This window comes from Tetranychus urticae, chromosome 1 (genome assembly GCF_039701765.1).
Source record: "Tetranychus urticae isolate SD_2017Ah chromosome 1, NJAU_TeUrti_SD_1.0, whole genome shotgun sequence".
Classification (NCBI taxonomy): Eukaryota; Metazoa; Arthropoda; class Arachnida; order Trombidiformes; family Tetranychidae; genus Tetranychus; species Tetranychus urticae.
The window spans coordinates 5,920,483-6,146,498 of NC_142958.1; the positions used below are offsets into that span (position 1 = coordinate 5,920,483).

The 226,016-nt window shown below is 33.2% G+C and overlaps 43 protein-coding genes and 4 long non-coding RNA genes across 83 annotated transcripts; 24 read left to right on the top strand and 23 right to left on the bottom strand.

Annotated features, from left to right (window-relative positions):
- Positions 1 to 3,458: 3,458 nt before the first annotated feature.
- Positions 3,459 to 4,880, bottom strand: LOC107362507 (retinol dehydrogenase 14). Its single transcript, XM_015929591.3, has one exon. The coding sequence runs from the start codon at positions 4,578 to 4,580 to the stop codon at positions 3,597 to 3,599; it is 984 nt and encodes a 327-aa protein (XP_015785077.1). The 5' UTR covers positions 4,581 to 4,880; the 3' UTR covers positions 3,459 to 3,596.
- A 398-nt stretch (positions 4,881 to 5,278) lies between these two features.
- LOC107362504 (dihydrolipoyllysine-residue succinyltransferase component of 2-oxoglutarate dehydrogenase complex, mitochondrial) lies at positions 5,279 to 7,996 on the bottom strand. The gene is made up of 7 exons (XM_015929587.3): positions 7,629 to 7,996; positions 7,382 to 7,456; positions 7,238 to 7,293; positions 6,658 to 7,100; positions 6,309 to 6,591; positions 6,074 to 6,241; positions 5,279 to 5,879 (listed from the first exon to the last, which is right to left on the bottom strand). The coding sequence occupies exons 1-7, from the start codon at positions 7,837 to 7,839 to the stop codon at positions 5,745 to 5,747; spliced, it is 1,371 nt and encodes a 456-aa protein (XP_015785073.1). The 5' UTR covers positions 7,840 to 7,996; the 3' UTR covers positions 5,279 to 5,744.
- A 104-nt stretch (positions 7,997 to 8,100) lies between these two features.
- Pop2 (CCR4-NOT transcription complex subunit Pop2) lies at positions 8,101 to 10,660 on the top strand. Of its 4 annotated transcripts, none has more exons than XM_015929588.3 (4): positions 8,101 to 8,232; positions 8,435 to 9,530; positions 9,641 to 9,842; positions 10,125 to 10,660. In XM_015929588.3, exons 2-4 carry the CDS (start codon positions 8,733 to 8,735, stop codon positions 10,193 to 10,195), a joined length of 1,071 nt encoding a protein of 356 aa, XP_015785074.1. In that variant the 5' UTR covers positions 8,101 to 8,232; positions 8,435 to 8,732; the 3' UTR covers positions 10,196 to 10,660. The 4 variants fall into 4 exon arrangements, with proteins under 4 accessions (XP_015785074.1, XP_015785075.1, XP_015785076.1 ...); XM_015929589.3 differs by having other exon boundaries at positions 9,641 to 9,815; XM_015929590.2 differs by having other exon boundaries at positions 8,743 to 9,530.
- Dus1 (Dihydrouridine synthase 1) lies at positions 10,659 to 12,699 on the bottom strand. Its single transcript, XM_015929586.3, has 4 exons — positions 12,213 to 12,699; positions 11,886 to 12,081; positions 11,100 to 11,800; positions 10,659 to 11,018 (listed from the first exon to the last, which is right to left on the bottom strand). The coding sequence occupies exons 1-4, from the start codon at positions 12,586 to 12,588 to the stop codon at positions 10,891 to 10,893; spliced, it is 1,401 nt and encodes a 466-aa protein (XP_015785072.2). The 5' UTR covers positions 12,589 to 12,699; the 3' UTR covers positions 10,659 to 10,890.
- A 910-nt stretch (positions 12,700 to 13,609) lies between these two features.
- On the top strand, positions 13,610 to 16,659 carry LOC107362807 (proton-coupled folate transporter). The gene is made up of 3 exons (XM_015929941.3): positions 13,610 to 14,139; positions 14,217 to 14,369; positions 15,012 to 16,659. The coding sequence occupies exons 1-3, from the start codon at positions 13,734 to 13,736 to the stop codon at positions 16,055 to 16,057; spliced, it is 1,605 nt and encodes a 534-aa protein (XP_015785427.2). The 5' UTR covers positions 13,610 to 13,733; the 3' UTR covers positions 16,058 to 16,659.
- A 685-nt stretch (positions 16,660 to 17,344) lies between these two features.
- On the top strand, positions 17,345 to 19,881 carry LOC107362612 (proton-coupled folate transporter). Its single transcript, XM_015929709.3, has 3 exons — positions 17,345 to 17,937; positions 18,009 to 18,161; positions 18,678 to 19,881. The coding sequence occupies exons 1-3, from the start codon at positions 17,529 to 17,531 to the stop codon at positions 19,619 to 19,621; spliced, it is 1,506 nt and encodes a 501-aa protein (XP_015785195.2). The 5' UTR covers positions 17,345 to 17,528; the 3' UTR covers positions 19,622 to 19,881.
- A 4,699-nt stretch (positions 19,882 to 24,580) lies between these two features.
- On the top strand, positions 24,581 to 26,490 carry LOC107362613 (proton-coupled folate transporter-like). Its single transcript, XM_015929710.3, has 3 exons — positions 24,581 to 25,098; positions 25,193 to 25,345; positions 25,402 to 26,490. Exons 1-3 carry the CDS (start codon positions 24,687 to 24,689, stop codon positions 26,331 to 26,333), a joined length of 1,497 nt encoding a protein of 498 aa, XP_015785196.2. The 5' UTR covers positions 24,581 to 24,686; the 3' UTR covers positions 26,334 to 26,490.
- Ntmt (N-terminal methyltransferase) lies at positions 26,435 to 27,724 on the bottom strand. Its single transcript, XM_015929711.3, has 2 exons — positions 27,257 to 27,724; positions 26,435 to 27,188 (listed from the first exon to the last, which is right to left on the bottom strand). Exons 1-2 carry the CDS (start codon positions 27,444 to 27,446, stop codon positions 26,629 to 26,631), a joined length of 750 nt encoding a protein of 249 aa, XP_015785197.1. The 5' UTR covers positions 27,447 to 27,724; the 3' UTR covers positions 26,435 to 26,628.
- Positions 27,725 to 27,739: 15 nt separating this feature from the next.
- Positions 27,740 to 30,218, top strand: LOC107362616 (protein-lysine N-methyltransferase SMYD4). The gene has a single exon (XM_089266761.1). The coding sequence runs from the start codon at positions 27,842 to 27,844 to the stop codon at positions 30,077 to 30,079; it is 2,238 nt and encodes a 745-aa protein (XP_089122887.1). The 5' UTR covers positions 27,740 to 27,841; the 3' UTR covers positions 30,080 to 30,218.
- A 349-nt stretch (positions 30,219 to 30,567) lies between these two features.
- RpL11 (ribosomal protein L11) lies at positions 30,568 to 31,612 on the bottom strand. Its single transcript, XM_015929712.3, has 3 exons — positions 31,526 to 31,612; positions 30,987 to 31,310; positions 30,568 to 30,910 (listed from the first exon to the last, which is right to left on the bottom strand). The coding sequence occupies exons 1-3, from the start codon at positions 31,532 to 31,534 to the stop codon at positions 30,632 to 30,634; spliced, it is 612 nt and encodes a 203-aa protein (XP_015785198.1). The 5' UTR covers positions 31,535 to 31,612; the 3' UTR covers positions 30,568 to 30,631.
- Positions 31,613 to 32,370: 758 nt separating this feature from the next.
- On the bottom strand, positions 32,371 to 33,965 carry LOC107362541 (metaxin-1). Its single transcript, XM_015929633.3, has 5 exons — positions 33,813 to 33,965; positions 33,576 to 33,722; positions 33,401 to 33,493; positions 32,912 to 33,323; positions 32,371 to 32,696 (listed from the first exon to the last, which is right to left on the bottom strand). The coding sequence occupies exons 1-5, from the start codon at positions 33,879 to 33,881 to the stop codon at positions 32,560 to 32,562; spliced, it is 858 nt and encodes a 285-aa protein (XP_015785119.1). The 5' UTR covers positions 33,882 to 33,965; the 3' UTR covers positions 32,371 to 32,559.
- A 46-nt stretch (positions 33,966 to 34,011) lies between these two features.
- LOC107362542 (protein ZNRD2) lies at positions 34,012 to 34,974 on the top strand. The gene is made up of 2 exons (XM_015929634.3): positions 34,012 to 34,199; positions 34,282 to 34,974. Exons 1-2 carry the CDS (start codon positions 34,110 to 34,112, stop codon positions 34,825 to 34,827), a joined length of 636 nt encoding a protein of 211 aa, XP_015785120.1. The 5' UTR covers positions 34,012 to 34,109; the 3' UTR covers positions 34,828 to 34,974.
- Positions 34,975 to 35,934: 960 nt separating this feature from the next.
- On the bottom strand, positions 35,935 to 37,141 carry Prx2 (Peroxiredoxin 2). Its single transcript, XM_015929632.3, has 2 exons — positions 36,834 to 37,141; positions 35,935 to 36,671 (listed from the first exon to the last, which is right to left on the bottom strand). The coding sequence occupies exons 1-2, from the start codon at positions 37,001 to 37,003 to the stop codon at positions 36,215 to 36,217; spliced, it is 627 nt and encodes a 208-aa protein (XP_015785118.2). The 5' UTR covers positions 37,004 to 37,141; the 3' UTR covers positions 35,935 to 36,214.
- A 1,979-nt stretch (positions 37,142 to 39,120) lies between these two features.
- Positions 39,121 to 40,306, bottom strand: LOC107362540 (pancreatic lipase-related protein 2). The gene is made up of 2 exons (XM_089266766.1): positions 39,671 to 40,306; positions 39,121 to 39,573 (listed from the first exon to the last, which is right to left on the bottom strand). Exons 1-2 carry the CDS (start codon positions 40,266 to 40,268, stop codon positions 39,152 to 39,154), a joined length of 1,020 nt encoding a protein of 339 aa, XP_089122892.1. The 5' UTR covers positions 40,269 to 40,306; the 3' UTR covers positions 39,121 to 39,151.
- A 773-nt stretch (positions 40,307 to 41,079) lies between these two features.
- Positions 41,080 to 43,127, bottom strand: LOC107362829 (uncharacterized). The gene is made up of 2 exons (XM_015929965.3): positions 42,681 to 43,127; positions 41,080 to 42,425 (listed from the first exon to the last, which is right to left on the bottom strand). Exons 1-2 carry the CDS (start codon positions 42,754 to 42,756, stop codon positions 41,200 to 41,202), a joined length of 1,302 nt encoding a protein of 433 aa, XP_015785451.2. The 5' UTR covers positions 42,757 to 43,127; the 3' UTR covers positions 41,080 to 41,199.
- A 2,061-nt stretch (positions 43,128 to 45,188) lies between these two features.
- On the bottom strand, positions 45,189 to 47,015 carry LOC149094438 (uncharacterized). Its single transcript, XM_089266769.1, has one exon. The coding sequence runs from the start codon at positions 46,961 to 46,963 to the stop codon at positions 46,025 to 46,027; it is 939 nt and encodes a 312-aa protein (XP_089122895.1). The 5' UTR covers positions 46,964 to 47,015; the 3' UTR covers positions 45,189 to 46,024.
- Positions 47,016 to 50,740: 3,725 nt separating this feature from the next.
- LOC107362484 (MICOS complex subunit Mic60) lies at positions 50,741 to 53,077 on the top strand. Its single transcript, XM_015929559.2, has 6 exons — positions 50,741 to 50,862; positions 50,919 to 50,974; positions 51,090 to 51,630; positions 51,710 to 51,841; positions 51,906 to 52,134; positions 52,208 to 53,077. Exons 1-6 carry the CDS (start codon positions 50,818 to 50,820, stop codon positions 52,831 to 52,833), a joined length of 1,629 nt encoding a protein of 542 aa, XP_015785045.2. The 5' UTR covers positions 50,741 to 50,817; the 3' UTR covers positions 52,834 to 53,077.
- On the top strand, positions 53,014 to 55,031 carry LOC107362485 (MICOS complex subunit Mic60-like). The gene is made up of 5 exons (XM_015929560.3): positions 53,014 to 53,168; positions 53,323 to 53,638; positions 53,726 to 53,857; positions 53,922 to 54,150; positions 54,224 to 55,031. Exons 1-5 carry the CDS (start codon positions 53,143 to 53,145, stop codon positions 54,847 to 54,849), a joined length of 1,329 nt encoding a protein of 442 aa, XP_015785046.2. The 5' UTR covers positions 53,014 to 53,142; the 3' UTR covers positions 54,850 to 55,031.
- LOC149094439 (uncharacterized) lies at positions 54,939 to 56,565 on the bottom strand. The gene is made up of 3 exons (XM_089266764.1): positions 55,415 to 56,565; positions 55,192 to 55,347; positions 54,939 to 55,119 (listed from the first exon to the last, which is right to left on the bottom strand). Exons 1-3 carry the CDS (start codon positions 56,429 to 56,431, stop codon positions 55,048 to 55,050), a joined length of 1,245 nt encoding a protein of 414 aa, XP_089122890.1. The 5' UTR covers positions 56,432 to 56,565; the 3' UTR covers positions 54,939 to 55,047.
- Positions 56,566 to 57,248: 683 nt separating this feature from the next.
- Positions 57,249 to 59,575, bottom strand: Rpi (Ribose-5-phosphate isomerase). 3 transcript variants are annotated; one of them, XM_089266771.1, is made up of 4 exons: positions 59,289 to 59,575; positions 58,514 to 58,589; positions 58,336 to 58,452; positions 57,249 to 57,959 (listed from the first exon to the last, which is right to left on the bottom strand). In XM_089266771.1, exons 2-4 carry the CDS (start codon positions 58,574 to 58,576, stop codon positions 57,426 to 57,428), a joined length of 714 nt encoding a protein of 237 aa, XP_089122897.1. In that variant the 5' UTR covers positions 58,577 to 58,589; positions 59,289 to 59,575; the 3' UTR covers positions 57,249 to 57,425. The 3 variants fall into 3 exon arrangements, with proteins under 3 accessions (XP_089122897.1, XP_015785050.1, XP_015785049.1); XM_015929564.3 differs by lacking the exon at positions 59,289 to 59,575 and adding an exon at positions 58,741 to 58,910; XM_015929563.3 differs by lacking the exon at positions 59,289 to 59,575 and having other exon boundaries at positions 58,514 to 58,910.
- Positions 59,576 to 59,753: 178 nt separating this feature from the next.
- Positions 59,754 to 61,591, top strand: UQCR-C1 (Ubiquinol-cytochrome c reductase core protein 1). Its single transcript, XM_015929786.3, has 3 exons — positions 59,754 to 60,165; positions 60,250 to 60,848; positions 60,973 to 61,591. The coding sequence occupies exons 1-3, from the start codon at positions 59,841 to 59,843 to the stop codon at positions 61,486 to 61,488; spliced, it is 1,440 nt and encodes a 479-aa protein (XP_015785272.1). The 5' UTR covers positions 59,754 to 59,840; the 3' UTR covers positions 61,489 to 61,591.
- Zpr1 (zinc finger protein Zpr1) lies at positions 61,556 to 62,820 on the bottom strand. The gene has a single exon (XM_015929788.3). It carries the CDS (start codon positions 62,818 to 62,820, stop codon positions 61,612 to 61,614), a length of 1,209 nt encoding a protein of 402 aa, XP_015785274.1. The 3' UTR covers positions 61,556 to 61,611.
- Positions 62,821 to 63,406: 586 nt separating this feature from the next.
- Positions 63,407 to 86,018, bottom strand: dysc (whirlin protein dyschronic). Of its 2 annotated transcripts, XM_015929789.3 has the most exons (10): positions 85,427 to 86,018; positions 83,635 to 84,728; positions 76,309 to 76,434; positions 75,850 to 76,225; positions 74,676 to 74,872; positions 73,647 to 73,969; positions 72,756 to 72,981; positions 70,296 to 70,640; positions 69,981 to 70,115; positions 63,407 to 64,657 (listed from the first exon to the last, which is right to left on the bottom strand). In XM_015929789.3, exons 2-10 carry the CDS (start codon positions 84,529 to 84,531, stop codon positions 64,427 to 64,429), a joined length of 2,856 nt encoding a protein of 951 aa, XP_015785275.1. In that variant the 5' UTR covers positions 84,532 to 84,728; positions 85,427 to 86,018; the 3' UTR covers positions 63,407 to 64,426. The 2 variants fall into 2 exon arrangements, with proteins under 2 accessions (XP_015785275.1, XP_089122884.1); XM_089266758.1 differs by lacking the exons at positions 69,981 to 70,115; positions 70,296 to 70,640 and having other exon boundaries at positions 85,427 to 85,783.
- A 1,156-nt stretch (positions 86,019 to 87,174) lies between these two features.
- On the top strand, positions 87,175 to 89,420 carry PpV (Protein phosphatase V). The gene is made up of 6 exons (XM_015929832.3): positions 87,175 to 87,327; positions 87,573 to 87,734; positions 87,845 to 87,986; positions 88,377 to 88,456; positions 88,528 to 88,737; positions 88,804 to 89,420. The coding sequence occupies exons 1-6, from the start codon at positions 87,259 to 87,261 to the stop codon at positions 89,050 to 89,052; spliced, it is 912 nt and encodes a 303-aa protein (XP_015785318.1). The 5' UTR covers positions 87,175 to 87,258; the 3' UTR covers positions 89,053 to 89,420.
- Positions 89,421 to 89,790: 370 nt separating this feature from the next.
- Positions 89,791 to 91,199, bottom strand: LOC107362715 (uncharacterized). The gene is made up of 2 exons (XR_016198168.1): positions 91,110 to 91,199; positions 89,791 to 91,013 (listed from the first exon to the last, which is right to left on the bottom strand). It is a non-coding gene; the product is annotated as an uncharacterized LOC107362715 (long non-coding RNA).
- Positions 91,200 to 91,880: 681 nt separating this feature from the next.
- On the bottom strand, positions 91,881 to 95,746 carry LOC107362744 (uncharacterized). Of its 3 annotated transcripts, none has more exons than XM_089266774.1 (4): positions 95,524 to 95,746; positions 94,839 to 95,315; positions 92,755 to 94,079; positions 91,881 to 92,647 (listed from the first exon to the last, which is right to left on the bottom strand). In XM_089266774.1, the coding sequence occupies exons 2-4, from the start codon at positions 95,092 to 95,094 to the stop codon at positions 92,117 to 92,119; spliced, it is 2,112 nt and encodes a 703-aa protein (XP_089122900.1). In that variant the 5' UTR covers positions 95,095 to 95,315; positions 95,524 to 95,746; the 3' UTR covers positions 91,881 to 92,116. The 3 variants fall into 3 exon arrangements, with proteins under 3 accessions (XP_089122900.1, XP_089122899.1, XP_025016667.2); XM_089266773.1 differs by having other exon boundaries at positions 94,839 to 95,319; XM_025160899.2 differs by lacking the exon at positions 95,524 to 95,746 and having other exon boundaries at positions 94,839 to 95,333.
- Positions 95,747 to 95,929: 183 nt separating this feature from the next.
- Positions 95,930 to 98,750, top strand: LOC149094440 (uncharacterized). The gene is made up of 2 exons (XR_016198171.1): positions 95,930 to 96,277; positions 96,349 to 98,750. It is a non-coding gene; the product is annotated as an uncharacterized LOC149094440 (long non-coding RNA).
- A 626-nt stretch (positions 98,751 to 99,376) lies between these two features.
- LOC107362745 (uncharacterized) lies at positions 99,377 to 101,843 on the bottom strand. The gene is made up of 3 exons (XM_015929867.3): positions 101,499 to 101,843; positions 100,086 to 101,410; positions 99,377 to 100,002 (listed from the first exon to the last, which is right to left on the bottom strand). Exons 1-3 carry the CDS (start codon positions 101,752 to 101,754, stop codon positions 99,532 to 99,534), a joined length of 2,052 nt encoding a protein of 683 aa, XP_015785353.2. The 5' UTR covers positions 101,755 to 101,843; the 3' UTR covers positions 99,377 to 99,531.
- Positions 101,844 to 105,002: 3,159 nt separating this feature from the next.
- Positions 105,003 to 107,637, bottom strand: LOC107362510 (uncharacterized). Its single transcript, XM_015929597.3, has 3 exons — positions 107,195 to 107,637; positions 105,784 to 107,111; positions 105,003 to 105,723 (listed from the first exon to the last, which is right to left on the bottom strand). The coding sequence occupies exons 1-3, from the start codon at positions 107,448 to 107,450 to the stop codon at positions 105,184 to 105,186; spliced, it is 2,124 nt and encodes a 707-aa protein (XP_015785083.1). The 5' UTR covers positions 107,451 to 107,637; the 3' UTR covers positions 105,003 to 105,183.
- Positions 107,638 to 108,329: 692 nt separating this feature from the next.
- On the top strand, positions 108,330 to 109,495 carry mad2 (mitotic arrest deficient 2). The gene is made up of 2 exons (XM_015929599.3): positions 108,330 to 108,453; positions 108,616 to 109,495. The coding sequence occupies exons 1-2, from the start codon at positions 108,387 to 108,389 to the stop codon at positions 109,155 to 109,157; spliced, it is 609 nt and encodes a 202-aa protein (XP_015785085.1). The 5' UTR covers positions 108,330 to 108,386; the 3' UTR covers positions 109,158 to 109,495.
- A 708-nt stretch (positions 109,496 to 110,203) lies between these two features.
- LOC107362511 (activator of 90 kDa heat shock protein ATPase homolog 1) lies at positions 110,204 to 112,949 on the top strand. The gene is made up of 2 exons (XM_015929598.3): positions 110,204 to 110,401; positions 111,451 to 112,949. Exons 1-2 carry the CDS (start codon positions 110,322 to 110,324, stop codon positions 112,415 to 112,417), a joined length of 1,047 nt encoding a protein of 348 aa, XP_015785084.1. The 5' UTR covers positions 110,204 to 110,321; the 3' UTR covers positions 112,418 to 112,949.
- Positions 112,950 to 113,813: 864 nt separating this feature from the next.
- LOC107362269 (uncharacterized UDP-glucosyltransferase YdhE-like) lies at positions 113,814 to 115,256 on the bottom strand. Its single transcript, NM_001323123.1, has 2 exons — positions 115,210 to 115,256; positions 113,814 to 115,101 (listed from the first exon to the last, which is right to left on the bottom strand). The coding sequence occupies exons 1-2, from the start codon at positions 115,254 to 115,256 to the stop codon at positions 113,814 to 113,816; spliced, it is 1,335 nt and encodes a 444-aa protein (NP_001310052.1).
- Positions 115,257 to 116,856: 1,600 nt separating this feature from the next.
- On the top strand, positions 116,857 to 125,192 carry LOC107362642 (chitin synthase chs-2-like). Its single transcript, XM_015929744.3, has 8 exons — positions 116,857 to 117,076; positions 117,298 to 117,733; positions 117,895 to 119,191; positions 119,915 to 120,171; positions 120,237 to 121,614; positions 121,678 to 122,352; positions 122,731 to 122,973; positions 124,123 to 125,192. The coding sequence occupies exons 1-8, from the start codon at positions 116,997 to 116,999 to the stop codon at positions 124,506 to 124,508; spliced, it is 4,752 nt and encodes a 1,583-aa protein (XP_015785230.1). The 5' UTR covers positions 116,857 to 116,996; the 3' UTR covers positions 124,509 to 125,192.
- Positions 125,182 to 126,445, bottom strand: LOC107362643 (uncharacterized). Its single transcript, XM_015929746.3, has 3 exons — positions 126,395 to 126,445; positions 125,977 to 126,005; positions 125,182 to 125,889 (listed from the first exon to the last, which is right to left on the bottom strand). Exons 2-3 carry the CDS (start codon positions 125,989 to 125,991, stop codon positions 125,575 to 125,577), a joined length of 330 nt encoding a protein of 109 aa, XP_015785232.1. The 5' UTR covers positions 125,992 to 126,005; positions 126,395 to 126,445; the 3' UTR covers positions 125,182 to 125,574.
- Positions 126,446 to 129,617: 3,172 nt separating this feature from the next.
- LOC107362475 (uncharacterized) lies at positions 129,618 to 131,727 on the top strand. Its single transcript, XM_015929547.3, has 5 exons — positions 129,618 to 130,176; positions 130,248 to 130,376; positions 130,443 to 130,868; positions 130,936 to 131,216; positions 131,288 to 131,727. The coding sequence occupies exons 1-5, from the start codon at positions 129,783 to 129,785 to the stop codon at positions 131,504 to 131,506; spliced, it is 1,449 nt and encodes a 482-aa protein (XP_015785033.1). The 5' UTR covers positions 129,618 to 129,782; the 3' UTR covers positions 131,507 to 131,727.
- A 448-nt stretch (positions 131,728 to 132,175) lies between these two features.
- On the top strand, positions 132,176 to 133,254 carry Gip (hydroxypyruvate isomerase-like protein Gip). The gene has a single exon (XM_015929548.3). The coding sequence runs from the start codon at positions 132,255 to 132,257 to the stop codon at positions 133,059 to 133,061; it is 807 nt and encodes a 268-aa protein (XP_015785034.1). The 5' UTR covers positions 132,176 to 132,254; the 3' UTR covers positions 133,062 to 133,254.
- A 306-nt stretch (positions 133,255 to 133,560) lies between these two features.
- On the top strand, positions 133,561 to 137,329 carry Kap3 (kinesin associated protein 3). The gene has a single exon (XM_015929545.3). The coding sequence runs from the start codon at positions 134,149 to 134,151 to the stop codon at positions 137,224 to 137,226; it is 3,078 nt and encodes a 1,025-aa protein (XP_015785031.1). The 5' UTR covers positions 133,561 to 134,148; the 3' UTR covers positions 137,227 to 137,329.
- A 274-nt stretch (positions 137,330 to 137,603) lies between these two features.
- Positions 137,604 to 143,523, top strand: LOC107362617 (uncharacterized). Its single transcript, XM_015929714.3, has one exon. It carries the CDS (start codon positions 138,530 to 138,532, stop codon positions 142,088 to 142,090), a length of 3,561 nt encoding a protein of 1,186 aa, XP_015785200.1. The 5' UTR covers positions 137,604 to 138,529; the 3' UTR covers positions 142,091 to 143,523.
- Positions 143,524 to 144,221: 698 nt separating this feature from the next.
- LOC107362440 (E3 ubiquitin-protein ligase ZNRF1) lies at positions 144,222 to 147,821 on the top strand. 2 transcript variants are annotated; one of them, XM_015929513.3, is made up of 4 exons: positions 144,222 to 144,990; positions 145,846 to 145,941; positions 146,078 to 146,183; positions 146,326 to 147,821. In XM_015929513.3, the coding sequence occupies exons 1-4, from the start codon at positions 144,513 to 144,515 to the stop codon at positions 146,381 to 146,383; spliced, it is 738 nt and encodes a 245-aa protein (XP_015784999.1). In that variant the 5' UTR covers positions 144,222 to 144,512; the 3' UTR covers positions 146,384 to 147,821. The 2 variants fall into 2 exon arrangements, with proteins under 2 accessions (XP_015784999.1, XP_015785000.1); XM_015929514.3 differs by having other exon boundaries at positions 144,222 to 144,729.
- Positions 147,822 to 150,068: 2,247 nt separating this feature from the next.
- LOC107362441 (golgin subfamily A member 7) lies at positions 150,069 to 150,975 on the bottom strand. The gene has a single exon (XM_015929515.3). The coding sequence runs from the start codon at positions 150,725 to 150,727 to the stop codon at positions 150,239 to 150,241; it is 489 nt and encodes a 162-aa protein (XP_015785001.1). The 5' UTR covers positions 150,728 to 150,975; the 3' UTR covers positions 150,069 to 150,238.
- A 9-nt stretch (positions 150,976 to 150,984) lies between these two features.
- LOC107362438 (uncharacterized) lies at positions 150,985 to 154,898 on the top strand. The gene is made up of 2 exons (XM_015929511.3): positions 150,985 to 151,241; positions 151,591 to 154,898. Exon 2 carries the CDS (start codon positions 151,669 to 151,671, stop codon positions 154,738 to 154,740), a length of 3,072 nt encoding a protein of 1,023 aa, XP_015784997.1. The 5' UTR covers positions 150,985 to 151,241; positions 151,591 to 151,668; the 3' UTR covers positions 154,741 to 154,898.
- Positions 154,899 to 155,319: 421 nt separating this feature from the next.
- LOC107362439 (DENN domain-containing protein 2A) lies at positions 155,320 to 157,790 on the top strand. The gene is made up of 2 exons (XM_015929512.3): positions 155,320 to 155,386; positions 155,554 to 157,790. The coding sequence occupies exon 2, from the start codon at positions 155,654 to 155,656 to the stop codon at positions 157,541 to 157,543; it is 1,890 nt and encodes a 629-aa protein (XP_015784998.1). The 5' UTR covers positions 155,320 to 155,386; positions 155,554 to 155,653; the 3' UTR covers positions 157,544 to 157,790.
- Positions 157,791 to 158,723: 933 nt separating this feature from the next.
- Positions 158,724 to 170,236, bottom strand: LOC107362759 (calbindin-32). Its single transcript, XM_015929885.3, has 8 exons — positions 169,790 to 170,236; positions 168,436 to 168,524; positions 167,341 to 167,517; positions 166,319 to 166,375; positions 163,586 to 163,734; positions 162,018 to 162,117; positions 160,826 to 160,897; positions 158,724 to 159,636 (listed from the first exon to the last, which is right to left on the bottom strand). The coding sequence occupies exons 1-8, from the start codon at positions 169,905 to 169,907 to the stop codon at positions 159,319 to 159,321; spliced, it is 1,080 nt and encodes a 359-aa protein (XP_015785371.1). The 5' UTR covers positions 169,908 to 170,236; the 3' UTR covers positions 158,724 to 159,318.
- A 4-nt stretch (positions 170,237 to 170,240) lies between these two features.
- On the top strand, positions 170,241 to 171,769 carry LOC107362760 (uncharacterized). The gene is made up of 3 exons (XR_016198173.1): positions 170,241 to 170,380; positions 170,470 to 170,735; positions 171,292 to 171,769. It is a non-coding gene; the product is annotated as an uncharacterized LOC107362760 (long non-coding RNA).
- A 5,871-nt stretch (positions 171,770 to 177,640) lies between these two features.
- Positions 177,641 to 184,131, bottom strand: LOC107367165 (uncharacterized). 28 transcript variants are annotated; one of them, XM_089266635.1, is made up of 4 exons: positions 181,941 to 184,131; positions 181,760 to 181,805; positions 181,584 to 181,630; positions 177,641 to 180,725 (listed from the first exon to the last, which is right to left on the bottom strand). In XM_089266635.1, exons 1-4 carry the CDS (start codon positions 184,078 to 184,080, stop codon positions 177,724 to 177,726), a joined length of 5,235 nt encoding a protein of 1,744 aa, XP_089122761.1. In that variant the 5' UTR covers positions 184,081 to 184,131; the 3' UTR covers positions 177,641 to 177,723. The 28 variants fall into 28 exon arrangements, with proteins under 28 accessions (XP_089122761.1, XP_089122759.1, XP_089122753.1 ...); XM_089266633.1 differs by having other exon boundaries at positions 177,641 to 181,630; positions 182,679 to 184,131; XM_089266627.1 differs by having other exon boundaries at positions 177,641 to 181,630; positions 182,328 to 184,131.
- A 2,259-nt stretch (positions 184,132 to 186,390) lies between these two features.
- On the top strand, positions 186,391 to 195,260 carry LOC107362160 (uncharacterized). Its single transcript, XM_089266352.1, has 3 exons — positions 186,391 to 187,099; positions 187,655 to 189,688; positions 189,785 to 195,260. The coding sequence occupies exons 1-3, from the start codon at positions 186,391 to 186,393 to the stop codon at positions 195,175 to 195,177; spliced, it is 8,136 nt and encodes a 2,711-aa protein (XP_089122478.1). The 3' UTR covers positions 195,178 to 195,260.
- A 28,452-nt stretch (positions 195,261 to 223,712) lies between these two features.
- On the top strand, positions 223,713 to 224,364 carry LOC149094441 (uncharacterized). The gene is made up of 2 exons (XR_016197893.1): positions 223,713 to 224,055; positions 224,124 to 224,364. It is a non-coding gene; the product is annotated as an uncharacterized LOC149094441 (long non-coding RNA).
- The last annotated feature ends 1,652 nt before the right edge of the window (positions 224,365 to 226,016 follow it).

A 226,016-nucleotide genomic window follows, 5' to 3' on the forward strand; every position in this document is an offset into this window, starting at 1 on the left:
TGATCTCCAAGGAATGAGCTTTGTATGAAAGCGTGTAAACTCGATTGAATTGCTTATTTGCCAAACGATTTATGTTAGCCACATACAAAATAACAAATATTAATGTTAGAGCTTCACGGACGATAATAATGAGATGAATGTGGTCATATTTATTGATCAAGGCTGCAAAATGCAACTCATATGAAACTAAGCAGGCTAGATAGTAAGCAGGTAATACCATAAACAACAATGAATCGAGTTTCCTCGTTTTTTTAACAGCGATATCATATAATTGTCGAACCTTCTGTAGCTCTTCAAACCTCAATAAGCCATCAGTCTCTATCAGGGATTCAATTTGATCCGATACCATTTTGAAACAGATTTGAACATGTAGACAAGATTCAACAATGAACTCGATGAGCACAAAACGATTCATGTAGACAATGGCTCTGACAGCATCCATGAATAATTTGAATGCAAGTTGACCGTATGGCTGTGGTTCATTATAGCTTTTTGAGATATTAAGAATGCCGTAAATTAGATAAACTATAAAGATGAACGAACAATGAATCTTAGTGACTATGCGATTCTTAGCAATAAATTTACGAATGTGATCATTTTTCGCATAATTGCCAATTCCGTCATTGAAATAGTCAACGAATTTAGTATATGATTTGCGCTTGAAGATCAAATAGAGACACATTATGAAGTACAAAATGCTATTGAAGCTTAACCAAGATAGGAAAACGGAATCGAGAATTTTAAAAGTCGTTGGTTTGTAATTAACTACATTTGAATTGTATTGAGTAGCAAAAAAAGATAATTGCAGAAGTAATAATTTCGTTTTATTGAATGTTTGAAGTGATCTCGATAAGAGTCCACTTGGTCGATGGTAATCATCAGATTGAGTTTCGAGATGGATTTGAGACATTCTAATAAACTTATTTATGGATATTAATTTGCACTTAAAGTTAAAATTTGAATCACGAATGCAAATTTAGATTTACTAATGCGAAGTCTTATTCAACTGAGAAGCTTGATTGTTATGATAATACAGATCAGTAACTGAAATGCTCAGTTCGTTTATTAAACATTTTCTACCAAATGAAAATCAATGGTAAAAAGTTGCGACTTTGTGAATTGTTTGACAATTAAATGGTCTTTTCAATGAATGTTATGCTTTTCTATTCAAATAAAATTTTATTTTGTAAAAAACATGTTGATTTAGTAGAAAAATTTTCTTATTTTCATGGCAATAACTTCATTAATAGCGACAAGATTATTGATCGCAATGAAAATTAAGAGTAAATGAGTAAATGCTTCTATGAATTATGTAGTTTTTAATATCAATATTCTTATTCAGTTTGTTAACATCGAGGGCAAAAAAGTGCTTTTAACAAACAAGCATCGTGCGTTTATTGTTGGAGCTAATGAATCAATGGTCAAGGATATTGTGCCCAGTGGAGTAAGTCTTGTTGGTGTGATCAACATGCCTCCATCAACACGTTCAATGCGAGGGAGGAAAAGTTGAAGCTATTATAACATTTGATTAGCGTTTGTTTTTCGGAATAATTTATTTCGATTAGTTTAATGCGTGTTTCAACAAATTGATACTTTTCTATCATTTTTAATGTTTTAATTGTTAAGTTTTTGTAAAAATGCTTGGAATGGACAGAGCAATAGTCAATGATAAGGTCAGTATTGAAGTGACAAAAGAAGGTGTTATGAGAACGATCTTCAAAAGGGTTAGACCAACATCGTTTCTTCCAATTCGAATGAGAAAATATCGAATCTGAAATAGAACGAAAGACAAATGAAAATGAAATTATCGGTCGATTTAAAGTTAATTCAATGTTACCTCAGTTATAATTGCCAAAGAATGCGCTTTGTATGAAATTGAATAAACTTTATTGAAAGCTCCATTCGCGAGTCGGTTTATGTTTGCCACATGAAATGTAATATAAATCAATATTAAAGTTTCACGGACAATAACAAGAAGACGAATGTAGCTATAATTATTGATCAGTCCTGCAAAGTTTATCTCATATACTTGAAGACAGCCACAATAATAAGCACATAATATCATGAATAAAAGAGAATCCAGTTTTCGTGTCTTTTCAGCTGCAATGTCATACAATTGTCGAATCGGCTGCAGCTTTTCAATCTTCAACAAGCCATCAGCCCTTTTCAAACATTCAAGTTGATCTAATACCATTTTGAAACAGATTTGAACATGTAGACAAGATTCAACAATGAACTGCATAAGGACGAGATGGTTTAGATGAATAGTCGATCTAAAAAGATTGCGGAATACTCTGAATGCAAGTTTATCGTATGGTTCAGATTCACGATAAAAAATGTAGACATCGTAAATAGCGTAAGTGAAATAGAGTATAAAGAAGAACGGAAAATACATGTTAGTGATTATGCGATTCTTAGCAATGAATTTACGAATGTGATCATTTTTGGAGTAGTTTGCGATTTCTTTATCGAAATAGTCAACGTATTTACTAAATGACTTTCGCTTTAAGATAAAATAGAGACATATTGAACAATTTATTATGCCATTAAAGTTGAGCCACGATGACAATAATTTTATGGCACTATGAGAAGTCGTTTTTACGGTGTAAATTTGACCTTTGTCAATGTATGACACAATGAAGGATAGTTGAATTAGGAACAATTTTGTTTTATTTAATGTTTGAAGTGATCTCGATAGGAGTCCGCTTGGTCGATGGTAATCATCAGATTGAGTTTCGGGATGGATTTGAGACATTTTATGATCTTATTTAGTATTGGTATTATTTTCAACTTAAAGGTAAAATTTAAATTACCACGATTTGATAATTGGAAATATTTTTCGACTGAGAAATAATGAGTTAACAAAATAATTTTATTTTCGCATTTATATAACAATACTGATCACCGAAGTTCAGGAGATCACAAGTTTATTGTGATTTAACGAAGAAATCCAGATGGAACTCGATCAAAGATGCAGAATTCGTAAATTTCATCAATCATTTCTAGAAAATGTTTGACAATTAAATGGTTTTACCAATAAATTTCGTGATTTTTTGCTCAAATTAAGTCTTATTTTGACCGAAAATCATGCTGATTGATCAATGAATCAATAAAGTATCAATCATGTTCTATTAGAAATATTTGATACAACAGTTTCATCTTGGATTTTACTTAAATGATACCTTTATTTTTCAATGAGAGAATGATTTAGACTACATAATAGATCAAAAAGATCCAATTCTTATGTTTTTTCAAAAACAATTCCAAAAACTAGACATATAGAGCCTTTTCTCGATAGCTTGGGAATATCAAATGATATAAATTGATTTATTATGATCAATATTATCACTATGACTGTAACTATTGTTAAAGTAAGACCATATAATCTTTCGGACAGTCTTTTAGCATGAAAATTCACAGTTAATTTTGCTCAAAATAAATATAAATAAATGCATGTCTTATGAGTGTTAACATATTTTGGGTTTACATCCTTTATTTTGATTGCAAACCGAATTTTCATCTAATTAATTACAATAAAAAGTTAATAAAATTCGATGTTTAACTATTTTTCTTTATAAAAGTTAATTTGATACAAGTTATAAATTTTCCTGTGAGTTTAGAAGTTTTTCGGTGGTTTCCCATAATGCAATTGCCAGCTTAAAATCTGATCCAAGTTCATTCGTTTTTATCGGCTTGCAATCCATGAAATGTAACCCAGTAACAGACTTAAGAGATTCTTCAACAGCAAGGTAAATTAAGGTTTGAGCTCCTTGATCAGGAGTCCGGTAAATTATTGACTCGAAAGGTTTAAAGATAGCTGCCATTATGGGACCAGTCAGATCAGAAGCTAAATTGGTATTAACTGGTCCAGGACAAAATGAGTTTACTGTAATGCCGGAATCTTTCACCATAGAACTCAGATAGATAGTAGTCAATATATTGGCTAATTTACTCTTGGCATAGGCGTTTCTAGAATGATAAAACTTTTCTGAATTCAAATCTTCTAGATCCAATTTGTAAAGTATCCGGTGCATGGATGAAGCAGTGAATATTATACGACTCGGAGAACTTGATTTTACCAGTGGAAGCAAAAGTTTCGTTAGCAGGAAAGGACCGATGTGATTTACTTGCATAACCTTTTCAAAGCCATCGTTTGTCACCTTTCTTTCATCGGCTCCAGCCATTCCTGCATTGTTGATAAGGATGTCAAGTCTGTCAACTGACCCAAGTATTGTATTTGCACATTTTTTAACTGATTGTAATGAGTCTAGGTCAAGATGGATTGTTGTTACATCGGCTCCGGTTGTTTCTCTGATTTGTTGAGCTAATTGATTCGCTTGATCGATATTCCGACATGCAAGAATCAGTTTAGCACCACGCTTAGCCAGTTCGATCGCAGTCGATTTACCAATCCCTTGAGTAGCACCAGTAATTAACACTGTTTTCCCGACAACTTTACAACCAGATGGACACTTTATCTTTTTGAATGGATAGATAAAATATAAACCATAGAGAAGAAGGTCCCAAGCATTCCTTAAAACTGATTTTCTCCAGCAAGCATTAACTTGAGTAGTTTCCATTTTGATTTTAAAGCAACAATTTAAGAGACTGATTCTTTATTTGTTTTCTGGAATGATAAAAAACGTTGACTTGACTTTCAAAACAAGTTAGAAGTCTGGAACTTGAATACTTCTTGTTTCTTTTGTTCTTAACTTGCTGAGCATTGGATGATTTTACATGGTTGTTTTAAGTAACCGAACTGGTTTAAAATACTTGACAGGTCAGCAAAGAGAAAAGCAGTAATTTAAAACCATGAACTCTCAATCAATGAATATCAGCTGAATAGGCGAACCAATTATTTATAAAACTGGTGCAGCATGTGATTGAAAGAAGCGCGTTCTTCAATATTTTTTTAATATTTAACAGTTTACTAAAAATAACCGAGTGGCCACTTAAACGCCTAGAAATATTTATGTAACATCTTATTAAAATCAATTTTTGGATTGAATATTCTATAGCTTACTATATACATGAATTATCATGAAAGCTTCATTTTTTCCTAAAAATTTTCTGATAAAAACATTGGAAATACTGATCTCACAGTAAACACTGGCTGTCAGTGAAACGCTTTTAAGATAAAACGGCGAACATCAAATAGAAAGCCATTTTAACTTAGTTTCCGCCTTGATTGTATCCTCTGTTCTGTATGAAATCAACTTATATAGACCAATCAATTGATACAATTGATCAGAATTAAAGATTTAATTCATGAGAGAAATTTTACAAATTTAATATTCCAGGCTTTAATTTTTATTATAATCGTAGAGCAGATGAAGTATGAATTACTCTATGACTACAATAAAGTACAATTCAACTTTCGAGATTAGAAATTTGGTTTTTTTCCCTCCGATTATCATGTAACAAAGTCACATTTAAAACTGAAACAATTTCTTTTTGGTAGAATGATCAAATAAAAATTATAATTGAGCGAAAAATTAATTTTCTATGAAATCAAGCTGATAAAACTATGCAATTAAACTTAATTTTAAAATTAAATTGTATCGATTTTTAGCAATAAGGGATTGAGGTACTATCGTTTTTTTATTACTCAGCAGAATGATGAACAACATCAAGCAGAGTTGTTTATAAATTAGGTTCATGCGAATCCGAGGAGTTAATTTCTTGCTTGATACTAATAGTTTTCATCTAGAGAACAGTTGTATATCTTTTAGAGCTATCTTTGTTTACAAGTCTAACAGCATAAGTCGAGGATCTTCGACAGTTGATTTAATTTTTCGTAAAAATGTTACGGCTTCCCTTCCGTCAATAATCCGATGGTCATAAGTTAAAGCTACATACATCATTGGTCTGATTTCAACCTAAAAAGAGAGAAAAGAAAAAATATAGATTATATGAAATTTACATGCAGTAAATACTCGTTTGAAGCAATTTCTCATTTCGCTCTCTATGTCTAATTTACGAATTTGTTAGCAAAATACCATCTGAAACATCGAAATTGCTAGATGGCGACTGAGAAAAAATTGCCCTAAGTAGGTATATAAAATTAACGAACCTTTCCCTTAACAGCAACAGGTCTTTCCACAATACCATGCATTCCTAAAATTGCTGATTGTGGTGGATTTATTATGGGAGTTCCAAAGAGAGATCCAAAAACTCCACCATTACTTATAGTAAAAGTTCCACCGTCCATATCTTCAATGGCCAAATTATTGGTTCGAGCCTATAGAAATTCATTATAATTTTATAAATTGTGCGAACAAATCATTTATGTTTCATTATAAAGTTACCTTTTCTCCCATATCAGCAATTGCTTGTTCTATCTGCGCATAATTCATATTCTCAACATTTCTGAGAACTGGAACAACTAATCCTTTTGGTGTAGCGACTGCAACGGAAATATCGATGTAATCACGATAAACGATGTCCTGATCATCTATGACTGCATTGACAATTGGTTGATCCAAAAGAGCGTAAGCTGTTGCTTTGACGAAAGCAGACATAAAACCTAATTTAAGATTGTGCTTTTTTAAAAAAGCATCTTTGTACGAGTTTCTTAACTCGATAGCATTACTGTAAATAGAAAATAAATAACGATTTTAGATCTATCAAAACACGTGAGAACGATTGAAATTTTACCTCATATCAATTTCATTGAATGTTGTCAACATAGCATAGGTGTTCTGGGCATCTTTTAGACGTTGAGCAATTCTTTGTCTCATTCTATTTATTTTGACTCGGTGTTCTGCTCGATTTGGTCCTAAAACTCCAGGCACTTCTGTTACGGGTGTGGGAGGTGTAAAGGAGAAGACCGGGGTGGACGATGAAGGTGCTGTTGGTTTTGGTGGAGCTGGTGGTGGTGATGAAGGTTGAGATGAAGCTGGTGATGGTGGTACTGGAGATGGACTGTGAGATTGTTGGGGTTCAGGCTGCGTAGATGATTCGCTAGATTCTTTTTTGGCAGCACCAACAGCTCCAACTCTGATTTTGAAAATTGCTTGACCAGATTTAATGGCGGTTCCATCTTCCACAAGAAGTTCTTCAATAACGCCAGCATGAGGGGAATTGATTGGAACCGTGGTCTGTAAAAAGATGGCGAAATGTCAATCAGATGGAAAAGGTACAATAGAAACAAAACCAAAAGCGTGTAAATGATAATGAGAACAATTAGAGCAGACTCAAAGCAACTGTAACTCATGAAAGAAAACAAAATTTGCACCTTATCGGTTTCAACTTCGGCAACAAGTTCGTCTTCAGCTACAGTATCACCAACAGCTAGAATAAGAAAAATAAAAATATGAGTAAATTAGATGCATCAAATTAATTTTTCAAGATAAAATACGCTGTAATAGTTTCAACTCACCTTTTTCCCAGCGAATGTCACCTTCACTAATTGATTCAGCGAATTGAGGAGCTAAAACAGATTTGACTTCGTCACCTGTGTTTGAAAAATGATGATAACCCAATTAGACGATAAACCACAATTTTTTGAAAAAAATAAAAAGAGAAACAAAAATAACAATTATACAAGAGCACATTATTGATAGCACAAGAAAAATTGCACAATGTAAGAAACAATCAAAGATTGAAGGAGAAAATTGTCTTCATACATAGTTGTAGGCTGGTGTGGAAAGGTCTCCTCAATGACACATTTTTATAAATTGTATCAGAATTTAATTTTTGGTAAAAGCTAGCAATAAAACGTTGAGGGTGCTTGACCGACAAATGTCGAACAGAATGGGAATAACCAGAGAAAGCTACAAGGTTACAGTGTCGATTCCGTTGTAGATATGTCACCAATCGACCACATTTCGTCAACATTTTGTAAGAGCTGAATAACTACGATAGTTCAGGAAAATCCGTTGATGAACAGAAAAAAAAGATAGTATAAATTGACTAAAAGATGAAAACGATTAGATTTTAATTTGAATATTATTATGATAATAATAAAATTAAATTGACCAGCTGATCAAAGCCAGGGTTAACCAGAAGAGCAAGCAGAACCAGAAACCGACGTGGAAAAAATGTGAAAGCTCCATCTAGGGGAATAAATAAAAGATTTCGCTTTTTGCAATTTTGCACTTTGGTCCATTCTGAAATGGTGACTTTAACGCAAACTAATCTTGATTGATTGAATTAATTAAATTGTATCGAGCATTTGTTTTTCTCCATTATTGTATCTTCAACCTTTTTTATCGTAGCGTGGTAATCAAAGTAAGTTTCCAATTTATAAGTGATCATTAAGTCCAAAAAAACTATTTTCTCTAATCATCTGTGCTTTTCTCATTCTCATTCCCTCTTTCTCTGTCTGTCTATCTATCTTCAATATATCTTTATCCATCTAATTTTTTCTTCTCTCCCTCTTGTCTATTTTCTCACTATGAATTAAACAAAATACACTCTCAAATCCTCTCAGTTTTTTTAATACCTCTTCTTTTGTCTTATTTTGTCTCAATTTCGTCATCATCATACTATCAACATTACCATTATCTCTGTAATTGTGTTCCTCTCTGATGCTCTCTACAACTTTACTCTATTTCATTTTTCTCTTGTTTACACCAATCCAATCACACATTGATTCACTTATCACACGTTGGTCTTTATCATTATAACATTAATAACATTGGTACTTTCTTTTTCTTTTTTTCACCCTTGTTTCCTCCCTTTCCTTTGTTTTTTGCCTCTGTGCGCTGGTTTGATACCATTGGGTGATCATGGTTAAAGAATCAATCAAGCTGATTATCAATCAGGAAAGCAAGTTTTCATCCTATCTCTCGGGTGACCGTATCAATATTGGGAGCAAATCCATGAGTGATCACGAGGAAGAAGAGAATGGTAAAAACGATGCTCTCTCTGCTCCTCATAACGGTCCCCTTGGTAATGGCTCAATGATTGACAACGAAGCTTGCGGTATTCGAGATGTATGGGCTAAAAATTTATATGATGAGTTTAAAGTTATTCGACAAGTGGTTCAAAAGTATCCTTTTATAGCTATGGATACTGAGTTCCCTGGAGTTGTGGCCAGACCGATTGGTGAATTTCGCTCTTCCTCTGACTATCAATTTCAACTGTTGAGGTGTAATGTTGATCTGTTAAAAATAATCCAACTTGGTTTAACCTTCCTCGATGATAATGGTAAAACGCCACCCGGTTACAGTACATGGCAATTCAACTTTAAATTTAGCCTTTCAGAGGATATGTTCGCCCAGGACTCCATCGAGTTACTTCAAAATTCTGGTATCCAATTCAAAAAACACGAGGAAGATGGAATAGATCCACTTGATTTCGCTGAACTTCTCATAACATCCGGAATAATCTTGAACGATGATGTCAAATGGCTCTCTTTTCACAGTGGCTACGATTTTGGTTATTTACTAAAAATCACGACAGATCAAAATTTACCGACCGACGAGTCTGAATTTTTTGAACTTCTCCGTTTATATTTTCCATCCATTTATGATATAAAATATCTAATGAAAAGTTGTAAAAATCTTAAAGGTGGTCTCCAAGAGGTAAGAACATTGACCTTTTAGCATTGAATGTCCCATGAGTCATCTTAACGCTTCACTAAACATATCCTTAATATAAATATTTTTTAACACTTATCATTTTTTATAATCAGGTTGCTGATCAATTAGAATTGCAAAGGATTGGACCACAACATCAGGCCGGTAGTGATAGTCTCCTGACTGGATCAGCCTTCTTTAAAATGAGAGAGATGTTCTTTGAAGATAACATCGATGATGCAAAATATTGTGGCCACCTTTATGGTTTAGGAGCATCTTATATCATGAATGGTAACTGTCCGCCAGAAAATACAACAGGTAAAGTTGAATATTCAGACATTCTTTCGTTTTAATGGAATCCTAGTCGTAATAACAACAAAAATGATTCAATACACATTTTGCAGTTGTGGATTACTTAGGCACTATTTTTGATTTATTTTTTACTTGATATTATTTGGATTGTTTTTATTTTGTTATTAAGTGATCTTAGGCGTTTCTCGTTAACTCGAGCATGTGAAATACTGTCAATGTTCAATTTCACTTTTCAAATATTTTTCTTTTCATGCTAACTTTTCTAATTGTTTTTTAATTTCATTACAGAGCCAACGTCAACAGCAACAACATCATCTACAACGACGTCTTTACAAACCACAACATCATCAAGCTCTTGATGAAATTAATACTAGTTAAGAGCTACTCAAAATTTAGTACCTAACCATACACATAAATACAATCTCTATTTCTCTCTCACCGGAACAGAAAAAGAGCAAAACAAAACCCTGTTTTGAATATCGATCAAAGATTTCATAAAATCTGGGCTACTCTTGCTTCTTTTTCTTCTACTTTTCTCCTTAGGACCCTTTTTCCTTCCCTTTTTCCCTTTCAACCATTTTTCCTTTTCCCTTGTCTCTATCGGACCTTATTCAGACCCGATAAGAAGTTAATTGTATCTTCTCGCATGTTCCAAAGATCATTGTTTTATATTCATCCTATCGGGCCTGAATAATGGCCATATTTTTTAAATCTTAATAATAAGAAGAAACCAGGAAAAGAAAATTGGTGATATTTTGTGTTTTTAACATACAATCTGTTTTGATTACGAAAAAATAGAAGAAAAAAAATACTTCAACTTCCTAGATTGCTTTTTCCATTTTATTTAGTAAGAAAAATTCTCAAGATTCAGTTTCGAAACTATTCAGATTTGACAAAGTTTATTGATACGCAGATTTGATTCGATCAAATTACTTTTTTTTCGTAATTAACATTCGTATTACATTATTTAGCATCCAAAAAACCTTTAACGCGTCTAGTCAAACTTTTTTTAAAATTGAGTCGGATTCCATCATAAATTTTAGACATTTAATCATCATTCACATGTTAAAACAGGAGATGAATTCGTCGAAGGTTGAGTTAGAGTCGAGACGAGTTCATTAGCTTTTTCTTTGTTTTTCTCCTCGTTAATTCGTTTTCTAGTTTTAAATAGCAGTTTATGACCTGGTAAAAGAAGAATGAAAGAAAGAAATGAAAGAATTAAATTGATGTCATCGATTGAATTGAAGTAAACAATTTTCTTACCGACACAATCTAGAACTAATTTGTAAACTTTGTTCCGACAACATGTTCTGCAAAGATTGTAATCGCATTTAACTCCTTTCGGATTCGGGCACAAAACACAAAGAGGTAATCTACGTCCAGCTGCCTCTTTAGCTTCTTTTTTAGCGATGAGTTTTGCCTCATGAGCTAATCTCTTCGCTTCATTCGCTTCTGAATCATTTTCTATTGGTCGTTTTTTACTTGTCTCTTCGGATCCTGGTGGTTTTATTGGTGGCGGAGGAGGGCGAAAGTGGGGTTGACAAAAATAAGGAGGTAAGGGTAACGTCGACATCGGCATATCAATATACAAATCTTCTAATCCATAGTTTTCTTTAAAGCGTTCTTTCATCAATTCAACAAATTGATGAAGCTGACTCCTAGCATTAGCTTTAGCTAACAAAGATCTTAAATCATTATTCTCCTCAATACTCAAAGAAATATGGAAGAATTTGAATAAATGTCCTCGAGCTATCGATAAGGCACAAGGATACTGTTCAACCAATTGCAAATAATCTTCGGCTATTTTCCACACTGGAGGATGAATTGCACGAAATAAAGCTGGGTTGTGAAGCACTCCTTCGGCGGACATAACACCTTCAACTCCAGTTTCCTCTAAACATCTATACACATCAACAAGACTTTGGATATTGCCATTCGCTACCACCGGTATCTTTACATTTTCCCTGAAAAATTGAAATAAATAATCAAATATATGGAAATGTAATTTTTGCAGTTACTTTTTTATGAAATAAAGAAATTGAATCTTACTTGATTGCTTTAATATATTGCCAATTTGCTAATCCAGTAAGAACTCCTTTTTGTTCCTTTACTCGTCCATGGACAGCTAATAATGAACAACCAGATTGTTCCAACATTTTAGCATAGTTGATGGATTTTTCCATATCTTTAAATATCCTAACTTTACAGGTTATAGGAATGGTCAATTCATTCTTGACTTTAGAAACTAGAAAACAGACGATATGTCAACTGAAACATTAATTAAGAATTTTTTAAAAATAAAGAAGAAGGACAAGAAAACTATGTTGGAATTATTGAATTAGTCATATATGACAAAAATTTGAACATTTGACTTACTCATAGATCTTAAAAGATCCCATTCGTCTTCTAAAAATGCCCCATAATGGCCACGCTTCGCAATGGTCTGAGGGCAACCTAAGTTGAGGTCTATGGCATCACAATAAGGTTGAGCTAATTTAGCCGCTTCTAGAAATATATCTGGGTCATTGGCACAAAATTGTACAACTAAAGGTCGATCACTTTCACATGTAACCAAATTTTCTTTACGATATTTAGCATCTTTAACAAATATACCGGCATGTAACATGGGAGAGTAGCACAGTTGAGCTCCATATTGGCGACATAGCAAGCGAAAGGGAAGCTCACTTTGATCAACCATAGGTCCAACAATGAATTGAGCTTTATTAAATTTAGTTGTCCAAACATTTTCCATAATTATTTGAAAATCGAATAAAAAACTAGAAGAAAATCAAATCAAAAAATTAAAAATAATAAACATTGAAAAAAACAAAATAAACAATGAAAACGGTGATGCAACCAGTTGGTTAACCAGTACATTATACATACAGCAGATGGCAGCTAAAGCATACGAAACACCAGAATGCATAATTTTAAACAATTTTTAAATTTTACTCAAGTGCAGTCTCTAATTATCAAGAATGGGTCGATTGTAATTTGTAAAGAAGCATAATTTTAAGATTTAAGGTTCGAGGCTATACCTATTGTCGAAATCGTATCCTCAATGAACGAAAAGGTTCATTTTAAAAGAAAGAAAAATGAATCGAGAACCAATTCAGTGTAAGTTTCCAGAAATGATTAATGATTTCACAAAAGCTTGTTAGTCTGGCAAAACAATATTCGTATTCATTATTGAAAAATTTGGACTTTAATTCTTTTTTATAATTCAATTTAATATAATAGGATCATGATAAAATACTAACCTTGGGACCTCAGTTTTTTTCAAAAGATTAAGATATTTTGTACGTGAAACAATCGCAACATGAACTAATAGATAAATCACTATTTTATATGTTTAAGATTAAATAGTAGATGATAATAAAAGCCTACTGCCTTCGTTAAATTGATTCCCAATTAAGATCCCCACAAAATCGTGTTATATGTGCATGTAAATCGTATTATGTGAGCAAAATGTTTCATCAACAAGACTTGTTTTAGGTAAATCGATAAATTGTTTCAAGCAAAATTGAGTCTAGCCAATAATTTCAATAAAATGAGTGAAGAGTACTATTTATGATAACTAATAAGGTAATTTCTTGTTTTATCTGACTTTTTTTTACTCAAATTGCTTTCTAATTTATTGTAATGATCTGTCTAACGTTAACATTTTTTACAGTAGTTATTGAATCAGATTAGACACAATCAAGATCAGGACCGTGAAGCATGATTGGGGAGACAATGACTACAAATTTCTCTAATTATCATCACAATGTAAATTTGATTCATCAAGAATAGTTGAAATAAAGTGTTCAGCATTTGTTCGTGTTCCTTGAAGCTTGTGGTGATTAAACGACCAGTATTTTTACTTGAGATAACCGTCTTAACCAGTTTACATCAACCATGAGCAAATTAAAAGAATCCATTGAGTTAATCAAATTGCTACGAATTGACTTTTACATGGCTCTTTTCATGTTTGGTTATGGAGTTTATCAAGTTCCGATTGTTGAATTCGTCCAAGACAAAATTTGCCTAAACCAACTTGGGAAAGACACCGAGTCTTGTCGGAGTTTAAATTCAGGTGATGTTGCATTGGCAGACCTTCAAAGTCAAGTAATAACTGCAGCCACCTCAATGCGCAATTATCAGACACTGGTCAGTACGATTCCAGGAGTAATTCAATCATTTTTCTTTGGTTACTGGATCGACAAATATCCTTCTCATATTCGTCTACTTTTGGTCGCTCCTTGCGTCGGCATGTTCATCCAATCGACCAGTTTGATTTACCAATGTATAAATTTTAAGATTCGTAAGTAACCAGTTTTTAGTTGATTCAAAAGTTAGAAGAGTAATATTGAAACCTATTTTATTATTTATTTTGGTTAGCAATTGAAAACTCACTTTGGTCCTTTTTGGCCATGGGTCTTGGTGGTGGTCAATCTCTGGCTTTAGCAGCTTCTTTCACTTATGCTGCAAAGAAAACACCTCAAAAGTATCGATCAATTAGATTTGCGATTGTTGATCTCTTTATATTCACAGGTAAATTTTACAATCAATTATTATTTGAATCTCGATTTAAATCTGAGAGGATAAAAAAAGAGATAAAAAGTATACGCAAAGAGTAACCTTAATTTCTCGTTGTTTTATCAAATAATCACAATGAAACTTTAACCGTTATAAACGTCATTTCTTTCGTAAAAATTAAACTCACTGAGTTATTATGTTCATTGAAGATTATTTTTAACTTCTGTGAATTGCTAGAATTATCTTAATCCAAAAATTAGTTAGAATCAATTGCAAACACGGTAATACAACTAGAGGCTGCTGTGATCATGACTGTATATTGTGAGACACTTTATTAATTGTATCCCTCAAGAATCAAGTCTTAAAATCTAATTGTACTCGTTTAATTTAAGGCTATACTCTGTGTCCCTCTTCAATTCTTACACTTTCAATGTTTCATTGTTTTATTCATGTTGGAATTTTCTATTCCGAACAAGTTGTAAATAGCTATCAATTATTGATAAATTGTTATATTACAACCGCAAGATTGAAACACGCATGAACAGCATGTCAGCCAACAGTGAGATCCCAAGTTTTCTGGTACCATTGTTATCTACTGTTAAATTAATAATCATTATTTAAACTGAATCTAATCATGTTTCTAATTCTTCAATTTAGCTTTTCCTCTCGGTGTGGCTGCTGGGGGTAAAATACTGGCTGCAAAACCATGGTTTGGTGGCGAAGAGCGTAACTTTACCGGCGTATTTACAGCAAGTGCTATCTCTATGATCATTGGCATCATCTGGGCGATTGTATTCATCAATGACTCTGGACCTAGAGAGAGGAAACCTTCAGCGGAGGCCAATGGCACAAATGGAAACCCATCTTCTCCTGCTTCAGAGGCTGCTACTTCAATGACTGAAATTGATCTAACGGACAATGGACCACAAACAAGTGCAAAGGAAACAAAACAAACAGCTTGGGCTATTGCTGCCGATATATTTAATTTGGCTAATGTTTATAAAACATTCAAGACATTTTTCCGAAAACGTGACAATAATGATCGACTCAAAGTGGTACTGTTGTCATTTTCCGTGCTCATAGTTTTCGTTAGTCTTTTAGGTGAATCAATGTTTGGCTTTCAATACACTGAGAAGGAATTTCTTTGGAACTCTGAAAAATATTCAGAAATTTCTGCTTTGGTCACCATTGCTCAATCTCTTGGAACTGTAATTGGATCGACATTATTGAAAAACGTGATTAAACTTGAAGATGCTGAAGTTGCTGCTCTTGGAACCCTTTCACACTTTCTTGGAAACCTTATCAGAGGTATTCCAACGGTGGCTACTTACATTGCTGGCTCGCTAACATTTTGTCTGGCTGGTATCGCTATTCCCGCAACTCGGTCAGTTTTAACTCAAATCATTGATTTCAATGAGATTGGTCAAATTTTAGCAATCATAGCTTGCTTCCAGGCAGTCGGTCCATTGGTAGCCAGTGTTATAACAACCGCAGTGTTTGAAGCAACTATTGATTCAGCTCCTTCTACTGCTTATCATGTTTTATCTGCTCTTGTTATTCCACCTTTGATTGTTCAAGTATGGGTCAGCTGTATTAAGGAAAGCAAAGAGCCGAAGCCAACCCCAGAAGTTAAATTCATAAGAAAATCTGATATAGTCAGAATCGAAGAGCCAAGTAGACCTCAGGACACAGAAAAATTTTAAGGTTTTTTAGTCACAATTTCACTTCATCTTTCACTATATTTCGCATTGTTTACACACATTTTATACATTTTATATCAGTCATATGATCAGACACTTTTGTTTACTAAAAGATAACCAATCACATAAAGCTTAGTGCAAAAGGGTTTGGGAAAATTCATTTAATTATGAATTACGACGATTTGACTGTATCAGGATTTTGAGCTCAAACACAAATCGCTAACTCACTTTGAATCGTTAATTTGAATAGAAATTTTCAAGTCAACATTTATTTATCAGTTAACTGCCATATTTTAGACGATCAACATCGAAAAAATAATAAAGTCATAAAAGTCATAAATGAAGTTCAAATTTTCATAGACTGAATCATGAATATCCAACAGTGGAAGTAAGATGTATGAATAAAGATAATAACACTAAAACGGGTCTAATTAATATTCAGCAAATAAACTATGAAACTAAATTATGATCGTCGAGTGATCTTTTTATTTCTAAGCAAAAATTTCTGAATGTTCCCAATACTTTTACACTAAGCTTCAATTCAACTGTTTTGTAATTTCGAGTGTTTTTAATGAAAATAAAAAGATAAGACTACTAACCATTTACATTGTATTGAACATGACGATGCTTTAATGTGTTTTTCAAACTTCGTGTTTAGCTTTGTAATGTCAAGCAACCATTTCTATGAGCTTTACACAAAGTCGTAAAAAGGTTAAAAGATTGGGGAATTCAACTTTTAATAATGAAATAAAAACTTCACGTGTGCTCATATTCATAGAGTGATGGGAAAAGTCTGTCCCGAGAATCTTGCAATCTATTAGGTTCATATTCATCCTCGTTTTAATGATTTCTCGGTCTAAAAGACGAAGATTGATGAGATGATAAGTTTTAGGTGCAGCCAAACTTCAAAAAATCAGATAGCTGTTAACCAATTTATTTAAGTAATCATTGGTATAATTTGTTTGGATTCTGCATCGGCAAATATCCAGTTTGCATGTACCTGGTTAAAATTGATGTCTGTGTTAATCAACCAGGCCAATTCTAAATGTAATAAACCCAAGTACTCTTTATAAATCCTGATTGAGTTTAACTGTACTTACTGGTTCGACTCAAATTAGGTCCAGCAATTATCACTTATCATATAAGTTGCTTACTTGAACGCAAATCCATATTGCATATTACATATTTAAAAGTAATAATTTATGAGTACACAGATAAATCAGTTGATTGTAACTTGAATCATTGTCAAGAGACGGCGTTTATTTTTCTGTTGTTATAAAATGAGATCTCTCATGTAAGGTGTGATCTATAGTCTACTAAACACTTTAGTCAGTTTGTTATTAATAATAACTTATTATGAAACCGAGTAATTGAGTTTTTGTGTTATTCAATTGACTCAATTGAGTTAATCATTTTTTATATTTTATAGTTCAAGTTTTATTGTTTAAGTCTATTAAAAAGTTTATACACTTGAATGGGTCTCTCCAAAAAAGAGCGACTTGATTTGCTCAAATCTCTACGAGTGGATCTCTTCTTGACTTTTTACAATCTCAGTGTGGTCATTTGCGGTTTAAGTTTAAATCAACTGGTCGAAGATAAAATTTGTTTCAATCAATTGAAACTCGATTCTACTACTTGTTTAAACATTGAAAATGTCAATGGAACCAGAGAGGCAGACAAAGACTACATCATATCTACTGCAGCAACATTCAAAAATTACCAAACTTTGATCTCAACTCTACCAACAGTTGTTTTGATATTTTTTATCGGTCATTGGATCGACAATCATCCGAAACAATTGAAATATATTCTTGCTGTTCCAGCCATCGGAGGAACGATAATTTCATTTATTCTTATTTTTATTTGCTTTAAATTTCAAATCGGTAAGTTCTAATCAATCTAATTAGTTATTTAATTATTATTAATATAAATATTGACTTTGTTATCTCTTCAGATTACAGATTTCTTCTGTTGACTGATGTTGTCAGAGGATTAACTGGAGGCTCTGTTGTTGTATTTACGGGAATCTATACATACATTACTCAAAGAACACCATCTCGACTCCGAACTCTTCGGTTTGCTATTCTTGAACTTTTTAAATTTATTCGTAAGTAAATCCAAAATGATAAACTTCAGAGCATCTATTTAGACCAGAGTATCTGTTCAATGGTTTGATGTAAGCTCCTGACAAACCCACTTGCTTGAGTTTGCCTCCCAAATGTGCTACATTAAGTCAAATATTCGCATGTTGATGTCGTACTTATGATTCCTTAACGATACTGTCAATTAAGGAATTGAGACAATAATCATTTATGCGAAGGAGAAAATAATATCTGCATTAAACGTTAGCTACTTTTGTTTTTTAGTAACTCAATGATTTAATCAACAGTGAAAAATTACTTTAATTGCCGCAACAATAATTTCAATAACTGGTTGATGGTGAATATTTTTACCACAATTCATTATTTAATGTTATCTAAGATTGAAAAAAATATCAATGATATTGTTTATTTCATCACAGGATCATGAATCTGTGTATGTTGAACAGGAAAATAATTACATAAGTCTCTTATCGTTTCAATTAACCTCACACGTTCATTTATTATTTTTCTTATTGTTACAGCAAATCCAATATCTACTTATCTTGGTGGACTGATCCTCAATTCCAAGCCATGGATTGCTGACCAGCCACGGAATTACATTGGAGTTTTCTTTTTATCAGCCTCTTTTAGCATTGTTGGAACCATTTGGATCCTACTTTCATTGAATGATTCAGGCCAAGCAAGAAAATTACTCGATTTAGATGGTAGAAATGATGACCGTTCAAAGAGCAACAACGAAGTTGAAGAAAAACCAGCTGAAACATCCTCTAAAATTTTCGATTTGGAAAATGTTAAAAACATGATTCAAACATGTATCAAGAAACGCGAAAATGGCTTTCGCGCTCGTATTTGGCATTCCATTTTAGCACTTACTTTCACTTTATTATGTATGAGTGAAACCGTTATTGAATTTCCCTTTGCACAAAAAGTGTATCACTGGGATTCAGCATACTATTCAAGGATTTCACCCATTTTTATGATCTTAACTGCTGCTGCATCTTCATTTGCTATACCAGTTTTAATTCGTCGATTTAGCATAACTGATACTAAAATGTGTTTACTGGGTTTTGTCTCTTTATTCCTGTCACTGGCTGTTCGAGGACTTTGGTTATCACCAGATGGTTATTACGTATCTAGTTTCGCTGGCATACTTTCTGGTCTATTGCAAATATCAATCCGAGCTTTTCTTGCTCGGATGATTAAATCGGACGAAATTGCACAAATTTATTCTCTTCTTTCAGCAATTGAAGCTTTTGCCCCTTTGCTGTCCAGCTTGTTTTACACGACAATTTTTCATGCAACAATTAGTTTTAATCCAGGATTAGTTTATCTAATTGCTTGTGCCTTTTTAATTTATCCTTTTTGTATAATTGTATGGCTAGACTTTACCAAATCTGTTTGGTACAACGCCAATGAAGAGGTTAACATTCCTCAAACTACAGTTTATAATACAATCGAATCATAACATGTTATTGATTTGTTTCTAGTCATTCAAAATGTTATTAATTTACTCAAAAGTACATATTTATATGTTAAATTTATTTTAATTGTTAATTTTTTGTAAATCCAATGGAAATTTTTGTTATTTTTTTAATAATACAAATGATATCTTGAGCAAAATCTCGTATTTTATAAACTTTCTCATAGTCAAATCTCCAATATTTAGTGGAGAGTTGAACTACTTAAGTAACCAAACGAGTTCATTAAAGCATTTTTTAAGTCTTTCGAGCGCTAAGATTAACGTTATTTAATAAATTCCCTATCCAAATTGATTAAATTAATACGTGAAAAATTCAATATTAACATTGATAATGAAACGAGTGGGCAAAATTCCTTACTTTTCCTTTGAATAATATCTATTCCTTAATAATAATTCCTTGCTGTAATTGCTATACAAAGGTACAAAAAACAACCCTTATTATGAAATGATGTTTCTATTAAAATAATATTTTATTACAATCGACTTGTTTAATGCATGCACTAATTATTATCGAAAGAAAGAAGACTAAGTTTACTATAAGAATGGTCAAAAACTTCGACATTCGAGTTAAAAAAAATTATTTATGGGTTTGAAGAAGCAAAACTGAGTCCATTAATCATAATGAAAGCTTATATTGCTTATAAACCTAAGGATAGCATTTTATTTTAGGCTTAATTACCAGTTTTTAATGATTGTATGAGTTTTCTTGTTTGCATTTTGCAAAAAGGAGGATTGTCGAAAAGCTTTGTCTTTCGAGTTGAGAGTCTGGACTGTGTAGCTTTGGAGGGGCAAAACTGAGTCCATTTGTGCTATTGAAATGTTTCTCCGATTGATACTTTTAGAGAAAATCGCATTTTGAGTTGAAACTTCGAACGCCTTTTGCTCATTTATGCAAGCAGATTTTTTCATCAAACTTAATTATGTGATGTAACTTTTAATAGCCAACAAGAAAATGTACTGCATTTTGCTAAATCGAACTTTTTGTTTCGGTAAAATAGATAAGTTCGATTTTGAGTTAAACCCAAACCGTTTGGTGGACGTAAGAGTTAGAGATCTGAGATTTATTATTTGTAAATTAAAAAGACTGTTACACCTCAATAACCCAACACTTTTTTCAGTTTATAAACCGTTCTCTTGATTTTGGCCATTTACCTAAAAACTTTGAGCCTTGATATTTCGAGAATGGTAGCAGATATACTCATCATTCTTTGGACAATTATTCAATTTATTATGGGTTATAACCTAATTGGGCTGAATATCGAAGAACGTCTAAGTTAATTCATTTTATGATGATTAACCCTCATAAGACGCTTCAAAACATCATAAGATTTGTGTTTGATCAACTATTTACACTGTTTACAAACAAATGAAGCAACTGATTGACACAAATGCGTCAAAAATGGGTAAGAATTAATTTCTGGCAAAATGCAACTTTGTAGGTTTGCAGGAACATAAAAACCTAGGGAATTCTCGCAATTTAAGGACTCCTATGATCAACAGTTTTCAAAAAAATCGAGTCAAAAGTTGAAGCTTCGATCGCTTTTTGTTCAATATTGAATGCAAATTGTTTATGAAACTAATTTTACTGGTTTAACTTTTAATGGTCAACCAGAAAATGCATTTATTTTCAGAAATAAAAGTCGATATTTTCTGTAAAACGATTAAGTTCGATTTTCAATCAAACCGGCACCATTCTTTGACCAAAAGAGTTAGAGAACTGAAACTTAGCATTCGTGTAGAAAAATTGTTGTTAAACATCAAAGACTAAACACTTTTTTCAATTCAACGACAGTTCTCTTGATTTAGGCCATTGAACTAAAAACTTTGACCATCAATATTTCGAGAATGGAAGCATCTGCAACCATCATTCTTTGACTTATCATTAGATTTTACTATGGAATAAAATATAATGAATTTATGAAAACCTGAGTTGAAAGAAGACTGATTTAATCCATTTATTAATGAATATCTGCCTTAAAACACTTCAAAACATCATAAGTATTGGGTTTGATCAATCATTTACACTTTTACAAGTGAAAGAAGCAATTAATTGACACAAATGCGTCAAAAATGGGCAAATATTAATCTCTTTCAAATTTAAACTTTGTTGTTTGGTACGGACATGAAAGCTGAGTCTATTAGCGCTATTAAAAATTAACTCTGATCAATAGTTTTAGAGAAATTCGAGGTCAAAGTTAAAATTTCGATCGCTTTCTGTACAATAATGGCGATAGATCTTTTCACGAAACTCATTTTGCTAGTTTAACTTTTGACTGTCAACCATAAAATGTACTTATTTTAACAAATAAAAGTTTCGATTTTCTGTAAAACAGATCATTTCGATTTTCCGTTAAATCGACCGCATTCCTGGACTACAAGAGTCAGAGATCTGAAACTTATCCGCCGTCCAAAACATGTGTTGCTGCACATATTGTATTGAAAACTTCTTTCAATTTAATAACAGTTCTCCCGATTTCGACCATTGAACTAAAAACTTTGAGCAGCAAATATTTCGAGAATGGTCGCACTTAGAATCCTTATTCTTTGACTGATCATTAGATATTACTATGGAATATAATATACTGAAATTTCGAAAGCCTGAGTTGAAAGAAAGTCTGAATTAATTCTTAAAATAATGCTTATCCTTCATAAGACGCTTAAAAACATCATAAGAGTTGGGTTTGATCAACTATTTACACTTTTTAGAAGCAAATGAAGCAACTGATTGACACAAAGTTGGCTAAAATGGTCAAAAATTAATTTCTCTCAAAATTAAACTTTGTAGGTTTGTAAGGACATAAAAATTTAGTACATTAGTCTTAGTAAAAAGTTTTTCTGATCAGTAGTTTTCGAGCAAATTGAGGTCAAAGTTTTAACTTCGATCGCCTTTATTTCAACTATGAAAGTAGATTTTGTCATCCAAGTCATTTTACTGGTTCAACTTTCAATGATCAATCAGAAAATTCATTTATTTTCAGAGATTAAATTTTAAGTTTTCTGTAGAACAGATCAGTTCGATTATCTGTTTAACCGACCGCATTCTGTCCCCATATCAGTTAGAGATCTAAAACTTAGCATTCATGGATAAAAATTGTTTATTAACATCTGTGTTAAAACATTTTTTTCAATTCAACGACAGTTCTCTTGATTTAGACCATTGAACTAAAAACTTTGACCATCAATATTTCGAGAATGGTGGCACCTAAAATCATCATTCTTTGATCAATTATTAGGTTTTATTCTGGGTTATAACATGCTATGTTGAATACATGTAATGAAGGAAAGCTGAGTTAATTCATCCAATAATTAATATCCTTCATAATAGAAGCGTTACTTCAAGCAAATGATGCATCAAATCTCACATCTCAGACTCAAATAGTAAAATGCTATAACATTTACATGCTTTCTCAAATTATCTAGACATTGCATGATAGCCCATAACAAAATCTAACTATTGATCAAAGAATGGTGGTTTCAGATGCTTCCATTCTCGAAATATTGAAGGTCAAAGTTTTTAGTTCAATGGCCTAAATCAAGAGAACTGTCGTTGAATTGAAAAAAGTGTTTAGTTTTTGATGTTTAACAACAATTTTTCAGCATGAATGCTGAGTTTCAGTTCTCTAACTCTTTTAGTCAAAGAATGCTGTTGGTTTGAATGAAAATCGAACTTAATTGTTTTACAGAAAATAGAAACTTTTATTTCTAGAAATAAGATTTTCAGGTTTGCCATCAAAAGTAGCATCCGTGAAATGAGTTTGATGAAAAAATTTGCTTCCATAATTGAATAAAAGACGATCGAAGTTTCAACTTTGGAGTCGATTTTATGTGCAACTATCGATCGGAGAAACTTTTCAATAGCACTAATGGGTTCAGTTTTGCCCATATAAAGCTACACAGTCCCAACTCTCAACTCAAAAGTCAAAGTTTTTCAACAATCCTCATTTTTAAAAAGTGAAAGCCAGAAAACTCATGCAATCATTAAAAACTGGTAAAACCTAAAATATTAATTTCTATCCATAGTACAAGTATAAGCTTTGCATTAGCACAAAAGGATTCAGTTCTGCCTTTTCAAACTCTCAAGTATCACTTTCAACTCGAATAAATAAGTTTTGTCAATACTCCTTAAATATTTTTCGTTATTATTAACGCAACTGTCATTTAACTTTTAACCGAAAGAGCCAATTAACAGTTGCTTAAAACTGCTTAACAAGTCAAAGATCAGACCAAACCTCAATCAAAATGCCAGAAATTGTTGTATACTTCGATGGAACGAGGTGCACACGAAAAATCTGTTGAAAGATTGAGAGGGATGATCAAATAACTAAGCAATTAACAACTATTGAGATGATTCTACTTGAGAGCTCGATTTGTAGCATTCATTCGCTGTACACAGATATGCATAATTCCAGAACTAATGATGGTCCAAAGCAGATCTCAGAGACAATCAAAATTCTATGAATTCTATAACACAGTCCATGAATTGTTGAATTGAATGATCGTTTCTGAATATGCAACCTTTGTACTGAAGGTGTTGAGTATTGCTCAGTTGCTCATCTAAACTGCATGAAAGCAAAGATTGTAAGACAAAATTTCTTATTGAAAACGATAGAAGTTTCCGCATTTTCGTTGGTAACAATTGCATAATTGTTATTGGTTATATAATCGCCGACTTCTAGGTTATTATAACTTTATAACCCATTGAAATCATCTGACATTGATCATGAAATGATATCGTATTTTGTGTAAGCTGAAGCTAAGAAAAATTTAAATTGTTACCAAATAGAAATCAAGGAAGTAATTAGTAAATTGTAACTAAGTAACAATTTTCCATGTAATTTAGGAAAATCATTGTCACTGTTGAAATTGGATAGCAACAATTAATCTTCATTTCTATCTTTAATGTTTGATTTATTGGCTCTTTGGGACTTTTTATTTTGAACTTAATTTACTTCAAGTCAAAATCACGACAGTGTTCAATTGTAATTCCGATTTCAACTCAACTACATCTATGTCTAGATAATATTATGAGAAAATCAATATTATATTTAAAATGATAAAATTGACCAGAAAAGATGTTATATCAATGTTTAAATTGCTTCGGGTTGATGTTTTTCTAGTATTATTCAACATTAGCTCGGTCATTGTCCACTTGAGTCTAAACCAACTGGTTGAGGATAAAATTTGTCTCAATGAACTAAAACTTAACCAGTCTATTTGTTTAAACATTGAAAATGTGGATGAATCAAGAGAAGCGGATAAAAATTACGTTTTAACCCGAGCAGCTTATTACAAAAATTATCAGAGCCTAATGATAACTTTACCTGGAATCTTTTTAAACCTTTTTGTCGGGTGCTGGCTCGACTCATATCCAGAACATACTAAATTCATTTTGGCTGTTCCAACTTTAGGAATCTTTATGGATGCATTATTAACCATCATCAACTGCCTTCAATTCAAAGCTGGTAAGTTGTTATTATATTTTCGGTAATTTTTCTGTTTCATATTTCATTATGTAGAATTTTTTTCGTTATAATTAACCTTCTCTTTTATTATCAGATTACAGATTCATTCTTATAGCTTCTTTTTTCAGAGGAATGGGTGGTGACATCTCAATCATATACGTTGGTGTGTATGCATATGTTACCCGTAAAACATTGGCCGAATTTCGAGCTGTTAGGTTTGCTGTCCTCGAGTTTTTCTCTGCCATTTGTAAGTATTTGAGTTTGGGTCTACTTTGACTTGCTCTAAATCTCCCTTGTCTTCAGCCTTTCCAATAAGTACTTATCTAGGCGGGTTAATCCTCACATCTAAACCTTGGATTGCTGGTCAACCACGAAATTATATTGGAGTTTACATTTTATCCGGAGCTTTTAGCTTATTAGCTGCTGTTTGGGCGCTGGTGTTATTGAATGATTCAGGAGAAGCAGTTGAACAAGAAGAAGATGAACAGAATGGAGTGGGTAAAGAAAGCTATAAAACTTCGAAGTTGGACAATTTAGCTAAGACGACAAGTAAGCCGGGCAAATGTTTGTGCAGTTTTATTCAAGCATTTTCAAAGATTTTCAAATACGAAAACCTGAAAGCCATGATACATACATGTTTCAAAAAACGAGAAAATGGTCTTCGGTGTCGTATTTGGCACACCATTGCGATAGCATTTTTCATTCTTAGCGGTTACTTGAGTGAAGTTGCTATTGGATTTCCTTTCGCTCAAAAAGTTTATCATTGGAATGCCAAATATTATTCAAAAATTTCACCCCTTTTTATGTTATTAACTTCAATTAGCTCTTTCGTTGTCACACCAATTTTAGTCAGTAAATTTGCCATGACTGATACAAAATTGTCCATTATCGGTTGCATTTCGCTAATATCAGCAGCAGCTATTAGAGGGTTCTGGTTATCACCAACTGGTTATATCGTTTCTCATAGTGTTGGTGTGCTTTCTGGTCTCCAACTCATTTCAATGCGCTCTTTTCTTGCTCGAATGATAAAATCAGATGAAATTGGCCAAATTTATTCTCTACTTGCTGCAATCGAAGCTTTTTCTCCTTTACTGTGCAATATATTTTTTACGACAGTTTTTAATGCAACAATCAGTTTTAATCCAGGGATAGCTTATCTGATTTCATCTGCATCAATGATTTATCCGCTAGTTATAGATATATGGTTGGACTGGACCAAATCTTCTTGGTATTAATCTATTTTAGCGTTTAACAATCCTAGGTTAGATAATTTTGATTAATTATTATTGATATTCTGTTATGTAATATAAGATAAGATAATTTTTCTTGAAATGTATTAATGTTATGGAAACAGTTTATTTTAATAAATAATATAAACCTTTTATTTAAAAATTTTGTTCAAAATTAAAATGCTGTAGATTTAGTTTAATAGATCTCATGCATTAATTGTGTTTACAACAAATCAAACCAACAATTTATTGAATCGTAATAATTTTTCGCTATTTTAGACACCTTGTTGATTTTGTTATGTTATTTTTGGTTCAATTCAATTTTTTCTGCTTTCATGGCAAACATTCTAACTGGATATAAACCTTTCGGAAATTGATATTGTCTTTTTTCTGAAATTAAATTTAAACCAGCTTTTGTGAAAATGTCCTTATAAAGCCAATGTGGTCTAGTCACTGAACTATCGTTCATATCATCATCGATTTCATCTGAGGAAGTATGATTATCTTTTATTATGATCAATCCGTCTGGCTTTAATATTTGTCGACATTTTAGAAGGAAATCAATGAAATGAGTATCAGTTAAATGTCCAGTAACCCATTGACACCAAATTACATCATACTCGATACCTTCGTTGGGCTTGAATTCGTGTAATGATGAACAATAAGCTTGACCAATCCTCTTATCATAAATATCTGGACCAATGTGGTTACGAGCTTCTTCAAGGAATGATTGGTTTACATCAAGAAGATCTACAACATGGAAAAAGTCCAGCAATAGATTTTTGGTAACACGACCGATACCAGCTCCACAATCTAAAGCACGTCTTTTGTTTTCAGACTTTAATTGATGATCAATTGGAACTGTAAATAAACGATTAATGATAGGTTAGATTTGAAAGATATGCATTTACAGGTCAAATGTTATTTACCTTTTTTCTTGTCCGGTGGATTCAGTGGCTCAATAAATTGGGATAAAAATTTTTTAGAACCTTTAATGTCAATGTTTGAGATGTGAGCAAAACCACCGAGCATTCCATCAATAGTAGCATCAACAGTTTTCCAGTAATTGGCTCCTTTGTCATAGAAATCATCTGTCACCTTTGAACCATTAATAAACATGGTTGACTTATTACTAAAGACTTGCTTTTGAAGGATAGTAATCAATTAGTTTATCGACAGTAATTTTAGAGCAACAAAATATCAGCTGATGCAAGTTCAGTAAAAATATTTCAAGAAATAACTAGAGTAATTAAAGAAAACTTATGTTGATCGAACATATGCAAAAAATAATGACTGATTTAAACGCAGCAGTTATAATTAAAATTAAATAAAATCACATGCATTATTCAAAACATATTTTTATTTTAAATATTTTTCAAAGTCGCGTTGCTTTTTTGGAGCAAAAAGCGTGAATTTGTGTTTCTATGGAGACACCATGTGTATGTTTTTATTTCAATATTTAAACGTTTTGAAGCAATATTTCTTGTTTGAACTGCAAAATTAATTATAATTTAATGAATGACATGAGTTTTCCTATTCAAGATGAAGTGTCCAAGGAGTTGATACACACTTTGAACCAATGGGCTGTATCTGCTGGCATCGATGTCGATTCATTTTTGGAAAAGTTTAATAGTCTATCACCTGATGATGATAGAGTCAGCACTATGCTTCTTGAACAATCTTTGGTTGATTGTTTTACTGACCGAATGAAAGCAGCTTTGTTGGACAACAGTGACGAGAGACTAAGTAAATATCCAAAATGTAAAAGTGACCAAAAGGCCAAGGAATTTCGCTTGAAAGGTAACAAATATTATTCAGATAAACAATTTGGCGAAGCTCACAATTGTTACACACAAGCTATTCGATTTGCCGTTGATAATGGATCGACTGAGGATAACCAACTGTGTTTATCGTATGCGAACCGATCGGCTATCAACTATGAATGTGAAAGATGGAAAGAAGCTATCAACGACATAGATATGGCTATTAAACATGGTTACCCACAAGAAAAGATTGATAAATTGTTGAAAAGGAAATTAAAGTGCCTGGACAAACTAAAAATTGCTAGAGATGTACTGCCGCCTGATAATCAAACTAATGGAGATGAAGTATCAAAACTAGTTGAATCGCTTAAATTGGACTTGGATGATATTGAAGAAATTGAGGAACCCGTCATTGAAAAAGTCAACCCAGAAATACCGAATGCTTCAATGAAAGTATCAATAACGTATGATCCCAAAAAAGGTAGAGGCTTAAAAGCTAATGAAACCATTAACTTTGGAGAAATTCTAGTTAAAGATGTTCCTTATGCTCATGCATTGTTCTCTGATTGTTATGATGACTATTGTCAAAATTGCTGCAAACCATTTGATGGATTTAGCGTGCCTTGTCCAGTTTGTCCAGTGGTACAATATTGCTCATTAGACTGTCGAACCTCTGATGAAGTTCATGTAAAATTTTCCTGTCACCCTCTCATTCCTAATATCAACGATCCATTGATTCAGTTAGTGTTAAGGTTGATGATCAAATCACTGATGAAACAAAATTCCCAATCAACTTGTGAAAACCGATCGGATCAAATTTACTATTCTGATTATTCTAGTATAAAGAAACTCGCTTTTTCTCCAACAATCTCGAGTGATCTGGTTCTTGCATCTCTCTTTCTCAGTATATTAATTCAGACAATCTATCCATCATCAACCGAATTGAAATCTTTACCATCGTTGAAATCTCTGGTATCCTTAAGCTTGTTACATTTTCATCAATTATTGATAAACAAAACATTCTTAGTACATAATGAAGATTCCGTCGTCTTTTCAACTCTATCTCCTCATCAAGCGAACGAAAAAATTGGTTTAGCCATTTATCCGACTATGAGTTTGGTTAATCACAGCTGTCAACCAAATTCTTTCTTATTCTTCTTCCACGAAAAAGTCATTATAAGAGCTTCACAAACCATCGAATCAGGACAGGAATTATCTATCTGCTATGGGCCCAGTTATCAATCCCATACTTTAGCTGATCGTCGTAAAAAACTCCGTGATTGGTATTACTTTGATTGTAATTGTAATGCTTGCAGTAAATCTTTGGAATCAACACAAATTTGTTATAAATGTCCACGTTGTGAAGGCCCACTTATCGTGAATGAAGATGGTTCAAATAATTGTCTATCATGTAAACAAGAAGACATATTGCCGATAGAAATAAAGAAATCTGTTGAAGATGCTCTAGCTGATATGGAGAAAGGTAGAAATTCCTACGAATCAAGTGAATATGACGATGCTATCCAGTTATTATCCAAATCATATAACACTATGGACGATTATTTGTACAGATCTAATTGGAATTTATTGCGTTCACGGACATTTCTGTATGAGTGCCTTGCATCAATGGGTCATTATGAGATGGCAGCTAAGTTGTGTGCAGTCAATGTTAATGTAACTAAAGAGATACATGGAAATGAATCAGTTGACTATGTAATCAGCATGATTACTTACCTTGGTTTGATGTATAAGGATCTTGAAGATATTGTCACAGAAGATTTGACCAAAGCTGAGTTAAAGGCGAATCAAATTATTCATTTAGTCGATGAACAAATAGATAGATTGGTACGGATTGCTCAATTGGCAAATACCTCTAGTGATCCAACAAAAGTTTTTCACCAGGAAATGAATAATTTAAAAGCCATCAAAGAACAATGTCAACGAATAGATCAGTACATTAATTCACAATCTAAAGATCAAAATCAATAATTTCAGTACCAAAGCGCAAGTGAAATTGAATCACGATTTAAATGATGCACCTTTAAGATGACTATTGTAACATGATATTTAAAATATTTTTGGGTAAAATAAATTTAAAATTCAAAAAAAAAACTATTACAAAAATCAACCATTGAGAAGTTATTTGATCACTAGCATATACGAATTACAGCGGAAAGTAAATAGACGGACAAATTGTTGATCGGTGTTCAGGTGGAAATTCTATTCAATTTCCATTCGATTTAAATTGCGAATATTGAGAGTCAGGTCTCAAAACTACTAAAACTGGAACTGATAAAATCAATTACTAGTAATACGTTTGCAAATCAAGCAACTTGTGAAACTAAAAAATGAAAAGACTAACGTGGAAGTCCCTCATTTTCAGGGGGTTAATTTAAACATAGATGAAGCATAAATTCTGAGACTTGAATGAAATTGTAATATGAGTTTTCCGCAACCAATATAAATAAAATCGCAAGTTATTTAACATGTCCAACCATAGGTTGATCTTTTAATTATTAAACAACTTAAGGTAAGATTAGTTTATTTAGCTTTTCCAGGAAGGATAATTCCATCATATTTCTGTTGGAACCATTTCATTGATTCCTCCCTTGTTACTCGATGACGAACACCAAGAACGTTCTTTTTTCTTCTTCTATCTCTAACATTGTAACCGGCTCTGCCGAGAACAACGAAGAAGTCCAAACCATAAATACCAATACCTGGATCGTACTTGATTCCAAGATCGATGTGTTCTTGAATACCAAAACCGAAGTTACCAGCATCGGAGAAGTTTTCCTTTCTTAATTCATATTCTTTGACCTAACGGAAAGATGAAACGCGTGAGATGAGAAAAGTTTGGTATTGATAATTTCAGTATTTAAAAAAATTTTCTTACTTTTAAACCTTTTTCAAGAATTTCTTCAGCCTTGGCTCCTCTAACAGTACAGTGGACAGCAATTTTTTCATTCTTACGAATACCAAAAGATCTAACTGTATATCTAGCTTTAGAGAACACGGGTTGTTGTCCAGTTAATTGTTCTAACACCTTAGCAGCTCGAGTAAGTCTGTCACCAGATTCTCCAACACAAATGTTCAGACAGAGCTTTCTGATGCTAATTGCTCTCATTGGATTATTCTCATGCTTTTTTTTCATAGGAGCAACCGGCAACATTTGCTGTTGGGCAGTTTTGGATTTGCCCTTTTTCTGAAATACCTTTTTCTGTAGGAGTCAAAGGAAAAAGAAATTATAGAATTAATAAAATTGCGCTTGTAACCGCAAAAGTACTAACAAGACCTAGAAATAGTCTGTGATAGGTTGCAGAGTGGTGAATAATCTCGGCCCAGTTATGAGCACCAACTAATAAAATTAATTGACACCTCAAAGAAGGGCCAGTGATCAATGAAATAAAATAAGACGTTAATCAAATAACTTACCTTGGCCATTTTTGATTAAACACAATATTAAATTAATTGATCGGTAAACTACTAAAGAGGAGCCACAACAATTACAAAACAAGTCACTAAAACTCAAGAAAAGATCTGTTCGGAAACGGAAAGGTTGCTATGGGAACAAAATCCAATCTCACTTGTTTTTGGTAAAAATGCCGCTAAATATGATTTGATAAATGTTATTTAAATTGAAGTTATCCAGTTTTATAATTATCATTGTATAAAGATTAATTATTGAATGAATAAAGCAAAAAAGGGCGAAAATTTTAAGCAATTTTTTAACGTTAATTAAGGAAAAAATAATCTGTCCAAATTTTAAATTTATTTCAACGTATGCGTCTTTGTATTTTAAAACATTTTACAAATTGCTAGATTAATATTACAGTAGCGGTCAGGGTTAAGTTAACAAAATCGGAGTTTTCTAATATTCCAATGAATAAAAGTACCAATAAGATCGAATTTTATTTTGTTCAGTTTTCTATTGCATTGTTTTGCTAAAAACTAAATATGCTCGAGATGGCGAGACCTAAAAATTAGCTCGACTCTAACCTTCTTTTGTTAACTTTTGTTAGCCAGTACCACTACTCTAATTATTCAGCCTGACTTGAATCTAACCATAATGATTAAAGTCAATCTCTAGAAGAAGTGAATAATAAGTCTTGAATTTGGTCATTTTTTCTACTCTCGATTTAAATTCACAATCAACTCAAAAAAATTGTTATTCTATGCAAACTTCAATTCTTAAAAGATGAATCACAGACTTAGCATGCAGAATTGACCGATTATTAAAAATACAACAATGAAATAATTAAACGAGGCGATATAATAAATTTCGGTTTGAATTCTACTTTAATATTATTTCTAATAGATTTTAATCATCTAGACATCTCATCATCAATCATTGACCATGATTCTTATTCAGTCGCTGACAATTTATTCATGCCACTATAGTTGGAAAAAGTCTGACAAAGGGACATTTAAGGAAATTTCAATTTGTAAACTTCAGAGCAAAGATTATATTAACGCCTTGTAAAATGCCTCAAATGTAAATAGGCATAAGTAAACATCACACTGGCAGCAAATAGCGATGAAAGAGTTATATCAAGCCATCTATTTGGAAATTCATTTTCAGTTTCGTTTGGCTTCTCTTCGGTAGCTAAATTTTGAAAAGAAAGACACATTAGTTTTATTTTGCTATGTCCACATATCTGAAATATAATATCAGGTTCATCTTTAAATTGCAGATTCGTAGAATTTTCTGAACATTATACATCACTTATTCTGACGCAATAATGAAAGAAGTATTTCAAATCAAAATCACGCAATTTTTAAATGATAAACCTGATAAATGGTTTATAAAAATATATTTACTTTCTTGGACATCAGGAAAATACGATCTCTTTATCCTTGATAAGTAGGTCGGTAAATTAGGTAAATTGTTGATTGTACTTTTGAGAGGATTGTAACTTGGAAATGGTATTGTACAAAGCGCTAAATAACCGAAAACATAAGCATCGAAGATGGTTGGTGTATCCCCGAAAAAATACTTTTGTTCACCGAGTTTTTGAGAAAGCAATTTCAAACACTTCTCTGCTTCTTCAATCATGGATTTTTCTTTCTCAGTCCATCCTTCTTTGTCACCAATAAGAATAGTTAACTTATCAAGCTGTGAACTTTGATATCGATCAGGCAATATTAAGCTTGCTGGGAAAGGTATCCTTTTAGCATACCAAGGTCTGATAAAACTCGAATAATTTCCATCATTGGCCCAATAAATATATGACTGCGATGCAAGTTTAAAAAATAAACATGAATTTCTGCGAAATATTTTTACATCGAAATTTGTATAATTGTACTTACGAGAGCTGGTTCAAGCTTTTGACTAATGATTGACATGTATGCTTGAACGTCAAATAATGCTTTACTATTCAATTTTAGATCACAATTATAATTCTAGAGAACAGAAAATTGTTTGAATCAATACTTTATGAATTTCTCATCTATTTGTCGATTTAAATAGGATTTTAAAATATACCTGGCGTTGTAAATAAGCGGTTACATCATTGAAAGTGTTCAGTCGCACATTAAAGCCATGGCTGAATGAGGGAACACGATAGATAACATTCCAAGATCTATTAATTTGATTTACTTTTACCGGAGCACCAGAAAACTTGCAATAAGCCTTTAAAAATAAAGTAAAATTTCAAATGAGGTAAAGTGGAAATGAAAATGGACTTAGAATTTAGTGGATTGGTAAATGAACGTGACATACCAACAATTGAATCGAGGTAAGGTCCAAAGACGGTAAGCCATGATCCCCAGGCCAGACAACCAACTCCATAATCTTGAAGCAATAAAAATCAATCAAATTTATTAGTTATTTTATCACTTTAAACAAAAACAATTAAACCACGAGTTTAAACCAGCTGATTAAGTAACCAATGGAGACGCTGTCCTCTATGTTTTTCATGTTTTTCATGTGAAAACAGCTCCAATTTTTAGTATTTTTAACACCGAATTTCCTTCGTCTCTAATTGTAACAATTTAATTTTGTTTTAATAATCTAACCATGCCACTAGAAGATGATATCGCTAAAAAGATGGGTGATCTTTTATTGAAAGGTTATTGTTTACTGGACCAATATTGCTCTGTGTGTGGGGTAAGTAGGCTGGTTTAATATTTGTTCATATTGATATGGTTTTCATTCATTATGTCTAATCAATTTTATTTTTCTATTTAAGAATCCTTTAATGAGGTCAAGAGATGGTACAAATATTTGTGTAGCCTGCAAGTCCTCTAAAGCTGTTTCCGAAAGTAATCTGAATGGCATGGAAGAGCAATCAACTGCATCTTCGAGCAATGAAGCAGATATATCCGAAGCTTCGTCTATTCCATCTAAAAGACCTCGTGTTTTCCAAGATAATTGTGAGAAATTCAGTCTTCCAAATGATGTTTGGCGTAATGAATCAGTTCCTCGTCTATTGCGAAAAACTGTTCAACAAAAATTATCTTGGGCATCATCTCGATTATTGGTGGATTCAATCACCTCTCTAAAACTTCTTGAATCTTGTATTAACTTATTGACCATAATGGAAGTTGATCTCAATGATGCTCCTGAATACATGATAACCATGCTTAATTTGGAGAAGTTTGTTGAATCTGAACAGAAACGTTTAGCAGACTGCTTCGATTTACATGAATGTAATAGGATTTGCGATTTAATTACCTCAACTTTGAGAGTAATGAAAAGTTTGGATCAAGCTGTAACCAAATTAAATCGTTTGTAATTTAATGAATTCTCAACCATATTAATTTACCGGGATCAAGTCGATTGTGGAAGCTAATCCATCTAATGTACATTGACGTCTTACATTTTATCTTTATAGCTCAAGCTCAAATAGACCAAATGTAATAAACTCATAATTTAATTTTAATTTATATTCATTGCTTATATAGATCTAATCTTTCCACCTATTCAAATTCTGATTCGCTAGTGATGTAAAATATTGAACTTATGTCTTATGTCACATCAATTCGATCAATCATCAAGATTTATTCAATTTAACTTAAATTCCGAAGAAAGTCCGTTTACCTTGGATTTATCGGAAAAATATGAATCAAGTTTAGATGCTCTCAATGGATAATGGAATGAAAATTGAATTATCTAAAAATGGTATTTATCTCGCCCATTAAAGATCAAATTTCATGCAACTATCTAATTAGAAATAGATTATATTTATTGATTGTATTCATAATAACATCAAGATCTTTGTCTCGGCATGCCATAAAAAATGAACAGAAAACTATTAGTTTAAAGGTTGTCAAGGCAAGGAAATGTCCTTATTACAATGATAATGCTATTCAAATAATCAAACTAATGATTGATATGTTTGGTCTCATCATTTTACTTTTCAGGTAATAGTGAAATGATGAATGTTTTGCACTCATTTTCGTCATCTATTACAGAATTTAATAATATTGATTCATCACATGTATCATCATTTGAATTCGAGAATTATTAAAGCAAAATCAAGTTATTAATAGATAACTTAAATCGGAGGCTCTCATTTTCCTTTAAATAAAAGATAGCTAATAACTACCAGTTGTATTAAAAGATAAGATATGATAAAGAATTCATAATTGCGTTCTCATCAAGTACACTCTTGACAGATCAGAGCATAAATGTAACAATTCAGATTGATTGCTAAGTACATGTAATACTCTGAATATCATCCGAACAAAATTTTAGATTTGACAGTGGATTTGGTAGTGAAACATTCAATACATGAATGCTTAATCATAGAGACAATGCAAGTTGCTGCAAATCGACATTAGCTTTCAAGTTGACTTGTCTGACTAACAAACAGACAAGGTTAAGCGTATCAAAATGTTGATTCAAGTTTAATTTAATTTTTTTATTTAAATCTGATTCACTTTTGTGAACATTGAAAATTAAAGTTAGTAGTGATAACAATTAAAAACCGAGTAAAGGACAAAGACAGCAATTGTAGAAGGAAGGAATCAGGTTGCCCTAAATTAGCCCACCTATCATTGAATTGTGTTCCTGAAATAGGGTGGTGACTCAAAAAAAACTGCAACTTAAAATGAGCTAGTGAAGGTCAATGGGAAATTGACTTGGCTGATATAACAATTGAGTCGGAAAGTCTAAGGAAATTAGTTAGCCTTTGAGAAATATTCCTTGCTGGATTGTACATCAGGAACAATAGTTTTGTCTCCGGGTTTCCAGTTGGCAGGGCAAACCTCACCGTGACGGTCGGTATATTGGAAGGCCTTGACCAATCGTAAAGTTTCGTCAACGGATCGACCAACGGGTAAGTCATTGACGGTGATTTGTCTAAGAATACCTTTATCATCGATAATGAAGAGTCCCCGGAAAGTGATACCATCATCAGCACGATAGACTCCATAGCTCAAAGAGTTGCTAAGATTTTTGTCAGCCAACAAAGGAATGTTCATTTCTCCCAAACCACCTTGTTTTCGAGGTGTGTTGACCCATGCGAGATGAGTGAAGTGACTGTCAGTAGAGCAAGCAATAATTTCACATCCAATATCTTGGAATTCCCTGACTCGATCACTGAAAGCAACAATTTCAGTGGGGCAGACGAAGGTACTAGATGAAAGAAAGAGAAAAGTTACGTAAGAGGAAGGCAAACGTTACATGACAATGCTACATCAGACTAGACAATGAAAAATCAGTTGGTTGATTTTAAACTACAATTGAGTAGACAAGATCAAAGTTGAAAAGAGATTAACAAAGAAATTAAACACTTACAAATCAAGAGGATAGAAGAAGAGGACAACATATTTTCCAGCGTAGTCATTCAAAGAGATTTCCTTGAAAGCTCCATTTACCACGGCAGTACCCTTGAAAACAGGTGCCGGTTTACCAATTTGAGGATGTTGGTTAGATGGAGTTGAGGTGATACCGTTGGTAAGTGGCATTGTGATTAAACAAATAGTGATTAATTTGAATAAAACTGAAAAACAACAATAAAGGTAAGATGAATAGAAGCGAAGTGATGAGGGGTTACGAAAGGCGTGATTCTTAATAAACCGAGATGAGTCTCGCAACTGATGATGGAAGAGATTAGGGACCATGCTTTAATATAACTTGCCTTTTATTGATTTAGTTGTACACTGATGATAATACTTGTTTTACTTTTTTTCTTCCTCTCTTTGATTACCAGATTATTAAACAACAGTTTTGATTGGTGTCTTTCTGTCTACGTGTTGATCTACAATGTGAACCACAACCTCTGTTAAAGATGATTGGTTAACATAGAAAAACGAAACCAATGGAGATTTATGTGCTTTATCTACCTAAATCCAAACTGTATTATGCAAGTCTAGATCCAATGGAAGAGAGAAGAAAAAAATGGCAAAGAGGAAGATAAATAAGAAAGAAAAGTAAGAGATGAAAATGGAATAACAAAATGCCTTTTTTCTAGTGCCAGTTGCTAACCTGCTAAAGGTCCTTTTGTACCCATTTAAAACCGGTTTTAAATATTGCTAACCAAAAAACAGGACTTTTCTTGCAAGGGAATCCTAAACCATTATTCAAGATTGCCAGAGGTTATCATTGATAAAAGAAAAGACAGTGTATTGACATTCATATTTTTCTTGGTCATTAATAATTCAACGATGGATAAGCCATGTCATCGATGAGCTCATCTCTATTTTATCATTTCATTTTGGACTTTGTATTTAAGGCGTAAAAACTGCAACACTTACCATTCAACTGACCACTTTCTTTGCTTATTTTAGCCAAGCTTTCTTTTAATGTTTAAAATGAGTGATATTTCTTGTATCGGTTCACATTTTATTTCAAAAATATTCAATTACATAAGTTTGAATTGAGATACTTTCAGATATTGTATAATGCTTAGCTTATAAACCATATGTTTCTAGTTGAACTAGTGTTGGCACAAATCTACAATGTAGCTATTGAATCGACAGAGACGATCACTTTGACGTCTTTTCTGGCTATAATTGGTAATTTAACTGACACAGATTGATTGTGATTGTTTAAGATTTAAAATAAATTGTAAAATAATGGAAATTGTTCACGTTTAATTGCAAAATTGTCTAAATTATTCAAGAATACAACTCATCCATTTAGATAAATGCATTTCTTTTTTTTCCTCAACCATGATGGACATAATTAAGGTTAATTCATGCTCTTACCAAGATGTGACAATCAAAAGCACAGTATAAAGGAACAGTAAAATACAGCAAAAAAGGACTGGACTGACTAATTAATCAATTCTTAATCAAAATGAACCGGTGCACTATTTGACTAATACACCTTCAAGGAAGGAGGAAAGTTGGTAGCTTATGCAAGCTGGCAAATACCTTGAGGTGGACAAAATTATTCAATAATGATTAAACGTTAACCATTTAGTTTGAGTGATTTGAGAATGAAAATCATACCATGATCAATCAGACACTGATTATGAACAAATGACATTAAACAAGAAATCAACTGATTGAAGTCCTTGATTGTTGCAACGGCTGGCAATACCAATAAGATGGATAAAGTAAATTTAAAATTGACTTGAAATCATATAAAAATTGATTATTACTAAAGTTGTAATTTATTTCAACCATTTTTGTTTAATATTAATAATAGCTGTAACAATCGTTTTATTTTTGCATTGAGCCTACAATTGACCATCAAAAATGTAACATGGACAATAAGGTAATTGGCTAAACACCACAATTAATTAGCGATTCTTTGGTTCGCCCGAAAATTTTGATCTTTTATCAACAATTGTGAGAGTTGACATCGATTACCGTTTTCTGCTAAACAATGCAATGAGTTTTCAATCAAAGAATAGGAAATATTTAACAGAGGAATGAAAACTCTCGCAGTTGTTGATGAAAAGATACAATTTTTGGGTAAATCAAAAAACCAAAGGTAAGGTACGATTTGACAAATTTTTGACGCTTCAACTTACACTTTTTGGGCCAATCTTTGGTCATATTATGCTTCAATTTACTGAGAGTAATCTTGTTAATTTTGACCAATTTTGAAAATAAATAAAACTGTGATTTATAAATTATTTGCCAACACTGTAAATATTTTTATTTTTAACAATAGGGATAATCTTTTCCTGTTGACAGGTAAAATGAACCTTCGCCTGAATCTTCATTGCTTTTCAATCCCATTCTTGCAATGGTGTGTGGCTCATCACATTTATCGCTTGTGAATTGTTTCCATGATTCGCATTTGGTCGACTTGTATTCACATTGATTTATTGAAGAAAGGAAAAAGTCAATTGCTGCATAATGGCGACAAGTCATATTGAGAAATGGAAATGGACAAAAGGGTTGATCAGATCCGCCATTTGGATAGAAATCTTTGTGGCCAAAAGGTGTTTTCGTTCCTAACCTGCCCAAAACAACACTGGCAATCGATCCAGAGCTTGTATGGATCCCATCAACATAGACTGCATCAGACTTTTTGATTTGAATTATTGTACCATCAATTAAAGGTCCAGCAGCGTCTAAGCCTATTTTAAAACAAGCAAATTGATTCATCTAACTCTTTTCAACTCTCAGTTTCAACAAAATTAATATTCATTTATTACTTTCTCTTAGTTTAATTACCTGTGATTCGACCTAAAGTCAAGCTATACTGTTGCTTCAGCCATCGACCAGCAAGACCAGCAATGTGAGCACCAAGACTAAATCCAACCAAATGGACTCGAGAAAGATCAAGACCCCGTTCAGTTTGTAAACGATACAACAGATAACCAATTTCTCGTCCTGTCAATTGGCAGTTAGCAACATTTTTAGGATAAAGAAGGCCACTTGCAGCCTTACTCCAGTCCACTGACACCACTACATCATATTTTGCTAGTAAAGGTGTAAACAAGTTGGTATACCGAGACTCTTGTCCATTATCTAGCCAACCATGGATGATGAAAACTACAGATGTTGTTTCATTAAAAATATCATAATTGGAGGAATTATGGTAATTTATTTGCCGACTTTCGATGGGATCTTCAGCAGTGTAGACTCGGAAAATTGCCCCAATTTTTTCAGGTGAATCGGGTGTGAAAAAGATGAACCTAGTCCATTTGAAGCAACCGAAAATTTCGTAGCACACTTCATTCAAGTCTTGTCCATCAGAGAGGATTGGGTTGTTAACTAGAAGAAAACATAACAATATAATCTTAAACTGGCCTTTTAACTGTTTCAACATTATCGTCTATTAACTTATTGTTAGTCCAGATCACCTAATAACTCAACTAACTTGTTACATTGGTTAACAAAACAAGTTCAATCTTTCTCTGTTAGATTATTGATTTTCGACGTATTAATCAATTCACCTTTGCTGATTATTATGAAATTGAATCTAATCGTTGGATTTTATTTGATAATTATGCATTTTCAACTTGAATCATGAATTCATCTAAATCCACCCTTCTTCAATCCATTGTTTCTAATCACTTTTTACATGTGATTACTCTGGTTGTGATTATAACCCATTCCCTGATGTCACTTTGAAGGAATTTTTGAATTTTGTAGATTCATTTATTCGGCCAATTATTTAGGTCTAACCAATAATCAACCTACTAACATATTTATTGACAATTGACCAAAGCCTTCAAGATTGCTATTGAAGTAACTGATCAATTGATTGATCTTGATTTCAATGTCAATGTAAACCTATGCATATGTATTCAAGCTTTAATTACGTAGTTTGAATAAGATTTGACAAACAAACTTGATCATTCTTGGCTTGATCATGATCAGGGTTTGACAGCAATAATCTTATGAACTGAATAAGAGTAATTGTCAACACAATCTTAAAATCTATAAAATTGGTAGTTAATATGATTTTCACAATGATTGTTGGTTAATTTTTTGTTAGTAAAAGCGGAACAAAGTAATTCATCTGATTTGGAATGAAAACATAACGATTACGAGTGTCATGTATTTTAAATGTTTAAACTGATTGAAATGGATTGGTAAATTATCTTAGCTCGAAAGATAATTGAAAGAAAATCAAGTTAAAAGCAAAAAATTGTTTATCAAAAAGTGGATTGAGTTTACAGTTTATATTTTTTGCCTAATCTGTCCCAAATGTTTTGTGTCAACATCTTTAACATAGCAAACAATTAAGTATCAATTTACAAATTAGTCAGCTGTTGTTTTCCAAGTTCATCTTTGACAATAGTCATTAAAGTTGTTGACAACATTTCACCTATTCTACTGCGAATCACTCGCGTTCCCAAGTTGACAATAACCTCAAGCAAGTAATCCCATGTTCGTATTCCAGTAATATCCAACCAAATGTGATCAAGATGACGGACATCGAATATCTCAAGGTTCAAAGAGGATCCAGGTTGGAGAGGTTGAACCAGACGAATAAAGGTTGAAATATAAGTGATGTTAGATGTAATTTTTCCGGTTCTAGATGATTTTCCAACATTGATTTGCCAATCATAAGCTGCAGTCAAACTCTTGAACCCAACTGACAATTCAATGATCAGTGAATCCTTGAAATAAATTACCTTAACAGGTCCCATTCGTGTTAATGTGGATAAACCATTTATGGTTCCGTTGTAAATCTCCAGACTTCCAGTTAACTTGAAGAGTCGAAAATCATTAGAGAAATTTCTTGAATAGTCTGCCAACGAAAATGGATCATGACCTTTATCAACAATCACTGATCGAGTTCTGTTTAGCCATTGATCGATTTGAGCTTCACTTGTTGGGTAGATTAAATCTAGATTAACATTATCCCCTTTACTGATATAAGCATTTTTCAAGGAACTTTCAATAGAAGATAATAACTTAGATTTGACTGATTGGAACAAATTGTGAGATAAATTATTCTTCACTCTTCGTGAATAAGGAGCTGCTGCTGAATTTTCCAATAAACCAACATATCGTTGACCAAACTGTCCAAAACCAGCATCACATGTAACTTTAACTTTATCTTGAGATGAACCAGGATTTGAGAGAAGTCGAGTTTTTATCAGAAAATTAGTAAACTCCAATCCAAAAGAGCCATTAGCTTTGAATGGAAAGATGGTGAATTTACCGTCCACCATGTATTTACCATCCATATTAACTTTGGTCGATGCTGATGTTATATTTATCTCTGGATTTCCAAGGAACAACTCAATAGTAACTATCTGTTCAGGCTTCAATCCAGTCACAGAGACATTGGTGAAAGATGCTTTATAAGATGTAACTGATCCCTTTTCCGTTACATTAACTTCTGGTAACAAATATTGATTCTCAATCACACCAGTTAACCAGTTTCCCAAATCCAAAAGATTTTGTCCATTTGTTTTGGAAGAGTACAATTTGTAGACTTTACTGGCAACATCTTGAGCCTTTGAAGGTGCTAATCTTGCACAAAATAAAAGGGAAAAATAATTCACCAGATAAGAACGAAAGAATGAAACAAAGAAAATAAAAAAACGTTGTTTTATCAACTGATGAGTAACAAAGATGACTAACGCAAGTTTAATTTTCTTCAAGCAAAATCGTTTTTGCAACTTGAGTCACTTGACAAACAAAAGGTTAAGTTTAGACTTTTGAATCATCTTTGACAACTAAACTCTAAAGTCATCTTGTGACAAATAAAGACAACACTTACCCTGTCCATAGACGGTCAATACTGTTACAAAGAGAAACAAGAAAATAGTTGTACGATTGAAGACCCTGGTATCCATCTTGATATCAACTTTGAGAATATCTTTTTAGAGGATTTCACGATTGTTCATTACACAAGGTGTCTTGTTGAAGACGTTTAAACAACGGATGAAAAATTTAGGAACCAAAGCAGGAAAAGGTAAAGTCAAGCAACTTCAAATGTAGCCAAATTTGTAATCATTGTTTATATCAAACGCCATCAGTTTAACTTTTAACATATCGATCAGTAAAACAAAGTAAAATGTTCAACCGATTCGCAATTTTCTCATTTTTCAATCCCAATCAAAATAGGTTATAGCAAAAAAGGGAAATTGCCTAATTTTCATCAATTAGAACCCAATCGTAGCCAAGATAAACCAACCATGTCAACACTTTTTTCTTATTCATTATCCACTGAAGTTGACTTTTATTTTCACTGTTTTTTTGTCAAAAATCCATTCATTTAAGTGAATTACAGTTAAGGTTGATTGTCATTGTACCTGAACCTTTTTTTTACCTTAAATTATCTCCATTCCAGCCAAGGTTGTCAATAAAGTTGTCAAAACAAGCAAATTGACAAAACCTTATAACAATCGACTTTTATGAACCCAAATGATGAAATGAAATGACAAATCAAACTTGCATCTAATTTTACCGTGATTTTTATTACAATGCATGTGTGAGTGGAGGACGCAAGATTTATTATTTGGTTTCCGATAAATTCAAGCCATTTAATCTAGATAATGCTTCTTAATCAAGGTGAATATATTTACCTTGATAACTCCTATTTTAGGATATCTGTCGATTTTTTAATCTTTAAACACAAAAAGCTTTTTTACATGTGTTCATAAATAATAGACAAGTTTTATTTTGGAGAGACTCTGGTTCAATATGAGTTTCAGCATTGGTACCTCAAGAAGGTCTCATTTTTTGGGCCGATTAGGAGATAAACCCAAAATTGAAAGATCCTTTATGGATGAGAAACATGGATTGACAGTGTATATTGTTTAATGTTTAATGTTTTTGTAGATTTTGGTACTTTTTTGATTGTAATCAACTCATCTTGAGACTCAACGGATTGCATCGATGGTGATTTACTTTGTAAACACATGTAGACCAGAGTTGAAAGATCGCATTATTTTTAGTTTATCATATTTGTTCAGTCAATTGAACACATTTTTGTCGAAAAGTATCAAATTGTGATTAACTGGGAATTGAGTTTGATCATCATTGTTTGGTCATTGGAGAGTTGATCGATTGAGATAAAATTAACTAGTCATCAATGATCAATGTTATTCAATAGTTGTCAGCCTTGATATGGCAACATTTAACCGTGAAAATACTAAACTAAACTCATCAATATTTACAGTAATTGTGAGATACTTTTCACTGGCTTTTCACCAACATATCAAAGAATGATCATTGAAATATGAATGCTGGTATTGTTGACAATAATTAAATCACAATTTGGGTCAATAACAATGAATAGACTCAGAGGATTTAATCAATTACATAGTCACTTGTTAAGACTTATCAGAATCACTGATGTCACTGTTTAACCATAACTAACCCAATTGGTAAATAACAATCAAGTTTAACAATTTACCTTGATTTGATCATGAAACTGTGCAAATTAAAGATTCAATTAAGTTTAATAGCATTGGGAAAAAATGAGCAAAAGGATTGGCTGTTTGATGCACTTACAGCAAATCTAGACCAGTGTCGAGGTCTTAACCAAGTCTATTATATAAAAAGTCTATGCAATTGTTCAATCTTCAATAATAGTAAATTGTAATTATCAATTCTTAACATTCTCTTATTGTCATTTCAAGTGATAATTTAAATCGTAATCAAATATGTTTCTCTCGTTAACAATCATTCTTTTAATTGGTTCAGTCCACCTTTCAATTTGTTTCCCTTTCAACAACTTCAAACCATTCAGGCCTATCCACGACTTTGGGTTTAATGATTTACCTACAAATGATCCCGAATTGGATTCTTTTGCGGATTTAGCTAAACAATTTAACTCAACCCTTGAATCTGTTATCAACTCAACTAATGGTCAACTGGATCCATTGGTTGATCCTCTGTATTATCAAGATTTAACCAAATTCAATGCCACCCTTAACCAGCAACTTCAACAACAAGAAGGCAATGAGTTTCTTCGTGATGCTGTCTTAGCTGTTATGTTTCAACAATTGAAGGGCTTTTTTCCTGGTTTAGATCTGAATCGATTTGAATTATTTGCCAAAGTTTTTGCTAATTTTTGGCCCACTATTCGTGATTTCATGCGAGATAATCCCAAATTTTTTGAAAACATTTATAACCGATTAGTCCGTGGAAACAGTTCCTCTGATGCTTCAATGGTCAACTTCACCACATTTTCACCTCAAATTTTGCTCAACTGACAGTGATTAACAAATCATTCATTGTAATAACTTTAACCAACCACATCTAGAAATAATAAATCAAATTATTGAATATTTAAAGTTGATAATTTTATTCACATTTGCAATTAAAATTTACTAGCATTTCCATTTTACTTTTCAATGGCATCCAAATCAGACTAATGAATTAAAAATTTGCAAAAACTACTGTTTCATTTCAATGAATGAGTTATTTTCCCACATAAGGTGCGAATACATTCACATGGCCTTTACCTTTAGCATATGTTTCATGGTTCCTCTTTGTATTAATTTTTATTGTTTTTAACCACATTTTGGTTTTTTCATCAAGTTATTTATTATTTATTTTTGATAGTGATTTCAGTAGCAACTTGTGAAGTATTTTCAGCTGTTTAATGATCAGGTTTTTGCAGCTTTGGTGCTATCTGAAAAGATAACATCAGATTCATTGGTGATTTTACAGTTTGCTAGCAAATCCCATATCATTTAACCGTTTTACATGTTTTAAACACTGTTTTCACACGTTAGCATTACGTCCAATCGCGGAATTCGTGAAATAAAATAAAAACCATGGGTTTCACTGCTTCAAGTAATCAGGTTGAGACAAATAAACTGTTAAAGGTTGAAATTTCCGAGTAATCAACAAAAGTGGGTTGAACTTGGTAACAAGCTGGTTATCAAGGCGCAACATTTAAAGTTGTCAAAATGAAAGGGTGATGAAGCAGAAAATGATTTTGATGGTGAAATAAGTGTTGTAATTAAAAGTAATTTTACAACAAAAGTGGTAGAAAAGATAAACGTGAGAGCAAAACATTCATAAAGAAAAACTGAAATATTGAATGAAAAGGAAGACGAAAGAATCATGGACAGTTGATTGTTTGAAGAGAAGCACGATTAATTAGATTTAAATGAGTTGAAGAGCTTGAAGATATTGTTGAGTAACAAAATCAGCAACTTCCTTTAGATGATTAAACAAAGCCTTGAGGTTACGAAGGTTGGTCGAGGTAGCTCTCAATAATTTTGGAACGGTCAAAGGTTGCTGTTGATGTTGGTGTAAAGGTAATGGTGATGGTGAAGGTGATGGTAGGTGATGATGATCATGATTGTGAATCATGTTGTTGCTTGTATTATTGTTACTGTCATTGATATCATCAGAGTCAATCAAATAGTTAATCGGGACATCATTCAATATAGATGATCCACTGATTCCGTTGCTTGTATCAAAATCAAAGTCGTCGTCAATCGAGTCAGATCCTCTGCTGCTCCAACCTGAGTCTAGTGAAATTTTTTGCTTTCGATCACTTCCTGTATTGGTTGTAACGGATGATGACGATGATAGAGTTGGTGTTGATGATGGAGATGATGATGTTGTATCCGATACCTTTGATGATGGTCGGCAATAATCGGGATCAACAAAACCAACTTCAGAATCAATTGAAAACATAAGGAAAGAGCTGTCTATTGTCTTAGCCAACTCTTTGGCTTTAAGCTGGTTTAACCGACTCCCCTTATTGGCGCTGCTGAAGCTACTGTTGTCAACATCGTCAAAATCCACTTCAGTGAAATGACTTTTACACTTTTTAATTAAACAGTAAATTTCAAACAATTGTCGATAATTGCCCTTGGCCATTAATGTCGGAACCCATGTTACACCGTCCAAATTAATGTCTTTCAACAAGGTTGGAACAAGAACAGTTGATTCCATTGTGTTGACTGAATGTATAAAACCTTTGATGACATCAAAGAAAGATCCAGTTATTGGACCAGATCTTAACATTTTTGTTGGATGTATGGGTTTCTGTGAAAGATAATAATCTAAATTGGCCATCATTCCAGAATACATTGTTGATTTAAATTGTGTGATTTTGTGATGTAAAGTAAGTAGCTTGACACAAATTCACTTATTATCAAATTGTCAACTCTTTAGTGTATTAGCTAACGTCTTTTTCACTTTTCCTTCCAGAAGATTCGCAAGTTTAAATCAAACCGTCAACATCATGCGACTGGAAAAGATTAACGCGTTGAAAGGTTGTCCAATGGTCAATAATTAGTAACCGATGAAATCACAGTTGAAAGATACGTTTGTCAGCAATCGGACAGCCAAGGAACGACTGAGTAAATGGAAATCCGCAGAAGTCAAGTCCCTGGATTGGAAAGAACAAAGTTGTATAGATTAAAATAATTGTTTTTGGGGTCAACTGATTCAATATTGAAAACGATTAGCATCATGATATTCAACATCCTCATCAACATCAACTTTTTCATCACTGAAGCTTTTTGGTTTACTAAAGTTTGAAGCTGATTAAATGTAACCAAGGGATAAATGTTGATGACACCTTACCACTTGTTTCTCTTTCTCTTTCATCATCATCGTCATCTTCATCTTCATCTTCTCCTTCAGCTGAATTACTACTTACCTGAGCTCACAGATAAATTGGTGACCAAGTTATCGAGAGATTTATCTCGATTTTCCCGATCAACAAAAACCACTTTCACTTTCGAGTTTACACTTAAACTATCACCAACAACATATCCACTCTCTCAAAATTTTAACCACCCTCCCGCTCTCTTTTACTCCACTCTGTTGCCTTCATGCAGCTTCCTTGTTTCTTACTTTCCTTTCTTTCATTCGATTACTCCCTTTTTAACATTCTTTCCCGGTTTGTCGATGAAATGAAACATTTTCAGCTCAGTTTTTTTTTCAAGCTCAGTAAGTTTCCTTTCTCTCTATCTCTCTATCTCCTTCTCACTCTCGATTTTTTTCATCTTTCATCCTCCTACATTATCATGTATTCTCCCCCTCCATCTTCAAGGCTGGAATTGCCATCTCTCTTTATTTTCTTTCTCACCTGTCTTACTTCCCATCATCAACAACAGTAACAACAACAACAACAACATTATATTTCTTCTTTTCTCACTCTTCTTCCTCACCGTCATCATCCTCTTTTCCTTCGATTTACTGAATAACCGCTACTTACCATAACCAAAAAGCCTCCGGCCTCTTCTTTTTAAGGTCGATCATGACAAACAAATTTTGTAAATCAATGTACACTGTCACAATTTAAATCTCAAATTATCACTTTCAATTGCCATCTCTTGAAAGTTCTCATTCACTCTGACATCATTCAATTACTGTTATACAGTTTTAAGACTTATTTCTCAAAATAATCCCAAAGTTCGGTCAACACTGACTTTGAATGTAACATTTTATAAACAAGATATGGGTACGTGATTGAAGACAAAAACGACTTATGGACTGGACTTAGATTGATTTCAAGGATAAAAGTGACACCAATAGTTGTTAAAGTTGTTGGGCTAACTTAGTGATAACCTCTTATAATCATGGAATGGAAAATATCATTTACAATTTTATAACAATTAGCATTATTTTTTTTCCATTCTCATCAGCTTTAAAATTTTGAGGGAACTTTTAACAAGGTTACAAACTCAATGGTTTTATACTAATTCAGTAAAACCAATTGTATAAATTACAGTATAATAGTTAGAATATGAAATTTCTAATTCTAATGTAACCGTATCATGTCACGTAAATTAACCAGTGATCTATCAGCATTCAATTGTACTCAACAGCACTTTAACTTTAATCTTAAATCAATGTTTAATTTATTCAAAAAGCCCTCACTTTTTTTCAACCAATCAGTTGACTTATTTTGATTTCCACTGTTTGTTGAAACGATCATTTTTCGTGTCACTGGTTAACGTTATTGCTTTGACCCTTTCAATATGTATTAATCAATTATACAATCTATGTTTAATTTAATTTCTTTAGACTTGTTAATTAACCCATTCATCCACTAACTAAATGGAATCATTTTCAAATTAGTTGCTATAATGATCAGGTATAATTGACACTTTTACATTTTTTTAACATTTGAACTTTGAGTTTTTTTTCTTTCTCCCATTGCAATTATTGTTCATTTTGTTTGACATTTTTTTCATTTTTCAGGTTTCAATGGCTTCCAGTTGACAATTGTATGCCTTACCAATTATCCAATTAATCAAAGCCCAATGTGAAAGGATAAAGAATAGATATCAAGGAAAGATGGATAAGACGGTTTCAACTTGGTTTCACTGATCACTTCGAGTTAATTGATAAAAGTGGTATTCATTTTCCTGTTTGCTGAGTTATAACAACTACACCACCACCAACAACAGCAATAACAAAAAAAACAGTCAACCGAGATTCAATATTGACTTTTTTTCCTGTTTAAATTTTGCTTTTTTCATCATACATTCCTTCAAATCGCCTCTTATATTTATCGCCAGCGTGTTGTTGGTCACACACTCTAATGCAATTCAATGGATTTTAAGGTTTTTGGTGAAAATGATAAAATTTTCCTGCTCAGTAGAAAATTTTTCCTCCGCAACAGAAAATAATCAAAATTAACCTTCAATCTTACTCACTTACACTAATCATTCACTGAACTGCAAAAATATATACCTACTGTTGATCTTGTCGCTTGCAGCATTTAACGAGTCCAAGAAATAACGCCTATTCTAGGATATCTGTCGATTATTTTAATCTTTAAACACAATTTAAGCTTTGTTACATGTGTTAATAAATATGTTTTGTTTGTTTTCAGACAAAATTGTCTGTTGAAACGCGTATTGAGATTTTTCATGCAACTTATAAGTGATTAAATTTGATCAACTAAACTTGTAATTTATACTTTTCAATGCCTTTTCATTACAATCCAAAGTAAAATCACTTTACTGTTCGATCTCATTTTATGACCTTTCTCTTTATTTTTATCAGATGAAGTGATTTATGCTTTCTTTTCACTTTCTATTCTTTTTTAAATTTCGTAATTGTCCTGAAAACTGGTAAAATCATTGTAATCATTTCATCTAAGAATCGTATTCGAAATCTGTTCACTCTAGAAGATTCAATAGTCCAAGAAGTGACTTGGATGAATTACTACAAAGTTCATCCAGAGTGACTATCATTCAACAATCTTAAATTGTTAAATATTCAATCTTATTACATTTAGATTTCAGTATATTGAATACAAACATAAAGGCCATTTACGTTAACTTTAGATTGTTTGAAAAAATGAATTTCTTGTAAATCTTTTGCCATACTTTTTTGTTATTGAGAATTGACGCGAGGAAAATGAATGTTGAGTCGCTCAGTTATTTACTGATAGCTTCAGTATTCAAATCTCGAAATAAAATTCATGTAAATGTCAGCAATTGCGAAATCAATCTGAATCAGTGGATCAAGCCAATCGAAAAGCATTTATAATGGAAAAGGTTGTTCTCATTCCACTTGATCTGATCATGTTATATGTAGTTAAGTTATTGATTAGTCAGTAGTGATTGCAACTGAATTTTAAAATGTTCATTTTCCGTATCTCTTTTTGCTCCATGTAATCCAGAAATGTTCATTGTTGTACAAAAAGAACGCATTCCGTATTTCGAATCAGTATCATTGTGATCAGGGAAAAACTTTTTCAATTATTCACGTTTTATGAAACATCGATTAATGAGTTATTTAAATCAATAAAATAATCAAAGATAAAAATAAAATAAATGTTTCACTGTGAATTAAGCGAGTTAACATATCTTGTGTAACAGTTTGTAATGATTATATGCTCCCTTTGGTTCATGTTTCATTCTGTTTTTTTAAAGTCAAAATTGTGACCTTTAGAGTTTATTCAATTCATTGATTGCCTCATGTTTCGCCGGCCATTCCGTGTAATTAATGTGAAACCATTACTGGTAAGACAATTATTTCACTCCTATTATCTATATTTCTAACAATTTATTCGTTTCAGAGGCCCACACGATCATGTAATCCTTATGAGAACAGGCTCTCCAGTACCGGTCCTCGGTAAGTCAACCTTCTCAACATTTTTTTTCAACTGATTTCCCTGAATGCTTCATTATTTAGAAATTCTATTAATCTATTAATCAATTTACCATTTACTTGAATTCAATATGTTTAGGGGAGGTGGCCGAAAATTTTTGGTTAGTTTGGTTGGAGCTACAACTCTTGGTATTGGTGGTACCATTGCCTATGCAAGCTATGACTTGGATTTTAGGAAACAGCTTAATCAAACTATTCCTTTTTCTGAGGACATTTTAACTCCACTGATTGGAGCACCAGATAGTAGCTCGAGTGTTCCAACCAAATCACCGCTTCCAGAAAAACCTGTCAATAGAAGCGATGAAAGCTTGATGAAGAAAAGACTAGATCGATCTAAAATCAAACTGGACCAAGAGGCTAGCAAGGCTATATCTTCGAATCCTTCCTCTTCTTCATTGTCTCCTCAGACAGCATCAGTTCCACCACCGCCACTAGATATTCCCGAATCTGAAAAGAAATCTGATAAAGTGGAAAAAACAGTTAAGCACGAGGACAAAAAGGAAGTCAAGACTTCAGAGCCTACTAAAATCGAAAAACCAGTTGCAGTCGTAGTCCCAACCTCGGTGAAAAATGAATCTACTGACAAAAAGTCATCTGTTAACATAGCATCTAAACTAGAGGTAAATAGTCTTGAACTGATAAAATGTTGAAAAGTGGTAATGGTTTTAAATTGAAACTAAAATTTATTTTTTCGATTAGGATCAAAAAGCGGTAAAAAGTAATGTATCGCCAATGAAAGATACTAGCTCTGATATTTCTGACGAATTTACATCAACGTTGGCACAACAGTACAGCAAAATTGAAGATCTTGAAGCAGATTTTGAACAGAAGGTTTGTTATTACCCATTTTTGCTCAATGATTTCAACCACTAACAATCAATTTCTTCGTCTTTAGATTGATATGATTCGTGATGAATACGAACGAGAGCTAATGAAACAGCTTAAACGGCAAGTTGCTGTATATCTTGATCACTTGAATGATCAATTGGAGGTTCAACGAAATGAGATGGAGAGAATACAAAGATTAGCAGAAGAAGACAAAATTTTAGCCATTAAAGATAGATTTTATTCCGAACTTAGTGGAGCTTTAAATAAATTGCATGAAATCGAAAATGTTCTTGCAGGTAAGTTTTTTAATTCATCTCTGTTTGTAAATTCGTCAATTTTTTAACATTCATCTCCATTTTTTTATCATAGTTCGTAAAAAGTTGGAGGAAGAAGAAATCGGAGCTAGGAAATTATGGCTTCTCTGTCAATCACTTAAAGATTCCCTCAAGTGTAATGGCCTCAACGAGCCAACACCTGTAAAGGAAGAGATAAATTCAATGAAACAAACTGTTGAAGCTTTGTCAATTAAAAGCCCAATGACAACATCAATTTTAAACAGCATACCGAACAATGTCATTGAAGAAGGAGTACATAATGAAGATAGTCTTATCGAAAGGTTTCACAAAGTTGACAAACTTTGCAAACGTGTTGCCCTGATTGGAGACGATGGAGGATCTCTTTACCATTATTTTCTGTCTTACCTTCAATCATTGTTGCTCATCGATTCTGTTAAAATTCCTGAACAAGAATTAACTGGAACTGTTCAAATTGATCCTACCCAATGGGATACTTTTGAAATTCTTGCTCGAGTGAAATATTGTCTTGGTCAACGTAACATTGAACAAGCCTTAAGATATGCCAATCAGTTGAAAGGAGCCCCACGCAAAGTTGCAAAGGACTGGATAATAGACACTCGAACCCATCTAGAAGTACGTCAAGCTACTGAATTGCTTCAAGCCTTAGCCGCAACTATCACAATTAGAGCTGTTAAATAATTTATTTAATTGTAATTTTAGATTTCAACAAATTACTATAAAATATATATCTGGTGGTTGATTGAGTGTCTGTAAGAAGCTCATGTAAACTAGTGTCAATTGAAGAAACAAAATTTACGTTAAAACTTAATTTTCATTGTTACTGCCATCTAGAGACTACAATATTGGCTTGCTGTAACTGTGTTTTGTAAACACAATTTGAATTTTAACATTAAATCAACTGTTTCAAGTTCTGTTTATTTAATTTTCTGAGATTAATCAATTATTTTAAATTTACTTCAAAACTTGAGACCCTCAACCAATTTCGGCATGGGTTTAATACGGACAACAGTTAAGTAAGTAAAGAGTATTTAAATGCTTTTGCTTTTTGATTGACCATTTGATGCTGACTTTGTCCTTTGGTAAATCAATTTGAGATATTTTTATTAGCTTTATTGTTATCAACAAAATAATTTATGCCATGTCTTAATTTTATTTTTACTTATTTAGGTATGGTGTACCCTTAGGATTTGTGTATTGGACTGTCAATGCGGTTGAATGGAAACCAATGGAATCATCGGAAGATTTGAAGAAGTCAAGATTTTTATACAAGGAATTAGAAGCTGCCAAATCAAAAATTTGCCCTTATGTTTCTCCTTATATGCCTGAGATCCCATTAAACAAGGAAGAGCTCACCGAAAGCTGGAACAGAATTGTTAAAATGCCTGATGAAATCGAAAAACCAGTTGGAGTCGTAGTCCCGACCTTGGCGAAGAATGAATCTTCTGACAAAAAGTCGACCGTTAACATAGCATCTAAACCAGAGGTAAATAGTCTTGAACTGATGAAATGTTAAAAAGTGGTAAAATGTTTTAAGTGGTAAACTGAAACTAAAATTTATTTTTTCGATTAGGATCAAAAAGCGGTAAAAAGTAATGTATCGCCAATGAAAGATGCGAGCTCTGATATTTCTGACGAATTCACATCAACGTTGGCACAACAGTACAGCAAAATTGAAGATCTTGAAGCAGATTTTGAACAGAAGGTTTGTTATTACCCATTTTTGCTCAATGATTTCAACCACTAACAATCAATTTCTTCGTCTTTAGATTGATATGATTCGTGATGAATACGAACGAGAGCTAATGAAACAGCTTAAACGGCAAGTTGCTGTATATCTTGATCACTTGAATGATCAATTGGAGGTTCAACGAAATGAGATGGAGAGAATACAAAGATTAGCAGAAGAAGACAAAATTTTAGCCATTAAAGATAGATTTTATTCCGAACTTAGTGGAGCTTTAAATAAATTGCATGAAATCGAAAATGTTCTTGCAGGTAAGTTTTTTAATTCATCTCTGTTTGTAAATTCGTCAATTTTTTAACATTCATCTCCATTTTTTTATCATAGTTCGTAAAAAGTTGGAGGAAGAAGAAATCGGAGCTAGGAAATTATGGCTTCTCTGTCAATCACTTAAAGATTCCCTCAAGTGTAATGGCCTCAACGAGCCAACACCTGTAAAGGAAGAGATAAATTCAATGAAACAAACTGTTGAAGCTTTGTCAATTAAAAGCCCAATGACAACATCAATTTTAAACAGCATACCGAACAATGTCATTGAAGAAGGAGTACATAATGAAGATAGTCTTATCGAAAGGTTTCACAAAGTTGACAAACTTTGCAAACGTGTTGCCCTGATTGGAGACGATGGAGGATCTCTTTACCATTATTTTCTGTCTTACCTTCAATCATTGTTGCTCATCGATTCTGTTAAAATTCCTGAACAAGAATTAACTGGAACTGTTCAAATTGATCCTACCCAATGGGATACTTTTGAAATTCTTGCTCGAGTGAAATATTGTCTTGGTCAACGTAACATTGAACAAGCCTTAAGATATGCCAATCAGTTGAAAGGAGCCCCACGCAAAGTTGCAAAGGACTGGATAATAGACACTCGAACTCATCTAGAAGTACGTCAAGCTACTGAATTGCTTCAAGCCTTAGCCTCAACTATCACAATTAGAGCTGTTAAATAATTTATTGAATTATAATTTAAGATTTCAACAAGTTACTTTAAAATATATATCGGGTGGTTGATTGAATGATATCAAATTGAATCGAGTCATTCAGATGAAATCACCACACTGATATGGTTTTCATTTTATTCTCAGTTAAAAAATAAAATTATTTTCGAATAAAGTGTTTAAATTAAGTTTTATTGATGAAACTTTTTATTAATAATTTTTCTGCGATCCGGCTAAATTGGTCAGTAAGAGCAAAAGTAACGATGCTAATTCAAGTAACGCCTAAAAATCAGAGAAAACATCAAAAGTATTACATAGCCGTCGAATAAAAATTATATTTCAATGTAATCTTACCAAAATTAAATTATGAGTTGAATATTGTAATGAACCAAAGATGGTGAAAAAATGTCTATCAACAAAATGATCAATGAACATGAGAAGCGTCAATTTTGTTTTAGGTAAAGCAGAAATGTAAAGTACTTTGTGAAGATTCCGTAACGCTCTGTTTATCTATTTTAATTTTGGGAGTAAGATAGATTTGTAAGATAGATAATTTGCAAAAGTCTATATTGATTACCTTTGATTGTCCATGAATACCAATGAAGAATTGTAAATACTGAAAGAAGATGGAGTTGAAAATTCCGCAAATAAAGAGAGCAATTTTGTACATAATTGAAAATTGATTGAAAAAGAGTAAAAATATAACCATTCCTTGGGCTATAAAGCCATAACTAAAAATGAGAGTGTGTTTGATCTTATAAAATTTATCACAAGCAATCAATTCTTGGTAATGATCAGTCATATGTATTAACAATATTTTCAATTTTTGCTCATTTAATTGAATAGTTGTAGCACAATGATCCAGTAAATCGGGTTCGTTTGATTTCTTTTTGACTTCCATTGTCATGATTTTGATTAACCTGTCGTTCAAAAGCTCCAAATAATCCAACCAAACGTGAACAAATAAGCCATAAATAAGTACAAAATTAACTGAATAACTAACTATGGCAAAGCAACCCCAAGAGTGGGTAATCGCATTAATCATCATGGGTAATCTAAATTGTGGTGGAGCTAAAAGAGCTGATGGAACATTAGCAAAAAGCAGAAAAGCCAATGTAACCAGATAACAATTCAACTGGACTTGACGATAGAAAGATTTGACAATATTTGGATCGACACCAATTTTCTTGTAACGATTTGTGGCCAAGACTTGTCCAATTAGAAGCCAATTATGATCTCCTCGATCGCCAGAGTTTAAAATAAAGTGTAAGTGTTGAATGACACTGCCCAAGCACCATATTGATAGGAGGATTGTCATTGTTTTGCGAGCTGAGCCTAAAATGAAACCAGGATCGCCAAGATAAAAATTGATTGGTGAAAAGGGTGGCAAAAAGTAGAGAATCCAGCATTTAATTACAACTGAAATCAGATTAATGAATGTAGCATAAGAAATAAATGCCATGAATCGAGATGGTTTGCTGGCTATGTAGTTAGAGTAAATTAATTGTGAGCTAAATAGCTGATCCATTGTAGGTAAATACTTTTCAATACGCTTCTTGCGATAACGCTTGAGAAATCTCGAAAGCGATACCATTTCAGAGTTAGTTTCGGCAATCACTTATTACAATTAATAAATTCACAATTTAAAATGATGATAAATCCAGGTGATTAGTATTATTGCTGTTGAATCACGTTAATAAGACATCTAATTTGCTTACAACTCTGGGCTCAAGCAAACTGTTTTAGATTTTAGATTCTTATATTTTAACATGCATACAACTTTGATATGTTTTCACTAATTTGTTAATTTTTCATTTGATTCGTTATTCGCTTGATTCACCATATTTATCTCAGCTATTAAATTGTGGCTCTCACAAAAATTGAGCTTGGAAATACTGTTTAAGCTCGATCACGAATAAGTCTAATTATCTTTAAATTATTGCACGATTCTTCGGAATACTTCATTTATTTTATTATTTGATATTTAATACAGTAAACACTACGTAAACAAATAGGTAAACCATATAGTAAACACTAGAAACCAAAAATTTTCTCTCATAATGTCCAAATCGATTGAGTAAATTTGCAGAAAAAAAACATTAAAAAGGTCCAAGCTAAAGACGAAGAGATAGCTCAACAATTTAAAAGACTGGATATAATTTTATTCAAAATTATTTAGACACAGAAATTAATGTGTCATGCACATCAATATTTGATGGTCTTGCTGCTTAGAGTAAACAAAATTACAAAAAACTTAATGTTAGCTCGAGGAGTTTCAAAGGCGACTTATTTACCAAAGCCAAGATAAAACATTGCACATAACCTTTCCGACACACTGTCTACTAAATTAGAGATGCTCATGAAATGATCATGTTACCTTTATGTTTCTGTGCAATGAAAATAAAAAAGTATTCAATTTTTCGATTTTATTTCAATGAAATTCATTTTCAATCATTATAAATATAAAAGTATTGCAAAATCAGGGAACATTGAATACATTTGTGATTGTACTGTCTTTTTCAATATAACCAAATTGTCTTTTAAAAATGCCATATTAAAAATGTAAATACATGTGAATTGAAGTAAGATCAAATTTTATGCACAGAACCATCTTTCTCGGCATAATAAACAACGTTTGCCATATTTATAAATAATCCAGTATCAATAATCCCAGGTATCATCATTAAAGATTGATTGATTTCATCCCAAGGCATCTGAGAATCCTCTTTAAATGTAAAGTCCCAATCCAGAATGAAATTTCCATTATCGGTTACTAAAGGTCCAGCTTTTGCTTTGGCCATTCTTAAATTAGCTTCTCCACCGAAAGTAAATTCAATCTTTCTCTTCACGACAACATGAGATATTGGAGCTACTTCGATGGGTATTCCTTTTTTCCATTGATCACCCAACTGTCCACTTATTTTAGTGTAATCACATATGATTGCTAAGCTCTTGGATGCCGAGGCAACTATTTTTTCTTGCAAAAGACAACCACCACCTCCTTTGATACAGTACTTTGTTGATCTTTCCACCTCATCGGCTCCATCGATGGTCAAATCAAGCTCGGGACAAATTTCAAGATCATAGAGAGGCAAATTATGAGCCAAAATAAGCTGACGAGCCTGTCAAAAAAGAGAAATATCAAAGTTAGCGATTAAAACAATCCCATTTCAATATCAAATTATGTGTGTCTAGTCATTCGAATCAAAAATCTTTTTGATAATCAATTTCATGAAAATGTTAAAAAGGTTCCTTGAATTTTCAACATAAAATACCTTTCACCAGAAAGTAAACATTAAACATAAAATCTTTATCATAAGACCACAGCCACATAAGTAAATGTAAGAACGATATCAATGTCACAATCATCTGATGTTCAAAAACACGGAAAAACAAACATGCTGTAACCATTCACGAGCATATGATCCAATCAGTTATTTAAGATAATTTTTCCTCATTCTTGTGATTGAGACAGAGTAAATTTATATACAAATTTACCTGAAAAGATGTTGGTACACATTTGATCTTTAAATTTGACTGTGCCACTTTTTCAGCAATCCTGGTCACTGCTGGAATAATTGTTGAACCACTTCCAATTCCTAGCACCATATTGTCCTGTTAATCAAAGATGACAATAAATAAAAACGAAAACCAGAAATAAATGTAAACAAAATACCTGCAATAAGTCATCAACAGCAGCGTAAGCCACAATCTTTTTAGCCTCATCGATGGGCACCATTTCTCGTGTTTTACTGCGTAAAGATGAAGGGGATAATTTTTTAGTAATCGCCTCAAACATTGTGGATAACAAGGTGTAAAATGGGCTTAAAAGAATTTAATTAAATTAACTTTGAAAAGGAATAAAAAAGGAAGGATAAAATGGAGGAAAAATAATGAGTCTACCGTTAGTATTGAAAAGACAACAGTAACCGGAAAAAGGTCGATTGATTCAAGAAGATAATTACTTTAAACTGACAATCAAAAATTATACTTTTAAAAAACAATTAACCAATTCTTAACCAGTAAATATTAACAATAATAGTGTTGATAAAACATAACAAATGTCGAATTGAATATGTTTTCACTTCAAACAGACAGTCTCAGATTCCTTTCAGCCATTTAATCAAAGCTCTTTAGGTTTTTTCATCTTCTTGTAATTGCCTTCTTCCCTGATCATTAATTTATCATTTTAATCTTAAATAATCAAATAAAAGCAATCAAATTGATCTAATCGTCCCTTTTTATCACATTTCAAAAATCTTTCTACATTTTCACGGCTCTTGTTATCTTGTGACTTTGACTATCTTAATTGCTTTCTTTCATACGACATGACCTTTTTTGAACAAAGCTACAATTGCCAGAATAACAATAAACATAGAAAAGATTCAGAACAAGTCCATTGATAACAATTTACCAAAAAAATATGAGGCGAGGTTAAGTTTCGTTCTTACCTTTTGACTCTGAAGCTCCAAGTGGCTTTGCTTATTGAAACAATACAAATTCATATAATGATTAAGGGCATATAATTAATGAAAAATAGCATTAACGACGAACAGAATAAGTCAAAAAGTACAATTTGTACTCTTTGCAATAAGTATACTTCGATTAAACTTGAAATCTAACTTCATTGACCTGTTTTGAGCTCGTTAATAACGAGTCGTTATCAATCCCGTTAACATGAACTGCTTTTTTGATAATAAAACAAATATAACAGGTGTTTATCTTCAACAGATTAATTGTTTGTCTAATTAAGTTTTATTTCATTTCTGCATTCTGATTAAATCCTTTTCCTATTTTTATTTGGCGCTATTTGATGAATTATCAAACATTTTATTATTGGAAGATTTGAAAATGGCGGTAGCTATTAATATCGATGTATCGATTTGTTGAAATTTTGTTTCACATTAAGTTGCCCTTGTTGAGTTATCCTGTATTCACCGAGTTTTTGTTTATTTGGGTCTGACCTTTTTTCTCGGTGATAAACTGTTAATTTAATAATCATCATGTCGTCTACTATTTTAAGAAATGCCCCACGGTTGGTTCAAACATTGAGCAAGAACAACCAAAGTTTACGATTCGGTCTCAAAAATCGTAAAATCTCTGCTATTCCTACCCGTGAAATCTTGGTAAATTACCCAGAAACCAGAGTCACTGAATTAAGCAATGGAATCAGAGTTGCCACTGAAAATTCTGGGCTCAAAACAGCCACTATTGGTGTATGGATTGATGCTGGTTCCAGGTATGAAACCCCTGAAACAAATGGTGTTGCACACTACTTGGAGCATATGGCCTTTAAAGGCACAAATAAACGCAGTCAAACTGATTTAGGTAAGATATTTGCAATATATCAATTTGTAAATTTGTCTATTAATTGGAAATAATATTAATTTGATGTTTATTGTACTAATTTAGAGTTAGAGGTTGAGAATATGGGAGCCCATTTAAATGCCTATACTTCCAGGGAGCAGACCGTGTATTACGCTAAATGTCTATCTAAAGATGCCCCACATGCTCTAGAAATTATTTCGGACATTCTCCAAAATTCCAAATTAGGAGAAGCTGAAATTGAAAGAGAAAGATCAGTTATTCTCAGAGAAATGCAAGAAGTCGAATCAAATATGCAAGAGGTTGTATTCGATCATTTGCACGCTACAGCTTACCAAGGTACACCTCTGGGTATGACAATTTTGGGACCCACTGAAAACATCAAAAAGATAAATAGACAAGATTTGTTGAACTACATTGAAGGAAATTACAAAGGTCCTAGAATGGTTATTGCTGGAGCTGGTGGAGTTGATCACGATGAATTGGTTAAATTGGCTGAAAAATACTTTGCCAATGTCAAGGTTACTTATGATGGAGTGAAGATACCTGAATTGACTAACTGTCGTTTCACCGGTAGTGACTTCAGAATAAGAGATGATGACATGCCATTCGTCTATGGAGCTTTTGCAGTTGAAGGAGCTGGTTGGGATAATCCTGACAACATACCTCTTATGGTTGCTAATACAGTGAGTATCGTTTCAACATTGTAACACACTAATGACATAAAATCTTATCTAAATCAAATGAAAAACATTGGATAACCGATTTTAATGAAATTTCATTAAATTTACTGCATCTTTCTCAATACAGATTCTAGGATCCTATGATCGGGCTCAAGGTGGTGGCAATTCAGTTACATCAAGATTTGCTCAACACGCAGCTGAAGAAAATCTTTGTGCATCTTATCAATCATTCAACACCTGTTACAAAGATACCGGTTTATGGGGTGTATATTTTGTTGCTGACCGTCTTAAAGTCAATGATTTTACCATGGAAATGTGCAAAAACTTTGATTTATTAGCTACTGCAGTCAGCGAGTCAGATGTTACTAGAGCTAAGAATATGTTGAAGACTAACATGTTGCTCCAGTTAGATGGTACTACACCTATCTGTGAAGACATTGGACGTCAAATGTTATGCTATGGACGAAGAATACCTATCGCTGAAATGGAAGAAAGAATTAATTCAGTCACTGCTTCAGATGTAAAGAAAGTGATGCAAACTTATGTTTATGATCAAGATCCTGCTGTTGTAGCCATTGGACCTGTCGAAGCTCTTGCTGACTACCCAACCTACAGAGCTTGGATGGCTTTCTGGAGGTTCTAAGGTCTCATTAGCATCTTTAATTTAGATTTAATTGTACAAACAAGCAAAGCAAAATAAGTCCTGATGGTGAATCGTTAATAAGAATAAAAATCATTCTTGTTTATTTTCAAACTCTCAATACTTTTATAAATCGGTTTTCATATCGTTCAATCCCAGTTCCTCGTTTTGTTCGAATGTTCTTTCATAATGTTCAATATTCGTGGCACCATAGACAAAACTGTTGCCACAGGGGTCATCTAAAATAAGCGTTAACCCAATAGGTGCTTTGAGTCTTTCAACAAGACTCATCATTTTTTCTTTTTTCTCCGCCTGAGCTGAATCTCCAGTAACGAATGGGTTAGATTTTTCCAAACCCTCTTTAACTTGTTCGATCAAACCTTCAATTGTAGTGTATTTGCCTGCTTCAGTACAACCAATGTCTAAGTCTAATTCAGGAATAGTTAAGGAGCACGTCTCAGATCGAACAACGTCTCGTTTCAAATCTTCCTCTCCTTCAATAGGCAACACGATTTTGACCCCCTTTTCACTGATTCCTTGGCCACTTTTAATTTCGGTAGTCTTGTACCCACATGCTTCACAATTAGTAGCCATAAGAATAACATCTTTGAAGTGTGGTATATTTGTGAGTTTCATGTTAGTGAAGCAAATAGCACCACACGAATAACAATTGGTTCGAAATTGCAGGACTTCATCTTTAAGATCAGTTTCACTTGGTTCAGGTTGTTCTTCCTCAATTGAATAAATACCGAGAGTTTTGTTCTCATCTATAGATCTTGTGTAAAAAATAATATCCATTTGTGGATCGGGCTTCGGAGCCAATGGATTCTCAATGAAACTGTTTCCAGAAGGATCCGTAACGACTAGAGTGAATTCTTGGTTCAATTCTTTCAATGAACCGAGTTTAGTAATGAAGTCGGTTAGTTTGGTAACAAGTTCAGGTTGATCAGCATTGACTTGACAAGTGTGCCTAAGTCCATCTATAGCTCTGTCAATGAGCCCTTCAACTGTGGTAACCAGACCTGGTTGACGACTCGCTTGAAAACTTAATTCAGGTATACTGAGTTCAGCATAGTCAGATTTAACAACTTGTCGATCCATGTCAATTGGAGTCTTGACTTTCAACCGAATATTGATACCTTTCTCTTGAATTGTTGATGCAGGTTGAAGCTCGTTGTTACAATAACCACAGTTGTCACATGAAAACGACATGATGATAATTTCTCGGAAGAAAGGTATTTTCGTAACCATAAGTTTTGTTATACCATTTTGGCGACAATTAACACACAAACTTTCAATTTCGTCAACTTCAGGTCTTTCCGATAGAGTACCCATTTTATTGAATGGTTCCGTAGAATTAACAAGTAAAGGTAAAAATCAAAAAATAGTTTTAAAAACCAATGTTTTCGAATAAGATTAACAATTATTATTTTTAAAGCACAACAATATCACACTATCTTTCACTTCACTACAGGTCCTGAAGTACAGGATTTAACTCACAGATAAAAAGAGCAAGTCCAATGCAGATACTGCGAAAACGGCACAATCGATAAGATAAAAGAGGGAAATTTGAAATGTGAACATTGATTATTGCATTAAGAGGATAAGATTACTTTTCAAAAGTAATACAGTAACTTATTCTCTACCTTAATCATGTTTGATTAATCTGTATAGTGATTCCTTGTATACTTTAGTAAACATTCTAGTTAATTGTGTCAGCATTATAACCAAACTGAAAATAATCTAATTAATTTTGAAAGCTACTCAATTTATCAGAGCATTTAAATTTACCAATTTTCAAGATGTTAGCATAGAAATGAATTAGAAATTGATTTTATTGATTCCATACCGAAGAGTCAAGGTTACTAGTTTTGGGTAAAAAACTTCCGTAAATCAATTGTAAAGCAATTTGGAGACGAAATTTTCATTTGACAATTTAATTTCTCCTCTGTATTTAACAATGATTTATCACAAATGAAATTAACAATCAACAAAGAGAAATTGAAAAACTGGTTCAAGCGTTTGTTTTTCAAGATACAAAAAAGAAGGCAATTTACACTAAAAACGTCTAATTACACATTGACAGTTGCGTTGTTTGGTTTTGGCTTGGATATATCAGTTTCAAGTCAAAAAAGTTACATTGATACACAAAATTACAAATTTAAAACAGTTACAACATTAATCTATGTATAATACAATAAGAAACAGGTAAATGATAAAATTACAATGAAGAAGAGCATGAAAAATAAGACGATGCTTTAAGCAATTTCAAAGGCGCTCTTAGATTCTTGCTTTTGGCAAAATTCAATGTTGATTACAATGATGATGTTCGATGATATCAATATGAAAATGTTTCAAATGACTGTTAATTTTGTCGAAAATTGCAATTCATAAAAAAAGGGGGGACAGATCAATAGGAATCAAAGAAAAGACTGAATTTGACAATTGAAAATTGTGAACACAATGGGCACGTTGATTGAATGACAAAAAAAGATATGCAATGAATCAGTTATATGACAATGAAAGGTTGGCCATTGATCATACGAAACCAGTAAATTAATTAATTATCTTGTGCGTGTTATCATTCAGTATAAATTACAATTAATGAGCGTCTTTCATCCAGTTTAGCTTTAGTATTGGTCAGTGACTAGTAATGATGGAGGACAAGATTATGCTTTGTCTTTGATGTAAGGAAGATGAAAATGTAAGCAGATTTGGCAAGGAGAGTAGAGTTTGTACGCAGAAATTAGTTAATCAACCAATTTGATGATAAATTTTGCTTTTGAGATTCAATTGTTTAAAGACATTTGTTAATTAAAGCTCCAAATTTCAATGAAAGTGTTCCAAAAAAGCATATGGAATCAGGTTTGAGTTTTGATCCATCTTTTGCTTTCTGAGGCTTCTTTTATTTTGCTTGATTTACCAAATTTTTCTGGTCCAATTATTCAAAGCTATTATTTAATAACATGAATGATGATCGACGAATATCAAATTCATTTTTTGATTTCTCCCGAACAACAAATTCAATGTGATCCTGTGGACTGTTATAATAAGCCGTTGCTATCATTTGGGCAATTTGTTCATGACTTAGATTGGCTGTAGATTGTCCGTCAACCTCCAAAATTATGTGACCAACATGAAGATCACCGGTATCAAAGGCAGCTCCTGAACTCTGAAATAATAGAACAAAAAAGGTAATCATTAATAAAGATTGAAATGAGATCATTCAAATTATTCTAGTCACTAAATTAATCATCTTCAGTTTAGCAACAAAGTAATCAATATGCAATTATAATACAAGCTGACAACAATAGCTGTTATGGTTACTTGACTTGTCCTACGACTTTTAATGTCCAACAAGACTATAAATATTACAGTTAATTTATCATCATGGTAATGATTAAAAAGAGAAGGAATGTGTCCAATAACATGATCGATTTAATTGAATTGTGAATATGTTAATTGAGCAGCTATCTGATTAACAATGCAGGGACAAATCATGCTCAATCAATTCATCTGAAATGATTCTTTTGTGATTCAAAGTATCACAAAAGGTAGACACAAAACATTATCATTGAATCATAAAAAGCTTATGTTTACAACACATTTAAGTCCAATTGATTAACAGACATTATAACATACAAGTAAAGTTAGTCAATAATAGCAAGAATTAACAATTCAACAATTAAATGTGTTTACAACCAGCAAAAATTGTAAGAATTGTAAAAATTTAATGTTACCAAGGAGAAGCAACTTTAAATTGCTCCATTTAAATATAACTGGATCACCTTTTTAATGGTCAATTAAATAGACAACAAAGTTTACATTTACAAAAGTCCATCTTTGATGAGCTTAGTAACCAGTTTTTGTTTCATTTGTTCAACCTTTAACCAGATTTCAGTGAATCTTATTGTGTTGGTAAAAATGGAAAATTTAAATCAAAATAGATTGACTGATTTATTTGAAGCAAAGAGGATCAAGAAACATTTCAAAGTTTAAAATGAAACCGAGGCCAGTTAAAATAGCCAATTCCTAACGGAATGTAACTCAGGAAGGAGACCAGGAAGATAAATAGGAAGATGACGATGATGACGATAAGAAGGAAAAATGGGTCTAACAAGATGAGGAAAAGTTTTCTTCAGGATTTTCTGAAAAGGAAACTTGAATGTAATATTTGTTTTTTTTGGATAACAAGCAACAATCCTTTTGCAAGGAAACCTGGATATTGTTCTTAGTTGAAAGATTTTTTGGTGAAAAAAAAACTGGAGCCAACTAGGGACTCACGAAGAGGATGAAAAGATGAAATGAAAAGGTTAGTTTGCTCAGAATTTTGATGAAAAAAAAGTATCTACACATCATGAAGTTATGAGGAACTGATTCAGCAAAGGAAAAGGATTTTTTACTTTTCCTTTGTATTCCTCTTTTTTGTTCACTAAGTATTGTTATTATTGAAGATGATGGTGAAATAAAGTAAAATGCACTTGAAAAGAATCATTGATCTTTTAAAATTTCATTTGATTGTTGACAATTCAAACATTTACAATTCAGTGTGGTTTATTTTGGGTGAAAAAAGCCAAGTGAAAAGTGACTAACGAGAGATCATTTGAATGTAAATCATTACCAAAGATGACCATTTTAAACATGACTGCACATTCAATGGTCAATATTGAAAGCCAATTCACTTTTGTTGGGTTCAGTAATGATTTACAATTAAACTTGAGTAAAGATCTTGAGAAGATGAAAAAAGATGAAAGCAAAATGATAATTGCAATTTTTTACAGATAATCGGAAAAAAAGTATTGAATACTATAAATATTGACACAACAATCTAAACATGTATTAATAAATTGTATGCAGTTGTAAACAACAGGGTAACATGATAATAAAAGAGTTGAAAGAACAAAAAAAATAGAGAAGAAAATCAAATATTATTTTGTTGATTTTACTTTTCCTATTATTTTTAAAGTTCAACCTTTTAAACCCATTTTTCACTGGTCAGCTTGTAATACAATGTTAACCAAGAATCAACAATAATTCATTATACTCAAACTCAGTTATCATGTATACTGATCAAATTAGGCTCTTGGTTACAATTGAAGCATTATTATATCATTATCTGAAAGGTTGTTTGCAAAATTTAAGAGTCAATTCAAGTTTTATCTGAGTTTCATGCTTTCTCTGGTTCAAGCTTAATGTTGCAGATTAACCCAAAAGTTTCAAGGCAAGTTATTATGATGCTGAAATAGCATCACGATTTACTCAATTTTTCAGCAAAACTCGAAACCCAGGTTAAGCACAAACTAGTTAATGATACTGTTAGCCGGCAATCAGTTGATTGAGTTGGTATAAAGTACATTTACTTTGGATTAATCTGGTTGAAAGTTTAACTCATAGATTTTCAGTTCAACTGATTTCAATTGATGATTCAAAACTAGTCAAGAGTGAATTCAAAAAGATGGAATCATTTTGGTGATGTTTCCATGTAAAAAAAACATTCATTTCAATCTCCCTTTTCTCTGGAATCTTATTAATTTTTTCAAGGCAAACACATTCTTTTGTAATTTCATGATCATGAATGTAAACATTTTCTTTGCCTATTAAATTTGCAAGGTAAAACCAAGTTTCCCAAAATTTTCATGGAAACTGGGAGTTATTATTATCATGCATTTGCTTTACTTACACTCAACTATTAGAAACATTTTACATTTTTGTATTTATTTAAACTTTCATTAGCTGTCATTACTAATTGTAAACTCTAATAGGTTCAAGTAAAGTTACTTGAATTATCTTCGGTTTACTGTTAATTAAAACTTGAAACAATCAATTTCCAAATGAGTTTTAAAACAGATTTATATGATTTGTTATCAACAATTAAATTTAGATTTAATTTTTGCCAATCCTTTTTTAATTGAAAGCCTCAAGTTCACCTTAACTTGCTAATTGTTGACTTATTAACAGCTAAATCAATGGATCACTTTGCTCGACCCATTAACCTTAAATATTGATTTAGCTCATCTTTACTCAATTAATTTCTCGTTTTCTTGCTTAAGGTAATTAGGATTGATTTAGTTGGATTTAATCAAGGCCAAGTTAAATAAGGTTTCAGGATATTAGTTAATTCATCAACTGGACAATCAGATTGATTAATTGAAATAATCCATATGTTTACCAAACAAGGTATTGATAAGAGTGTAAAATAATGAATCTGAAATTGTTTATTCAACTCATCTGAACTTATTGACAGCAATTTTGTTCATCTGATCATTTAAAGATAAATAAATGACGGTAAGGATGATTAAGTAAATTATAATCATTAAATCAACATGATTAAATCTTATTATTGGCAGTTTTCGAGTTATATTCAGTTGAGCATTTTAATACTGAATCATGAATCAAGTCAAATAATCTCATTATTTATAGTTAACCTTGAAAGAATACCAATTTTAGCTCAATAAGAATCAGTAATCAACTATCAATTAATGATCAACTTTTTGATAATCAATTGCAATTGGTTAAGGTTGGGTTTAATGTCAATAGAAGATGTAAATAACCAAATTACAAACCTAAATGACTTTTTTCTGGTTAACTTTTCAAGAAAATTAAATGTAAATGGTAAATAACAATCAAATAGTGAAATGATGATCAAATGAAAGCTTCAAAATTGTTTCAGGCAAACCTTCAAATCAATGAACTTGAAAAATCAAATAGCAATTGAACTTATGTTTTGATCAGTTTAGTCGCAATCTATAAATGATGAGCACTGAATAATCGATGAAAATACGTTTATTTTTAGCTTGATTAATGAATAAATTGGGAATTATTAACTGGCAAAGTCTTACAAGGGAAGTGAGGTAAGTGGTACGGTTAAAATCGGATAAAAAGTGTATAATTCTATTGATCATGATGAAAATAGTTGGTTACCGTACAAAGTTGAGAACGCAATTGTCCTTTTCTACCTCGAAATCCGATCATTGCTTTTCAAAACGCATAAAGCCATAGTGAATAAAATCATAACTTTTCAACAAATTCAAAAGTTTAGTTCTGAGGTAAGTTACACAATTTCAACTTATCGCTATGGCTTTATGCGTTTTGAAAAGCAATGATCGGATTTCGAGGTAGAAAAGGACAATTGCGTTCTCAACTTTGTACGGTAACCAACTATTTTCATCATGATCAATAGAATTATACACTTTTTATCCGATTTTAACCGTACCACTTACCTCACTTCCCTTGTTAGATCTTTTCAATAACTCAGTATCAGATCAGGAGTCGGTGTAGGCTGAATGAGCGTTTGATTAACAGATTTGAGTCAATATGTGATCAGACTGAATCTTCGCTAATTAACTAACCAGGATGGTCTTAAGTAGTCCTAATAAGCTCATGGAAAACGGAATATGGGAATAAAATAAGAAATGAAATGAATTACAATTGTATTCATTACACAATATTTCTTTGCTTCTTCTTTTCATGTCTTTTCATTCAATTCTGGTAATGACATGGTTATGATGAAAATAATGATATTACAGTTTAAAAACATATTATTAAAATTCTTATTATTTTTTTTCGTGTTCAACAAATTCAATTAAATGGAAACATAAATTAATGAGAAAACACCGTTTATTTCAAGTTTTGTTCAGTCCAATGTTTATCATCAAATTAAATGTTGTTTGATGACAGAGAGATATTTTTAATCTCATTTGTATTCAAATTAATTTGTCACAAAGGTAAATACGAGTGTTTCAATTGTGGATTGATGATCCATTAAATGGACGTTATCAATGGCTTTGCTGATGGATTTTCACTAAAAAGTTGTTAATTGTTAATTTGTTTGATCATTTTGAACAAAATAACAAATCAAGCTTGAAATGACAATGTAATCAAGATTATCGAAGGTTTAATAAGAAATTAATGAAACCAAAAGCAAAGTTCATTGTTTGATCTACAATCATACAACTCTGTTCGACTTGGATCTAATCTATTTACTGAATGTTTCGTTCATAAGAAGCCTGAAAAGATTTTCTTACTCATGGCATTTTGATTGTCGCACAATCGACAATTTACTTGTTGATTTGTCCGAAAAATAAGATAAAAGGTAAAGTTGAGAATCTTGTTGGACTTTTCGGCTCAACCAAGTTGTATAAATGATGCTAAAATGGACGAACTAAAAACCCTCAAAAGGCTGTTTTACAATGAAAGTGGGTTTCAAATACTAATTCAGGGTTTAAACAGAAAAATTGGTTTATTCTGAAGATTTACTTGTATTTTTGTCCATGGACTTCAAACCTATGATTTTCATAGATAATCAAAAAATCTCAAGAACCGCTAACCTTACAAAAAGATGAATAATATTTTTCAATCCTCCTAATTGAACCTTATCAGCGAAACGTTGTCTTTATCTGAAAAGGCTAAAATTTACATTTTTAAACCCTCTTTTGAACGTTAAGATGACATTACAATTTGATTTGTTTGTAATTATATTCATATTTAATACTTACATGGATACTAATTATTCGAGGTTGAAGTTGACTGGGTACATCACAGCCACCTTCGATTGCCAATCCCAATATTGGTTTCGACTTTTTAACAATCACTCTTAATCGGCCGTCAGGTTCACGGACTGATCTGTGATACTAAATGGTTCATTTGCGAAAGAGTAAAATGATAATTACAATTAGAGTCAACAATTAAAATTTGCAGATAAATGTAGACTTTGTTGAGGTTGAATAGCATCAATTTCAACATTTAACAAGCCTTGACTTTTTCTTTCTTTTTCAAGATCAACTTTGATTTTGCAATGGATTTGAACTTACAGGTATTCTGAATGATGAACTACGGTGAGGTTGATAGTTAAAGGGTGATTGTGCTGCTGAATGTCCAAATGTATTGAATGAACCTGGACCTGGAAGTGAACTGTGTCTTCTAACCCGAGACTGGAAAACTGAAGATGGATGATGATGACGACGATGAAGATCTTCATCATTGATAATTTCCTTTTCATTATGGTGTGATTTCTCATCACTTCGGTATAAATTAGTTGAACCATGAAGTGCTAAATGATTATTCCGATTATCACTTGAATTTAATGTTTTCATTTCAACTCCACTCAACGAATGTTTCCGCAAATTATTATCATGATATTCATAAACCGATTCTTTCTGCAGTTCAACAGAAATATTAGGAAAAAAGATGAAATCAAATTAGCAGAAATTAATAAAACAGTTAAATTAAATCAATTGAAATGGAAACAATTTATTGTCATCATTTTTGTTTGTTTGATGGTTCCATTAGTAATTATAAAATTTTCAATGAGTTTTCAATGAAATTAATTGTACAGAAGGTGATTTTGTTAATACACATTGATTTGGCTCTGTAATCCTAATTAAAGAATCAAAATTAAAAAGTCGATGTAAATCCTAAAACATGGGAAATACAATAGATGGGAAAAGTAAATCGAGCATAAATTAAATGTTAAATCTGGTTAACAGTCGAGTTGATTTTAGGTAAAAAATGGATTGTTATGATGTTACAGTCTGACCAGTTGCTGCTTGTTGACAACTAATTGGTGAACAAAGTTGATTGCTTGGCTGTCGATTAGATCCAAGTGATGAAGAAGAAACAACTGTTGATCGAACAATTAAAACTGGATTAACCAATTTAGGCCTGGGAATACGGATTGGCTGAATATCTAATAGAGCTTCCATAATGATTAACTAATTAACTGATGCACACAAAAGCACAAATTGAAAAACTATTGATTTAAAATTTTTGGCAAAATTTAAAAATTAACTTAAACAGATTGAAGTGAAAATGTTGATATGAATTTGAACAGAATATCTGGTTTCAGTTTGTAAGACTTGTTGAAATGGTTTGTTGTTGCAAACTGTGTGATTGTAAAGTTTAATTACCTTGTGATAAACAAGTTATACAATCGTAGGTTGGCTCTTTAAATTGTTGTTTAACTGTTCAATTGGTGGATTAAGGAGTGTTGACTTTGAAAATAATTTACACCAAAACCTGACAGGAACAGTTCATTTCAATAAATGTTTACACCCAGAACTTGCCTTTGTGGGTTGACTTTTTGTTTCCAGTTGATGCTTGATGAGCATAAATTGCTACTGATTAAAGATCATTCAATTTATCATTTCACTGTTTATCAAAGATCAGATGAACATCACACAACACCACATCACATCAACTTGGACCAGAACTTGGTATGAGAAGACCAAGAAGTTGATTGCTTTTGATCATTTTGATTCAAATTCAGTCTATTATTGTAAACTAACAAAATTGATTTAGCAAACAAAAAGGTGATTATTGGTTTGTTTGTAATTTTAAAAGGTTTGAAAGCTAATTTTGTTGTTAATTTTCTAACTATTCAAAGATGAAGATTAATTTAGTTGTATTTCGATTAGTAGCATTTAAGGTGATTATTTTGTTGAAGGTAATTTAGATGAATCAAATAATGAAAATAATGACATCTTATACTGTGTTATTGTTAAAAGGTAAAGCTGATCTTTTCACTAAAATTAACAATGGATTGTTCAATTGTAATTAGAACTGCGATTCACAATTTTAAGATCTATTTTGAGAAAATTCATGATTTTTTTGTGTTCATTTTATAATCATAACCACAACTGAGCTTGAAAAGCTGATAAATTGAACACAACAAATGGCTTAACTTGAGTTTAACAATTACAAGTTTACAGTACAAAAAGCTGATTATAATTAGATTAACTTTTTAATGTTTTAAATTGTAAGATTTGTTGATTCAGTCAGTTGTTTTCCCAGTCAATCATTCAGTTAATATTGTTGTTTCAACTTGAACAGATAATCAGTCAGTTGCTCATTAAGATGGGTTATTACAGGGTTTTAAGGGGTGAGTGACCCGATCCATGAATACTTGAATTTGCTTTATTTCCTGACAAAAAAGATTCACTAAGTTTGATAAATTTTGTCATAACTAAACAAGTCGATCATCAACATTTACTATCGATAATAGATTCATAATGTCCTGTAAATTAGAAGCTGAAATTGGATAAGAATGAGAAAATATTTTCTTCTAGAAGTCGATTGCAAATTGAAATTTGATTATTCAACAATGAAAGTTAATTTGTAACGGAAACTCATTGAACTGTTCATCTTGAAATATAATCATTTGGGGAACAATTGCAAGCATCAAACAAAAGATGATCAATTTTGGTATTAGATTGTTATTATTAGATAAATTGTAATCCATTCCAATGTATAGATCAATATCAATGTAGACTTACATTGTATTTGTTTGGTAAATCATGAGCAGCAGCTATTGACCAACGTCTTTCATCCGAATTTACCGGAACTCCAAGGAAATCATTGCAGTTAGAGGTTGACTTTATTTCCGGATTACCAGAACTATGTCGACGAGGAATTGGTTGATCTTTGGTAAACGATATGGGAGATAAAGAGTCCATTTCCGATCGAAATCGCACGGAAACATTTCCGTTTCGAGATGAATTTCTGCCGAATAGAAAAGTAAAAACAAAATTAGTCAACAATTTGAGACAAGTGTTAATCAAAGAGTGAAAGTTGGTTAATCACAAATCAAGGTTACAGTTAATCAAATAAAATAAATAGAGTTAAAGTTGATTCAATTTGACCATTGATTGAATAATATTGTGATTTGATCTTGAATCAAGTTAAATTGTTCAAATATTGATGAGAAACGGAAATGTAATTTTGTTCTTGTTGGCTTGTCAAGTTGATAATTTGACTCTTTTGTTTACTCATAAATTGTGATTATCTATTGTGTTAATGGGAACACAATTAAGGTGAAGGTGATTAACGTTGCTTAATGAACACATTTGATTAACCTTCAATGAACTTTAAGACAAGTCACAAATTTACCAACAAAAATGACAGCTAAATGAGCATAATTGCACTTGAATGTTTCAATTTGCAAGCAAAAAAAGATAAATTTCATGACAACATTCATTGATTTTGAGCTAAATTCATATTGATTGCATTGATTGAAACTACAGAAATAAGCAGAAAATTTAAGAAAGAAAAAACTAAATTAAAACTAGAAAATTAATCAACAGATCAATGATTAAGTTTAGTCTTTTTTGTTGCTTTTCCTTCTTTTGCCATGGCTTAGCTGGTTGAATGGTTGGTAATCAACTTACCTTTCAATTGGTATTGAGTTAAGTTTGCTTGATTTAGTGTGCGTTGAATCATTCGGTGAATGATGATGGTAAGAGTGATGATCACCATGATAGTAATGGGAATGGTGGTGGTGTTCATTAGCCATTGAAGGTGAAGATTCTTGAGCAAATGAAATTGAATTTTCACTCGATTCTTCATCATCCCCAGCAATCATATGAGCAGATTCAATTGGATTTGCTTTACTTTTGATCATTGCTTGTTCCTCTCTTTTAAAGATTAACTCGTCAAATTTATCCAAATCCTCTTCACGAATAATTATACGAAAATGGTTTAACAAAGAATACTGTCCAATCGTAATTAATAATCAGCAAATCATTAACAGAAGTTAAATGGCACCAATGAAGATCATGAAAAAAAGAGAGGAAAAATGATTAAAATATTGTCAAACATTATTATCGGAAAAGACATTTTTTCTGATTTTATCTGATTCTTCAGTGAACAAATGCATTATTTTTCAACAATTAACAACATAGCTGAATGGAATGTAATTTGAATGATGACAAAATTATTCTTAATTCAATATAACAATCATAATTCGTTAACAAAACATAAAAGCATTTTTTCCTCCTTCTATTTGTGTTGACAGTTGAGTCTCTTAGTTGACTTGGAATATTTTTTGACATTATTTTGTCTATTAAAGCTAAACTTTTTTTGTTTGTTTGCAAGTCAACATTTAATTTCAACATTTAGTTGACAGTTTTTGACTGATTGTCAAAACAAATTCAAATTCACCATCATTTCCTAATCTAATCACATTACTATTAGTTTAAAAACATTATCTGTCAACCTCAAGATTGTTAACTGAAATGAAATATGCATGGAAATATAATCACATCAGAATCAAAATAAAAAGGCAGAATAAGAGAAAGTTGAACAAGTGAAATGCAAAACTCAACAAAAAATGAGTTACACAAATGTACACGTAAAGATGTAATATGCAAATGCACATTTAATATTAATTGTAAATCAGTTTACAATTAGAAACTTACCTTTTCTCTTGTATCTAAAAGCTCCAAGAAAAGTGCAATAAAGGCATCTACGGTCATTCCTTTGGTTTCATATTCATTACGATAATAAGCAAAAGTAATACGATCTTTTTCAGGCAATAATTGATTCAATTTTTCTTCAAGAATTTCTTCCTCGGCACTTTCGGTTACCAATAAGGTTGGCGTTACATGGTTGGTTCCTAATGAAATGGGAAAAAAGTAAAGATTAGTTATAATGAAATAATCTGGTTGGTGTTTGGGATTCAACTTTTAAAAAGCTCTGGAAGTTACCTTGAATGGCAACTGTTACTCTACTGTATTTGCAACTCAATTAGGTTTCTTTCAAGATTGATACTTTTACTACTCAACGTTTCTTTAAATTACCTTTATTGATTACTTTGAGTTATTTTTTCTGGTTCAATCTTAACAATAAATCGATCACAATTCAGTTTATAGCCTAGAATGTTAAGGTTAAAGGTTGTCTTTTCAGTCTATCATCAAGCTGTACTGATTACGAGCTCTTATATCATTTAAGCATGAAAGCAAGTATACAATACAAAGGTTGACATGTTAAGTGTCCATTAACAAGTTAAATCAAAGTTTATCTAATCGATTGATTGTTGAAATTAGAGAATAAAAAAAGAGATTGAATCAAAATGATGACAATAATGAAAATGTCAATTCATTTTAATCAAATAAGGTTGAGACTGCAGTCTAATGATATTTTTTTCATTAATTTTTAGTTTTCATTTACCTGGAAGAGTAAGATTTACTTTATCAAATAATAAAACTAGGTGAAGATGCAAGTAAAATGGAAAGAGTAATGAATAAATGAATTTATCTGAGTAAATATCTAAATGAATGTCTACTATAAAATAAATGAAATTCTAAGCCATAAAATTGCTATTGAGAAAAAAGAAATTAAGATTTCCAGCCGAAAATTCTCAAGCAATTGCTTCAAGACAATGTTAGTGAGTTTAAATAGCCTTAATGGTTGACATTTTCACCGATTAATGTTAACACTGAATTCACTGTAATAAGAAAACAGGGAAAATAATTAGATAGAATCTATTTGAATATTAAAATGAAAGGTGCAATAGATTTGATTCCAATTGTATTTCCCGCTTTTGATTGGTCAACTATTTCAAGAATCGAAATCTGATTGAAAAAGGTTTACCTTGTTCGCTAATCGGACGATAGACTGGAGATCCTGTACCCGGTGAACTTGTTCGTTGTGAGCCACAAGGACTTCGATTGAGCCTGTGATGGTGAGAAGTCTCGGGCAATGAACATCTTGAGGACGGAATACGATTAAAGGGAAACTCTGTTTGTGATGTTGACGAGCCAGATGATCCATCAGATGAAGTCAACTGAGCAGCAGCGGATGATGAGGAGGACGAGGAAAGGATAAGCGAAACGTTAGAGGCCGGTATTTTACCAACATAGCGAACCTTCATTGTTAACCGGGGTGATGAGCGTAATATATCCACAGCCTCATCATGCAGGACATGTTGAAAGTCATGATTATTTACAAACAATATTTGATCACCAATCTGAAACGTAAAAATAAAAGATCACAAAAGAAATATAAAATTAGTTAATTTCAAATAAGGAAACGCAAAATAAAGTTTATTACCTTTAACCCGCCTCTTTCAGCAGCTGACATACTCTCGATCCCAGTAACATAGATACCAAGTCCGTATTCAAGTCCTCCTCGTATCATTAATCCTGGATTGATTCCTTTCTCTATCACAATTTGAACCTAATAAGGAAAGATTAATTAAACAAATCAAGTTAATTAACTTAATCTGTACATCAAAAGAAGAAAAAAAACTATCCAACAAACAATAGTTATTAAGATTACGGGAAAACAAAACCAATCTCATTATTATTTTGCTGTTTTAGCTGAAAGTATCAAATTATAATAAATCAAGACATTAAATATTAAATTACCTTTTTAAACCTAATCTGGTACAGTTACCAGTTACCAGTTATTGAAAGCCTTTCCCTACCAAAAGTTGTCATTTGATATTTTCAATTGATTATTTGCTATTTCATATTGTTACATCGAGAAAAGAAGTTTCATCAGAAAAAAACAATTGAATAATCAGATGATATTCATCTTTTTACCCTTCATATCCATCTAACCCTCGCAGGCAACTTTTTCAATTTTATTCATTTCTGCAAATTTCAACTTTCAAAGAGAACCCAATTTCAATGATCAATGATTCAATTGTAAGTCACTAAAAGTTGAAGAAAAAATAGAACATAAATTGTAATACAAATCAGTTGAAAAGGTTCTAAATCTGTTACATAGATTTAAAGCAATCAACTTTAACTGATTGTAACAATTATCACTCCAAGATTCAATTCCAACACTGAATTTAAACGAACTTCTTTACGCTTTTATTCGAACTCAGCTTTCTCGACTTTAACTGTTATCTTAATACTATCATTATTAACTCAGAGCATCCAGTCTATGAGATACACTTTCGACTAATGAAATAGCGAATTCGCGTCTTTTAGCAACCTTTAGAGTCCATTATCATTGAGTTTTTTCACGTCAAACAAAAGCAAACGAATTCATTCAGAGTTTTCATTTCGCTCAGATAATCTTGAATATCTTTGATATTCAATATGATGGATTGACATGAACAGTCAGTTGAAAGAAACGGTAAATCAAGTGAATTGTTGACTATTTTTAAAACAATTGAAAAATAATCCAAAGGGAAATTAATGATTTAAAGATAAGATCAATTTCAATGATAAATTTCTCTGTAAACCTGGTTTGGATGAATCAAATTCAGATCCACTCGTTATTACTTCATAATTTGAATATTAATTAACATTTACATTTTATCTTGCAAAATCTAATTTAAAAGTTTGAATTGAACATGAAGGCAACATTTTCATGATTAAATATGATAAATATGCATTAATCAATAAAAGGTACAAGGGAAGCATTTAGCTCATAATGGGAGTGAAAATTATCAATTATTTTAAATATGCTTTATGGATATAAATTTACAATCTTGTGAATATGAACATTTTAACCAATTATTTTGGGAAAAGTTGAAGTAAAAATTTGTTTCAATGATTATGGAACCAAATATTGGATTCTGTAAATTGAATGGCGAAAAAAAGTTGCAAATCTAACAGCAATTGAGTAAATATTTAATGGCAAATCCAATGAAACATTGAAGATGAATCTCTCTTTGATTCAGTGAAGATGAAAATTTGTGTCACTCTTGATGCCAGTTCATTGACTAGCAACTTTCAAATATCAACTGTAATTGTAATTGGATCAACATGATAATAATTGAACATTTCACAAGTTTACCCTGAAGCTTGACTGAATAAAATTACAACTGTGGATCAATTTGATTGAAGTTAATGCAAAGGAAGAAAGGAAAATATTAAATTTGATTACAATTTAAAGTTTGCATGAAAAACGATAACCAAGTTAACTTTACAATTTTCAGGTTAAAATTCAATTCCCTGTAAAAGTATGACATTACAATGACAAGCAAGAGACAAATTGAGATGATAATCAAGCCGAGGAAAGACAACAAATTTGCAGAATTCGTTGAACCTAAAGGCATTGAATGAAGCAGAAATTACATGAAATAACATAAAGTTGCATAAAAGGTAACAAGAGAAAGTTGAAAGGTTAAAGTTAGTCCTTAAGAACAATAATATTTCATGGTAAAATGAACTTTGAAAGTGGCAACAATTTTTCATCTTCATCTTATCTTATTAATAGAAGGTCTTGTTAACTTTTCTCATCAGCATTATTCAGTGAATGCTGAATAATCTTTTCTCCATTTTTGGGTTCTCTTCTTCTTCCATCATTCCTTCACAAATCTTATTCATCTTCATCTCTCAATTATATCATGTTATCCTCATCCTCTTTGCCCTTCTCAGTCCAAAGTTATCATTCACAACTATCTTTACTTCAACAGTAAATTAAGCCTTTTAAGCTTTTATTTGGTTAACCTTATTCACTTGAATCATTTTGCATCCAAAGTATAATCAAAGATAATCAGATTGATTATCGTACAGAGAAAAGGTAAAGATCAAAATTTATCATGAAAAGGAGAAAATTCATTTTCTTTCTTGGCTACCAGATTATGATCATCACTAGGAAACTAATTAATCATTTGGATAACCTTTTAGACAAATTGTTGATTGTTTCAAGTATAACATTTCAAGCAACTAATGGTTCAATGATGAGTTAAGGTTGGGTAAAAATTGAATCAACTAATTTGATTTGTTACTTGATCATAGACGAGAAAAAAATCGGGTTAATAAAGAGACTTAACTTCATCAATGGAGTTTAGTTAATTGAATACCTTCAGGAATTTTTAATTAAAACAATAATTCAGCAATTTACACTCATAATTGTCTAAAGATGTCAATCAGAGCAAAGATCAGGGAATGTCTAGGAAAGATGTTTAAGGATTTAGTCGATGATTGCTGTTGTTTAAAATCTGGTAAAATCTGGTAACTTTCAATTTGCTTTTGTTTTCCCTTTCAAAAGTCATTTCATTTACATCAATACATTTGATACAATTAAATATGAAACAATTTGATGTAAAAAATCTCAATAATACTCTTTTTGCCCTCAAGAGTTGCATTCATTATTTAAGTGATTACATTGTCTTTTAGCTTGTTTAACTTTTATCATTATTTTATCCTAATATTTTTTCCCTAATAAAATCAATATTGAGATATTATAATAATTCAAGCTTATTCATCATTTCAACAATAACTCAGATTCTTTACATTATTTCCATGATTTTCTTTCTGTTTATTATCATTAGAAGTTGAAGTTTAAAGGAAACAAAAAACTGATTCAGTGAATAGATTGAAGTTGATTGTCATTTTGTTGAATCCAGCTCTTGTTAGACAAAATTATTGGGCAAAAAAAGATTCTGAATGTTAAATGCATTTAAATGTTTCGCTGGTTCAACTGGAACTTACATGAGTTGCATGAACTTTGTCTTTTAATCAAAAGGATATTTTTAGATTGTTTGATACCTGAATCTGTATCATTACCAAATTGAGCATAAAATGTATCATAAAATTAATACTCCAAGTTTCAAAGTTAACATTTTAACTCAACGCAATTTGGGTTTTGATATTTATTCATCTTCTTCAAATCAAAGACTAAATCTAATTTAAACATTTTACTTTTGATTAATGACGAGCAGATGATGAGTAGCAGATAAAGTTCAAAATACAAGCAAATGGCATATTCATTTGAATGGCGCATGAAAATTTGTAAATCAAAGTGCAAGTAAAAAAAGTATAAATGATTGAAAGAAATCAATTGATTGTAAAAATTTCAATTTAACTGTTTCCATTTGAATCGAAGAGTAAAAGTAAAATTGTTAAAAATCATTGCAAATCAATAAATCAACAAGATCAACAATCTTGATTAGAATAAAATGAAACTATTCAGACAATCAATTGAATGGTGAATGAAATATCACAAAAGGAAAAATTTCATTCTTCGATTAAATATTGATCAATTTTTCGTTTCAACATTTACATCGTACAACTGATACCTTGGATGCTCTGTTGAGTTGAAATTTAACTGCTAAAAATGCAGGAAACTGGAGTAAGGATCTGTAAGAATCTGAATGTAAGAATCTTTTCAAGTCATCATAAACTTGACTGAATCTGATGGAAAAGGCTTTGGAAATTACGATCTTGAATGGTTAGATAGCAAAAGGATGGCATTGCATATTGAACTTGACCAATCAAGATAATTGTGGTTGTTGAGGGAAGCAAAGTGTTAATAATGTTGGGCCTTATTTTGACCTTTAATATATTCTAATAATTTACAGATTCTGCTATTAGAAGCAATTGAATGGATTGAATGTTCACAATCAATTCAGGTCAGGTCGATTAAACTTGTACGCTTTCCTAGTCCTTATAAAAGTATAAAATAAAAGTCAATTGTAATGGTAATGGTTAATTACTTGAGGAATGAATAGCAATCCAAAAAGGCAGAAATGGAAACGTGAGTTGAATGGTTAAAGTTGAACCAAGATGCATTATTATACCACTGAATATCAATTTAAAAATTATGATTAACAATTATGCTAATAATAGCAGGTAATACCAATAAATATTGATATAACAATATTAAGGAATGAGAATGTTGAAGACTTTATTTCAACTTCAAGTTAACCTTTGGTGACTTTGATAATTAATGGCATTTGGAATGATATTTAACCAGATTTAAGTTCACAGAATTGATCATTAAGGTTTATCTCATTGTTACTCAAAGATGATCTAAAAAGTAAATATTGACTCAATTGGAGTCAATTAACAGGTTGATTGTTGAGATTAAAATGTCTATTTAAATGAACAAAACAGAAACAGTAGACTTGAGGAAATTAATTTACGATTAATCAGGAAAGTGTATTGAATCGTTTGAGCGATGATAATTTTAAAGTCACCAAAATTCTGGTTGAACACTTGTTGAAGACTAGTTATGAGCATGATCTGAAAACATGTGAAACTTGATTATATGAATGACCAACTTTGGTAGGTTTAAATCTGTAAACCATGAAATTGTCCAGATAAATGAAATTATTGCGAGTAAAATCAACAGCTTGAAAGAGATGAATGAAATTTTCATCTGAAAGTGACAACCAGAAAGGTAAACAAGAAAAAAAAATCTGGTAAAATAGTCAACAAGAAACTTTAACTCTTGGATATCAATCAAGATGAAATTGTTATGTAAATCAATTTGTAATTAACCACTGAAACCAGAGAATAATCATGATAAATCAGTTTAACTCATGCAGTTTACACTCTCAGCGTGAGGTTTGGGAATAAATTTCAAACCCAAATTAAGGGTAAAATTAGGAGAGCAACAAGAATCAAGATTAATGTTGATCAACGGAAAAGCTGGCAGATTAGTTGATAACAATGATCAGATCACATGAATGCTCAAATTTCAACTAAACATTTCAAATATTGATCATTATTTTTGGTTAAAAAATAAACGAAACTTGAGGTCTTTTTGTTAAAGATGAAACAATTTGCTATCAAAGTGAAAGGAATCAAAGTGAATGATGAAATTACGATTATTAATTGAAAGGAATCACCAAGAAAACAAAATATTGTACAATTACAAACATAGTACTTAATTTAGTTTTCACATGAATCCATCAATCTTTAACTAAACCCTGAAAACCTTTCATTGCTTTTTTCCCTTCACTTTGGGTTATTTTTCCTCTTATTTGTTGTTGCATTACGTTTTGTTTTTCAACCTATTTTTTGTGTTCGCCTTCAAAATGATGTTGATTTTTACGTTTTTTTGTGTTTCTCTTATTTTTGTTTAAAACCTTTTAAAACAAGTAAAACACTGTGAGTGAATGTTATTACAATGAATATACATGGTAAACATGAGTCTGAATAAAAAATGAATGTGAATATTTACATTGAATTGTAACTTTTTTGCTTCCAAGAAAATAAACTTCAATTTATTTTTCCCTAATTTTGTGCTTTCTCGCCATTTTTGATATAAATTTTTGGATAAATAATGTTTATTGTACGTTTAACTGAATCAACTGATTCCTTTGAATCATTTTACGATCAAAAAGCAACTATTAATGAATATAAATGTTTCAAGAAAATGGTTTAAAATTGAATTGTAAGGTTTTTAAACCAGAGATTCCAGGAGTGCCAATTGATAAATGATTTGATTGATTCCATCAATATTGATTTTCGTTATCAACTATTGACGATTCAAGGAAAAGGTCAAAGGTAATGTTGATGAAACATAATTTCCTATGAATTAATGGCAACGGAAATTGACTGATTGTTCCAATATTGTAAATCATTGTAATTTGTTTTACGGAAAAGGTAAACAATTTGATTAACTTGGATTCCAACTGTGATGCATTCAAAACTGTAAAATTTATTCAAACCTTTTAATTGAGTAATTAATTAATAATAATTTAGCTTTAATTAACATTGAAGCATAATCGTGATAACGTTTTTTTTTTGGGTTGTCATTCACTGTCCTATTGAATGGTAAAAGTCAAGTTCACCCAAATTTCAATGCTAATCAATCTAATCCTTGAATAATTTTTCTGGTTAAAACCAAATTATTAAAGTCTAAATTGTAATTTGACTTTTTTTGAATGCTAATAATGATGATTTGCATTCCCTTTGATACATAAGAAGATTACAATCAAAATATATTAACTCTGTAATATCAACTTGAACCTGCTAATTTATTAAAACCTTTGTATGGAGAGGAAAGCAATTTGTAGTTGAATGTTGAAGTCACTAAATTAATGGTAATAATTTACATATTATTGTAACACACAGTCAATGATTAGACAAATGACAATAGCATTAATTAACATTCATTGGTCATCATCATTATAATTTGGGTTAGTGAATAGGAAAAACTAACTCCAGTATTGTTGAAAAACTCATGTTTGGAGGTTTTTTTGCAACAAAAGGTTGAAATTCCCAATTAACTGATGATTATCCAACGATATTAATTGAAAAGTTGATCACGTTTGTAAATTGCGATTATTTTTAGGACTTGAAATTGGCTGACAGGGGAAACAGATAAGTTTGGAAATATATTGCTTGATATGAATATCATTTGAATTATTCTTGATTGGTTTTGTCACTTTTTTGCCTCCAACAATATCAAATTTAAATTATCTTAAGATGATTATGATGGAGTAAAGTTTATATTTTATGAATAATGTGACATGAATAAAAGAATGACAATAATCTGATTGTAAATTGATGACACAAATCTGACAGAATAAAAAAAAGTGTAAATCCTGAGTTCTGAGTTTTATTGAGTTTTGAATTTTTATTGTTTTACGTGCAAAAGACTAGCAAATTTTTTGAATGGGTTTGCTTTGGTATTGTTCAGGTTTAAGGGTTGATTGAGGAGTAAAAATGCTTTGATTACCGTTCTGATTGGCTGTTCACTGGGTCTGATTGATAAACGTCTTCTTGGTGAATTGTTCATTTTTGAGGGGGAAGTTGAGCTTGGATCATTGAGAAGAGGATCGAATTCGGAATCACCAGAGATGAGTAAATCACGATCAGGCGGTGGCGGTGAAACAGGTCGACCTTCTGGGTCAACCCAATGGTAGGTTGCATGGCGTCGTTGGAAGGAAAGAGCTTCAGCTCGAGGGAAAATGTTGAGGGTTATAACATCATTGGAACAGATAATGTGAAGAGCTTGTTGACACGTCATGTAGGAATCAAGGAAAGATATGTAATTAGCAGAGAGTATCTGATCACCAGGAGTAAGGCCAGCTTTTTCAGCCAAAGAGTCTTCGGCAACTCGTGAAACATAAATGGCTCCAAAAAGGCCAACTTCAGCTCCACCGCAAAGAGTTAAACCAGCATCGGGTGGATCATCTGGTTCTTTGAAAATGCTAACTTTACGAACATAACGAAACGCCTGATTGATAAACAGAGAAGAACCATCATTCAAATTGATTAAATTTAATCCATTGCCATTTCCACCACTCAACCCAGATTCATTTCGAACCGGTGAGTTGCCATTCAATGTCATTCCGTTAACACCGTTTGAGCCATTTCCAATTATCCCGTTGCCCCCACCAGGACCAGGACCACTTAAAATGACTCCACTGGTTTTGATGGGTCCAAATGATGAATTTGGTGGTGGAGAGGCTCGAGGTGAAGATCGACTTGCTACTGGTGAGGCAGACAGAAGGAGAGGTTGGCGAGATGGTGAAGATGAGTGAACAGATTGGGAATGATGTTGATGGCGATGTTGATGTGAACGATGATTTGATTGGAAAATTGTGCGACCTTTGGAGAATGGAAAATCCATCTAAATAATTGGTCCAAGAACTTAATCTGATATGATATGTATATTATGATTATTGAATGTCTCGGATCCAGAGTTTGACTTTCTTAGTGATTATGCTGTTTAGGCTTGATATTATATTGATATGAAGATAGTTATTATTTTGATATGTATTTTGTATTTTTATCAGGTCCAAATTGCTGTTAGACAATTAAAATCATCTGGAAAAAACGAAAAAGAATAGAAAAACAAATTAGTTGGTTGAATGATATGATTGAAAAGTGTTGACGCGAATCAACAGTAAACTTTAGCTGTATGCTAACCCGTTAAATTTGGTTTTCAATAAGTAATGATAAAATTAACACAACTGACGTGATTTGTAAGCATAATTAGTCTACCTTTGGACACAGCTAAGATAACTTACAGGACTAATTAGACAACAGTGGACAGTATGAATAAGTGATGAATGTTGAACAAAAAAACATAAACAAGTTATAATTATTGGTGATAGCTGTCAGCATTTAAATTAAATATTAATTTAGAGAAATGGTGGGTTTGATTTGGAATGACTTGTAAACTAATCCCATCAAAGTTGACCAACTGTAACCATATGAGAAGGTTTTGGATTGTTAGCTTAGGTGGATCAAATTTCTGTTGTCTAAACTAATTTTAAGGCTAATTTCATATTAACTCAAGTTTGATAAAGATGTAAATTTGGGGAAACAAATTTGCAAATGTGAAAAAATTGATCAATTAAACTGCAAATGTAATTTCAAGTGCATGGTTAATTGCAGGTTTCTCGTTTTGTTTTGAATGTTTCTGGTTTAATACAAAAAAACAGGTAAGGAATAGGTTAAGATGCGCATAGAAAAATCAATAAAAAAGATATTACAATTAACTTTTAATGTATATTACTTACATAATTGAAGGTTGGTGGATTTTGATTATAACCATTAATTGCATGAAATCCATCATAATTTGTTGCATTGATCATAATTAAGGTTAACCAACAGCGAATTGTGTAATGGTGATTCAAAGTGGAAACATGATGTACTGGTAATACCTGGTAAACAACCGTTCTTTTTGTTGCAGGTTTGAGTTAAACATAATTATTTAAAACATTTAAGTTAACCAGGGAATATTTTAGATGTTGGTATAACAATTTAGTATAATTAAAAGACTGGATTAGATGGTAAATTGTAAAGATATGTTGTTTGATTGACCAAAAAACCAGAAATCACAAAGTGTTGTTGCTGTTAAATTGTTACAAATCGTTACTGTACGTAAAAAGATAGGGTCCAGAAGGTTTTAACCAGAAGAAATATCATAAGGTAAAAGCAGAAGGTGAAAGTATAAAATTTAAAAAGGTTTGTGAAAATAAATAACTGGTAAAAGGGTGATGATTAAGACAGGTTAAAAAGGGTGTTATTAGCAAAAAAGGATTTTAGGTTTGATTAGTGTTGTTGATATGTTGAAATGGTTTAACCATGCTGAGATGTCAGAAAGAAAATGATATCAGATGGAAAGAAAGGAGAGTAAAGAAGGAGATGATCATTGGGAGAGAAAATTGAGTCGACAAAATAAAGGCAAAATCTAACTGACTTTTGATTATTCTCCTTTCAATATCATGCTTTTGAGCATGTTTCCAAATTCGCATGTATTAATACACACTTAAGACACATTTTTGATCAGCTTTTATTTTTAGTTTTACTGGATAATTTATGAGATCACCTGTATTAATTATGGTTAAATTGAAAATGTTGATAAGCATAAAATAAAGCAAATACTCTGGAATACAGGGAAAGGCTTAAGGTAACTTCTGATAAAATCAATATTCTCACCCTGGGTTCACTTGTTTACGGGAGAAATTGCTTTTTATTTTTGTATTGCCAATATTTCATTCATGTTAATTCACTGTTAAAGTGTTAATTAACAATTAATATACCAGTCATTTAATAACGATTAATATATCCACAGGAGGGTGAATAATTTGGAAAAGGATTGTTCTTGGGTTTAAGCCATAAGCCATAATTTTCCTGGTCACTTCAATGGTAAGCTAAATTGTTATTGCCTTTGTTTATCAAATTATCCGTTTAAACAGCCTTTATTATTTAATCGACAATTCAATCAATGTTTGATCAAATGATACTTGAAACCCTACTGACAGTTTGAGTTGAGTCAGAAAGGAATGTTAACTTAACAGTTAGTTAACCGGAATAACTGTTTATTAAAAGAGTAGCTACCTATTTATTGAGAAAGGTAGATATTTTAATATCTGAATTGGTTAAACTTGAATGGGATTAATTTTGTTGATATAATGTGAGGAGTAATAAAAGGATTTGATAAACACGTTAGATACGTTGATTGAGTTTAGTTTTGTAAAACATATTGTTACTGAAGACGATATACGATAAACACCTTTAGTTGGAGGTACAGTTGATGATAATTTGTGATATTACCGGTTAATCAATTGTTGGAATGAATGGGTGATTCATTCATAATTATTAGCTATTATCGTTTGTTGATATTGAGCAAAAACAGCAAACATCATTGATTGGTTACCTAATGGTTGTGATAAAAGTGTCATCTAGTCAGTATGGCAAAAGAACATTGAGTTGAATTTGTGTTACTCTCCCTCCATCTAGTTGTGATTGTTTTCCTTCATTGGTAGCCTTTCCGTTTATTATTATTTTTGTCATTTTAATTAACTTAATATTTTATTGGGTTGATGTTTCATAATTAAAGTGAACAATGACGGATCTTGATAAATGGTTAGAAATAACGAAAGAATGTAGATATCTTCCAGAAAATGATTTAAAGGTATGACACTAATTTTTTCCATCTCTTTTTCATATTGCTTTTTCAATGTATCATTTTACCTTCTTGATCAATATTTTTGTTTATTGGTCTCGCTATTATTATCATTAATTCATTACTTTATCATCACTATCCTTATTCATTTGTCTTCATTATCTTGACCATTGTTTACCAATTTCAAGTCTCGACCTTCGCTTGTTTTTATCTTTGATATTGCTCATCAACCTTTGTTTTTTTTTATTTTTTAGCAACTATGTGATGCTGTAAGTGAAATATTGCTCGAGGAAAGCAATATCCAATCTGTCAGTACACCGGTAACTATCTGTGGGGACATTCATGGACAATTTTATGATCTCCAAGAATTATTTCGTACGGGTGGAGAAGTAGGGGATACAAATTATATCTTCTTGGTGAGTTGCTATGAAAGCTAGCCAATAACCTTTTTCAGTTGCCTTTGTTACAGGGTTTACATTTTAATCGTGTTTTACTTATCTAACGTTCATGTTGTTTATTTATACAGGGGGATTTTGTGGACAGAGGCTACTTCAGTTTAGAAACTCTAACTAGACTTTTATTATTGAAAGCTAGATATCCAGAGAAAATCACTCTACTCCGTGGTAATCATGAAAGCAGACAAATTACAAGGGTTTACGGCTTTTATGGTAAGTTCAATTTGGAGAGGAAAACACTTACTTTATCAGTGTCTGATAACTCATCAATAGTGATTTAAGTGATCACTCGTGCTTTTGATTATCAACTTGAATTGCTTGGCTCAAAATTAAGGAATATGACATCATGTTCAGATCGTTTTCGGAATTGTGTATCATAGAATGATGTGGTAACCATATCATGTGCTTTCTTTGATATGTGATTGGTACATCATCGTCAATTCAATTATTTATCTGGACCTAGAGTTATTCAATTTCGCCATCATACCAATTTAATTTCTCTGCATTGTACCTTTCAATTATGCAAAGAATTTTCTTTCATCTTCATCTTTATCACCTTTATAACAGCTGATTTGGCTCACAAGAATTTTCTTTATTTTCCAGATGAATGTTTAGCTAAATATGGTAATGCAAATGGATGGAAGTATTGTTGTAAAGTTTTTGATCTCTTAAATATAGCTGCAGTAAGTAAATGTCAACATATTTCATGTAAAAATAATTTATTAATCAAATTTGCATTTCGTTTCCTGTGCAGATAATTGATGATAAAATCCTCTGTGTTCATGGAGGATTATCTCCTGAAATTAACTTATTAGATCAAGTTCGAACCATTGAAAGGAACCAGGAAATACCTTATAAAGGTGCATTCTGTGATCTCGTTTGGTCCGATCCTGATGAAATTGATACTTGGTCTGTTAGTCCTAGAGGAGCTGGTTGGCTCTTTGGTTTTAAAGTCACAAATGAGGTATTTTTCAAGATCTAAATTCATTTATCATGTTCCTTATTATTTACTTTACGCTTTTTTTCCTAGTTTATGCATATGAATGATCTCAAGTTAATTTGTCGAGCTCATCAACTGGTACAAGAAGGGTACAAATACATGTTCGATCAACAATTGGTAACAGTCTGGTCTGCACCCAACTATTGTTATCGCTGTGGCAATGTTGCTGCAATTCTTTCCTTCCAAGATGCTAACACTAGTTCAGTCAAAATATTCTCAGCAGTACCAGATCATGAGAGGGAGGTTCCTAAAAGTATTATTACTCCTTATTTTCTATGATCATTGTGTAAATGTACAAAATCATATTTATAATTAGTGCAAATCTAATAATCATGGTTTGATAGTCAGTTAAAGGGTTTTCTTTGTTAATAAGAGCATGAAATTTTACGCGTGATCACAATATCGATGAAAATGACCTTTCAGCTACATAAACTATGAGTGTGAAATCATAACGATAATGTTGCTGAACTGACAGTATAAGAAACAAAAGTCAACATTCTTTGTTTTTTTTTCTTTGTTATTATCATGTTTTCTTTTTTTTCATACATGTATTAAGGAAGATGCTTACAAAAGATGAATAATTATTTTAATTCTCTATTCAGTGCAAATAAATGCTCACCAGTCAATGAAAGTTAATACCGACCAAATCAATTTTTCGCTCTAATTTCATCTGCAAACTTTTACCCTTTACTTCTCCCTAAGATCCTCAAGAATCAGCTACTAATTCAAGAGATTTAATACACTTCAATAATAAGCTGATTTTCTAAGTTGTTTTAATTTTCTTACCTTCATATGCTAAGTTTCAATTCTTGAATTAAATAAAATTGATTCATGTTTTATTTGAAATAAATGTCCATTTGATTAAAATTGCCAATTCATAAATTGAGAGATTCTCAAGAGTAAATTAAATTCCACAGTCATGTTTGATAATTTTCTAGTCACTATGAATGAATGAAAATAAAACATCTTGAAATCCAATCATGTTTTCATTTCAAACATATGATTTGATAGGATAGATTGAAATGTAAATCTGTTGACTTTAATGTATTATGCTATAAGATGAAAAGAGTTTATTAAAAATCAGAAATTTAGATAATCTTAAGTAAAATTTCCTTTAGGTCAGCATGCGAAGTCAAACTAATGTGTTGAATAAAAATCAGTCTGTTGTCTACTTGTATTGTCCCAATTATGTCTTTCCATTAGGAACTTGAACTTGGAGTTGAGCTTGAGGACGAAATTTTTTTTTGTAGCTCTTCCAATCTTTCGATTACGGCAAGTAATTGTTGTTCATACGTTAATTTTTGCAAAATGTCTCTGTGCGAGGCTGTTTTATATAAAGCAAGTTTACTTTGATCGTATCTTTCGTTATAACATGAATAAAAGAATCGATCGATTTCAGTTCTTGTTGCTCTCTCTATTTCAAAACCGAAATTTTCCTTATCTCCTAATGGCATGTTTTTCGCATAGAAGTCTGTAACGCTGCTTACACCTTCAACATAACTCAGCAGATCCATGCCTAAAAGAAGGTCGATCGATAAACTCGGATCTATGAAAACAGGCACAAATACAAATTTGTTTCGGTAATAAAACTTGATTGGTACGCAGACATTACAATCCAGTGGATAGTTTTTCCTGGAAAACTCTACATCGATGATAGGATAAGCTATTAAGCCCATTTTTTCAGCCCATTTACTCCTCATTAATGTACAAGGTGACATAGGGAAAAGTTGACTTGCCAGCGAAAACTCTTCACCACGAACTTTCACAGCTACTTTGGGATGGTTAAAATTTTGAAGTATTTCACTTTCATTTGAAGAGAAAGTTGAGAAGACGTCTATTTTTCCACTCGGCGGCTTTAAGATGTCAATGCTTTTAGTCAGCTTTATCGGTGAGTTTAGACTTGATTGGCCACTGGTTGAAGCCTTTTTCGGAGAAGGTGATTGAGGTTCACGAAAATTGCGATCTTGCAAAGAGTGACAGTTAGGTATTCTGGAAGTATGTTTCTTGCACTGTGCGCACCAAGACTGTGAACTACTCATAGTTTCTGGTTAATGTGATGTATTTATATTTATGCAGTCTGAGCTGATATTAATCCTCTTTGAGTTGGAAAACACGAATCTTTACATTTACAATTTAACTGTCCATCTATAGATTAAATATTATAAAAAACTGAACGAAGATACGACCCGATTAATGTACGGTGAACAGCCACTTTCCAATATGTAAGAATTTGTTGTTTGCTGAAAAAAAATTACAAAATGAAAATTAGCCAATATTATTATGAATTGGTAAACTTGCCTTCAAAATTATCACAAAATTTAAAGTAAACTATCGACCCGATGTTTAATATGAAAAAAATTCAGCGTCAAAATCAATAAGCATGGAGTTATACGAAAAATAGTCACTTACTAGTCAAGGTGTTAAAAGGTGAAATGTAAAGGATTAAGAGCAACTGTTTCTTTTTATTAAGCAGCTTTATAAAGGGCGCCAAATCAATCAAATTGAAAATTAATATGAACTTTTGCTTGTATAACCATTTTGGTAGTAATTTTAATTTCATGTCATCTATTTGATTGCAATCTGCCAACTTCTCTTAAAAATTAAATTAACCTTTGGTCTTTTCTAGCTAATACCGATTTTGATTCTTTATGGATCAACAAAAAGGATCTAATAAAACACTTTATTATTTGGTTAATCAACCGAACTATTATAAAAACAAGCTCAATCTGGATTACCTCGACTCATTGAGTTTTAATCAAATTTGAATTGTTTATTATCAATAGATGAGGTTAAGGATTTGTCTTGTTCATTCAACAAGATTCAATCACTTGGTTTTCAAAATTGATGAGGCATTTTCATCGCTGAAATTTTCCGATTTGCATTGTTCAATAAGAGTTTGATTTACTTTTTAGATGACGATAGTTGGTTCAATAGTCTAATTTTGCAGTTAGTCAATGATTTGGAGAGGGTGAAACGTTGACTTGTAAATATTTTTAAAAGGCCACCTTTGTTTCGAGCCCTTGAAAGGCAAATATCAAGACATTATGATTCTACTTATTCCCTGACGATTGTTTAACTACTTAAATCAGATATACTCATTAAGTATATGTGTTGATTGAAATTCAATTTATTTATCCAAAATTATTTTTTCAATGTAAAATGATTGTATTATTTTCGATTATATTGATTTTTATTATTTTTTTATTATTATTTACAAATTAGTAGAGTACTAAATACTTATTGATAATACTTTACAAATATTAGATTCAATTGATTAATTGACCATACAGATTGAATGAATTGAGTGCAAATATGGAATACTAAGTATTAAGTGATTAACTATTCAGCAATTGGTCACTTTTGCTTGTTTATCAACAACCACTTGTTTTTTATTGCAATTGTTGTTTCCTTCGATCTCATGCTGCTGGGGACTGGAGAATAGTTTTTTCAATAAATTGACTGTTGGAAACTCGATGAGCAATGTAGATAACATGGCGATTGAATAAATTATGAAGTACATTGGTATGTAATGGAACCAAAAAACGTCACTGTATGATGGATAGGTTAATGTACGAGCTGTCGCAGATCGAAGACGAATTATCAGAAGATTTGTACAAAGTACAGATAGATTTATTCTGGAAAGAATGCGAAATGTTGGGCGAGAAAGAAAATTAGAAACTGATGAAGCATAACCCAATTTGAGAATCAAAATAATCCAAGCCCAACCAATTGCCCAAATTGTTTTTGAAACCGTACCATAAGCCAATGCAATTTTATATTCAGGGTCGATTCCAAATCGATTGACTACATATTCATAGGTAAAGTTCAACGAAAGGCAAAATAGGCAAACCAACCAACCAAACCCAAGAGTCAACTTTAAATAAAAAGTAAAAAATATTAATAAAAGTATTAATGAAAGCATAAACGAATGAAGAAAACTGTTTCAGGAAAATGAGTAAAATAGTGAAATATTCAACTAACTTGAGACAACTTGAGCTTAGGTCGAGATAAAAAGTAACCGAAAAGGACTCCGACAAAATATGGACTTATATGAGGCCAAGGTTTAAGATTAAAATCAAAGCTGTATTGTAAAAATGCTTTTCGTTGGTAATTCGTGGTAATCCATGTTGTTGGAATACCAAGGAAATGGATTCCAAGTCCTGATAGGGCCAGTCCAACAAAAATTAAAATGATTGTATTGATAATGGACAGTTTTGGGTGATTTTTAAGGTAAGGTATCAGAACAAATAGGAATAAAATAGCGAGTGTAAAATCAGCGGCAAGATACCAATCGAAAAGAAGACAGACATTGACATCTTTTGAGCTATCGAACCAAAATTGATTCAACAGCAATGTAGGAAGCCATGTTTTCTCACAAGATTGTACGATTGAACCAACACCATTGTAGTCACCCCACAAAGGTCCTCCGAATTTATGACGGAAATGTTCACCATATAATATGAATTGCAAGCAAATAATCCAACCAAGAATCGTGGCGAATCGAATCCATCTTCCAATTATATAAGTAATCAAGTTTAATCGTCTCTTACCAGAAAAGAAATAGTAGCCCATGAGAAGTCCAGTTACCATGATAAAAAGGTCAACGGTGTAAGGAGCGAGATAGACCAGGATAAATATGGGATTTATTGCTACTTGTATGAATTCAAATGCATTTGTGTATAAGTTGTACATGTTTCCCATTTGGAAATGTGATAAAACAACTAGAAACATGGTAAGTACTTTGATACCATCAAGAAAGTTCATCGATTCATCTGCTGATGGTTTAATTGAAAACAGCTTTTTGCAGTTTTCTGACCAATTAAAAGAAGCTAAAAGAGAATCGTCAGGACAACGAGTTCCTACGAAATTGAGAAAAATAATCAACAAAATGATCGAAAGACCAATAACTTCAGATGGACGCCAAGGTATGCTGATTGGACTTGAATAGCATAGATCAACATCGGCTGTTAGACCAGTGTTGAATCTATCATAGAGTGCACCGACAATGAAAGTCAACTCTTCTCTTGAACATTCATTAGGAACACACAAACCAGTCGTAATGTTCATTCGACGAAGAAAATGAATATATTTTTGAAAATATTTAAATGGTTCACTTGTAAAATTGAACAATCGACTATCGTATGGGCGCATAAAACCTTCATAACCAGTCTCGTTGAATAGAGGTACATTTGTATAGAGAAGACAATACTGACTAGAATCTAATGATACACAAGTATCAAATGATCCTAAATCAGTAAATGTTCCTGATAGTAATCCACTTGGCCATTTACCGCTTGAATCGAGTCCTAAATAAATAAATGCATAAATAACAATTTAAAACAAATCATATCGTTAAATCGCTTAGAGTAAGACGTTTGATGATTAAATTTATCAATAATGTAATAAAACCCTGCTGTTAATCCTTGGAATCTTACAATTTGAAAACCGTTTTTAACTTTGGCTACTAGAAGTAATTATTCATCAGTCGTCACAATTGTATTATAATTTGAAGCTTAATTATGCCGCAGGGCTAATTATGTATCCTTCATGGCGTTTTCATGATTTTATTATAAAATTTAGTTTGCGAAATGGCAAATTCATTGATTTTTGAATTGATTTCTCTGAATTTTCTCTCTCTATTTCATTTTTAATTTTGCATTTAACATTGCTGGGAGATACGGAACAGAATCAGGCCTAACTTCTAGTTTTCAACCCATGATCGAATACAAAAACCCTCGAGTTAATGAAATCATATATAAATGAGGAACTTAAAACTTTATTTTAATCCTAAATTAAGTCAAATTCAAGGATAATCGAATGATAGTCGCATGCAAACTTGACTCTGCTTCAATTTCGGATTAATGCACTCATTTAATAATAAGAGTAATAATGGCATGATTAAATAAATATTAAATGTTTGATAGAAGGTGTTGAAATGGCCTTAGAGCAGTCATTCACGTGTTTAGTAAGGCCTCTAAGTTATTTCAACAGCGAATCAAGTTACAATGAAGTTTAAAACTTTCAGCAATGAAAAATGAATAAAAAAGTATTTGAATTCAACTTACTTTGAACCGATGTTAAATCAAAATTAAGTAGACCATTTTTATAGTCGACCAACGCCGAGTGACACTTGGAGCTTAAACCAATTGATGGCAGAATTGTTAAAAAGTCATTTTCATATTCACGAACGTAATTGATTACATTATGGTGAGTAAAATTTTCGATTTTACGCCATGAGTCAATGTAACGAGATTCAGTTGATTGAATAAAATAGATGATTGAACCAAATGTTACCAGAATTGACAGCGAGTTTAGGAACATGCTTTAAAATTACTTGATTTAGATTGATTTAAGAATGAAAAAAAACAGTTTCCAGTCAAATTGTGAATACAACGGGAACAAATTATCAAATGAAAGCAAGTTGTAGACAATTCATTAAAAACAGGATCACAGTTAATTTGAGATTACCATCAAACTGATCTAATGATGCGAACAAGTTTAATTTCAAGTTCACAAAATGGAAAAATTTGCTCCTCTAACGTCTACCTGAGCAAAATAATTTATTGTAATTAATATCATATTCCTTTTGGTTTCAAGATTAATCTGCAATAGGTCTAACATTATAATACCCAAAAACCAGATTGAGTAATTTTCCGTTAATTCAAGGTTGAAGGTTAGATAAGGTAAGAAGAGTAAAGAAGAGTAAAGAGAAAGCAATAGATGAAAAAGTAGACAAATCAGAAGACTTACCTTTTGGCTTGCCAAAAATATTTGAATTGGTCATAAAGTCGATGATGATTGACAAGATTAGTTAACTGATTGGAGTGTTAATATTAAAATAACATATCCACAAATATAAATTAAATTCACTCGGTTAGTTAAGTAGAGCTTTCAAAGCTTATCACTTTCACATTAATTTACGGTTATCACTAACACAGTCAAAAATGGCTAGACTGTGGACAGAATTATATTAAATGTAATTTTTTGATAGAGTTTGAGGCGGAGAAGATGACTGAATCGGTGGTGGGATTGATAATGTAAATGGATGGTGATAGTGGCGATGTTGCTTGGTGGTGAACATTTTCTAGGTTTAGTTCACTGTCCGGAGAAAGGCTTGGAGGGGAGGTTTACATCAAGTTACCAAGACCAGCGGAAAATTTTCCCTCTTTTACAGTATAATCTTATCTATGTTTTTCCCCCTTTTCTTTTCCCTTTCCATTCTACTTTCTTACTTTACCTTTGCTTTGCCTCTGGTTTTGGGTAAACTTGATAATCTTTTTCTTGTTTTTCTTCTTTTTATTTTTCATTTTAACTGTAGATTTATTTTTTCTTTTTTTCAACTGTTATTAAAATATGTTTTGATATTGAAATATATATGTTATGGTGTTAAAATATGTAATTATCTCTGTGTCCATCGTTTGTTAACAGCAAAGTATCAATGCTTTTGTGTTTTCTGGTCAAATATGTCTACCATAACGAGGTAAAGACAAAAGATCCACCAATGGTAAGATGTTTTTTTCTGCTACGAAATTTGTGAACCCAAATCAACTCACTTAGTGACTTTCATCTTTTCAGATCAAGATTTTTGCTGAAAATTTTATTGGATAATACCTTTTTCTAGCCTTTATTCAATATTGGTAAATAGCCATGGGCAATTCAACAAAAATACGAGAGCATTGCTTTACAAAGAGTGCTCTGTAGTTTGGATCATTTCAACAACTTGTTGGATTCGTTTGCAAAAATCAAAATGGATTGAGATGGACAATTTTCATAGGCAATTTTGATGGACAAGATTGAGACTTACGTATGATTCTTTTGATTGATTGGACCCATCTACTCAAGGAATACGCAACAAATTGAAATCATCATGGGAAGGAAAGATTTTAAAGATTTTCTTGTTAAATTGGTATTCTCAATCTTACTTGGTTGTTGGTTGATCTCACAAAACGTCATCATAATTACAAACCATGTTAACAAAAAGGATACACCAATTTTTTTCAACTCTCGGCGAAATTGATCATTCAATCTTTTATTCATTTTCAGAATCATACTTTTCCTTTTGAATTGTTCAATTTGTATTCATTTTGATTCAATCATTTCAACTCTCGTGTTTACCGGCAATTAGATTTAATAGAAAACTGAAGAAATATGGAAAAGAAAATTCAAGTTCTAGACAGTTTTGGGAATTTTTTGTCTTCAATCCAATCCTTCTACATATGTATATTATAATTGAGTAAAAAAGTCGAGTTTAGATTTTCATAACAGTTCTGATTGTTGAAGGTAAAGGTAAAACCAATTGACTTTGTAAATTGAATGATTAATGATTTACTTTCATTTCAATTCATGTTTGTCAAGAGAACTAATAACTAGAATACTAGCTGATAATTTTAAATGATAATGAGTTTACATAGTAAATGAGAATGAAAATAGGGAACTAAATACATTTTTTTGTTTTTTTCCTTCAATTATGCAAAGTTACAGTTAAATTTTGCTATCTTTTTAATTCTAATCCGAATAAGATTATATTGAATGGTCCTTGAGGCCTCAATGAAAAGCCTCAAAAACCATTTGAGATACGATTTGGAAAAATTAAAACAAAAAGTGTAACTGATGCTGTAATTAAACTTAAACGATATAATCTTGAAAAAGAAGTGTCAATTGTGATCGAAGTTAATTTGATTCAAGTGAAAGAGTAGAAGCTTAAATTATAAAATAACGTTAAACCTTGATTTTCGATTATATTTAGTAATATCCAGTTCAATTCTCTGATCAAAAAACTGAAAGATCGATTCCAAGTCAAGCTTTCAACACTAAAAACCATGTAAATTCAATTTAAATTAGATCAACTCATATGGCTTTAGATTTGGATGTTATTAGAATCATGTTTAGCATTACTTCATCGGCATCAGCTCTTTTGGCAATTCAAGAGGTCTATTCACTTTCTTCGCAAAATGGCCAAAATCTGTCTTAATCTTTCAGTAAATGGCAGCCGATCTTTTAGCGAGTACTTGAATCTTTAGAAGGTTGAGCTCATTCAAAACGATGTGATTTCGAGCGATGAGAAAGCGATCGCATCAAAACTTTCAAAGCCTTTAGAGTACTCTTTTCAATCATCCCTAAGCTGATGTATCCACAAATGAATATCATTTCAGACTAAACTAATACACTTCATCTGCCAAATTGTCACCTCATTTTGACCAGGATAGCACCAGATATAAATCGCTTACAAAAACATCTATTTGAAGTCGGACAAAGAAGACACAATTTACTGAAAGAGGTTGATTTTATTAATGAATAAGGATCAACCTAGGAGCAATTGCATATGAAATTGGACAAATAAAGCTACCTAGTTTCAAACCTTAATAACCAACTTATTGAATCTTTCAGTTTAATTTGTTTCTATTTCCAAAATCAGATTAATTTATTAACGTAATTTATTTAAATAAAATCAACATTTTTAAAATGTTTATTAATCAAATTAAATTGTTGATTGAAAACTATCAACAGTCAAGAGTTAAATGAATAACATCAGTCGAAAGCTTGAAATCAATCTAATTAATTATCAACATTTGCAAGTTTTAATCATTGCCATCATTTAATTATTCAGATTTGAAGTTAAGGAAAACTCGTTTTTTACCCTTTTCTATGAGATTTTTCATTTTATTTAAATTTGAAAATAACATTCAACAAAATCCTTTCTATGGAAATTCAATGTTAAAGGAAACGCTAATCGTCAATGTTTTTGATTATAAAACTAGATTCAAATTAATGAGCAAGATTTGACTGATAAATTTTATTAATCATAATATTCTAATGAGCTATTTATCAGGATTTGAGACTTGGTAGCTTCATTTGCGGCACCCCAATACACTTGTAAAATAATCAAACCCGAAGTCATTAATTATCAAGAAAATCCATTGAACTGTAATTGTTGGAATAACATCACGAGATTAGCCCATTAAAATTTAAATAATGACATTTAGATAGTTTTCAATCATTACTAACCTTCGTTCACCTTAAATTGATGGTCAGTTCAAGAGAATCTATTGATCAAGTTGACATTTCGATTAGCATGATTAGTTTGATTTTGATTTGAGGATCGAGTCGGATCATTGAGTTAGATTACTACTTGAAGTCAATTTAGGGTTACATTTGGAATACAGAAATATGGTAAATATAGTTGAAAGGTTTACACAATTTATGAACAATTGAAATCACTTTTACAAATATTGTTGTTTTCCTTGAAACCAGGTAAATGATGATTATGAGGTTGAGCGTAATTACAATCAATAGTATGATTACATTCAGTGATTTATAAAAAGGGAAATCTCTTGACCATTTACTGTATAGAAATTATATCCATTAGTCCATGATTGTCGAGGTAGCTGTGAAAAATTTGATTGTTTCAAGAGACGGATTGAATCGTGTTTAAATAGTCGAATCAAGTTGTTTGAGAAAATAAATGCAATTACAATCAAATTCGTTGTTTTGTATGTAACAAACATTTTGATTGCTAAGAAAATTAGTGTTCAGTAATACTGACGATCATTTTTCGCACAAAAAATATAGCTGTTTATTTATAAAATAGTCTGAGATGAAATAAACTCTTTCCGAGGTTTTCAATTGATTGATTGAAACAAATGAGTATTGAATATTAGTTGATTAAGCATTTCATAAATCATGATGATTTACTTCCATTTTTTGTTGACTGTGTTGTTTCGCACTGCAACTGTCGACTGCAAGTGCAATAATTTTGTCTCAAGTCTCAGGTTGCCGTGATTTTGGCTTCAAGAAGAGCCTCTTCAATAAGTTGACGGTTGGAAATTCAACTAGCAATGCTGATACCATGGCAGCTGCATAGATTATTATGTATATTGGTAGATAATAGAAGAGCAAAACATCACTGGATGATGGAAAGATGAATGTACGAGCCGATGCAGATCGAAGACGAATAATCAGCATATTAATACATAGTACTGAAAGATTGATTCTGGAAAGAATGCGAAATGTTGGACGAGAGAGAAAATTGGAAACTGATGAGGCAAAACCCAATTTGAGAATCAAAATAATCCAAGCCCAACCAATTGCCCAAATGGTTTTTGAAACCGTACCATAAGCCAATGCAATTTTATATTCAGGGTCGATTCCAAATCGATTGACTACATATTCATACGTAAAGTTCAACGACAGGCAAAATATGCAAACTAACCAACCAAAGACGAGAGTAAACTTTAAATAAAAAGTAAAAAATATTAATAAAAGTACTAATGAAAGCATAAACCATTAGAGAATATGCCAAATATTCAACTAACTTGAGATAGCTTAAGCTTAGGGCGAGATGAAATATAACCGCATAGGACTCCGACGAAATATGGACTTATATGAGGCCAAGGTTTAAGATTAAAATCAAAGCTGTATTGTAAAAATGCTTTTCGTTGGTAATTCGTGGTAATCCATGTTGTCGGAATACCAAGGAAATGGATTCCAAGTCCTGATATGGCCAGTCCAACAAAAATTAAAATGATTGTATTGATGATGGACAGTTTTGGGTGATTTTTAAGGTAAGGTATCAGAACAAATAGGAATAAAATAGCGAGTGTGAAATCAGCGGCAAGATACCAATCGAAAAGAAGACAGACATTTACATCTTTTGAACTATCAAACCAAAATTGATTCAACAGCAATGTTGGAAGCCATGTTTTTTCACAAGATTGAACGATTGAACCAACTCCATTGTAGTCACTCCAAAAAGGTCCACCAAAATATTTGTGAACATGTTCGCTGAATAATACGAACTGTAAACATATAATCCATCCAAGAGTCGTGGCGAATCGAATCCATCTTCCAATTATATAAGTAATCAAGTTTAATCGTCTTTTACCAGAAAAGAAATAGTAGCCCATGAGAAGTCCAGTTACCATAAGGAAAAGGTCAACGGTGTAAGGCGCGAGAAAGAGGAAGATGAATATGGGATTGCTTGCAATTTGCATCAATTTGAATGAATCTATGTACAAGTTGTACATGTTTCCCATTTGGAAATGAATTATTATAACTAGGAGCATGGTGAGTACTTTGATACCATCAAGAAAGTTCATCGATTCATCGGCTGATGGTTTAATTGAAAACAGCTTTTTGCAGTTTTCTGACCAATTGAAAGAAGCTAAAAGAGAATCGTCAGGAGAACGAGTTCCTATGAAATTGAGAAAAATAATCAACAAAATGATCGAAAGACCAATCACTTCAGATGGACGCCATGGTATGCTGCTTGGACTTGAATAGCATAGATCAACATCGGCTGTTAGACCAGTGTTGAATTTATCATAGAGTTTACCGACAATGAAAGTCAACTCTTCTCTTGAACATTCATTAGGAACACACAAACCAGTCGTAATGTTCATTCGGCGAAGAAAATGAATATATTTTTGAAAATATTTGAATGGTTCACTTGTGAAATTGAACAATCGACTATCGTATGGGCGCATGAAACCTTCATAACCAGTCTCGTTGAATAGAGGTACATTTGTATAGAGAAGACAATACTGACTAGAATCTAATGAAACACAAGTATCAAATGATCCTAAATCAGTAAATGTTCCTGATAGTAATCCACTTGGCCATTTACCGCTTGAATCGAGCCCTAAAGAAATTTTAAAACATTATTATAAAATCAATTCACAAATGAAAAAAGTTAGGTCTAAAGTAATAAAATCAAAATTGATACCCACTTTGAACCGATGTTAAATCAAAATTAAGTAGACCATTTCTATAGTCGATCAACGCCGAGTGACACTTGGAGCTTAAACCAATTGATGACAGAATTGTTAAAAAGTCATTTTCATATTCACGAACGTAATTGATTACATTATGGTGAGTAAAATTTTCGATTTTACGCCATGAGTCAATGTAACGAGATTCAGTTGGTTGAATAAAATAGATGATTGAACCAAATGTTACCAGAATTGACAGCGAGTTTAGGAACATGCTTTAAAATTACTTGATTTAGATTGATTTAAGAATGAAAAAATGTATGTATGAATACCTAAATTGTGCACAACGAGAACAAATTTTCAAATGAAACCAATCGACAGAATTTGTCTCTTTTATAAACTAACGATTGAATGACTCAATAAATTTGTTTTGATTTACGGTTATCACTTGAACAGTTAGAAAAGGCCGGATTAGACAGGATTTATTGCATTTAAATGATTTGATTTTAAAACGTCAAAGATTCTGAAGTGATCGTGGCGAAGGTTTACTAGGTTTAGTTTAGGCTTGAAAAGCAGGTTCTCCTCTTTTATCGCAAAATCTTACAAAATTGCATTCAATGGTTCGCTGGGCTAATCTCTAAATTTATTCTAATATATGATTTAATCTTCATTTTTTACAACGGAACGAAAATTTTTTTTGTTTTTTGAGGTGTTAAACACAACGAGTACTGTAGCATTTAAATACCATTTGTAGCGTCCTCTCATTGCTAACCTTGAAGTTGAAAGGAGTTTATTAATTGAGTCAGCAATTAACATTTTATTTAAATTAGCATATTTTCAGCTGGATAATGAGGAAAATCGCAACTCGAATTCCTCATACAATGGGTTAATGATTTGCATAACTGAACATATCTAATGCCTAACTAGCTAGAAAATGTAGATTGACAAATCGTCCCGAAAATACTTGTCTACACTAGAATATAGCAATCTATGACTTATTACAGCATCATTAGTAATGAATTTATTGTATAAGATTATATTCATTGATACACGATTAGAATGATTGAGATGAAGTTTCTCCAAAAAATTGATTGTCGAGGCATCTTTGAAAAATTTGATTACTTCAAGAGACGGTTAGCTGAGATTGAATCGTGTTTAAATAGTCAAATTAAAGTTGTTTTGTGGTAATGATTTCGAGTTTTGAGCTCTAAAAATTTGTCATTTGTTTTATTAAAATAATTTTCAATGTATTAACCGAACTAACATCCTTGCACTTTAAGCTTTTGGAATTTCGATTTTCCTTTTCTTATTTGCGCTTTTAGATGATAAACTATTTGATAGAAGCCCAGTTTATGAGGAAATCAATTCAATTTGAGACAAAACTGCAAAGGCAATCAAAATGAAGCTCATTTTGGGCAAATGTGATGCATTTTTCAATTGAACACCTTTTTCAGTGTAAACTATTACCATGTCAACCTCCACTTTCAAGTCAAAGACGCTTTTAGATGCATCAATATTGATACTTGAATCACCCAACACAAAAGGAGTAGCCCATGAGCATATTTCGGAATCGATTATATCTGGTTCTATAAGTTGATTGTCGATAGAAATTCGATCAGTATCATTGCTAATGTAACCTTTTATTCCACCTGCATAACGATATGATTCAAATTGTAATTTGATTCCATCTTTTCTCGTTAGCGTTACAGTCAACTGATTACCATTGTCTTTCCAATAATAAAGTTGATAGCGAATTTGTTTTTCGGTTTGGTCAAAATTGAGCAGAAACACATCATTACCATGAACCTCATTGCAGCACTTAAGATACTGAGCGTGATAAATAGGAAGCTGACTAGTGTCTCGAGCAACTGAGATTCCCATTGAGTCGTGATAAAGTGTTATTGATTGTGAACTGTCTTTGAACAGATCTAAACCCTGTGGCCAGATAGGATCATCAATATTGAAAATCCAAGTACAATATAAAACACCATCCAAGTAATACGATGAACCAGTTATTGAATTGAAGCTGCCTCGATCATACCTTGCATAAGTTGACCCAAGAGACGATTTATAACAAGTATATAAATTTGCAGGATGTTTGCCAATGCTCGCTTTGATTGTTTTTTCATCATTTGAGGCTACATTATATCCTTTCAGGGTTAATTGGAGATAATCATATTCACCAAAAACTGGAATCACTTTGAATTGAGCTGTAACCAGATTATTGTTTGAGCAAACACCAGAACCATCACTTGATATACAATAAGTTTTGGTTAAACAATCATCATTACATTTAGCTTCAACTTGAAAATTAATTAGGATAAAAATGAACAACAATGAGAAACACTCTTTAATCATTTCTAAGAATTGGTGTGTTTTTCACCTACCTGTAGTTTGACACGTTAAAAGCTTTGGAAGCGACTAATTAATAATGGAAAAATTAAGGCGTATTTATCATATATTCATTGATTTTATCGTCTATTTGTTAATGAATCAAATCTATGATCTCCTTTAAACTCCGAGTTTATTGGGTATAAAATATTGAAATCTTTTCGTTACATAAACGATGTGCAATGTTTTGATAAAATGTTTTTTTCGGTTCAATGTGAAAATCTTGATATACAATCAATCCCTCACTAAATTATCTTGAAAAAGTCCAAGATTCCAATTTTTGATTTGGTTTGAAGTCACAAAATTTTCTGTCGCATTATTTTCTGACTTGAATTTTGTTTTTAATAAACTCTAGAATATTGCTGTATGCATCAAGAACTTGTACAAAATAAACTTGTATTGAAATATTCAAGTTGGCATTGTTTTAATTTGATCAAAAGATTATTATACAGCTACAGAAATTGAGTTTGCAAACATTTATCTTACTACTCTACCATACTTTAACACGAGTGGAGATAGGTCTGAAAAGAAGATTTTCCCTCCTTTTTAGCACGAAATTTTACACAGATGCTTTTAATGACTCGAATAATTTGAATTAGTAATGTTGAAGGATATCACAAACCATTTAAATATAATTTGAATGCGTCCACTCATTGCTTACCTTGAAGTTGAATGGAGTTTATTGATTGAGTGTAAAGGTTTTCATTTTTTTTGGTTGTAAAATGAGGAAAAATCTTGGTAAAGGAGGATGTCAAAAAGAATAGGCAATAATTTTCATAACTAGACGTATCTGAGGCCTAGATAAGAAATAAAATTGAATTGTCCAAGACAATATTCGTCTAAAACCGAGACTATCTATTCACTCTTGTCTACACTTGTTCATTTTTTGCCATTAAATTTTGAGCTAAAATGAACGCATCACTACAGTTCGCTTTAGGTTATTCTAGGAGCCTAAGTATGGTACCATTCAATGGTTTATGAATTAGGAAATCTCTTCAACTTAACCATCTGCATAGTTGGAATTATACTAATTGGTACATGATTATCGAGTAATATATGAAAAACTGATTATTTTAAGAAACGGATAGTTGAGATGAAATCGCGAGAAAAAATTGGTCAAGTCAAGTCAAGTTGTTTGAAAAAATAGATGTAATTATTACAATCAAATTCGTTGTTTTACATGTAAAATACATTTGTATAGCCAATAAAATTAGCTGTCGATATTTTTGTCTTTTTGAAAGTCAAACCTGAGTATCAGGTGAAAATAATATGCGTAAAATATATCATTATATGAATTCATGTCTATATCTGATTAACTGTTATTAGTAATAATTATTCTGGTAACAGCCAACTGCATGTCTGATGAATTGTCCTCACTAGGAGTTTTGTCGTTGTTTTTACTTGGTTTTCTGGAGAAAACTCTTCTCAGCAAATTAACGGTTGGAAATTCGACGAATACCGCCGATAAAATGGCCATGGCATATATTACTATATACAAAGGAAGATAGTGGAATAACAGAGCTTCTGTGTATGATGGATAAGTTAATACTCGAGTTGAGCCAGATCGAAGTCGAATGATGAGTAAGTTGGTACATAGAACAGTCAAATTAATCCTGGATAATATTTTAAATCTTGGATGCGAAAGAAATCGTGAAACTCTTGGGAAATAACCTAATTTAAGAACTAAAATGATCCAAGCCCAGCCTAATGACCAGATTGTCTTGGAGGCAATGCCGTAAGCTAGAGCAATTGGATATTCAGGATCGATTCCAAATCTATTAACAATATATTCATAAATAAAATTAGCTGATAAACACAAGAGACCTGTAATCCATCCAAGAGTTAGGAGTATCTGGAAGAAAAATGAAAGTGTAAATAATTATTCATAAAAATATCAAATTATTGGAAATACCTTCGATAGTGATAATTTTTGGTTGGATAAAATATAACCAAAAATGACTCCAACAAAATATGGACCCATATGTGGCCAAGGTTTCAAGTTGAAATCAAAACTGTATTGGATTAATGGTTTCATTTGGTAATTCGTAGCTATCCATGTTGTTGGAATACCAAGAAAATGAATTCCGAGTCCAGATATTACAAGTCCAGAAATAACGAGAATGAACGCATTAATGATAGCAATTTTACGATAATTTTTAAGGAATGGTAACAAAACCAACAAAAACAAGATTGAAAGCATAAAATCGGCAGCAAGATACCAATCAAATAACAAACAAACATTGGCATTATCAGAGCTATCAAACCAGAATTGACTCAGTAATAAGGTCATAAACCAGGTTTTTTCACAAGACTTTACGATGGAACCAATGGCACTAAGGTCACTCCAGAAAGGTCCACCGAAATATTTGTGAAAATGTTCACCAAATAACACAAATTGCAAGCAAATTATCCATCCAAGAAGGGCAGCAAAACGAAGCCAGCGCCCAGTAATATAATTCAAAATGTTGAAGCTTCGATTTCCGGAGAAGTAATGATAGCCCAATAGCAAGCCGGTTACCATGAAGAAGAGATCAACAGTGTAAGGAGCGACATATACAAAGATGAAACCTGGATTAGAGGCGATCTCGATGAAATTAAAAGATTCCTTGTACAGATTATACATATTTCCCATTTGAAAATGTGAAATAACGACAAGAACCATAGTAAAGACTTTGATTCCATCAATAAAATCTATTGTTTCGCCAGATGAACTTGAAACTGTGAGTAGTTTTCGAAGATTCGCGCCACAGTTGAAGCATTCTCCTACAATACAATTTTTTGACACGAAAAGACCGGTAATATTGAGAGCTACTATTATTAAAATAATTGCCAGTCCAATGACTTCAGATGGTTTCCACAATACGCTCTTTGGTTTAGAATAACAGAGATCCACATTAGCAGTAAATCCAGGACTTAATTTTTCGTAGAGTTTACCGACAATGAAAGTCAACTCTTCTCTTGAACATTCATTAGGAACACACAAACCAGTCGTAATGTTCATTCGGCGAAGAAAATGAATATATTTTTGAAAATATTTGAATGGTTCACTTGTGAAATTGAACAATCGACTATCATATGGGCGCATAAAACCTTCATAACCAGTCTCGTTGAATAGAGGTACATTTGTATAGAGAAGACAATACTGACTAGAATCTAATGATACACAAGTATCAAATGATCCTAAATCAGTAAATGTTCCTGATAGTAATCCACTTGGCCATTTACCGCTTGAATCGAGTCCTAAATAAGGAAATAAAAATCAGTTTAGAGTTGAAAGAAGTAAAAGGGTCAAAAAGGTCAAAAGGTACAAAAGGGTAACTTACGTCCAACAGATGTTAATTCAAAATTAAGAAGACCATTTTTATAATCAATCAGCGCTGAGCGACATTGCGAGCTCAAACTATCAGATTGGATGGTTGATAAAAAGTCATTTTCATATTTACGAACGTAATTTATAACATTATGATGAGTAGCATTTTCGACTTTAAGCCACGAGTCAATGTAACGAGATTCAGTAGATTTGACCATACAGGTAAATAGTCCAATTTTCATAAAAGTTGATAGAGCAATAAACCACATTTTTAATTAGGTTGATGGTCAAAGGGATAAAAGTCAATAATTTCTAACGTTTAATATAAAATTGTGGATTAAAGTAAGTAACATTGAATGTATAGATGAAGCGGGAAAACAATGAATTACACAATGGGCATAGAGATAAAACAATAATCACTTTAAGTCAAAAATTATACTTCATCAACGTTCGATAGTAAACTTGGTATGACTAGATTGTTCAACTAGAAGGGTTAATAAATAGATGATTAGACATCAGGTGACAAAGCAACGTTTTTTGATCATTTCTCAAGGGATATTGATTGGAAGCCTGGATAAAATAGTTTTGTTGATAACAATCTCTAACACCATTGGACGATTTTTGAAGTCTCAGAAGATAAAAATTTTAAACTTTTTAACAGTAAACTGGAGTAAAGAAGCAACATTGGCCAATCAAAATAAAATGTTTACTGCTTTTGACAGTTGAATTAATTCAGTGTTTACTGAAAACATTAAAATTTAATTTAACCAATTGGATTGAAAACAATTGATTGTCCAATTCAACCAAATATTTGTTTTACTTTGGATTACAAAAGTTGGCAAGTCGATGCTCTATTTTCTTGATTTATCAAGTGTAATTGGTTCATAATTTGAAAAAAGGAAATAATTTACTTTGTAGGTTACTTTACTCTTTGATTTTGATTAGAAATATATTTAAATTGTGATAATTGTACTTTAATATTAACGATCAAAGAAAATTTGAATGCAAAGATAAGTGTTAGATATAACTTATGCTTCATGCTTTTTATGCTGTTTACTTTAAGGGAATACAGCATCACCTGGTTCATAGTAACCGCTAAATTTGTTTTAAAAGTCGGTTATAAACTACTGTCTTATTTGATCTAATCTTTTTTACATTTGTTTTTATTGAATCTAGTTGATTCTATACTATAAACAATTTTAATCATGTCTCCAGCTGCCAAATCATCTATTACCCTGAAAGGATCTGTTGCAATTGTTACTGAATTTCTTGGTTAGTATATTTTTGTTTATGCTTTGCTTTATCTCATTTTCAATCCGTTTATTTAACGCTTTTTTTTGTTTTCACTTTGCATTTCTTTGTCTTTTCATCTTTTAATTTGATTTATTATTTTTTGATTGATTAATTATTGCTTTTCTTCTCATTTATCAACAGAATTTGGAATAAACTCTATCCTTTTTCAGCGTGGCATCTACCCAAATGACCATTTCGTCCAAGTTCAGAAGTATGGCATTCCAGTGATGTTGACCAATAATGAGGAAGTTAAAAAGTTTATTAGAACAATTTTAACTCAGCTACAGAAATTTACTCTGGATAAATGTGTTCATAGACTTGTTTTGGTAATTGTTGATGTTAGAACAAACGAAACAATCGAAAAGTGGGATTTTAAAATTGAATTAACAACCAATGACGACGAAGTTACCAATGAGAAAACTGATCTCAATGAGATTCAGAAAAATATTCGCGATGTGATCCGTCAGATTACAGCTTCAGTTAGCTTCCTACCTTTCATTGATAAACTTTGTTGCTTTGATATTTTGTTGTACACTGACAAAAACACCCTTCTTCCATCGGACCAGTGGAGTGATGGTAAACCACCAATAATTGCCAGAGAAGAAAAAGTCCAATTGAGAAGCTTCAGTACAGGAATCCACGAAATCGATACAATTGTTGCTTACAAGAAAGAAGCGGTTTGAAGCGAACATAATTTTGAAAATTTGAAAAACGCTTCAAACGGCTTTTCTGCATCAAAATGGATCTTGATTTAATCCTTGGATCTTATTGTTTATTACCTCAATTTCAAAAATTTTTACTATTCTGTATTATCTTTTATCTTATGTGAATACATTTTAATATTTCAAAAGGACCAAAAAAATTTTTATTCATACAACAGTGTCTTTCTGTATAGAATATCAAATTGTGATTCCGACGTATTTTTAAGTCAGAATGTTATCGAATACAATTGAATATGATTTAGGTTGATAAAATAAATCAATACATGTATTATAATAAAGAAAAAGACATTTTCTATTAAGTAAGGTGTTGGTTTTTCCTGAAATTAATTTCCAATGTCAAGCTGTCAAAAGATGAAGCAAATGTAGTAAGTGAGATATTTATATTAAAATCAGTATTATTATTAGTATTGGGATTAGTAATTATAATAAACATAGCTTATGAATTGCTGATCTATTGACAACAAAGATTATACCAAATTAGAAAGAAATTAAAATGTAACGAACAAAATCTACAAAAGCTAATGTGAATTTATTTTTTTCAAGCAAATCTTGGTTTACATTAACTTGACTTTAATCAACTTTACGGGTAAATAAATTATATAATGGGCTATTTTGATATGAGACAATTTAATGAAAACGCTAGAATAAAGGTGTAACCCTGAAAGAAACGAACTTTCTAGAATAAAGTGTTTGAACTTGCTACTGTATCCTTGTTTAAACTTATTATAGATTATTGAGTTTGGTTTTATGTGTTTCAATACAATCTCCTAAATATCTGTTTTTTTACTCGACTGATTAATTTAGTTTATCAATAAAAAAAAGTATCTTTTCCACAAAATTATTCAATCTTGTAAGGATTAACTCTCTAAGTCTAATTCAATCCTGTCTACTTATTCGTTTAATACATAAACCTTTTCCATTTTACCTCTACTCGTGTTACTCTCCCTCTCTCTCTCTCTCTTTATCTCTCTCTTTAACATCTGATTGCTTTTTCTTTGTGATATTTTTGTTTAAAACTGGTTTTGGATTTCCCTTTCAAACACATTTCAACCACCACCTTATCTAATTACCAGTGAAATTGTGATTAAGTCAATTGTTCATCTATAATATTTATTGTCAAAAATCATGGCCCGACCAGAGGAAGCTGATCCTAGATGGATTGTTGAGGAGAGACCTGATGCTGCAAATGTTAATAATTGGCATTGGTATGTTTTTCTTACTGATTATTTATTTTATTTTTTTCTCTGTCTTGTTTTTGTCATGTTTATATTTCCATGTATTAAAATATCAGTCAGTCTAATCTAATTTTAATAAATTGTAGTCTAGATTAGTTACTTGCATAGATTAGAGGTTATCCAGAAATGTAAATATTTTTTTATAAGGCATTGGGTGTCTGCCTAAGCAGCTGATCCATAATCTTTGAGTATTTTTTATTTCTTCTGTGCTTATTTTTGTACTACTTATTCATTGTTTCATTATCTGTATGATTATGTAGGCTAGGTTTTTTATCGAGGCTACTTTCAATTGACGGCTTAGCTAAACATTTACCATGTTTCATGTGAATAATCTTCACCAACCTAAGCCTTTTTGTATAGAATAGTTTGCGTTCTGTGCTTTATGTTTTCCGTTTTCTATTTCTGATTTTCTGGATTTTTTGCTAATATTTCTCATCAAGCTTTCCTTTGGGTCCTCATATCAAATTGACTCACAGACCAAATAGTGCTTTCAAAGTCATAAAGAGGGAAAAATCAATGAATCAGTTGGAGCAAAGCGTTACGTTAAGATTATGCATGTATAATACGTTCAACTGCAATTGTTTGATAAATGCACCACTATCGATGTATCACAATCTTCACAAGTTCATGATTCTTGTTTATCATTCATTTGAGTCGCAGTTTTGAGATGTCATAAGTAAAAAGTCAAAAAACAGATGATCGAAAGATCTAGATCTAACTTTTCTAGCCACACTTTGATCTCCCTGTTTCAAGTTTGCTTGTTTGTTTGATATTTTTTGATTTAGCTTCAGGTTAATTGTTATATAATTTCATATCCCCATGTCAGTTGCAAAACTTTTTGCTGCGTAAACAAAGACACATTTATTTTTTCAAAAGCAGTTAAGCTGACGCTTTTTAACATAAGCCATAAGATTTTTGTATCTCCTCTCTTCATTTCATGTCTAATTTCCTCAAATCAATATGACATTCTTTTTTGATAATCCTTTACTAATAATTGCTTTCGAACTTTTTCTCTTCAGGACTGAAAAAAATGCAACTGAATGGTCTAAAAATAAAATTAAAAGTCTTCTCGAGAACTTGATAATTGACGAATCTGGTCTTGGAACATGCAAACTAACCGAAATTTCAAGCATAGAAGGTGAAGCTTTCGCCAATAATCGTAAAGCAAAGTTAATCTTCTTTTACGAGTGGAATATAAAAGCTAAATGGGAAGGTAACTTAAATGGATCGACTGCAGAGAAAACTGTCACAGGCGAAATCGAAATACCCAATTTGTCCGAAGAAAATGACCCAGAAGAAATTGAAGTTCAAGTTTTCGTGAAAAAGGGCGAGAACACTGTTGATGGTGATGCTTTGAAAGAACTAATGAGACATAAAGGAACCACATTGATTCAAAACAAACTCGGAGATTATATTAGAGAATTGAAGCAAGATTTCGCCAAAGATTTAATTTTGCCTACAAAAGATGCAAAGCAGGGCGGAAGCGTTATCAAGCATGTTGGTAAATCGCACGTGAAATCTAATTCTACCAAGATTAATGGTCTTAATAAAGACCCCAAAGATGATGAAGTTAAATCGCAATCTTTTAAAACAGTTAAACTTACCGATCATATGAAATGCCGAGCAGAAGAGCTTTTCAATTCCTTCACTGTACCTGAATTAGTTTCTGCATTCACCAGAGGAAATGCAATCGTCGAACCTCACGAAGGTGGAAAATTTAGTCTATTCGATGGAAATATAAACGGAACTTTTACCAAATTGCAACCTCACACATGTATTCAACAAAAATGGAGATTTAAAGCCTGGCCAGAGAATCATTTTTCAGATGTAAATATAACATTTGATGAAAAATCGGATGAAACTATTATTACTGTGGAGCAAACAGGAGTACCAAGTTCTGATTATGAAAGGACTGAAACAGGATGGAGAACTTACTATTTTGAATCAATAAAGAGGACTTTCGGATTTGGTGCAGCTCTTTATTAACGAAAATCCTACCTGAAAATATCTTCTTTGTTGATCATCTTTTCATTTAAATTTCAGTGGAATTTGAACGATAATTTAACAGGGAACTTTTTGTATCGAATAATTTTCTCTATTTGGTCTTCAATCCTAAAATATGCCAGTAACTTCTTCTGTTAGCCCATTGCTGCGATTATCTTCACTTTTCTTTGGCTCATAATGACCGTAATTAACAGTACTCGTTTTACTTGACATGTATTCTTGACCAATCTTTAGTCAATTTCACCATAGGACCGCACCAATCGATAAGGAGGTTTATATTTTTCGAGCTATGTGTCCAAAAGATATTACAAGAACCAGTTTTTCCACAAACTCTTTTGGTTTCAACAAAGCTGGAAGCTAATTCACCATTTTCATAAAAATTGGATTGACAACTGTTCAAGTAGTCAATAGACTTAAGATGATTTTTTTCTTTTCCATCTGAAAATTTTGAAACATTGTTAACGAAAGAAGATAATCGAATTAAATAAAACCGAGAAGATGAATATACATCCAATTCAATAATTTCATATCATTTCAAATATTCTCTATGATTATATTTCTAACTCATGGAAAGCTGTCCTCGAAGTAATAAGGCGAAATAAAAAGTGAATATCTTGCGCTCAGTTCTAAAATCTCGCTCTTTGTTTGCAATTTGTTTGCAATTAAACAGGAATAAGGGTACCGAATATACTCAAGAGCAGAATCTAACAGATGGCTTCATAAAGCATGACCGTTCAAGGAAAGGGATTGCTACAAGAGTTGTCCAAGTTGCAACTAATCAAGCTTTCAGTTAACCTAAGGTGATTAAATAAGTGCATGATAAAATGTACTCAATATCAAAATTACCTAATTTAATGTAATCTTTGATTTCATTCAACACGATGTCATTCATGAATAGATCTAGGATTCATATCATGTTAAGACATATTTATATACTGAATCAGAGTTATCGTAGCTTCAACATCTCTGATTAATATGATAAATGTTGCCAAGATCAATATTTGTATAAACTCAGTTAGCTAGATAAACCTAACTACAATAACCGTGGTAATTAATAACCGCAATAATTAACATTCACAATCGCTTTAATCAGATGCACGCATTTTTAAGTACTAACATTTAAGTTATACATTTCAAGTTCAAAAATCACATTGAGATTTATGTTCATGATCCAACTCATCATGATTTTTTACTGTGATTCAGCCTAACTTGAGAATGACTCAATGTTATACTAATGAAAATTAACATTGAGATGGATGTTTTTTTGTTACAAGATTTATACGTATGTAAATTATGAAAAGATTATTAACTAAAATTCAATTTTATTGAAGTGTTTTATTACTTAATTTAGTTTTGTTCAAACAGTGTACATTTTAAGTTATTTTTGATGATTCTCGATGAACTTTTCTATTTTTTTGACAACATTATCTCTGTTTTTCGGTGATTTCATAGAAGCAGATATTTTGGCTATCTTTTCAGCATATGATGGGTTTGATAATGTTTCATCAATAATTTTTAAAACTTTTACTTCGTCAATTTCATGAAGATTGATTCGAGAACCAATTCCACAATCAACAGCTCTCTGAGCATTATCAAGTTGATCCATGAAAAAAGGAACCACAATCAAAGGTTTTCCAGCATAAATAGTTTCCAAAAATGTATTGTTACCACCATGAGTTATAACCAAATCAACAACATCGAGAATAGCTATTTGATTGACATAATTTTCACCCCACATGTTTGGCCCTAATTCAAGTTCGTCTCCTTTAGGCCCTTTAGAGACGATGAAACGATGAGGACATTTCGACAAGATTTTAATGAAACTTTTCATCAAATCTATTTGAATGGACCCACAGGAACCCAGTGAAAAGTAAACCAATTTTCCTGGTAAATGCTTCAATGATTCAGGGATAATGAATGGTTCCACATTATCTGGTCTGCGAATAGCACAATCTAAACGAATCCATTTATCAGATCTCATTGGACCGATTTCATGGTAATCTAAAAGTTCAGGATAATGATAAATACCAAGTTGTTCAGGTTCACCATAAAACCAATTCTCAATTCTTGCATCTTGAATAGCAGGCAAAGGTAATCCATTAGATCTCCACCAAGAATATATATTTTCACGGTAAGCTTTTGAAGCTACACCAAACAACTCTCTGAACTTATTCCATTTTTCGGTATCTGTCTCTTTCACTGAAAAACCTGACCATGCTGGTGGTCCATTAGGATAGAGAGGAAGTGGGTTCATCGAGAGAAGTAATGCACAAGGAAAAGGTGCTCCATGAAAAGCTGGTTGCTTCATAATAAAATCACCAATGAACAAGTCGAAATTATTGGCATTTTCTTTGAATATAGCTTTTAGTGCACTAGTATTGCGTTCATATACATTAACCATGGAGCCAAAAATTTCGATTTCTTCTGGTGTCCAGTCTTTGAAGATGGATAATGCATCAGCTCGAAATTTATGTAAAAAATGATCGAGCCATTCAGGTGCTGAGGCAGGTTGGACATTCTCATAGAGTTTTGCATCAAAAGGAATGAACTTGAAGTTTCGTTTTTCAGCAAGCTTTTTGTAATGAACATGATTAGTGAATGTTATTTGATGTCCATATGAAGCAAGGATCTCACCCAAAGCCAGTGTACAGTTGACATGTCCGAGTCTATTGAATAAGTGAATGTTTTAAAATTTAATTGACAAGAATATTAGTTAAATTATAAAGCTAATTATGAATATATTCAATAATTAATACGGATCATAAATTACTTACGCGTCGATACTTGACATAAGAATACGATATTTTGTTTTACTGGTCATTTCTATTATTAATAGTTCAATGCAATGGGAATAGTAAAATAAACACAAATATCAATTTTCAAGTTTGAATGTTTCGCATAGTCAGAATCACACATTTATATACTCACTCAGAGTTATCATTGTTTCAAAATCTAAGATAAATAGTCATCATTTTAAGGTGAAGTTGAGATAAAATATTACCAAGATGTTACCTAAAAAGGTTGACTAAATAAGTGCATGAAAATTGTACCCATCTTGGAAGATTTGTAACATTGGCTGTGTGGTCTTGATAAAGAATAAAGGATTAATTATAATAATTCGCTAACTTTTAACTACTTTTAACTTTTTAACGACTTTTGAACGTCGATACTTGAGATAAGAATACCATATTTTGTTTTACTGGTCATTTCCACTACTAATAGTCCAATGCAATAAAAAGTCGGAGTCTTTATTCCATTATTATACATTAATATTATTGCACTTACTCAAAATTATCTTTGTTTCAATATCTATGATGATATAATCTTGAATTCAATTTGAGTACTGGTAAAGACTGTTATAACTCTTACAAGAGTTTCAATAAATATTTCAATCTCACAATGACAATCTTGTCAGTTGGAACCATCTTTTCAAAGCATAGTATCGTGAGTTTGTCTTGATCAAATGGCTTGAATATCGTACTTTTTCAATGAATAAAAGCAAAGATAAATAGTAATCATTTCAATTTCTGATTCTACAATCTGCAGAAGTTCATAGTTCAAGTCTGAGGTCTGTCACATTAACCGTTCGTGAGTTATGCCTGCATAAAGAAAAGAAAGCCCGGCACTGTGAGAATGAATGTTATCAAACTTTAAGAGTAGCGTCAAGATCAAGCTATCGGGACTGCTATTAAGGAAAATTTTATGTAAGATGATTAGAAACAACAAACTGTTGATCATTATTGATTATTCATTCAATCAAAGCAACAAAACGATACTTTCACTTGTTTTTTTGACCAAACCAGCCTTCATGATCTCAAGTAAGAGTTATTTTAACCTCAAATAGCACTTGAAAATCATCTATCATATTATGATCGTGAAAATAAATTGCGAATCGGCAAAAATTCATGGATTTTCATTTTAAGAAAACTGCTAAATTGTGCGAAGTTAAGGTCAATTTGGTGAATACAATTCAGGGCAGCATGAATTCAATTTTGCCATGTAACCATTAACGCCATCAATGGTGCAAATGCTGAAAATGATGCAAAGATGAGATTTGTTGTTTTGAATAATACTCTTTGTTTTTTAATCACTGTATCTTCCACCGAAGTCCCTTCAGCACCTTTCCTCTTTCTTTCAACTTCAGTTTATTTTATTTAAAATCTTGGATTGATCAACTGGAGCTTTGAGTTCATTTTCAACAATTATACTATTGATTTCATCGGTTATAACAGATCAAAAAATCACGCAAAAATGTTCACATTCCTGTTGACAATTTCAGCTCAAACGATGAGAGCAAAGCTACGACAATCAATAGCTCTTTGTAAGCAATCTTGTATGGTAAACTTATCTTTATTACTTTTTCTTAGAATAACATTAATTACCTGTGAGCAAGAAACTGACATAATTAAAAGATCTTGATCAATAAAAATAGTATATTCCAGCACCATTTATGATTACATCTTCATTTAGACCAAAGGTAAAAAGTGTCATCACATATGGATCCAAGTGTATAGAGTTATGTATATCTTCGTCCAAAAGCTAAAACAGTTCCACCGGTGCCATGGAAAATAACATTACAAGTAACAGTAAACCTCCACCTGTCCGTTCAAACGACCAAACACCCACAGCTCAGCAATCAAGGCAAGTAAATGTCAAGATTTAATGTTATATTCACAGTATATTGTCATTGAGCTTTCCAAACACAATGTCTATGAGCTAATCCCTTTTTGAGCGAACTGATCTAATGCCATCCAATACATGGTGTACATGGTGGACTATGGTGTAGACCATACTTTGCAATGGCATCAATCTTATGCTTAGCTTCACCATTAAACGTTTATTTTTCTCGTTTCTTTGTCTAGACGAAGTAGCGATGCTGGAAGAGGCTGGGATGTCTTTGAGACAACGATTCGTGGTGAAGATGAGTATGACTGGGCAATGTACGATAAAGTGATTAAACTGGTTAAATTAATAGTCCTGGTGGTAACTTCTTGCATTGTAATAATTAGCAGTTTAATCTCAAAAAGCACCTTTCACTTGATGGTTTCAATGATAGGCTCTCACCGATCTACTGTTTGTAATTTAAATAGTCCTGGTTTGGCTTCTGATCGTCGTTATTATATAACATTTGAATCAGAAAATGACGAGGATTATGAACAAGTGAGTAGGGAAAAAATCATCTGGAGTTGGTGTCTATTTTTCTGTCTGATATGCCCTGAGCTTTTAACTGCTCTTCGGAGTATTCGAGCTGTTTTTTCCAGTGGATCAACATGGCCAACATGGAAAGGTTTTGCAATGGTAAGTTCATCTATTGAATCCAGTAAATCTAATTTACTAATTGACTGTCATTATGCTTATGCTTTGTGAAATTCAAATCTTGGCCAGCTTTCAGAAAACAAAACAACAACCAATTACGATTAATAAAATGGGTTAATTTCATCTTTTGTCTCATTTACTAGGTTACAATAATGGAAATGTGTAGAGCTATTGGTATTGGAATATTGACTTTTTATATTTTGCCTTCATTAAACGTGATATTTGGACTTATGCTCACTTCGTCCATCTGTTTGGTACCCGTTTTACTTCAAACAATCTCACTGGATGATCTACCAAAGAGCAAGAATCTGCTGTTGATGAATATTATTGCAACTGGTTTTGCAGTCATTTCATTAATTTTATGGCCTTTTGTCTCTATTTACTCTGAAGAGGCAACTTCAGTGGGACAATTGATATCATTACCATTGATATTGATCATAATTTCCCTCGGTTGGGCCGAAAATTATTTACCAAGGGAATCTTATTATTTCAAGTTTTCTCCATTGTTGGCCATTAGTGAATCTTTAGCTACATCTCGCTATTTAATTTATTTGATCGTCGGACCTTTAAAGGTACTTATTTGGCTGTCCATAATGATAGCTGTAAATCATTTCAAGAACAATATTGCACCAACCCAAATGTTTTCTCGCTTCTATCTATTGACAACGCCACACTCAATCATGATCAAGGAAGACTCTAACATAGGATCTCCAGTTTATGTAACAAGTGATTTGATTCATATAAATTTGATGGCTGCTCAAATGGTTAGCTCACTTGTTTGTTATATTGCTGGTAAATTTGCGTGTAAAATTTGTGTCCAAACAAGTGCCTTCGCTTTACCGATATCTTTGACATCTCCATTGATCATTGCTCTAGCTACAGTCATTTGTCACACCAAAAGTAGATTCATTTGTCTGATTTACAACTACTTTACCTTTTTACCGGGTTATGTCTTCTGGTACTGTCCAAATCATCTATTTATTCAACACTGGTCTTTCATGGTGATAACCACTTTCTGGTTCACCTCTTATATAACAAGTGTCTGGTCATCTTTACACATCTGGTCACCACCAAGAGAGAGAACTGCTCGAACTGAAAAGCTATTTGTTTCCCCTTTGTATTGTGCTGCTTTCATCGATGTTTCCCTTGCCTTTAATAGACGACGTGAAAAACAACAAACCATCAGTGAATCAGATCTTACCAACCAATCTTCAACCGGTGGTTTGGGTCACTTTGACTCGACTGAACTCTCAGACCATGTGATACATGATTCAGATAGATTGACTCGGATCTATGCTTGTGTGACAATGTGGCATGAAACCAGTGACGAGATGTTACAAACGGCAAAATCATTAATGAGAATGGATGAAGATCAATCTGCTCGTGCAAATGCTCAAAAATATTTAAAAGTCGTTGATCCAGATTATTATCAATTTGAAAGTAATTATACAATATTTTATTAAGATAATGGTTCTTCGTAACATGAATGTTTGATCATTATTTTTGTTGTTTTTCATGGAAAAGATTGATTATTCAGTTTTATTCTTGATTTTTTCAATTTTACTCTAATTAATGAAATACTCAGCCATTCTCTCTTTCACACACATCATGATGATTTTATTTATATAATACTCAATTCATTATTCTGTCATATTATTTCACCTGAAAAGGCTCAACTGTCCTTTAGGGTAAATTTTGTTTTGACACTTTCAAATGATGAACCACTTTACAAATCATAGTGACTTAATTATGATAGTTAATCAACTTTCGAATAACTTGTTTAATTCAGTAAAATCAACAAATAGCTTTTTTTGCGTCGTTATTATTAAACTTGTTTACTTTTCTAGTCTCAGGTTGACAGTTTTTCAAAAAACCAGCTGACCAGGTTACTAAGTCAATCTAAATTGTGACATGAAGGATCAATTAGACGATAATTGCTCTAAAATGAAACAATAATTGAAAATCATAAAATTATTCATCAATATCGTTTATGGTTATTGGCAAAATCATTGAATATTAACTGATTTTATTGACTTCAATCGTTACCAAGAAAAATAACAATGATGAATCATCTGGTTGTTAGTTCGTCATTAATTAGTGTCGCTTGATCTAGTATTTTCTCATAAGATTACAAATCTAATCTGATTTTTATCTCGATTTCAGCTCATGTCATGTTTGATGATGCATTTGAATTATCTGATGAAGATGAAATGGCCATTAATAGCTATGTTAAACAATTTTTTGAAGTAATAAACGATGCTGTCAGCACTGTTCATAGGACACATCTGAAACTGAAACCACCAACAGTGATTCCAACTCCTTATGGCGGAAGAATAATTTGGACTCTTCCAGGTCAAACAAAGCTAATTGTACACCTAAAGGACAAGACCAAGATTCGTCACAAGAAAAGATGGAGTCAGGTTGGTTGATTGACCAAACAAAATGCAAGATTCTTCATCTAACTGTCACATATTCACTTTTTTAGGTAATGTACATGTATTACCTATTGGGTTATCTTTTGATGGACACAAATCTTCATGTTAACCGTAAAGCAGTAAGAGCCGAGAATACGTATTTATTAACGTTAGATGGGGACATTGACTTTTCCCCGCCAGCAGTCTTGTTGTTGATTGACTTGATGAAGAAAAATAGCAATCTTGGTGCCGCTTGTGGACGCATTCACCCTGTTGGTGCTGGTATTATGGTTTGGTATCAACGGTTTGAATATGCTGTCAGCCATTGGCTTCAAAAGGCTGCTGAACATGTCTTTGGTTGTGTCCTTTGTTCACCTGGAGCTTTCTCATTGTTCAGAGCTCGAGCTTTGATGTCTCCCAATGTTATGGCCACTTATGCTTCAGAGTCTAAAGAACCAATAGACTTTGTACAGCACGATCAAGGAGAGGATCGCTGGCTTTGCACTTTACTTCTTCAGAGTGGACATCGAGTTGAATATAATGCTGCTTCCGATGCTTTTACTCATTGCCCTGAAAGTTTTAATGAATTTTTCATTCAACGTCGACGATGGGGTCCGTCAACTATTGCCAACATCATTGATTTACTTCAAGATTATAAAAATTTGATTGCCGTCAATCAAAGTATCTCCATTTGGTACATTGGTTATCAAAGCTTTCTCATGTTATCAACAATCATTGGACCTGGAACTATTATATTGATGCTTATTGGAGCTGTTAATGCTGTCTTCAAACTTGATTACACTAGATCATTGTTAATCAACTTGATTCCAATCATGGTCTTCATTATAGTTTGCTTCATTGCCAAAAATGATTTACAATTGTTTCTCGCTCAAATACTGTCAGCTGCCTACGTTTTCTTGATGCTCGCAGTCTTGATTGGAACAGCTATTCAGATCAAAGATGAACCCTTTTCACCGTCAACTGTTTTCTTTTTCATCTTGATATTTACTTTTCTGGTTTCAGCTATTCTTCATCCTAGAGAAATTTCTTGCTTCTTTTCATTTCCTCTTTACCTTCTCTGTATTCCAAGCATGTATCTGATTCTTCAACTTTATTCCCTAATCAATCTTAACGTTGTTAGCTGGGGAACACGAGAAGCACCTTCAAAACCAGCAAAACAAACAGCCGAGGTAATAACCAAAGTAACTCAAAACAAACCTGGTGGAAGATCAAATGCAGTCCTTCAATTTTTAAATACAATGGAAAACCGTAAATCACAAGAAGCTAATATTTCATTCAGCTTAGGTAATCTGTTTCGTTGTCTGTTATGTACTCATGATACTAAATCAGCCAGTGACATTCAACTTGTACGAGTCGAAGAAGCAATTCGAGAACTATCAAGCAAAGTAAACACAAGTCATTACTCAGGCCGCCCAAGACGAGCTTCAGGTTAGTCTCAGTTTTCATCAAATATTTCCTTTACTGATACTTTATTTACTTTTTTACTAACAGAGTTATCCCGAGTAACTGAGGAAAGCGTCGTCAATGAAACTATTGCTGAAGTCGAGGAAGATGAGGAAGATCTGGATCAGGAACCAGAAGAAGTAAAGATTATCCGAGACGATCTAAGAAACCCGTATTGGATTGAGGATCCAATTTTCCGTAATTGTCCAGTTGTCTTCCTCTCTGACCATGAAACAACCTTTTGGAAAGAGTTGCTCAAAAAATATCTTCAACCTCTTGAAAAAAATGCAGAAAAAGAAGCACGAATATCTAATGGTTTAAAGATGTTGCGAGATAAAACCATGTTTGGTGTTCTCATGTTGAATGCGATTTTCCTACTCACAATTTTCCTATTACAATTGAACAAAGATAAACTTTCAATCACATTACCCTTTCGATTTGACCTATCCAGTCCAAAGCCTAAGGATGATGGTTACATTGATTCAGAAGAGGAAGACACTGCAAGCAAACTGGAACCAGTTGGAGCCTCATTCATCATTTGTTTTGCTATAATTTTGATCATCCAACTTATTGGAATGTTTAAACATCGACTTTCAACCATTTCCCATATTTTGGCCTTTGTTCAATTGGACTATTTCGGTCGTAAAAAGCTGACATTTACTGATGATGAATACATTGAAAAAAATGCCATCGAGATAGCCAAAGATTTACAATGTTTAAGAGGTAAGAAAGTACTTCAAACTCCTTTTTTCAATACCTACAGCTTTTTACACTCAACTCTTATTGTTCAAATCAAATTACCAACTTGAACTGAATCAATTTTTCAAGTGTAAAAAAGGTGACTGTTAACCTTACTCTAGTGTAACTTATCAAATTTGAAACAATCTAAAAACCTTTTCCTCTACAATTGCATTGTTTTTGTGTTCAATTGGATGGCATAAAATTTACTCAGCTCATGATTTACCAAATGAACCGTAAATTGATCTGATTAATATAATTAACTTTCAATCAAAGATATTTTAACAGCTATTATTTTTCTTGCTTCATAACCTGTTATCAATTGTATTAATTTTTTTGTTTAATTTTTTACCTTCACTTCAGGAATCGATGAAGAGGACAATCAAGAGGAAGTTAAAGATGAACTGGGCCAGAAGAAACCTAGTAAATCGATTAATGATGCTAATAAATCGGCCATAAAAGGTGATAATCAATCAAAAAGGATCTTACAGCGAAAGAATACAATCTTCAACTTGGAACGAAACCGAGAGCGTAAAGAAAAAACGTTAACACTTGATGTTGCCTTTAGGAAACGATTTCTTAGTTTATCATCACAAGATAATGAAGGTAACAATAGATTTAATTAGTGACTCAATTCATTTCACTTTGTCCAATTTACCACGATTTATCAATTCAATTGTCAGCTCTCTCTCAATAATATCAACACCAACAGCAACAATAACCATCTCGTTATTAATAATGTTTTCATTTTTATTTTTATCATTAACTATTCAATCAAATGCTCTTATTCATTACTTTATCATCACCATCATCAGCTGAGCCTTTTTCAATCATTACTTGTGTCCGATTCTTGTTTAGGTTTCAATTAACTGTCAAAAAATCACCGAACGATATCAGAAAATCTATTTAGCACAATTAGCTTTTTATACCTTTTTTTAGCTTCTTTTTGTTTCATTGTTTCATTTTCAATCTATTTTACTCACAATCTTCATCCTTAATTGTATTTCTTCACTCAGCAACTGTTGCAACTGATTTAAATGATTAAGAAACGGTTTAATGCCTAGTAAACGGTTGGTGGTAACAACAATTATCTTGATGAACAAGGAAAAATAAACAGATTCAGAAGTATTCAATGTGATATGGATAAACATTTCTGAATGTGTTTCTAATTGCATGCTAATCATGAAAGTACAAGTATTTTTGACCTCATCATAATTTAACCCGAATTTATATTAATTAGTTTAATCTCAAGTCTTTTTGAAAACAACCTTTGATTTAGCAAAAAAAGCTTTCTCTTACAAACTGATAATGAAATTTCATTGCATGTCGAGCTGATTGATGATAAACTTACTCAGCTTGTTACCTAATTTACTGAAAATTAACCAAATTATGGTTCCTATTTTAGACTGTCATTCTTGTAGTTTGACAATGTTCGTGTCAAAAACTTGTTTTATTGTTATTCAATCTGTTCAAATATACATTATATTTTGCCAATTTAATCGTTTGCTGACAATTTAAAGACAAGTTGAAAAATTTAAGTCTAATTGGTTAGTTAAACATGTTGCTATTTTTATTGAATACATTATAATATCGTGATTGGGGTTGTCAATTGATTTTCAATCATAAATGTATTCAATTCAACCACCAATCTTGTAATTAGTCTACTATAATTAATGGGACAAAAAATGAGAATCAAAGTAAATTATATTTGTGGAAATGTCATCGACTAATCAACTGATTTTCAACTTTTTTTAGGATTGTCTCGATTTGGAGGAAACTTGAGAAGACGACAAGCAATTGAAGCATTGGAACGACGTCGGGATAGACTTTTATCGGCATCAACTTGGTGGATTGACAACCAAACTGAAAGGTCATCATCTTCAGTGACAACAATCACAAATGGTAGATCAGATTATTCGCATAATCGTGTAAACAATCGATTCCGGGAAATAATCAATACAAACAGTAATCCTGTTAACATTTATAATGACATTTACCATCGACGCAATTTGGTTAATAACAATAGTTATTCGGTTTTAACACGTCCAGGATTAAGGACCTTTGGCCATTACATGTATACTAATAATTCAGATTATCCTTCATCATCAGAAGCAGGTTTCAACAATCACAACAATTGGTGATTTAACAATGTTTAATGGTCTTCCTTCGCTGGATAAGTCAACTCATTAAGTCAAACGATTTAACCTGATGTCGATGATTAAAGGTTATCAATGAAAAGCAGTCCAAATGATCATCGGACGAGGAAGTAGTTGACGAGTTATTTAGTTTATTTTGCCTTTCACCTGAGGCCGCGATAACAGCGTAAATAACGTGCAAAGATGGTTAAAGTTACATTGAAAAGGAAATACGGAAAAGAAAAGGAAGAAAAATTGATGATGATAATGATGATGAGAATGAAAGTGAATGTTGTTTATTGTCCCAAATATTGATCACGGAAATGGACATAACAACGAGTTATTATTGACATTTTCATTTAAATCATTCACCTTTTATCCTATCCTTGGGTCAAGTTGTACTAATGCTTCAAGCTGACAGACCAGATTTAGTTTTATTTAAATCTCAAGTTTTAATCAATGCATCAATTCAACAATTCAAATCATCATCTACTATTCAACATTTTTTTATTCAATTTCACATTTTAATGTTGGATCAATCCAAAGTTAAACGTTTGCTGCATTCGAGTTTAATTTTACTGTTTAATTGCTTAATTTAAAAATCTTATTGCATGATTAATTGTGGTTTATGGCTGTATAATGGAGTAACCGAAAATTGGAAATAAATTGTAAATTAAGATTTGTTATTAATATTATAAGTTTATAAAAAAGGAAGTTGAATGAATTTATTTACACCTAGAACAGAAGTAATTTACATGTTGGAGTGAAGGGTGGGAAATAGGAAGAGGAAGAAAAGGATTTGAAGGAGGGTGAAGATGATGCAGGGAATATTACAGTTAAACTTTTTCTTTTATCGCTGATAGTCCGTTATAATTTTCCTTAATGACGGAAAATACAACTGACCATAGTGAGTTCATAGCTGGTGTCGATGCTTTGAACTTTTTTACCAAAAAGGCCAATATTAATGGAAAGAAAAGAAAAAGCTGGGGAGGAATCAGAAGATATGTTTAGTTGATCATTGGCGAGGTATTAATTGATCATTGATCGATTCAGAGACCAGCCCTAAAAGATCTTAAACGTAAGCTTCGTATTGCTCATATCCTCCTTGTTCGGCACCAGCGCCTTGACCGTAACCGGTAGCACCTGAACCATAACCGGTGGCGGCTTCACCTCCAGCTTCACCTTCTGATTCATAGCCTGCACCGTAACCGGCAGCAGCACCATCATCATAGTTTCCTTCAGGACCACCGTAACCGGCATCGGCTCCTTCATAGGCTCCAGCATTTTCAGCTCCAGAGTAGGCTCCAGATTCACTTAAGCCACCGGCTTCTCCTTGGTAGGATTCATATTGAGCAAAAGCGACGGCGAAAAGGCAAGTAAGGGCGATCTAAAGGAAACAAAAGGACCAGTTAATCTATGATCTTAATACAGAACAACTATGCAAATATTGAAAAAAAATATTATAACAACTTACCAAAGTGAATTTCATTTTTAGGCTGTGAGCTAAAAGTCGAGAAAAAGGGGAAAAGAAAGGGTTAGTAAATTTGTCGATAAATTAAATTCCAATGATATCAAGAATTAGGGTCGTCGATTAGCGTTCTAAAGCGGTAAGAATGATTTATACATATGAAGATGATGTATATTGATAACATTAACTAAACTGGTTTAATTTTTTTGCAGAAGATCACTTATATTGTACAGAAAATGATTTGCAACAACTCTAGGATTTTATACACTATCCAGTAATAGTAAAGCTGCTCAGTTGAAGTAATCAAGTTGAATCAAACTGCTTTAAAGCGCTAATGATTGACGACTTTTGTTTCTTCAGATTTTCGCAGAACGAATAGAAACAAAAGTTGAGTAGAACAACAAAACAAAAGATAGATACGTACAGATTTAAAATCTTTGATTGAGTTTGATGAGAAAGGTTTTGTTTGATTGAAGTAAATGATTGAACTGTCGTTTGTGTTGCGATCAGTTGCTCTTTTATACAACGGGAAACAAACGGGAGTTCAGTAGTAAATATTGTGAACCAAAAAAAGAGTGAGAAAAGGATGGTTCAAATATCATCAGGCCAGACCCACTCTAACACCGAAGCCAATTTGAGAATACAAGTTTATCATCAGATCAGAGCCTCTTTTGCTTCTTTTTTTTCCTGCATTCATCTCTTTCGTTACTTTCCCTTTTTTCACTTTCATTTTCAATCTTCTTCTCAATCCAGTCCTTCTATTCTAATCACCACCACAATCATCATTATAAATAATATGATTATTATTTCCACCATTTCTCGCTCATTGTCTTTAAGTCAGCCAGAAGTAAAAGAAGTTGCTTTTCTTTTTCCATCAAATATATCGTCCGCTAGATTAGACAGCCATTCTTTCACCACTTGAACTGTATAAATTGATGAATTTTGTATCGGAAGATGGACGATAATTAAAACCATTGTCAGAGTTCGCCAATCAAGTCATTTCAATTACCCCTGTGACAATCACCTGACCATCTGATATGCCAAAGCTTGAATATCCAGGCTAATATCCTTCCTATTAAACTCCTACCAAATGATCATCTCTGGTTTGATGTGATTTCAATTAATAACAGCAGGAATAGATTAATTATCTAATAGAAATTTAAACACTGAAGAACCATTAAATCGGAAATTTCTGGAAAAGAAAAACTGAAATGATTAGATGGAATAAATTAGCTTCTTTACATTTACCTTAAGGCTTGCGAAACTATGAGACACTCTGAGATTGGAAAAACATCAACAGATTTAGATTTGAAAATAAATGTTAGCACAGTTTATGATGAAGACGATGATGATGATAATGATGATGATGATAATATAATAATAATGTAAAATTTATAAACACGGTAATCAATGCAATGCACATACATTTTAAGAACAGTTTATACACTTATAAACACAACAACAGTAACAAAAAAAGCAAATTGGATCAACAGTTGGTTCGCTTTTTGATCCGGAAATAGTGTCCAGTTTGAGAAGGATTAATTTGGTAAGCTTGTTTTGGCCCAGGCTTAGTAATGTTGACCTCAATTATTTTAATATTTACTCAATTGATTGTGTACCTCAAAGAAATCAAGCCTCGCCCGTTTTCTTAGCTGTTTATTTTAGCTAAAAAATATTACCCTTTAGGCTCGCCACCATTTCTTCTCCCTCTTTCAACCTCTATACAGCTAAATACAGCAAAATGTCATTTCGCACAATCTCTTTTTAGTGCTATTTTAACTAAATTTTCGTGTTAATAGATTCATTGAAATTATACAAATCAATAGGAGTCTGAATTAAAAATTATGATTTTGAAACAAGACAAACAGATTAGTTTAATAACAGAAAAAATCTTTCAATATAGAGATAAATCACTCAATTATGATGCAAATCAAATGAAAAGGTGTTGATTTACATGAAAATTATGACAACCTGAAATACTGATTTATTAATTATGTTGCTTTTTTATTTCATTAAACAATTCAAATTTGAATCGTATTATCAAGTCATTTTTCATTGATCCAGTTGAAAGTTGAAAATAGTAGTCTATTAAATTGCTAATTCCAGATTAATCAATCAACCAAGTATCTGCTATTATAAGATTACGATGCTTTAAAAGTATCTTTATCATTAACCTTTCATGTTTCTCTTTATTTGATTAGACTGGTTTAAGCCTTTTTTGTTTATCATTTATAATAATATATAAATAATCATAAATTATGGTTAACTCCGTTCAGGTTAAAGGTGTAAATCAGCATTTAAAGTTGCTTGGTTAAAGTGTCAAAATAAATTGTTAAAGTCCAATTTTGAGTGTTTCTCAGTGATTTCAATGGTCACCTAATTATCTAATGACTCAGGAAGCAATTGGGTTTTGAACTTGTCAAATTAGAGTTAATTGGAGGCATTAAAAGATGTATTTGCAAACAATTAACAATTCAAGGTATAAACAGAAGGCTTAATCATTTGATGAGATCTTTAAGTCAACTGTTTTTTGTTGGTTTGATGGTGTTTTTTTAATGCAGTCACTTGAACTCGATTGTACAATATTCACCAATTTACTGATTAAACAAAAAATGATCTGTACTAAATTAGTGACAATCATACTAAATTGTAGTAAATCAAATGCTTTTGATTGTTTCTCATTTAAGTCTATTTTGTACTATTGTGTCCTTTAAATCAAGATAATTAACTTATTGATGATTGAGTCAGTGACTTGTGAAAGTATGTGTTTGCTGAAAAACATGGTTGACCTGATCAGATTGAACTTTGTCGGTGATTATCAAGCTTCCGCTGTAAACATTGATTATTTCAATCGTTTTTTCACCTCCAATCGAGATTAATTGAAGTTAAGAATGTTCAATCATCACTTGAATAACCCAAGTTACAGGCATTCTTCCTCATGTGGCAATGATTTTTTGTTATTCACAGTAAAGTGAAAGTGAAATTGTCAAATACATGAGATAGACGAAATGTACATGTAATGGTGATATTGATACTAGCCATCGATCTTTGGACATTAACTATTCACACAGTGATTTAATTTACTCATTTTTGACACATAGAGGTATTTTGACTGTTTAAATGATGATTTGATTTGATTGAATAAAAGTGACTAGATTCAATTAAGCAATTATTATATCTTCCCTGACCACATGTTTTTAGCTCTGTATTAAATAAACGAGACAAAATGGTCCTTATGTTGAGACAAGAGTTGAATTGTGATCTGAATACTCACCTCTAACCCCAAGATAACTGGCTCATCAACGCTCAACCAAAATCCTCAATTGTTGATCGATCATAACCGGAATTTCATGAGGAGTTCTTAATGATAAGCGACTTCAACATAGAAAAACTGAACAGAAAATAATTAAATAACAAATTAGATAAAATTATCGAAATACTAAATTATTAGAAGAATCTGGGCGAATATACAATAATTGCAATTCAATAATTTGATTATTTTTATTTTTTTTTGCCTTCTCTTGATACTCAAGGCGGTGGACTTTACCGCCATGGGTGTTGATTTCTTGTAAAAACACCAGATGGAATTGCTCTTTTCCGACTGTATGTTAAGCAAAACTGTAATAAGTTTGGTTTCATGCTTTAATAAATATTTACTCTGTTGATTAAATTTTAATTAATTTTGTAGAAGTTAACTGTGTCTTAATTTTGATTTGCTTAATTTTGCAAATTAATCTGTGAATTGCTTCTTGGACCGTTTCCGTTTTTCTGTTTTTGGCTTCTTTCATTGACTGTTATTCTTGGCCATTTAAATGTTTCACACTAAAGTGTGTTCAAATGCTCGATTCTTATTTGTCGGGACGAATCGAAATTTGATCGATTCATTGAGAGTTGTCACACGATTATATGCGACCGAACCAAAAGTTGTACCAAAAAAGCCAGGTCCTGGAGGGGCTGGAGCTAAAAAAACTTATTCACGTGAGAAACCACATATTAATGTTGGAACGATAGGACATGTTGATCACGGTAAAACTACACTGACCGCTGCAATTACCAAAGTTTTAGCTGAGAAAAAATTAGCTAAAGTCAAGAGTTATGAAGATATTGATAATGCCCCTCAAGAGAGACAGAGAGGTATTACAATTAATTCTGCCCATGTTGAATATTCAACTGCAAAAAGACATTATGGCCATACAGATTGCCCTGGTAAGTTTTAATGTCAAATTATGTTTATGTTTTACTTATTATTTTAAATTTTCCTCGTAATTTTCATCTAGGTCATGCTGATTACATTAAAAATATGATTACTGGTACCAATATTATGGACGGTAGCATTTTAGTAGTTGCAGCCACTGAAGGACCTATGCCCCAAACCAGAGAGCATCTTGTTTTAGCTAAACAGATAGGTAATAGATTTAAAATTAAAAATTAATCAATCAATTGATCTAATGTTAAATTTCATTCGCTTCTAGGAATTCAACACATCGTTGTTTATTTGAATAAAGCTGACATTGCTGATAAAGAAATGGTTGAACTAGCTGAAATGGAATTAAGAGATGTTATGACTGAAATTGGATTCAGTGGGGACAGTGTACCAATAATAACTGGTTCAGCTTTGGCTGCTTTAGAAGGAGCTAGCCCTGAAATCGGTCGAGATTCAATTCTTAAACTTTTAGATACCATTGATGAATATATTCCCGAACCTGTTAGAGATCTTGACAAACCTTTTATGTTACCGGTTGAAAGAACTCATGCCATTCAAGGACGAGGAACTGTTGTAACTGGTAAAGTTGAAAGAGGGCTTCTCAAGAAAGGAGATGAAGTTCAAATTTTGGGTTTTGATAAAGACATGAAAACAACAATAGCTGGAATTGAGATGTTTAAGCAAATTTTAGATGGTAAGTTTGCATGGCTTCGGTCAATAGAAACAAGCTTTATTAATTTAAAAACATTGTTTCTTTTTAGATGCCCGAGCTGGTGACTCGATTGGAGCCTTAATTCGAGGAGTCAAACGAGAAGACGTTCGTCGTGGAATGGTTCTGTGTGCTCCTGGTAGTTTACAACTTAGCGACCAGGCAATGGCCAAAGTTTACTTTTTGAATAAAGAAGAAGGTGGATTCCCAAAGCCCATTTTGTCCCACCTTGTTTCTACTTTGTTCACGATGACCGCAGATATGAGGTTTAAACTGGACTTCCTTGATAAAGAAATGGTTATGCCCGGTGAAGATATTGAAATGAGAATAAGAGTAAGTCTATTGTTTTTTTTCCAATTCAATTTCAATACTAATTTACTTTTCTAATTCTCTTTTCTTTTTAGCTTCCTAAATCACTTGTTATGGAGAAAGGTCAAAGATTTACAATTCGTGAAATGGGATTCACCTTAGCTACTGGAGTTATAACTGAAGTTTTACCTAACATGACCCTAACAGAAAAGCAAGCATTTATGAAGGGACGAACGCGAAAGGAGAGAGAAGCTTTTGCTGAAAAGTATGCGGAAGTTTTGAAAGAATATACAACAAAGCCGATTCTTGGTTAAAAAATTTAGTCATTTAAACAGATTAATATTGGAACGTCATTAAAATCAACATCTTTTTCACTAGAAATTGTAATAATCATTACAATTGACATTTTTTGCATAGATCACCTCTGTTTGACCCTTTTGTCAATGATTAAAGTTTCAGTCCAATGAAACTTGTAGCTTGTTAGTTATTTATAATACTAATGTTATATTAAAAGAAAGTAAAATTTACCTCAAAATTTTGTAAAACTTTAATTTTAATTAAATGGATCAAAACTTTAGTTATAACCAACAGATTTCAAATTTAACAGTTACAAATCAAGTAAAACGTAGCAAACTTATTTACCAATCCAATCTGATTGCTTGCTTGCACCTATCAATTTGCCATCTTCAATACCTATTTTTAATATCAAAGGTGAAAATTAAGATATCGATAAGGATTTTTTATTTTTGTGAAATACGAGATCCAATTGAAAAATTGCAATTGATTTATCGATTTTATCGATATCAAATTGTAAAGATTATTGAAGAAAAAAGTATTGGTTTGATTGCTAAAGAGTACTCTTGGATCTATTGTTAATTGGAGTAACTACTGCATTTACTAGTTTCATCTGGATTGCCTTGATTTATCTCGCTCTTACCATCTAGACAAAAAGAGCTACAATCACATGTAACTTGCTCATTTCTTGTGCGTGCTTCAATTCTCAACGTGTAATCTACTCTTTAAGCCCTATTCTGATAAGTTTGTCAACGCTCTGTTTAAACCATGAAGTTCGCTGCCAATTTATCTACAATGTTCAGTGACCTGCCCACTTTACAGGAAAGGTATGAATATGTCTGCTTCAAGTGTCCCGTTAAATTTGATGCCATTGAATGTCAGGATCCATATATGTTAGCCATTAAGGATTGGCGTAGACTGTTTGAAAATTGTTCAGTAAAAGGTGCTAAACTACCGAAATGGGAATTGATAAACTCAGTGCCTTTATTCCTCGAGTTTCCTGATCTTCGTATTCCAAGCTTTGAGGAATATAGACTTAAAGTTCTCGACAAAACTTTAGAATATGCCAAATTTTTGGACTGTCAAAAGGTTCATCTTATCCTTGGTGATTTGCCTTTCAAATCAGAGAATCCTGATCAAATTACTCACCTAACCGAGAAGATGACCACTTTATTATATCAAGCCGCTCATTACTTGGAGTTGGAACATGTAAATTGCGTGATTGAACCTTTATCATTGAAGGAGCGTGAAAGATATTATTTAAGATCTTATAAATTAGCAGTAAAGATACTTGAGCAAAATACCAAATCTAAAAATCTTCGATTGTTAACTGATATCTATCATCTTCAACGTGTTGAAGGTAATTTAACGGAAGCTATCAACAAGTATATGCCGCTAACTGGTCATGTTCAGATATCACAAGTTCCCCTAAGAGATTGTCCGTTTAACGAAGGAGAAATCAATTATAGATATGTATTAGAAGTATTAAGAAAAGTCCACCGTGGATTCATTGGATTGGAATACAAATGTACCACTGAAGATGATTTACTATGGATCAACAATTATACTAATTGAGAGGCTATTTTCCCGTTGTATTCAATCTCAACTGTAATTGACATTCTTTCTTTATCTTTACCATACAAATTGTTTTATTTTTCTGCCAATAATGGAGACATTACATGTATCTGTTGTACGTTTATCTTATTTTTCAACCTGCTAACCAGGATAATTACTTTGCTGGAGTAATAAACTTTTATATTATGTATCATTTTTGATTGTTAACAGATTAATTAACCAGTCTAAAATTTAAATCAAAAGTAGAAGACTCTAGATACAACGGACATTTATAGCAAGACATATCTCACTTGACCAGCTGATTTAAAGGGTGATTATGGAAGGATTTAGTTGATTAAACATGTAAACCATTTAAGGTCAACAAAGCCAAATTTAAACCAGGAAGGAAAGTCGAAAGGACCAAGACATAGATGGGAGGTGGATCAATAAAAGAAAGAGAGAAATGTTACCTTCTTTTCACTCTTCTTCTTTGTCAGAAGAGACAGATTTTCTTCCAGGTTTATCCATGGTTACGCGAGTCTCGGTTTGTTACAACTATTTAACAACACAAGAAAATATACCAAAATCGGACCATCTTTATCATGATTATTATGACGATGTTAATGTAAATAGCTATCAAATATGTGTGTTTATCATCTCATCCCTTTCCAGTTTATTTATATAACTGTGTTCAATCTTTCGATGATATCTTAATTATGTGGCAAGTTAGAAATGTTGGTTATCATCAAACCAGTGGAAGCTATTATAAATTTACGAGATTGTCTCTAATTGAATCTGCAAAAATTCATTTGGTCGGTTCAAGAGGAGGAAAACGTGAAAAACATTACCTGTGTATGTGAATCAAAAACCTTCAACATTTTTATAGACCCTGAAAGTAATCATTAAACAAAGCCGGGACTTCTCTTTACATCAATTGATAATTAACTGGCGCAATCATTAAGGTGTCTAGATTATGGACAATATTCCAGTTTTATATTCAACTAATGTGAAAAATATGTCTTCTAGTCAATTTATTGAACAGACTTTTAGCGAGTCTTGAACACATCTAATTGAAGCGACTAACAAATGTATTGAATATTATTTAGTCATGGATGATTTTGGCAATAATAATCTGCAAAGAAATATTCAACTCAAGAATATTGAAGTCCATCCAACGGAGCAAACCTTGATATTAAATTGTGAACTTGAACCTTCTTTGAGAATAGGTTCTTCTGAGAATAATTTTCTTGAGACAAATCGTGAATTCCAGCGTTATATTAGATTGAAATCATTGGAAGAGACTAGTGATGTTGATTCAATTGTATCCCAGGTGATTGCCAAATCAAAAGGTTTATTAACCATATCCCATAGAGATGAAATAAAACAGCTAATAATTTATCTGAAAAATCGTTCCATCCAATCAACCGTCCGAGCAACAGCCACTGGAGCAACCTTTGACTCTTTTCGCCCTAAAACAGCTGGAGCTCGCTTGGCCGATTCTAACCAATCCTTTAATAGCTATAATGTCGATAATAACCAACAGCCTACTAGATTAAAATCATCAACCTCAGTCAATTCGTTTTCCAGTAACGGAATTGACAAGAATATTGGCAACCGAGTTGGTGACTCATTAAATATAGAATCGATATTTGGAGACATCAAAAGATTAATAAACAGAGTTCTGCCAGATGAGAGTCAAAACAATGGAATCACGTTGAGCGCGGTTGATGATTATATGCAACTTTTGTATGAAAATTATTCTGAAAAGATAAGAGGTGCTTCAGCGATTTACCAATTGACCCTTAACCATGAGAATCTACTTCCCCTGTCAACCAACGAGCCTCTCAATTGTGCTCTTTCTCGAGTTTTAAGAGAAGATGGAAGAAAAAATCTTGATCTAGGAATCATTTTGACTGGTATATTTGCCAATTTTTCCGTTTATCGTCAATTTCACCCCATGATCAAACATTTCCAACTCGGTGGTCTTTGCTTAGAAAATATTCAAGCAGAATTGGAACGAGAAGAATCATTGTTTACTGATCTGGCCGATATCCAAGCAGCGATGAAAGCCGAATCTCAAAGTTTGTCAAACTCAAGCTCTTTACATTCATCGCTAAGCTATTCTCATTTATCAACCTTGTCAGCTTCAAGTGTTCCAGGATCTCGAATGTCTTCTGCCGTGCTATCCAGCGAATATGAAAGAACCTTAAGAAAATACCAAAGTCTAGTCATCAAACAAAATCTTTTTCTTCGAGCAGCATACACAGTTTTACTGCATCTGTCGGAGGATCGTAAGAAAGAAATCAAAATGGTCAACAAAGGGATTATCGAATGCTTGATTAAGACACTTGACCGAGAAAATTGGCTTCAATTACTGTATTTGGCAATTTACTTTCTTAAACGTCTATCTGTTTATGGTGAAAATAAAGATGCCATGATTTCAATGGGAATTATTGATAAGATATCGGCAATTTTGAATAATCAAGTTGCATCATCATCGATTGGTCATCTTGTCAATACTCTTGAATTGGTTCACAATCTCTCATTCGATACAAATTTCAGATCTTTAATGGTACAACGCAATCTAGTCTCTAAAATTATCTCATTTCTTCATAAAATGACCAAGTCATCACAGTCATCCTCAATGGTTTCATTATCTGAGAGTAATCCAACGTCAACTCATAACCTTATCAATGGTTCAAGTGCAAAACAAGTTAATCCAAACTTCATTCTTGACAAATTAATCTATCAAATAGTTTATTTATTTACAATTGAAAGTAAGCACAGAGTACTGGTAACTCTTTCCCTGGGCCCGGATCAGATTCACTCGTTAACCAATCGAGCAATCAAATGCTTGAATGACTCTAAACTATCTTATCCATCAACTGAGTTAATGAGCTTGCTTATTAATCTATCCACCAATCGAAGAAATGCCCAGTTAATTTGTGATAAAGAAAGACTCAAATGCTTATTAAACCACATTGTTGCCGTCTTATCCAACAAGATGTCTATAACTCAAACCGATATAATGGTGCTAAAACTAGTCCGCAATTTATCTCAACATGAAGATTCTTATAAAATGAATTTTCTTGATTACATTGAAACTCTAGTCTCTTTATTAGTTGCTCGCCCTCCTCAATCCATTGATTTAAATACTGAAATATTAATGACCCAAGGTCATAATCAAAATCTGACTAATGGAAACGAATCAAATTGGGATTCAATGGTTTCCATTGAAATACTTGGTATCCTCTGTAATATGATTAATCTTCCTGGTGTTGATTGGTTGACTCTTGCAAGCTCAAAGGGTTTATTTAAATGGCTGTCGACTGTTTTATCTGCCAATGACCATACCTATGAAGATGATTTAATTCTTGAATGTATTTTGGTAATCTCGTGTATAGCTAATTGTCGTGATGCTTGCTTATATGCTCTCAACTGTGATTGTCTCAAACTATTAATTAACCAACTTAATGCTAAGCAAGAAGAAGATGAAATTGTTCTTCAAATTATTTTTATTTTTCATCTTATGCTTCGTGAATCTGATGTTCGTAAGATCATTCTTGCTCCTGAAACTCAAGTGATGGCCTACCTGTTTGATTTGATGAATGACAAAAATCCAGAGATTCGTAAACTGTGTAAATCTAGTTTAAATGTTATCTTTGAATTTGAAGATGAACTCAAGGATAAGATCAGGGAAGAGAGTTTTAAGATCTACAATAAACAATGGCTTGAGATGATTCTATCAAGACAAGAAAATGGTATTGGATTTGGAAATGAAAAGCGTCGATTGACTAATGGAAGTTCAAGTGGCAGCAATATTACCAATAACAACAATATAATCGGCGTTCCTGGAGCGAACGATAATGAAATGCAGGATGAATATGAAAACTATCATCTAAAAAATAACGATACTGATGAAGATATTATGGGAATCAACTATAATAATTTGTTACTCCATACAGATGTACTTTCCGATTCCCCTCCTTCATCAGGACCCATGACTGATGATCAAGAGGCATCTTCACTGTCAATGAATGAATCAATCAATCGTTCATCATTAAATTCACGACCACAAACTGGATATAAAAAACGAGGAACTGGACGAACAGTCAAATCCAGTTTACGAAATGACTCGAGAACACTTAACAAAGCTAAAAGTTCTAATAACATTCTGCATTTATAATTTACCCTTAGAAATTTAGTTCAAAATATTTAATTGAGAGTTTCAAACTGATTGTCAATACATGGTTTAAAAATAATAAATCAAAAATGTAATTAAGGATAAATGTTACAATCACTTCAATGTGTAAATTTTTTCATTAATGGATAACTGCTTACTTTTGGTTGGACTGAAATTAAGCACAACTAAAGAAGGGCTCAAAAATAATTAATTATTGCAAAAATTTGATGGAATATGAATTTCTAATCACAAATTGTGATTACCGAAAAAAATAATGAAATCAAATGCATGGTAATGATTGAAAAAACCGCTATTTGAAACAGATAAATTTATGATTCAATACAGTATCTGTACTTGTACTCGTTAGGAGCAAGTATCAGATTCCTTATCAGTATCTATATTTCTCATCATCATTTCATTTTATTTTCATTTGGTGTAACAATTTACTATTATTATTCATATTATTAGTGTATTTAGTAATTAAAGCCAGTGTTTATTTCTTGGAGATTGCCATCACTCAACTTCTGGTTAAAGGTAGCTTTGTAGATTGATGTGTTTTTATACATTTTTTTCACTCTAATTTACATTGAACATTTTGGTTGACAATGTTTGATTTTTTTTCTTGATTAATCTGACATTGAGTGTTTTGTGATTGAACTGTGATCTGAAAAGCCACCACGGATAACGTATTTACCAAATCAGATTCATCAGCACTATCATAAAAATTCATGGATTGATATTCTTCGTGGATTTTCAGTGGAAAGATTATTACGGGAAGTGACTTGGTGTGATAATCTAATGATTCAATTTTGTTATTAACTTTATTGTTTACTTAACCATTTTGCTTGGACTTTATTCTTATGCCCTTCTGATCCAAACATCGCTTCATCAGTGAATTGAATTTTTGGAAGCATTAATATATTGGATGACCAGTTTAATTATCTTGATGAATCACATCAACCTTTGACCAAGTGATCTTGCTATTCTGATTAATGGAACTATACAAATCAACTGAGTGACATATCTACACATTTTTTGCCTGACGATCTTCTTTTGGTTAATCTTAGGTTTATTCAAAACCTCAAGACTATATCTACTCTTGTAGCTTGTAACTTACTCATTGAACACTGAGTAATAATTGATAGCTGATTGCCGTGATACTCTGCAAATTGGATGAAATAAATTGAAAACTATTTAGATTATTTTCCAAGCTCTTATCTCGACTTCTGACATGGCATTTCTATTATAGTATGGCGAGATTATACATATTCACATTTTGCTCATAGTTTTTAAAGCCATTGTGACCATGCCTAGCTCCATTAATGGAACTGTAAAATTGATCATATCAAAATGTTTATTTCTGCTGCTGTTGGTTTTCATTTCAATTTCTTCAATTAGTTCATTATCTCAATTTTCTCAGTCTGGAGATCCTTCAGATTCTGGGTATCTTCAAATTCCTGATCACCAGGGTGTCATTAATAAGCTATATTATTATCGACTGCCAATAAGCCCTGTGAAATTTCAGCAAATTAAACATCTAACCATTAAAGAGGTCGACAGAAATGGTTTACCAGAATGGTTAATGTTGAGAAGAGAAAAAGATCGATGGGAGCTAATCGGTTTTCCCCAAGACCAGGATAAGGGTATTCATTTCTTTCAAATTGAAATTCAGAACAAAGATGATACCAAAATCGCTGATGTATTCACTATCGAAATCACTCATGTCTTACCATCACTGTTTTCTTCTTCCATTTCAACAAATCCAATCGGTAAAAAAGAAAATTGTATTATTCAACTGATAACTACGTTTAACTCAATACTTGACGTGTGGAAAATCATAGCCTACTTCATTCCATCCAAGCTCAGACAAGAAATCAATTTATCTGCAAAGCTAATCGAGTTCACAAATAATCTTGAAGAGATTGATGATCCCAATATTTTAATGACACAATGGTCACAACGTCTTTTCTCTATCACACAAAAAGAAGAAAAAGATGGAACCAGGAAATATCAATTAACTATTGAGAATCAAGAATGCTCTGAAGATAAAGCTCAATTGTCAAATGATGGTTATAATTGGAAGCTTAAAAAATTAGGTTTGGAGTTCCGTTTCATTAGAGTCATTAAATCGCCTTTACAATCCGATGGCAGCCTCTTTGAAGATGTTTCAGCATCTCCTTTGGATGAATTAAATCCATCTAGAGCATATCTCAAATCTTTAGTGCCTGTCTCCATTAACTATGACAATTCGCAACGTCGTCATGCTCGTCGGCATCTACCTGATATTAAACCAACACCTAGCATTTACCCTGATTTTATGACTATTTCAACATCTTTAATTTATCCCAATCTGGATGAAAACAATGAAATAGAGCCTAGTCAATTATCACGAATCGTACCTTCATTGACTAGTCCTAGTGCTTTTCCGCCATCTTCTAACATACCTGGATCACCATCCGTGACTCCTAGAATGCCTGATAACTACGGTGTAGGTGGCAATGATCATTCTCATTTCCATCCCATTCTTTATACTACACCTACACCTTCTGCTGAGCCACCCAGTGTTTTTATTGAAGGCTTGTCAACACCAACACCTATCCTTCCTAGTAGTAAAATACCAGATTTATCATCTTCAGCTTTGATTCCTGATCTGGCTGCTTCATCTGTTGATCTCATCTCACCAACTCCAACCTTTGGCTTAGGAGTCAGTACAGTCAGGGTTGATGAACCTATTATATTTGAAGGCACTGATAAAACTTCCGGTGAAAAAACAAGTGAACCATCAAGACCGGAGATTACTGCAAATAGTAGACCAGAACTTCGCGCTCGCATACCAAAATTGGCTCCCACTGCGGGTAAATATTGGACCTATAAGATCCCAGAAAATACCTTCATTGATCGAGAAGATGGTTTAACTCATAAACTAAAATTAGGCTTCTATCGAGTAAGTTCTTCTATGAAAGAACGAGTTCATCCACCGAAGGACTTTTGGATTCAATTTGACGCTGAAAATCAAGTTTTAACAGCTTTTCCCACAGATGATGATGTTGGTGTTTATGAAAACCAATTTTATCTGGAAGCAGTTGATTCAGGTGGATTATCTAATGTTGAAAATATTACCATTCATGTGAGACAACATACTTCATACCGTAAATTTCCATACAATATTACTTTTTACCGGGTTTATTGGGATCCATTACGAATTACAACAACCATTGAAGCGTTGAGAACTTTTGCCCAAATTGTTTCTCAATTGAATGGTGACTATGACATTGATAGTTTTATTGTCCAACATTTGACCAAAGAAAGCATTGATGGCAGAGATTACTGGACAATTGTTTCAACTAATGACAGTATTCCTGCTTACCCTTGCCCAACCAAAAAGATTCAACAACTGTATAATCGATTGGCAGATAAACAATCAAAAGGTCAATATGCATTACCAAGTGAATCTTTAATTAGTAAAATGAATAAAATGTTTACTATTGACGGGGTTGGATTATCAATAAGCTGTTCAAAACCTAATACTGCTGCCGAGAAGCCTGAATTAAGGAATCCAATTGAAGTGTTGAGATTCCATTTGGGTGAAGTTTTCCGCTACAAGATTGCTGAAAACATGTTCTATTCTGGACGAGGGCGTAATACTTATAATCTGGAACTCAGTTTATATGATGGATTTGGACGTATTCCGCCCCAAGATGGCTTTGTCAAGTTTAATGAGAAAACATTTGAAATTATTGGTTTAGCTGATGATAGAAAATATATCCGAGAAAATGAATTTAATCTGGTTGCTCGGGATCGTGAATCTGAAAATGATGCTTCTGATGCTTTCGTTATCGTAATTGATGATCCTTGGAATGAAGACGAAATAAGTTTCACAGTAACCATTGGTCTATCAATAAATGAGAAAATGGGAATTGATGATAAACTTGATATTGCTCATCGTATTGCTACCAGTATTTTCAACGATTCAGACACGAGTTCATTGCGAATTCTTAAGATCATCAAACGTAATTATACTTTCATGCAAAGTGGATATTATACTGGTACAGAGACTAAAAACCCCGATTTATCAGACATTGATGAAGATGAAAATGTAATTGAGAGGCGAAAACGCTCTGATCCTTATGATAATTCAATCGAAGAAGGTTCAATTCATCAAATGTATGAATATGTATGGACCAACAAAACTGAACCTCTATTAGCTAAAGGCGGTGAATGTCCTTCTACTGATATTCAGACTCACATTTTACATAAATTATTCAAACCTGATACAACATTTGAAACTTGGGACGAAAAATTTGCTGATAAATATCGAATAATGTCTATTGAATTTAAACCTGTTGGTAAATGTTCTAATTACATGACATCTCGTGAAGTGTATCGTGACAATGTGAAACCCAACATTATACCAGAAAGAGACATTACTCATGAAACTGTTGATAATGTAAATTATGGTCAGCCGACTTCTAAAGATTATGATGTTCATACAAATGAATTAGATGACTATTACCTCAGAACAATTATACCTGCAATAGCAACAGTTGCAGTATTACTGGTAGTTCTTTGTGTGATTGTCTGCATTTTGGTCAAATGTCGTCGTGATATCGATAAAAATCGCTTTGACATGACCATTCGCCCTGGAATCGATGGCTACCCAACAGAAGTTGATGCATTTATTCAAAAAGGTCGCCGACCTGTGATATTACAATCAGATTATCAGCAAAATTTACCCATGAACACGATGATGGTTACATATAACCCGACTCGTCAACAAACCTATTCCATGGCTAATATCAATAAATCTTCATATCATGCACTTGCTCATGCTGTGGAGCAAAGACGTCAACCTCCACCTTACAGATGAACGATTTTTTTTTCTTTTAAACTCTATTGTGTAAATCAACTTGTAAAAAACACCGACAATCTAACGGTCGCCTTAATCAGGTTCCAATTAACTTAATGAACTCATGGACATGAAGGCGATAATTTCATGATCAGTCTAATTACCTGTGCGAATATTAAAAGACGAATTATATGTAATGAGATTACATTTTCACGAAAGAAATATTGTTGCTCCATCATCTTAAACTTTAACCTGCTAATCTTCTCATATCATTTATCCCACCTTTACTTAATCAGCAATATCACAAAGCCTCGAAAAAATATCCTTAAACCTGTTTGTGCCAAGTTTCCTTTCACCTACCTATCTAATTCAAAACTTTTTGGTCTAAATGGTTATCAATCAATTATATGAAACTCCTTTATATCACTCACTTTTTAAAATTAACGCGTTGCAATGGCTAAAGGAAACGAGTAAAGTAATAATCAAGCATAAAGTGAAAAATGAGGACATCTGAAGATGAAATTACCACATTTTTAAATAGATTTCAGCTGTGGTAATAAGGTGCCTACGGATCTTCAAAGCTATTAATCATAAAGAACCCGAGTTCCACGTCTAGATTCAATTTGTTTCACCAATTCCTGTCAACTCATCTGATTAACATGAGAAGCATTTTTTTCTTCCTCATAAAGTCACCCATCATTCAAACTGGTCTTTTTAAATCAAAATATATTACCCAAATATATTATTCCGCACATATTATCTCAATTGGTGATGTTAATCACAATCAACTTGGTGATAGGAACCAAGTGTTACAACAATATTGTAATTGATACAACAAAAAGTGCAACTAGCAAATTGAACATATACCTCTTCAACTAATTCAAACTCGTTCTTCAAAAGCAAAGAAATTTTTGTGATTTAATTTTATGTTGTTTTTATTCGAACAATTGACTTTTCAGACATGTTGTGTTGTCTTACCATTTTTTTAATTCAATCTTTCCTTCTTCAATTCAATAACCAAAAATTAACTAGGATCAATGGAGCCTACTTTGGTTTTATAAAAGTTTTGGAATTGATCGAAATAATTGTCAAACAAATTAAACAAAACATCAATGGGTGAAATGTGGAAAATGTGGAACAAATCAGGATAAAGAATGTTTAGCTTTACTTAAACAAGTTAATGATTGCATTTAAACACACAATCAATAATGGCTGCCATGTTTGACAAAATGGCTTCATAATCAATCAACCAACTATAAAATTTTTCTCACCATTGGTATTCATTTGATCCAAACGGATTTTTGCATTTTTCATTCAAACGACATTGATTTTTGTGAATGGTTAGACTTTGGACCATTAGATCATGACTTTAAATGATTCAACAGTCTCATTTGTATATCATTTAATTGATCACAAATAATAAAGATCACAGGCAAATTGTATAAAGGAAAAAACTTGCTTTTACTGTCGCGTAAATCATTCTGCGAGCGTGATGCATAAAGCCTAAATTACAGCTAAGTGCTACGCAAGTCAATCTCTTTTATAATATATGTTTGACAACAAAATGAAAATGATTATTGATTATAAGATGAATTAGAAATATAATGTTTTACTATTCACAATTAAAAATATTTGTCATCCTATCCTTTCAACGACATTCGAGTGGTCAGCCTAAGCTCTATCAAAACCAAGATGAAAGTTCTAGTGGACCATCTTCATCAACAAGAATTCATTGCCAATACATTCACTTTGATCATTTTGATTTGATTTGATTGCTTTTCGAATGTTATTGTAAGATTGACAGTTATATGAGACTTTGCATTGATTTGTGAATAATTTTCCTAAAGAGCAAAAATCTCTGGTTCGTTGGATAGCGAAAAATAAAATATTCTAGTTTGTCTTTTAGCGAACACTTTTCAGAGTATTAAAAAGATAGCACATAAAAATTAAAGAGTTAATCAATATCAACTGAAATAGAGTTTCTAATTAATCTCATTAACTTTAATCTACTGTTTTTTGTTTGATAGAAATGTTTTTTTCGTAGTTCTCTCTAAACTAATAGATGGCGATCATTGCATCTACATTGCAGTTTTTTTTTCAAATGTACGTCTTATACATAACTGAGGTTTTAAACACCATATTATTGTTGTTTAGTTGGTTCCTTAAGTAAACCTTCATTTTGTTTGATTGATAATTAACTAATTAGCTACATTTACATTTAAGTTCATTGACATCAATTTTCTAGTTTTAATAAAATGTTAATAAGTTGAACAACGACTTTGAATTGTTATTAAATCTCAACCTTAAATCATCTTCATCATATTCACCCTCGCTATTGCCATCCCCACCATTTTCATCATCAATAACATATTCAATGAGATAAAAAACCTTACGAGGTTAGTAATTTATTTGTGTATACCAAGCAGAAACACCTTTTGGAGTTATGGGAGCCCGTCAGAGTAACCCTGGAGGAGGAGGAGGAGGTGCTGGTGGTGGTTGTAGTGCAACAGCAACAGCATCCTCATCTAGAGTTCAAAATGAATCAGGTCTAGGTGATTCTGGACCTGGTAATAATGCCGGCTTTGCTGGCCTGTTGTCGAGTTCATTATGTCAAAATGGTTCAATGTCCAATAGATCAAGGCCAATTGCTTCAAGTTCGGGTAATACAAGTGGCAGTGGTGTCTCCGATTGGAGGCAACGAGCACGATCTTTGACCAATGTAATTAATACCTCTTCCGCTCACCATTCGCACAATGCAAATTCCAACTCAAATGGTCAACCCTTTGTGACTGTATCCCCTTTAGGACACTCATCGTTTGGTTTATCCGCATCTCCTGATAGTTTGACGTCAATTGATGATCTAACCTTCGGTCGAGTCTTCTCTGCCCATTCTTTGCCTGTACAACTCGTACCTTTTAATGGTATCGTTTCAACTACTAACTAATTAATTTTCTATATTAATGACATTTCCATTCCTCTTTAACTTCTATTCCCTTCTTTTAAAATCAATCATAATAGTCAGGTTATCATTAATGAAATAAATTAATTGCGCATCCTTGATCGTTACAGTAACCACTATCGAAGCCTAGCTTTCTTTCTCCATCAACTTGTCTTTCAAGCGTCACTTAGTTTCCTTAGAGAGAATAAGTATCAATTAAATATCATTCGCACTATATAAATAACCTTGAATCTGTCACATTAACATTCTCAAAACTTTAGCCTGATTCTGTGCTTTTGTAATATTTTTTTTACATAGAAACAGTCAATCATTTTCTCCAAACTTTCATTCACCTTTTTTCAGTATTACCTTTTGTTTACTTATTTACTAGCATTACCATGTTTTTTATATCACTTTTAGTTGTATCTTGTATAGATTTCTGTCAAGCTGATCAATTTTCTTTATTCATCTATTCTATACAATTTCATATTTCCAAGAATCATACCTTTATACCAGCACAATATTCAGCTGACTAGATCGTTGGCAAAATTTGTTCTCAGTTTCTATACTGTATTTTTATTCCTATAGATTACTCGTTTCCATTTTCTCGTAGTTACATCTAGACTGTTCATCTTTCAATTTCACTTTGTAATAATTTTGCAACTAATAATAATTTACCATTTGGCTGTTATGAACAGTGATGCATTGTGATCGGTAGATGGTGACTTGAGAGTCTTACTTAGTGTTTAATGATCGATATCTTTTCTTCCCAGCATCTCCATGTACCATTCGTTTTAAACACATTATCTTTGTTTTTTTATATTTTGTTATCCAACAGGAATTAAGTGCCCTGTCTGTTCTAAGTCAGTATTGCCTGATGATGTTGAATGTCATCTAGTAATGTGTCTTACCAAACCCAGAATAAGTTATAATGGTAAGATCAAAATCACTTTTTTCTACTATTCTGAATATCTTTTGTTTCAATTTTAAGCTCGTATTACAGATATAAAACTATTGATTCCATCTTTATTTTAATCTTTTCAAACTCTTCTCACTATCTCTTTGTACAGAGGATATACTTACAGAAGATAAAGGAGAATGTGTAATTTGTTTGGATGATCTGAGTCAAGGAGATACCATAGCTAGACTTCCTTGTCTTTGTATATATCATAAATGGTAATATCAATGTTGTTTTCTTTTATTCATTTTGTCCATTATTTTTCCTTATTTTTATTCCTATTTTTTTTCCTTATCAATTTACATTTGCAAGTATATTTGAATCTAATCATTGTCATTTTGTATTTTATCTCCATTCTAGTTGTATTGATGCTTGGTTTGAAGTTAATCGTTCTTGCCCTGAACATCCATCAGACTAATTTTCAAACCAAAGGCCTATCCAAAGTGATGAATGATTATTTCTTTGATACACTACAGATCATCATGTTTACAATTTATCACGCTCAGACTTGTAAAATACAAGATATCAAGATCCAAGGAAACACAAAGAAAAAAACAAGAATGAAAACAACTTGTGAATCCGAATATCATGTGAATACTATAAATCTATCATTCGGCAAGATTGTTGTAACGATGATCCGTTAATTGTTTGTAACATTATTTTTTTGCTTGTAAGCAAAAGATTTTGCTTAACAGATCATCTAACTCTCTCCCTCTTATCCACTCTTATTTTTAACATCAACCTTGTAACTATCAAAAGACCTTTTTTGTTAAAAATCACAATCAAACACATTGTTTTAATAGTACAGATAGAAATACTTTATCAACTCTGTAAATCTTAGCTTTTCGCTCTTATGCATTAGATTTTCGTTTTTCTTTATTCGCTTTTACTTTCAAATATACTTTTCCTTGGCTAACCTTTTTGGTCATTTAGATTGCTAACTGTGATATATATGTCTTACAACTAATTAACAAGCAAAAATCAATGGTCTTAGATTTCACTGTTTGAGGTCAAACAATTGAAAGTCAAATTGTTTTCATTCTCCTTTACACTTGAAATTTTCCTTTCCATGTGTCACACTTTTGAATGAAATTTAGGGCTTCTTGATTTTTGTTTTTTGTCCTTTTCCTTTATATATTTTTCACATCAATCACATTATATCTACATGAATTGTCAACTATTCATTCATCAATTTCATTTCTGGAGTAATTTTCTACCTTCAATTGTATCAACTTAAATCATTTGATTTATAACCATTCAAGTATCTTTACCATCGCCATAATTTTGAAATCTTGAAGTGAATGGTGAATTTCATTCCATCCTGCAAACAATAGTACCATCAAACACCATTAAACCATCAAACTTATAGTTTTGTTAATTTCATCGACTTTCCTCTTTCACCAACATCGCTCATTTCCTCGTTTTCATCGTAGATCAAACCCGCAAAGATATCAAATTGATGCATTTGTTTGACTTTTCACTTTGTACAATTAAACAAAATACATAAAAGATTTTCATTGTTCTACCGTAAATGGCCAGGATTAATGTTCATCCTTCATCTTTAACCTGATTAACACCATCGTTATAAACAAAACAGTGCCTTTTGATTAATGATATTGATTATGCTGATGACTCAAATCGAAAACTAAACTTGAAAATGTTAATTTTTATCCTGAAAATCATGTAACTTTGTTTAGATTATACTCACTGCTGCATTAATGTCATCACCATAACTATCATCTTGATTATTATTCTCATTTAATCTTCCTACCCTTTCTTTCCCCGATGTTTTATGCTTGTTATCAATGATCAAAAATAAAACTTCATCCTTCATTGTACTGTTATTGTACTGATAATCTTGAAACGTAGTTTTACTTAAACCATCCAGCAACAATTTATACCTGAGAAATGAGCTGTGCTAAGCAAAAGAAGCATGAAAATGTCCAAATTATATGCGATAAATTTTATGTATTTTGTGAAATCAAACAAGTGCAGATACAAACTTTTCCCCTAATAGGCTAAACATCCTTGTTAATCAGATTTCTCATATTCAATAAAGATTATTGTACCAGAGTTCAGATTGAAAGTTCGGCTAATTTATTCTTTAAACCCAATTTTAATTTATCTCGATCTTCACTCAATATGAATTTTACATGTTAAATTTTATGAAAAGAGCGAAAATCTTATACTGTTTAAAACTATACACCGAAATATCAAAAGTGAAAAGAATGAAGAAAATCATTGAGAAGTTTAAATGGACGTAATAACAAAAGATCCCTCATTATTTCATAGGTTTAGGAATACAACAAATGTGGAGCTGTCAGGTATTTACTTTGAGCAATTAAGTTACTCCAAAGAGGACTTGGATATGTTCGAGATAGTAATTTAGTAGTATTATGAGCTGGTAGTTTCAGTAAAGCACAGGGTACTTGGGAAACGGTAGCGATTTCGAGCAAATGTGATTCAAGGCTATCAGTTATCATATCAGGCGAAAGGATTTTCTTTTGAAATAATCGTTCCAATACAGTATCTGGACTTGAAACTTTGTTCTCTATGTATTGAATATAATCCGTTCTATTAGCCTCTCGAGCAACGATAACGAAATAGATATCCTTTGGCAATAGTTTTCCATACTGATCGATACACTTGGTAATCAGGTGAGTAATGAGCCAAGAATTGACAGATAGAACTCGTTGATTGATTTGAAAGCATAAAATGGCATCACTTATTTTGAATAATCTGCCAATTGTTTCTTGTAATTCAGCATCGTCTGATTTTTTGAGCACCAATGATCCAACAAGACCAGAAGTGATAATTTGAGATTTAGACGGATGACCAAAGGTGATAAATATCATTTTAAGTTCCTCTGATTTAAATTCAGGAGCTGGTGTTGCTGGTTCAAATGTCAGAGTAAATGAAGAAACAGTTTTGGATGTTAACTCAAATTCACCATCATCTTCTTCATCATCCAAATTGACAGCTCGTGAAGTTGGCTCCTTAATATCACCGAAAAATAGATTCATCTTGATAAAATAAAAATTATTGACTGATCAACTTATTTATTAATGAAATCAACAAAAAACGAATTGTCATTCAATAACTAAACAACATATCATATGGTTTGTTGAAGTTCCCAATGCATGGAAATATGAAGTAAAAGTAAAACTCAATAGATGGCGATGTAAAAACTTTTTCAAAATTAAATCAAATCAAATTAAAATCAATAAATTTTTATTTTATTTGTTTTTCGGCTGACATTTGAATAGACCGTGTACTCGTTTATTTAGTTAAATTGTTTGTGTCTGAAAACAGTCAACTTAAACTTGGTTCATTCGCAAGAACTTAGAACTTGATTGATAGATTTCTTGCTCAATAGACCCATTTTAGTTTAAATTATCATTACTAGCAGATTTTACGGGGTTTTATTCATGTTACCGGATGGAAATTTAATTCAGTGCATTGATAATTGGTAAATTAAAATACCATTCGATTAAATATCCTTTTACTCTTGAAGGCTTCGCAAAATTATGTGCAATTCCAAGAGAAATGTATGTTGAATCATAGTTTTATAATGCGGTCACTCACTTATGTACCGGCATCAAAAAACATGATTTATTATCATTAAAGCCCCTAATTAATAGAAATTTTTTAACTGAGATAGAAATTCAAGTCAAAAATTAACACAGAAATCTTTAAATTTAATGAATAAGAAACAATTAAGAAACGAGATAAAATCTTAGAATAGTTTCATCTCAGAGAAATGGCATCGATCTATTCGCTTCATTAGATCAATTTAATTTTCTCATACTTGTCTATTATTATATTTTTATCATCCATTTCTTAAATCCGCACAAACAAAGGAAAACATGATATCTGGAACTAACATAAGTTATGTATCACCAAAACCAGTTGCGTGTTGTTGAGACACCAAAAATCTCGGAAATTGGGAAAGCGTCCAGTATCCAGGACTATGAAGAAGAAACGAAATTGGTCGGAATTTCATTGAGCTTTTGAATCCATACTCGAGTGAAACAATTTCCTTTCTTTTTGTCAATCATATTTATCACGGTGCATCTGAATGGAAAGATAAATAGACTAATTGATTTGCAAGCAACAATTTGAGTCAGAATTTATTTATTCACATTCAACATACATTTAAAAGAAATAAGAGAGTAAAAGAGAGCAATGATGAATAAAGAGAGGAAAGAAAAATAGAGAAAAATTATAGATGAAATTGAGTTTGATGATGAGATACATGGACCAATAATGATCCTTAAAGTCCACTGGTTATTTCAATGTTTGATGATTTTTTCCCTTGACGATTGTTAGTAGGATTTTCTGTTGGACTTCTGATGACTATTTCGATGACTCTTAAACCTCTTTCAATTGGATCAACAACGTGAAGTCCTCTAGGTTCCCAAAAAGTGTCATTTTGATTATCAATGAAAGCAGATATTTTTCTCATGTTACGTGAAAAATGAGTCTCAATACAAATATAAAGTAGATAGGCTGATAGACAGGCAAGGCAGCTTTCAAAATAGGAATACCAAGAGGTTTCTGCTTGGTGGTACATCTTATTTAAGGTATTAACTAGATGGTCAAAATGTTGTCTCTCAATAAGACCTTCTAATTCAGCAGGAAATTTGGTCTGAAATTTAATCATAGTCCCAGCTGAGTAATCTCTTTGGATGAATATTTTTTTAGCTTGATTTTGCTGTTGTTGACAACTGGTTGGGCCATTGGAATGACATGAAGGTTCCATTGCTTTTACACAATCTTCTAATTGAACTAATCACACTAATAGGTTTGGTTATGATGATTCAACAGTATCATTTGTAAATTATTTAATTGATTACAAATAATGAAGATCCAGGTAATTGTACGAACAAGAAAATCTGAAGAGTTTAACGAGACCTAATTTTAGTGTCGACACATTTCACTCACCTATATTCTAATAGATGGCGGCAGATTCCAAAAACCTAACGCCTGGCATTTGCTTCATTCAGTTGTGTTGTTGTCTGTAAATTGTTGGTTCCTTTCCTCAAGAAATCCTTCATTTTGTTTGATTGATAATTTACAAATTAAATTTCTTTTATATTTAAGTTCATTGACATCGATTCTCTAGTTTTAATAAAATGTTAATAAGTTGCACAACGACTTTGAATTGTTATTAGATCTCAATCTTTAATCATATTCATCACATTCATCCTCACTATTGCCATCGCCACCATTTTCATCATTAATAACATATTCAATGAGATAAAAAACCTTACGAGGTTAGTAATTTATTTGTGTATATTTGTCGAATTGCTTTTTTTGGAGAATGTACTATACAGCTTTCATTGATTATTGGTCGAGGTTCTTCAGCAGTTTGATATAATTTAGTGCTACATTGATGTTTACCCATGCAAAATAACTTGGTTTTATGCGGCTCTTAAAACGCTCCCCCTGAAAATTCATCTATTTCGACTTATTATTGATTGCATTGATACTATACTTTTTTTGGAAGAAAAAATATTAAGAAAGTGGAAAACTCAATTACGATATCTATATAAGCATGCCATTATACTTGTTATATCTTGTTTATCTGTTACAAATTGATGTTTTTTATTCTTACATTGACAGTGAATGAGACTTGAATCATTGGTTTCCATTTTCCTTTTCATCTTGTGCCGGGAACAAATTTGAGGAGAGTTGATAATCATGCTGTTTAACGAGAAGGTTTTAGATCTCGCCTTGAGTCAGATTGGTCTTAATATTGGATGGCAGTCAATGTCTCAGCAGTCCATGAGAATATTGCAAACTCTAGTTATCAAATATATTCGTGAACTTGGTAAAGCAACAATGGGCTTTGCTAATAATGGAAATCGACATGAAGCGTTTCTTAGTGATTTAGTTCTTGCCATGAGGCAGATGAACGTCAGCCTTGAAGAAATCCAAGAGTATATCAATGAAGTTGACAGTGTTCCTTTCATCAAAGGGAATTGTATTCCTTTGTATCCCTGTCCTCCACCAAAAGGATATGTGCGGATAAACTTCCCTGGCGTTGATGAAATCGCAACTAGGCCAGAATATATGGAGCCATGGTTACCATCTTTAAATTTTGGCGATAAATCAGAGGAAAAAGATACAGCTAATGGTACTTCAGGTGAAACAAATGGTCAAGATGGTCCCACTGAAGGAGAAACTTGTCCAAATGGTGATGGCAATATGAACGATCCGAAAAATGGGGTAGCTCATGAAAGACTAAATGATCATATTTATTTATCTTCTGTTTACATTGACGCTGAAGGAAGAGTTGTTGGTATTGGAGGTAGAGAAGGAGTTGCACCTGACAGTCGTCTACCACCTAAAGATGACTACGAAGAAAAAAAGATTGCAGAAGAAGAAGAGAAAAAGAGGAAAAGTTTAGAAGCTGAAGAACAAGAAAGGAAAAAGAAACAAAAGGTCGAAGAAGTAAATAAGCCAATCAAAACTAAAATCAAAGAAAAGCCTTTAACTAAATTAAAAAAAACCGACACTGGTCTGAAGAAAAAAGGACCCTTATGGGTCAAAGGAAATACCAAAAAGAAGTTACTCGTCAAAGTTTCCCTCTCTGGCTTACACAGTGGTACACCGACCGCTAAACCATCGCCATCATTAGCATCTCGTTCACCCACTGACTTTCTCGATGATGACGATGATGACGATGATGAGTTTGACAGTCTTTATATCAATTCCAAAGAAAATAGTAAGATCGACGAAGACACAAGTGCTAATTATGAAAACACAATCAACGAAGTTATTGAAAGATCTCGCCTTGAGAATGATTTGGAGCCTGGAGAAATTCCTGATTACGATTTCGACTTCAAAGATAGCAATCTAGATGTAAAAAATCCTAAACTCAAGAAAATCAAAAAGAAGATTTTAAAAAAGGGAAAGAAAAAAGATTCTTTCGATCTTACCATCGACAATGTGATAAAAACCTCATTAGGAAGTGAAATTGCTTCTGACGAAGATAAAAACGTAAAGGACAACGTGTATACATTCAGTGAAGAAAATAATTTAGATGTAAAATTAAAAGAAGACACAGGCGTTGATGCTAAGGAGGCGGCGAAAATACTTGTTTCGCTCTCTGAGGATGTTCCGAAGAAGGTGAAGAAAGCCGATCTAAAGAAATCATTAAAAGTTTCGTCACCTCCACCACCAGTCATGTCAACATTCGTTGGGACTAAAGGATCTAATGCATCTTTTCCCAAGGTTGCGCCTGGAAGTACACCTATGTCACCTAATTCCAACCCGACTATGTTTAACAATCCATTCTCATCACCACTTCGATCACCACCTCAACAGCCAATACCAACTCCACCACTGTTTTCAGACTTTTATCAGCTGGGTACACCAATGTCTTTCCAATCAACTTCAAGTAAATCAACGCCATTGCCAAAGCCCCCTCTTAAAACGTTAGCTGAAAAGAAAGCTCTTCCGCCAATTGATGAAAATCTTCTTCTGAAAAAAGAAAAGAAAGAAAAGAAAGTTAAAGAAAAGGCAGCAGATAAAAAGAAAAATAAGGAAAAAGAGCGAGAAAAAGAACGTGAAAAGAAACGAGAAAAAGAAAGAGAGCGGGAACGAGAAAAAGAGAGAGAAAGAGAAAGAGAGCGAGAAAAAGAAAGAGAGAGAGAACGAGAGCGAGAGAAAGAAGAAAAAGTTAAAGAAAAAGAGAGAGAGCGGGAAAGAGAAAGAGAACGAGAACGAGAACGCGAAAGAGAACGAGAACGAGAAAAAGAGAAAGAAAGAGAAAAGGAGAGAGAACGAGAAAGAGAGAAAGTAAAGGAAAGAGAACGAGAAAAAGAAAGAGAAAAGATCAAAGTTAAAGATAAAGATAAACTGAAAAACATCGATAAGGATTATATAAAGCACGAAGTTAAGGAGAGTAAAAAGTCGAAAAAGTTGAAAAAGACCAATAACGACGATACCTGGACGGATAAAAAGAGTGACAACAACATTAGTTCAAAATTATCAATCAAAGCCTTTACTCGGCATGATGAATCACCTGTAGCATCACCAGCATCTTCTTCATCATCAACTAAATTAGTGATAAGAACACCTCCTTTATCAGAAACTGTTGATCAGAACAAAGGTAAAAAAGACTCCAAGAAAAAGAAACAAAAGGCCATTACTTCTCCATCTATCGATGAACCACCAAATAAGAAAGCTAAACAAATTGTGAAGGAAAAAGGCAAGGAAAAGAGTAAAGTGAAAGATGATAAAAAGAGTAAAGACAAATTAAAAGACGACGCTTCATGTGTTTTAATCACCGAAACAATAACTAAAGAGGAAAGAGGACAACAAGAAGATAAACAATGGTACTGTCCAGTTTGTAGTAATCCTTATGATGGTCAGGTTGAAATGATTGGTTGTGATGGTTGTGACGACTGGTATCATTGGACATGTGTTGGTATCAAGGAAGACCCAGGAGAAGAAGAATCGTGGTTCTGTGTTAGATGTATTCAAAAACAGAAGGCTATTGAAACAAAAGTGTTGAAAAAGACTAAAAAAAGTGACAAACCTAAACAATCTAAAGCTGGAAAATCTTCGAAGACATCTAAAGTTGGATCATCATCTTCATCTTCATCGTCATGGTCTTGTGCTGTATGTAATAAGTCTAGTAACAGTAAACCTTGTATTTGTTGTGATTCTTGTGACGGATGGTTTCACTGGCCTTGTGTTGGAATCGTTGTTCCTCCGAATGAAGAAGACTCTTGGTACTGTGCGGACTGTATAAAAACTCAATGATATTAAAATTATTATATAATATTTCAGAATAAATTAATGATAATTAAGAAAAATATACCCAATCTGAATATTTACTGTATATGCTCTTTCTAATCATAGATTATTGTTAAAATAGTCTATCATACGACAATGTTAATTAAAAAAAAGTAAACCAACAACTTCAACAGTTATTTTAATATATTATTGTTACTTTCTCGTCATCAGGTGGCACATTAAGTCTTTGAATCTCAACCATCAGCAGTGCCAATTCAGTTTTTTTACATCAATTAAATTATTTCCTAATCTAATTATTGACAGATTGTTTTTGCTAATTTTTTATCTACTAGTTAATTGATTTGTGAACATCATGCTACTCGATTAAAGGTTCATTCATCTACAATTATTAGTGATTATTGAATGAACATCAATTTTAACTTGTTGATTAAATTCTGGATCAATATTTCTCTCAAGCCTTGTAATTTTTTGGTTCTATTTTTGGCTCCATCTAATGATTATTCAGAAAGTCTTTGACAAAAAAGTGTTTTTACATTTAATATTGAAAATTGACCGAATGTTGAAAAGCTGACTCAATCAATTATCGGAGTCCAATAGAGGGCAGAACACCAAAAATACAAATTCATTGGTAAAAATTGATTAACAATTAACTGTAAGTACAATTTAATACATTAATTTTAGTAAATATCTAGTTTTTACATCTTGAAATACATTCTTTATTGTTTTTTGTTATCAGAGTTAACCTATTTTTGTCAATATAATAGACTAATCTAACATCAACCATATTCTACTTTTGACTCCTCTTTTTTCATTATTTAGATGGATAAGGATCAGACCCCTCTTGTTTACGGTCTTGGACTATCTGTATGCAATATCTGATAAAGTGTTTCATGTTCTGTGTTAATAACTTTCATCGGAAATGTATCAACAGCAAACTAAATCATCTTCAGCATCATCCAACAAATTTTTGGCACCCTCTCGCTTACCTCGTAAAGGTCTTTCATCAAGTCCAGTCCCTCCTCCATCCAAGCCACCAAGAACTTTTGCCCATGATGTCTATCTAAATGCCAAGAACAGTCTTCGACCCACTGGTACAGTTACTCCTATAGTGACTCGGCGTGTTCGTTCACCATTACCACCAATTACTTCCATAAAAGAGAAAGCCATCAATAGTCCATACCATTATTCTAATCATATTTATAGTTCCATTGATGATGACAAAACTTACTTTCGCAATGCTACTTTGCGGCGTCGGTCAAAAAGCTTCGAGCACATTTACGCTGAGCCTGAATCACCAATCAAAGATGATATTGAAGTTAGTGAAAAGTTCAGAAAACTCCGTAATAAAGTAACTCCAGCGGATGTTGATCCCTACATGGTTACAGATTTATTCAATGCAAAGGAAACCCCTAGTAAATCAAGTCGCATTAAGGATATTATAAAACAATCGTTTTCCGCCCTCCGACGATTTACTCGTTTAGCTCAATTTGATCGGCCAGAATTCGAGGATGACACTGCCAGCGAAATCAGTCCATCAGAGATTGCTGAACGTATTATCTATGTAAAAACCCTAAAACGAAATCATACTCTTGAAACCTCCGATTATTACAGCTCTGTAGCTGATACCAAAACAGAAGTTAGCCTTTGTCGATGTTGCTTGATCATAAAAGATGATGGGTCAACAACCATTATACCAAGAAATGTTAAGCTCAACAATACCAAGTTAATTGAGGAGTTAACCGATTTTCCTGGACTCGATTTTGATTACTATTGGTTCACTATTTGGACGAAAGACGATAAATTTCTTTATGCTTACTGTGAACGCCAGAATCGTTATAAACGCCGGGTTTGCATTGTATCTGATGTTTATTTTCCTGAACTGTATATAAGAATCTTTAAAGCCCTTGGTAGTAAGGAAAATATTGACCCACCGGTTATATCATTTCTTAAAAAGAAATGTTGTGCACTACCTGGAGACGATTTAAACTACCTTTTTCTTCTTAATGTTCAAGTTCCTTATGACTGCCAAATTAGTTTAACCAAACAATCAGATCTTCTTTATCTGATAAGCCCTTCCTTATTGATGATGTGCATCGCCACCTTGATTCATGAACGCCGAGTGGTACTCGTTTCACGTCAAGAACAACGCCTTATTTCATCTTGTCGTCAACTTGTTTCACTACTTTATCCACTTTCTTGGGATTACATGTTTTGGCCTTTAGTTCCTTCCAACCATTTGTCACTTTGCTCAGCTATTAATATGCCTTTCCTGATCGGTATTCAATCACGGAATGTGTGGAAGTTTATCAACGCCATTAAAAAACGTGATGATAAATTGCTTATCATTGACTTGGATCGAAATTTGGTTCTCATGGAGATTGGCGATGAGTCCAAAATAATTCCTGCTAAAATATCAAAAGCTGTTAAACTTGCTCTTGATTTATGTCTTTCTATGAATGATCCTCAAGATAAATACCGTGATGGAGTTACCAGAGAAGCCTTTATTGAAATGTTCATTGAACTCATAGGAACAGCTCGTCTCTTTGTGACAGAAGACAGTTTCTCGCGAGAAGCTTATATAGCATCAATTAAAAGTCGTAGTCATCAATCATTTCTTCAATGGTTCACCGAGACTCGGTTGTTTAACAATCACATTAAATTCAATCAGCTGCGATTAATACAATCACGAATCCATCCAAAATATAATCATTTCCTTCAAATGGGACTATTTGAGATGAAATCTCTTCAAATTATCAATGAAACTCAAAGTAAAACAACTAAATCTCTTTTCGGCAAATTCAAGATATAAATATCTTACCAATCAGTATCGAACCAAACTCTTAAGAAGCACCTTCATAAACAGATAAACAGCTGATGGTTTTACAAAAGATCTGAGACAAAAAACAAAGCAAAGTGTAATTATCATTTCCAACATCATGACCAAAATCAAAAGCCTTTCAAACTAATGTTTTTGTTTTGTTCATATTTTAACTCGCACTGTTATTATCATCACTTATTATCATTATTTTTATTATAAATTTTTGCTCTTACCACAATTTTAATGATCTAAATGTCGATAGAAGTTAATTTTTTACCAGCAAAATTAAATTTGAATAAAAAAACTGATTGTGTAAACAAATTATTACCAAGTGGATTCGGAAATCAACAAATGGTGAAAGTGTCGATTCAAATCCGATAAATAAACGTTTCAATCAGGGAAATTACTCTATCAATTATCCAACTATCAAATCTATTGAATATGATTAATCAACTGTCAGGTGGAAAGCTTCAAGTCATCACATGGAATTGATTAAGGCTATCATTAGCAAGAAACAACAACAGAAAATCTAATTGAAAACAAAAAATTGAAGTGAATTCTAATTCTTAATAGCAAGTCTGGCTCAGATGGCTTCAAATCCAATCCAGAGACAATCGATCGCCAAAATTGGTTTCAGATGCTCTGAACTTCATGCATTAGCGTAAATTCATGAAATACAACGAAATCAGTTGTTATCAAGATAATTCATTTTTCTTTGATTCACTTTCCTGTTTCCTTTCCTGGAATCTTTTGTTGTCATTTCAATCATTTATTTATACAATTCGTACATTTATTACAAACCAAATTAGAGGCAAAATCTCATTTTCATGACATCAGCTGACTCCACTCACTGTCTATTGAACCTAAAACGATTCCTATCATAATAAATGTACTAATAAGGTTATCCAAGTTGCTATTCATTGGTATAAATCACATTTCAATGTGTGTTGTCACTCAAATTTCACTGTCCATTGCAAATCTGTTAATTTTGTTCAATGCACCTGTTTTATTCATCAACTGAAAGATTTGGTTATTCAAGTTTTACATACAATTTGAGTTAAAATTTACATTCAAAATAATTTATAATTTATACTTTCAACAAATTATAACAATTAAATCAGCTAAGATTCCGTCAGGATTCATTTAATAACAGATCTGTCAATTTTAACAATGATTAGGACAACTCTGTTTATTAAGTCTAAAATATTAAGATTGTTAATCATTTTCCATGTCAAGGCTAAGTGTTATAATTAAAACAAATGTTTGAATATCATTATTAGACTGAAATCAACCCCATGATTGTTAATCCAATCATGATTAAGATTAATATACAGCAAAAACATTAAACATAAAATGGTTAACATTGAGTCTATTAAGGTACAGAATCATTGACTTTAAACATGGACTGCTTTTGTATCTTTTCAATAATTGAAATTTACAATTATAATTTAAATATATAAATAGTTGAAATAATTTTCCACCAAAAAATATTGTTCATAAATGATAAATAATAATAAAGTTAAGCAGGACAAATGATCAGTCACAATAGCGATAATAATAATCATAATAACAACAATTGAATCAATGAATATTTCTTAAATCATCTTCACTTATCTTAACAATCCCTCTCAACCATTACAATACATTTCAACCCTTTCAATGATTACAACCATTAATAAACCATTAACTGAGCAATGGTGAACAGTAAATAGCATTGATAGTGATATAATAATGGTAATGATATTGAAGGGCCATGAATTTTCATTTCATTTTTGGTTAACTTTCAGATTGTTATTATGAACATTATTATTTAAATGAACATTCTCATTTTTACTAGAGTGATTATGATTATTGGTCTTATTAACTGAATGGTTATTCCTATTATTGTCATAGTTGGCACCATTAACTTGATTGTTATTAAGCTTGTCTTCTTCATCCATTGAATCCTCTTCCTCTTGAGCGTGTTTAGCCAACGCTAATAGAACCATAGTTAACTCTTTTTTGTTAATTTTTCCGTCTTTATTCAGATCGCAGCCTTTTAAAATGGATCTTTGAAATTGCTCCAAGTCTTGAGCATCGTAATCCTGAATAGTAAAAATTAAACAAAAAATAAAAATTAGTAAAGAGCAATTGTAAGACATCATCTGCATCAGTTGAAATGGTTAACCTTAACATTGTAAGCTCATAATTAGACCGGTAATTATCAATTTACACGCAATTCAACTCTTTTTACACTTAATTTTCTCAACCTTTAGTCAATAGATTGGATCAAAATATTGATATTCATTACCTTTCATTGAAACCTAACAATTAACTAATGTTTAGATAATGAAATTGTGAAAAGGGCAGACAGAATTGTCTTGAAAATTTGAATGAAAAGGTAAAAATGATTGAATGGAACAATCATTCAAACATTCAAATTGTTAACCTGTCAACCTGTCATTTGATACTAACAAGCAAATGTAAAGAAAGTGATCGAGTTTTGTTGCCAATGTAAAAATATTCACATTTAGATTGATTCGTCTGAATTTATATGATTGTTAAGATCAAAATTTTGAATTTTATAATTTTTTCTTCAACATTTCCACTTTCATGGTAACTCATATGACAATAATGGTAACAATGTTAATAATATAAATAATAACAGCAACAGTAACCTTGATGTCAAGGAATCAAGCAACTGTCAGTTTAATGGATAAACTGAGTTGTTGCTAAATTAAGTCACAAGAAGTGCAGTGAGTTTACATTGAATCGCATTCACAAAGCTTGTCGTTCAACATCAGCTTTATGTCATTTTCAGGAGCAACTGATACATGGAAAAATCACAATTTAAATTGCAAGTAAATCGATGAATTTCACACACACTCAAATTGATGGTTTAAAAAAGCTTTTTAACTGTGAGATTTGACGAAGAAAAGTAATCGATTTGAATATTTCCCTGAATATTTCTCTGCATGATCAATGGTAATTGATAAAATGAAACAATTTAACTGTTAAATATTTCCCAATGATTGATTGAATCAATCCGAAAATTTTCATTCCATTGACATTCAATCGATATTTACGGGTTTTTAAGGTTTTAAGGTTGAAGCGAAATGCTATTGAAATGCTTAAGAAAAAAGGTGCAAATGGAAATGAATGCACAATGTTTCATGGTGAACATGATGATAAAGATAAAGTTGATATTAAAATAAGGTAAATAAGAGTAGGAGGAATGATGAGCTTATTGAATGGAAAGAATAGAAAAAATGATGTTTTTTGGGTTAAACTCACTTTTTTAACCAATTCAAGTAGATCTTTGAGAAACCCTTTCAACTCTTCATTTTCAATGGTTCCATTGTTATCCTTTAGCATTGAAGATATCAGCCAAGAGAAAGGTGATGAAAAAAAAGGAAAAGAAAAATTAGTTTATGCAAATAAAATGATGTAAAACAAGTTGAAGATGAAGGTATAGTCGTTTGATATTCAAAACGTTCACAAAATTATTAAGTTTTGTCAAAATGTGAATCTTAATGTATTTGTAGGATTTAGCAATGATTGAAATAGCAAAGTTGATTGGAATGAAAACACAAGAGAAACAGTTTTTTTATTTTCCCTCGATTTGCCTCAAAACAAGTTGCTATTGAAAAAAAGCTTTCAGTTCAACCTAATCATTGCTTGAACTTCACGTAAATGTTAAAGATCAATGTTGATGTCCATGACTTTGTTAATTTAAATACGTCTCTATGTTCAAATTAATAATTTAATGTAAATTGTCCAATCTTTGAAGCTGTTGAGTTGACTTATTCAATTTGACCAACTTAGTAATTTTGTATTCTTCAGATTGTTTCCGAAATCAAATGACCGCAATAACAAAGTACAGCAAATTCATTTCTATTGAATTGAAAACATTAGCTTATTTAATCGGTTAATTTGGTGTGAATTTGATGCACTCTAATACAAGGTGAATCCTGAAAAGATCACGTAATAAGATAATCATCATTATTGTTGAGTATTCCAGGTTCAACAGTAGCTAGTTTAATCGATTAAAACTTCAACAGATAATGATCGTCATTAAAAGAGAGTTAATAAGTGATTAAAGTGAAAATTTTATTTCATTATAAACTATAAAATATTTTTCCACAAAATTTAAAAGTTAATTAACTCTTATTGATTTTCATTTTAGCCAAATGCATCATCATGAAAATTAAGCACCAAAAAGTAGAAGCAAATGAGGTTCTCAGCATTCTTGAAATTCACCTCTTATTGTGCAGATGATATATCATTAATAGACTAAATTAATAAGCTAAATAGCAAATTCTGAAGTTGATTTAATCCAAGCTTGTCTGAGTTTCAAGTGCTTCGTACTTAATTCAAGTCTATCAATTTTATACCAAAAATTGGAGTTGATTATATTTCCAATGAAAATTTGCTCATATTTTGTTATTTGCGTTCAATTGATTCATGAAAAGATGGTGATACTTACCCTGTCATAGAGAGAGAAGACTGTCTCAATATCTTGTTGAGTTAATTTGGTTCCAATGAAATTGGATCGACAGAGAAAATTTTCCTTGACTGGAAGCAATCTGTAAGAGAATGGGAAACAATTGAACAGTTTAATCACAATTATCAGTATAATTGGACAATGGAGCAAGAAAATGGTGAAAAAAGGTTTTATCCTAAATGATTAACTTGGACTTGTTGCAATTGTTAACTTAAATTGTTATCCCATGTTTATTTCATGTTTACCTTTGATGGAAGGAAAAAGAAACTCAAATCCCATTCTGAATCTTATCTTCAACTTTCAGAAAGTATCACTTGAATGGTTACTTTTCACTGGTATAATTTAAAGACTTTGAAACTCCCTGAAGAGCATTCTAATTCAATTCGAGAAAACAGAAAGGATTGAATGTTGATTCAGGAAACAGAAGGGAAAAGCAAAAAGTTGATCATTATTATCATCGACAAAAAAAACATGGTTTCATAACCAACAGAACAGAATCTATTGAATCTGTGCCTGAAATGAAATATATTAATGTAATCCTTTTAGTTTCATCTTCATTGATTCTTGACATTATTACATGAAATTTATCAGCATTAACAGAAACTTTATATTTGAGTATAAAGAGAGAGCTTAACATTGTCGGCAAGTTTTTTTCATTTTTTTGGCACAAAAATGGAAACCCAAATTTTTCATGTAAAAATATCATGAAACGTGGTTCTTTTACCTTCATAAATAATTTGATCACTCATGATATTAAACATGTAAGAATCTAATTTCATCCCAAAGGAATTATAACTTTTACCTTTTACCTTCACAGCATTATCGTCTTACGAATATCATATTTTCAGAGTAAAACAAACCTCTCAAATTATTAGATATTTTCCTGTAAGAACATAATTCGTTGGCTTTTCAATTTCCTTAGTTATTCATTTTTTTCCTGGTTAACAATCAACTCATAATTTAATTGTAAACACAAATGTAAACTTCAACAACGAATATGAAACTGCTAAATGAATCGATACTTGAAATGAAAAAAAATTCAACTTTTATTGCGATTTTATTTCATTCTTGTCCCAGTTTTTTACCACATTTAAGATAATTAACTTGTCGATGCTTTAATTAGCCTTTTAGTTTTCATTAATAATGGCAAATTTAATGGACTGTTGAGTTGATATTAAATATTGTAGTCTATTGAAATTGTTGGACTGTTTTATGGTAAACAAAGACTATTGATTAATTTAACCATTAAAATGTATCATTCACTTTAATCATTAATATTAATATTTGCTCCTTCAATTGCTATTTATGGAAAGCCATCTTTTACCTTTGTTATTGAAATAAACTTATTGAAATTGTATTTGTATTACTTTCATTATTAAAATTGAATTCAATTACCGAGAGATTTTAGTGTAAAAAAATATCATGTAACTATTGTTATCGTTTTCATCAGCATTGATATTAACTAATATGAATATCATTTGAAATTCATTGGGAGTTTCAATGGTATAACCAAATAGGAATAAATTTAAAGGTAATTTCAATAAACTTACTTGGCCATTTCACTTAATTGTAATTTACCATCCTTATTGGTATCAAATATTTGAAGCAATGTGTCAGTGTATTCAATTAATTTGTCTTCATCAACATCACCATCAATGGCACCTCGATTGGCTTCTTTCATTAAATCACGTAAAAAATTCTGTTAAAGGTTCAATTAAAATAAGGTTATTTATTGCATTGAGTCAATGTAAAAATTAAACACTTTGAGTCTCAATTTTCAAACATTGAAATTTTTCTGGTTAAATTGGGTAAAGGTGGTTGGGTTAAGTAATCAACAAAAGTATCATCGTTTGTTGATTTATTATCATCTGAGCAAACAATATAATGAAACTTGCAACCTCACCCTTTAATCTTGAGTATAATAACCTTATTTAATAGGGTGTATCAGGATTAAGATTAAATTGCAAATTAAATTGAATTATGAGGCAAATCAGAATAACTTTAACTTTAAAATTTGATACAACTCAAGGTATTATAAAAGCTATTCATTTGACTTGAAACTCAACTAATCTGACAATGTAAATATTGTTGGTTCCTTTCTCACTATTACATGGGTAGCCAATTAACGGAATCAACTTAAAATTTGATTTTGATTTTTATGATTGAAATTGTGCTTAATTGTTAATCAATACGTCTTGGGAACAGTTGATATTCAAGCGAATTGATTCTTTTGCTTTATGCAACTGAACCATTTCCAGACTCTTTTTGAAGGTTAATTATTGTACCTTTCATTATATTGACTTGTCATTTTGACGATCACAATTTGCGAGGAAAATTAGTATTTAAATAGAAAAGCAATTGTGTTCAAATGAATTTTCTTGAAAAATATTAATAGTTCATCCTTGAACAGTTGCTGGATAACTGTTGCTGCAAGTTGTTTATGCATACTATTCACAATATAACGTGAATTAATAATCACTCCCAGTGTTGGGATGATATTTTATGGTAAATGATTAACAAATGTTCACAAGGATTTCGTTAGACTTGTAAAGTAATTAAGATTGAAGGTTATGCAAAAAGAGTGTTTTCCTGAAAAAAGTTCATCCAAATTCAATAAACAAAATTGTCTCAATTATGGTTGATGCTAACGAATGAGATAAATTGTGACAAAAATGCTTGAATAGCTTTCAATTGCAACTAATTGGCCCATTAACCCATGTAACAGATGAAACCATTTGTCAATTCAATGAAAACATTTCTAGTGATTTCATATAACATTACAACATTGCAATTTGTTTCATAAAAGTTATATCAAAGTTTGGAAATGCCTTAAGATATTGATGAAATGGTTTTTGTTTGTTGTCTGTTCATTTTAAATTTGATGGAATCGCATTTGGAATCATAAATTCAGGAAAACGAAACACTGGAAATGAGCTTACAAGCTGTTGTACTTTTTTTCAAGGGAATTTTGTATTTTTAAAAGGTTGAAAGAAAATCATTGATCAATTCAGCTAAGTACATGAAAGATCTGGAATCAATTCAGGTATTGGATAAAAAGGTAACCTTGTTGATCCAAGATTCAATGTAAACCGAGAAGAAAGGAAAGATGATCAGAATGATGATCTAAATGATGAAGATGAAAAAAAAGGTAAAAACCATTAGTCAAAACCAAATAGACGTTCAATGTTAACAATGTCAACTTGCAATTCCCTTGATCACAATGGATCAATACATTATATCAATGTAGACAGGAATTAGTAGAGATCATCATTTGGATGGACTTTTCCTTCTAATCAGATTTTCATAAGACTCTTGAGCTAATCAACATGGAAATTCAGTGAACAACACTTTTTAAAAGTCATTAATCATTGCACCAGTTCTGCTTCTCTTAGCATTAAAATTAACTAAAGATATTGATTGATCATAACTTTGAATTAATGAAATCAATTGGTTGATCTTTAATTTCTGTTGTTTCTTGCTCAAATTGGTTTGATTAACTTTGCAGACTTGACATTCATTTTTGTTTGCTCAGAACTTATAATGTGAGGGAAAAACAATTTATTTCAAGAAACCACGAAAGGTTACTGTTGGTTGGAAAAGGTATCAAATTTTGTTTACTTGACTGATGAGGGAATAAAGAGGTAAATCAGGGAGGTTTTGTTGATAGACATTGAATTATTACCATTCAACTGATACAGAGTTGATAACAAAATTGAAGCGTAATTTTACTTGAAAATAGTTTCAGTTGGTTGATTATTATTTTGCTATCAAAGTCATCAGTTGCCTTTTCTGTCAGGTTCAATGTTGTCAAGGAAAATCAGTGGAGGTTAAATGGAAATGAAAGTGTTGAATTGATTGTCTTGAAGGGTAAAAATTGAAATTGAAATTCAAGTGTCAAAAAATGGAAAACCATTTTTCTGTTAACCAAAAGGTTATGACAGTCAACAGTTGGCTCTGCATGATATAATCAATGTCATTGTCACCAATAACCAGAGATTTGTTGACTTTTGTAATAATATTGAAATTTTTTCATCAAAATTCCCTGTTCAAAGCTTTTCAAAAAATATCTAAAACATTGTCAATTCCATTGTTTTCCAACTAATTGGAAGATGGATTTTGTAAAGAAATCAAATTTCATTCCGATGAACACTGGTGAGTCTGTTGAATCTTGAATAATTCAATTAAAATGTTCAGTCAAGTTGTTGTTTCCATAAATTTTCATTTCCATCTATTAGTTGTAATTGTTTTTTTTGAGCAAAAATGGGAAAACATTCAATCCTTACCTTTAATTCATCTGCTTCAATGAATCCACTGTTATCTGTATCGTATTCACGCCAGATCTAATGAAATATATCAGATGAAATATAACAGAGAAAAGGGTTTTACAATTAGTAACATTTAATTGTTCAAATTATGGATGCTTGGATTGAGCTTTCACTTTCCGTTAATTTGTTGTGTTAATTGAACGTGAAACATTTTTGTTCAAATTATTGAGAATCTCATTGAGATAAACAGTGAATATTGTTCCAAAAATTGCTCCTCATTTTCGTTCTGCTTTTCTGAACCTTTTTCAGGCAAAATTCATGAGAAATTTTACTTCTTTTTCCAACTGTTTAACTTTTAACTGATGATATTCATGTACTTCAGAAGTAAAGTAAAGGGTAAGTATTAATACTCGTAATGATATTCCAATCCAATTTTGGAATTAAAATTCAAATAAAAATATGCTCTTAGCATACAAATGAGAGCATTACAATAGACTCGCTAATGTATCGTAATGTAATGTTGGATCAAAAATCAAAAACCTTTGAGGGTTTAATCTAGATTAGCATAACAAAATAACTTATGACTATCTGATTTGCCTAATCAAATAAACCTCAAGGGTTATGTTAATGTGTATTTTGATATTAGTTTTCAAAAGCTGATCAGCAACTCTTTCATCAACTGTTTGGATCAAAGATTTTACCTTTCAACTTTTTTGTTGTAGCCAAAAAAAATAGGAAATACTCAGATAATTGCAAAATAAATCCCATGTAAATACAAATCGGACAAGACCAAAGCCGATTATATTGAAATAATGAGAAGTCATTTCATCATCCCAATAGCAGTAAATCAATGGATTTTGCAGATTATCATAATACTCGACTGTCATTTTGAAAAAAAGTTGAAGTCTATCATTTTGCAATATGATAATCCACAACAGAGATTAGCTGAGGGAAGCTTCCTACTGCGATGTTGCTTGAATTGTAGGCTCAATAAGAGTCTAGGTAAGTATTGTTTACATGTAATTAATAAGTATAATTACTTTCATGAATTCAACACTGGAATCCAAGGGATTATCAAAACGAAAAAGCAAAAGAAAACTTTCTTCCAAAGGTAAGAGTTGAGCCAATTCTCGGATTTCAATTGCTCCATCCTTGTTGTCATCATAGGCTTCCATGAAGCAATCCTTGAGATCAGCTAATGTTGATTCTGAAAAAAGCTGGAATCAAAGGAAAAACATTATTATTAGAAAATGGCAAGAAAAAATAGTCTTTTTTATTCTTGGATTGTCTTATATAACAACAGGCAATTGTAATTCAATCAGTTTACCTTCAACATGTACTTTTATATGCTAAATCGGGTTAATAATTCACCATTCATTGAATAATATATATTGCTTGTCTGACTTTCGTTTCAGTTGTAAACCCATGGATTAAGATACATTTTTCATTGCAATTTATTTCCTTTTCTCTATCGCTACCGTTTGTCTGATTAATATAATAAGTTATAGCTGATTGAGTTTGAAAAATTTAATTACTGTTAGGTGTTGATTGCTATTTGTGTCTCATTTTGGAAGCTTTCAAGATTGTTTAAATAATCAATTTGCTCATTAGGTATTCAAATATACAGTCAATGTTCACAACCACGCATAATATTGTAGCTCATGTTTTTTGTAAATTAATAATAATCATGATCGAGGAAAAAGTAAAAAATATCATGAAATAAAATTAAGAAAGCAAATTCAATGTAAAGGTTTAAGGTTAATCAAAGAAGTAGACAGAGAAGTAGATTCAATTTCGAGAATGTAAATTAATAAACTCAAATTTTATCCCAGCTTCTTCACCTGACTAATGAATGGCCTTAAAACAAGTCGCAATCCATGTTTCACTGAGCACATTTTGATCTAAACGACTGTTGACAAGCTTTTTTGAGTTCATGTACCATTTACTGAAGCTGAAGGTTAGTCCATTTTTAGGTTAACCATTGAGAAAGTGAAGGTAAAATGATTGAATCACATTTTGCTCTATGAACATTGTATATAAAAAAAGAAAGAATGTTAATGAACCAACAGAGTTGGTTAATCTAATTAAAAACAGTTTACTAAGCCCACAGAAAAACAGTTTATAATTAAACTTACCTCAGGATTAATCTCATCAGTTGGGTTGATTGAGAGTATGAATTCTCGAAGAAATTTATCCAATTCTCTTCCCTCTATGAAGCCATTTCCTAATGATGGTAACAGCAAGGTGAAAGACGAGCAAAAATATCAAACAAAACGTCAATTTAATTAAAATAATCGACTTGTCAGAGTGTTCAATTGACATAACCAAAGTCATTTCAAGTCAAATATAAAAAGTCAGATGACGATACTAATTTTAATTGCATTAAAAATATAAATTAACGGAAAAATGAAAAATAAAAGCTTTTATAAAACAAAAAAAGCTTACGCCTTTAAAATGAAAATTTTAACCAATCAGAAGTCGCATCAATGGCGCTTCAATTTTAACCTCCAAATTCAAATCTCATTAGAGATTTGTCTTTAAGAAGATTACAACAATTTAATTAAACCATTCGACTTAATTGTTGATTATTAATGCTCTTTTAGGTTCAAACAATTCTTGAGCTTTAGCATTAAACTTGTTGATCCGCTACAAAAATTGGTAAAGCTTAAATTAAAGATTTTAATCGATTGAATATCAACTAATTCAATCAATCGGATGAATGACTGGTTAAAGATACTCAAATTATCCTTATAAAATGAATTAAAGATCGAGTTATTGTTGAAATCTACTAAACAATTCCTTTAGATGAATACCCCCATTTAAAATTGATAAAATGCTTGAAATGGCAGACTAAACATTGCATTAAGCTCATGGATTAAGAATTGTATTTCCTTGTGAAATGATGGATCTAATGAAATGTGACTGGTTTTAATGAAAAATAATCAAGATATGTCGATATAAATTATAGTTTGAATCCTGATCATCAACATGATACACTTTCATCATGCTTACTAAGCTTTTGCTAGATTCTTTACCCATTTCATATCAATCTTAATATCCAATAGCAAAAAATTGAACGAAATCAAATGCATTTGTTATTAAATGATAAAGATTTCAGGTTAAGCTTTTGTATGAGTTACACTCGCTGTCAACTGAATGTGGACAGAAAATATTTATTTAGTTGACCTTTATGTTAGTTGAAAAAAGGTTATGTTTATAACTTGAGTAGGAGATGATTAAGCAAGTGTGAAAAGGGACAAAAAGATGGACAAAAGATTGAAAGCACGGAATGATAATTTACTTTTCATGGTACATTTGATGCACATTTTCATGGTGCATCAAAAAATTTCAGGCAAAATCAAATTTAATTTGAAAATGCTTAGCAAAATGTGTGTAGATATTAAAATCACTACGTGTTTGATGCAAGGTAAACATTGAGATATCTTGAAAGCTTGAAAAGCATTTACAATTTAAAGACAATTAGCTTACCATCTTTATCATAATGACGCCAAACCTCCATAAACTGGACAGCAGTTAAATTGCGAAGTTCATTTGTTTTACAATCACGAAATTGCCTGAGAAAGTTTTTTGGTTTACATTCACTCATAGTTGCCAATCTTTTGATACAAGTTGAACCACAGCTTGATGTTGCTTGATCCAAACAGTTGCTTCACAAGTTAATTAAGTTGAAATACTTTGGTACACAGTTAACTGGTAATCTAATTGATCTTTAACTTTAATTAAATGAAAGATCAAGTTGGTAAATTGATTAAAACAACTTAATTGTTGAAGTCAATTCTTTTGTTTATCTTGGTCTTGTTGATGTTGTGTTAGTGTCACTCCTGGTGGTCGGTTGGTTAGTTGACTTTGATTTTTGAAAAAAACCGTTTGTTTTTGTTTGTTGATTTTCAATGATTTACACTCACAGGTTGACTGAAATTTTCAACAGAGGTAAAGATAAGTGTTCATGGTGATCATGGTTAGACTGAGGAGGATGTGGAAAACTGCGCAGATTATATATCCTGATTGAGCAGAATTACTTATTGGATCGATAGGAAGCAAGAAAATTTCATTTTATCTGTAAGTATTATAAAAAAAGAAACGTTATTTTCCAATTCTGGTTTTGACTTTACGAGTTTCTAATGTTACATTACATTACAATTTTCCAGATCATCATTTCTCTTCTTTATCTTCACCATTATTTTATCTCTGTATTGGCATCTTTATCTCCTTACATCATGGGAATCGTTTAATATGTTGACTCTTTTAAACAGCTGAAAATATACCAATTCCGTGTATATTACAGCAGGCTGTTAGTTGGATTCAAACTACATTTAGGATGGTAATGGTGTTAATAAACAACAACAGCATTAAATCAAGTGAACATTAATAAGATTAGATTATGGTGTTAATGGTTATTAACTGTGAACCCAAAGTACAATTACCTTCATCAATTTACAATGTAAATGTATCAAGCAATGGCAACAATTTTCAATGCTTTTTGATTTTATATTTTTTCATTGAGTGAAGCCTAATGCTGACTTGAGTGTTCAATGATACAAATGGCATTTTTTGAAAACAAACTCTTATGGATCAATTAACTGGTGAATTATGCTGAACCTAAAAGTCTTGATTGTAATTACGTTCAGAATGACTTGTTTGCTTAGTGTCTGTCATTAGTAACGTCTGTGCAAAGATTTGTTACTTTCAATGTCTCCAAGCATTGATGACAATTATTTCAGTAAATTGGTCCATAGATGAGTAGGTGCAAGGTTAAGATGATAATTAAGAAATCTAATTGGATTTGTTTAATTGGAATGCTTGATAGATGAGATGTTTAATATATCGGTTGAATTGCTCATTAAGCTAAAGTCATTGAAAATTGGCAAAATTGTGAAGTCACATTTGGATAGTAATTTGATAATCAAAATAGCAATATTAATCTCAAATGCTTTTCATTTTTTCGTGTTATTGACATTGAATGATAACAGATGAAGCGATATAAAGGGATTTGAAATACAATGGACCAAACAGGTTTTTTGACAGCATTTTGTAAGCTTATGAAAGTTATCAGAGATGAATCTTTCAATTTTCTCGTACAATCTGTCAAACCATGGCTGCTAATCGTCTTCATTTCAAGTAAATTGACTGTAAAATTGAGATTCAAGACTCCGAGCAACTGTTGATGTTTCCCTTTTACCTTTTGGATCAATCATTTCTTCATCACCTCCAGCCTCAGGAGTATCCGCAATTTAACCAGTTTTTTGCATCTTGTTTATTGAATGCTCTGATATTGTCATGAATTTCTCTGGTTTCTTTTTTTTCTGATCAACATCTTCTTTTGGATCATTAATTTCCATCTATTTTTGGTTCAATAAAAATTTTCATTGCTTTTAATTTCCGATTCATCGACGCTATGAAAGTTTCATGGACTCATAACAATAAATGTGACGAAATCTTTAAATTTCATTGTATTGCTCTACAATTGATAAAATATTAAATGGAATGTAATGAATTCAAAGATTGAAATGCTACGATTTATCACTGATTCATACTGAGCGGAGTAAATAATGAGTTGAAATGTTGGATATTTTTCCACAATCGCGATGGAAGTACTTTTCATTATTAATAACTAAAGGAAGATCTGATTTACGTCATGGTACAGACTTCAGATCTTGATGAAAATGTATAGAATCTTCTTCACCTAAATATAATCCAAAAAATTTAAGATTCGACAAATCAACCTTTAGCACCTTGTAAAATTTTGTCCTTTTGGCCCATTTTTCTGATTTGCATCACATATACATTCAGTAGATTACCTTGCTCTTTTGGATTTTTTGCAGGCTTCTTACCAGCATAATGAATCAAACAACGGTAAATATAACGGCGACGGTGACAATGATGGTGAGTGGAACAGGAATGGTTATGGTGACAACAATAATGCTAATGTGAATAAGTTGGCGAATATTATCAAACCGGTAAAGGTCGTAACTTCCCGTAAAAAGAAATCTCGGAAGTCAAGAAAAAATCAAGCAGACGCAAATCGATTAACATATCCCCACGCCTACACAGCAATTCGCCCGAGTCCACGCTGATATGAGCTATCATCTCGTCGACACTCCTTTATACATTCGGACTGAGGCTGCAATCCTGCTAGGATGAGAGTGGGAACGTTCTTTGATTTTGTTGATGGTGAGACAATTGAGTAAACAGTTCTATGACATTTGAAGTGACACTTGGGTAACTTCCCTTGTCAGTTTTTATGCCCCTATAAACCTAAAAAGTCCCAACTCTTAACTCGAGTTATTTTACACCGTCCTAGTTCAACCATGGCTTTCAGGTTGCATAAAAGTTTTCTTTGTAATCCTTTAAGTTTAGCCACAATTTTTACACAAAAATTTGATGTTTTGATTTATACACGTACATATTGCGTATTCAAATGTACAACACTGGCAAGTGTCATTGTTTGTCTTTCTTTATATTTTGTTTTCTTTTTTACTGTCTATTTTAGTCTCTTTTTATCTTCTTTTCCTGAGTTTCAGAGTTGTGTTGTGAAAAATTGTAAATTTTTGCCTCGACATTCAGGACAAAACCTTCCTTTAGCGATTAACAGAAAATTTATAGAACCATTGACAGAGAAGTTTTGAGCGAAAAATACCAAATCGGTATTAATATATTAAAGGGTGTAACGAATAAAATAATACCTTCATCTCAAAAATTTAATCTAGGAAGACGAAGATGACAATAATACAAAGAAAGAGAAAAGAAACGTAGAAAATTATCAAAGGTCAAAACACATTTTTATCAGTGTCATTTTCGTCTTCCTAGATAAAATTTTTTAGATAAAAGTAGTTTTTTATCCGTTACATCCTTTATATAAGAATACGTATTTACGTAAGAATATTATTATTAATATTAACCTTATCGTGATAATTTGATTTAAAAATTTCATGAAAGTGAAATCAAATGATGTAACTTAATGATACACAAAGAGATGGCATTATCATTCACACAATTGACAGTCGAAAATCTTTCTACTAGTTGTCTGATCTAGTGCGCAAACTTCAGGATCAAAAAGTCACAAATTACTGTTGAGTATTGTTAGGGTTTTTGTTGATCATTTTTACTAATTATTATCAATATCCTTGTCAATCATTGTTACAACAATAAGTTGTTTCTTTTAATGTTTAGTATTGAATCTAATAAAGAGTTAGTTTAAGGTTTATACTTGTTCAGTAAATATTGAAATTATACAACAGGTTATGGGTCCAGTCGGTTCCTATTAATTCATTTACTTCAGGATTTTGTTGAATCTGTGTTTATTTCAATTCTGATTATTTGGTTGAAAATGGAGACTGAAAAAGTGTTATCCATTGAAAAGCTAAGTGCTGCTAATTGGTACAATTGGAAATTTAAGATGGAAATTATTCTTAAAGAAAATGATCTATTTGATATTGTTACAGGAAAAGGTGGTGAAGGTAACAATGCTAAGCAACGTCAAGAATATCAAAAGAAATTAGACAAAGCTTATCGTACTATTGTATTGTCCGTTAGTGATCAGTATTTGGGATTACTTAGAGAGGCTGGAAATGCTATTAAAGCCTGGAAATCCCTTTGTGATAATTTTGAAAGGGGTTGTTTAACTAATCAACGAACTCTTTGGAGACGATTTGTCAATTTGAAATATAATATTAAAGATGATATGCAAACTCATGTTAATAAGTTGATTGAATTACGATATCAACTAGAAGGAGTTGGGCATAAAATTAACACGATGATGATGATAATGGTACTTTTGGACAGTTTACCGAAAGATTATGAAAATTTGGTCATTGCTCTTGAGACTCAAAAGGAGTTGGTTGATTTCGACTTTGTCTGTAATCGTGTATTAGAAGAGTTCGGTAGACGAAAATCCCAAGTAACTAACGATAATGAAGATGATCAATTAGCTTTTAATGCTAATGAAAAGGGTAAAGAGGTGAAATTTAATGGTAAATGTAATTATTGTCATAAGTTTGGTCATATGGCTAAAAATTGTTTCAAGAAAAAGGCACAAATGGAGAAGGATAAAAAATACGAAATAAAAGAAGATACAAATAAGAATAAATGTAATATTGTTGAATCCGAATATGAGGCCTTAATGGTTCATGAAAATGAAACTAATTGTGATTGGGTTGTAGACAGTGGAGCTACAAATCATATGTGCTTTCGATTTGATTGGTTCATAAATTACAAACAACTTGAAGGTAAAAAGGTAACTATTGCCAATGGTAGTCAAGTTGAGGTAATTGGTGAAGGTGACGTCCTATTTTGCGATAAAGATACTGGTAAGAGACTCATGGTCAATGGTGTATTGCATATTCCAACTTTGACTCAAAACTTATTGTCAGTGTCCAAGATGACAATGAAAGGATTGAAGGTTATATTTACTATTCATGATGTCAAGGTTTTTCGAAATAATATTGTTATCCTAAAAGCACGAAATGAAAATGGTATATTCAAAATAAAATCATTTGAACAATATTTGTGTTGTAAAACTGGATTGAATGATGATGTTTTAATTTGGCACAAAAGATTGGGTCATATTAGTAAAACTGGAATGATAGAGATGGTCAAGCAAAATTTATTGCCAGTTACTGGAAGTGTTGAGTTCAACTGTGAGAGTTGTATTTTAGGGAAGCAAACCAGAGAACCATTTGCCTCTTCGGAAACCAAATCTGAAAGTATTCTTGACTTAGTACATACTGATGTTTGTGGTCCTTTACCAGTTGAATCTTTGAATGGTAATAAGTATTTTATCACGTTCCTTGATGATTACAGCCATTTCACTTTCATCTATTTCATGAAGAAACGAGATGAGGTTTCTGGTTTTATTACTAAGTTCATCACCTTTGTAACAAATCAAACAGGGCGAAAACTTAAAATTATTAGAAGTGATGGAGCAAAAGAAAATTTAACTGGAGAAATAAGAAATCTATTCCAAGAAAAAGGGATCAAACACCAAAAGACTTGTCCTTATACACCACAACAGAACGGTAAAGCAGAGAGATTGAATCGAACTTTGCTGGAAATCACTCGTTCCATGTTAATCGAAGCAAATTTAAATGATGAGTTTTGGGCTGAAGCAATGAACACAGCTGTTTATCTGCTAAATCGTAGACCAAGTTCTAGTATCAATAATAAGATCCCATTTGAGTTGTGGTACAACAAGAAACTTGAATTGAAGAACTTGAAGGTATTTGGTTGTATTTGTTATGTTTTGACTCCTAAGTTACAAAGAAACAAGTTAGCACCAAGATCATCTGAGCGCATTTTCATTGGTTATGATGATGATTATAAAGGTTATAAAGTTATTGATCTTGAAACACATCGCATCTATATGTCAAGAGATGTTGTTTTCAATGAAGAAAAATTTCCGGTCCAAGAGAAACATGATGAAATCAATTCAGCTTTTATGAGTAATGAAATTCCGAGAAGTTTCTTCGAAGCAATGAGAAGAAATGACTCACAGGAATGGATTAAAGCATGTAACGATGAAATGAAATCATTAAGAGATAAAGGTACTTGGATTCTGGTATCGAGAACTCCAGGTATGAAATTAATCAGATGTAAGTGGGTATTTACCATTAAGACCAAAGGTAACGGTGAAATTGACCGGTATAAAGCAAGATTGGTAGCAAAAGGCTTCACTCAACATGAAGGTATTGATTATCATGAAACATTTGCTCCTGTAACTAAGTTGACATCGATTAGGTTGATCTTCAAATTGGCAATGATTGAGAAAATGCAAATAAGACAAATCGACATCAAGACAGCCTTTCTCAACGGTAAAATAGAGGAGGATCTATTTATGATGCAACCAGAAGGTTTTGATGACCAATCAGGAAGAGTTTGTAAGTTGCTGAAAGGTATTTATGGACTTAAACAAGCATCAAATGCTTGGAACTCTGAGATCAATGGATTTATTCTTGAAACTGGCTTTAAACGATGTATCTCTGATAGCTGCATATACAGTTATAATGAAGATGATATCAAGTGTTTCATTGTATTATATGTCGATGATTTGATTATATTATCGACGAGTTCTGATTTTATTGGTAAATTTATTGCCCATATTTCATCACGATATGAAACTAAAGTCATGGATAAGTTTGAATATTTCTTGGGTATAAATATCGTTCATGATCAGGTTAATCATTCTATTCAAATGAATCAATCGAAATATATCAATGAAATACTGGAGAAGTTTGAAATGAATGATTGTAAAACAGTTTCAACCCCAATTGACCCAAATGTCAAACTTTGCAAAGAAGCTGATCAACTTGATAATATTCTGAAATCAAAATATCAACAGATTGTTGGTTCGATTCATTATTTAGTTACTTGTTCGAGACCTGATTTGGCTATTGTTACATGTATTTTGTCTCAATTTTTATCTTCACCTTCCAATAGTCATTATACAATAGCAAAAAGAGTATTGCGTTATTTAAAAGGTACTTCTAAATTTGGAATTATTCTTGAGTCAAACAAAACTCAGCATCTAGTTCTTGAGAGCTATGTTGATGCTGATTGGGGTGGTAATTTTGAAGATAAAAGATCAGCGACTGGATATTTGTTCTATTTGAATAGTAATTTGATTTCATGGAACACCAAAAAGCAACAAACTATAGCCTTGTCGACAACTGAAGCCGAGTATATGGCTGAGACTGAGGCAGTTAAAGAGGTTATTTGGTTGAAATCATTGATGAATGAATTAGGCTATGAGGTTGAAACACCGATAGACATTAATTGTGACAATCAAGGTTCAATCAAATTAGCTAAGAACCCTGTATTCCACTCACGAACGAAGCATATTGACATTCGCCATCATTTTATTAGAGACCAAATTGAAAATGGATTAGTAAGATTGAAATATGTGCAAAGCTCAGCTAACAAAGCTGATATCATGACGAAACCACTTGCAAGTCCCAAGTTTCATGAATTTCTTGGTTTATTGTTACATGAGATGAAGTAAAATAATCAACATGAGGGGCTGTTGAGTATTGTTAGGGTTTTTGTTGATCATTTTTACTAATTATTATCAATATCCTTGTCAATCATTGTTACAACAATAAGTTGTTTCTTTTAATGTTTAGTATTGAATCTAATAAAGAGTTAGTTTAAGGTTTATACTTGTTCAGTAAATATTGAAATTATACAACAATTACCAACACTTGATCAGAAAACCCAATATTCAACATGCATCGCATATGCTGGACATAAAAAAACGCTGGATTGAGGAGGATCATGGAAGGTTCACGGATAATTATATGAAATCAGCCGTTATAGGAAAAGAAATGCTTTCTTATATTTTACGCTAAATTCTCTTTATTTTTGATTCTATAAGCGTACAACATTAAATACGCAATGTATTAGTCAATACTTTAGAACAGAGAAACTGTCAAAGGCATAGTAACTGGAATTTTGGACATCATGGCTGAAATTATTCCTTGCTTAGATGGATTTTTACCAGATTTTGACCCATTTCCAGATGATGAGCTTGCTGCAGCTGCGGCGGCTGCTGCTGCATTGCCTTTACCATTTCCTTGTTTACCACCTTTCTTCGCATTTCCATTGCCAGCTGAAGCAGCTGCTGCTGATGATGCTGCAGATCCATTTGAAACTGCCTGGCCACTTTTTTGCCCGTTTCCTCCATTGTTACCAGACCCTGCTGTTGTGCTCGATCCTGAATTGTTCACTTTTTGTCCACTACCATTTGATGATCCTGCTGCTGAACTTGCTCCTGAATTGTTACCAGCATTTCCGTTTTTGTTGCTACCGTTAGAAGCTGAACCTGCTGCTGAACTAGATGCTCCATTGTTACCGCTGTTTCCTGCGTTTTTGCTGCTGCCGTTTGAAGATGCACCTGAGGCTGCTGCTGCTGATGATGCTGCTGCTGAGCTTGATGATCCATTGTTACCATTGTTTCCTCCGTTGTTATCGCTTCCGTTTGAAGATGCACCTGAGGCTGCTGCTGCTGATGATGCTGCTGCTGAGCTTGATGATCCATTGTTACCATTGTTTCCTCCGTTGTTATCGCTTCCGTTTGAAGATGCACCTGAGGCTGCTGCTGCTGATGATGCTGCTGCTGAGCTTGATGATCCATTGTTACCATTGTTTCCTCCGTTGTTATCGCTTCCGTTTGAAGATGCACCTGAGGCTGCTGCCGCTGATGATGCTGCTGCTGAGCTTGATGATCCATTGTTACCATTGTTTCCTCCGTTGTTATCGCTTCCGTTTGAAGATGCACCTGAGGCTGCTGCTGCTGATGATGCTGCTGCTGAGCTTGATGATCCATTGTTACCATTGTTTCCTCCGTTGTTATCGCTTCCGTTTGAAGATGCACCTGAGGCTGCTGCTGCTGATGATGCTGCTGCTGAGCTTGATGATCCATTGTTACCATTGTTTCCTCCGTTGTTATCGCTTCCGTTTGAAGATGCACCTGAGGCTGCTGCCGCTGATGATGCTGCTGCTGAGCTTGATGATCCATTGTTACCATTGTTTCCTCCGTTGTTATCGCTTCCGTTTGAAGATGCACCTGAGGCTGCTGCTGCTGATGATGCTGCTGCTGATGATGCTGCTGCTGAGCTTGATGATCCATTGTTACCATTGTTTCCTCCGTTGTTATCGCTTCCGTTTGAAGATGCACCTGAGGCTGCTGCCGCTGATGATGCTGTTGCTGAGCTTGATGATCCATTGTTACCATTGTTTCCTCCGTTGTTATCGCTTCCGTTTGAAGATGCACCTGAGGCTGCTGCTGCTGATGATGCTGCTGCTGAGCTTGATGATCCATTGTTACCATTGTTTCCTCCGTTGTTATCGCTTCCGTTTGAAGATGCACCTGAGGCTGCTGCTGCTGATGATGCTGCTGCTGAGCTTGATGATCCATTGTTACCATTGTTTCCTCCGTTGTTATCGCTTCCGTTTGAAGATGCACCTGAGGCTGCTGCTGCTGATGATGCTGCTGCTGAGCTTGATGATCCATTGTTACCATTGTTTCCTCCGTTGTTATCGCTTCCGTTTGAAGATGCACCTGAGGCTGCTGCTGCTGATGATGCTGCTGCTGAGCTTGATGATCCATTGTTACCATTGTTTCCTCCGTTGTTATCGCTTCCGTTTGAAGATGCACCTGAGGCTGCTGCTGCTGATGATGCTGCTGCTGAGCTTGATGATCCATTGTTACCATTGTTTCCTCCGTTGTTATCGCTTCCGTTTGAAGATGCACCTGAGGCTGCTGCTGCTGATGATGCTGCTGCTGAGCTTGATGATCCATTGTTACCATTGTTTCCTCCGTTGTTATCGCTTCCGTTTGAAGATGCACCTGAGGCTGCTGCTGCTGATGATGCTGCTGCTGAGCTTGATGATCCATTGTTACCATTGTTTCCTCCGTTGTTGTCGCTTCCGTTTGAAGATGCACCTGAGGCTGCTGCTGCTGATGATGCTGCTGCTGAGCTTGATGATCCATTGTTACCATTGTTTCCTCCGTTGTTATCGCTTCCGTTTGAAGATGCACCTGAGGCTGCTGCTGCTGATGATGCTGCTGCTGAGCTTGATGATCCATTGTTACCATTGTTTCCTCCGTTGTTATCGCTTCCGTTTGAAGATGCACCTGAGGCTGCTGCTGCTGATGATGCTGCTGCTGAGCTTGATGATCCATTGTTACCATTGTTTCCTCCGTTGTTATCGCTTCCGTTTGAAGATGCACCTGAGGCTGCTGCTGCTGATGATGCTGCTGCTGAGCTTGATGATCCATTGTTACCATTGTTTCCTGCGTTGTTATCGCTTCCGTTTGAAGATGCACCTGAGGCTGCTGCTGCTGATGATGCTGCTGCTGAGCTTGATGATCCATTGTTACCATTGTTTCCTCCGTTGTTACCATAACCGTTGTCAGATCCGTCTGAAGATGATGAACCTGATGCTGATGATGATGATGCTGCTGAGTTTGATCCTCCATTGTTACCATTGTTGACATAACCGTTTCCTCCGTTGTTGCCATAACCGTTGTCAGATCCGTCTGAAGATGATGAACCTGATGATGATGATGACGATGCTGCTGAGTTTGATCCTCCATTGTTACCATTGTTGACATAACCGTTTCCTCCGCTGTTGCCATAACCGTTGTCAGATCCGTCTGAAGATGATGACCTCGATGCTGCTGTTGATGCTGCTGCTGAGCTTGATGATCCATTGTTACCATTGTTTCCTCCGTTGTTGCCATAACCGTTGTCAGATCCGTCTGAAGATGATGAACCTGATGATGCTGATGAAGCTGCTGCTGATGATGATGATGCTGCTGAGCTTGATCCTCCATTGTTACCATTGTTGCCATATACGTTTCCTCCGTTGTTGCCATAACCGTTGTCAGATCCGTCTGAAGTTGATGAACCTGATGCTGATGATGATGATGCTGCTGAGCTTGAGCCTCTATTGTTACCATTGTTGCCATAACTGTTTCCTCCGTTGTTGCCATATCCGTTGTCAGATCCGTCTGAAGATGATGAACCTGATGCTGATGATGAACCTGATGCTGATGATGATGATGCTGCTGAGCTTGATCCGCCATTGTTATCATTGTTGCCATAACTGTTTCCTCCGTTGTTGCCATATCCGTTGTCAGATCCGTCTGAAGATGATGAACCTGATGCTGCTGATGATGCTGCTGCTGAGCTTGATGATCCATTGTTACCATTGTTTCCTCCGTTGTTATCGCTTCCGTTTGAAGATGCACCTGAGGCTGCTGCTGCTGATGATGCTGCTGCTGAGCTTGATGATCCATTGTTACCATTGTTTCCTCCGTTGTTATCGCTTCCGTTTGAAGATGCACCTGAGGCTGCTGCTGCTGATGATGCTGCTGCTGAGCTTGATGATCCATTGTTACCATTGTTTCCTCCGTTGTTATCGCTTCCGTTTGAAGATGCACCTGAGGCTGCTGCTGCTGATGATGCTGCTGCTGAGCTTGATGATCCATTGTTACCATTGTTTCCTGCGTTGTTATCGCTTCCGTTTGAAGATGCACCTGAGGCTGCTGCTGCTGATGATGCTGCTGCTGAGCTTGATGATCCATTGTTACCATTGTTTCCTCCGTTGTTACCATAACCGTTGTCAGATCCGTCTGAAGATGATGAACCTGATGCTGATGATGATGATGCTGCTGAGTTTGATCCTCCATTGTTACCATTGTTGACATAACCGTTTCCTCCGTTGTTGCCATAACCGTTGTCAGATCCGTCTGAAGATGATGAACCTGATGATGATGATGACGATGCTGCTGAGTTTGATCCTCCATTGTTACCATTGTTGACATAACCGTTTCCTCCGCTGTTGCCATAACCGTTGTCAGATCCGTCTGAAGATGATGACCTCGATGCTGCTGTTGATGCTGCTGCTGAGCTTGATGATCCATTGTTACCATTGTTTCCTCCGTTGTTGCCATAACCGTTGTCAGATCCGTCTGAAGATGATGAACCTGATGATGCTGATGAAGCTGCTGCTGATGATGATGATGCTGCTGAGCTTGATCCTCCATTGTTACCATTGTTGCCATATCCGTTTCCTCCGTTGTTGCCATAACCGTTGTCAGATCCGTCTGAAGTTGATGAACCTGATGCTGATGATGATGATGCTGCTGAGCTTGAGCCTCTATTGTTACCATTGTTGCCATAACTGTTTCCTCCGTTGTTGCCATATCCGTTGTCAGATCCGTCTGAAGATGATGAACCTGATGCTGATGATGAACCTGATGCTGATGATGATGATGCTGCTGAGCTTGATCCGCCATTGTTATCATTGTTGCCATAACTGTTTCCTCCGTTGTTGCCATATCCGTTGTCAGATCCGTCTGAAGATGATGAACCTGATGCTGATGATGATGATGCTGCTGAGCTTGAGCCTCTATTGTTACCATTGTTGCCATAACTGTTTCCTCCGTTGTTGCCATATCCGTTGTCAGATCCGTCTGAAGATGATGAACCTGATGCTGATGATGAACCTGATGCTGATGATGATGATGCTGCTGAGCTTGATCCTCCATTGTTACCATTGTTGCCATATCCGTTTCCTCCGTTGTTGCCATAACCGTTGTCAGATCCGTCTGAAGATGATGAACCTGATGCTGATGATGATGATGCTGCTGAGTTTGATCCTCCATTGTTACCATTGTTGCCATAACCGTTTCCTCCGCTGTTGCCATAACCGTTGTCAGTTCCGTCTGAAGATGATGAACCTGATGCTGATGATGATGATGATGCTGAGTTTGATCCTCCATTGTTACCATTGTTGCCATATCCGTTTCCTACGCTGTTGCCATAACCGTTGTCAGTTTCGTCTGAAGATGATGAACCTGATGCTGATGATGATGATGCTGCTGAGTTTGATCCTCCATTGTTACCATTGTTGCCATATCCGTTTCCTCCGCTGTTGCCATAACCGTTGTCAGTTCCGTCTGAAGATGATGAACCTGATGCTGATGATGATGATGCTGCTGAGTTTGATCCTCCATTGTTACCATTGTTGCCATATCCGTTTCCTCCGTTGTTGCCATAACCGTTTCCTCCGCTGTTGCCATAACCGTTGTCAGTTCCGTCTGAAGATGATGAACCTGATGCTGATGATGATGATGCTGCTGAGTTTGATCCTCCATTTTTACCATTGTTGCCATACCCGTTTCCTCCGTTGTTGCCATAACCGTTTCCTCCGCTGTTGCCATAACCGTTGTCAGTTCCGTCTGAAGATGATGAACCTGATGCTGATGATGATGATGATGCTGAGTTTGATCCTCCATTGTTACCATTGTTGCCATATCCGTTTCCTCCGCTGTTGCCATAACCGTTGTCAGTTCCGTCTGAAGATGATGAACCTGATGCTGATGATGATGATGCTGCTGAGTTTGATCCTCCATTGTTACCATTGTTGCCATATCCGTTTCCTCCGCTGTTGCCATAACCGTTGTCAGTTCCGTCTGAAGATGATGAACCTGATGCTGATGATGATGATGCTGCTGAGTTTGATCCTCCATTGTTACCATTGTTGCCATATCCGTTTCCTCCGTTGTTGCCATAACCGTTGTCAGATCTGTCTGAAGATGCATCTGAAGCTGATGAAGATGAAGAAGTAGCTACTGCTGATGTTGCTGTTGAGCTTGATCCTGTATTGCTATCATTGTTACCATTGTTTCCTCCACTGTTACCGCTGCCGGTGTTAGATGCGTCTGAAGATGCATCTGAGGCTGATTTTGCTGAGCTTGATGATCTATTGTTACCATTGTTTCCTCCAGTATTACCGCTACCGGTGTTAGATGCGTCTGAAGATGCATCTGAGGCTGATTTTGCTGAGCTTGATGATCCATTGTTACCATTGTTTCCTCCATCATTACCGCTTCCGGTGTTAGATGCGTCTGAAGATGCATCTGAGGCTGATTCTGAGCTAGATGATCCATCATTGTTGCCTCCATCGTATCCATCGTATCCATCGTCTCCATCTCCATCGTCTCCACCATAGTTTATAGCATTTGCATTGGCACTTGATGCGGCTGCTGAATCGGCACCTGAACCACTTCCTCCATTCTCTGTATCTGCGTTGGAAGTAGCAAATGCGTTGCTACTGCCCATAATAGTTGACACGATTCCCATTGGCATGTTTACGTCCAATCCCATGTCTGGAATGGGGCCCATAGATCGGGTAGAAACATAATTAGTTGCTGTAATAGCAAGGATTAGTAAATTCAAATACATTTTAAAAACCATTTTGAAGTTTTTGTTTTTTAACTTTGCTTATCTCAAGTTGAGATGATATGATTTTCAGTTAACGAAGTGCTGTGTTTTATAGTAAATTTTATGGCGTCTGATTAAACATATTCTCAATTTGGAAACGGAAATACATCCAATAACAGTCTCTTTGTTTAGTTACTGTATTTTTTCTGGAATGCACAGCCTCAAAGCATAATGCAAGTAGAAGTTAGTAGTTACTAAAACATCAACATCAGCATCTGGTTAAACGTCTTTCCGATTTGATATCGAATACAGATAATTTTTTTGTTCAATCATCTGTATTTGCTTTGGAATTTAGCTCATCAAAATAAACAATAGTCAGCAATTAGCAATTATAAACATCCAATAAACAGTCTTTAAATGTCATAGTAATGTTTGCCCAATGTCTCATCATCAACATGCATTTTACAATATTGTTGTCTGTTTTTTTTGTGCTAAAACTCGTCTGAACACTAGCATTTAATTTTCAAATGAAATCGAAAGATTAATTGTCTGAGCGTAATTATAACACGGTTTGCAAGATTATCAGTCTCACTAGAAATAGTAATAACCAATAACTTATTTATACTTTTTAATCTCTAGATTAGTCATTGAATCTGCATTCCTCAAAAAAACTGTTGCTAGTTACATTTTCAATTGCCAAGTCATGTGTATTGTTTTCGAAGATATCTTAGTTGGTGTGTTCTGTTTCTCGATTTATGACTAACCTGTTTTTTATTTATTTAAGTTAATTCAGCAAAGAGTAATTAAGTCAACTAGCATAGCACTTTTTAATGGACTGACAAGGGAAGTTACCCAAATGTCACTCCTGGGTCTGAGATATTTATGTTTAAAATTTGGCAATATTTGATTTAATTCAAATAAAAATTAGTTAAAAATGTGAGTTGAGGTGGTGCAGTTGTGAAAGTTGTTCATAAGGCGTTTTAAGTTCAAATTTTACTTGTGACATTTTTTGTTAAACTTTTCTAAAGTTTGACTAACCTTTGACCTTTAGAGATCATTTGAAGGTCATATATGATTTTTGACAGTTTACCATCACTCTCGTGCATATTCATCATTATTATCATCACTATTAGTTAACGAAACTCATCATCAACTCTCAACGAGTCATCTTTCAACGTAAATTGCTCTTTCATGAGTTTAGAACTTTTTGCATGTTTTGAGTCATATTTCGTTAACTAATAGTGATATAATGATGAATATGCACGAGAGTGATGGTAAACTGTCAAAAATCATATATGACCTTCAAATGATCTCTAAAGGTCAAAGGTTAGTCAAACTTTAGAAAAGTTTAACAAAAAATGTCACAAGTAAAATTTGAACTTAAAACGCCTTATGAACAACTTTCACAACTGCACCACCTCAACTCACATTTTTAACTAATTTTTATTTGAATTAAATCAAATATTGCCAAATTTTAAACATAAATATCTCAGACCCAGGAGTGACATTTGGGTAACTTCCCTTGTCAGTCCATTAAAAAGTGCTATGCTAGTTGACTTAATTACTCTTTGCTGAATTAACTTAAATAAATAAAAAACAGGTTAGTCATAAATCGAGAAACAGAACACACCAACTAAGATATCTTCGAAAACAATACACATGACTTGGCAATTGAAAATGTAACTAGCAACAGTTTTTTTGAGGAATGCAGATTCAATGACTAATCTAGAGATTAAAAAGTATAAATAAGTTATTGGTTATTACTATTTCTAGTGAGACTGATAATCTTGCAAACCGTGTTATAATTACGCTCAGACAATTAATCTTTCGATTTCATTTGAAAATTAAATGCTAGTGTTCAGACGAGTTTTAGCACAAAAAAAACAGACAACAATATTGTAAAATGCATGTTGATGATGAGACATTGGGCAAACATTACTATGACATTTAAAGACTGTTTATTGGATGTTTATAATTGCTAATTGCTGACTATTGTTTATTTTGATGAGCTAAATTCCAAAGCAAATACAGATGATTGAACAAAAAAATTATCTGTATTCGATATCAAATCGGAAAGACGTTTAACCAGATGCTGATGTTGATGTTTTAGTAACTACTAACTTCTACTTGCATTATGCTTTGAGGCTGTGCATTCCAGAAAAAATACAGTAACTAAACAAAGAGACTGTTATTGGATGTATTTCCGTTTCCAAATTGAGAATATGTTTAATCAGACGCCATAAAATTTACTATAAAACACAGCACTTCGTTAACTGAAAATCATATCATCTCAACTTGAGATAAGCAAAGTTAAAAAACAAAAACTTCAAAATGGTTTTTAAAATGTATTTGAATTTACTAATCCTTGCTATTACAGCAACTAATTATGTTTCTACCCGATCTATGGGCCCCATTCCAGACATGGGATTGGACGTAAACATGCCAATGGGAATCGTGTCAACTATTATGGGCAGTAGCAACGCATTTGCTACTTCCAACGCAGATACAGAGAATGGAGGAAGTGGTTCAGGTGCCGATTCAGCAGCCGCATCAAGTGCCAATGCAAATGCTATAAACTATGGTGGAGACGATGGAGATGGAGACGATGGATACGATGGATACGATGGAGGCAACAATGATGGATCATCTAGCTCAGAATCAGCCTCAGATGCATCTTCAGACGCATCTAACACCGGAAGCGGTAATGATGGAGGAAACAATGGTAACAATGGATCATCAAGCTCAGCAAAATCAGCCTCAGATGCATCTTCAGACGCATCTAACACCGGTAGCGGTAATACTGGAGGAAACAATGGTAACAATAGATCATCAAGCTCAGCAAAATCAGCCTCAGATGCATCTTCAGACGCATCTAACACCGGCAGCGGTAACAGTGGAGGAAACAATGGTAACAATGATAGCAATACAGGATCAAGCTCAACAGCAACATCAGCAGTAGCTACTTCTTCATCTTCATCAGCTTCAGATGCATCTTCAGACAGATCTGACAACGGTTATGGCAACAACGGAGGAAACGGATATGGCAACAATGGTAACAATGGAGGATCAAACTCAGCAGCATCATCATCATCAGCATCAGGTTCATCATCTTCAGACGGAACTGACAACGGTTATGGCAACAGCGGAGGAAACGGATATGGCAACAATGGTAACAATGGAGGATCAAACTCAGCAGCATCATCATCATCAGCATCAGGTTCATCATCTTCAGACGAAACTGACAACGGTTATGGCAACAGCGGAGGAAACGGATATGGCAACAATGGTAACAATGGAGGATCAAACTCAGCATCATCATCATCATCAGCATCAGGTTCATCATCTTCAGACGGAACTGACAACGGTTATGGCAACAGCGGAGGAAACGGTTATGGCAACAACGGAGGAAACGGATATGGCAACAATGGTAACAATGGAGGATCAAACTCAGCAGCATCATCATCATCAGCATCAGGTTCATCATCTTCAGACGGAACTGACAACGGTTATGGCAACAGCGGAGGAAACGGATATGGCAACAATGGTAACAATGGAGGATCAAACTCAGCATCATCATCATCATCAGCATCAGGTTCATCATCTTAAGACGAAACTGACAACGGTTATGGCAACAGCGGAGGAAACGGTTATGGCAACAACGGTAACAATGGAGGATCAAACTCAGCATCATCATCATCATCAGCATCAGGTTCATCATCTTCAGACGGAACTGACAACGGTTATGGCAACAGCGGAGGAAACGGTTATGGCAACAACGGTAACAATGGAGGATCAAACTCAGCAGCATCATCATCATCAGCATCAGGTTCATCATCTTCAGACGGATCTGACAACGGTTATGGCAACAACGACGGAAACGGGTATGGCAACAATGGTAACAATGGAGGATCAAACTCAGCAGCATCATCATCATCAGCATCAGGTTCATCATCTTCAGACGAAACTGACAACGGTTATGGCAACAGCGGAGGAAACGGATATGGCAACAATGGTAACAATGGAGGATCAAACTCAGCAGCATCATCATCATCAGCATCAGGTTCATCATCTTCAGACGGATCTGACAACGGTTATGGCAACAACGGAGGAAACGGATATGGCAACAACGGTAACAATGGAGGATCAAACTCAGCAGCATCATCATCATCAGCATCAGGTTCATCATCTTCAGACGGATCTGACAACGGTTATGGCAACAACGGAGGAAACGGATATGGCAACAACGGTAACAATGGAGGATCAAACTCAGCAGCATCATCAGCGGCAGCAGCCTCAGGTGCATCTTCAAACGGAAGCGATAACAACGGAGGAAACAATGGTAACAATGGATCATCAAGCTCAGCAGCAGCATCATCAGCAGCAGCAGCCTCAGGTGCATCTTCAAACGGAAGCGATAACAACGGAGGAAACAATGGTAACAATGGATCATCAAGCTCAGCAGCAGCATCATCAGCAGCAGCAGCCTCAGGTGCATCTTCAAACGGAAGCGATAACAACGGAGGAAACAATGGTAACAATGGATCATCAAGCTCAGCAGCAGCATCATCAGCAGCAGCAGCCTCAGGTGCATCTTCAAACGGAAGCGATAACAACGGAGGAAACAATGGTAACAATGGATCATCAAGCTCAGCAGCAGCATCATCAGCGGCAGCAGCCTCAGGTGCATCTTCAAACGGAAGCGATAACAACGGAGGAAACAATGTTAACAATGGATCATCAAGCTCAGCAGCAGCAGCATCATCAGCAGCAGCCGCAGGTTCATCTTCAAACGGAAGCGATAACAACGGAGGAAACAATGGTAACAATGGATCATCAAGCTCAGCAGCAGCATCATCAGCAGCAGCAGCCTCAGGTGCATCTTCAAACGGAAGCGATAACAACGGAGGAAACAATGGTAACAATGGATCATCAAGCTCAGCAGCAGCATCATCAGCAGCAGCAGCCTCAGGTGCATCTTCAAACGGAAGCGATAACAACGGAGGAAACAATGGTAACAATGGATCATCAAGCTCAGCAGCAGCATCATCAGCAGCAGCAGCCTCAGGTGCATCTTCAAACGGAAGCGATAACAACGGAGGAAACAATGGTAACAATGGATCATCAAGCTCAGCAGCAGCATCATCAGCAGCAGCAGCCTCAGGTGCATCTTCAAACGGAAGCGATAACAACGGAGGAAACAATGGTAACAATGGATCATCAAGCTCAGCAGCAGCATCATCAGCAGCAGCAGCCTCAGGTGCATCTTCAAACGGAAGCGATAACAACAGAGGAAACAATGGTAACAATGGATCATCAAGCTCAGCAGCAGCATCATCAGCGGCAGCAGCCTCAGGTGCATCTTCAAACGGAAGCGATAACAACGGAGGAAACAATGGTAACAATGGATCATCAAGCTCAGCAGCAGCATCATCAGCAGCAGCAGCCTCAGGTGCATCTTCAAACGGAAGCGATAACAACGGAGGAAACAATGGTAACAATGGATCATCAAGCTCAGCAGCAGCATCATCAGCAGCAGCAGCCTCAGGTGCATCTTCAAACGGAAGCGATAACAACGGAGGAAACAATGGTAACAATGGATCATCAAGCTCAGCAGCAGCATCATCAGCAGCAGCAGCCTCAGGTGCATCTTCAAACGGAAGCGATAACAACAGAGGAAACAATGGTAACAATGGATCATCAAGCTCAGCAGCAGCATCATCAGCGGCAGCAGCCTCAGGTGCATCTTCAAACGGAAGCGATAACAACGGAGGAAACAATGTTAACAATGGATCATCAAGCTCAGCAGCAGCAGCATCATCAGCAGCAGCCGCAGGTTCATCTTCAAACGGAAGCGATAACAACGGAGGAAACAATGGTAACAATGGATCATCAAGCTCAGCAGCAGCATCATCAGCAGCAGCAGCCTCAGGTGCATCTTCAAACGGAAGCGATAACAACGGAGGAAACAATGGTAACAATGGATCATCAAGCTCAGCAGCAGCATCATCAGCAGCAGCAGCCTCAGGTGCATCTTCAAACGGAAGCGATAACAACGGAGGAAACAATGGTAACAATGGATCATCAAGCTCAGCAGCAGCATCATCAGCAGCAGCAGCCTCAGGTGCATCTTCAAACGGAAGCGATAACAACGGAGGAAACAATGGTAACAATGGATCATCAAGCTCAGCAGCAGCATCATCAGCAGCAGCAGCCTCAGGTGCATCTTCAAACGGAAGCGATAACAACGGAGGAAACAATGGTAACAATGGATCATCAAGCTCAGCAGCAGCATCATCAGCAGCAGCAGCCTCAGGTGCATCTTCAAACGGAAGCGATAACAACAGAGGAAACAATGGTAACAATGGATCATCAAGCTCAGCAGCAGCATCATCAGCGGCAGCAGCCTCAGGTGCATCTTCAAACGGAAGCGATAACAACGGAGGAAACAATGGTAACAATGGATCATCAAGCTCAGCAGCAGCATCATCAGCGGCAGCAGCCTCAGGTGCATCTTCAAACGGAAGCGATAACAACGGAGGAAACAATGGTAACAATGGATCATCAAGCTCAGCAGCAGCATCATCAGCGGCAGCAGCCTCAGGTGCATCTTCAAACGGAAGCGATAACAACGGAGGAAACAATGTTAACAATGGATCATCAAGCTCAGCAGCAGCAGCATCATCAGCAGCAGCCGCAGGTTCATCTTCAAACGGAAGCGATAACAACGGAGGAAACAATGGTAACAATGGATCATCAAGCTCAGCAGCAGCATCATCAGCAGCAGCAGCCTCAGGTGCATCTTCAAACGGAAGCGATAACAACGGAGGAAACAATGTTAACAATGGATCATCAAGCTCAGCAGCAGCATCATCAGCAGCAGCAGCCTCAGGTGCATCTTCAAACGGAAGCGATAACAACGGAGGAAACAATGGTAACAATGGATCATCAAGCTCAGCAGCAGCATCATCAGCAGCAGCAGCCTCAGGTGCATCTTCAAACGGAAGCGATAACAACGGAGGAAACAATGGTAACAATGGATCATCAAGCTCAGCAGCAGCATCATCAGCAGCAGCAGCCTCAGGTGCATCTTCAAACGGAAGCGATAACAACGGAGGAAACAATGGTAACAATGGATCATCAAGCTCAGCAGCAGCATCATCAGCGGCAGCAGCCTCAGGTGCATCTTCAAACGGAAGCAATAACAACGGAGGAAACAATGTTAACAATGGATCATCAAGCTCAGCAGCAGCAGCATCATCAGCAGCAGCCGCAGGTTCATCTTCAAACGGAAGCGATAACAACGGAGGAAACAATGGTAACAATGGATCATCAAGCTCAGCAGCAGCATCATCAGCAGCAGCAGCCTCAGGTGCATCTTCAAACGGAAGCGATAACAACGGAGGAAACAATGGTAACAATGGATCATCAAGCTCAGCAGCAGCATCATCAGCAGCAGCAGCCTCAGGTGCATCTTCAAACGGAAGCGATAACAACGGAGGAAACAATGGTAACAATGGATCATCAAGCTCAGCAGCAGCATCATCAGCAGCAGCAGCCTCAGGTGCATCTTCAAACGGAAGCGATAACAACGGAGGAAACAATGGTAACAATGGATCATCAAGCTCAGCAGCAGCATCATCAGCAGCAGCAGCCTCAGGTGCATCTTCAAACGGAAGCGATAACAACGGAGGAAACAATGGTAACAATGGATCATCAAGCTCAGCAGCAGCATCATCAGCAGCAGCAGCCTCAGGTGCATCTTCAAACGGAAGCGATAACAACGGAGGAAACAATGGTAACAATGGATCATCAAGCTCAGCAGCAGCATCATCAGCAGCAGCAGCCTCAGGTGCATCTTCAAACGGAAGCGATAACAACGGAGGAAACAATGGTAACAATGGATCATCAAGCTCAGCAGCAGCATCATCAGCGGCAGCAGCCTCAGGTGCATCTTCAAACGGAAGCGATAACAACGGAGGAAACAATGGTAACAATGGATCATCAAGCTCAGCAGCAGCATCATCAGCGGCAGCAACCTCAGGTGCATCTTCAAACGGAAGCGATAACAACGGAGGAAACAATGTTAACAATGGATCATCAAGCTCAGCAGCAGCAGCATCATCAGCAGCAGCCGCAGGTTCATCTTCAAACGGAAGCGATAACAACGGAGGAAACAATGGTAACAATGGATCATCAAGCTCAGCAGCAGCATCATCAGCAGCAGCAGCCTCAGGTGCATCTTCAAACGGAAGCGATAACAACGGAGGAAACAATGGTAACAATGGATCATCAAGCTCAGCAGCAGCATCATCAGCAGCAGCAGCCTCAGGTGCATCTTCAAACGGAAGCGATAACAACAGAGGAAACAATGGTAACAATGGATCATCAAGCTCAGCAGCAGCATCATCAGCGGCAGCAGCCTCAGGTGCATCTTCAAACGGAAGCGATAACAACGGAGGAAACAATGGTAACAATGGATCATCAAGCTCAGCAGCAGCATCATCAGCGGCAGCAGCCTCAGGTGCATCTTCAAACGGAAGCGATAACAACGGAGGAAACAATGGTAACAATGGATCATCAAGCTCAGCAGCAGCATCATCAGCGGCAGCAGCCTCAGGTGCATCTTCAAACGGAAGCGATAACAACGGAGGAAACAATGTTAACAATGGATCATCAAGCTCAGCAGCAGCAGCATCATCAGCAGCAGCCGCAGGTTCATCTTCAAACGGAAGCGATAACAACGGAGGAAACAATGGTAACAATGGATCATCAAGCTCAGCAGCAGCATCATCAGCAGCAGCAGCCTCAGGTGCATCTTCAAACGGAAGCGATAACAACGGAGGAAACAATGGTAACAATGGATCATCAAGCTCAGCAGCAGCATCATCAGCAGCAGCAGCCTCAGGTGCATCTTCAAACGGAAGCGATAACAACGGAGGAAACAATGGTAACAATGGATCATCAAGCTCAGCAGCAGCATCATCAGCAGCAGCAGCCTCAGGTGCATCTTCAAACGGAAGCGATAACAACGGAGGAAACAATGGTAACAATGGATCATCAAGCTCAGCAGCAGCATCATCAGCAGCAGCAGCCTCAGGTGCATCTTCAAACGGAAGCGATAACAACGGAGGAAACAATGGTAACAATGGATCATCAAGCTCAGCAGCAGCATCATCAGCGGCAGCAGCCTCAGGTGCATCTTCAAACGGAAGCGATAACAACGGAGGAAACAATGGTAACAATGGATCATCAAGCTCAGCAGCAGCATCATCAGCGGCAGCAACCTCAGGTGCATCTTCAAACGGAAGCGATAACAACGGAGGAAACAATGGTAACAATGGATCATCAAGCTCAGCAGCAGCATCATCAGCGGCAGCAGCCTCAGGTGCATCTTCAAACGGAAGCGATAACAACGGAGGAAACAATGGTAACAATGGATCATCAAGCTCAGCAGCAGCATCATCAGCAGCAGCAGCCTCAGGTGCATCTTCAAACGGAAGCGATAACAACGGAGGAAACAATGGTAACAATGGATCATCAAGCTCAGCAGCAGCATCATCAGCGGCAGCAGCCTCAGGTGCATCTTCAAACGGAAGCGATAACAACGGAGGAAACAATGGTAACAATGGATCATCAAGCTCAGCAGCAGCATCATCAGCAGCAGCAGCCTCAGGTGCATCTTCAAACGGAAGCGATAACAACGGAGGAAACAATGGTAACAATGGATCATCAAGCTCAGCAGCAGCATCATCAGCGGCAGCAGCCTCAGGTGCATCTTCAAACGGAAGCGATAACAACGGAGGAAACAATGGTAACAATGGATCATCAAGCTCAGCAGCAGCATCATCAGCAGCAGCAGCCTCAGGTGCATCTTCAAACGGAAGCGATAACAACGGAGGAAACAATGGTAACAATGGATCATCAAGCTCAGCAACAGCATCATCAGCGGCAGCAGCCTCAGGTGCATCTTCAAACGGAAGCGATAACAACGGAGGAAACAATGGTAACAATGGATCATCAAGCTCAGCAGCAGCATCATCAGCAGCAGCAGCCTCAGGTGCATCTTCAAACGGAAGCGATAACAACGGAGGAAACAATGGTAACAATGGATCATCAAGCTCAGCAGCAGCATCATCAGCGGCAGCAGCCTCAGGTGCATCTTCAAACGGAAGCGATAACAACGGAGGAAACAATGGTAACAATGGATCATCAAGCTCAGCAGCAGCATCATCAGCAGCAGCAGCCTCAGGTGCATCTTCAAACGGAAGCGATAACAACGGAGGAAACAATGGTAACAATGGATCATCAAGCTCAGCAGCAGCATCATCAGCAGCAGCATCATCAGCAGCAGCAGCCTCAGGTGCATCTTCAAACGGAAGCGATAACAACGGAGGAAACAATGGTAACAATGGATCATCAAGCTCAGCAGCAGCATCATCAGCGGCAGCAGCCTCAGGTGCATCTTCAAACGGAAGCGATAACAACGGAGGAAACAATGGTAACAATGGATCATCAAGCTCAGCAGCAGCATCATCAGCAGCAGCAGCCTCAGGTGCATCTTCAAACGGAAGCGATAACAACGGAGGAAACAATGGTAACAATGGATCATCAAGCTCAGCAGCAGCATCATCAGCAGCAGCAGCCTCAGGTGCATCTTCAAACGGCAGCAGCAAAAACGCAGGAAACAGCGGTAACAATGGAGCATCTAGTTCAGCAGCAGGTTCAGCTTCTAACGGTAGCAACAAAAACGGAAATGCTGGTAACAATTCAGGAGCAAGTTCAGCAGCAGGATCATCAAATGGTAGTGGACAAAAAGTGAACAATTCAGGATCGAGCACAACAGCAGGGTCTGGTAACAATGGAGGAAACGGGCAAAAAAGTGGCCAGGCAGTTTCAAATGGATCTGCAGCATCATCAGCAGCAGCTGCTTCAGCTGGCAATGGAAATGCGAAGAAAGGTGGTAAACAAGGAAATGGTAAAGGCAATGCAGCAGCAGCCGCCGCAGCTGCAGCAAGCTCATCATCTGGAAATGGGTCAAAATCTGGTAAAAATCCATCTAAGCAAGGAATAATTTCAGCCATGATGTCCAAAATTCCAGTTACTATGCCTTTGACAGTTTCTCTGTTCTAAAGTATTGACTAATACATTGCGTATTTAATGTTGTACGCTTATAGAATCAAAAATAAAGAGAATTTAGCGTAAAATATAAGAAAGCATTTCTTTTCCTATAACGGCTGATTTCATATAATTATCCGTGAACCTTCCATGATCCTCCTCAATCCAGCGTTTTTTTATGTCCAGCATATGCGATGCATGTTGAATATTGGGTTTTCTGATCAAGTGTTGGTAATTTGTGACTTTTTGATCCTGAAGTTTGCGCACTAGATCAGACAACTAGTAGAAAGATTTTCGACTGTCAATTGTGTGAATGATAATGCCATCTCTTTGTGTATCATTAAGTTACATCATTTGATTTCACTTTCATGAAATTTTTAAATCAAATTATCACGATAAGGTTAATATTAATAATAATATTCTTACGTAAATACGTATTCTTATATAAAGGATGTAACGGATAAAAAACTACTTTTATCTAAAAAATTTTATCTAGGAAGACGAAAATGACACTGATAAAAATGTGTTTTGACCTTTGATAATTTTCTACGTTTCTTTTCTCTTTCTTTGTATTATTGTCATCTTCGTCTTCCTAGATTAAATTTTTGAGATGAAGGTATTATTTTATTCGTTACACCCTTTAATATATTAATACCGATTTGGTATTTTTCGCTCAAAACTTCTCTGTCAATGGTTCTATAAATTTTCTGTTAATCGCTAAAGGAAGGTTTTGTCCTGAATGTCGAGGCAAAAATTTACAATTTTTCACAACACAACTCTGAAACTCAGGAAAAGAAGATAAAAAGAGACTAAAATAGACAGTAAAAAAGAAAACAAAATATAAAGAAAGACAAACAATGACACTTGCCAGTGTTGTACATTTGAATACGCAATATGTACGTGTATAAATCAAAACATCAAATTTTTGTGTAAAAATTGTGGCTAAACTTAAAGGATTACAAAGAAAACTTTTATGCAACCTGAAAGCCATGGTTGAACTAGGACGGTGTAAAATAACTCGAGTTAAGAGTTGGGACTTTTTAGGTTTATAGGGGCATAAAAACTGACAAGGGAAGTTACCCAAGTGTCACTTCAAATGTCATAGAACTGTTTACTCAATTGTATCACCATCAACATTAACATGAATTTTACAATATTGTTGTGTTCTGTTTTTTTTGTGCAAAAACTCGTCTAAATACTAGCGATTAATTTTCAAATGAAACGAAAGATTAATTTTCTGAGCGTTATAAAACGTTTTGCAAGATTATCAGTCTCACTAGAAATAGTAATAACTAATAACTTATTTATACTTTTTAATCTCTAGATTAGTCATTGAATCTGCATTCCTCAAAAAAAATTGTTGCTAGTTACATTTTCAATCGCCAAGTCATATGTATTGTTTTTGAAGATATTTCAGTTGGCGTTTTTTGTTTCTTGATTTATGACTAACCTGTTTTTTCTTATTTAATTAAGTTTATTCAGCAAAGAGTAATTAAGTTAACTAGGATAGCACTTGTATTTTATGTTACTTAAGTATACACAAAAAGATGGCATTATCATTCACACAATTGACAGTCGAAAATCTTTCTACTAGTTGTCTGATCTAGTGCGCAAACTTCAGGGTCAAAAAGTCACAAATTACCAACACTTGATCAGAAAACTCCAATATTCAACAGTATGTAGGTATTGCAGGTTGAATTTAGCCCCCTTTGCCAAAATTAGTAGCCATTGATTCGAATAGATGTCGATTAAACTAAAATCAAACCTCATGGCTGATTGTGAAGACATTTAATTAAACCATTAAAAGTTGTGAGACTGCAAAAAAAAAAATTAAAAACAATAAAAAACTATACAGGGTGTAACAGCCAAATACGCGGTTTTGAATCGCTAATAACTTTTTGGTCCTTTGTCCGATTCCGGAATTTCTTTCGATTGTATGTAGTAAATTAGTGCGAGTTTTGTTCATTGTAGTTTATAAATTTATATGATCACCATTAGGGGGAGAAATTTTGCCCCAAAGTCAAAAAAGTTGAATTTTACTGAAAAATAGTCGAATTCAGAAATTTTTTATTTTAGGATTTGAGTGATGGAAATTAGAAAATAAAGTCAATTGCAAGTCTAAAATATTCAATGATTAAGTTTTCAGGTGAAAATACCTTGATTAGGAATTTGAACCAATCAAAATAATTAGTCGATGATTTTACTTTGCGCGTTTTGCCTACGTTCAAGATCCGATATTTTTCGAACTAAAAATCACACAATTAAAAGGTAAGCATCATTCGATAGATAATTTTTTGTTAAATTTTTTGCGCTAAAAAAATTTATGAACTTAAAAAAATTTGAGTATTTTATGGTAGTTTACGGTAAAAATCAACTTTTTTGACTTTGGGGCAAAATTTCTCCCCCTAATGGTGATCATATAAATTTATAAACTATAATGAACAAAACTCGCACTAATTTACTACATATAATCGAAAGAAATTCCGGAATCGGACAAAGGACCAAAAAGTTATTAGCGATTCAAAACCGCGTATTTGGCTGTTACACCCTGTATTGTCAAAAGAGAAAATCTTAAATCTAAAAAAATAAAACAAATTCAATATTCTTATTTGGTCTTGTCGTGTGGCTAAACTGGTTCAGATATCACGATACCATGATATTTTCTTACAAATCAGTCAATTTTTAGCGTAAGAAGCTCAACAGCCAGCAAATAGACAAACATGGTTCACCAACATTATTTTTTATAGTCTTAGAACTAAATGGGACAATTGAAACTTTTTGCTGAATTTTCTGTGCTCTGATGTACTTACGAGAATGAAAACTTACGAGCGAACACAATTAGTATTGATACTTATACTCAAAGCTTATTCAATGAAACTAAATTCAACGTAATTGAAAAAAAGTGATACCAAATTAGAAATGAATAATTTTATGTTCAAAAAATGCATTCGTTTGATTGATTTGATCAGAAATGAAAAGATTGATTATTAAATATTCGTAATGATAACAAAAGTAATAACAACAGTTTATCATCGATCATGTATTAGACCATATGATTGATGCATTTGTTTTTATGAAGGTGAATTGATTAGTGGATGGAAACATGTTGTAAACATAATGTGAACTTATTCAGAAGCAATAATTTTCATTCTTTTATTGCAAGCATAATGAATTGTCTTACCTTTGGCAAATTAAAACATACTAGGTTATTCAAAGTGACTTGATATGAGCCAGCGAAATACAGCCAAGTTATCGTTTCGTTAAGATTTAAATGAAAAGATGAACGTTGAAGAACCAGTTCAAGAGAATCTTCTAAAAAAGAAATCATATTTTGGGCCTTGTCAACGGTTATTTTTATTCTGGACAGAACTATTTTGCTTGGTATTGATTATCACAATTAATGTAATCTATGCCTGTAATCTCAAGTTAAACTCGAAGTTTGCTGTATTTGCTTTGTGTCGAATCGTACTCAATATAATTTTAGCTGCTTCTCGTTTCATTATCGTTTTGGTTTTGATTAAAAGTAAAAAAAAATCTTCTCATTTGGACAATTTATATGCAATTGGCGTTCATCAAAAAGATGGATTGAAAAGATTCATAACTCGAAAACAGTTGAACAAAAATATTGCCTGTTCGACTCTCTTGTTTCTAAAATTTGTTCTTCATGTCTGGCATTCTATCAATACTGGTATCTATTTTGGATGGAAGCCTATTCATGCAATAACTCATTTAATCCATCCAGCTATATTTTTCTTTATCACCAGAGAGATTATTGAATTTTGTATTAATTTACAAGCGGCATTCAAATTAGTAAATTCAAAGGTTAATTCGTTGGTAAAGAGCCAATCAATTGATTTTGAATCATTGATACGTTGCCGTCGATATTACAGTTTTGTTGTTAAGGCCACTAAATCAGTGGAAAATTATTTTCGCTATTTCGTTACTTTTTTTTACGTTCATTATGCTTTTTATAACATAATGAATATCGTCGATGCATTCGGAGGTCGATCATCAATGGACATTTATTGGATATTTCATGCTATAGTTGACACTCTATTAATGATCTATTTAACTATTAATTTGGTCTCAGTCAATTTATTATCTCGAAAATGTTTGGATAGTCTTTATGAGCTTTCATTCAAAATGAAAAGACTGGACATGAAATATGAGGTAAGAACATGTTTCTTCGTTTTGTAGTAATTGATACAAAATCTGATTGAATTTTATTTCATCAATATCTTTTACAGAATGAAATTTTCATTGGACGAGTGCTGTTCACTGATGTTGGCTTCACTTTCGCGAACCTTTTCACCATAAATACACAATTCATCACCTCAATGTTGACCTTATCATTTACCATAATTCTGGCTTTGGCAAACTTTCTCTATCAGTAATTGAGAAACGAGCTAGAGTTTAAAGGATAGGATGGATTATATTTCTGATTAATGTCTGTAATAGACCTGAGATTGATTCGGATCAATCTTACATGTACCGATCCAATCTTTTTGTGGAACGATTAGTCAATAAACGGATCGATTCTTTTTTATTTTATATTTAGCATGTTTTTCTCGGTCGAAAACGACAAAAATTAGATTATTTAAGAATATTATTTCATAACCATAAATGTGAAACTGATTTGCCCGCTGCTGAATTCTTATGAAAATTGAAATCAAAAAATTTTGATCAATTCAAATTTTCCCGTCTCTACTTGCACAATAAGCTGACAATACCCAGCTTGAACACAGAAATATACACAAAAACTCATTTCTGACCCTGACTTTTCTGTGAACCTAGTTCCTAGCATAGAAGTATGAGTTAGATCACTGGAGATATTCATGGATAAGAAGCGGTGTTCCTTGGGCTGAGAATCTTATCAATGAATCGTTGAAGTTGTTTTTTCTTAGTGAGTTGCAAATATCACCGTTTGTGAGACTTGTGATTCACTCCGGTACCTATCTTATGCTGCTTTTAGTCATGTTGTAGAAGCTGGCATTTCCATACCGAATGCTTGTCCGAGAGAGACTCAACAAAATTCTGAAAGCCATGGTTGTGATAGGATAGCGTATATGGAGAAAGAAGATCTTTTCTTATTCTCTGATGTAAGTTATCGATTTTTTCTCACAATTGCAAGTTATTAGTACTTCTCTAATTTAATTTTAGCATCTATTCACCTGATCCAGTTTTATTGAACCCACACTGGCCTGTTAGGGTCGGCGTCGACTGATACTGGACAATCGGATTTCGCTCATGCATTGTGTAGGATTAAATTAAACACTCCATCATCCTATTCCTCAGTCCAGTACCTGTCTGCTTTGCATGCTTCACCTCCTCTTGGTGCAGACTGGTAATGATAATCTGATGGCTAGTGTATAACGATGTTTAGTCTATTTTTCAAATCATTCCCACGTTTAGGACAGTATAGCACGCTAAGCCGTCGCTGTTCTACAGTAGATCTAGTTTATTTGATCGTGGGTGCCTGAGTAGAGAGAGGGAAACTAATTTACTAGAACATAAGTTTACTTTTCAGAAAATTTAATTTAGTTGCTCGATATGACCAGAAAATGGAAACATATAAAATTTTCTATGACAATGAACAATTGTAGTGTATCATCAATCATTTGTTTGACCATATTTTGAATATCTTTGTAGTTTCAAGGTGAGTTTGTTTCGATTATTGAAAAGAGTTTGTAAAAAAAGTCTAGGCAAGAATTGGGCACAAAATTGATCAATAAAAGATCGGTTTTTATAATCGACTGATTTACATAGACAAACCAAAAAGCATCTCTGCACAATGAAGCTGGTTAAGCTTACTTGCCAAAACTTTCTTCACAGTTAGCGCAAAATCTGTCATCATGAGAAAATAATTCAGCAAAAATCAATTCAATCTTTTCATATTAATAGTTATAAAAATTGCTAACTTCTTAAGCCAAAACATTTTGAAAGCTTGAAATTGATCACATTAGCTCAAGTAACAATAAGGGACATCCTCAATGAAAGAAATCAAAGTGTATTGATCAAGATTCAGCTTATGTTTCACTAAATTTTTATTAAAAGTCAAAGCAAATGAACATTGATTGTATCATATTATCCTTGTAATTTAAGTTAAAAAGGTTAAAATTGAATAATGAACGCTGAAGAAGCAGTTCAAGAGAATCGTCTCTTCAAGAGGAAATCATATTTTGGAACTTATCAGCGATTATTCTTATTTTGTACAGAATTAATTTGCTTGATTTCAATAATCACAATCAATTCCCTTTACTTCAATCTCGATTTAAACTCGAAACTTGGTGTATATGCTTTGTGTCGCGTCATACTCAATATAACTTTGTCTACTTCGCGCTTCATCCTCATTTTGGTACTGGTTGTAAAAAGTAAAGCAAAGGCTTCTTATTTGGACAGTTTGCATTCGATCGGCGTTCATCAAGACCATGAATTGAAAAGATTCATAACTCAACAGCAGTTGTACAAGAATATCGTATTTGCAACTTTCTTAATCCTACAATATGCTACCAATGTTTGGCATTTTATCAACATTAATATCTATTCTGGTTTGAGAAAGTCTATTCATACAATAATGCTTTTTACTTTTCCCGCTGTTTATTTGCTTATCCTGAGAGAGATTGTCGATGTTTGTATCCATTTACAAGCAGCATTTAAATTGGTCAATTCAAAGGTTAATTCATTGTTGAATAACCAACCAACAAACCTGGCATCATTGACATGTTGCCGTCTAAATTACAGCTATGCTGTTAAGGCCACTAAAGCAGTTGAAAATTATTTTCGCTATTTTGTTACCTTTTACTTTGTCAAATACGCTTGTTATAGCATAATTAATATCGTCCTTACGTTCGGAGGATCAAATGACACTTATTGGATATTTCATACTATTGTCGAAACTCTATTGATGATCTATTTAACTGTTTATTTGGTCTCAGTCAATTTATTATCTCGAAAATGTTTGGATAGTCTTTATGAGCTTTCATTCAAAATGAAAAGACTCGACATGAAATATGAGGTAAGAACATGTTTCTTCGTTTTGTAGTAATTGATACAAAATCTGATTTAATTTTATTTTATCGATATTTTTTCTCAGAATGAGATTTTCATTGGACGAGTTTTATTCACTGATGTTGGCTTCACTTTTGCGAATCTTTTCACCATAAATACACAGTTCATCGCCTCTATGTTTACCTTATCACTAACCATAATTCTGGCTTTGGCAAACTTTCTCTATCAGTAATTGAGAAACGAGCTAGAGTTTAAATGAAAGATGGGTTTTACTTTTGATCACTTGTCTGTAAACTTAATAAATGAAATAATACAATTCGTAAATCTGCTTTATTTTTTCTTGTTATATCGCTAATATCCATAAGAGTCATAAATAATGCTTGCAACTCGATTTCTTCAATCGCTCGGAAATCTGAATTTTGCATTAGATTTACCTTAAACTCAAAGGAGGATGCCAAAAAGAAAGGCAATATGCCCTACTCCCAGAATTGTTATCAAAAAATTTTTTATAATGCAGATTTACATGCTGATTTCCTGCAATAAACAGTATAGTTTTTGATAGTAACTCATCATTGCAGATGTTGCTGAGTTAAATCTTTCGGTCAAGCAGTTACACTGTGGGTGATAAGCGGTCGTGAAACGATGTTTTGTTTGCATAAGCCTGTTATCTCGCTCATTAATTTTGAACGAAATATGATTATTCAATTGTTCAATGAAACTTAATTCTATAAAATTGAAAAAATAATTCAAAATTAGAAATGAATAATTCTCTTTTCAGAAAATTTAATTTATTTATTGATATGATCAAAAATGGAATACGCAATGACAATGAACAATCGTAGTATATCATCAATCATTTGTTAGACCATATTATGAATATCTTTGTTTTCCTATGGTGAGTTTGCTTTGATTATTGAAAACAGGATATAAAGAAAGTCTAGGCAAGAATTGGACACAAAAGTGATCAATAAAAGATCGGTTTTTATAATCGTCTGACAATACGGTTGTGAGTTACATGGACAAAGCAAAAAGGATCTCTGCACAATGAAGCTGGTTAAGCTTACTTGCCAAAACTTTCTTCACAGTTAGTGCAAAATCTGGTAATATGAGAAAATAATTCACCAATATTCAGCAAAAATCAATTCAATCTTTTTATATTAATAAAGGGCGACCTGTTAATAGAGTCCGCATTTTTGAAGCTTAATTGCAATACGATAGAATTATTTAATCTAATTTTTTTAAGAAAATTGAATAGATACAAGTCTAAAAATTAGAATTTTTCATTCGGTGCATGAAAATATTCTTTTTCTACTGAATAATCTGAGTTCTTGCTTGAGTCCGGAAAAAAACTTTTGCGCAAATGTTTTTTTCGATTTTATTGAATAAATTCTGCAAAATTTTTCTAATGAATTCAAATTTTTGCTCAATTGTGTATTTTTTAATGCTGATTCTTATGTTGTGTCCTAATCAGTCCAAAACTTTTAATTGACCTTGCTATCGGTGAAATAGGTTGCGAGAGTTTCAGCTTTTTGTCGTTACTCATTTTCTCTATGTGTTTTTAACATGGGTTTGGCAAACTATTTTTAAAAAGAGTTCATTTAAAGCCCATTTAAGAAAAGACGTCGTATTTAATTACGATGAATTATATATTTAATTGCAGAGCATAGATTTGTGATTAAAATGCTGTATTATTTGTCTGGGTGCGACATCCCTAACTTGCTGAAATTGCCGAATCCTCAAGAGGACTTTACTAACAGGTCGCCCTTTAATTATAACATTGTCTAACTTTTTAAGCCCAGACATTATGAAAGCATTGAATTGATCACATTGGTTCAAAATTGATTATTTGAATAATACTAAAGGACATCTCACTGAAAGAAATCAAAACGTTTTAAATAGGTTGACTTATGATTTCTTCATTTAGCATTTCAATAAAAGTCAGAGTGAATGATAGTGTAGATTTTAAAGTATAATATTACCATTGTTTTTTAGTCAAGATTGAAATTGAATAATGAACATTGAAGAAGCAGTCCAAGAAAATATTCTCTTCAAGAGGAAATCATATTTCGGAACTTATCAGCGATTATTCTTATTTTGTACAGAATTATTTTGCTTGATATCGGTGATCACAATATATTCACCTGCCTTTTATCGCAAGTTAAACTCGAAACTCGATGTATATGTTTTGTGTCGAGTCACAATCAATATAATTTTAGCAGCTTCTCGTTGCATTATCGTTTTAGTTTTGATTAAAAGTAAAAAAATTTCTTCTTATTTGGGCAATTTACATGCAATTGGCATTCATCAAGACCATGAATTGAAAAGATTTATAACTCAACAGCAGTTGTACAAAAATATCGCAATTGCGACTTTTACAATCATACAATATGTTCTTCACGGTTTCAACTTTATAAATATTGATATGAACTCTGTTTGGAGGAAGTCTATTCGTGTAATATTGCTTTATACCTATCAAGCAATATATTTGCTTATCCTGAGAGAGGTTGTTGATGTTTGTATCCACTTACAAGCAGCATTTAAATTGGTCAATTCAAAGGTTAGCTCATTGGTAAATAATCAATCAATCAATTTGGAATCATTGCTATGTTGCCGTCGATATTACAGTAATGCTGTTAAGACCACTAAATCAGTTGAAAATTATTTTCGCTGTTTTGTTACCTTTTACTTTATTCAATATGCTTTTCATAACATAATGAATATCGTCAATGCGTTTGGAGGTCGATCATCAATGGATATTTATTGGATGTTTCACACCATCAATGACACTCTATTGATGATCTATTTAACTGTTAATTTAGTCTCAATCAATTTATTATCTCGAGAAAGTTTGGATAATCTGTATGAGCTTTCATTCAAAATGAAAAGGATGGACATGAAATATGAGGTAAAAACGTTTTTATCGTTGAATTACATAATCTGATAGAATTTCATTTTATCGATATTTATTACAGAATGAGATTTTCATTGGACGAGTATTATCACTGATGTTGGCTTTACTTTTGCGAACCTTTTCACCATAAATACACAGTTTATTGTCTCTATGTTTACCTTATCACTGACTATCATTCTGGCTTTGGCAAACTTTCTCTATCAGTAATTATGAAATCTGTGAAGAGCATTACAAACGAGTGTCAAGGATGAAGAGGCCATCAATACTTACATACCAACATAACTGTGTAAGTTAAATTGGCATTGATAACAATCCATTCACTAAGGTCAATAACATGGTTATTCCTAAGAAGCAGGTCCTTCTTTTGCGATTTCTAACCGTTCGTGTCAATCAGATTATTGTGCCCTCGACGCTGATAAACCACAATCAAAAGAAATGGTATCGAAATTTGAGAGTCAGAAATTCATGTTACAAAGAACAGCCAAATTTCGAGTTAAAAAACCTCAAGATGGAAAATTGAATCCCTGCATTCTTAGATTCTTAGTTCGCTCGGCATTAGATCTATATCCAAGAAGCAGGTCAGCATTTCGAAGAAGATCGCTTAATAAATACATGGTTAAGCACCATTAGTCTTTCATTTCCAGAAATCAATTAAATTGAAAAAAGTGAATTTAGAAATAGAAATGAATCATTTTCTTTGCAGAATTTATTTGATTGATATGATCAGAAATAAAGATATAAAATCCGCAAGGACAGCGAACAATCTATATCATCAATCATTTGTCAGACCATATTATGAATATCTTTGTTATTTCATGGCGATTTTACTTTAATAATGGAATAAAAACTCTGACATTATGAGTAAATAATAATTTACCTTTATTCAGCATAAATCAATTCAATCTATAATATTAAAAATTATAAAAACTGTCTAGCACTTGCCATCCCAAAAATTTTTCATCATTGAATTGGAAGCTGGAAATTGATCACATCGGTTCAAATGGCTTGTTCATGTAACACTAAGGGACATCCTCAATGAAAGCAATCATTTATTGATCAAGGTTCAGACTGTGTTCAACTTGATTTTATTAAAAGTCAAAGCGGATGAAAATAGATTGTATCATATTATCCTCGTGATTTAGGTTAACGAGGTTAAAATTGAATAATGAACGCTGAAGAAGCAGTTCAAGAGAATCGTCTCTTCAAGAGGAAATCATATTTTGGAACTTATAAGCGATTATTCTTATTTTGTACAGAATTAATTTGCTTGATTTCAATAATCACAATCAATTCCCTTTACTTCAATCTCGATTTAAACTCGAAACTTGGTGTATATGCTTTGTGTCGCGTCATACTCAATATAACTTTGTCTACTTCGCGCTTCATCCTCATTTTGGTACTGGTTGTAAAAAGTAAAGCAAAGGCTTCTTATTTGGACAGTTTGCATTCGATCGGCGTTCATAAAGACCATGAATTGAAAAGATTCATAACTCAACAGCAATTGTACAAGAATATCGTGTTTGCAACTTTCTTGATCCTGCAATATGCCCTTGATGTCTGGAACTACTTCAATATTGATATAAATTCTGTTTGGAAAATGTCTTTTCATACAATACTGGTTTCAGCTTATCCTGCTATATATTTGATTATCCTAAGAGAGATTGTTGGTGTTTGTATCCATTTACAAGCAGCATTTAAATTGGTCAATTCGAAGGTTGATTCATTGGTTAATAACCAGTCAACAAATCTGAAATCAATGATTTGTTGTCGTCGTTATTACAGCTATGCTGTTAAGGCCACTAAATCAGTTGAAAATTATTTTCGTTATTTTGTTACCTTTTACTTTGTCAAATACGCTTGTTATAGCATAATGAATATCGTTGATGCGTTCGGAGATCGATCAATGCATCTTTATTGGGTACTTCACACTATTATTGACACTCTATTGATGATCTATTTAACTATTAATTTGATCTCAGTCAATTTATTATCTCGAGAAAGTTTGGATAATCTTTATGAGCTTTCGTTCAAAATGAAAAAAATGGACATGAAATATGAGGTAAGAACTTGTTTCATCGTTTCGCAGTAATTGATACAAAACCTCATTGCATTTCATTTTATCAATATCTTTTACAGAATGAGATTTTCATTGGACGAGTTTTATTCACTGATGTTGGCTTTACTTTTGCGAACCTTTTCACCATAAATACTCAGTTCATCGCCTCTATGTTTACCTTATCACTGACCATAATTCTGGCTTTAGCAAACTTCCTGTATCAGTAATTGTGAATATTTTACAACAAGCGGGGGTTTCGAGCATAAGTTTCGTTCATGGTTACTCGTCTGTAAAAATAATAAATAAACGCGACAAAGGTTTATCTCCATGATATAAATTTAAATCTTATTCGTTTTCGGGTTTTCAATAATTAATTTTTGTCTTTGAACTTAAAGTAATTTATTATTAAGGTGTTTATATGATGTGAGAATAAGCAGTGTAATAGGGCATTGTTCAATGGGTAACATTTCCAGTACGAATAATGTTTTAAGTTTTGTTAAACCTATGGTGCCAGAAAGCAGTGGGTTTAACTGAATGTCGAAAAGATCTGTCTTAAAAGAACAGAAATAGTTTGGGAATTATCATCTGGGAAAATAGGGTCTGACGAACCCTCAAACGTATTTTTAGGCCGAAATCAATATGCAGATATCACAATTAGTTATATCTTAATAATTTATGATCTAAGCAATAGCATTTAGAAAACTTCAAGATTCTCCGGCAAATCTTGAGCCTTAAATAAGTGTCCTTCTTAGTAGACTATAAGCAGCCCACTCTGGCACACTGTGCTAGCACAACTTGACCTTATTCCAGGAAAAAGGTCAACTTGTGCTAGCACACTGTTCCAAAGAAGGCTGCTGAATAAAGAGAAGAAAGAGGAAAAGAAAGAGGAGAAAGAGAACCAAGTTAAAGATGAAGGTGAAGATGAAGGTCAATGTGTGCTAGCACACTTTTTGAGAACAAGCTTCTTTGGGAAATAGAAGAAAGCGAAATCGACAGAGGAGAAAGAGAATTAAGATGAATATGAACCTGAATTGAGGTGGATGTTTGAATTCCGTCATAATGATTTCCAAAGAAATAATGCAATTATAAAATTACTGATAAATATTATTTGTTACAGCTTTCTATGCATTAAAAGTTACAAAAAAACAATTTTCTATTTTTAGTAGTCAATTAATCAATCATCAATTAGTGAACAACTTTAAATGACAACATTAGTTTTAAATTTTCCTAACGTTTCTGAAGTTTTCTTGAGTTTTTGGTGTTCAAAAATGACAATGGAAATAAAACAAGAATTCTTTATTTTATTCTCACCTTCATCTGTATTGTCCCTTCCAACACCTTCATGATCTCATTTTATTTGCAAGGAAAACGTTTGACAATGTGTCCACCATTTTTGAACCTGGTTCGTCAACATGCGTCTGAAATTCACGAAGGAGTTTCTGCTGCTACATCATCACCAAACTTCTCAAACAATGCCTCAACAGCTCCTCGATCATTGAGAAGCGTTGTAAAATCATCGAATGAAATTGCTCGTAATATACATGATGCAACATCATTGCGAGAAATTTTAAAGAAAAATCAGTGCCAACCATCAACAACAGCTTCGCAAAATGTGCCATCACGTTCGGTGAATTTTCCACCTCCGCCTGCAAAGTGTTGTGTTAAAAATTGCTGTCCGGTGACGAGACATCAACTTTTTCATCAATTTCATGTTGAAAGGAGTTTACCATATTTAAATGTTTCAAAACACGAGCACAATTTAATTTAATTAAATTTAATTTTAAACTTGAATTAGAATTCAATTACACTCAGAAGATTTCTTCAGCCTTTCAAATCCTGAAGTTTCAGGTTCTTTTAGGATCACCAAAGAGTTTCTAAACTCAAAATAAGATTACTGTAGAAAGTAAAACCAGAGCAAACAAAGAGTTCAATTTCAGCAAAGACCAAAGATTACCAATAGTCGAAACCACAAATCTGGTCAAACAGGAAAGATTGTCACAAGACAGGAAATGGACTAACTGGTCACACTTTACCAAGATGAGTTAGCTTTAGCAAGCTTGAACTAATTAGACAGGAATGTTAGAAGCTTTAGAAAGCAGAAGACTTATCAGGCGCCAAAACGAGTTTCCAAACTTAACCAGAATAAACTCAAACAAGAGAATTGAATTTCTAGCACCAGAATGATTAGAATCAAAAGTAATTCAGCAGCTTTCAAATCAAGCATCACTTTGAAGATGAACAATTAAGAATTGAATCTCAGACTATTCAGAGCACAATTTTAAAGGCAAGAAAGCACAACTTAACACAAGGTTACAAAACCAAAAGAAATTTATTAAACATAAAATTAACTGAATATGGAGACTTAGAAGTCAAAGATGAATTAGAATGATTAGAATCAGTAATTTAACATAATCAGAATAGTTGACCATCTAAAGACTTTTGTAGATCATAGAAGACAATTAATTAAAGATTTAAATCTTTCTTATATACCCTTAATAACGGAAGGAAAGAACAAAAAAAAAGGAAAAGGAATAATGAAGCAAGCTTAGAAGCTTTCCTTGACAACCTTGAATCTAAGACAACAGTAAACAATTACAATGATGTCATCTTTCAGGGATTAACACAAAATTACAAACTTTAAATGATAAGAAAATTATTGAAGCTTAGAAGCTTTTCGACAAATGAAAATTAAATTGAATTAAATTGAATTAAATGATTAATTGGGATTGTTCTTGGGCATCACTACCCTTCACATCCCCACCTCTTTGATTAAGATCCCAAAGATCAATCACCATTCATCATCATTAGGTATTCCTTGCATCTTTGCATTGGGATCAACATAAATGACAGTATTGTCACTTGAGGCACTCAAAGTTGAAGAAGTTTCCAAACTTTCAGAAAGAGTAGAATTCTCGGAAAATCGTTGAGACAAATTTTGCTTTGGCGACTTTGGCCATCTTGGATTAGCATCCCTTTCTTCTGCTGCTCTCTTGATTGTTTCAGCAATTGATTCTTGGTATTTGGCTTGGCGAATAGCTTTGTAGCGTCGCATCAATCTTGATTGTGGAGACTGAGAAATTTTATCAATTCTTTCTTGTTCTCGTTTTCTTTCCAACTCCTCATCAGTTGCATCCACTTTAGCTTTGAATTGATTCAAATCGCCAATCTTGCAAAGTTCAGCAGTTTGCTTTAACAAATCCTTGTCAGGCAGCACACAGTTTTCATTGAAAACAGGAATAGTTAATTTTCGGTGATTCTTCCATTCCTTAGGCCAATCACAAACTCCTCGTTTGATTCCTTCATCAAACTCATGCAGTAGAGCTGCAGTAATTCTGTTTCCACAAGTGAATTGAGCATTTTCATTGTGAATACCTCCATGCGTTTTCGCAATTTCCTCAATCTCATTCCATCTTAGAAGATATAATCGAAGGGCAGTAGTAGTTTCAACTGCAGGTGAATGAGCATCAGTAGGTAGAGTATATCCCGTAAACCAAAGAAAGGCAATAGCATTTAAATTCAATGGATGCTCCTGATAAGGCGAATAGTAATTGTTTACATCACGCATCTTTGGGTGCAAAAGTTTAATCTCGTCAAGTGATAAACCCAAATTAATCAAATGGTTTATTAACCCATAACCAACGATACGATTAGCACAAGCTAAGTATTTGACAACTTGATCACGAACTGTCCATAGATTTCGTGCATACTTGAGATGTCTTGGGGTCAAACCATACCATTGCGAATCAATGTATTCAATCTCTCGATATTTCACGAAAGTTTCGTAAACAATTTCTAAGTTACCATCCATGATAACAATCCAACAGGGTCGAGGTTTCCTTCTTCCATTTTCCCAAATAGAAATACAAAACATTGAAATTGAAAAAGTCAAATGTCTATCAGGGCAATTGATTGCCATATCATCAATTACTTTCAATTGATCAGTCAACATGGGAGGAATGTTGGCCTTTGGCCGATTCTGAAAACTTTCAACCAAAAAGTTTTTCTTTCTTTCTCTGGTGAGAATTGCCAATTCATTTTTAGATGTATTCAGCTCCTTGTACATAGATGTAGGATTAGCGCAAGATGGGAATGAATTTTTCAACCATTCTTGAATTTCATCGACTTCTGCTGGAGCTAATCTCTCGTAAGGGTTAACTCGAATGAAAGGTGATGATGGATCATCAACATCAATGGCGTATAATACATTTGAGGACGTTGTCGTCACGCTATCAGCATCGCTTGGGTCAACATATCTTGACCATCTTCTCCAATTAACAGATGAATTAATCAAATAATCCGGAATCCTTGAACAACGAGTTGTTGGCCATCTCTGTTCAACCTCAGGAATAGGCTTGTCAGAACAAGACGGTAAACCAATTGCTAGAGCAAATTTTTCTCCTTCACTGATCGGTTCAGTAGGATCCTTTTGTCTCGCCAAATTATTCCAATAATTGTTGCAGAAGTTCGTCTGAGCTCGAATCATAGTTGGAGTAAACTCAGGCTTCTTCAAATTGAAGTTCTTAACAAAGAATGCATAGGCTAGAGCCTTTTTAGTCCAAACTTGTTCATGAGTTTTGACTGGTTCTTTAACCTTTAGATGAGCAGGCAAAATACTGTTGAGGGAAATAGTTTTCCTGTTCAATTCTTCTCTAACCGGACCATGAGCAAAATTCAATTGTAAAGTTTTGTCAAACTCCCATACGATCGGTCCATTTCTGCATCGAGTCAAATGATAGAGGATGTGTCCAACTGTCAATCGAGCTTCACAAAATTGTCGATGACATCTAAAGATAGCTTCGGCATAAAACTTCTTTACCTCCTCATCCTTAACATCAGTAAATTTTTGATATCCATTGAGTGGAACAGATATAACGCAGGATGCATTGATGCATAAAAACTTTGAAACATTATTGACTGGAGTCAAACCAAGATCCTTTGGTACCGACTGTAACCAACGAGCACAACCAAGACAGTAAATTTGGCTGCAGACTTCACAAATTTTAGGTGCTAGAGCAACTTGTTCGCAAAGATTGCATGTAACCAATTCCTTAAGTCGACCAAATTCTGAGTGAATTACCTGGCTTGCTGTAAATCCTTTGCGAAGGCAAACAAATTTGAGATTATCGACATTGGTGTCTACAACATTGAATTGAATTTTCTCCTTTATGAAGGTTTCAAACCACAACTTGTCTTCATCAGATTTTTTAATATCATTTTCAACCAAATTCTGAGCTTTCTTGAAAAACTCTACTCGAAGATATGGAGGATAATCTTCTTCCTTAGGAGGAGCTGGAGCAGGAAATGAACAATTAAACCTTTTCTGAGATTCATCTGGAGGTGGATATGGACTTGTGTCCTTCTCATGACGATCAATGGTTCTCAAACCAAACGCAGTTGTCTCAGGCAATGGATCTCGCTTGTTGAAAGCAGCATATCGATCATTAGCAAATGTCCTTCCACTTGTCTTGGTAATTTTACCAACAGTTCCAGGGTCTGACCATCCTGAAAACTCTTTATGATTTGAATCATGTACACCAGAAGTAGAAGCTTGAGGCTGAGTTAAGTCAATGACAGGACCTTTGTACTCAGGTTGCTTAATTTTAGAAAATTTTGCCAAATTTTTGTTCAACTGTTTCGCAAAAAGATCATCACGAATAACAGACTCACCACTTTGAGCTGAAATGTACGACAATGTACTTGAATTAGAGCTGGTACTCTTGTTGCTTTTATTTGAAGCGTTGCTTTTCACTGATGAAGGCATTTCACAAAATTGAAGAATTAGAATTCTTAATGTCACAAACGGTTTACCAGAGTTCAGTTGAAATTGATGAGAATCAAGAGATGAATGTTCACACTTAGTCTTAAGACTTAAACAGGATTCAAATCCACCAAAGTTCGAAAGCAAATGTTCACCAAAAAGTTCAAGTTGAATTGACTCAAAGTCAAAATCGATGAAAACCACAAAAGGTTTAAACACAATTAGCTTAACAAAGCTTGCACAGTTAGTAATTTGCTTAAAAAAGCGTGAATAAGAGTTACAAAACTCAAAGAGAATCACAAATTTCTCAAAAAGAACTAATTCTAAAAAGAATTCTAAAGATTGATTTGAATCAAATTTGCACAATTTACAACAATTAACGATCAATTTTCGTTGAACACAATCAGGAATGAATACTAATTCAGATAGAAACTTAGAATTTTGATGATTAAGTTTAGAAACTTGAAAAATAGAATTAGAATTCAAAAGAAAAGACTTGACCAAAATGTCATCCAAAGACAAAGGAAGTAGAAGTGAAAGTGAAGACACTATTCGACCAAACAGTAACTCCCTCTCAACTGTAATTGCACTTTTAGCGCCAACTGAAACCAAAGACTCATTAGCGGAAAATTTAAATTTTTGAGAGTTTCTAAACTCATTTGAGATTATAAAATTAACAGGAATTATCCTTCTTTTTCTGGTTATCGGACCAACTAATTCAGCATCTATGCTTTCAATTACTTGATTATTAATAATCTCACGATTAGCTGTTTGATATTTTCGTCTTTTCTTCTTCTTTTTCTTTAATTGTTTAAATTGACTTAAGTCAGGCACTTGAGTATCATCAGCAATTGTTGATTTTTCAGCTTCGGAATCGATTCCATTTTCATTATCATTGTTGATATTATTTACATTATCATTATCAGCATTTTCAAAACTAGATTCAAAACTTTGATTAAACCCACTTGAATCAGTTAATTGTTCAGTTGATTGTTCCTCTTCATTTTGAGAATCACTTGAATCTGCATTTACATCTGTGTCATTGATGACTTTTTCTTGTAAAGTTTTTAAACTTTCTGGGATTATCCCAACATGTGGCTTTGTAAGCTCGAGAGCCCAAGTAAATCTCTCTTCATCTTTAGGATTAAGCAGCAAAACAGAACCTCTCTTAACCCCTAACACCAAGTAAGGGCCAAAAAATTTGGCAACCAACTTTTTAGTTGTACCAATAGCAGGAGCACAATTTTTCGTGTAACATAAATCACCAATCTTGTAGGGATTTCTCTTCGTAATAGATTCTAATCTTTTTGCATAATAACTCGCTTGCTTCAGCAATCTTTCTTTAGCCAATTGTCTGCATGATTCAATTGATTGTTCAATGAAACTGGTTTCTAAACCTAATTGTAAGTCAATTGGTTTTCTCAAAAACTTTCCAAAGACCAGATAATAAGGCGAAAAACGATGAATCTTATGAATCGAAGCGTTTATCGCAATAACAGCATCTTCTAGAGAAGTTTTCAAATCAATTGTTTCTTTGTTAATAATTGATGTCCTTAACCGTTCAGCTAGAGTACGATTAACTCGTTCAACTATTCCTTGGCTTTGTGGATGATACGAATTTGAAACTTCATGTTTTATCCCAACTGATTTTAAAAAATCATTAACATCCCCTGAAAGGAAGTTTCTCCCTCTATCAGTTTGAATGATTGAAGGAAAGCCAAAAAGACTGAAAAACTCGTTTAGAAACGATATAACAGTTGAAGCATGTTGATTAGCAAATAGCTTTGCATACACAAATCTTGTTAAAGAATCTATTATCACCAAAATAACTTTCTTATTACTGTTCTTAAAAGTTAATGGTCCTTGTGCGTCCATTTCGATTCTTTCAAAAACTGAATCAGGAATAGGCTTCGAAGCCGGCTCTGCGTAGGTAACATTCATTGCTTTACCCACATAACACTTTTCACAATTTTGACACAATTCCTTGACTTTATCATATAAATGCGGCATGTAAAATCTTCTTGAAATTTGCAGATAAGTTTTCTCGACACCAAAGTGTCCACCAATTGGAGAATCATGTTCTTCCTCGAACAACTTTTTCAAAACTTTATCATTAATCACCACACGATTAATGTCATGTCCAATTGTAGGTTTAGCATATAACAAATTGTTTAGAAACAAATAACTTTCATGTAACTTTGACTTAGGGTCAATAGCTAATTCATCGATGATTTTGTTGATTGAATCATCTTCTCGTTGAGCATCAATTAACTTCACTTTCCAATGTTCATCTGATTGATAATGATAAATTTGTTCAAAACTTTTCCATAACACTGAATCAATAGCTTGAGTATCACAAATAGCACGTTCAGAAATTTGTTTAGAAATATCATCAAAGTCTTGTGACTGTATCAAATATAAATGTTCAATATACTCAGCTTCTGGATCAATTGTTTTCCGATGATCCCACTCGTTCTGGTAACGAGACAAACAATCAGGTCCATGTTGGTCTCCCTTGGTATAGATTACCTTAAACTTGTATGAAGAAATCATAATCGACCAACGATTTAACCTTTGATTTTTGAATTGAAGTTTTGGCAATTGACAGAGTGCATGATGGTCTGTTTCAACCAGGAATAAATCTCCATCCAAATAATGATCAAACTTTTTGATTGCAACTAGAATTGCTAAGCACTCTTTCTCGCTTACAGAGTAACTTAACTGGTGTTTCGCCAACTTTTGCGAAAAGAAATACAAAGGTTTCCAAAACTCAATTTTCTCAATCGGAATTTCTTCCCTGGATTCGTATCCTTCAGGAACTTCTTGATCTCCATCTTCTTGTAACAGAATTCCACCAACTGCTACATCACTAGCGTCTACGCTAATCTTTTTTCTCAACTTAGGGTTGAAATGCACTAATAGAGTTGTTTCAATTAATGAGTTTTTTAACTCGTCCAACGCTTGATGATCTTCCTTGAGCATCTTAAATTTCCTTTCCTTCGATACCAATCGATACAAAGGAGCTGCAAGTTTAGAGTAATTTTTGATGTATCTTGAAAAATAATTATAACAACCCAACTGAGACTGTAATTGTCTAACACTGTTAGGGTACGGCAATTGCTTCAAAGCAGCGACTTTATCAGGATCTGGTCTTATTCCATCACCATTAACCAAATGTCCCAATAAAACTAATTCAGTTACACCAAATCGACATTTATCTGTCTTGATCTTGAGATTCCAATCTCGTAATCTTTCTAAAACTAAACTTGTGTTTTTTAACAACTCGTTCCAACTTTTTCCAATCACAGGGATATCGTCGAAGTATCCCAGACATTCCGTATAATTCAAACCTTTTAATACGGTATTCATGAGTCTTTGAAACTCAAACGGAGCACAGGCTAAACCCATTGGCAGCCTTTTGTATTGGTATTTCCCATCAGGAGTTACAAATACTGTTTTTGCTCTTTCACTAGGAGGTATCTCAATTTGAAAATAACCTTGATACAGGTCAAACATGTTGAAGTATTTAGCTCCTCTTATTGCTTCTAAGCAATCATCAATTCTCGGCATCGGGTGGAAAATCACTTTAGTAAGTCTATTTACCACTCTCAAATCATTCAATAATCTAAATGATCCGTCAGGCTTACCAATTAGCATAGCTGGCGAACCTCCTTCAGAATGCGATCCATCCTCAATAATATCATTTTTCAGTAGATCAGCAATGATTTTTTCATACTCTTTGCGTTTCTCGATTGTACATGGATACGGTTTCTGAAATGGTACGTGATTATCACCGATGTCAATCTTGATTGGCCATCTCTGCCATGGAACCAAACCAAGATCTTGTTTGTTTTGGCTAAAAACTTCAGGAAACTGCATTAGAATGCTCAATAGTTCCTCCTTTTTATCATCATCCAAATTAGGATCCATCCTTTTCATTAGCCTTTCAGCTAAACTCGGTTCAGCTTTTTCTTGCTGAAAATACACAGGGAATATATTCTCAAATTCCTTGCTCAAAGACAATTCCATCATAAAATTTTGTCTTTCAACTAATTGTTTAGAAACAATTTCATCAACAGCATAAGGTGTATAAGGCATTAATGAAAGATCATTAACTCTTGTCACAATTTCATTAACCAACATCGGTACCTCAGGCTGTCCAACCAATTGAATTGATTCATTTGCGGTACAAAATCTAAAACTTAGCTCAGGACTGAGCCATTCACCTCCAACCGATTCTCTTAAATTGACTTGATAACGTCCACCATAATTTACCATACCAGTGAAATACACATCAGCGAAACGGTTTCCTAAAACCATGATCGGCTCCAAGTTTTTCATTACTTGAAACTTTATGATCCTTGATTCAGTCATCTTAGGATGTTTCATGATTGCATAGGCTGCACCATCTACAGCTTGAACGCTGTCTGCAAATATGCCTCGAACTGCTACATTCGAACCCATAATATAAGCCTTCATTTGCTTTGCCAAGTTTAAATCAATACAAGCAGTGCATGCTCCTGTGTCTAGTAACACATCGCCGATTCTAATAAAATCTCTATTAGGATAACACATTGTTAATCTAATCGTAGGAAAATTTCGTATTCCATCATCAATGTTCGTTATTAGCTCGACTTGTTGAGTTTCTTGTATCATGTAGCATACATTTACTGGTTTAACCGGAGCTTTAGGAAGCTGGCTATCATCATAAACTGGCATTGTTCTTTCACTGACAAAGTTGGTTGATTCCTTTGGACCTTGACCAAACGTCGGTTGAACTCCAGCCATTCTCAATTGAGCAGGCTGAAATCGATTCTGATTACCATTACCATTTCCATTAGGTCTAGCATCAGCATTTGAATTAGAATTAGAATTAGATCTTCTCGGTTTGCGACAGTCTCTTGACGTATGTCCCAAAATTCCGCAATTGTAGCACCTGAAAGGGGGCTTCCCCGTACCTTTAGAAGGACTGGAATTAGCATTCCTCGGTTCCTCCTTTTTCGTATCTTTCCTATCCATCCGGAAAGATTCCTTCTTATCACCTTTTTCATTGCGTTTTCGCATTTCAATATTATATTCATTGACTAACGCGGCGGTTAAGTCCTGAATATCGTGAACAGACTTCGATCTGATCACCACATCTTTTACCTCAGAAGGTATACGAATCAATACATCTTGTATGAATTCACTTGGTGATGGTTCACCTTTAACCTTTATCACCATCATCTCCAACTTACGAATGAACTCTTCAGGATTCATATCGAAGTTCCATTTCAGATTATGAAAATCTGCAGTAGCCTGCGAAATCACCGCTGGATTCCTCAGCTTTCGTTCAAGAGCAGCAATATAACTTTTACTCGTATGCTTTTTCTTATCCAACTCTTTAGCATAGGGTAAAAATTCATAAGCCATTGCTTTTTGAAGCACATATAGCTTATCATCATCGTGACATCGTTCTAAGCTTAGTATTCGCTTGATGGTTTGCAACCACATCCAAGAATCTACTGTACCAGGCGTGTAGATCGGTAGTTTTGGCAGCTTTGGTTTGCACCTATCGTAAGCACTAGAGGTTAGACGTTGATGTCTTCGAGGAGCTTCATCCTCATCATCATCGCTCTCTTCAACACGATCTCTAGATCTATCATCATAATGAACTTCACGTTCTTGATTACGTCGACTTCTGTGACTTCTGTGACTTGTGTCAGCTCGAGATGTACTTGGTTTATAAACCTCTTCTTCACCATCAGTTTCTTCATCTTCAACCTCTCCACGAGTTGATCTAGATGAATTCAGCATACCATCCAAATCAATACCAGGTTTAATAACTGCTTTACCAATAGAACAGGGCACTTCAGTTTTATTCCAATTTTCCAGAAGAATAGATAATAGCTTTTTAGCCGGAGAACTGATTGACATTTGTTTTATAGCACTAGTAGGAGTTAGCACCATTGCATTTGGTTTAAAACCAAATCGATCAAGAATCTCTCGAAGATCTTTCTCAGATACATTCTGTTCTCTCAATTCGGCCATCCAATCAGGAAATTGTAAAAGTATAAGTTGCTTTTGTTCAGTTACTTCCATGATCTTTTGTGTAGCTTCAGGAAAGTTATATAAAGTAAACAAGGTTTTAACCACATCGTAAAACTTAAGTTTAATAACTTGTTCATTGTCTATGAATCGGACTTTCCACATTTTCAACTGGTTTTTCATATCTTGAACATCGAGGTCTTTCAATAGCTTAGGAGCTTCAGGTTGATTTGTATCAGCATCTTTGTTTTTATCAGTTACCAAAGTAAAACAATACTCATATACTAGAGTTGAATCAATCGATGGCAATCCTGCCGAGGTCGCCATTTGAAAGGAGTTTACCATATTTAAATGTTTCAAAACACGAGCACAATTTAATTTAATTAAATTTAATTTTAAACTTGAATTAGAATTCAATTACACTCAGAAGATTTCTTCAGCCTTTCAAATCCTGAAGTTTCAGGTTCTTTTAGGATCACCAAAGAGTTTCTAAACTCAAAATAAGATTACTGTAGAAAGTAAAACCAGAGCAAACAAAGAGTTCAATTTCAGCAAAGACCAAAGATTACCAATAGTCGAAACCACAAATCTGGTCAAACAGGAAAGATTGTCACAAGACAGGAAATGGACTAACTGGTCACACTTTACCAAGATGAGTTAGCTTTAGCAAGCTTGAACTAATTAGACAGGAATGTTAGAAGCTTTAGAAAGCAGAAGACTTATCAGGCGCCAAAACGAGTTTCCAAACTTAACCAGAATAAACTCAAACAAGAGAATTGAATTTCTAGCACCAGAATGATTAGAATCAAAAGTAATTCAGCAGCTTTCAAATCAAGCATCACTTTGAAGATGAACAATTAAGAATTGAATCTCAGACTATTCAGAGCACAATTTTAAAGGCAAGAAAGCACAACTTAACACAAGGTTACAAAACCAAAAGAAATTTATTAAACATAAAATTAACTGAATATGGAGACTTAGAAGTCAAAGATGAATTAGAATGATTAGAATCAGTAATTTAACATAATCAGAATAGTTGACCATCTAAAGACTTTTGTAGATCATAGAAGACAATTAATTAAAGATTTAAATCTTTCTTATATACCCTTAATAACGGAAGGAAAGAACAAAAAAAAAGGAAAAGGAATAATGAAGCAAGCTTAGAAGCTTTCCTTGACAACCTTGAATCTAAGACAACAGTAAACAATTACAATGATGTCATCTTTCAGGGATTAACACAAAATTACAAACTTTAAATGATAAGAAAATTATTGAAGCTTAGAAGCTTTTCGACAAATGAAAATTAAATTGAATTAAATTGAATTAAATGATTAATTGGGATTGTTCTTGGGCATCACTACCCTTCAATGTAAACGTTGATAATAGTGTTGATTGGCAAAATCTTGGGCGAAAACCAACTCAGATGTAAGTTTTTTGAAATTTATAACATTGTGCGCAAATTTTTCATTAAAATGCATTTACTTGTGTATTTTCAGTGCAGTTGGTAAATCATTGAGAGAGCGAGTTGAGCGGACCAAGGCTTCCTTGAAAATATACGCAAGGGTTATATCCGAACCGCGATAAAGAAAGAGAAATGGATGAGGAGAAAAGAAAAAATTATCAAGAAAATGAAAGAGGTGAAAAGAGAAGAGAAGAAAAGATTATAATGAAAATGATGCAGAGATGAGATGAGATTATGAGGGAAAAAAGGAAAAGTTAGAGGGAAAGGGCAAGAAAAGAGAAAGAGAAATGAAGAGGATAAAATTCTATCAAAAAAGATAAGAGATGAGATGAGATGAGATGAGATGAGATGAGATGAGATGAGATGAGATGAGATGAGATGAGATGAGATGAGATGAGATGAGATGAGATGAGATGAGATGAGATGAGATGAGATGAGATGAGATGAGATGAGATAAGATAAGATAAGATGAGACGAGATGAGATGCGAGGTCAGGTCAGGTTGTGCTAGCACAGTGTGCCAGGGTGGGCTGCTTATACTCTTCTTATGAAATCTGCATTCTTGGAAAGATCTTTAAGCTTTTTAGGAAACCCGGAAAATTTTTACCCTGCCTGCCAGTCATTAATTTGCATCATGCCATTTCAGTTAAACTGCAGTATACTATACTATAAATTGTTTACAATTAAGTTCAATGTCTCTTGATTACAGAAGTGATCACAATGCCTGTCCGCCATTCAAAAATTATTTCTCAGACTCGTGAGTGGTTAGATAGCTTTCGTTATGAATCAAAATGAACTTGTATCCATTGACTTGATGAGCAATTGTAGGTAACTTGGATCCATGTTATACCAGACCTCTTAAACCCTCACTTTTCATCTTCGTAGATAATCTTACTAGCGGTCAAACATAATTAAAACGAAAAGCACCCCATACCATAAGCGTACAACCTCCGAAATCACGCTCCGAAAAAATTCGTTTGTCCTTCCTTTCAAAACCTTGTCCACAGTTCATTAAAAAATGTTTATTAGTTCGATTTCATTTGTGTTTCGCCTTATTTTATTTAAAATTGACAATTATCGACCAAAGGTAAGGAATATAACTATTCTTTTCTATAGAGTTCTCTTTAATTTATCCACATTATTTTTCTGTTTTGCAGTCATGGGTACGTTTGTGAATCTATCTGCTCGACCACATATCGTATTCCAAACAGCTTATATCCGCCGTAGGATTAATCACAACTACTGAAAAGGTGGTCACAGTTAATGAACCTTCGGGATCCGGCCTCCAGAAGGCAGCGAAACCTTCAAAATCAAAAAATTTGAGAAAGAGGTCATATATTGAACCTGATAGTGGGGATGAAGATTGCCGGGATTGAAAGTAACAACACCTATATACAGCGTCAGAAGAGATAGTTCGGGATTACAGTGGTGCCGTAAAAGAAGGGTATTTGCCGGGGAACAAAGAACTGACAAATACTTGCGAATGGAACTCCAAAGTGTGAATTTCCTAGTACATCCTTCCAAGTATAAAAATCTTCCCCATGATTTACCCCAAAGAAACAAAGATTGAGAAAAACTTATTGATTGCGAGAATCCTTCCAGTTATCCTGATAGTGAACCTTGTCCATATCGGTGGGTGTGGTCGGCTTTATTCAGCAAAAAAATTAATATCGCCATGAAAAGGCTTGTATAGCCCGTGGTACCACTGAGTGGGTTCCTGACGTTGATTATCGAATCGAGGAAATCAATTTTTATCAACTAACAATATATCGTTAGAGAGACCTCTGCGAGACAAAGCTGGTATTTGGTCCAGACCCGGACAAAACTTGGTCCAACAGAGGACATATATACACTTTTTTATTGCTTTGTGCCTCATTTCCCGTCAATGTAATGACCCTTTTCTCTATCGTTTGATGGCCAGCGATGAAAAATCGGTCCTTTATCATGATAATACGAGGTCATATGCTTGGTTGAAGCCAGGTTAGGCATCAAGATCAACCCCTTAACCTATATTGCGTCAAAGGAAGCTTCTTTTTTGTGTTTGGTGGTGTCCAAGGGGGTGCACTATAAAGTTCTATATTTGCGCAGACTAATGAATGTCACTAATAGTGTCATGGCTTAGCAACATTATTCTTTTATTTCTATAATAGAAATCAATGTGAGACCAAAACCTTTCTTTTGTATAAAAATTTAAATGACAATTATCCAGATGATTATTCAATCATTCAATTGTTCAATAAAACATAAACCAATTAAATTGAAAAAAGGGAATTTAAAATTAGAAATAAATTATTTTCTTTGCAGAAAGTTTCATTTATTTGATTGATAGCGCCAGAATGAAGATATAAAGTTCGCAATGACAACGAACGATCCTAGTATATCATCAATCATTTGTTAGAACATAGATATCTTTGTTGTTTCATGGTGACTTCAATCATGGCTAACTTCGTTTACTTCAAACTCTGACATTATGGGCAAAAGATTTACACCTTTGTTCAGCGAAAATCAATTCAATCTTTTTTATATTTAAAATTATAAAAAATTGTCTAGCTTTTGCAATCTCAAAGATTTTCTAGCTTTGAATCAGAAGCAGGAAATTGATCACAATGGTTGTAATTGATTATTTAAATGATAAGGGACATTCTCAATGAAGGAAATCAAAATGTATTGAAATAGACAAAGATCAAGCTTATGTTTCACACCATTTAGCCTGAATGCAATAGTGAATTAGCATGAATTATTTCACATTATCCTTAATTTTTAAGTGAAAATTGGAATTAAATAATGGACGTTGAAGAAGCAGTCCAAGAAAATATTCTCTTCAAGAGGAAATCATATTTCGGAACTTATCAGCGATTATTCTTATTTTGTACAGAATTATTTTGCTTGATATCGGTGATCACAATATATTCACCTGCCTATCATCACAATTTGAACTCGAAATTCGATGTATATGCTTTATGTCGAATCACGATCAATATTATTTTAGCTACTTCTCATTTCATCATCGTTTCGGCTTTGGTTAAAAGTAAAAAAATTGCTTCATGTTTTGACAATTTATATCAAATCGGCATTCATCAAGACCATCAATTGCAAAGATTCATAACTCGAAAACAGTGGAACAAAAATATCGTATTTTCAACTTTCTTAATCCTACAATATGCTCTTCATTTGTTTATTGATAAGAAAAGTTTGCCTGTTTGGAGTAAAGTAATTTATTTTATCGTGCTTTTAGTCCGTCCAGTTACATTTATCTTTATCCTGAGAGAGATTGCTGATGTTTGTATCCACTTACAAGCCGCATTTAAATTGGTCAATTCAAAGGTTAATTCATTGGTAGAGAACCAATCAATCAATTTGGAATCATTGCTATTATGCCGTCGATATTACAGTTATGCTGTTAAGGCCACTAAATCAGTTGAAAATTATTTTCGCTATTATGTAACCTTTTACTTTGTTCAATATGCTTGTTATAACATAATGAATATCGTGGATGCGTTCGGGGATCGGTCATCAATGGACATTTATTGGGTACTTCACACTATAAGTGACACTATATTGATGATCTATTTAACTACTAAATTTGTCTCACTCAATTTATTACCTCAAGAAAGCTTGGAAAATCTTTGTGAGCTTTCATTCAAAATAAAAAGACTGGACATGAAATATGAGGTAAGAACTTCATTTAGCCTTTATTACAAAATCTGCTCAAATTTCATTCCACCAATATTTTTTCACAGAATGAAATTTTCATTGGACGAGTTTTATCCACTGATGTTGGCTTTACTTTTGCGAACCTTTTCACAATAAATACACAGTTCATCGCCTCTATGTTGACCTTATCACTGACCATAATTCTGGCTTTGGCAAACTTTCTCTATCAGTAATTGGGAATCTATTACAACCAGCTAGAGTTTCAATGATGGTTTTATTTCTGGTTATTTATCTGTAAACACAATAAATAAAAGTATTTCAATATCATTCGTTTTCGCGCGGAAATTTTTATTTATTATTCTAGGCCGTTTTTGAAAGTGCACTTTGTTTCAAAGCGAGTTTTTTTATCTTAAAATAAAACTAAAAGAGCCAAAACTACGAGGTGTTCAAACGGGTAGGTTAAACTTTGTGGCTTTATATCTCGAGATCGCGGTTATTTTAATTTTATATTAATTAGCTTCATCAGGAATTTGAAAGTGTCTAAAAGACAAATTTTTCAGGAGCGACACAGAAACGCTTACCCAGCTTGAAAAAGCAGTTTATAATGAGATTATAACATTTCAATGAAAACTTGTCAAAATTCATAACTTTATTTTTGGAAATCTTCTGACGGCGTTAATTGTAAAAGGGCAAGGGCATTTTGAACATCTGTATCATTAATTCCTGATCTGTTAAAATACAGGTTTTCAGATCAATAAACAAATCCGTTCTAAAGATATAGTCGTTTACTTTTTGAACACGTTGTAGTTGAGCCTGTTGAGTGCTTTAGTAAAAATGAAAGTCCCCGTTCATGATGAAGAAATTCGTTTTGAATTGACGGAAACAAAGACGGCGAGAGAGATATGGAAACCAGTTAAAAGCCAAAAAATTTGAACTATACGCAAACTAGAAATAAGAAACATCTTACGGTCTTATTAACTGAACTTGAACTTATTAAAAGAATAAAGTTAAATTGAAGTCGCTATTATTAATACACTTTAAAGCGGTTAAAGCCACTAAATCAGTTGAAAATTATTTTCGTTATTTTATTACTTTTTACTTCTTCCTTACTTTTTACTTTTTTTAACACAATGAATATTGTCAATGCGTTTGGAAGCCACTCAAAAATGGACATTTATTGGATATTTCATGCTATTAATGACACTATATTGATGATCTATCTGAATGTTAATTTGGCTCAATTCATTTACTATCTCGAGAAAGTTTGGACAGCCTTTCTGAGCTTTCATTCAAAATGAAAAGAATGGACATGAAATATGAGGTAAGAACTTGTTTCATTGTTTTGAAGTACACGCTGATGACACTGTATCAATTTTATCAATATTTTTCACACAATGAAGTTTTCATTGGACGAGTTTTGTTCAGTGATGTTGGCTTCACTTTTGCGAACATTTTCACCATAAATTCACAATTCATCGCCTCAATGTTAACCATATCATTGACCATAATTCTGGCTTTTGCAAACTTTCTTTATTAGCAACTGTTAAATCTAAAACGGGCTAGAACAGTGCATTATTTTTGAGGTGGCGTCCCCCTCTACTAAAGCTATTTTATGAAAAAAGCAACTTACATGTTAGATCGTGGTCGTCTAGGAAGTGGCCTCTATGATTGAGGATATCATGCTGATGGCGAAGATGATAATCAGGGACAAGGACGAGGAAATTTCGGAATTGGTTGAACGACTGCATAATTCTTGTATTTTTTGTGTCTTTTTTCAAAAAATAACATTTGTGATAATTTGCTGGAGGTCAATTTTGATAAGACACTTTCATCCATTTGATTGATTTGATCAGAAATGAAAAGATTGATTATTAAATACTCGTAATGGTATAAGTCATAATTTATCATTTACCATGTATTGGATCGTATGATTGTCATCTTTGTTATTTAAAGGCGAGTTCAGGGGTGAATGGAAATAA

Coding starts and splice junctions, on each gene's coding strand:
- LOC107362507 (XM_015929591.3), bottom strand. CDS start 4,580: ATGGAAACTACTCAAGTTAATGCTTGCTGGAGAAAATCAGTTTTAAGG.
- LOC107362504 (XM_015929587.3), bottom strand. CDS start 7,839: ATGTTGACGAAATGTGGTCGATTGGTGACATATCTACAACGGAATCGA. Junction 7,294..7,381: donor TGACATTCGCTGGGAAAAAG/GTGAGTTGAAAC, acceptor TTCTTATTCTAG/CTGTTGGTGATACTGTAGCT. Junction 5,880..6,073: donor CTGTTGCTGTTAAGGGAAAG/GTTCGTTAATTT, acceptor CTCTCTTTTTAG/GTTGAAATCAGACCAATGAT.
- Pop2 (XM_015929588.3), top strand. CDS start 8,733: ATGGTTAAAGAATCAATCAAGCTGATTATCAATCAGGAAAGCAAGTTT. Junction 9,531..9,640: donor TTAAAGGTGGTCTCCAAGAG/GTAAGAACATTG, acceptor TTTTATAATCAG/GTTGCTGATCAATTAGAATT. Junction 9,843..10,124: donor TCCGCCAGAAAATACAACAG/GTAAAGTTGAAT, acceptor ATTTCATTACAG/AGCCAACGTCAACAGCAACA.
- Dus1 (XM_015929586.3), bottom strand. CDS start 12,588: ATGGAAAATGTTTGGACAACTAAATTTAATAAAGCTCAATTCATTGTT. Junction 12,082..12,212: donor GGATCTTTTAAGATCTATGA/GTAAGTCAAATG, acceptor TCTGTTTTCTAG/TTTCTAAAGTCAAGAATGAA. Junction 11,801..11,885: donor CAATATATTAAAGCAATCAA/GTAAGATTCAAT, acceptor TCAATTTTTCAG/GGAAAATGTAAAGATACCGG.
- LOC107362807 (XM_015929941.3), top strand. CDS start 13,734: ATGAGCAAATTAAAAGAATCCATTGAGTTAATCAAATTGCTACGAATT. Junction 14,140..14,216: donor ATGTATAAATTTTAAGATTC/GTAAGTAACCAG, acceptor TATTTTGGTTAG/CAATTGAAAACTCACTTTGG. Junction 14,370..15,011: donor TGATCTCTTTATATTCACAG/GTAAATTTTACA, acceptor TCTTCAATTTAG/CTTTTCCTCTCGGTGTGGCT.
- LOC107362612 (XM_015929709.3), top strand. CDS start 17,529: ATGGGTCTCTCCAAAAAAGAGCGACTTGATTTGCTCAAATCTCTACGA. Junction 17,938..18,008: donor TTGCTTTAAATTTCAAATCG/GTAAGTTCTAAT, acceptor TTATCTCTTCAG/ATTACAGATTTCTTCTGTTG. Junction 18,162..18,677: donor TGAACTTTTTAAATTTATTC/GTAAGTAAATCC, acceptor TTATTGTTACAG/CAAATCCAATATCTACTTAT.
- LOC107362613 (XM_015929710.3), top strand. CDS start 24,687: ATGATAAAATTGACCAGAAAAGATGTTATATCAATGTTTAAATTGCTT. Junction 25,099..25,192: donor CTGCCTTCAATTCAAAGCTG/GTAAGTTGTTAT, acceptor TTTTATTATCAG/ATTACAGATTCATTCTTATA. Junction 25,346..25,401: donor CGAGTTTTTCTCTGCCATTT/GTAAGTATTTGA, acceptor CCTTGTCTTCAG/CCTTTCCAATAAGTACTTAT.
- Ntmt (XM_015929711.3), bottom strand. CDS start 27,446: ATGTTTATTAATGGTTCAAAGGTGACAGATGATTTCTATGACAAAGGA. Junction 27,189..27,256: donor TCCACCGGACAAGAAAAAAG/GTAAATAACATT, acceptor GTTTATTTACAG/TTCCAATTGATCATCAATTA.
- LOC107362616 (XM_089266761.1), top strand. CDS start 27,842: ATGAATGACATGAGTTTTCCTATTCAAGATGAAGTGTCCAAGGAGTTG.
- RpL11 (XM_015929712.3), bottom strand. Junction 30,911..30,986: donor TTCTTGAAAAAGGTTTAAAA/GTAAGAAAATTT, acceptor TCTTTCCGTTAG/GTCAAAGAATATGAATTAAG.
- LOC107362541 (XM_015929633.3), bottom strand. CDS start 33,881: ATGGAGTTGGTTGTCTGGCCTGGGGATCATGGCTTACCGTCTTTGGAC. Junction 33,723..33,812: donor TTACCTCGATTCAATTGTTG/GTATGTCACGTT, acceptor TTATTTTTAAAG/GCTTATTGCAAGTTTTCTGG. Junction 33,494..33,575: donor CCGCTTATTTACAACGCCAG/GTATATTTTAAA, acceptor TCTGTTCTCTAG/AATTATAATTGTGATCTAAA.
- LOC107362542 (XM_015929634.3), top strand. CDS start 34,110: ATGCCACTAGAAGATGATATCGCTAAAAAGATGGGTGATCTTTTATTG. Junction 34,200..34,281: donor AATATTGCTCTGTGTGTGGG/GTAAGTAGGCTG, acceptor TTTCTATTTAAG/AATCCTTTAATGAGGTCAAG.
- Prx2 (XM_015929632.3), bottom strand. CDS start 37,003: ATGCCACTTACCAACGGTATCACCTCAACTCCATCTAACCAACATCCT. Junction 36,672..36,833: donor TTCTTCTATCCTCTTGATTT/GTAAGTGTTTAA, acceptor TCTTTCATCTAG/TACCTTCGTCTGCCCCACTG.
- LOC107362540 (XM_089266766.1), bottom strand. CDS start 40,268: ATGTTGAAACAGTTAAAAGGCCAGTTTAAGATTATATTGTTATGTTTT. Junction 39,574..39,670: donor GACTTTAGGTCGAATCACAG/GTAATTAAACTA, acceptor GTTTTAAAATAG/GCTTAGACGCTGCTGGACCT.
- LOC107362829 (XM_015929965.3), bottom strand. CDS start 42,756: ATGGATACCAGGGTCTTCAATCGTACAACTATTTTCTTGTTTCTCTTT. Junction 42,426..42,680: donor ATTGACCGTCTATGGACAGG/GTAAGTGTTGTC, acceptor GTGCAAGATTAG/CACCTTCAAAGGCTCAAGAT.
- LOC149094438 (XM_089266769.1), bottom strand. CDS start 46,963: ATGTATTCTGGAATGATGGCCAATTTAGATTATTATCTTTCACAGAAA.
- LOC107362484 (XM_015929559.2), top strand. CDS start 50,818: ATGTTTCGCCGGCCATTCCGTGTAATTAATGTGAAACCATTACTG. Junction 51,631..51,709: donor ACATAGCATCTAAACTAGAG/GTAAATAGTCTT, acceptor TTTTTCGATTAG/GATCAAAAAGCGGTAAAAAG. Junction 52,135..52,207: donor AATCGAAAATGTTCTTGCAG/GTAAGTTTTTTA, acceptor TTTTTATCATAG/TTCGTAAAAAGTTGGAGGAA.
- LOC107362485 (XM_015929560.3), top strand. CDS start 53,143: ATGGGTTTAATACGGACAACAGTTAA. Junction 53,858..53,921: donor AAGCAGATTTTGAACAGAAG/GTTTGTTATTAC, acceptor CTTCGTCTTTAG/ATTGATATGATTCGTGATGA. Junction 54,151..54,223: donor AATCGAAAATGTTCTTGCAG/GTAAGTTTTTTA, acceptor TTTTTATCATAG/TTCGTAAAAAGTTGGAGGAA.
- LOC149094439 (XM_089266764.1), bottom strand. CDS start 56,431: ATGGTATCGCTTTCGAGATTTCTCAAGCGTTATCGCAAGAAGCGTATT. Junction 55,348..55,414: donor GTATTCATGGACAATCAAAG/GTAATCAATATA, acceptor AAATTAAAATAG/ATAAACAGAGCGTTACGGAA. Junction 55,120..55,191: donor CAACTCATAATTTAATTTTG/GTAAGATTACAT, acceptor TCTGATTTTTAG/GCGTTACTTGAATTAGCATC.
- Rpi (XM_015929563.3), bottom strand. CDS start 58,636: ATGTTTGAGGCGATTACTAAAAAATTATCCCCTTCATCTTTACGCAGT. Junction 58,453..58,513: donor CTGTTGATGACTTATTGCAG/GTATTTTGTTTA, acceptor TTTGATTAACAG/GACAATATGGTGCTAGGAAT. Junction 57,960..58,335: donor GTGTACCAACATCTTTTCAG/GTAAATTTGTAT, acceptor CTTTTTTGACAG/GCTCGTCAGCTTATTTTGGC.
- UQCR-C1 (XM_015929786.3), top strand. CDS start 59,841: ATGTCGTCTACTATTTTAAGAAATGCCCCACGGTTGGTTCAAACATTG. Junction 60,166..60,249: donor ACGCAGTCAAACTGATTTAG/GTAAGATATTTG, acceptor GTACTAATTTAG/AGTTAGAGGTTGAGAATATG. Junction 60,849..60,972: donor CTCTTATGGTTGCTAATACA/GTGAGTATCGTT, acceptor TTCTCAATACAG/ATTCTAGGATCCTATGATCG.
- Zpr1 (XM_015929788.3), bottom strand. CDS start 62,820: ATGGGTACTCTATCGGAAAGACCTGAAGTTGACGAAATTGAAAGTTTG.
- dysc (XM_015929789.3), bottom strand. CDS start 84,531: ATGGATTTTCCATTCTCCAAAGGTCGCACAATTTTCCAATCAAATCAT. Junction 70,641..72,755: donor ATTTACCAAACAAATACAAT/GTAAGTCTACAT, acceptor GTTGAACTGCAG/AAAGAATCGGTTTATGAATA. Junction 70,116..70,295: donor GTTCATCATTCAGAATACCT/GTAAGTTCAAAT, acceptor TGAACCATTTAG/TATCACAGATCAGTCCGTGA.
- PpV (XM_015929832.3), top strand. CDS start 87,259: ATGACGGATCTTGATAAATGGTTAGAAATAACGAAAGAATGTAGATAT. Junction 87,987..88,376: donor AAGGGTTTACGGCTTTTATG/GTAAGTTCAATT, acceptor TTTATTTTCCAG/ATGAATGTTTAGCTAAATAT. Junction 88,457..88,527: donor ATCTCTTAAATATAGCTGCA/GTAAGTAAATGT, acceptor TTTCCTGTGCAG/ATAATTGATGATAAAATCCT.
- LOC107362744 (XM_089266774.1), bottom strand. CDS start 95,094: ATGTTCCTAAACTCGCTGTCAATTCTGGTAACATTTGGTTCAATCATC. Junction 94,080..94,838: donor TGATTTAACATCGGTTCAAA/GTAAGTTGAATT, acceptor TTATTTATTTAG/GACTCGATTCAAGCGGTAAA. Junction 92,648..92,754: donor CTAAGCTCAAGTTGTCTCAA/GTTAGTTGAATA, acceptor TTTTATTTAAAG/TTGACTCTTGGGTTTGGTTG.
- LOC107362745 (XM_015929867.3), bottom strand. CDS start 101,754: ATGTTCCTAAACTCGCTGTCAATTCTGGTAACATTTGGTTCAATCATC. Junction 101,411..101,498: donor TGATTTAACATCGGTTCAAA/GTGGGTATCAAT, acceptor AAATTTCTTTAG/GGCTCGATTCAAGCGGTAAA. Junction 100,003..100,085: donor CTAAGCTTAAGCTATCTCAA/GTTAGTTGAATA, acceptor TTTTATTTAAAG/TTTACTCTCGTCTTTGGTTG.
- LOC107362510 (XM_015929597.3), bottom strand. CDS start 107,450: ATGTGGTTTATTGCTCTATCAACTTTTATGAAAATTGGACTATTTACC. Junction 107,112..107,194: donor TGAATTAACATCTGTTGGAC/GTAAGTTACCCT, acceptor TTCCTTATTTAG/GACTCGATTCAAGCGGTAAA. Junction 105,724..105,783: donor AAAAATTATCACTATCGAAG/GTATTTCCAATA, acceptor TTTTTCTTCCAG/ATACTCCTAACTCTTGGATG.
- mad2 (XM_015929599.3), top strand. CDS start 108,387: ATGTCTCCAGCTGCCAAATCATCTATTACCCTGAAAGGATCTGTTGCA. Junction 108,454..108,615: donor AATTGTTACTGAATTTCTTG/GTTAGTATATTT, acceptor ATTTATCAACAG/AATTTGGAATAAACTCTATC.
- LOC107362511 (XM_015929598.3), top strand. CDS start 110,322: ATGGCCCGACCAGAGGAAGCTGATCCTAGATGGATTGTTGAGGAGAGA. Junction 110,402..111,450: donor AATGTTAATAATTGGCATTG/GTATGTTTTTCT, acceptor TTTTCTCTTCAG/GACTGAAAAAAATGCAACTG.
- LOC107362269 (NM_001323123.1), bottom strand. CDS start 115,256: ATGACCAGTAAAACAAAATATCGTATTCTTATGTCAAGTATCGACGC. Junction 115,102..115,209: donor CTTATGTCAAGTATCGACGC/GTAAGTAATTTA, acceptor CTTATTCAATAG/ACTCGGACATGTCAACTGTA.
- LOC107362642 (XM_015929744.3), top strand. CDS start 116,997: ATGGAAAATAACATTACAAGTAACAGTAAACCTCCACCTGTCCGTTCA. Junction 121,615..121,677: donor CCGCCCAAGACGAGCTTCAG/GTTAGTCTCAGT, acceptor TTTTACTAACAG/AGTTATCCCGAGTAACTGAG. Junction 122,353..122,730: donor AGATTTACAATGTTTAAGAG/GTAAGAAAGTAC, acceptor CCTTCACTTCAG/GAATCGATGAAGAGGACAAT.
- LOC107362475 (XM_015929547.3), top strand. CDS start 129,783: ATGTTTCACACTAAAGTGTGTTCAAATGCTCGATTCTTATTTGTCGGG. Junction 130,177..130,247: donor TGGCCATACAGATTGCCCTG/GTAAGTTTTAAT, acceptor ATTTTCATCTAG/GTCATGCTGATTACATTAAA. Junction 130,377..130,442: donor TGTTTTAGCTAAACAGATAG/GTAATAGATTTA, acceptor ATTCGCTTCTAG/GAATTCAACACATCGTTGTT.
- Gip (XM_015929548.3), top strand. CDS start 132,255: ATGAAGTTCGCTGCCAATTTATCTACAATGTTCAGTGACCTGCCCACT.
- Kap3 (XM_015929545.3), top strand. CDS start 134,149: ATGGATGATTTTGGCAATAATAATCTGCAAAGAAATATTCAACTCAAG.
- LOC107362617 (XM_015929714.3), top strand. CDS start 138,530: ATGCCTAGCTCCATTAATGGAACTGTAAAATTGATCATATCAAAATGT.
- LOC107362440 (XM_015929513.3), top strand. CDS start 144,513: ATGGGAGCCCGTCAGAGTAACCCTGGAGGAGGAGGAGGAGGTGCTGGT. Junction 144,991..145,845: donor ACAACTCGTACCTTTTAATG/GTATCGTTTCAA, acceptor GTTATCCAACAG/GAATTAAGTGCCCTGTCTGT. Junction 145,942..146,077: donor ACCCAGAATAAGTTATAATG/GTAAGATCAAAA, acceptor CTCTTTGTACAG/AGGATATACTTACAGAAGAT.
- LOC107362441 (XM_015929515.3), bottom strand. CDS start 150,727: ATGGAACCTTCATGTCATTCCAATGGCCCAACCAGTTGTCAACAACAG.
- LOC107362438 (XM_015929511.3), top strand. CDS start 151,669: ATGCTGTTTAACGAGAAGGTTTTAGATCTCGCCTTGAGTCAGATTGGT.
- LOC107362439 (XM_015929512.3), top strand. CDS start 155,654: ATGTATCAACAGCAAACTAAATCATCTTCAGCATCATCCAACAAATTT.
- LOC107362759 (XM_015929885.3), bottom strand. CDS start 169,907: ATGAGTGAATGTAAACCAAAAAACTTTCTCAGGCAATTTCGTGATTGT. Junction 166,376..167,340: donor CCAGTGTTGAATTCATGAAA/GTAATTATACTT, acceptor ATATTTCATTAG/ATCTGGCGTGAATACGATAC. Junction 160,898..162,017: donor TCTTCTCTCTCTATGACAGG/GTAAGTATCACC, acceptor TCAATGCTAAAG/GATAACAATGGAACCATTGA.
- LOC107367165 (XM_089266607.1), bottom strand. CDS start 184,080: ATGGTTTTTAAAATGTATTTGAATTTACTAATCCTTGCTATTACAGCA. Junction 179,661..179,756: donor ATCAGCAGCAGCAGCCTCAG/GTGCATCTTCAA, acceptor CAGCAGCCTCAG/GTGCATCTTCAAACGGAAGC.
- LOC107362160 (XM_089266352.1), top strand. CDS start 186,391: ATGTATTTGAATTTACTAATCCTTGCTATTACAGCAACTAATTATGTT. Junction 187,100..187,654: donor AAACGGATATGGCAACAATG/GTAACAATGGAG, acceptor CATCATCTTAAG/ACGAAACTGACAACGGTTAT. Junction 189,689..189,784: donor ATCAGCAGCAGCAGCCTCAG/GTGCATCTTCAA, acceptor CAGCAGCCTCAG/GTGCATCTTCAAACGGAAGC.